The sequence below is a fragment of the Ooceraea biroi genome, chromosome 3 (genome assembly GCF_003672135.1).
Source record: "Ooceraea biroi isolate clonal line C1 chromosome 3, Obir_v5.4, whole genome shotgun sequence".
In the NCBI taxonomy this organism is placed as follows: domain Eukaryota; kingdom Metazoa; phylum Arthropoda; class Insecta; order Hymenoptera; family Formicidae; genus Ooceraea; species Ooceraea biroi.
Window position 1 is genome coordinate 13,255,582 of NC_039508.1, and position 269,740 is coordinate 13,525,321.

Sequence of the window (269,740 nt, forward strand, 5' to 3'; positions counted from 1 at the left end):
GTCATATAACGCAATCTCTAATGAAGAGCCACGTCGAGGCTGAATTTTTATTCCTTCGATGCGATGAATACGCACCATGCAGCGGTGTGTGTACGCAAGAGAGTAATTACGTGCGATACTACTGTTCCACGTGCACGCATGAGATATTAAAAAGCCACGGTTTGCCATGGTGGGTGAAAAAGGTTGAAAAAAATCACGCGCGGTCAATCGACGCTGCATGGACCGATCCAGTTACGTAAACAGCTACAATTACATCGCTGGTCCGAATCACTGCTGCTTATACAATATCTGTTGCCACGTCGGCACAGCGATCGATGTATCACGAATTAAAAGAGATGTAGCTATCAAAATTTCCAATGGTTTTTAGAACAAGACGTCGTCGTGTTTTAATTATCTCCCGCCTCTTGGCAAGACTTGGCTTGAAGGACTTACCTCGAGAAGAGGAACTTCGTGGCCGAAATTCGCACTCATCCTCGGATTGTTCCTGTTGTTGCCGTGGAAGCGACGGTAACTTCAGGCGCAACTTAATTGCCGCTCTTGGCTTTATTCATCCGATTCTGAAAGAGAAAGAGGGTCCTCGGGTCCTGCGGGAGGGAAGGGGGAACAGAAATGGTACACGCGGCCAGCCAAAGAGAAGGGAACGATGTGCGGTGAACAGAAGGAAAAGAGCTTAACTTTAGTTCGGAACTTTGGAAGCGGACGAGGCCATCCCGTGGGAAATCAATGTCTGGCGGCTCAAAGAAGGAAGTCGAAGGAAGACGAGAGGCAGTGATCGCGCGTGTACGCGCGGCTCGGTTTACGTGTGATGGTTAATTTGATAACCAACTCGCGCGCCGACTACCTCTCATCTTCGTTTCTTCTTCTTCTTCGGCTAACTCCTCGCCGTATTTTTCACCCTTTCCCTACCGTCTTTGTCGCACTTCGCCGATTAAAGTTCCCGAACTTTAATCGGCGACGAAAGGATTTGGCTGGCGCGGTGCGGGACACGGTGCGATGAAGAAAGACTGCCGAGTAATTAAATAGGAGATCTGCATTTTACAAAGCAATAAGTTACACGAGTGTTCTTACACGAAACCAAAACGCCAATTCGAGTCGTGGCACGCACTCCTCGTTCCTGTCATGCTTCCCTTTCCTCTTTACCGTTCTCTTTATACAAATGTAAAACGTAATCGAACCTTGAAGGCAATAAATCGCATGGACAAAAAGCGCAGCGTGTCCTTTCCTACGTAGAATATTACTCTCGAGCTAATTTCACGTGAGAAAATACGCGCGCGAGGCATGTCCGTCGAACAAAAGTACGAGTACGAGTTGCAAAACTTGAAGTTTTCTGGCTGGATGTTAAACATAGGCATAAAGCTTCGATTGCAAAACATTCGTTTATTTTATTTGCTACTTTATTTGCGTTTCTCTGCAAATAAAGAGGAAACACGAAGGTTTGTTCGTTTATGCTTGCACGTATAATAATTTCTCTCATTTGACTTTCGTTCGACAGCACTGCTCGTGCAATTCCCATCGATATTCGCATTCGCGAGAAAATGGCTCGAATTCCTGTGGAAGACTGGAAAAGGACAACGTCGTTGCGACCGACGGATCTAAAGAAACGGACACGATAATAGCACCGCGGATGCGCGACCAGACGCGGCGTGCATAAAACTTGGCCACGACATCGAGATTTTCTGGTAATTATACATAGCACCTAACAAGTTTTTTATCGTCGCTCGCAAAGAGTGGCCACACGGTTGATTAGCTTAGTGACCTCGCAGCTTAAATCCACAGTACGAACTTTACGTCGCAAGTTTGATTTCGTCTCCGACTAGCTTCCGCGCTAGCCCGATTCGTAATGATTTTATTCCTTACAATAAGAAAAAGAACTGTCTTGGCAGCATTCTTCGCTTAGCATAAAATGAAAATTGATTTCCGAACGCGAGCTGATACCGCACCCTTCTTCGCCAGTCTTTCATCTCTCCGTACTATGATTCTAGCTCATCACTTTCCGTTCGTTCAATACGTTAAATACAGGTGGGTCCAACCAATTGTACGATTCACGTTTTGTTCGATGTCTCGGCGCGCGGAAGTCCATCCGCGATCTGGTCCATTGATCCCGGTTCAGTCATGCCTTCGTCGTTGTGATCGGACTCGAGGTCCGATGATGGCTCGGATCAATCACTATCAAATAAAAAAAGAACGGAATTTACAATTAAATCATCATCGAGTAATAATTCCTTAGAACTAGTGAGCACCCGAAAACGTTAAAGAGAAATTGTTATTTTATAAAATTGAGATTACAATTAACTTTAATATTTTTTACAGTTACATATTTTTCAGTTTTGTTATTTTAGATACTTATTATTTTAGATATATACAGGGTGTCCCGGGTTTTAACCGACAGACTGCGGGAGCATATTCTACTAGTGGAAATAAGAAAAAATTCTTATATCGAGTTTGCTTAGAAATTCTTTATTACAAAGTTATAAACCAATATTGAAAAGAAATATGAGATAAGTAACAACGGAACATAGTGTAGAATTTGGAAGGTCCAAGATGTTTATGTTACGTGTATTCACATGTATTCATGTTCACTATGTTGAAACGATTCAGTATGATTGTTACTTTCACAACAGTAGCTGTTAGATTTCAATCGTCGTGTGAACTAGCAATTACTATCAGAATGCCAAAAGTGTTTTCAAATGAGGAATACACTGATATTCATTTCGTGTACGGATTCTGTGACGGAAATGCACGAGCTGCCGTACGAGAGTATCAACGTAGATTTCCTAACAGGAGAGTACCAGATAGATTTAAAGCAACGAATTACTAATTCAGTTACTGAGATGCAACAAAATTTTCAGGAATGTCGTACCGTAACAAATTCTGTACTACGTCGATGTCTAGCTTGTATCGATGTGCAAGGACAACATTTTGAAATGCGTCACTAAATCATTGCGTAGATAATTTTTATTTTTGTGAAAAAATCCGTTGTTACTTGTCTCATATTTCTTTTCAATATTGGTTTATAACTTTGTAATAAAGCATTTCTAAGCAAACTCGACATAAGAATTTTTTCTTATTTCCACTAGTAGAATATGCTCCCGCAGTTTGTCGGTTAAAACCCGGGACACCCTGTATATAACATATTTTCGTACCTATCACTGTTCTCGCTGGTGGCTTCCTCGCTGCAATCCAAATCGAGCTCGCCTTGAATCGCGCTCTGCAAGTCGTCGATCCTCTGAAGCGCCAGTCTTAGGTCGTCTCTGGCAACCTTGGTCTCACCCTCCGCGGCTTCCAGTGACTTTTCTATGTCGCGACGAGCACGCATAGCCTCCTGCTCGCGCGAAATCGCCGAGCTAGCCTCATCACGCGCATCGCGCAAGGATCGTTGCAGTCGTCTTGCCGCGTCCTGGGCAGTTTGCTCCTTCGTTCTGAGTAAGGCTGACTCAGTCTGTAACTTGTCGACGCTCTCCTTCAGTCGTGCTATTTGCGTCTGCGGACATAGAAACGACGAGATTAGTTAACGCTCTGCAATTCATTTCTTTAAAATATGTTCATTTTTTGGAACAGATTAGTGTGATAATTTATGTTTTATTGAAACATTGAATCCAGATGTAATTTTTAAGGAACTTCAAATTGAATGAAGCAATTTCAATTAATTTTAATGAAGTTTGAAGCAATTTCGGTACCTCTAAACGGGCTCTCGTAGTTTGTTCCAGTTCCAATTTGCTTTCAAGTTCCTTGGCTCGGAACTCCAAGCGTCTTGTGGCGAGGCTGTTCGCTGTGGGATCACCGAGTTGCTCTACTGATTCTAGTCGCTGCGTTAATTCCGCCAATTGGTCCTTCAGCGACGACTTCTCCGCCTCAAGCGCGGCGATCTGCACCTGCGCCTCTTGCAGCTGGCCTTGCTCGGCAGAGACTTGTTGCACGGCGGCTCGATATTTCTTTAAAACCTTCAATCGCAATATAAAAATACGTTTTAAAAATTATTTTATTCTCGCGAAATTTTCATTTAGAAAGATATAATAGAAGAATATACCTCAGCAAGCTCTTCTTCATTCTCTTCTAATTGAGACAGCAGCTCTGAGCGTTCACGATTGGCCGCGTTCGCTTTTTCTTCCGCCTCGGAACGTTGTCGCATAGCTTCTTCCAGACTCGCCTGCGTCTCATTCAGTTCCTGTTCCAACGCCTGTTTCGCTTTAATTGCCGCCGCGCGAGCGCATTCCGCGTCCTCCAATTGATTCTTCAATTGACGTAACGCGGCTTTGCCCGTCGAATCGCCTTTGGATCTCTCGAGCATCGTTTGTGCATCCCTGAGTAACGCCTTCGTTCTCTTCAGATCTCTCTTCAGCCTATTTAATTACATTATAATTCAGATTATAAGTCAACGTCATTTCTATTTTAATTTTTATCTTGATAACGAGATCAAATTTTCGAATATGTGAATAATAAATCAAGATAAAAAAAGAACAAATTTGGAATTCTTATTTCGCTCACCTCTGCATGGTCTCAGCTTCCGCCGCGCGGTCGGCTCGGTCTTGTTCCTCCAGGGCCACCAAACGACGTTCCAATTCGTGTTTTTCCCTTAGAAGGATCGTTCTCTCCTCGTGTTCGTTCTCCAACTGCGACTCGAGAGCTTTGACTTTCTTGTGTGCGTTTCCGCGAACGTCTTCTAGCTCCTCGTCGCGCTGTTGCATTTCCTTACGCATCTCCTTGCGTTGTTGTTCGATGCTCATCTCTAGCCTGAGCTTCGCCTGCTCGAGCAGCTGCACCTGACCCGCCAGATCATCGAGCTCCTCCTCTTGGTCCTTCGCGCGTTTTTCCAGCTCGTGCTTGGCCTTTTTCAGCTGCGCGACTTCCTCTTCCGTTTTGCCGCCGAAAGTGAGCTCCTCTAATTCTTGGGTCAGCGTGCGAAGCCTCTCTTCTTTCAGCTCAATCTCCAGTCTTGCATCCTAAAAATAATGATGTATGCATGTACAATGTCGCATTCATTTGTCTTAAGCGTGAGAGAAACGTGAGAAACAGGTAGCAAAAGAAGGAAAACTCACGCTCAGATTCTGCTCCACTGTGAACTTTTCCGCGATCGCAATCTCCTTTTCCCGCGCTAATCTTTCCCGCTGTGCTTTCTCTTGCCTGAGGTCGTTCATCAAGTTTTGAGTCTCCGAATCGAATCTAAACGTAATTATCGAGACAATGAGCAACATTTTAAATGACACTGACATAACTTTAAATTAACGCAAAGAAATTTTTCACCTTAAAATATCCACAATATTTTATACTAGAATTAATTGATAAATTAATTTTTTGTAATGTCATCACGATTGCTACTAAAAAGTATAGAATTTCGGGAACAAATCCAATTTCGTAGCTTGTAACGCGATCGGCTTTAACCGACGGTGGGTGCACGCTGCATTTAGATTAACAGGAAGCTATCTGAGCAAACGGTCAATCGTGATTTACAGGCACCACCGGACGTGTCGCGCCGAACGCTGGCAGCATAGGGTGGCGTTACTGGCCTGGCGTGGTGCCAGAAACACTTGTTGCTGCGTGTGAAATGAGAATAGAGCGAGCTACCATCCGATGCCGACTGGTCGACCATTAGCCGCAGATTAAACGTGTGAGACGGTACATCTCGGAGCACGATGGGACGCAACAACACGCACGAGACTCTGTTAGAAGTTCTAGCAGAAACGGATTATACGAGGGACTCACTTGCGCTGTTTCTTCTCGAGAAGATTGTTCCTGGCGGTCTGTTCCTCCAACAGTAATCTGAGATCGTGCATCTCGCCGTTCAGTTTCTGCACTCGTCGCTTCCACTGCCCGACGACTTGCCGTTGCTCCTCCACTTCTTCATAAGCGTCAGCCAGCTGTTCGGGAAAGCAGAGAAGAAGAGCGTTAGCATTGTCCGCCCATTCGTAGAAGTGATTAGTAGAAGCCTGACGTACCTTCTTCTCCAATTGCTTTTTCAGTCCCACCAGCTGCTCCAGATCGTCTTCGTGTTGTTGTGCCATTTTCCTCTTCGTGAATTCGAGTTCCCGGATGGCGTGCTCGTATCGTTGCCTATAGACACCGCCATCCTCACCCTCTTCGCCATCAGAGGCCACTCCGTTTAAATCTGCAGCCCGCGCGTAGAGCAATTCCATTTCCAGCCGTTCGGTCGTCTGCTGAAGATTTTTATTGGCCTCGGTCACGTCCTGCAACTCTCGTTCGAGTCGCAGTCGCTCCGAAGTCTCGGCATCGATTCTTTCCGCCGCTAGCGTCGATGTGGAGTGCTCCTCCGCGTAATCCGCGGTCATCTCGCTCAGCTTGAACAGAAAAACAGGTCTTACATAAGGAAATTTAATACGCTGTACGATACGCTAAGCACGCGACTGATCACCGCTACTCGTGCTGCGCACTATTACTTTCTGTTCTGTATCTTTCAGTCTTTGGTATTTTCGCGAAGCGAATTGCATTAGTTGCGCCTGTTTAAATCTACGAAAATATTTTTGGATAACAATTATGTAAAAATCCTGTTAACGAGATCTTCGATTTTTCCTGAATGAAATTAAAGCCGTTTTCTCAGCTCCACGCGCTGCGTTACCTCCTGCATTCCCTCCGACAGAGTGGCGTCCTCCGAAGCGCGGGATAAGGAGCGCCTCGAAGGGCTCTTCGTCACGCTGCTCGACCTGCTGTAGTACTGATAACCGCGTATCATGATATTCGTCGCGCTCTGACTCCTCCCGAGCATGCCGCGATTTCTTTCCCGCGTGTTCCGCAGGCTTAAGGGTTCGTCGTCCGTGTCATCCCGGTGACCGAGGCTTCGCCACTCGTCCATGATGTGATCGGTGCGTTTCAGGAACTGGGAGATCTTTGACGTGAGGTATGACGAGGCGGTGGACGGTTCCAGGTGCGAGGCGGTAGGTCGGAAGCACTGCTTCACTCTCTGCCGCTCGCAGCCCAGGACAAAGTTGAGACTCGCGTCGAAGACAACCGGCGCCTGCTCCTTGATGAGGACATCCTCCATCGATGGTGAACTCGTGCTCTCGCGAGGATACGTTCTCCGCGGTGGCGTCGAGAGGATCGGCGATCCCAGCTGGGAACGACTGCGCGAGGAGGCGACGGAGGACGATCTCACGGTGGATAAGGACTTTGCGCGATAAGAAACGCTCGAGGAGATGCTGCAGGGAGAAGGACTGCGCATCGTGGTGTTCGAACTGCCAACGACGTGTCCTCTACTGGATGGTCTTCTGTGATGATTGCAGTGCGAGGGCGGTAAGGGTGGTCTTCTCGCCAGGCCAACCCTCGCGGGACTGGATTTATTCGGCAAGCCATTGACCAGGCTGCTCGTCGAGTCGTCTCTCTCGAGCGTCTCCTCGGAGCTCGTACTCTCTAATGTATTCAAACGTCGGTGATCATGAGAGAGAGGAGGCGTAGCTGGATACCTCGTCGGCACGGACGGCATCTTGACGATCGCGTTAATCCCAAGTGCTGAAGTGAACCGGAGGGCGATTTATTAACTCGATGTGTAGATCAAGCTTTTGTACCATTCAGAGCATCGTGCTGATTGTGAAGCGAGTGATGGACTGGATGGATCGTTGCGGTCGAAGTCGTCGCGATTGGCATTTCAAGTGGTTTTCGCAGCTTCATTCGTGCCGGGTTTAATTGAACGGTTAATCAACTCGATTTTGGGAGGCTCGTTACATTACTTTAGCGAATTGCGTAACGCCAGACGGCGACGAAGACGCCCGTGTCGGCGAGGAGTCGCGATGCAACTACCTCTTCCTGGGTCGGCCGATTCGCGGGCGTCCGGTGGAGGAGGCGGTCACCTCCGAGTTATTCTAAGGGGAAGGCGGCGAGAAAGAGAGCACCAGCGAGGGAGATAAGCATCGAGAGGAGCGTGTGAGACGGCGATTCTGGCTATTCGCCAGGTTCTCCGTAGATTTCGTGAGAAAAGTATCAAAAGATAGAGAGAGATACAGACAGAAAATGTAGTACTACTATTTTAACAGGGAATCTAAGGATTATCTCTGCAATTGTAAAAATAGAACGGACAGAGAAGAAATATTGCTGCACTATGTAACAGTTTCGGGAGATCTCGACGATAGCAAAGAGAATTATTGCGCGCAAGATTTATCGATGTTTTCACTGGTCAGTATTAATAACCGGTACTAATCTTCCATAGGGATGTGCCGACACGTTAGAACCAGGATGGCAACGTGTAACGCGCGGTCTGCTGGTTGAGCCACGATAATAGTTGAGCATGCCCGACACGCGCCGTTTGGCGTGCTTAACCCAATTGCGCGGCGTGCGTGCCGCGAATGCCTAAACGGGCAGCTTGGGCTTAATGCATCCTTCGAGAGCGCCTCTATTAGATTCATCATGCGGTCACACGCGAAATCGTTGTGGTGGACGGCAGAACAGAAAGGCACAATATGCAGCATGGCACCGCACGGCTGAAGTAACGAGCGTTTAAGCCATGGTGTTTTAGTCTCCCGCGCCAAAGTGCACACGCACATACATATACACGCGCGCACGCACATATACACAAATTGCGCAATCATGATTAAAAATAAATCTTCGTTGAGTAACCCGTTGCGTCAAGTTACCTTCGCCTCCAGCTTGTCGTTGTCGTGCTTCAGGTGATTGCGCTCCTGTTCCAGACGTTCCACTTTTGCCCTGAGCAGCTCGAGCTCTTCCTATTAAAATGAGAAAATTCTCCATTAGAGAACAATGACAGGTGGCGGATAAGCAGCGTGGAAAGCGTGGATTTTCTTCATTTTCTCACCGTTCGCGCCTTTAGCTGATCTTCGGTACGATGAACGTTCAACAAGGGCGCGACTTTCACGTACAGTCTCCACCAAGGCCATTCTCGCACAGACATTAGCTTCCTCACGTTCCTCTGGATGCATCGCACTGCAAGATCTTGCAGCTGCGAGAAAATTCAATTTGTAACTTCATTCAAATTATCATTATAAACGATCGAACTCTAAATGAGCTAAATCATTTATCACTTGTGTGAGATGAAGAAGTATAAAGAACATGATGAGTGGGGACATGGATTGCGTTTCGTATATTTCTTGGTGTTAGAGTAAGTCAAATTGAACATCGAATACTCATATAAATGAATCGCAAATGATTCTTTAGACTTTTAAATTCAATTCGTTAACACGCGAACGAATTCACAATTTTTATAGATTAACTGCAATCTCACTGCGTTAATTAAATAAAATGAGCGAAAGTGTTTGCCAGTGATTTCTCACGCATAACCAAAACTTTTCTTTCTTCGAGTTTATCTTTCTAATTGGAAATATCTCAATTGAAGAAAAGAATAATTTAATTGAATAAGAAGATAAACAACTTACTTTCAAAGTATTGAGTTTGCGGCGGGCCAGATAGCCTCTGCATCTCGCCTGTAGCAGAATGATGTGGCCAGTGAGCTTTTCGTCTCTCTGAGCTTCCAGTCGTTCCAGAGTGCCTGATCTGAAGAATATCTGCAAACGAGAATACATGCCTGTCAGTTTCATCATCAGAAACATTGAGCATTAATGGAATAACATTTCTAAGATTTAAAACATGTATATTATTATCGCGGTATTAATTTTTACTTAATCAGATGCGATCTATTGATAGAAATATGCCTGATTGCATGCATACGATTAAGAAACATTACACATTAAGTCCTAGTTCAGAGACGATGGAAAATGTTAAAATATGCATGGCACACATAGTTTTTTTGCTGCTTTCAGTGTGGAAACGAAGGATGAACACATATAGCTCCCGGAGCGTAAACGCACAGCGCGGCGTCTCGATTAGAAAGGATACGTTTTTACATAATGTGATAATGAATATATTAGATATCAAGAATTACGCTGACAAAGTTACTTTCAGTTTTATACGTTACAAACACCTTTATGAGGTATTAAATAATTACCATACGTTTCGAGAGATTTTCACGAGAGAAAAAGCACAAGTATGGATACGCGTAGTCATTATCCGTAAGAAGTTAAATTATTATTACGATTTACGAAGAAAGATCTGATTGACGCGGTATTTTACACGCAGCCATCATTTGCCATTTGTTACCGGATTTGTTACCACTAATTCGATTTATGATCGTATAAAACTGCGATTTATTCCGCGATATAAACGATAAACGATCGCATGTTAGACACGCAGAGTGGCCAACGCGGTCTAATTACTCAGCCTAATTGCTGAGTGCTATCGGTATTCAAAGCTAACGACCGCGGCGGTTGTTCGACACGGACCTGCCGTCCATTTTCCGAGCATCTGTCATCTCGGCAGCTGTCGATGCTGCTGGCACCGCTGGACATCAAAGGACTATCCCGGTTAATAGCGACTTCCTTTTCAGGCTCAGGCAATCTGCAAACGATCGTCGAATCGAAAATCTTCGCGTTGTCGTTTCGATGGATCCTGTCAAAATATTGCTGGTCCTTAAAGCCGCTTGCCCCCCTTTGGCCCTGATTTTCCATGGTGTCTTTCCATTCCACCTCGTTCTCGTTGCTCATGTGGCCGCTGTCCTCCGAACAGTTTCCGTCTGACACGTATCCGCTGTATTCGTTCGCGTTTTTCTCATTCTTCTTTACGGCAGGCGTTTCTATGATGGGATCCATGGGATCCACGGGATCCACGGATCTCGGCTTGATCAGAGTTTCTCGTGGGGACTCCTTCGTCAAGTTTTCGGCATTCTTGCAATTGAAGAAGTTCACCAGGTGCTCAATGTCCTTGGCCCTCTTGCCAATGCACTGCTTCCTTTTCGTTTCCTGCGTGCCATCGATAACGTCGTTTCCAATTCGAGCCGCCTTCGACAGGTTGACGGTCAGCTTTTCGGAATTTGCAGTGTAGATCGTCTTCGAGTTGGCATCCTGATCTGTAACGCCTCTCGTTTGCCTCTCCCAATTGCGTCTCAGCTCTTGAATGGAACTCTCTTTATTCCTCTTCGAGTCGTCAGCGATCTCTCTCGATTTCTCGCAACTCTGATTAGAGCTATATATTTTTGCTGATTCCTTTGTCGTCACATTTTCTTCAGATTTTATAGGCTTGTCTTCAAAGATGTTCACCGTCGCCGTTTTATTCGCCTTTTCTTCGTTATCAGTTTCTGATTTTTTAATTTTGTTGTCAATAAAGTTCTTCAGAGTGACGTTGCTCTTGCTGTCGTTCGCGGTCTCTCGATCCTCGTAGACAATTTCCGTTCTACGCGAAGGAGCGACATTCACGGATACGAGCGCTTCTTTGGACTCCACATCGTCTTCTAGCTCTGCCATCAATCGTGCGGCTCTCTCCTCCAGGCTGCTCATAGATGTCGAGATTCTCGGAGAGGCCAATTTTGACGCGCGATCCAGAGCCTCACGACAATTTTCATAGATGCGCTCGGACGTGGCGTCGAGGTCGAGCTCGAAGCTAATTATCCGGCCGAGCGGCTCTCCGACGCGATCTACTTGCGATAGATCGGCGAGAGACCGGCCGAGACCGGTAGATCGTGCCGCCGGAAGCGGTATCTTACTCGGCCTGGAGACCGAGTTTAGCCTCGCAGACGCGCCGGAAGGCCTCCTGCATTGATTGGCGTTATCCATCCTCGGCGTTTGGACGCACCACAGACTGGTAGATCTGTTCATGGGCGTCGGAGCTTTCCGTGGCGATTCCACCATTTTTCCTTTTTCCGCTGATCGTCTTTCCGAGGGAACCGGAATCCATCGTGGCGCGGAATTCGTCTGATTGCACGAGGACACGGAGCTCAGACTGATCGAACGGTCCAGGGTGGCCTTTCTACGCAGGGCTTCCGGTTTTGCTGGCGTTTTGTCAGGAGTATAAGTTAGACCCTTTTTCAGCAACGCTCTGTCTTCCAGTATCGTGCACGAAGGAGACGAGCTGGCTGACTTGCAGATCTTCTTTTTGTCGTTACTACGCACGGCGGGCGAGACAGTTTTCATATCCGGTCGAGTCTCGCTCGAGGATTGTTTCGCGATCTTCAGCGGCGCGGTAAGTCGAGACTTTGAGGAATCCAAGCCACGACGGGGCGGGTTAATCATGTCGTTAGGAGACGTCTTGATTGATATCCTCGAGGTTGTGGGCGTCTTTGGAGAACGAGACGGCTTGCTGGGAGCAACCGTGGAATTCGTCGTCTGGTTTGATTGGCTTTGCTTTTTGGGGGATGACAATGGTGGCTTCGACACATTCGGACTACTCTTGGCTTTAACTAAACGCGAGCCGCTGTCGGCCGCGCATCTAGATACGTTATCTAGCATGTTGATGGAGAGAAATCTAAGGTCAGATTCGATAAAACGAACAGTGGATCGTAACTTCTAACAGGAGCGCGCTCCGATTCTAGTATCTCTCATCGGAATGATTAAATCATCGTCTGTAGTATTATAGTTCCCAGTCATCCCTTGGTCACTTTTGTGACACATTGGAAATAAATCAGTAGAGTTAAGGGTAGCACGTGTTTTCGTAGGTCCAGATACGTCTTCATCCAACGAAAAATTGTCTTTTCTGCTTGGCTGCTTTGTTACATTATCTTCTTCGTGTCACTTCAAGTAGTTTGATTTTTGATATGGCATCCCGCTTTTATTTTTCTCTAACTAATAACGTCAGCTTCGATCCAATATAAATCGAAGAAATTAAGTGATACACTTTTCTCAGGAATAATATGTCTTCTCAATCATATGTCGCGATTACATATAATTTCAACTACACCAACTTGGTATCAAGTGATACTTTTCTGTCTCTGAAGCCTTCAGTCCACGTTCAAGAACTTGGAAATAAAATCGTGTCTCAAGATAATCTGTTATGTTCAACTTTAAAGCTGCTAAATTAGCAACTGACATTGAACTAAACTGCTCGTCTGTGTAACAAGTGCAATTATTTCCGCTGCTATAATAATACAATATTTCTTGTAAGGGTTTTGCAATTTTTGTATATAACATTAAATAGTTTGTCACTTTAGGCAAGCTTTACATATACAGATGCATGCACACTAATATATAAATACCGTGAACAATAAATGTTGGTATATACGAGTAATGTCTAGTCGGATATCTGCAGATTAATCTAAATATCCGATTGAATCGTAAGATAGCGGAAACTGCGACAACTTTACGCAATTACGTGAAACGAGTACTATTTAGCCACTCGCGGAGGGTTCTGTGCTTAAGATTTAATGGCTTGTCGTCAAAGTCAGATCGTTCGCTGCACTGCTCGTCACTGCTCGGGATCGCACACCCCCGATCACTGACACTAGCGAGGTCCGCGATAATTCTCACACTTGCGGATGTTGCGGAATGAATGATCGCTGAAGTAGCTTCTTTCTCTCCTCATCTGCCGCGCAGAACGAGCCGCAACTAAGTGCCGTAAAAGCCGCGTAAAAGTGTGTACGCAACCGAGCGCAAGAGCAAAGACGAGGGAGCAAAAGAGAGAACGCCATACGATAGGAGGGAGGAACAGTGGAGTGAGGGAAATAAAAGGAGGAGAAGATCTCGAGGGGCGAAGAGGAGGGAGTGGATTATCTTGAAGCCGGTCTGCACGCATTGGCCTGCAACTCTCGACTGGCAGGAAGATGCAGCCGGTTAATACTCGGGTGCCAACTTATCATTTTCATTGAAGAGACACAACCGTGTCTTCTTGCTGCGATAAACTGAGATGCGCCAGTTGGACCGGAAGGTAGCAGTGAAGTGTAGCAGCGAGATTCTCTCGTAATGCTATGATATATTGAAGTTTCGAAGAAGCGAGCGATATTGGCTGTTTGAATGCAAGAGGGATTTCGAGATATATTCCACCGTATTCCAGAAAATGGATAAGCGAAACTGATGCAGAAATTGAGATTTTATTAAAACTAGCGAAAGTTTCTAATACAAAATTCGAGAATTTTTTTTATACTAAACTTTGTAATAACTTTATAATCGTGATATTCAATTTTCGTTACAATGAAGAAATTCTGCATCCCGAAAAATTTATCGAAGAATTGTGTCTTGATTCACAACTCGGGAACTTATTTAAAGTTTGTTAAAATCCAGTTTTCTTCGCTTGACTCATGACGAAAGAAACGGGATGCGGAGAGATGTTAATAAGTGCAGGAACCGCATTGGACTTACCGTAACTTGGTTAATTAAAACGTGTAACAGAAAGAGGAATGTTGTGTAAAGTACGTTTCGCAATTCCGCAATTCTTCGTCCGTTAATTTCACGCGAGGCGACGCGTTCGTTTCAAGATAAAAATGCCCGTTAAACGAACCGCCTATATTAAAGTTTGCGGAAACGTAACATTCAGACGTCTCAATCATTACCGGCACGCTGCAGTTTTAAAAAAAGTCCTTGCGACACGGTTTGCGGCGCGTCCTCCATTAATTTCACGCGGGACGATATTCTCTGCCTGGAGATAAGGTAACCGTTACACGAATGTGTACGCCAAACAGCACGGAAACGGCGCATTGAGGATTCTTTTAGATGTCTCACTCCGCGCACGAAGAACCTTATTATACGCGAAGTGAATTTCGTTACATCAACCACATCGTCCCTTTCATCTCTCAAATCGAAACACGGTCCCTTTGTACGCGGATGAAAGCCCATTCAGTATCAAGCCCGTCGATTAGCGATATAGGCGATTAACAGCGACGGTGATTTGATTCTAGCCGCTGACCAGATGTGAGGACGACGTATATAGCCGACGTTATCCCGTCATTAACTCGAGGAAGGAGATATATGATTTACCGCGTGGCAGTGGTTTGCATCTTGCTCTATACAATTAACGGCGTACCTCGTGTATAAAGATAACTGATCCAAAACTTTGTGAAAAATATTTCTTGAAAAATTTTCATCTTTAGAAATAAAATTCGATTAACAAATATTGACAGACTGGAATGATGCTATCACATGGAAAAAGCATGTACATTTGTACAAAACAGGGACCAATGGCGCAAAGCAAAGACCATCAATCAATGCCATGAATCAATTCCATTACTTTCCTGCAACAATGTTACAGGATCGTAATGCCGGCGTCTCGATCGCTCAGCAACGAGAAAGCACTCGAGCGAGTTGGTGCTTTACTTCCAGGCCGATGACGTTTACCGTTATCGAAGCTAACAGGTACCGGTGGCTATAGACTTTCTCCCTCTCTTTCTCTCGCAAGTTAATTAAGAAATCGACGACTTTCTCTCTTCCTCTCTCTGTCTCTGTCTCTTTTCTTCCCTCGTTTGCAGACTTCGTTTGCCGAGTACGAAACGAACGTACGTCCTCTCTACGCCGCCCTTCGCCGATTCTTCCTGGATCGTGATGAACCGTTTTGTATTCGGCGAAATAAAGAAAATCGTTTAAAGTACCGTTTCCGCGAAAAAAAGAAATCACACTTCAACGTAAATTGCAACTTCAATAAATTTCAAGCAATCTTTATTCCGTTAGGGATTTACTAAAAAAAGAACAAATAAATTTTCACAATTAAAGAGTACAAATACCGAAATTTAGAAGTTTACTCGTTGAAGAACTTTTGCCATATTATAGAGTAGAATATTCTTTGCAAATGCAGAGAATCTGTCAATTGTCTCACATGAAACCAATTTTCATCTAATTTCAGACGAGGCACATTTCGATTTCGTCGCATACTCGGGAAGGTAGCTATCGGCACCTTTTCCCTCAGATATCCTCAGTTTATCAATCAGATTTATTAAACAATTATCGCAAAGGGATATTTTCGCCCAGCCATGGGAGCGATCAGAACGTTCGACCGGCACACACTCGCACTGGGCGTATGGCACGCATGTGCGCACACCATAGACGATTTCGTCGCGATCCCACAAAAAGCGGACCCCGTGCTCGCTGCGTAATGTCAAGGCCGAAAGATGGTCTCGACGTCGGACGGCGACGTCGTCTCGATCTCGACCAAGCATGAACTGAGAGCTACAGGAGTGGTCATATACAGTCGTCGCATCGTCGGGAAGCTCGTTCCGCATCAGGTGCCTCCATCCCGTTCCCCACCATGCAGGTGATGTGTCACAAACACATGCATAAATCATGCGCGTGTATCTGGTTCCCTGCTGCCTGCTGGCGATGGCACTGACACGCTCGCGTAGCACAAGGTATCGAATATAAATCCCGGAATTATTGCACGTCCAGCCCGAACCGAAGATAAGAAAGACGTGACGCGTATTAAAATGCTCGATTAATCAAAAGCCCGATTACGCGGAACGATGAATGATGATAAGACACTCTAATGTATGCGGATTACGTATCGTCGATTTACAGTCTTCAAAGTATCACAGCTTTCGACTCCGAATCGCTGTGGACACGATAAATTCCCTGGAGACTATTTCGCGTGCGCTTTTTCGCACGTCTCGTCGGCAATGGTACCGCGAAAATCTCACGGATTCGAAAGTGCAAGGGAAAGGGATCGCAGACTTGGGGTACCACGGCAGGTGGACCTTGAATGGGGAACTGCCAACTGAACCGAGGACCGGTCCGAACCGGTACGTTCTTTTTTTTCTTCTTTTCTTATCTACCCGAACGAGGCGCCTGGCGATTCCCAGTTCGCCTGTCTGCCTTTTGTCTTTCGGTCTGTTGCGCCTCGATGTTGGCCGTTTGATACTGGGACGAGTTCTGATGGACTCTAGATAGATTCTGATAAAATAATTCGCAGAAGAATACAGGGATATGGTGAGGATCACGATGGAGTCCGCAAGGACTCCAAGTAGACGATTTTTCACGGCGGCACGGCTCGCGCCGACCGCGCGGATTTTTCGAGCGTATTGCGGAAACGGGGACGCGGTGCCGTTCGCCTCGGACATGTAGAAAAGGTCTCTGCATCTCGCCGCTCGTGCTCGGATCGATAGATCCACGCGCCACGGGATGGTGGCCGCCACGAAGAAATTCGAAGCAGACGAAGCAGCGGCGCCCGTTGGAAAGCGGCCGGCGAGAATGTCCGCTGGCCTACTGACGAACGGGAGAAAGGAGAGACGGGACGACGAGAGAAGGGAGCCACATAAGAAGAGAAAAGAGCTCTGGCCGCGTTATGACATCGCGAACTTCTTCTCCGGGGCCCGGGCAGACGCTTCTTCGTAAGCACTTTTGTTTAATACGACCGACCGCGCCGCCGATTACCGCCGTGCATTTCCTCGTAAAATTGATCGCGGCTTTTTCGGTAGGTGCCACAGTCGTTTTATCAAGTCCATTACGCGAGCAACGCCCCATTCGCGGACTCGTTTGTAAGAGAGCGTGAGGTAAGCCTATCGGGCTTATAAATTGCGCCACGAACGATTTCGCCCGGAGCATAGAGAGTAAAGAAGAAAGTAAAAAAGAACTCGTTCCGTGCATTATGCCAGTCGTATACGTCTGATCTCATCCTGATGTGATTTACCTAACAAGCAATTAGATCGTAGAAAGCAGAATGGATCGCGGCCCGGAGGAGGCTCACGTAAGGCGTAATCGAGGGGAATCGCGGTACGGTATCTGAGATCATTTCAAATCTGTGGCACGACCCAGTATATATAATTCCGTCGTAAACACGCGTATGTCATTTCACGATAATCTTATCGAGTCATTGGGAAAGTAGGGGAGGAACGTTAGAAAATTGTGTCGCAAAACATCCGACGCATACGCGCGGAAAGTGAAAAACAACCCGCTCCGCGTTATATCTACCCCGTGCAATTAAACGGGTAATATAATTTTCTTAACGAGCAATTAGCTATCTAGAAAGTAGAGGACAAGTATTCAGACTCGTCCTGCAAAAACGCGGGTCGCTTCGCGCTCCTATGCGCGCGTCTTATCGGAAAGACATCGAGCGTCTGTGCGTGATAAGCCCGGCCAATTAACGGCTGAAAGCCGCCGGCACCGGCGTGCAACGTGCCTCCTCTCAGAGGCCGAAAGAAAAGCACGAGGAAGTTACGTGTGGCTTGTCGCAATTAACCGCGTGGGGTAGGTGGAAATAAGGAATCTGACCCCAAGCCGTGCGCGAGCTGCCGCAGAAGACGACGAGGTTCAGCGGCTCAACGCCGCGGTATGCAACGTTTCCGCTTCCCGACGAAGGGGAAAGAGCGCGATGTGAGAAACTCGGCGCCGCAACGCGCGATGCACCCACTCGATATTTCGCCAGCATTCGTGGCTTCTTTGATCATTAGGCTTGTTTCTCGTGCTTGTTTCTTGTCACAATATCAAATTAGCGAATCTGAGAAAATGACGCTCGAGCAGAATGATAGATACAGGGAAGATATGACAAATATGACAGAGGTAACGCGAGAACAAATTTTTATTTTATTGCCCTTAATGTAAACTTTGTGAGACGCTTTGCTATGAAGGTGAAGAATGTTCGTGTAAATATGATTGAGACAGGAGTTCATGTAAGTGTTATTAAAATTATATCTGTTCACGGAAACTTGATTCTTGGAAGATGTATGTACTCTGTGGCCACAGTAGCTGTATACAGGGTGGGGCAATAACTATTACCACCTTAAATATCTTCTAATTTATAAGGCCCAGAGGAAAATTTATGTAATCAAAATTACACGGTACGAAGGGGGCTAACATATGGCGATAATAATTTTTGTCCTGGTGGAGGCGCTTCGAAGATATCAAGGTCACCTTCATTTTTTTAATAGGTTCGGTATGTTTTTTTTTTCCATAATTTTATAGAGGAGCTTAAAACAAGTACGGAACTCATGACACAAAATTATTGAACAAGATTAAATGTAAATGAAAACGATAAAAAATACATTTTTATATTAAATGAAATTTACGTTTAAAAGATGTATACGAAATGACGCTTTATTAGTATGTTTTGTCGGAATGTTTTGATTTTGACATTCCTCATAAATGAGGATCAACTTGTTCTTCAAACGGATACATCGATGAAAATAAATAGGATTTTAAATGTTCGACGCGAAGGCTGAGTGCGATTAGGATATCGTTCAGCGTATAAATTTTGCGCTCTCACTGAATTTTTTTGACATTCTCCATAAATGAGATCATTCTCCATCATGTCGACTTGTTCTTCAAATGAATACATCTTGCACGATTGACTTATCTATCGATACTATTTTTTATGTTTATCTTATCCTGTGAACTTATTAAGATGGCCTTCAAAGGGTCTTTGTTTTCATTGAAATAAGTTTACGTCACTATTTATTTTCATCGATGTATCCGTTTGAAGAACAAGTTGATCCTCATTTATGAGGAATGTCAAAATCAAAACATTCCGACAAAACATACTAATAAAGCGTCATTTTGTACATCTTTTAAACGTAAATTTCAATTAATATAAAAATGTATTTTTTATTGTTTTCATTTACATTTACATTTAATCTTGTTCAATAATTTTGTGTCATGAGTTCCGTACTTGTTTTAAGCTCCTCTATAAAATTATGGAAAAAAACATACCAAACCTATTAAAAAAAATAAAGGTGACCTTGATATCTTCGAAGCGCCTCCACCAGGACAAAAAATACTATCGCCATATGTTAGCTCCCTTCGTACCGTATAATTTTGATTACATAAATTTTCCTCTGGACCTTATAAATTAGAAGATATTTAAGGTGGTAATAGTTATTGCCCCACCCTGTATATGCATCATGTAAAACGTCAGATTCAACTATTTTCTCGTCTACATGGACGCCGATCGTGGGTGGAGGCGGCGAGATTCCACGATCTCGATCTGGCTCGCTGCCGGGATTGTCGTGCGAACCTGACCTAGGCGTGCAGAGCTTGTTGGGTAAGTAATCGCGTTTCTCCATCGGTACCACCGTGATTAGTAGTCCTACCTTCTCCCAGCCCTCCAGCTTAGTACTGCTAAGTGCGAATTAATTGTCGGTTTGTTTAAAATGCATTCTGGGGCCGCACTGGGACGTGTATGCAGAACCATACCGCGTTTTTTACCGTAATTCGCAGTTAACGAGGCCCATGATACATAAATGTAACAAATCTTTCTACGTAGCGAGAGTGAAAGTCATATGCAATTCTTATTGCTGTAATAATCGTTTTACTTTCAATCTTTTCTAGTGTAATGTGTGTAATGCGTCCGTTCTTGGATCATGTAATCAGCGGATCCACCCTGGCTGACTTAATCTTCACTACCTGGAACCGCATCGTAACACGTTATTATGGCGCACGTATAACAAGGCTCATTAATCGTACGGTACTTGCTCGGAAGAATCGATATTCTAATGAAGTTAAGGCACGCTCGCGCCGTTTCCACTTGGCGCCTCGGAATTACTCGGCATGCTGCTTGTTCAAGATGCAAGACACGCAGTAATCGAAGGCACGCGCGTTCAGCAGCGGTCACATTTCCGCCGTGGAAACGATAGCGCCGGATACTTTGGTGATCATGACTAACGTTTCAGCACTTGAACAGTGACTGGAATAACGTTATATCCGAAAATACGTCGTAAGTCTCCACAGTTTGACTACCCGAAGAATTTGATGAGAGATGCGACTTGCCGATCTCGTTTATTCAGGCTAGAAGAGTAAGAGTACGAGCAAGTAGTCACGAAGGTGAAGTTACGAAGAAGTTGAGAAAATTGAAAAGTCTGGGAACTGGAGAACATAGTATACATCGTGACTACAAGGCGCTACCATCGTGGCGGACGAGGTAAATCCACGAGGAACGGCGGAGAGAGAAAAGGAGAAATATTAAGAACTAAGTACACCGGAAAAAACAGCGCTTGATGCATGTAACCACTTATATAGAGAACATATTAATTCGTCGCGAACTGTAATTGCGAGACCACCGAACCGCTTCGTCTTGCGTGAAGACGAATCGGCCGCACAGCGAAAAGAAGAACGACGTCACGGAAGTGAAGTCACTGTTTCCTCAGGCGGAATACGTAACTCCGGGAAAGATAAGGAAAAACCTCGTTCTCCCGGTCATTCCGGTTTTTTCGCTGACACGATCGCGCCGGCAATCGACCGGGAGGAAATGAAGGCGGCTGCATCGGGAAGACGCAATAAACGCGTAAATAACTCGAGAATGACGGAAGGTTCACTCGCCGCTGCAATTGAAGGTTCACTCGGCGATGCAATTTGCACTTGATAATTGTATCATTTCAGGAAGAAGAGCGTCAACTCGTTGCGCGTGTTGTTACACCCTAGACACGATGTAATTCGTGTAATTTTATCCGTGCATCCTCTTGGAAGGCAACGAGTTCCGTATCTTTCAGTGAGATTTCTGACGAAGATCTCATTCTTCAGAAACGCAGGAGAGTCGAGTGAACTTTCGTGAAAATTTGTCGGTCACGCGTGGAGGTCTCGTTTCAAAACCTCGTATCTCACGCGGGTGCACCTAGGTGGGATGAAATGAAAGGCCAAACGAGATGTAACGAGGCTGATACCTTCGCGGTGCAAAACTGCAAACGGATCGGCCGGCATTGCCGGACCAGCGAAGGACCAGTGCAGCAATTTGTATGTGGGCCACGAGAAAGTCACGAGCGCTCGCCTTTTTTCCCCCCTTCGGGAATATATTCGCCTCTTTTACACTTTCGCGGTCGGTGCAATTGCGCGATGCCGCGTTTTCGAATGTACCGTCGTAATTATAAAAGCGCGGGAGAAATCCCGGAGTTTCCATCGTTGAAAAAGGAGACAACGATAATGATAGTGATGGGATACTCGGGGAATTCTCGCCGAAAAGCATTCTACGAGGCATTCAGTTTAGCGCTCGGCAGAACGCTAAAAATATCGGCGAGGTCGGAGAATCGGAGCCGGTGAAAGAGACCATGTAAATCGCTCGCCGAACATTGGATCTCGTAAATCAAACGTTACGGCATCTCGCATGGCGGCCGACGACTTGGCATGACGTCGATGGTTTGCAGCTGTTTCGATTAAGCTCCTGCGGAATCAGGAAGCGCGACGGCTAAACGCGTACTCGTCCATACAAAACGATGCAATGACTTTCCACTTGGATTACAAAACGTGAGACAGCGCGAGAGAAATGGTAACGCGTAAGAGCTCGCTGCGAAGGATGAAGATATCGCCGACGTGCATCGCCGATACCTTGAATAAAACCCGTATTTCGCCGCGCAGGATGATCACGAGTCCGCTTCGCTTAAGAGAGCTCGCGCTCGGAGATTTCAAATTGGCTTATTTATCTCGACCATTATCTTGACATTAAAGCCCCGTTCCTCTCAGTTTCGTTCTTAATGAACAGGCCTGAGACTGAGACTGAGGAGACGCGCGATTTCTGGGACACTTTATACATATCTCAGTTAAATTCCATGATACTAGGCTCGCACGAGCGCACCCATCCGTTAATTTCGATTTCTTCGGTAAAGATTAGCGATTTAATGGACCGGCTGGAATCTATATTCCCCCTAAGGCGCTTATATTATTTCACCATTATATCATCGCATTATCATAGACGAGAAATTTATACGATTCAGTCTTTCATGCTTTATCGGACGCGTCTGAAAAATTCATAGAACTTTAGAATCTCATGGTCAAGAAATTAACGTAATTCTTTCTATAAGTGAATTTCGGACAATATGAGTACGTGGTTGTCAATAAATTTTTAACATTATTTTTAAGCTTTCATCGTATCTCTTCATTATTTTTGGTCTAGCAAACTTTGCAGCAGTCGACGGGAAACAGGTGGAGTCAGCTGCGAAGGCACTTTGCATTCCCTGCTTCTTTAGGGCGGATTTCGTGCGGCGGAGGTGAAACGAGGCAGCAGGCAAGGCCAAGGTAAAGGTAAAAGGTAAAGGAGGGGCACGGGGAATGCGAGACTGGAAGAGAAACCACGCGCGACGAACCGCGCAAAAGTCAACGAACCGAAATCGGCGTGTACGCGATAACGCGCGTAATCCACCGACCGTTTCTCTCCGTAAATCCCGATAATTATGGCCCACGCCACAATCTTAATCGCGAGAACGTATATTTCAGCAGGACGTCGATGTGTGCTTCTCTTCTCGAAGTCCTCGGCCGGCAGTAAATCCGCCTCGATGATTATGGATTTGCGCGCGGAGCGGGCGTGTACGTGTTTATTAACGTACTTATTTATATGAAATGCATGATAAATAACTGAGAAACGACCCTGTGCGTGTAATTTAAAAATTGACATTCCCCGGGCGTTGCATCGCGTGCGTCGATTTTCATGGCCGTTCACAGGCGGATTCTTGATTTGGATTCCGCCGCGGCGACAATCCGATTTATATGTCATTGTAAACCAGTCCGATAACTCGAGGAAGAATGACCGCATTTATATAACGTATGCCTAGATATACGTCATGGTGAGTCTCATCTCGGGGTTTGCATCGCGTATGGTTTTATCACGGACGGAGGCGAACGACCCGCCGCATAACTTGCGTCGAGACCTCGTCGAATAAACGGAATTAACGGTTGATTGCCTCGTACGAGATGCAGAATTAGTTTCAAGTTTCGCTTTGTGACTGCTGCGCGCGACTTCATCAAGCGCCAAGTGCACGTATCCCAGTCCTTTCCCTTAAGGGGGTATTCTAGTGTAGCATGTCAGAAAAATCGAATTTTTTTTGGGCATATTTTGCAAGTATATGGTATGGAAAATATGTCTGCGAGAAGATTTAGCCCGATTCGCAAAATTAACAAAGTAATAGCACCTAATAGAAAATAACCTCTGGCGCGCGCTCGGCGGTTGGACCGCGCGGCACACAACAGAGCATTGTGTTAGTATTTTAGGTAGGGTCGGAAGATCGTTATTCTTTGAAGGTCGTACATTTGAATTGGAGCCTTTGTATAGTACAGGTTACATAGTACAATGAATCTCTAAATTCATTGATTTGGACTTTTGCTCCAAAACATCTCCATGCTGGCGTGAAAGTTGTTGAAATAGCAACATTCTTGGCAGTTATAATTTTCAATAAAGGATTTATGCCAATTTTAAAACTTATGAACGTGATGGGAGTTAGTATTGGTCAGCAAGCGGTGATGTACGCAGACTCCCGGAACGAAGCTCGTATCACCCGCTCGGAGCGGCGCTTCACTAACTTCTCTCGAGATCAGAGAATGAATCGCAGGGAAGAGAGATCAGCTCTGCAGGACTTCTACGAACAAGAGGAATGTCCCCTGTATGGCCCTGGACTAGCCGATTGATCGTAAGTAACATTATCTCTATGTAATCAGTATGAAAAACTTTAAACGTGTTTTTCTCGAAACCACGTTTTTCAAATTGGTTCCCATGATATCTCAAAAACCAGTTAATCAATTGACTCAGGCTTTTGCACACATCTTCAGTATATGTGTGGCTATAGCCCCTACCACAATCAAGTCGAAATATTGTTTTTTGGAATTTCTACAGCCCTTCAATGGTGAAAAAAAATGGCACAAATCGAAACTTAATTTTCTCAATGAAGTCATGTTTTAAATTTTCAACATTGTTTTTTCATTCTGGTACCTGCTATAGCCACACTCATACTAATTAAGAATCTCTTTGGTTTTTTTGTTTCAGATGAGCAGAACAGCTGAAATCATGGGAACCATGGACCAACTTTTTTTTTCATGTTCTTATTTAATATCATGTGCAGCTCTTATTTATAGTTATTGTCTAATACAAAAATTTGGAAACATACACCAAATATGTATGAATAAGCAGGGAAAACCCTGCCTCAAAAAACCTTATACTTTTTTCAAAAAAAATTCACCAAAATAGCATACAAATTCCGCTTTTACACTAGAATACCCCCTTAAATAATCTCGCAAGTCACTATTGTGACATGCGCGCGTTAAACATCAATCGTGCACCATGATGGTACTGCAATAATGGAAAATGTACAAGGCGCGTATGATGAAAACTCGCAACGCTGTGACGAACGACGAATGACTCTTGTCAAACTCTCCCACTGAAGCCAACGGAGAATCGACCGAGAATCCATGTGCGAAGGAAGAGTCTAGGATGTTTCGTATAGCGAAGCACGTTCCGCAGATTTCGTCTTGAAATAAACGCTGTTTCCACGGGGATAGTTCCATCGGTGTACCCATGAATAATGCATCGGTACGGCGAAGAGGCGGACGATGCGACTCCGCAGAATCAGAAAGTCACGAGTCTCGTCGAGACGATGAATTTGGGTGAGGCGGTCCGTCACGAACGGAAAAAAGAAATCTCGACCAACTTTGCTCTCGCGAAAGGAAGACGGCGCGTTGGTAATTCGTGCGGATCATGTGCCAATTGGGTTTTGCCGTGTATCGCTTAATCCATGCGGCGGATTTGCATAAATACTGCCTTTCGCACCAGTCCGCGCCGCGAGCCGCGCGCGTTGCGTGGCGAAAGCTCCGTGGGCGAAGCTATTTAGGTGTGTCGAGGGTACAATTGGCGAAACGCACAAACGCACAAATTGCCTCGCGACCCTACACCGTAAAAAGTATGGGGATATGACGAGCAAGAGCCCGCTGTCCATCGGCGACTCGCCAACGAGCACTCACTTCGCCGCTTACTTCCACGCATGAGGGAGAGAAATTTATTACGGCGAAATATGATTCCTGCCGGAAGTAGCTCGACGAGACCTCCATGATCATTTCGCGAGATTGGATCAGAGCGATCGTGTAGCTTCGCAGCGTCTGGCGGTTTTCTCTAACACGAGGAAGGACCGCCGACGAAAGAACTACTTTTAATTTTGTCCCCGATACATACCCGCGATTCGGGTACAGAGAAATCGTATCAGTTACGGCGGACGTGTATGCACGTATGCACGTGTGAGTTAGTATTCCGGTACCGCGGCACCTGTGCGAGAGAATAACGATCTGAACGGCGCGCGTCGTCGACCTTTGGAAAGCGCCTCAGCATATTTCCGCGGGCGAAACTACCGAAAGACTAATACGCGTGCGACCCCGTTGGCTCCCACCTCCGCGGGCTCATTTCCTTTCTTCCTGTTTTTCACCCGTCGTAAAACGGGTAATATCCCCTTTTCAGCGTCACGTCTCCGACGCGACGTCGAGCGAGGTATCTTCATGCATCGCGCATCGTCAATCAAGCGCGTAATCTCTCAAATCTTCTAAAATAATTCTACTTTGATTATAATGGAGTAATGAAAAAAAATATTACAAGAAAAGAAGAACGAACTCGAAAAAGGAGGAAATCTAAGATCTTGAGAACCAAGAACGACTTCCTGTTTAGGAATTAATGAATTTTGTATATATTGGTACAATCTTTTGAAGCACAAGCTTCTTTGATAGCTCTTTGCGTGAATATATTCTTGAAAATACACTTTAGATCTGAAGGTTCGTCCAATCACGCTCTGGAGAATGCACGTTGCTGCATTGCCGCGAGCAGCTATGCTCTCTATGTCGGGGACAATTATTGGCTCGCGGAAGCGTCTTTCGGCCGCGATGATTTGCACAACACGCCCGTAGAAATACGGCCGTCATTTTCTCTCCTGAATTCCATTAACGACTGCTTTGCCATTCAGCGAAAGTGCGTTGACACGTCTCGAGCCGCGAGACGAAAGCGCTTTTCTGCGAGCATCGCGTCGTAAAGCGGCGTCGTTCCCTCGCCGTGAAAAAGAAACGTGCGGTTGAATGGATATTTGCGCTTGCGTGCATCGGAAAAATTCACAAGCCTACTACGGCCGTAAAATTCTATTAGAAAGCAAATATTGTGCCCTCGCGGTCACGGAGAGAAAAAGTCGCATGCACGCGACGCGCGGGATGTCACGATTTCGTGAATAATAAGACGGCAAGATTACGACAGGCGCAGGCATCATTGCTTTCTAACAACCTTCGACATGTTACATGTACAACTTATTATCTTCCGTCGCAGATTGTCGACATGGACATTTATTAAAATATTTATTAGCCTTCCTTGCAAAGCTTATGTATTTACCGTTGTTCTTTTTCTCATATTAAATAATTCTCGTATTAAATATTTAATAAATCGTTCGTCCTTCAAAATTCAACATTTTTCCCAGACCCTTCGTACGCTTGAAGAGGTACCTCGTCTTGCTTAATAAATGCGATAAATGCTTCAGTGCTCTAACGAACTTTCTCGCATTAAATATTATTTGTTGCAGCTTTTGTATGTGATTAATGACGTTTTTGCGGTTTCTAATAACGCGACTACTTTCTACGCCGCACTGCAAATTGCAGTTCAACCTGTCGTTCAAATTATACGCACTTTCGAGGAAATATTAACTCACCTGACTTTGACCGACTCGATAGGATGCAGGGTCGACGTCCACGGTGAGCAGCATATCTTCCACGGCACGACGTTCATCAGTCACGGGACTTCCGGGACGAGCGTTTACGTCGCTTGATAGTAGTCCGAATCGACGTCTAAATTCACCTAGGCCCATGTGCTTCGGGAATCCAACCTTGTGTAGGCGGATAGCGTCTATTATCTGGCTACCGCGAATCTGCAAGCACGTAAACAAAATATGTAATATTAAATCCAATAACTAATAAAAATGCAAAATATGTCTGAACAAATGTATAAAAATTATTTAGAAAGAACTGCCATTTGAGAGATTTTGCTGATCTTGGATTTACGTTTTTTTTCTCTTTTTGTATTATTTACCAAATTTAAATTTTGATAATAATTTTTAATAATATATGTATTTGTATGTACCTGTGATCGCAGAAGAGGCACATTAATGACGCTGTCCTCGCTCTGATTCGATTTCACTGATAGCAGGCTCTTATTGTCAGTGCAACCGGCGTTATGCTGAGGCAGAAGGCAGTGCACAAACTTCACGCGAGTTCTTCGTAATGTCTCCACGAGGCCGTCCTGGAAACAATTAACGCTTGTATTTTATTCCGCATAATATCGACAGTATATGCTAGCGAGATAAACGAAGAATCGCGGTATTGTGCTCACTAGACCGAGATAAAGACCGAGAAAAAGAAGGCATAGTAACAGCAGAAGGTGATTCCAAAACGCGATGCATATTTCACTCAACATTTTCAGCTTTCAGCCAGTATATCGCGTCTCGTAGGGCGAAGGTCGCCTCGAACTGGACGGACACGCTTATACGACGGATTGCACGGTTGCGCGATAATGTTTTATGGAACTCGTGATAACAGTCTGATCTTTGACACCGATGACCAATGATGACGAGTACCGACAAAAATGAATCAGTCTGCTCGCAGACTGTCGCAATATTTAGATTTTCGCAAAATTCAAGGAAATGCTGTACAGATGTCACAGAAGAAGCAGGGAAAAAATAAAGAATGCTAATAATTTAAATCATCACGTGCAAGAAGAAAGCGCGAACGAAAGCAGTACTCACTACGGTGAATTTCACTTGCAGGCAAACGTTCTTCCGTTTTACGGCCGTGAATGTCCTTCGTATGCTCGAGGCTCGCCTCAGGGATTGCGAGCCCTCCAGTCCCGGCATGGAGCTGCACAAAGCACCGGAAACACCGGCACCTCGAGCGCTTACGAACAACATGCTTACGTGTTCTCTGAAATTACAGCCAATTACACGTTAGACACTGCACAATCAATCGGTCTGTGAATTAAAAGGTCTGCAAATGAGTAGAAATCAATCTACAGAATTACCTTGTGCTCTCTTGAAGGATCGTGATGGCACTCTTGGCGACGGGATTCTCGCGGGTGGCTTTCAACCAACCGGTCGCGGTGTAGAGTACCGGATTCGTTCCCAACAAGTGTTGTAAGACGAATTGATTGTTACCCGGCGCTTTTCGCAGCAGCATTTGGTGATCTGTGACAGAAATCCGTTACTATCGTTTTCGTAAACTTCAGTAATTAGCACGTAAGGTTCATAATTCGGAATATACGTCAAAATTTAGTATAATGGTTAAAGATTAAAGATTTGATATATAATATGAGGTTTGTACCTCGGTCTCCGTAATGAGAGAACAAGCGATCCAGGAAGGTTTCATCGCTACCACCGGGACACACGGTCTCCTCGTCTAACAGCCAGAGTAATCCCTTTCGTTCCATCTGCCTGCTGCCGCTAAGATCGCTTTGACTAGTTCGCAGCATCGTCGCGCTTTGCGAGCTTCCGCGATCCAGAAGGGAGACCAAACCTTGAGGCGACCCGATGCCATCCTCGTCGTAATCATCCTCGTAGTCCACATCGATGCCTTCCTGAACGTATCTGAGGAAAATGTAAATTTTAAGTTATAAATTAAATATTTATACACTATTTCTGTATTCAATATTAAAATAAGTGAGATGCTTGTATAGGTGCTTGCAAAAGTTAATAAGATCACAAATGAATGGATTGCCTCAAAAAGTGAGTTATTTTATTGACGCGGGATCAAACTATTACCCGAAAGATGGTAAAAAATTATTGACAGCAACGGCCAATACTTTGATTAAAATATTATATGTCATCTCATTGTTATTAATAAATAAAAATAGCTTTTATTATATAAATTTTTGCAAACACCTAATAAATGGTACTTGTTGCAAAAATAATTTTATGCTGCTGTTTAAGTAATTGAATATTTCTGATGTTTAAAAATAATTAAAATTAAAAAATAATTAGTCACACAATTATTGCTCTTGGACATGTCGTACCTATCCTTTGGGGCTACCAACGTAGTGTGGTGAAACAGTAATTGCAGACGTTCCTGCAGATAATTGTGGCAAAGATCTTCGAAGGTTGCACCGGTTTGTCGGCCGCACGAAGCAGGGTTTTGAAAACCTGGCGAATCACATAGCAGCAGAGATGAGACTGTATGTACAGCGGATGATATGGATCTAAAAAATAACAAGTACGGCATGAGATACTAAATCAGCATAAACGTTGACAAGAGTTTATGCAAAATTGAATTAAATATTTTATTATGATTAATTTCATTTGAGTTACTCAAAGTAAACAGCGCATCTCCTTTAATACGGTAAACTCAAATTCAAACTTTAAGCAAGGCAAGTACTTAATACCTAATTAATGATAAAATAACATCAATAGAGAGTATAATATTTTCTGGCTTTTGTTGCGCAAGAGATCTAGCAAGTGTAACTAAATGTGTCAACTCATTTACTTGTTAATAAGCGCCGCGACACAATGGAAGACCTCCGAATAGAGTCCGACCAGCAGACCTTCCAGCGCGTCGAGACCGGTCACATCCTTGCCCTGTTCCGTCGGGCTAGGAGTTCTCAGTGCCGGTCTCGGAGTGCTTGGTGTGCCAGCACCGCCTCCGTTGGAAGAGAACACCACTCGACTCAACTCCTCGACGGTGGTGCCCAGCAGATTGGCGGCTTTTTCCGCGCACTCGACCCTCGCGAATTGCCATCTGCTCTGCGAGCTGGTGCCGGCTTTCACAGCACCGGCACAGCTCAAGTGATAAATACCAGCCAGGACCAGCCAGATGACTTTCTCGTCGGCCTCGGAGACGCCGAGTATCCTGAACGCGGCGACGATACGGTTGAACTCCACCATCGCCCGTTGCTTGTCTTCATGCTTCTGCAGGGGCGTCACGAAGAGGTTGTTCTCGGCGACTAGATTCGTTAGGTGTAATTCTTTCCTCAACGCACCTTCCGCGCCCGCTAGCAGACGGTAAACGGCATGGAAGGTCGGGTCGCCGTTCGCCCGTCGACCTATCCTCGACTTCTCCAAGAGCAGCACCTTGCGAGGAAGAGAAAAACGTTGTTTATCTCGCGTAATACGAGAGGGATAAATGACAAAAGAAAAAAAATGAACAAATGGAGTAATGAAATGAAAAACTTTTTCTTACTTGTAGAGAGGCCGATGCGATCTGACCCGATTGGTCGAAGTCGAGGCTGAAGAGCTGCGTGAAACGCGTCGCGTTCGAATTCATATGCGTCCTGCTGTTTCCGAAGGCTTCCAGGACGGTGAACAACGCGTTCAGCTTCTCGATCGTTAGGATCTATAAAGGGAAACGCCCTGTTCAGCAATAATTCGCAGTGGAAAGTGTGTCTCGTGGTATAGCACTTTGACTCGCCTTGTTAACCGTGCCGGCAGCCAGCACGAGATAATGAAGAGCGTGCTTGAAGTTTGTAGTTTTCCCCGCTCCACTACGCCCGAGGAAAACCAGAGAATGGTCCCTGCGTGTCGCCAGCATTCCTCTGTAAGCCGACTGTGCTATTGCATAGATATGCGGCGGCATGTCCTCGCTCTTGCAACCTCGGAACATGTGCGCAACCTGGAAGAAATTCGATTATCATCCCTCTTTAAGAGATGCAACAAATAGACGTAAAAATTTATGCGTTAATTATTAGTATTTTAGAAAATATTTAAATAGACGAAACTTTACGAAGTTTCCTGAATTTCTTTCTTGTAGAGCACAAATCTTACGTAACAATTCTTCTCATTTAATTTGCTGTAAGTCGAGATGTCATATTGGAAGAATCGTACATGCGGTGGAAAATTTAAATGAACTTTCGAAAGCGGCCTTGCCTTTTCAGAGTAAATCGCCAATGGTGCAACCGGATTGATAACGATCATGCTGTCTCCTGCATACGTGTGTATCAAGTTACTGGCGTAACGTTGCCTCAACGTGTGGAGAACGGACGATTCGTTCAGGAACCGCAACTGAGGGAGCTCTTCGGCTTTGTCGAACTGGGGTGGGTTTGCCTGTGCAGAATTGCAAGCAGTCATAAATAACTTACAATGAGATCACTTGAATTATTAATAGCGCTGAAAATTAATTATTACAGTAATCGCATTAATTGTAGTGAACAATTACCTTTTCGACATCTTCCTCGTCTACGAGCAACTCCTCTCCAGAAGTGGTCAGGCGGATCCTCAGCTTCCCTGTGTCCGGATCGGCGGAACCACATCTTGTGGCGGGAGTAAAGCCTCCGCGGTGCAGTAACCAGACCTTCTCGGAAGTTAACCATGCTTGTTCTTGCGCTAGATGCTCTTCTGATCGCGCCTGTGTAACATCAGAAATGATTAATTAGCACATGCGAAATATTCACAAGGCGTTCCCTAAAGGCATAAAACATCGATGTGAAAATATCTTTAATCGAAGTAAAAAGTTAATTTTGTCTGACGAAAAGCAAAGAATTTATCTCCCGCATGTTCTCGATTCATAATAAAATAGGGAAGCAGAGATACATATTTATGAGATAGTTTATTTGGAGATAAATCCTAAAACGTAATTGGAGGCTGTCCATCATTTTGCTCTTTTGCTCTCCGGCTTATTCAAGAAAGGGTCCGACGGATTAAATTATATCGATTGAATTATCAGCAGTGCTCTTTCAGCATCCTCGCTTTCGTAGTCACGCGAGTGTCGCGCTCCTTTTTCTGCGTCGCGAAGCGATCGATCATGGAATCGCTCGAGCGTTATCCGAGGCATTTCCCCACCAACCAACATACTGGATCCGACAGCCAGCACAGCACACACCTACGCGATAAAGTTGAATCGGCGACGTCCTCGAGCATTTCGCTACCGACGCGACGGCGGCCGGTCGTGGTGGATCGTTATGAAACGTCTTATTGCGTGGCTGCGGCGCGTTACGACCGCGAGCGGAATGGACCTGCGTACCATTAAGCGACCACTCATTAACATCCAAATAGCATTCGCTCGATCCTTTCTATCTTCTGCTTTTATATCTTTCTATGACTCTTCAGGACGGAATGATCATTATCTCGCAGCATACGAATTGAGCTTCATCGATTTGTTACTTCTGTCGAGCAGAGTCCACCTTGGGGTACTAATGACCGTATTAACAATTTTTACCGAACATTATCAGCACGATGCTATCGAGTGTCATGAGATATTAATCGGAGTTATATAACGATCTCTGCGGTCTATTAGCATGCTGTTAAATTTACGCGAATAAAAGTTAAATGTGTCGCGCAGCTCTATTCTGCTGAAAACCGTGAATCACATCGTGTCGGTGCAGCTGCGAGTTCTCGCGTATCGATTTCCGCATCGGTGCGGTGACTCGTACGGTGCTACCAGGTAAGGACGACAGATAGTTGAATTTCCTGGTACATAAATTACCATGCATCAAGCCGCAGGTCTCATTGGTAGCGTACAACGCACCATTGTTTCATGAGTATGCGGCAAACGCCGCTCCTTCAAAGGCCTAAACGAGGGAGATTGTTCGAATATTACGAGCTTGCCCTTTAAACGCGTCTCACGCGATGACAATTTGTCAGAAATTTCCTAGATTCTCTGAAAGTACGTATTACGCCAAAGACGAAACTCTATGCTCTAATCGTTCGTGAGATTACACAAAATATCTCTATTTGTTTTATTGAGCTGATGAATCAGTAAAAGGCTAGTGTTTCTTGTCTTTTCGCGCTATTTCGAAATTACGTATACGTACTATGTAATAATTAGCGATATTTTTGTGATATTTTTCGATTAATTTTTGATTAAAATTATTTTCCAGTGTTTTAAATCGATAACTTCAGCAGCCCGAACTTCTAATTTTCTTTAAATTCTTACAAGATGTACCTCGTCGATTTGCGGCGTCACTCTATTTTCCAGGAGAACCTCGAGTCGCTTCATGCACTCCTCTTCGTCCTTTGCGTGACTTTCCCCACCATTCTTCATACTCTTCACCATCTTCGTCCCGTTCCCTTTTCCCCGTATTTTCCGCCTTATCTTCCTGGCCAGGGCCAACTCGAACAACTCTTCCCACTCAATAATGTCCTGAATCGGTTTCGCGCATCTTTGGTGACCTGGTCGACTTCGCTTCAATATCTTCTTCGAGTTATTCGCCCAACTGCTCTTCAAGCCGTACATTCGAAGACCATTGTCCGGGTTCGGTACCCTTTGCTCTATCTCCGCTGTGATTCTGTGCCACTTGCGTTCCTTCGGTGTCCTGATGACATTACTGTCATCCCAGCCCCTTTCCATTTTCTTGATCTTATCATTCGCACATCCTGCGCGCAGAGTATCCGCCCAGCTTTCCTTTCTGAAGTTTCTTGCGGCTCGCGGTAACGGCGAACTCTGATTGCTTCCGTGGGATCCTCGGATCCTTTCTTTGGCATCGGATTTCCCGCTCGACGCTCGATCGCGATTAATCGTTCGATTTTCCACGCAGCCGTTCTGCCCGATCTCGGATGAGTGCATACTATCGCTGTCGCTGCATTCCCATGAGCTCGTGCTATTTCTGCTGTGCTTCCTGTCGAGTCTGGGAGTAACGCCGTTGCTCGGAACGTACGGCTCGTGTTGCCTCGAGGGATGACGATCCCGCAGCGGAGATCTCGGGGACTTTTGCGTGGACATTCCTCGATGACTGTTCTGTTTGGCTATCCCGCTGGCATGGGCCTTACCTCTGCAGGATCTGTGAAGCAGATGATGCGCGGCGAGCGACATATTGTCGACTTGATCCCTGCCGCGCGGCATCTTCAGCATCGGTCGCACTTCAGGGAAACGAATTTCGCGTTGTCACTTTCTCAACGCAATTAGCGCTAAACTAGCGTGGCTTCTCTCTCTTCTGACTTTCCTAAGTTAGCTTGTGAATTCACACGTATGGAATTCTTCACCGATCACCGGAAGCCGTAAGTTTCTTCATTAAAGCATCCTAGTGCGATAGCGTCGTGTCATGAATTATTTCTTTGTTTCGAGACACCTAATAATTGCGACACTGCTAGATTTCCAGCCGGATTCACTTTAGATTGTAATACTGCGCAGCGTAACGTCTCACTTGATCCCCTTGTCATTTGTAAATCCGTGTTTTACTTTTGTTATCAAAACTTCCTCTTTCGATAACTTCCTGACGTAGAAAAGTAGAGATTAGACTCTACGTATATAGATAAACTCTATTAATTTTCTCTTCATCGGAGAACACCCAATCACTTTTTTCACTTGTGATTTGATCGAACGAAAGCGGTAATCGAGCAAATACTGGCAGTCGTCAAACTTGACCGTTCGATTTACAAAGACGCAAATGTCATTGCGCGCGTTCTACAGATTTTCCGGCACGGTTCCCCCGATTTTCCTCGCGGAGCGTTTCAGCGAGTGGCTTGCATCCGCGAAAGCCGAGACGCGACTTCCTCCGCGAGTTCCTCTCATGGTTCGGGACGGCGGCGGCGGCGACGACGATCACGAGGGCAGGACTCGATCACGAGGAGCATCACGGGTCTCCCGCGAGTGCCGACTGAGGCAACGCTGGTGCTTCGAGACGGAGACAGGTCTCTCTTTCGTCGAGGAGAGCTGAGGAGAACGAGAGAGGCGTGTGCCCACGAGAGCCGCCCGGGAGTTCTTTCTCTCCATCACGAAACGTAATTCTCCCGCGCGCTCCCCATGTACCGTCCTCCGTCCTCGTCACTCGTTCCCATCACGCAGGTGTCCCCTCTCTGTCCCTCAATGGTCGATCGGCCGACCATACGTTCGTTCGGTTACTTCGGCGTCCTTCCAGTGCGATTTATGCAGACGGCGAACACTCGGCCAGTAGGCCGATCCGTTTCCGCAGCGATCGCGAATCAATGATGCGATTCGCGGAGGGAAGACTGGATTTTTCGGAGATCTTGACGAGCTAGGAACTCCAAGTGTCCTAGCTGAATGCTGTGCTGTGCTGCTTCGAGCAGAAATAGATAAAGTACATCCGTAACTGGATGTACTTTAACAAAGTAGAATCTAAAGTCGTAATTTCAGATTTATTTTACCATTTGCGATTGACTAGAACTCCAGTTTCAATGCGCGCGTCTATTCGGCCCAAACCTTTCCTTCACATTAATCAAATTCAAAGCTAATGACATAAACGCATCCATTATCTGGAATTAAATGGTGCGCAAGCTTCCTCTTGAGAGGCCACGGCACTCAAGCCATGGTAGCGTAACGCGAGCGCGCAATCGAGAGTCATTTCCGAGAAATACTTGACTCAATGATTTGCTTTAAGTATATGCAGCTATCCTTTGCTCGTGCGAAGCTCCCGCGCTTTCGAAAGCTTCGTGCTTTAAAGCGGAGGAAAAGGAATAACGTAGAAGCGTTTATATATAGGTTTCCTGAGAAGGGAGAGTGCTGGTAGAGACCCGGAGAAGGTGTTATTCGAGTGGCTCTCAGTCCGGTTTCAGTTTACAGCATGAATTCGCAAAAATGAGCATGCACGGCGAGCCCTGTCATAATAGGCGCATTTTTCCCAAGACTTCTCTGAAGTACAGCCTCTGCTTCGCTTTTTAATTCGAGCCTCGTATCGCGAACCTGTCGAGAAGAATCACACCGCTGTCACCGCCTCTGTTTTGCATGATTGCAGTGTTGCGACGCGAGGGTGGAACCTCCAAGGAGAGTCCCAGGAGAAGACATTCGCAGACTCGTCACGTGCGATATCTACAAACGACGTTGCTCCGTGTTCGGCACGTGCTGAGGAAAGTGTATTCGTGAAGATTCGAGGGAGCACCGAGCTGCTATTTTAAGAAACCCGTAACACGCGAGACTGCATCCAACCAAAGCAAGTTACTCGACGGACGGGGCATTGCCACAACACGCGTCCGTACAGAGACACGTGTGATATAATTGCGAAGCCGGCGTTTAGCTCCGAATATCGCTGGCGCAACAGTGTTGACCGCGTTGGGCAGAATTCTCGATGTACCAATAATTGTTAATCGCATGCTGTGATGAAATGTCAGACATATCCAGAACTGAGTGAGGCAACTGCAAAATATCTCTTTGTTTTTCTGCTCTTTTTTCTCAAAATTTATATTAGACTTACAAAAGAGTCAGTCAGTGTAGAAGAAGACGATACCATCGAAGGACGCAAGGCCCTTGGCCCGAGATAATTAGTTTTCTAAATGCGCTGTCCTACGTTTCGAATAACGCTGGAGCGATGACGCACCGTTGTCATTGTTCGACTGAATGCGAAGGGACGACGTGAATCGATCGCGACGTGGGTGGATTGCTACACGACAATTTCTTCGTTACATTTTGCCCGCGACGCGTGGGACGCCGGATATCGACGAATTAGAAGCAGGTAGAGGAAATTTACATACAGTGCAGCCCTAGGGCCAGATCGTAAAAGGAAGAGCGATTCGGGCCGGCTGCCCGATCGGGCTCCTCGCGCAATGGCTCGGCGCGGTTTAAGCAACGGCCGACGTAATGACGGCAATGAGAAAAACACCGCGAGCGTACGGCCGCAGGAGAACTGATTTCCGTGCGCGCGTAAGCGTTAGCAATTAGAGTCACTGGAATCAGCAACACGGAATGACGTAGTAGACGCACCTGGCATGAATAATTGTCGCTAACGCAGGGTGACCATCATCCGCGGCGCGATCACCGTTTCTCGATAATCAATCATCGATGCGGGTATAATTTTTCATTGCGAGATTACGCATCTTGATCTCTCAATTGAGGATCATTATTGCGCGAAGCTTCTCCGCATGGTTCGAAAGTTTCCTATGGGGAGTAGCTGCCGCGACCGAATGGCGTTTCTCACGGTGCACGACCGTACTTCGCGGGTACGTTGTTCCGTGGAGCGACTCGCGCTATGCGCCTTTTTACGGTGTGCACTGGGGAACGGAGCGACGAGGAGATAGGTGGAACAGCTGGAATTAAAGTGTAGGTCGAAACGGCCGGATCCCTCGTGCCGGACCGCGCGAGCGCATATAATATATGCGACAAACAAGGCAAAGTGACTTGCAGCGAACAATCGGATTTCAATGAGCGTTACTGTCTGACGTAACGCGGCGCGATTATTTCCCCGCGCTTGCGGTCCCGCTGTCCCGAGAGTACAATGGTCCGTTCAGAATCTAACGAATCTTCAATTCCGCGCGATCAGCGAAGAGCTGGTGACGAATGTGGTACGCGATGAACGATCACTGTCGCCGACAGTGAGAGAGTTTGCCGAAAACGTCGGCGAAATCCATGATGGAAGGTCGTTCGAGGCCACTCCAGGTTCTTGAAAGAAGGAGGAGGAAAAAGAAGTGGAGAGCGAGTGCTTTACTTCAGCTCGCGCTGCTCGAATTGCTAAATCGACCTTGCGCGTTGTAACGATCGTAGCGTAGGCGTGGTTGCGACCAGCGCAGGGAGGAGTAGGTGGTGGATTTAAGAGAGACATCGAGTTCGAGGCCATGAAAATTCTAAAACCCGCAGGAACCTACAGGGAGAAACGAGCGCACAAATTTAACGGACACGCGAGTGACGTGAAAATGATCCACGAAGTTGAATAACAGTCGCCATTATAGCGTTCGACGCGACGAAGCGCGACAAAGCGGCGACTCTACGTGGCTGGCATTTAAGTGAAAACTGAACCGTTGTTGATTCGCGGGCAAAAGAACTACGTGGATGACTCACGTTGACGGACAGACCGGATTGACTGGTACGGCTATTGCAGACGCGAGTCGTAAATCTGTAGCAGCGTGCATGCTTGGAGCTACATGGCGCGAGTAACATGCTTACATGTGCGCGCCTAAGCCTAAGCGGCTCTTGATCCGATTTGAAACAAGTCCGAGCGAGACGCACAGAATCCGTACATGCATCCGTGCACTTAAGCATCTAATCGCGATATGACTGCTCCAATTCCTAGACATCAGCAGCCTACTCCTCTCGATTGATCTCTGTCAAATCCGAACGTCACACACTGCGATGGTCCCCTATGAAAGTCAGTTTCGTCAACTAATTATATTCAAATATACAGATAATCAGAGCATTAAGGGGGGAGCCTGCTTTAGAACGCTGAAAATAAGGTATATTTTACGAATTGGTTTTGGAGAAATTATACAGCGGATCATTATAAAACTTTGATGCATTTATTAGTACATGTTTAAAGATAAAAAAAATTATTTTTTTATTTGAATATATCGCCTGTAGAGGTCGTCCTGGAGGCATCTTAGTGCAGCCGGCATTGTAAATTGGTGAGCATTCTCCTGCCTCCAAATTTCATCCAAACTGAAAAATTGAAATATTTTCTTGTTATTTATGAATTCCCATCGTCGATGAACCTTTAATATTCATAAAAACATTAAGTTAAACAATTATTTTTGCATGAAAAAGTTCAAAAACTTTGCCTAAAAATCGTACTTTTGTGTTCTAAGCTCCACCATTTTGGCACTTTTCAACTTTTTTCTTCTCTCTTTGGTTCATCGACGATGGGAATTCATAAATAACGAGAACATATTTCAATTTTTCAGTTTAGACGAAATTTGGAGGCAGGAGAATGCTCACCAATTTGCAATGCCGGCGACGCGGCCGCACTAATATTTCTCCAGGACGACCTCTACAAGCGATATATTCAAATCAAAAAATAATTTTTTTTATCTTTAAACATGTACTAATAAATGCATCAAAGTTTTATAATGATCCGCTGTATAGTTTCTCCAAAAACAATTCGTAAAATATACCTTATTTTCAGCGTTCTAACGCAGGCTCCCCCCTTAAATCTGTTTTAATGAAACGCCACTATACGTGAGACACTACACGCGTCAGAACAAACTCCGTAATCCCTCCAAGGAGCATCGGGTTTCATCGGGGAAAGAAAAATCGCCACTTTAATGTGGGCTAACAGGTTCAGAGGAGATTAGTTCCTTGACGACGTGAGAGAAAGAAAGAAAGTGCACCGGGAAGTGTCCGCCGAAGACGGGGGCGACGACGGAGGCAGCGGCACGGCGGTGCCAGGCAGGCGCCAAGGATCAACCGGAGCGCACGGTAATGCGCACAGCATCTCTCGCCTGTCGCAATCAAGATGCCTCTCGCTACGAGCTGTCGACGGGACACACCGCCGGGCCCCCCGTCGGTGCGTTAACGCCGTCCCGCATCGACGTGGGCAGATAAGAGGGCGGAGGCACGTATTACGTACGTACGCGGACTCGCAAGCCACCGCGATTACGTGCATAAAATTCAAATTACGCCCGTGCCGCGCCGCATTCTCGCGAACGCGCCGACCGACTCCGCGTCTTGCCCACTGATCGGCTGTGGCCGCATGCAAATTTATTCGCGCGGCGAAGCCGCTCGAACGGCCTATTCGCTTTTGCGAAACGGCGCGACGCCGATGGAAAGTCAAACGTGCCGCCATTTTCACCGGGGATCTTGAGACGCAGCGAAAACGGACGTCCTTCGCGACGCTCGTCAAAAAGAACGTCCAATTGGGAGGATTATCTCTATAATTGATCGGCAGGGGCGATTGATCGAGATTCCGGTGGAGCGGAGAGATAGGGGCTCCGCTACGCAGTTTCCGCCGCAGAGGCCAAACGCGCGACGTCCTCTTCGCGCGCTGCTCTGCTACCAGCATGGGTAATCCAGTAGCAGCACTTTACGAAGTCACAGACGCTCGTAACGAGGAGTCGTTAAACTCCCGCGGCTTCTTGCTCGCGTGGGCAACCCACTTCCTTCGAATATCCGATATTTATAGGCGATAAGCCCACGTTGCGCCAGGGCTGCGCCTATAGGTGCATCGCTTCTGGTGCTTTCAGCGTTATCGCGCGTTTCTTCAGGAATATCGGTGCCTTATCGGCGCTGGCGTTTACGTTACTCTGACAAGAAAAAAAAAGAGAAACGCAATAAATTTGTGTCGATGTCGGCGCGTCAAAGGTTCAACGACCCGAGCGGATGTTCTTAGCGGCTCGCGATTTTCCGGGCGGAAATGGAAAGCCGCTCGCTCGCGTTCCCGCGTCGCGGGAGTGCACACACGCCGCGGAAATATGCATGCATTGGCCTACATATTGCGACATATATAGGCAATATCGGGCCGGCGCGGCGCGGCGGGGATCCGCCGGCGATTGCCGATGTTATCGCGCGCGTATGCTCGCTGCCTCCCCCGCGGGCATGATAATAATGGTGCTACGACGGTAACGGCCGTAATTGCTTACTACGTACTGCGCGTAACGTGCAATTTTAATTACGTAATTTGACATTTACGTGGTCCGATATGTCGTGACGGAACGCGCGAGCCGCCATGTCGCGCCGCGAAGGAGCGGAACTTCAAGAACGCTGCAGGTGGAGCTCGTCCCATCCCTCTTTTTCCTCCTCTCTTCTTCAAGCCAGCATTTTGCAGTTGTATGCGAATCCGCAATCTCTTGGTTCTTCGATTAACAACATGGCCGATTGGCATTCGCTGCTATGATCTTTTCTCGATTCCGCGCGGGCTTTTAGCGTCAGCCGCAACTCTTGACCTTACATAAGCATACTTAGTGACAAAATAATGCTCAAAGAATTCTGTTTCCAATTTTTAATTTCATCCTTGGAATTTTTCGAAAATGTCTTCTCGAGACATAATTTTCTAAATTATGATGATTATTCCATGTCTTAAAATAGTCTTCATTTATTTATTTTTCCGTTTTCTTTAAAATATGTCATACAGACGCGTAATGAACATTAAGTGTAAATATTTTTAAATTTTTCTTTGACAATCAGGAGATTTTAATGCGAGGATCTTTGTTGCAGGACAGAAAGAGTCCTGCTGTTCGCAGTCGTTTCACGGTGTTCTCCACAGCGCCATGTCGGCAGCACGTTCTCCACCGTGCCCCCATTTTCCCCGTGGCTTTACCGACCGTCAGTAAACATCATCGTGTCCCATCCACTCTCTGCTGTGCATTTTAGCGTCGACGCAAGTCGCACCTTGTTAGAGCTAATTGTCAATTACGACATGCGGTCGCTGCCGTCAAACGTGCATACCATCAATTGCGCAGCGAGCGACGACGCCCGGTTTCCAAGCCGGTCGTACTTGTTCCATTTATATTGAGACAATTGCGTTATTTCGCCGTATCTAAGCCGTTTAAGCGACACCGGCAATTTCACGCTAAACCCCGAGATCCGCGCGATTGTTAAGGAAGCGCGCGCGGTTGATTCAGCTCAGCGATAATCCAATCGCCGCGTTTCCTGCCAGATGAAATTGTTCTACGTCTACGGGGTTTATTACCGGAGTATTCACACACACAACCGCGTGCATATACACGTGCTACCCCATTTTCCTGACGCATCATCAAGATCATTATCATCGGAACATGATCCAGAACTAATTCAAGCACGATTTCATTAAGCGTTGAGCGATTTACAGTTGCGCTAAGCGTACGTCAGTTTGACGTAATTACGCGCTCCGCCAGACGTTTCCTCTTTCATTAATGCATTCGGAAACGCGGATACGATACCGCTGATCGTTGGCGTGCTCGGTCGTAACGGCGCTTCGACGTTCGCCACGATGACGGGCAGGAATGCGCGTTGTGTCGCGTGACAGTTTAATTTAATGAAGGCGACTCGAAAGCCCGCAAGCTCGCTGCTATCAGCGAGCGAAGCCGCGGAACTTGCCGTGATCTCGAACGCCAACGAGTAGAGGGACAATGGCATACATGTCCGTTTCCGCTAATACCAAAGCGTCAACCCCGGATCAACCCTAAATCGCATTCCGATTCTTTATTTTGCAATCTCCGCGAGACATCGTCAATCTTAAAGTTCATTACTCGAAGATTTGTTTAAAAATACGTCTTATTTCACGTAATTTTAATTCGAGAAAAAAGAGAGAAAACGGAATAATTTGATGATGATCGTCCTCCGGATTAAAATAATAAATTCTCCGGAAATTTTTCAGATTTTCTAACTGCTGATTCGTGATTGTGGCATTCTCCTACAATTCCTTGATCGTCGTGCGGCTGTGCTTTATCGAATCGTGACAAATTTGCCGTGGAAGTCGCGTCTTCCTGTAACAAGTTACGCCCATAGCTAGATTACGGCACGAAGTTCGGCGGAAACGAGGTATTACGGTACGAGGCAGTCGGTAGATGTACCGTTATACGATTGCTATGCCACTGCGCCGCTCTAGGGAATGTGGGTGGAAAGTGAGCGTCTGTACTATTGTCTTCCTCTGTCCTTTCTGCCGCATCACATGCAAGCCCTGCCGGCGTGCCCTGCGCCGCATACTCGTGGACCCTTTGTGCGGTCCTTTCATTTCTCCGCGCGCTCTTCGCTAAATGGAGTTCTTCGCGCTTTACGTTATTTACGCTCATTTGTACACTCGCTTTTTACGCTTCGGTCGCCTTTTCCCATGTGACGCGAAAATTAAAAGTAAACCGTAAAATATTCACACGCATACGTCGATGTTGTGGGCGACTGGAAAAGCCAGAAAACCTAACGGTATTACGAATAATTCAAGCGTAACGATCGACAACTTAAACGATGCAAATCGATCAATGATCTCGGAGCTACTCTTGGCGGATGGTAAGTTCTTGCGTTATCTGTTTCAGGGTTGGAAAAAAATCGGTTATCGCCTTCCTCCATTTGTTCCTCTCGCGAGAGATCCCGACAGACTTGACGTAGTAGGGCTCTAAACGTAATTGCCGATGGAAAGTGGCGGTAGGCTTACCGTGTTCTGATGAAACCGCAGACTGCCGGATCGGCGGAGTGTGCCGCCGCGGATATTCGCAGGTGCCAATTCGACTTGACGTCCATCGCAGCCGCGTCTCGATAATTCCGACAGCTCGGCGACCGGCTGCACCTGCAACGAGATCGACACGTTAGCGTCCGTGTAATACGCGCGCATCACGCGAGCAACGTCCCCGAGCATGCGGCGATTGCAGCCCATAAGCTAAATTCATTTGCGCTTATGAATAGCCGCTGTCACGAGTGTCCGATCGCGATGCAACGTAAATCGATGAACATTCGCTGCACTCTAGGGGAGAGCGAGTAACGTGCTCGAGATGTATTATCTAATATTATACTATAACGATTCAACACACTCGGACTGGTCAGTTAATTTCGAGCGCGAGCTCGTAACAGTGTTAATTTAGTTTCTTATATTAATATTAGTATTATATTATTAATATTTCTATGAATTATAAAGTAAGGTAATAAGAGTATTTTTACGTAAATTACCATAGATGGATGACGAGGCGGAAATTCACGCGTCATTCATGTATGAGTAACGTGGCAGTCTAATTGTAAGTGTCAATTACGTTGCACAATTATTACGTTGTCACAATGTTTGCGGGAAGCGTACAAATGCTCACGAATGAGAAACATTACAATTGTCGTATCGCCGTTATTACCTCGGATTGATCAATATACGGCGGGGGATTATTAAGGGGGGATTCTCATGTAAAGAGCCAAAAAGAAGCAGATTTTTCGGAATTTTTTTTCAAGAACGTATTTAGTCAAAGGATCTCAAACTTTAATAGTACATCAATACATGTAAAGAGAATATAAAAATATTTTTTTGGTTAAAAAAAACATATATATAGATATAGGTATGGACGCCGCCTTCAGCGGCTTCGGCGTCGCAGGCGTCAAACGGTGTGCAGTCTAGCATCCGCTGTAATGGTCTGAAACAGAATATTCAACAATATTTATTAATTATAGATCATTACGCATCGTTTGAACCTCATGAAGTAAGAAAAAAAACCAAATTGAAAAGAATGGCGACATTTGAAAAAAAATGCTGTTTTTTCATTAAAATTTTCATTGTTATTGTGAAATAAACATTATTTACTTTAAAAATTTTTGTTGCTTTTGAGGTTCATACGATGAACAATATAATTGTCTACATGTAGAACCCCGAAAGAGCCCAATCGGTCTAATATTTTTTTAGTTATCCTGCGCACCAGTTTGAAAAAAGTGATTTCGAGAAAAACGCGTTTAAAGTTTTCGGTTATAAAAAGTAATGCTTTTCAATACTTACAGTCCTAATCGGCGATTCCAGGGCCATATAGTAGGCCTTCTGCATCCTCGTATAATTGCTGCTGTTGTAAATTCAGTTCTTTGCGAGCAGTTCGAGCTTCTTTCGAGCTACTGAGGCTTCGTCACTTCTGTTGCCGTATTCGCGCGGCGTCATACGAGTCTGCATACTCCTTACAATGGGTACCGATCTTTAGTTCTAATGTGTCCATAATTTTTAAAACGGCGAAATAGCCTTCGTTGAATAATCCTGCAGCAATATATGCGGCTATTTCCACTGTTCGGATGCCACAATATAAATATTTCGGAGCCAAACGCCAAACACACGAATTGAAGCTCTCGTAAAAATTTCCTGCCTCAGCTATACAAGTACGCGAAGGTATATCACAACAAAAGAAAACCATTAGACGTATACCTGCGAAGCTGTTTGTTATGTACGAGTGTATGAGTGAGGACAGACGAGACGCGTGTCTCCGCTCCGAGCGCTCCCAGCTACCTACTCAACGCGCGGTCGAAAACTCGACTATAACTATACGTAGAGGTCGAATATCGATTTGTAACTTTAGGAACATATTTTCCACATGTATTAGAGTTGATTTAAGCAAAAAAAATTTTTTGACTCGTTACATGAGAATCCCCCCTTAAGGGTGCTATTCGATAAATTGCAGGGAGAGCGTGTGGCACCATCAATTCACTCGTAGACGCGAATCTCCCGCGATGTGCCCCGGACTTGATGGATTGGGTGTATGGTCTTGTTACGTGCGAGATCGCGTGCGAGAGCGGGATGTATCCTTTGGCTACTGCCAGGATTAACGAGGACGTATGAAACGCTTGCATTGGACATGTCGATATTCCTCGCCGTTCGTCTAATTGCCATTAATCACCGTTACGAACGGACTGCGGCTGTTATCGACGCGCCCGCACTTCGTCTATCGGACGCGTGTAACGGGCACGTGCATACGCACGAGTTACGCGTGTACGCGCGTACACGCGCTGCTCCACGCTCGTACATGCGACACACAGAGGACAGGAAGCAGGATGTTGACCGAGAGGGACCCCGCCGGCGCGTTACCTATACATAAGTATGTAAATCACGTCACGTTCCTTCTGCCGACGCTGTCGTGAACAGAGAGACAGAGAGAACCTGGTTCCTCATGAACGTGCGTTGAAACTCATAGCGCTCCCCACGTAGAAATTTCAAAACGGTCCAATACTGGGACTGTACCGTTTGCCATCGTGGCAGTACTGGCCGCCAGTATTGTGCCAGTACAGATCCGACACTGGAGTGTAACGCCATGCCGTACTTAATTGCCAGTACTGATCCGACACTGGCAATAATATATGGACCAGTATTGGGTAAATAACTGCACCAGCATTGGGCATAGAAGTGGCCAATTAATGTATTAATGTATAAATGTATTTTATATATATTGGGTTGTTCGGAAAGTTATTTCGTTTTTTCAAGGAAAAATGAAAGGCGGTTTTTTCATATTTAGAATAAATTTTATTCAGTGATGTATTGGCTATTTTGTTCCACTACCTTTCGCCATCTTTCTGGCAACTTTAAGATTCCACGCTCATAGAAGTCCTTCTCCTTATTGACAAAAAATTGAAGCAAGTGATTTTTGACGCCTTCATTTGAATCGAAGTTTACATTGTTCAAAGAATTTTGTAGAGACCGGAACAAATGGTAATCGGATGGTACCAGATCAGGAGAGTATGGTGGGTGTGGTAGCACATCCCATCCAAGCTGTAAAAGCTTCTGGCGAGTGACCAAACTTGTGTGTGGTCTGGCATTGTCGTGATGGAATACGACACCTTTCCTATTCGCCAATTCTGGTCGCTTCTGCTTGATGGCAGCATCCAATTCATCCAGCTGACGACAATACACTTTCGAATCAATCGTCTGGTTGCTTGGTAGTAACTCGAAAAATACGATTCCCTTCCAATCCTACCATACAGAAAGCATGATCTTCTTTTGATGAATATCTGCCTTGGATGTCGATTGAGCAGGTTCATCTTGCCTGGACCATGATCGTTTTCGCTTAACATTGTTGTAAACAATCAATTTTTCATCTCCAGTTATGATTCGCTTCAAAAATGGTTCATTTTCTTCACGTTTCAATGAATCGCAGATGATAATGCGTCGAATCAAGTCAATTTCCTTTAAATTGTGTGGAACCCAAGTATCGAGCTTTGAAACGAATCCAAGGCGTTTCAAATGATCGTAAACGGTCGAATTCGATAAATTTAACTTTTCAGCAATTTCGCGTGTTGTTATGCGACGGTTTGCATCCACCAGAACCTTTATTTTCTCGTCATCAGCTTTAATTGGCCGACCTGAACGTGGTGCATCTTTCAAATCGAAATTTCCAGTACGAAATTTCGAAAACCAATTCTGACACTGACGTTCACTCAATACATCTTCTCCGTACACGGCACACAATTTTTTTCTCGCTTGCACTGCATTTTTACCCTTTCGGTAGTAAAAAAGCAAAATATTACGAAAATGCTCACTTTGATTTTCCATGTTTGATGTGATGCCAAACAAAAATTACTTGACAGATCGCAACACAATAAGATACTAAATGACGTCTGAAATGTCAGTTGTCAAAATATAAAACGAATTTGTCGCTTAGAGTAAGGTTAAGTATTGAGGAACGCGACTAACGACATCTCTTTGTGAAAAACGAAATTACTTTCCGAACAACCCAATATATATAATATGTATTTTGTACTATTTGTATTTGTGACTTAAATATTATAAACAAAGACTAATGCAAACAACATTAGTAAAATCATTTTGTAAATGTCGCGTGAATTAATATCGCGTTTAAAAGAAAAAGATGTTAAATCGGTTTTCTGGATAGTTATTTATACGTGATAACGCAAATGTTTCTAGCGAGAACGTCACGCCTGATCTGGCCATCTATCGGTCGCTGGTGAATCAATATATTGTTATAATCCTATTCTAAAAAAGGCGTGTTAACTTCGTGAAGTTCTTTTTTATCGAATATTGAGGCCTCTTTTCCGCGACGAATTTTGTGTGACTTGAACTTCGTGTTGCGAATGTCAGAATGTCATAGTGGCTGTCAGTGCGGTTATATTGACAATTGTATTTATTATATTATTTTTATTTTATTTTTTTATTTCTTATTTTATTTATAGCGCGCGTAGCGCGCGCCTGTGTTGCTAGTTATATATTATCGGCAATGTATGTAGTTCAATTCTGGGTCTGTGTCGGTTGCCGAAGCATGGCCTGTCTCGCAACCAGTACTGGCCCATGTCTGTATTTTATAATGGCCCGTCACATGGCCCGGTTTTTAATAAGTACTGGGACAAGACTGTCTGCCAACTCTTTGCAGTACTGGCCGCCAGTATTGTGCCAGTACAGATCCGACACTGGAGTGTAACGCCGCTGCCGTACTCTGGGCTACCAATACTAGGCCAATGTTGGGCCAGTTAAACAACCTCGGCAATTTCTACGTGGGTCGATAGACCATAGCGTTCCTTGGCATTTCCCGCTAATATCGGTGGCCATTCAGTTCGAAGGAGTTGCAGCGATGATTAATGGAAATTGCGAATCGAGGCAGGTATCGTCGCGCTCTGATACACCAGTACTGTTACGGTGCCGCGCGATTCTTCTCGGTTCCGCTGAGAGCTGCAGCTTGATAGCAAAAGAAAAAAATTGCTTTTACTGTGCACCAGGAGTCGTAAACGATAAGTATCGCGTAACTGTCATCCCATCGAAAAATCTCTAACGAGAAGTGCGTGAAATCTGGTACACCCTGTACGTGCAACACGCTCAGTTTGCCACTGAATTACATCCGGTGTTTTTCCCCTTGGGTTCCTCTCTCTCTCTTTCTGTCCCTCTTCCTCTAACTCTTACACGCGTTTCCTCTCTCCTCCTGTCGTCCGCTCACGTGCCCAACGTTTTCGACTGCCTGCACGTTCGGATTCTGGCAACGTTCTCCAACGAGATTTGCCCGTTCTCCGATCTTTAGGGGCAGATAAACTCAAAGATACTTGTTCGCAGATACCGTCCCTGTCATCGCGGCTGCTTCCATTTTTACTCGCCGTGCAACCCCTTTATTCCGCCCTCGTTTACGTGTTTTCCAAGAGGATGCATTCGCAGGGCAATAGAACGCGCGCGTCGCATTCAATATATCGATCCCACGATGTTCCCGCCGATGCGCGCTGACGCACGAAATCTCCGGATTAGCCACACGGTCCACAGTCCACCCCGGTGATTGCATTCTGCGCGTACAAGGCACGGTGAAAGGGAGAACGGTGCGAGCGGCGACCGACCGGACGGAATTACATATTTCGTTTCTGCCGCGACGGGAACGCGACGGCATTTTTAGCATTCCGCGGCTACGGGGCAAGGTCAGGCGAACACTCGGGATGCATCTCCCCCTCGCTTAGACCCCTTTTACTTTTTCATCTCCGTTCGCCGGATTCGAGCGGATCGCGAGCGGTGCTCCTCCTTGCGGGACTCGCATCCGATGCTCGCTCGATCCGCTCGACGATAGAAGAAGATCGGATTCTCGGTAAGGCTGCTATTTTCACGCGACAGTCCCGCTCCGGGTATAGTTTTATTAGCGGGACCGTGACTCACGATCCCGCTATATTCGTTGCCAGCAGTGGCAATGAACCAACCAACATCGCACGGCAATCAGCAGCCGTGCTCGTCCGCACCTTTTGCGCGCAATCTCGTCGGCGGGTCGCCGCTCATGGGGATTAAGCCGTTGCGGATGGACATGGGAGTCGCGTGTGAATGTCTTCGTTTCGTAAAGAAATGTGATGCAAGACTTCGGAGAGGGCACAAGAGGAGGGAAATTATTCGGTTGCCTCACACCCGCAACGATCATTGAAACCACGAAATAACCGTCGCGTGATACGTCGTTATTTACTAAAGCGCGATGCATCTCGCCGCTGCAGCGTATCAAAGGTCTACGAAACGGCACCTCGATCGACCCCTTTCCGTGACCCCCGTGGAACCTGAGGATTCCTCCGCGCCTTTCACCGCGTTCGCCGCGAATTTCCCCGTTTGCGGTATCGAGCGACATCGGCACGCATTTTCCGAACGGTAGGTATTTCCAGAAGCATCCAAGGCCAATTATCGCAATTGCGATAACGAGAGGTAAGTGCTTAACAGGATGGCCGATAAGCTAATCATCGATAAGTGATAATCAAGCGTGAGGTCGTTATGACGCGGTGTCGCCACGTCTCATCGCGCTTGTTCATCAGAGCAACCATCTTTCGGTGGAATATACATATTAACGAATTTCGAGTCACTCTTACGCTAATGACTCCGTGGCTGAGCGACAAGAGAAAGGTTCGATCACGAGGAGAGCGATCGGTACTACCAGTACGGTCTATAAGAAAGAAAAGGATAAAGCGCAGAGTACTATCGCTTGCGCAATGTCTAAAGTACGCTCCGACTTCCCGAGCATTCTCATCGTTCAATCGATGCCTCTCTTTGTAACAAATGTAGAATCTACAAGCTGAATTGAGGGGATAAATGCAGCTACAAAACTGACAATTTTATTGCTTATTAGCGTTAGAATATCACACATACGCGCGCACACACACATACATACACGCAAATTTTGTAGACCACCTGGCTGCAGTCACTGTTAAATATATTTTTCTTACAAGTTATTTATTTTGTAAATTTTCTTCTCCTCTCTTTTAATCTCTAGCTATTCTTGCATCCGCTAACTCGATTATTAAAGGATTACCTTTACGGTGACACTGTTGGCGGAACTTTTGATGAGATCGATGATCTCCTCGCGTGATTTATCGTCCACGTTGATCCCGTTCACTTCGATCAACCTGTCACCAGGTAGCAGACCCGTGTCGTTATTATGCTGCACCAAGGCACCGGGTTCTGCAAAGATCACCGGTCTCATCTGCGTGACGCCGTTCGCCGTGCGCTCGACGATTACGGCGCGACGAAGGGAGAAGCCAAAGTCGTTCCGTGGCGGAGGTTGCCTCTGGATGGTGAGCTCCCTGGGCTCGGGTAGCTCGAGCGGCACGATCTCCGGCAGCTGCAGCTCGATGCCCTGCTCCTCGAAGGAGACTGATGATCGCCACCTTGAGAAACCCTGGGACTCACCGACGGGCGACAGGCTGAACGGTGGCGTCGCAAAACTCGAGTTTGTCGTATCCGTCAAGGAATCCGCCGATGGACTGGCACTGGTAACGACCTGCAACGAGGAGAGAGTTTGATGTTACACTGTTAAATCAAAACTTTTCAGATATTTCTACAATACCAGATGGATCATGAGAAATCGGTACATCACAAGAAATCTTATTCTAAAATGCGTATCTATCATCTAGAAAAAGATTGATGACTAATGATGGCTAATAAACTCATTGTTACTCATTGTTCGAATAAAAAACTGATTCAGAAATTTGTGATTAGAAGATCGTATCGCAAGAGAAATATTTTAATTGCATCGCACGCAAGAAAAATGATGAAAAGTGCAACTCGCTTAAGGGCACAATCGGTTGCTCGATCATCATCTCAAGAGAGCTCTCTGCCTTTCGTCTGTTCACGAGTTTTGAGTCGAGTTTTGAGCAAACCAGCCGTCACTCATCGCGTCTCGTTACACGTTTTAGGAGTAACCGTAGTAATTGGGTTTCGCTGCGGCCGATACGCGAGTGGGAAAGAGAAAGCGGAACGTTATCTAACCTGCAGCAGTTTAGCGTCGATCTGATGATGCTGTTGCTGCTGCTGCTGTTGTGGATACTGTTGCTGAACAATCTGTTGCGATGTGGTGACGCGCCACGTGGTCTGGCACACAGTCTCCTCCTCGCTGCAGATCTCGTCCTTGTTCAGGATATTGTTGAGATGCGCCGGCACGTTTTGATAGGCAATCACCTCGTTCTGCAGGGTGTTCCTCACCAGGAGATTGCTGGCTTCCTGGTAACTGGTTTCCGTGCCGTTTGGCAGAGCGTGCTCTTCCGAAAGAACACTTACAGTCCCGCTGTTCACGTTCAGTCGTGGTCCCTTGAGGATACCTCGCTTAGGCGGTTTCGGTGGTAACGGCGGTAGATTCTTGCCCGCGTGGCTTGTCGTCGTCGACGACGTGGTCGTGGTCGTCGTAAGGGAGGTAAGTGACGCCTCCGACGAGTCGCTCTGCGTCAACCCGTCGGGCGTCCTGGTGGTCCAGCTGCTGCTGGTACCAGCGCCGATCGTCGAGCCTGGACCCAAAGATGCGTTCTGTGCGGCGTCCAGCAGATCGCGGTCCAAATGTGCGAAAAACGATGCGCTGTAATCCGCGGTGATGCCGCTCGGTAATTTCTCCTTCTCCTTCCGCCGACCGGGGATCTTCAGTGACCTACGTACCTGCAAAGAAATGCATGAAAGTGACAAGTGCTGTTCAGGATTCTCCTTTCTAGGGCAGCGACACCGAAGAAACGTGGCGCACGTACGTAAAGTCCAAAGATTTTTCTCAAGAAACTTCCTCCTTTTTTCAACCGACGCGATTGCGAGTCATTGCACGCGTTGTCCATACCGCGGAATATATTTGCAATTTCTTACTTCGTAAGTGTACAACGAGCGCGCGTTCGCGAGCAACACTTCACCCTCAGAAAGGATTTCTGATAACAAGACGAAAAATATTCTTGACTAATTTAATCGTATTACAAGTATAAAAAATATGAAAATAAAACAATTTTTAATTTAAATCAGTAATTTCTATTCTTCTCTCTCGAATTAAATAAGATTGTCTTACTGTCTTGAGACAAGAGTAACATATACAAATTTATGCTTATATATTCTTGTATGTAGAATAATTTGATATTAGCGCCACTTTATAGTAGGCTTTGTCGATGTCGACGCATCATTTTCTCACAGTCGCTCGTCGACTCGGCGCTTCTGCGTCCTTTATTCCGATAAAACGGTCAATATTTATGTGTTGCAATCGAAAATCGGGAAAGTGTTTCTGTTATTTACAATGAATAAGTGCAATACTCTACAAGAAATATTAAAAGATATGGAAATGTAAGTAAGTATATACAATATACTTACTTGAGAAATAAGATTCGAGATAAGACATTTCCATATCTTTTGCACTTATTCATTGTAAATAACAGAAACACAGAAACACTTTCCCGATTTTCGATTGCAACACATAAATATTGGCCGTTTTGTGCAGATTCTACAAATTCTCTTAGAAGAATAGAATAAGATGTCTTTTAGATCTTACAATATTCTTAAATCAAGAATATTTTGAACTTGCTACAAATTTTTATCTAAATCCTTCTGAGAAAATTAATGAGATAGCACCAAGATTATTTTACTCTAGATTTTAGAATTTTCTATTCAAGATTAAAATATGCTTCTTTTCAATAATAAATATGATTGTCGCTATAGCGATCTTATTTTATGATAGATTAAAGAGTAATAGCATTAAGTCCAGAAATCTTTTCTGTGGGTGTTCTTATCGCGTGAAACCACATCCAATCGGTGACAATGCTGAGTCTACAGAAAAGAATGGGAACTTTTCAAGATGAAATTTTATCTATGCTTCATCTGTGCTTCGCGTAAGCTCCAATTGCCAGCTAAAAAAAATTCGATTATATACGATCGATTAATTCCTTCGTGGCATAATCACCGCTCGAAGGACAGTGCGTTTTTCAAGCGTACCATTTATTCGCAAGATTAATCCGAAGAAAGGATAGCTTATCGGTATCGACAATACCGTTTACGATAAAAGACGTAGTCCGAACAAGATATCGATATCTTCGTGCAACTCGTAAATCCACGAACAATATCAGTGTACACCCACCTTGTCATCGGAGCCGATAACCAAGCACACATACGTTACGTGCTCGATATGAAAACCAAATGATCGGCTAAACGCGTGCGCATATGATTGCACGGAACGATATTGCTTATCGCGTTTCTGCGACTTGCGGAAAAGAAGAAAGACAAGCAGGTCTATTTTCCAGCAACGGAAGCAACCGTCCCTTCGACGGTCCCGCGCTCACCTCGTCCAATCGTAGGAGCTCCTCCGCGGACATGCTGCTGCGATCGCGCTTCTTGACATCCTTCCGCTCCTTCTTCTCGCGCTTCCGCTTCTCCTTGTCGTCCTTCTCCGCGGCCTTCTTCATAAAGTTAAACATCTTCTTCACTCGCTAAACGTCCCAAGCCGAATGCGAGAAAGAGATAACATATGATATCTCGTTTCTCGATTGCTCGTGTATCGCGGACAGTCCCGACTTCTCGCACCTCTTGTAGCATATATATATATATATATACACTTTTTTTATGATATATTTGTATATCACCGTGTGTAATCTCATACAGCACCGTCCGTCGAAGCAGCCGGCGAGCCTGTGCCGGTGCGTCTCGCGCGCACGCGAATTATTGGCCGTGCGAGGCGCGCCGAGTTGCGCGCATCGTTTTGTCACCGCCGCCGCGATGCCCGGCACTTACGACGATGAGAGAAACGGCCGTCTGTCACGAATCCTTCCGGAATAGGCTCCGTCGTGCGCGCAAAGTGACTTCCGCCGCCCCGGCTCGTCCCGGTGCACCCTATCGACCGGCAACGGCGCGGCATTCATCGAGTTCTGGCCGCAGGAATGTCTCCTGAAATTCATCCGAGAAAACGTTCAACCGTGTCCACGTCTGCTAATAATCGCGTTCCCGACGGATGATCGATCGCCGACGTGATCGTTCACGAGGACGAAAATCCGCGCGGTGCGACGCTCCGCTCGCTTCCGCGATCCACCGCGTGCGTGAGGCGCGCAAGGGGACTTGCGGACTCGCTTCCGGGATTTCATCGACGATCGCGTATCGCCCCGCGCGATTAGCACCAATCGCGGCTGGAGGTCGCCCGGATGCGGCGCGCGAGGGCGTGAACCGAACTTGCCTCTTCATGGCCAGACGCTTCCGGCATTTGATAGCGGGAGGTATGCGGAAACGAGGCGACCACGAGATTCGTCCGGTTTGCACCTCCTCCGTTCGTTCGTTACGCCGGCAACGGACGAAAGAAGCAGCAAGATGTTGTAATAAACGTCCGGTTGACGCATCCACCACCAGGCAAAGGGATTTCTTCCTTTTCTCCCACGCGGTACCGCTCGCGAAACGCGCGAATGATACGCGCCCCTCGCGTGACCGAATGATCGCTGGAATCAGTGAAATGAGAAAGTCGTCTAGATGGCACGTTATCGCGGACCGATTACCTCGGCAATTATTGGCACGCGTGTCCTTGTTGCAACAAAACTGTTTCCGCGATTCGATCGGGATGCAATTAAGTAAGAACTTTTTTTGCGTTTATCATCGATTGACTGTAGAGTCAGATGCGACGCGTATTAGAGGAACGACCCTTCGCATCCTCTTTACCCATATTTGCACGGCTTCGCGGAAGACGATTAAGAAGTCATGACTCTTCTGGGATCTACGAGAGCGTGGAAAATTAGAAAGGCGACAATTAACTATCACTAGCGTAATGGCACACATTCCAGCCGTTTAATCGTACGTTCCTGTATGCTTTCCCATGCACAAGCCGGTTAAAGTGCAGATTATTTAAATGTAACCGGAGCACGCGGAAGTGCATTGCGCAAACGTCGATCTTACATCATCGCGCTATCAACGCCCACGTAGAAATGAGTGCGACGAATTTGCGATGGAACAAAATTTTCCACGGACGCATTCCTCTATTCTCGCAGCACCGGCATTACTCTCGCGGCACGGCGCAACGACACGCTCGCTTTCCACCGGCATCTCGCAATTCTTCGTTCAAGGGCGGCTCGGAAAATCCCGTTGGGTCTACGCCGGCGAACCTACAGGCGTGTCGATCGATTACTCGCGCTCCAACGCGCGTACGACACTCTCGCAACCGGCGAACTTTTCGGAGCGTCAGGACGTCGCGGCGAACTGCTCTGAAATTCGCGATCGATGCCCCCGACATTTCCACTGACTCGCGTGCGCCATCAAAGCGCGATGCAAAGCGCAGAGAAGGCTTTGACAGTCATTCGAGGGAATTTTGCAAAAACATTAATATCTCCGGTGAGAACCTTTTACGCGTTTATGTTCGATGAATTTTCATTGTTTCGCCGTAACCGATGTTTTTCTTGATATTTATCAGCGCTTCAGCAGGAACCTCGGGTCCTGCTGAAGGACCGGGACCGTCGAATTTTCCGAGGCACACCGACTTCTCCGATGAATCGCACGAAACGGACCGCCTCGCGACCAACGATGCGTTAATCGCCGTGCGTTTACGTCTCGTTACGAGTGCGTGCGACGCGCGTTACTCTCCACGGACGCTCGAGAGGTAGCCCTCGGTCGGGGAAGGCGCCCTACCTATATGGGGTTCGACGAGGCGCATCGATCGGCCGTAACTCCAGGGAGACAGCCGCGGCCGTCCGTTGTACCTCGACACGCGTGTCTCTCTCTCTCTCTCTCTCCCTCTCTCTTCCTCTCTGCGGGCGTTCCTCGTGCTCCGAAACTGACAGCCAGCCCAGGACCGGGCCACGAGACACGCGTCACGTCAACGACACCGCCACCACACACTCGCCGTTCACGCGAGCACCCACGACGCTTGCCCGCTCGACGATCGGCGCACCCGGACAGGCCGCGCCTGGTCGACCTGGTCGGCTGCCCGAGAGCTGGTTCACGAGCGCGACTTCCCCAGCACCGCGACCACCCAGCCGAGATCGCAGTATCCCGGTCGACCTCCACGCGGTGCGATGCGTCGCAGCGCGGGCACGGGCATGAGTCGGGTGGTGGGTGGTCAACGACGGCTACGACGGCCTCTAAACGCGTTACTGCGACTCGGTGCACTCGCTGCGACACGGAGGTGGACTGTCATGGCAGCGCGGATTGGGAGCGGGGCCGGTGGCAAACTGCTAGCGCCTTCGGCCAGACAACGGCCTGTTAGCCAGCACCCTTCTTCTCCGGACAGGCTTCTCCTGCATCCACGCATGCGTGCGCGGCTTTCGGACCTTTCGATCCACCGGTCGAGCACAGCTGTAGCGGCATCTTCTAAAGTGGATCGGGGTCTTTGACTTCGGAGCGACCTGTTCGCCGCTCGCCGCTGTCTGGCTTGTTCCAGGGGAAGAGAATGATTTCACCATCAGTCGATTGAGGAACCAGAAGTAGCTGTGGGTCTGAAGAATTATTCGTGAAAAGACAAGGCGCTGATAGCTCTTTGAAAGAGCTTCGCGAAATGAAACAACTCGGTGATTAAATGTATGAAGATAAAATAAAAAAGTATTCTACATGACGAAACGATCAAGTAATTGAGCAAGTGTAATTGCGTAATCCATTTCAAGGTGTAGGTTTATCATGCTGGTGACGCACGTTAGCGTACGTAGCTACGAAGCTACTCCATTGATAACTGATTAATACTTAAAAATATTCTCTATTTGTAATTGTGTGGAAAATGCAATTTTCATCATTTCCTATGCGTGACTCATTTTCTCTTGTCCTTACTCTGTGGTATCAAATTTTTATTTTATGTAAATTAAACAACCCCTCTCTTGATAAGTATTCATTCGATCACCATTCCGCTAGTTGGCAGCAGTTTCTTTATATACTATACTGTACACTAAGAACAGCAATTCCCGGCAAGTCTCCATCATGATCTATCAGCTGATAGCACAGAGTCAATTGTAAATTTGCGTTTCGCAACATCTAATAAAGCATCATGTGGTGTCGGAACATCTTAAGGACACGTGCCATCATCAATAATTCGGCGACATCCATCTGTTTGCAACGTTTTGCAAAGAACCAACGGCACCTAAACGATATCATGTCAGGACATTCAATCCGACTAACTTCAAGCGCACGTGAATGTACAATCGGCGATGTTATCGATAAATGGAGTCGTCGATTCGAAAGCGAAGGCATTCCGGAACCGGTAGAGTCGATAGAACACATAGTGGCGCACATTATTGGAACCGAAAAGGTATTAGCAGAATGATCCTTATTGTCTTAATTGTGATTAACGATACTCGTCGAGTGAAGATCACTAATAGTCAAATTTGCATATTTATCACATGTTTACATACTTTATCTACAATTATCGAACAGCTTTCTAACTGCTGAATGACTTGACAAAGCACATATAAAAATTGGAAACGCATATATATTATAATAAGACATTATACATATGCTTTACGTTATGTAAACAAAAAAGTTATAAAGTTCTGATTCTATGCAGAGATCTATCATTGAAACTTTGAAAGAAAAGTTATTAACCTTTTTTCTTATTGTTTGCAGATAATAGATATTCTGAACGTTAGAAATGACCGACTAAGCGCAAGCCAGATTGAGAAATTAGAATCGTTATGCGAATGTCGGTTGTCGAGGTAAGAGACCTTCGTAAGGTCTTCTATGGTCCATCGTCCTGGATTACATTGCGCGACGTCTTCTGCGCTCACTTATGAACGCCAAGTCCTTGCAGGATGCCAGTTCAATACATCATTGGCGAGTGGGATTTCCGGGATATCACCGTGAAACTCGTGCCACCGATTTTCATCCCACGTCCGGAGACCGAAATACTGGTGGACTTTGTGTTAAAAAGACTGAATTCATCGCAAGTCGAAAATTGCGAAATCCTGGAAATCGGTTGCGGTTCGGGCGCAATATCGCTGGCTCTCGCACACGCTTGTAAAAAGGTACGTAACGTGTCATAATTTTGTCAAGCTCATTTACACTTGATTCTAGATAAACTGATTAATAAGAAAATAATGTATACTTTTTTAGATAAAGTGCACAGCGATCGATATGAATCTTCACGCTTGCGAGCTGACGACGACGAATCGAAACAATCTGAACTTGGCAAACCAAATCATGGTAATGCACGCAACTTTGACACCGGATGCAAATATTGAAATTTCCAGCATCTTGAATGGCACTGGTAACGTGGATCTTAATTCGAGGCTGTTCGATTTTGTGATCAGTAACCCGCCGTATGTACCAACGAAGGACATATCGCGACTGCAGCCCGAGATAAAAATGTAATGCATAAAATATAATCGCAGAGATATTGCAAACTGTGTTGTTCATAAATGTACATATATGATTGATGGTATATCTATTATGCAGTTACGAAGATCTTAGAGCGCTGGATGGCGGCGACGATGGACTGAAGGTAATCAAACCACTCTTGAAATACGCTGCCAAAACTTTAAAACCTGGCGGACGCCTCTTTCTGGAAGTCGATCCCATTCATCCCGAATATATACACTTCTTCACAAATAAGTATTCCGACTTGAAACTGCATCACGAACATACGTACAAAGATTTTTGTAATTATGATCGTTTCGTAGAGATAGTAAAAGTCACCTGAAAGAAAAGAAGATTCCCGATGTTATAATTGTTATAAATGTTATTTTGTATAATTAATTTTATACGATTATTTTATAAGATAGATTTTTAATAAAAGCGTCGTATATTATACGTATTACAGAAGTCTATTATATATAAGTCTATTCTCATAATTGTTACGAGTGTATTTCTAGTTAGAGTTGAACGGGTCAGTCGCAGGAATTTATCTTAATATTTTTTGTAATATAATCAGTCGCACACATACACATTACTTGTGGTATCAAGTTCGCAAATGCATTTTCTACATATTTGTTTAACATTCATGATGTAATGATATTTACAGTGACAATAAGTTAATTCAGTGGCACAATTCGTAACAACCCAACTAAGCATGATCTACTTTCGTCTTCTTCTCTTTGTATTTTCGTGATACGTGTAAGATGTTGCATTTTGCTCGTAGCTTACATAGGATGAAATTGAAATATAAAATTTCGTGAAAAAGAATCAAGTATTTACACTATTCTTTAACTTAAGGTTAGTATAATTTATATTAGTATAACGTTCTCCATCGTTTCTCATCTTTCGTACGTTCTACTGAGGTTCTATTAAGTGAACTTTTCAAGTTCCTTTTTGATTGACTCGATCAAAGGTACCGCAGGATCATCCGGTGGAAGCCTGTTGTCCGCTAATATACGCCTGGTGTCTACTTCCGGTAAGTTTGGCCTGTGGAACGGACCCGCACTCAGCGGTCTTGCACCCCAGGCCCCGCGAGAATGAACTGGTCCAGCCTGGCCTGTTTCCGGAATATCCTCGTCGAGGTCTTTACGTGGTAGCGATGTACGCGGACGCGTTTTTATCTCCATCGTTGGCGTTACTACTGGACTGGAATTAATCAACCAAATCTTTCTTAATTTCTTTCTTTTCAATAATGCACATCAATGATGTAATGACTAATACAATAAATAATATTAACAAAATAATTTGGCAGCTAAACTTTAATGATTACATATTAGGAAAGGAATAAGAAGAAGCACTCGCACCTGACGTGGGCAGATTTGCCTCTGGTCTCCGAAAGTATCGCGAGTGTATCCGTTACATGCGCAACGGAGCTCGGCGGCGGCTGCGGCTCTTTGATCTTGGCATCTCTGCTTCCGAAGAGACTGAAAGAGTCCTCTAGGAGCTCGTGTAGTCTTCGTCTTGCGCGGCCCACGGGTCTCGATGATAGATGGTACACTCCATCGACGTCCGTTTCGGACGTACCGTTACCTTCAGACAAGTGGAATCTTTCGAGAGATTGCGTGAAGAAACTAATATTCCTTGTATTTTATATTAGCCGATTGCTAACGAATAAATTAACTTCGCGCCCTTGCAGTAAAATATTGGGTCATTAAGTATGAAACTTTACAAATGTAAAAGCGCCATCTTTAACATTTGTTATCTCAAATTTGGCGCCAGACGTCAGTATCAGGTTAGGTTAGTGTGATAGATGTATGTTCGCTCTTCAAATGTCATATTTGTTTGTTCAAATATCTTCATTAGTTTTATTGGTGGATTCTTTTTTATAGAACTATGGAAAAGTCCAAAATTCGTGTGATTTATGAATATGAGTTCCGCCGTGGAACCACAGGGTCGGAGACAGCTCGTAATATCAACGCTGTATTTGGTGAAGGTTCAACTACTAAAGCAACGGTGGGCAATTGGTTCAAAAACTTCAGAGATAGAGATTTCAGCCTCGCTAATGAGCCACGTGGAAGACCAAAGACGAAGGTGGATAATGATCACTTGAGAGCCGTAGTAGAGTCCGATCCATCTCAAAGTACACGTGAATTGGCATCGATATTCAATGTTTCTATACCCACCATATTGTTCATTTAGCTGCAATTGGTAAGATTAAGAAGTTGGACAAATGGGTCCCGCACGAATCGACCGATGCGCAGCAGGCGCAACGTCTAGAGGCTTCCCTTTCTTTGCTTTCCCGTCACAAAAATGAATCTTTTTTTAATCGAATTGTGACCTGCGATGAAAAGTGGATACTCTACGACAATCGTAAACGCTCACATCAGTGGTTGAACGCTGATGAACCACCGAGACATCACGCGAAACCCAACATTACACAGAAGAAGCTTATGGTGACTGTTTGGTGGTCCAGGTCAGGTGTTATCTACTACAACTTTATGAAACCTGGTACATCGATAACGGCTGAAGTATATTGCAAGCAACTGGACGAAATGATGCAACAACTTGCTATTAAACAACCGAAATTAGTCAATCGGTCAATGCCAATCCTGTTGCATGATAATGCTCGACCGCACACTGCACGACTGACCGTGGCAAAGCTACGGGAGTTGGAATTGGAAACTCTCCGTCATCCACCATATTCACCAGATCTATCACCTACCGACTATCACTTCTTCCGGAATTTGGACAACTTCTTGGTGGGAAAATTCTTCAATTCTCAACAGGCAGTCGAAACAGCCTTCCGCGACTTCATCGATTCCCATACTCCTGGCTTCTATAGTAGAGGCATAGACCAACTACCACTAAAATGGCAGAAGTGTGTAGATAACATGGGCGCATACTTCGATTGAAAATAAATCATGTCCATGTGCCAAAAAATGCAAAAGTTTATGTTCTATTTGTAAAGTTTCATACTTAATGACCCAATAATTTAAGCGACGTAATTTATTCGTTCGTAATCGATGCTGAAAACGTATGGTCGCGAAGTTTTTTCGGAATAATTATGAAATATCAATGAAAAAAATGGCATATATACCTTCTGTAGAAAACGTTTGCTTGTTCAGATTCCACACGATGGGCCCTACAGCTCCAGGATCTCTCGAAGCACTCGACGTTCTCGCGAGGAACGTGTCGTCGATGTCGTCACCTCTCTCGTGGCGCACTAATTCTGGAGAATCGATATCTAAGTGCCTGACCTAGAACATTTTTTTTATTAGAAAAGTAAGGCTGATAATTTATAGTGATTAAGGAGATGCAATCTGGAATTTTTTTGAAAATTACCATGACAGGTTCCAGCACCCTTGACAGCGGTTCCACGCTTCGCATGCTGGGGAATTGTTTGCACGAAGGCATCGACAAGTAAGATTGGGGCGAAGCGGTGGATTCTTCTCGTTTCACATAGCCATTCCCCAAAGAATCCAGTGTCTCTATACGATCGGTGTTCAATGAGTCCGGAGTCCTGGGCTGGTCGATCGCGTTTGTTCTCATCATTTTTCCACGCGACACTCTACGTATGTAAAAATTACAATTTTTTTATAATTATTTTATAATTTTAAAACATCACTTATATGTATACCTCTTTCTCTATAAATTAAAATTAATTTCAGAGCTTATTATTAGCTATTATTAAATTTTCGTATTACAATTACGTAGCTTAACGCGTTAATAGTGTCTTTGTAAATTAATCGCCAAGTACTTTGTCAATTACCTTGCTCTCTTAGATGAGTGTTCGTGTATACTCCAGGAAGTCGATCCGCGAACTCTTCTCGGTTCTTCGTCGTTGTCGCTGGAAACTTCGTGAATGCCCAATTCCAGACTGTCAGGTGTGTCGGGCGTGATCGGAGTTCTGGATAAAGTTCGCGGGGTTTGCCGCTGACTGGTACCATCGGTCTGCAAGAGAACAGGGGAGAGTCGCATAAGAAACAAAGATACGCGATTCGAAAGCGTAACAATTTACCCAACGGAGTGGGAATAATATTTTGTTAGAATCGATAACGTCGTTTTCCTGCAGTCACCGACGTCGTTTGTTGATCGTTCGCGTGCCGTAATGGTTTTAATAGTCCGAGTTTATATTTCCTTATGATATCCCATAATCTTTAGCACGCGAGAAAGGAATTTTAAGAATTATGCAGTCTCCCTTCTTTTACTTTTATGAAACATGCTCCATGAAAGTTGTTCTTGATGTTCTTTGTATACAGATATTGCGTTATTTAATTACTTCATATCCAAGAATGCAAACCAGCAAATTTACATGAAAAATAAGAAAGAGAGAGGCACTAAATGAATAAGAAAAAATAATACGATTCGGAAAGGGAAGTCGGGATGTGTCTGTACATGTGCAATAGTGTGATTATGGATCCATGTACTGAGAAAAAAATGTAATTGATCTTACGAAATGTTTTGTCACGGGCTGCCAACAAAATATATACTTATTTCAACAAGTTATATATTGAAACAAATATGTAGTTCTTGGATTACACACATGAGAATTATAATCCAACAATTATATATTTGATTCAATATATAACTTGTTGAAATAAGTATATATTTTGTTGGTAGCCCGTGACAAAACATTTCGTAAGATCAATTACATTTTTTTCTCAGTGTGCAAAGGCAACACTTTGGTATACGTCAGTAAGAACACAAATAGTATAGTCACAGTAAGTTATAGTAGCATACGATAAGGATCAGGATAAATTGGAGTAGGAAGTAGATCAAGGTTTAAGTTAAATCGTAGAGGATAAGGAAAACGTTAGTAAGAAAATTGTAACTCTGAGAGGAACGATATAGTATATAAAATAGGAGCATTTTTAATTAATGAAATTAATTAATGAGAATTATCTGAGTTTCTGATATCGACAAGAATAGGTATACTACTGCATACCTTAATCTCGGTCTCCGACGTCGAGAACCCGGTGTTGTCAATACCAGGTGTCGCGGCTGCGTATTCACGTTCTTTCTTAAGAATACTCTTATTTGGTGGTGCAACGACGGCGCTATGCGCCCTTTTCCTCTTGGCAGCCACAATTAAACCGGCGAAGACTAGAATTAGCAGAATGATACCTGCGCCGGCTGCTCCGATCAGCAACCATGCATCTCTCTTCCTTGACAGGGCCAGGGGTCGACTCTCCTTCAGATAAGCTGTAAATCCACTTTCAATACTTTTATCCGCTGTCAATTTTACAACATTCTTCCTAATTAAATTATAATCCACTCACGCTCGCTCTGGATAATCACTGGTGCTCCGAGCTCGAGGGCGACTTCCTGAGGCGAAAGAAGCGCCATGTCCCTCGCGGCCGTTTCGGCAGGAACAGGCTTGCCATCAAGGTGAACCGAGTAGATCAATCTCATTGCACCGCTCTCGATAATACTCATATTCTGCATTCTGACCTTCACGATCCCCGGGACCGAGCCGTCCGCTAAGCGCAATTTTGAGCGCACCCCTATCCTGGCACCTTCGTTATCGTTCGATCGATTTTTGGCAATGGGATCGACATTTGAATCAGACGAATCTAATGGTACTGGCATTGGCTTTTGCGGAGATTGTTCTCTGGGATCGTCGATAGCACCGCGATCGGGGTTCGTCGAATCTGTGGTTGCATATCCATTAATCTCAGAAGACGAGGATTTCGCATCTTCTCTGAACGTTTTCATGATCTTTTTCATTGCGAAGTCTTTACTTGCAAATTCCTCGTCCGTCGCGTCAACATCGAGCATCGGAAGTAGCATTTCCTTCGGCCTGGGAATCTCGATCATTCTCATGGATTTGACTTGCGAGACTTTTGAAAAATATAAGTTGTCGTCGGTTGAACTTGGAACATTCGCTTCTGTTCCCATGTGAGTCGAGGAAGTCGCGACGGTATCAACGGTCAGTTCGGGCTGAGCTTCAGTTACGTTCGCGGAGATCTCTGTTTGGGGGATCCTTGTTTGGGATGAAGCTCCGGAATGTCCCGCTATATTCTGCGCATATTGTAAAGAATAAAGACGACCGAGAGGATTTTAGTGCCTTAATATGCATTTTACCTTTCGGTCAACAAAACCGCGTAACAATGCGTCTCGTCGGGATCTCGGATCCGTTGATAACAGGCCGAGGTGTCGTTGCTGCTGTCTGGAGAACGCGGTTCGATACAAACGAGCGAGACGAAGCTCGACTTTGGGTGGTACGGCTTCACCTGGTCGAAGAACCGTCAACAGCCAATACCTGTGCGTAACGCGAGTTCCTTTCTTGTTACTTCCTTCCACATTACGAGCAAAGCAGTATTCGCTTTAGAAATATCCGCGCGCGCACATCTATTTTACATTTATACACACACTATATATCGATATATTATTTATCAAAACATCTTTTTGTCATTTTTCGACATTTTCCATATTTCAACTTGTTTACAATATAAGTTATACAGTCTGTCCAGGCCTTGATATAACTAATTTCAAAACAGTTTTTTCCAAAGAACTTCAACCTTTTGGAAGCTTTTTGAACTTTTGGAACTTTTGGAGGCAATTTCGAAAACGGAGTAACTGTAACTGCTTCGACAAATGTTTTAATCATTTCCAATGTTACATTGACTCAGGACTATGTTTTCAATAAAAGAAAAGTAAAACAAAATAATTGATGTCTTGTATTTTTTTCGGTCGCACAAGTCGTACCAAAACCTGAACGTTTTATAACAGAGCTCGGCAAGATTTGCACGCGGCAGCCGATTTTCAGCTAGCGCCGCCTCCCGCTATTCCCCTTACCTCGAGCTCCCGCGCGCAGCCTACAAGCTGCTCGAGGCTCAGGACCGTATGACACGCGTGTATCTACATATATTTACAATAGCTTTCCACATCACCCGTGAGGTACTATTATTGACGCGTTTTTTTTTAGTGATATCCCCAGTAGACCTAATCCACTGATGATCCTGAAACAATCCTTTAAGTAATAAAATAGAAGAATGAAATAACTAATTAAATGGAAACTATTCGGACAATTCAGATTGTGCAGGCAATTTTCGAGATCTTTTAGAGACGAGAGTAGAAACATCGATTTCCATATTGTATGTAGCAAGTCGTATAAGACGCGGTAAAGAATCATCACTTAAAGACCGTTTTTCGTTTTTTATCAATTTCATTTTCGAAAATGAAGTTTCACATAAATATGTGGAACCAAACATGGAATAAATTCGAAGACCAAAATTTCGCAGTTTGGGATATGATGATTCTGATAAAATTTTATAAAAATCAGCCCCGGTTTCTTTAATCGTTTTCAGGGAAATATCAGTGTGTAAATCACACAATTCATCCTCCAAATCAAAATGTTATTCAGTGCAAGGAGCATTCCTCTCAGTGCAAAAATCAGTTTTTGCACTGAAGGGAATGCTCCTTGCTTCGTCAAGAGTTAAAGAATTATCGAAAGCTTTCACTGTTTCGATGATGCAATTTTTTACAAAAGTACCTTCGGTAAATGGTTTCGAATTTTGTGCTATAAGCAAAGAAATAGCATAAGAAGCTAATAGGGATTTTTCAGAAGAAGAAGAAGATTTAGGAGAAGAAGATATTACACCTTCTTGATATATTAATTTAGTCCTTCGAGGATATTTAATTTCTCTGTGTCCGAATAATTGGAATATTGGACTGAATGATGACATCTGAAATGCCTCTGTATTGAAAACTTTTTTATTACAGCAAATTCAAATCCACAAAGCAAACATATCGTTCGATTAGAAATGCGATCGCTATATCATTGTCTCTCTGCGACAGTCTCTCTCGCCAGCGTAACAGTCGTTGCCGGCAATTGTTTTTAACGTTTTCCAACGGATATCATTTATAAAGCAGTCAGAGCAGCGGATAGCAGCGAATAGCAGCGGATAACAGTGGATAGCATCGAATAGTAGCGAATAACAGCAAGTATTAGCAGTAAATAATTTGTGCATTTTCTGAATTTCATGATGGATCATCAAAAGTATGCTCAAGAATTTGACAAATCTTGGGAAACTAATTATTTCTTTAGCTACATTTCTAATTGAACGATATGTTTGCTTTGTGGATTTAAACCTGCCGTAATAAAAAAGTTTTCAATAGAGAGGCATTTCAGATGTCATCATTCGGTCCAATATTCCAATTATTCGGACACAGAGAAATTAAATATCCTCGAAGGACTAAAATTAGTATATCAAGAAGGTGCAATATCTTCTTCTTCTGAATCTTCTTCTTCTTCTTTGAAAAATCCCTATTAGCTTCTTATGCTATTTCTTTGCTTATAGCACAAAATTCGAAACCGTTTACCGAAGGTACTTTCGTAAAAAATTGCATCATCGAAGCAGTGAAAGCTTTCGATAATTCTTTAACTCTTGACGAAGCAAGGAGCATTCCCCTCAGTGCAAAAACTGTAACATCCAGAATTACTGATATCAGTAATTCTATAAAAGAAGAATTACAAAATCTTTTGATTTCATGTAGATATTTTTCTTTATGTCTCGATGAAAGCACCGATATTCGGCATAAAAGTCAACTGAGTATTTTTACTCGAATCGTGCAAAACGATTTCTCTTATGTCGAGGAGCTTTTAGATTTCGTTCCTTTACATGGCACAACAACGGGTCTCGATATTTTTTTAGCTGTTGAAGATTCACTTAAAAAATTGGGAATTGATTTTAGGAAATGTTCTTCGATTACGACTGATGGCGCAAAAGCGATGACAGGTTCAAAAATTGGTTTCGCTGGCCAATTAAAGGAGCGTAATATTAATATCCCAATTATACATTGTATAATACATCAGGAAGCATTAAGTGGCAAAGTAGTAAAATTATCAACAGCTATGGAGACCGTAACTAAAATAATTAATTTAATTAAAGGTGGACAGAAATTCCTTAATCATAGAAAATTTCAGTTATTTCTTCATGAACATAATGCTGTTCACACAGACATCCCTCTTCATTGCCCAGTACGTTGGCTTAGTGCTGCAAAATGTTTGGAAATATTTTTTGCGATAAGAAAAGAGATCTTCCTTTTCTTGCAAGAAATGAACAATTCTAAATTTCAGGAATATATATCGCTTTTGGAAGATATCATATTTCTTTCTGAACTTGCCTTCATTACTGATATAACTAATCAACTTAGGCTTCTCAATCTAAAACTTCAAAAACCGAATCAAAATATTTCCCAATTAGTTAGTCACGTTGATTCATTCCGAAGAAAATTACAATTATTTAAATCTCATTTAAATAATGATATCTTTCATTTTTTTCCTTCTTGCCAGATTCTTCTCGAAGAACACGGCAGTAATTGTAATTTTAAGGAACATATTTCTTTCATTGATTGTCTTATAGAAGAATTCGATACACGTTTTACTTGCTTTGAAAAACTTCGAACCGAATTAATTCTTTTTGAGAATCCCCTTACAGCGCCAATCGAAGAACAACACCTTGATTTGCAGGATGAATTATGTGATTTACACACTGATATTTCCCTGAAAACGATTAAAGAAACCGGGGCTGATTTTTATAAAATTTTATCAGAATCATCATATCCCAAACTGCGAAATTTTGGTCTTCGAATTTATTCCATGTTTGGTTCCACATATTTATGTGAAACTTCATTTTCGAAAATGAAATTGATAAAAAACGAAAAACGGTCTTCTTTAAGTGATGATTCTTTACCGCGTCTTATGCGACTTGCTACATACAATATGGAAATCGATGTTTCTACTCTCGTCTCTAAAAGATCTCGAAAATTGCCTGCACAATCTGAATTGTCCGAATAGTTTCCATTTAATTAGTTATTTCATTCTTCTATTTTATTACTTAAAGGATTGTTTCAGGATCATCAGTGGATTAGGTCTACTGGGGATATCACTAAAAAAAAACGCGTCAATAATAGTACCTCACGGGTGATGTGGAAAGCTATTGTAAATATATGTAGATACACGCGTGTCATACGGTCCTGAGCCTCGAGCAGCTTGTAGGCTGCGCGCGGGAGCTCGAGGTAAGGGGAATAGCGGGAGGCGGCGCTAGCTGAAAATCGGCTGCCGCGTGCAAATCTTGCCGAGCTCTGTTTTATAATATTAATTGGTCACGGTTACCTCGGACCTGGGTCTTCCCCGATAAGAACCCCGATGCTCTGATCGTCATCGTCCAATCTAGGTGTCGGTTCTATGCACGTGACACATTCCGGATTATAAGTGTCTGGACGATGAGGCGAAATAGAATCTGACGGGCCCTTTTCGTCGGTCGGGGTGTAAACCGTGACAGTGTGAACGATTGTCTTCGTTTCGTAGAAAGTTAAGCCTTGGCTGGGATCCACCCAGGGGGGCGCGTCCTCGAGACCGGTCCAGAAGAAATCCTGAAGATGCACCTGCCGTCCTGGTAGATGTTCGATCAGGATAATCTCGTCTTCTGTACGTGGAAATTGATTCTATTGTTTTTTAGGTTTTCTTATATAAAGTGTTCTAACAATAGGACTATGTAATCCGTTATACAAGATGCAAATGTTTATGTAATATCAACAGTATCGTCAATGTCACCGATATTAACGATGAGTTCGAAGATTTAAGAGTTTTATGTCCTGCCGGTGAAAGTTGGCATAAAGAAATTTCTTCTTCTGAAGGAAGAAGGGTAAGAAAACACGAGTATATGTACGCGAAAGCCTTTCCATGCGATATCCCCTGCCGATGAGGCCAACGACCGGCCGTCATGCGACCTATCCGCGATGTCACGACATCGCGGAAGATGAACCGATCATAATAGATGCGATAATAAAGACAGAGGACAGGAGAGGGCGGAAAACCAAGAAATGAAAAATATCTTGTCATGCGATTACGTGACCGGGTCTCGTAAAAATTGTACGACCCTCATGTGCGTGAGAAAAATTATTTTTATTGTGACTGTCGACCAGTACTATAATTGTTTTTTTGTCATTCAAACTGCCATTCAAAGCATCGGAGTAATTAGAGAGTAACGTCCTCTTGAGTTGCAAGTTTCACAGTAATTGTTCTACGTTAAAGAACGCGAAAGCTGCGAGAACAGGAAGCTTACGTTTCAACAAGCGCCACAAATTTCGAGATAGAGCTCGCTCAAGTCAATCCATTACAGTTTCGCGATCGCTCAAATTGACGATCACTTATGACACTACGTGGGACATGTCCGTGATCTATTCTGCTCGCGCGATTTTTTTCGCGTTGTTACGACGACCTGGTTTCACGGCTCGTTTGACTTTCCGGTCCGCGCGGAAATATCGTCGGTGTACCGCGTACTCGGTCATTTGTAATTTTGCAACTTTGTTCCTGCAAGCTCATGTTCGTATGCAAATTCTCTCCATTCCCTCCTCCCCCCCCTCTCTCTCTTCCTCTTTTTTTCGATAAGCACTGAATCACTGAAAGAGACTATGTATTAGGAGTGTGATTTAGTTTTGAGGGTTTTGCAACGGATGGCTGTAGTGTCAGTTTGTTCCAATAGCTGTTTCCGATAACTGTTGTTTCTTACAGTGTTGACATTATCCATGACATTTAGTAGCATTATAGCAATAGATGTAATAACAGTCGTGTTTATATCATCGTAAAAATGGAACTTCCGAAAGAGCATTTTCGACATGCGTTGCTTTTGTTTTTTAATCAAAAGAAAACTGCGGCTGACGGTTATAGAATTCTTGTCAAAACTTATGGTGATTCTGCCCCATCAATTAAGGACAAAGAACGCTCGGGACAACCAAGAAAGCTTGAAAATGCAGATTTGCAAGCATTATTGCACGAAAATCCAACACAATCCACTTCAGAACTTGCCAGAGCATTAAGTGTTGATCGTACAACAGTTACCAAACATTTACATGAAATGGGAAAAATTCAGAAAGAAGGGAAATGGGTTCGACATGAATTATCGGAAAGTGCTCATTGCGAACCGGTTGAACATTTGCATTTCGTTGATCGCCAGGCAAAAAAAGAAGAGTCTTTTGTCTCGGATTGTTACTGGGGATGAAAAGTGCATCTATTTTGATAATCCGAAACGCAGAAAATCATGGGTGGATCCAGGCGAACCATCAACATCCACTCCGAGACGCAATATTCACGGTTCAAAAGTAATGCTCTGTATTTGGTGGGATAGTGTACTATGAGCTGTTAAATCCGCATGAGACTGTCACGACTGATCGTTATCGACACCAATTGTACAAGTTGAAGCGAGCATTGGACCAAAAACGACCACCAATTGCGAGTAAACGACGGAAAGTGATTCTTCTTCGTGACAACGCTCGACCTGACGTTGCGTTATCAGTGAAAGAAACACTATTAGAGCTTGAATGGGAAGTCTTACCGCACCCCGCGTATTCTCCGGACATTGCTCCATGCGATTATTATTTGTTCCGGTCGATGCAACACGCTTTAGAGGATACACACTTTCATAATTTCGAAGAAGTGCGAAAATTCGTCGACGAATGGATCAACTGAAAAGAAGAGTCATTTTATCGTGGTGGAATCCATCTCTTGCCAGAAAGATGGGAAAAAGTTATAGAAAACAAAGAAAAATATTTTGATTAAGGTATTCATTCATTATCATATTTAAATACATGCGTTTTTGAGCAAAAAAACCCTCAAAACTAAATCACACCCCCAATACATACATATGAAATATGCAATGCGCTGTATATGTATATATATAAGAGAGAGTGCATATTCTTTTTATTGAACTTCATTCACAATCCTCCCATATGTGTGCAGAGTCCATAGTCACGCGGCACACCGCAGGTATTTTTAGTACGTGTGATGGTAGTGTTAAATCAATAGAAAACGGAGTTCCTATGGTGAGAATAAGTGAGATTGATCGCTATTAACCCCCGTGCGCCGCACTGCTCGTCCTATTGCACACTTGCTGGCGTTTCTGTGAATTTACGAATATTGCACCGATGTCTCTGCGATATGCTCGAATAATTACAGCTTCTGATCTGACTTTTACGCTAAATCGACCTTTTATGAAGACGTGCTAATACGCAAGCGTTATGTTACGTGCTAATACGCAAAACTTCTAAATTTTTCCAGACATCAGTAAACCATGGCAGAGCGTCGAAGAGCGAAGAAAGAGCGTCATGATATTACCGTGATGAGAACAGTGCCATGTCCGCACGTATACGAGCACGCCGATAATAATATCGATTACTTGGCGTACACCTGCACGACAGCGCTGAATTACTTAAGCTCTCTCGTGGACTGGCGCCTAGTTGGCAACCTGCTCAATTTCGAGTACGCGAATACACCAGCAGCACACTGACAACAGAGTCACGGAAGAATGCATCTTGTGCGGAAACGGGATCACGGAACGCGCAGCACGTTGCTTGTATTTTCATGTGCACGTGTATCGCGACCTGAAAGAACGGTCCCGAATCGATCGAGCACGTGGAACCACGTAGGTATACGCGACCTGCTGCTGGCTGATTCACACACGACACTATGAATGCGCGCGTAAAATTTACTGCGCATATAAAGTGAACTGTTTGAACTAAAAATATTTGACTGACTCGCGAGATTTGAATTTCTATTAATTGTAATTATTTTAATTAGATCTAAAAAACAGTATTAAGGATTAATATGTGCTAAGCTACTTGTCACGATCAGATTAATTCTGCACAAATAGAAAAGTTCGTAGCGACCCACGTAATTACATGGAAAAGAAAAACACTTAAGTTAATCAAGCGTGCGTTAATAGAAACTTAATTAAGCGCGCGTTGGCGAAAGTTTTAAATTGAATTAAACGAAAGCAAATGAACTTTAAGCACAAAGTCAAGCAGCAGTAAGTTGGAACAATCTTACGAAATGATGTGCAATGATGCGTTCACGTATTTCTGTGCGAGGATGTTATCTTTGACGTGGACCTCTTCATCATTCGTTGCAAACAAGCAAATGACAAGTGGTAAAAATCTTAAAAATATATCGCACTGTCACTGACCGGCTCCAGGTGGCATGGACGCGATTACCCTCAAGACATTGGAGTTTTGCAGCAAGAAGAACGCAATTTGCACGACAGTGCTGAACGATGTGGGTAGCACTACACGGAGCACACCACATAGTAGCATCGCGTAAAGCGCGCTCCGCTATACTGATTCGACGTTATTCGGCCACGGGATGTTCCACATGGATGGATGATAAAGTGTCAGAGTCTGCGCAGAGCTCGCCTAGGTGGAACACATGAAATGTGAACGTTGCATGAATGAAACTGCAGAAAGAGAACGTTTATTGCAACTAGAGATGTTTCATTTATCTCTTTCGATTGCGCACAATGTTTCAGTAAGCTTTTGCATAAGCGAAATGGCCTATTGCCAACTTGTACTTCGATTCAACTCGTTTCCCTTCTTACCCACTGATGCTATACGTAGATATATCAAAGACTACAGGGTCTCTCGTAAATAGCGTTTAATAAAGAATTTTCGATGGTAACACCAATTACTCGGCAATTTTTTTAAGAATTACTTTTCAAGTAATTTTTTAATCGATTGGTTCTTAGATGAATAATTTTATGATAATATATATAGAATATAATTGATACATAAGACTAACAATAATTTAAGACTTAATAAATATTGATTTTGATAAAAATATATTAAAACATAAGATAATAAGAAGCAAAAGTACAAATTTATTTTGAAAGAGCGTAATATAACTCTTATATAACACTTATGTAATAATAGAAATGTGACAATCTTTTTAATAACTTACGCCGAACAATACTTTCTGTAATCTTAAATGTCTTTTTCCAACTACTGGTTATCTTTACACTTTACATTTAGTCTTATTATATTAGATCTTCTTAAAGTAAGATTAGAGGATTGTAACTAAATATGTGATAACACAGGAGTATTGTACCCTGTTTGACTTGGGTTGTTTACATTCGTCATGACACAATCTTTCCCCTGTGACTTAGTCAGTTACTCATTAGAAGAGAAAGCCTTCAAGTGACTAGTAATAAGGACCAGCATTTTGACCTCGATCACTCGATCTGACATCTACGAATTTCTTCGTCTGGGAGCCTTACAGCAAGAAGTTTATTTAATGCCAATCGACTCTAGAGAACAGCTGAGAAATCGAATTATGGCTGTAGTGCACCATGCAATTATTACCAGAACAATTGTCCAGCTGCAACACGAGCTGTCAGTGCTAGATGCAATACTTGCATTGCTGCAAAAGATCAGCACTTTAAACAATCCCTTCATTAAATAACTGAAAACATGAATAAATAAATATAAATAAACATAAGTGAAAAATAAAAAATATTATTTTTCTTGGTTTTTTACGATTATTTTAGTATTGTTTGGCATCAAATAATCTACCTGGTTAAAAATAAATCTAACAATTTCAATATTACTTTACGTTTTATGATGAAACGTAAATTGTTTTTCGTTTTTTGCACTTTTCTTCAAAACGAAGCAGAAACGAGCAAATTTCTAGAGGACTTTGGTCTTTTGTTAGTTTATCAATTCCCCACACGCTCCCAGTCTTGACATTTAATTTCGGGACACCCTCTATAATCAAAGGCGATAATGAATACGTGAACTCGAGTATAATCGCTGACTATAACCGCTGCGTATAGTTCTTTTCTGAGAATCTGATATCACAACCTCTGCGCTTATAACAGTCACAATAGAAATACAATAATCTTTGTACTAGAATATATTATTGGATAACTTTTTTATTTATTCATGCAAAATACAATTACAAATAACATCATGTTCTATAACAATTTTATAATGAAGAAGTAAAAAATTTGAGTAAATGTAAAGATTAGGGCCGACCTGATTTTAATAACCCCGACTTATATTATCAAAAACTGCTAACTACTTTATAGTTGAAAAGTTTTAACTGTCGCCTGTTGTTTATACGATCATTGCAATCAGTGACGTTGTCTCTAATCATAATATTTACCGAAACTTTAAAACTTATGTAGCATTATATGATTTCACAGAAGACGCAGGAGGGACTTTGCCCCTGCCCCTGTACCTTAACTATCCCAAAACAAACTATCTTAGATTCTATATTTTAATTCTATAGATTCTATAATATTTAATTTAAATAAGGGACGATCTCACCAATTCCAATAATTTTCATATATTTTCAACGACATCGCTCCGATTAATTTACAAAAAGTTTAACCGTCGTTCATTATTTGTAAAGTTATTGAAATTGATGAGATTGCTAATCCTAACATTTACCAGAATTTATTTTTGTCTCCTGGATCTCAACATTATGTAACAAAACTATATTATAGAAAGAACTAATACATAGTTCTTTCTGTAATATATTTTTATTAAATTTCTTTTTATTTTTTTCATTTATCAATCTTAATTCTGCTATGTTCACAATTTCAATTTTCAATTCGCTTTCCATTGATGGCAGCTAGAACTTCATCACTGTCCACTATTGTAATATGATTTCCATTAACATAATGCACTTCGATATTCCCTGTTGTAATCTGTAAGTCACATCTAATTAAAATTGTTTCTTTGTATAAAATGTATAAGCATATTGTTGAGAAATCATACTACTTACTTTACTCAAGCCGTAATCTTCTTCAGCAAACTTCACTGATGATTCAGTCGGTTTCAAAAGTATTACAGGTGATGCAATTTTCGGCATTTGCGTCACATCGTATTCACGGAGAGCAAGTAAATGGTTGTAGATTGTTGTGCAAAATACTTTTTTCATGTTCATCGACAATTGTTTACCCAATTCCGCTGGAGGTGCATGACTGATAAAAGTATCCAATTTCTCGTCCCAGTTACTGCATTTGTTCAAGTCTAATAGAAGCTATAAAAATTATATTTAATTATAATTATATATTATAACATTTCTTTCTTTTTCAGGAATGTTAACTGTGATAACATACCTTTCCACTATTTATCGATTGCATCATATCCATTATACTTAGTAGAATATTATTCTGAAATTCATCAATTGTAGAAAACTGTAACTGTTGTTGTGCTATTACTTTTAGGTATTCCGGTGCCCCATCAATGAGCACTAATCGGCACTGCATCTTTAGTTTCTCCAACCTATGCGCTAATTCAATAGCGATTACTGATCCATATGAATAGCCTACTATTACAAACTTCTCTCGCAATTTCTTACTATTCACGATATGCTACAAAAAGGGACAAAAAGACAAATAAAAATGTAATATAGCACAATAAAAGTACATAAATATTCTTTTATGATATTATCTTTGTATCTTCTTCTACTTTCATCATTTGCAAATTGCAACATACAAATATCAATTATAACGTATACAACTATACATTATAAATATAATATACATATATGTAATATGTCAAGAGGATAAAAGATTCATACTTGCAAAACACAATCGGTGATTCCGCTTATTGAAGTAAAACTCGTACCAATGTTGTACATTCCATACTGTATACAAGTAGCTGAAGCTTCAATCTTTTGCCCTAGCGGATTAAATATACTTCCGGAACCTTCGATTCCAGGTAATAAAAATATATCGTTTTTCGTATTGTTTTGTTTTGTTGGAAGATTAACTAATACATCGGATGATTGCTCTTGTCCTACTAAACGTACGAGTAATTTAATACCAGCTAAGTCATTCACATCTTGACCGAATGTGCCATCTTTCGCATTTTCCGCTTCAGTGTCAGACATTTTTTTGAGTTTGGCAAAATTTAAAGTACGGATATCCTGTACTGTAAGAAACGTGTCAAAATCCCGTTCCAAAGTCTGCTTTATTTCGACGGCCATCATAGAATCCATCCCAAGCTCAGACAACGGCGTCTGGTGAGATATACTAGACAAGTCCTTTATACCTATAATTAAAATTTAATATTTTAGTTTCTATTGTTAGATCTTATATATAATATATACCTAAATACTTTGCGTAACTGTTCATTACACTTTCAATGCAACAAACTTCATAACTTACTCATAATATTAGCCACACAACCAGCAATATCGGTTGCACCAAAAGAGCTGGAGCATTTCTCAGCTACAACCATGCTTGCCACAATGGGATGTTCCTGTAACAAGAACTCCTCCAGCTTTTCTATACAGGAAGATATCTTCTGCTGCAAGGTACCACCGATTATCATTTCTTTGTCATCGTCCATCATATCGGCTACGATACCGACATCGCCCACAGCACCCCACTGAATCGCTAAACCATGTAAACCTTCTCGCGATCTTCTCTCGCAAATCCTTTCCATAATGGAATTTGCCATGCCATAATTAGTTTGTCCAGCATTTCCTCTGCCGCAAGAAACTGAAGAGAAAACAACAAAATATCGAAGCTGTGGACATATCTTTCTAGACAATTGGTCCAAATTTTTCGTGGCCCAAGCTTTCGCTTTGAAAGACTCTTGAAATGTTTCTGCGGTATGGTTTTGACACAGCTTATCATTCAATACTACAGCCAGATTAAATATAGCATCGACGGGCGCCAACATTTCTGCTGTTTTTAATATATGTTCACATTTGTTGGTATTTGATGCGTCAATGTTAGACATTATTGAAACATTTACTCCATATGATTTCCATAATTCAATTTTCCTATGCTGATATCCGTTCTTTATTCCAGAACGTGAGATTAACACAAGATTGCGTGCACCTCGAATAACTAACCAATCGGCTAATTCCAAACCAAAGCCGCCTAAACCACCTAAGATGACATACGTTTTATTAGCAGGACAATAATATCGCGGAAGTGCGAGAATAGGTGCGTTCACAAAATCATCTTCTTCTTGTACTTTAATTATTATCTGAAATTGCAATATTCAACATGTTACGATAATACACTTATATATCATGCTGTGCTTTGATCATACTTTGAAATGTGTTTTAAATACCTTTGCGAATAATATTAAGTATTAATTGACTTACTTTTCCAATATGTTTTCCGGCTGCCATGTATCTAAATGCAGCCTCCACTTCATCCTTCTGAAAAACTTTCCTGACAAGAGGTTTTACTGCTCCGGCTTTAAGATTTTCATTTACTACTGTGTAAATATGATCTCTGATCTTCTCGGAAGCTATGAAAACATTATCCAACATAATACCGAAAAATTTAATTCCTTTTGAAAGAATTGCTAAGTCCAATAAATTATCGGACTGTAGATCATATTTTCCAATTTCCAGAAAGCATCCGCCTCTCGCCAGACAACGGATAGACGCTTGAAGTTTTTCTTCGGCTAACGAATTCAATACGATGTCTACGCCACGACCTTTGGTCTGTTGTAATATCATTTGCTCGAAGCTGGTATCGCGCGAATTTCCGATGTGACTCTCCGGAATGGATGGAAAGGTATCTCTTATGAATTTTCGTTTTTCTGGAGTGCCCACGGTTGTAAACACTTCACAGCCCTTGTGTAACGACAAGTGAATCGCTGCCTGTCCCACGGCACCAGTACCCGAGTGAATTAATACCTTATCGCCTTTCTTCATTTTTGCACGGATGTATAATGCATAACAGCACGTACAGTATGCAGATGGAACTGTCGCGGCATCCTGCAGAGTCCATTCCTCTGGAATACTCCAACATAGCTTTCTATCGATTTGTTGCATATTTGAGATACATCTGAAAATAACAATTATTTTATTTATCAGTACGTAAACCATTTGTACTCATAAGATGTAATTTATCTTGATATTAATAAATAAAACTAGGTAAATTAAACCGGAATCAATGATAAGTAGTCTTACAATTTATTTAAAAATTTTTAAATATAGAATTACCAATATACAAAAGTAATCCTTGTAAATTCGACAATTAACAAAATGTACTTTTGGATAAATTGCTGCGAAAACATACCGATTTTCGCAAATTCCCATTATTCTGCGACCAGCATTGTCGATGCCGACATATTCGAAGCCTATAAAACATTCCTCAAGCCGTCCACGAGATGCGAGTGAATCCACGGTGACTTTGCCAGTTGCAATCATTACGTCTTTAAAGTTAATAGGTGCGTAAATTATATGAACGAGATTTTGGTGTTGATAATCCATTGGGGTAAGTGCACCTTGCAACCAATTAAGTGAACTCAAATCACCACGGATCTAAGAAAAAGAATCAAATTAGTTATGGATAAATAATAGAGTCAGGGAAATCAATTTAGAAATCACTTTTACCATTTGATTAACAAACGCATGATATACGGGCTTTAATGTCGGTGGGTTTAACGGGAGATGTCTGTACGATCCCCACACTTTTCCCGGATGCAAAACATTCATAATAAGATCGAGTTCAAGTTGCTGCGCGTACAATGGTTCCTGTAGAGAAAAGTCTGGTGCAGTTTCGTCCTGAATAAACACTCCTCTGATTAATTCACCACCGGGTTCTTTCCTCAAACAATTGACAAAACCTAACAATCCACATTCTGGATCCTTTTCACCAACCAATATTATTCTCGCAGCGGTACTCGATTCAATATCCGCGTTTAAACTTTCTTTGAGTTCCTCCAGCCAAGAAAACTCATAATTATTCACGCGTACAACTTTTGTTTTCCTAATTGACTGCCGTTTCTTCTTCAAAAGTGTGATATGATGATTCTCTTTTATGCGTTTCTCAAGCACTACTACCAAACTATACGTTTTTGTAATATTTGTTAGATCACTGTTTGTAACAGGTTTTCCTCGTACCAACAAAAAACCATTGTCTTGTAAAGACAGTAATGCTTCCTTTAATGTTTCACTTTTGTCTTTTGTTAATAAATTAAATCCCGTGACTAATATGGCATTATCCTTTTTAGAAAATGTTTTTGTCGGTGAAATTGTGATACTTGGAGGAAATGTAATGCCATTGAAGCGATCAGTTCTTGCAATCAAATTAATGGTGGGTTGAATTAATGGTAAATTACTCAAGATTTCGTCAAACAGTGGAGACGCTAGTTCTTCTTCTGTAATGTTGTCACAATCTTCAATCAACTCAATGATATTTGGTTTCATGGTTTGGTGATGCTCCAGAGCGAGATGTGTCGACAAGATCACACTATCTTTGAAAGATATCTCAGCTCCATCGCGATGAGGTACGAAAGTGTGCTGTTCAAGAACAGGAATTGCTGTCGTCTTTCGACGTGCTATAGGGCTAGCCTTTAAACCACTCATTTCTATACCGCCACATATTATTGTATCGTAGTCCTTATATGTTTTAGCAAGAAACCCTATAAAGATATATAAAGAATAAAATTTTCAATTGATTGAATGATGTTATTTTTGCCAACCAACCTTCATCTTCGCTCTTCCTATTGCGTACGTATCGTCCGTGCAGTTCGGTATCAATTACCAATTTTTGTATGCCCGTTGGAACGTAAAGTTTTCTGGTATCTGTACCAAGTATTTTTAATTGCAGCATACAATCCATGAATGTCACCCAATTAGAGTTCCAAATTATATGTCCTTGTCGCCCCGTAGTTGATGCACTTTTTAATCCTCGAAATAGTCCATTATATTGATATCCGCGTAATTTGAGCTCCTTGTAAATATCTTTTGTGGTCATCACTTCTACTTCCTCGTTATCTTTTTGTAGAAAACTGCATGATAGTTTTTCGTTAGCAATATTCGTGGGAAAGCGAATCCTTCCGCTGACGACGGCATTACTTCCTTGTGTTACTTCGAAATTTCCGGTAGCTTTAATGAGGTCAAAAATATTACATTATACAAATATTTACTTTCATCTTAATCAGTTCCATGGGATCAAAGGTATCGTAAAATAAATTTCTTACACAAGCATTACCTTTCTGTAACGTTATTATTAGTTCTATAGATCCCTGTTTCTGCAGATGCGTTGCTCGGAGAAATTTAACATCTTCAAATACAACCGACGTGATGGCATATAGCTTCTGCGTCAACATGCAAAGCGTTTCCCAAACAAGAACAAGATATCCTGTCGCTGGCACTAAGATTCGTCCGTCGATTACGTGGCCGCTAAAGGTTTCCATTTCTTCATCTTTTAATGACACAGTGGCAATTCTTTCGGCAGAATATATGCGCTTTTCCAATGTGTGACACTGCATTGTATACAACTTCGTAGAATGATTCCACCTAAAACATTATACGAAAAATACTTCTAATATATATCGACAAATCAAGAAGAATGAGCTCCTGGTCGACCACCCAAAAGATGGTACGAGAGTTGGACTTCAACGTCCCAGGAGACTTAGTGAAAGGGAAAAAACAAAGAAAACAAGACATAATCTTAGGAAGAAGAAGAAGAAGAAGAAGAATAAGAAATCAAGAAAAACAGATAGAAAAGGAAAATTATATATTAAGAAAAGTTATAACTCAATTTGTTCATGACTTAAATATTTGGGAAATAATATTCAGTATACCTGATTGATGGTGAAATCATTGGTGTACCGCGACTGACAGGAAATTGTACAGTTGGGTACAAATTTGCTAGTTGCGGCTGCGAACCGGTATTGTATATCTTTCCTAAACCTTGCAAAAATATTTTAACATTATCCTTGCGATGGTGTTGAATCAATGAGACATTCGTGTCAGAAAAATCCTTCATAACATTCTGAAGAATTCCATGCGGCGCAATTTCTATAGTTAGCGCGTTTTTGGGGATTAACTGTATAACTTTTTCGAAGAACGTTGGACTTAATAGATTGTTCGTGAAATATTCAGCATATGATAATTTCGTGTCACAAACTGAACTTGTCCATACGTGACTGTTGGTCATTGTTTGCGGTATTATTCTATTCAAGTGAGCGAGAATCGCTGCTCTTGCAGGGACGAGATAATGGCTATGAAGAGGGATATCGTTGCAGTCGAGTTCGTTGATAAGAATATTATTAGCCTGCAATAATTTTAATATATTAAAATTTTTTTCATCTACAATAGTATACATAATATATCAAGAAGAAAGGAAGAACCTGCAATTTAGCTGCAAATGACTTTACTGATGCCTTTGGTCCACTCATGCAGCAATTATTTGGACCAAAGCTGGAGATTTCAATATCTGATGGACATATGCTTTTTACTTTCTCATAACCGAGTGCGATATTTATCATGGCACCGCAAATAAGTTTTGAATCATTTAACGCCAGCCCGATATAATACGTAGATAGCATCACTTGTTCAATGGTAAAAGTGTTGGTGATATATCCGCAACAGAGCTCACCAATTGAATGACCAATGACATAATCTGGCGTGATGTTTACGGATTTTAAGAGATCAATTAATCCAATCTTAAAGAAAAAAGATTTCTTTATACTATAATATAATATGTATAAATTTTATGTACTACAGTATGATTACTTGTACATAGTTCTGTAGAATTTATTACATAAGACAATTAGTGAAAGAATATTTAAACTTTTTATCACCTGCATTACTGTAATGCCCACGAGTGAATTCAATATGTTGTTGCAGTTAGTTTCCTGTTCATTTGTTAATATGTCATTGACATGCACGCCATGTGGACTTAAAATTTTATTGCATCGTTCTACAGTTTGAGAAAATACTGGAAATTGCAGTAGTGCTTGTCCTGTCAACATTAAATACAAATTTAGTTTTACATAGGCAGTTAGATTTCTAATCTATGTTATAGCACTTATGTGTACCCATGCCAAGCCATTGGGATCCAATTCCAGAGAACACGAAACAGACTGGTTGTTTTACGCCTGAATATTGTTGTATTTCCTTTATCGGTTTCAACGATGCTTCAGACTCAATGATAGTGTACCCTCTGTAAGGGTGCTTTAGTATATCGGTAGCAAAAATGTCATGGAATAGTCGAATATATTCAATATCTATTGGCTGGCTCTCGATCTAACATACATGAATTTTGCGTTAATATACTTGCTTAATTTTATAATAATAAGATCGGTGCGTAAGTTCTGCTGATGGGTCGATGAATGGATCGCCTTATAGGACGGCTCCTTCTTTCGACATGGTATTCGAATGTTGAAAGTTGAGAAAAAGTCATAGAAAACGATGGAAAATACTTTGATTGATTTATACTCGATTGATTCATTTCAATAAAGAAGAATTGCCAAATCGGTAAGAACTTTTGTAGCCATCTAATATATCGGCTCGCATTTATCATTTATCGCAAAATTTACCTCATTTAGAAATGATTCGACTGCTTGTTCAGTGCGACCAGACATAACGACGAGTCTAGGTAGGTGATCATTTGGCATTCCTTTATTGACTTTTATCTTTGGGTTGGGTCGCAGAAGCACATGAACATTGGATCCACCAAATCCGAATGAATTAATTCCTACTAAACCAGGTTTCCATGGAGTCGGGTCGGTCACTACACGTAACTTTCCATTTTCCAAAGCCTTCACGTCACGTCGGATTTTCTTGAAGTGTATATTTGGCGGAATCACACCCGTTTCCATTGCAATTATTACCTTATAACAAGTAATTGACAAATATTTTCCTCTTTCTTTTTCATTTTGTTGTCATGTAGCATGTAGCATACATTTATATGTTAATAGTGAAAAGGAAATAAGAAATTCGAAAAATATTAATGGAATTGCATTGTAATATATATAATATTTATATTATTACTTTGGCAACTTGACATAAGCCACTAGAAGCTTCCGAATGTCCCAAGTTTGACTTGACTGAACCAATTAACAAAGGAATTTTTCTATTCTTGCAAAAGGTACTATCCAATGCATTGAGTTCTTCCGGATCTCCCACTTCAGTACCTGTACCGTGAGCCTCCAAATAATTCAAAGAGGAAGGCAATATATGACATTCATCGTAAAACTCTTCAATTAGTTTTGCTTGCAGTTCGGTCGAGGGAAATGTAATGCCTTGTTCTTTGTACCCATCACTGTTTGCCTTAGTGTAAATAAGCGTCGCATAAACTCTTTTAGCATTTTTTAGCTTTTGCAAGTATATGACCACAAGCGCTTCACTACGCATGTAACCATCTGCACTATCATCGAAAGATTTGGAACGTCCGTCGAAAGATAGGATTCCTAAAATTGTGACAATAGAAATGTGCGATTGTGTCAAGTTAATAAAATATATTTATGATCCCTTCAAATATATAACGGAAGGGATCATATATTTATGATCCCTTCCGTTTGTATCATAAATTATATGTATATCTGATATTTTCATATGTAACGTACCAAGTCGTGCAAAATGCAAAGATACATAAGGATGCAAGCAGAGATTTGAACCAGCGACGATAGCGGCATCACATTGTCCCAACCTGATGCTTCTATATGCGTAATCTATAGCTGTAAAACTTGAACTACACGCTGTATCGGTCGAAACAGATGGTCCTGTTATATCCAGCCAGTATGAAATTCGATTTGCTAGCAAAGCTTTACTACATCCAACAACTGCATAATTGGATATCTAATGCATATACATATAAAGTATTCGGATTTATATAAATTTTATATAAACTTATGTTAGATTTATATAAACTGTTTCAAAAAGTTTGCATTACTTAATACATATTTTTTACTTATTAGATAGTATTTCTTATTATTATACTTTTTTATTACATATTATTATATTTTTTCATTTTACACGTTTGAGTTATTTATATATGTTTACGTAAGAAATAATTTTTTTATAATATATTAATATGCAGAGTGTTTCACATAAGGGTAACAACCTTTCGCCCACAGGTAGATCTCGTCAATTTGAAGTAAAAAGTCATGTACTACTTTTAGATGCGTTGCTAGGAACGCGTAGCAACAGACGCTCACGACGGTTGATTTTATTAATAATAAGTCGGAGTCTGATTGTGAATGGAACAGTATGTTTACAGCGTAGAGACGATGTGTTGACGTCTCACGTCAAAAGCCGTGCCTACAAGACTTCCACCGCATCGCGCATACTGATTCGCCAATCTTCTTTTATTAATATCTCAACATTTTACGTGGTTGATTGTAAAATGATATAAGACTTTTTAATTCAATTTTTGACGAGCTCTACCTGTGGGTAAAAGATTTTTACCCTTATGTGAGACACCCTGTATATGTTATGTATATTGTGTTAGCAATACACATATCATTTGGAGCAATATATTTAATCATACGTAATTAAGTATTTCATTTTATTACCCTTGGTTTATCATAAAAAAGGTCATTCTGCGTTTCAGAATAACATGCTCCTACAAAAACTCCTGTGTTTGTTCCACGTAAATCAGTCGGATTTACCCCTGCATCGACAATAGCTTCATAAGCGTGTTCTAAGAGCATCCTAGACATAGGATCCATCTGATGAGCTTCGGCAAAGGGAATATCAAAATATTCCGCATCAAAGTTATCGAGGTTGTTAACTTTTCCTGCTCGTCGTGATAAGTCTGGGTATTCTGTAAATTAAATGATATAATAGAAATAACGTATAAATTTTTATTTTTAATATTGTGTATAGACAGTGTTCGTCATAAGAAAGTGGCCAGTGCTCACAGTTTCCAAAATTTATTAGTTGGTCCTACCAAACTTGGTTCTTAAACTATAAATCGTATCGTAATAGAATTTTATTATAATATATTTTTTGAATATGTTAAAAATATAAACGCATTTAAAACTGTAAAATTGGGTAATCTTTGAATATAGTATCTTGCATTATATTTTTAGTGTCGAATAGTGTTCAATAAAAATTATTTCCGACCAGCATGGCACTTGTGTATAAAATTAATACGACCGCAAAAGGGTTAATACATTTCTATCTTGATAATTTTGTTACAGATATTTGAAACATACTATTTTTGTTGATATTTGAACACAATATAATAAAACACATTACTTACCGCAGCAACAGGGAAACAACTATAATTTTGCAATAGAAATTTTGTAACAACGAAAAAAATCGTGGAATCATAACGGAATCAGTCTATACAATAATAGATATCTTTTAACTACATGCTTAAAACGTAATATTCGTATTGAAACATGAAGTATTTGATCTCACATCATTTTCTTGTTCTATTACTATGATTGGGTGATTTCCTGTTGTAATTATATGTATAATCTCTTAATTGGTCCGAAATATTAGCATTCTGCTTTCATTTTTACTTATTAACATTATGTTTTATATAGTTTGTAATAGTTTATCTAAAATTAGACAAATACTAAAAGTAAGTACAGAATGCACTAGATACATCCCGAAAGCTTCTTGTACCTTGTTGTGTTTTAATAACATAAAAGATATTATCATTAGAAACAGCATAACTTTATAAATATTGCTTTGATTTTAATATAACTCTTAACTACCGTAAAATGTATTAAATGTATAAAATGTATTAAGAGTTGATTAAAACTAAAGAAATATTTATTTATAAAGTTATGCAAAGTTCGAAATGTGACAATTTTGCATTTGATGATTTTCGATATTGAAGTTAGCATTATCGACTCTACATTTACGTGTCATTTCGAACCATGTAGCCTCGAAACTAGCGAACTTCACATTTTTTCATTCGTCTTTCCGCGAGCCCACTTACCATCACTCGACGATGGTGGAGAAAACGAAGTATCTTAATCGTAAAATCGTCACATTTCGAAATTTGCATCGTAATATTTCCGCTCGTAGGACACGTAGAAGAAAAATAAAAACACTTTTCTTATGCAAATCGAACCGAAGCTATCCATTGAGCCTACTTAGAAGTTGATCGGATTAATCATTATTAAGATCTGATAATCACTTCGGTCTCTCGAAACGTCGTTTCGCGTAATAGAGGCTGTCTTCTCGCGCTGCGCATACACTTGACACGAGACACTACCCATACAGCACAAGATCGTTCTATGATCATTCATAGAATAATATCGGAGAATGTTTAGAATATTCTCATATAATACTTCAGAGTTTCTGTGAACCTTCCATGGAACATTTGAAGTAGACAAAAACTCACATTTTCTGAATGTTCTATAAATATTCTGTAGCATATTTTATGAACATTTTGCGTATGTTTATGGACTGTTTCTATATATATTTTATAGGGTATTCTATATAGGATATTCTAGGAATATTGTAGGAAATATTATAAGAAATAAAATATTATAAGAATATTCATTGAAATATCATTAGAATATTCTGAGTACTTACCAAATAACATACCAATAACATTTAGAACATTCGTGGAACTGTTTATGAATATTCTTTTCGAATATTCTCAGAATATATGGAAATCATGTTGTTAGGATATTCTCCGAATATTTTGTGCTGTATAGGTACCGTGCCTCTTGATAAACAACAGTGCTTTATTTGCATTTGATCATATCACTTTAAGTTTCTAATGGACAGCTGCGATTTTTCTTTTCGTGGTATTTTAAGATAATAGCAAATCTATAAATAGTTTGTCCGCAATAGGAATGTGGACAATGTAAAAAGTAGCAATTCCTTTATAACAACAATTAAAGAAAAACATGCTTTGGTAATAAAATAAATATATATTACGGTGAATCCATCGTCGTTCGTCATCCGATCCGAGGTCCACTTTATTCAAAAGATTCTCTTGAAGATGCTTTATGTTATCGGACTCAGGAAATCTACCAGCAATGCCAGAAATAACGATATCCTCAGGATCATTGATCGTTTCCATATTACAGTCCATCGTTTGATGTCAGCACGTTTATTTAAGAAACCTATTTTTTTAATAACTTTTTTCTTCTCTCACTTATTGCGTGGATGGTTTCCAAATATGTGATTCTAATAATTCAAACAAGTTGTTAAAGGCAAGTGTATGGTTTTACGATAGGAATGTTGTTGAAATTATTTTAATGTTAAGGTTTCACGTAAGAAAGAAGTATGTAATGTAAATTCTCTGATACAAAATTGTTATAAATGTTTTATTAAAACAATGATTTAAACAATGATAGTAATCAATGTCTCAGATGCATGCAATATGAAAATTGATAGAACTTGGAAGAAAGTGTATATATTCTGTTTTATAGATTAAATCATCATTAAATGCCTAGTATGTCAGCAGCGTATAACGTGAATAATAAAGATAAATGTAAGATAAATGTTTTAGTTGTACATATGCAACTGTATTATACATCTACTAACACACACTCATACGGTGTGGTACGTAAAGACGCGTCATGGAACGTAAGGGACATCACAATTATACATAATAATGTACATAATACATAATACATAAGTAATTCTGAACTTTTCAAATAATACAATGGAAAAATAAATTTAAAATTTAATAGATTTTCGTGTTTTATTGCAATTTATTTCCGACATAGTGTTTTGACGACATGTATTATGTAACATTATGTAACATGCTGTAAAACTTCTCAAAGATATGAAAATGATAATTTACATAAGTTGATAGACGAAACATACACGCAGGCACATAGATAAGTTCATGGAACTTATTTGGAAACTGAGTCCAAAAATCCTTTCCAACCATCTATGTGAGATAGGAAAAAGAGAATTTACATTTCGTCTCTCTTAATACAATCAAAACATCCAATTAATCGTACGTACCTTAATAATACACCTGAACTTTAATAAAACTTGTCTAATCTAATGTTTTGTTTTCTTAGATGTAAAACCATTGAACTTGATGCCCAACAGTAAGTTACTTGTAGTTAACACTGTGATATAGAGTTCATGAAAAAAACACTTTTATGAGATTCTTCACGAAGAGATAGCTAACAAGTGAATATGCTTTTTATATGAGATAGCATTTTCATCAAGTCTAGATCGGATCTATCGGATATCATTTATAAACAGTCGATTAATATATGATATGAGCTTGACTTTATTACGTGATCTTTCTATTGTAATAAGGTTATGATCTTTGTCGATTCTAGCTTTTGCATTCTTACGTCAATGTGATTACATTGTATTCTAATGTAGCGTATGTAAAATATTTCCTGGTAGAAATAATATATCCAATAAGATGCAACAGAAATATGACATACGATTGGAATGGAATGGAATCAAGGAATAAATTAGAATCGACGTGATATCTATTCGATCTACTAGGCATAAATTAATTCGATGTCTTTTTAAAGAAATTGAAAATTTAATAATTGAAAACTAAAAATATATTTACGAATATGAGAACTATATAATCATTTCTCTATTTATAATTATTATCAGAATAAACATTTTTTTGAACCAGGTTTTTGCTAGTCTCATGAATCTCTATCAATTGATACTCATTAACTTAAGCAATAATGATGTCTTAATAATTATCATAATTATAATTGTATCCAAAAATACGTTAGAATCCTAATTAAAAAAGATTACAAAATTGCATATATTTTGGAAATACGTAGTATTATATTATATAGTACTATATATATATATATATATACATACTATATATATATATATATATATATATATAGTATTTTTATTTTTTAAACGTAGTTTACAATTAGTAATCATAAAAATATATCTATAAATATAACCTTCCTTTTTATTTAATCATTAAATATAGTATTGGCATAAAGACTAGAAACCAGGAGGTTCAACTCATTGTTTCGACCAAAACTCGGTTTTAACAGATAGCGATTACGATCGACAAACTATTGATAATCGGAAGTCAGGAGAGAATAAATGGAGTGAATCGGGATGCAATTTTTCATTTATGAGTAACAGGAAAATGCAAACTGTCATTGTCATTTTTGTAAATAATAAAAACTTGTTGTATATGATTGATTGTTGTACGGATCTATTAACATACACTCACACGGTGTTGTACGTGAAGATGCGTCATGGAACATAAGAGACATCACAATTAGAATTTCGATTTAATGTAGATAACCACTTTTGGGCTCATAATCTGACGCATCCGCTCATATAAGTTGAACCTCCTAGTCTCTAGTTTAGTCTTCATGGGTATTGGCATCTATTATATTGTTATGTCCAAAATTCCCAAGATGCAAAAAAGCTCTGTAGAGATAAGGCGCAATAGAAGTATTCTCATATGTCATTGCAAGAGTGAAACTCATGAGTCGAGCAGCCTAATAGAGATCCTGTCACCCTACTTTTATCATTGTGGCTGGCCTAAACCCTCTGTTCAGAGACGAAAACTCGCGACTCGTCTCTTTTATTATTATATTTATTGGAGTTCTCGGGGTGTGGACCATCGTTATTACTATCCATCTATTCGGTCTACTAAACCGCGAGAGAGATTTCATCATCACCTTTCTAGAGTGGCAGCTTGTTTGCCTAGTCAGATAATACAGTGACATGACGTAAGTTGCAAATGGCAGCCAACACTGAGAGATTGATTTGTAATGTCAGGACCCCAGTTTGATTCTCATCAGGATCGCAATTCTCCGCAGTGGCTTTTTCCAAATACTAATGGATGATATTTCCTCTTCGTACAGAATGACCTCGTTGCAAGATGCAATTTCAACTAGCTATCAACTCTCTTAAAACTTGAGGATACATATGGAATATTTCTTACATACTTTTTCAATTCTTGGAACTATGTTCTATGATCTAGCTTTGACAGGATTGATTTTACTGTCATCTATTGTATAACTTGGCTGTAATGTTTTGATACTTTCAATTTGTCTTCCATTAATCGCAGCTACAACTTTGTCACTGTCCAGCATCGTAACGTGGTTTCAATCAATGTAATAAACTTCGACGTTTCCGCTCGTAACCTGTAAATTACATTTATAATTAACACACCTTCTTTGTATAAATATTTTAAAAATTATATACGATTTACCTTATTTAAACCTTATATAATCTTTTCAGTAAAAGTCACCGATTGTACGGTCGGTTTCAAAAGAATTACGGGTGATGCAATTTTTGGTACTTGTGTCGCATTGTATTCATGTACAGCAAGTACCTACATGCTTGTAGATTGTTGTGCATAAAGCTTTTTTCATGTCCATCGAAAATTGCTTATTCAGTTCCGATGCAGGTGCATGACTGATAAAAGTATCCAATTTCTCATCCCAGTTAATGCATTTGTTCAATTCCAAGAGAAGCTGTAGAAATCATATTGTATATTAGAAAATTTATTTTTCAAGTATGATATATCTTTATAACTAATAAATGATAATGTATTGGGTCGTCCGGAAAGTTCGTGCCGATTTTGAAGGAAAATTCAAAGGCAACATTTTTTTACGTCGATAAACATTTATTGACTTATGTATGCACCGTTTTGTTTCACAACCTTTTGTTAAACAAAGTTATTGCATGCATTCAAATTTATATTTAGTTTGTCTATATAAGATTTAGTTTATGCCGATGTGCAGCGCTAGTGTCGCGATTTTTTTTTATTATTCGTTTCCGATTTGTTTCTTGGTTTAATAGAGAGTTTTCTTTGTAAAGAGATTATTAAATAATAAAGTCATATAATTTCACTTAAATCTCATCAAGTTAGTTAACTTATTGTGCAGTTAACCTAATTACAATAGGTTATGGGCCCAGACCCGCTGAGAATTAAAAAGAGTTTAAGTGAAAATAAAGTGAATAGTTTTAACCTCACGTACACGATTAGATAAAGACAATGAGTTCCGAATCGAAGTACATAATAACAAAATTAAATAATGGAAATTATTTCAATTGGAGATATAAGATGAAAATGTTATTGATCGAAAAAGGCGTTTGGGAAGCAGTTTCGACGAATCCACCAAACCTAATTACAAGCGATTGGACACTAAAGGATGAAAAGGCACACACCACAATTGCATTAAACATAGAAGATGATCAAATACAACACATTCGACACTGTGAGACAGCAAAAAGTGCATGGAATAATTTGAAAGATTTTCATGAAAAGGACACGCCAAACAATAAAGTGAGCATTTTGCGGCAGCTCATGACAACAAGGTTAGATGAAGGAGGCAATGTCGAAGCTCACGTTGCACGAATGACGGAATTGTTTCAACGTTTCATTGCATATGGTGATGATTTGAAGCCGGAATTGATATTATGTGTCACAATATTCAGTTCCCTTCCGGAAAGTTATGATGTTTTGGTTACAACATTGGAGAATCGCAGAGATGAATTGACATCAAGCATCGTTTGTTCAGCAGTCATCGCAGAATATCGTAAACGTCTTGAACGGAGTCGTGACAATAATGCTGAAGCTGTATTGAAGATTAGTTCGTCTAAAAAGGGTGAGTCGTCCAATACAAAAGGAACATTTGATATCAGCCAATCAAAATGTCTTTTTTGCAAGCGTAAAGGTCACTGGAAAAAGGATTGTCGTAAATTATTTGCACATAAAGAGAAAAAGCAAAATCAAGACAAGATTCAGCAGCAGGTAAATTCGGCCGAAGCGGGTGAAGCTGTTCAACACTTATTCGCAGCAATGACGTTAAACAACGAGGGTTGGTTAGTCGACAGCGGAGCAACCAATCACATGGCGAGCAAGCACGAGATTTTCTCCGACATGAAGAAGCATCATGAGAATATTTACGTGGCAAATGGTCATAAAGTAACTGCGATTGGTAAAGGAACAGTCCGCGCAAAATTTGTCAACAAGTCAGGTGACGTTACAGCAGTTACGATTGCAAATGTTTTATATGTACCCGATATACAAGGAAATTTTTGTACGACGTTTAACAACAATGGGATACGTTGTGACGTTCAATAATGAAGTATGCAGTATTGTTCGTGATGGTGTCCAAGTTGCATTAGGAGAACCTTGTGGATGTTTGTACAAATTAAAAACACCAAATATGATATGTGCAATAAGAAATTCAGCGTTGGAGTCAATGAACAATTGCGTGCATAAATGGCATAGCATCCTTGGCCATAGAGACATCCAAGTAGTAAAGTCATTGCCATCAAGTGATTTGGTTGACGGTGTTTATTTTGACGAATGCACTAAGGATTGCAAGAACATTTTAAATTGTGAGATATGTCTTCAAGGTAAAATGAGCAGGATAAAGTTTCCGAGTTCGAAGAATCGAGTAAAGGATAAATTGGACTTGATTCATTCAGACGTCTGTGGTCCAATGCAGACAACTACACCTTCAGGTAAAAGATACGTTCTCACGTTTATTGATGATTTTTCTAAGTTCACTGCTATTTATTTGATTAAAGAAAAGTTGGAAGTTTTTGGTAAATTTAGAGAATTTGTGGAACTGTGCAAGACGACGTTTAATCGTAAACAAAAAATCATTCGCACAGATAGAGGAGGAGAGTACATGAGTCTTGAATTTAGCAAGTTTTTAGATCAAGAAGGTATTCGATATCAACGGACAGCACCATATAGTCCTCAACAGAATGGAGTCGCCGAACGGAAAAATAGGACCCTCATGGAAATGGCGCGGTGCATGATCCTAGAAGCCAAGCTAGAAAACAAGTTTTGGGGTGAAGCGGTGACGATGGCCAATTATATACAAAATCGCTTGCCAGCTAGTGATATTGTGCGCACACCATTTGAAAATTGGTATGGCACAAAACCGAATTTAAATTTTTTCAAACGATTTGGATCAAAGTGTTATGTACATGTACCAGACGAAAAGCGGAAGAAATTGGACTCGAAGGCAACTGAAGCAATTTTTGTTGGCTATGACGCAGTTTCAAAAGCATATAGATGTTATATCCCATCGACCGATAAAGTAGTCATCAGTCGAGATGTCAAATTCGTCCATAAGAACAGCGACTGGAAGATTCGTCCCGATCAATTTAAGGAGGACAGCGAAATTACAATTACGCATTTACCAGAAGATGAATTCTACAGTGCTGATGACGGAAGTGAAACGGATGAAGACGATACAGCATCAGGAAACGATCAACAGCCATTGTTAGTTCACCGTGACGTTCATGAAGAAATTACAGTTGACGTTGACGCAGATACTACTTCACAAGTACCACGCCGTTCAACAAGATCCAATTTTGGTGTACCACCAGTTCGTTACACTAAAGAACTTAATGTCATCGTGGCAGAATTGGTTGAACCTAAGACGTACGCTCAAGCCATCCACTCGGAATACAAAAATGAATGGATTGCAGCAATGATGGATAAAATTCAGTCACTTCGTGACAATCAGACATGGGAGCTCGTGGAGTTACCGAAAGATCGTCGTGCCATCAGTTGTAAATGGGTATATAAGGTAAAATCCCATGACGGAAATCCAATATTTAAAGCACGATTAGTCGCATTAGGTTTTTCCCAAAAGTACGGCATCGAATATGATGAAGTTTTTGCTCCAGTTGTACGACACACAACTTACAGAATTTTACTTACTATTGCATCGCGAGAACACATGCGTGTTATTCATCTCGACGCAAAAACAGCGTTTTTGAACGGCAAATTACAAGAAACGATATATATGAAACAACCTCCTGGCTTCGTGGAAGACGGTAAAGAACATCAAGTTTGTCTCTTGAGGAGGAGTATATACGGTTTAAAACAATCGGCCCGCGTTTGGAACAAGCGCATTCATCAAGTTCTTACGGATGCAGGTTACGCCCAAAGCAAAAACGATCCATGCTTATACGTATTGAATAAAAACGGAACATTATGTTATGTTTTACTTTATGTTGACGACGTAATTGTGGCTAGTAAAGATGACAACATGTTAAAGGAATGCGAGAAAGTATTGAGTGCGGAATTCAACATCAGGAATCTCGGAGATGTGCAGAATTACCTTGGTTTGCAAATTAAACGCGATCCCAACGGAGGTTTTGCACTTAACCAACAACAATACATTATGAAGATCATCAAGGATTTTGGTATGATGGAAGCGAAAACTTCGAACGTTCCAATCCACGTGTCATACGGGAGAGGTGAACAATCAGAGTTATTAATGGATAACGAAAATTATCGCAAATTAGTTGGTTGTTTGCTATATATTGCTGTCAATACGAGACCTGATATATCAGCGAGTGTAACAATCTTGGCGCAGAAGGTAACAAAACCAACACAAGAAGACTGGAATGAACTGAAGCGGATTCTTCGGTACCTTAAGGGTACAGCAGACCTTTCGTTAGTACTTGGTGGCAACAACGATAAAATTGGTCTTATCGGTTACGCCGACGCAAACTGGGCAGAAGATGTTGCACTACATCAACGAAAGTCAACTTCTGGCTACGTTTTTAAATACTTCGGTAGTACAATTAGCTGGTGTAGCAAGAGACAAACTTGCGTAGCTAAATCGTCCATGGAAGCTGAATACATAGGATTGTCAGAAGCAAGCAGTGAAGCACTATGGATTCGCCGTTTATTAAAGGACTTCAAACAGCCAGAAAAGGACCCAACTACAATTTTCGAGGACAACCAGAGTTGTTTAAAATTAATCAAAGAAGAAAAGTTGTCAAGTCGGTCAAAACACATCGACGTGCATACTTATTTTGTTAAGGACCACGTAGATAAAGGAACAGTTAAATGTATTTATTGCCCAACAGAGGATATGATCGCGGATTTATTGACAAAGCCGTTATCAGCTAATCGTATTATAAAATTACGAGCGTGTTGTGGTTTATTATAATATTTGAATGAGGAGGAGTGTTAAACAAAGTTATTGCATGCATTCAAATTTATATTTAGTTTGAGTTTTGTCTATATAAGATTTAGTTTATGCCGATGTGCAGCGCTAGTGTCGCGATTTTTTTTTATTATTCGTTTCCGATTTGTTTCTTGGTTTAATAGAGAGTTTTCTTTGTAAAGAGATTATTAAATAATAAAGTCATATAATTTCATTTAAATCTCATCAAGTTAGTTAACTTATTGTGCAGTTAACCTAATTACAATACCTTTGTCCATCTTTCACACAACTGGAAGATTCCATTCTCTCAGAACTTTTTAGGTTTCTCGGCGAAACTCCTCAAGGTGGTTTTTTATGTCGATCAAAGAGTTGAAGTTCTTGCCGCTAAGAGAATTTTGCAAAGACCTAAATAAGTAAAAGTCTGAAGGTGCAATGTCTGGTGAATACGGTGGGTGAGGTAGCACATCCCAGCCAAACTCCAACAATTTTTGTCGGGTAGTCAAAGAAACATGAGGTCTGGCATTGTCCTGATGGAACACGACGCCCTTCCTATTAGCTAATTCTGGACGTTTTTTCTGAATCGCTGTCTTTAATTCGTCCAGTTGCGAGCAGTACTTATCTGCATTTATCGTTTGGTTGTGTGGTAGGAGCTCATAATATAGGATTCCTTTCCAATCCCACCAGACACAGAGCATGCCTTTTTTTGGATGAAGGCCGGCTTTCGGAGTGGTTAATGCTGGTTCATTTCGCTTACCCCAGGATCTTTTTCGTTCTACATTATTGTAAATGATCCATTTTTCGTCACCCGTCACTAATTGCTTCAAAAATGGTACGTTTTCGTTGCGCTTGTACAGCGAGTCGCAGATGGAAATGCGATCCATTAAATTTTTTCGGTCAAATTATGCGGAACCCATACATCATAGCGACTTACGTAACCAAGCTTCACTACATGATCGTGGACAGTGGTTTTCGATATTTTCAGTATCTCTGCTAATTCACGTGTCGTGTAGCGCGGGTTATTCTCGATCAGTGTCTTGATTTGGTCATCATCAGTAGTAGAGGGTCTGCCCGAGCGTTCTTGGTCTTTAAGGTTAAACTCACCAGCTCTAAACTTAGTGAATCACTTACGTACGGTTCTTTCAGCTAAAGCGCCTTCTCCGTAAACAGAACATATCGAATTTGTTGCTTGTGAGGCATTTTTGCCTTTCCGGTAATAGAAAAACATCAAGTGTCTAAAATGTTCTTTATTTTCTTCCATCTTCAAAAGAGTACAAAACTGACACGAATCAATTTATCTCAAACAACTTTTTTCCTAAAGATGCGTTGAAATGTCACCTTTAAGCATATGTATATAAATCGAATGTTTTCAATAACATTGATATATTCAGACATGTTCCAACGCCATCTATTAAAAATCGGCACGAACTTTCCGGACGACCCAATACCTTCCCACTATTAGCTGGTTGCAAATTATCCATTATACCTAGGAGAACATTATTCTGAAGTCCTTTAATCGTAGTAAAATGTAAGTACTGATTTGCCATCGCTTTCAACTCAGGTGCACCATCAATGAGTACTAAACGGCCTTGCACATTCATTGCTTCTAATCTTCGTGCTAATTCAATCGCAATTATTGAACCAAATGAATAGCCTATCATTACAAAATTCTGTCCCAACTTATTTCCTTCAAGAATATGCTGAAACTGTTGAATACGTCATCATATCACTATGCATAAAAATCTTCCACTGTTTATAGTATAATATTATTCACAATATAATTATTCATTTACCCCTACAAACAAAAATTAAATTTCATTAAAATATTTTCTAATTATGTACATGAAAAACCTGTTTCATACATCCTATTCCCCCCTCCCCCAAAAATAAAAATTTTTTATTTTTTTCTTCATTTTATTTTTTATTTCTAGAATATAAGATTTTCCATGTACATGAAAAACCTGTTTCATACATCCTATGAAAGACTTAGATAGAAAAGATTTTAATACAATACATAAAAGTACTTTGAGTTTTTAAATGTTACACCATATTTATCTTACTTTCATCACTTACATATTGTAATATGTAAATATGACTATAATATATAGATAACAGATTCATACTTGCAGAAGGCAGTCAGCGATTTCGTGTACTCTACTGAAGTACAGTTCATGCTAACGTTGTACGTTCCATGTTGTAAATATGTTATAAACATGAAGCTTCGATCTTTCGTACCAGTGGATTAAATATACTTCCGCACTTTCCATTCCTGGTAGAAATACTTCGCTTTTCGCTCTGTCCATTTTGTCGGAAGATCCATACAAATCAGACACGTTAAGTGTTTATTGCCTACATACATGAGATCTATGATGTTAAAAAAGATTCTTTTGAAGATGCTTAACCTTTTCAGTCTCGGTCTTAGGAAATCTACGGTAATGCCAGAAATAACGATATCCATGTTACGATCCATTATTGTTCGATGCCAGCTGGTTTATAAGAAGGCTTTTTTTTAATCATTTTTTTATTTTCACACTTATTGTTCGTTTATCTTCCAAATATTTTATTCTTCTAAATATCCTATATAATTTAAACAAATTCTTAAAATTAAGTATATATTATAGTTTTGCGATAGGTGCTTGCAAAGTATAAGATCATCAATAGATAGAGAATAACGAATTGGAAGTATTGCTCAACGAAAACTCGTCCGAAACACTCAGAGAGCTTGCAGGTCAACTTGGAGTTGAATGAATAATATCCTGCCATTTGAAAGCAATGGAAAGATTCAGAAGGAAGAAAGGTGGTCAATATTCTATTATATGAATGTTTGCAAGCATCTATGCAATTAAAATTTTAAATTAATTGTTTAGTTGTATTTATCTCAAAAATATACCAAAACATAAACGAAATTCTCTGATCTATTTCTTTATTTTCCTATAAATAAACACTGAATGCCAAACAGTGTGTTACTTGTAGTTAAATCCCTGCTATATGTAGGTCATGACAGACACTGTCATGATTCATGTTATGAGATAGTTATCAAATATATATGTATACTTTTTACACATGAAATGACATTTTCATCAAGTCAAAGCATCGGATATCATTTATAAGCAGTCTATTAATATGATATGAGCTCGACTTTGATATGTGATCTTTCTATTGTAATACGGTCATGGTCTTTTTCGTATCAAGTTTTTGCATTTTTACATTAAAGTGATTTTATTGTATTCTAATCTAGTAATCTAGAATGTAAAATGTATCCTGAGAAAAATAATATATGCAATAAAATGCAAAACATGACGTACAACGATTGAAATGGAATAAATTAGAACTGATGTGGATGCCTATTCGATCTACTAGGTGTATAAATTAACGCGATGCCTTTTTAAAGAAGTTGAATGTCTATTAATAGAAAAATGAAATATATTCTGATCCTCTGAAAATATTCGTCATTATTTTCGATGGTTTTCCTCCATCTTCCGTGCAACTGGTGAATCCTCGTTCAGAAAAAAATGGCGGCTTTCAGTCAATAAAATCCTCGATGCTTCTTCAGGTTTTTCTACTGTTTCGAAGTGCGTGTGCAGTGAGATGATGTTGGAACGACCGAAACAGGTGGTGATTCGACTAGGATAATTTCAGTGAATATGTTGTACGAGGGGAAACTTGCTCACTCAAGGAACAAATAACGTTCTTTATTTTTTGTGACATGTCTTGTCGAGTGTTGTGGTCATGTTGCAGAATGACTTGCCTAATTCCACTTGACTACTAAATGATCCTTTTCGTTCTAATTCATTATTCAAACGAATGAGTTGCTAGCTGTTGATAACGCTCTGAACCAACTGACCAAATTCTATATATACCATACCAATCAGATTCTATAATATACCTAATATTATAATATTCCTAATAATATTAAACTGAATGCACAATAACATCTTTTTGATATGAATATTGGATTTCAAAATCAATATCGGGTTCAATCCATGAATATAAGTTTTATGTGTCACAGCACTTTTCTCTAAAGCTGAATAAATCATATTCGTGGATCGGTAAGTAGCATTTTTTTCAATTGAACCCCGAACATGATGCAGTATCTAATATATTGCTTTTCGGATTCCATCATGTTTACTACTGCTTTGCGAGATTATGCTGACAGCTTTGCCACCATATGTAGTGTTTTTAAAGTGTTAAAGTTGATGCTTTAAAATCTCAAAACGACAAAAAATCTTAAAAAGTAAAATTTTCCATGGCAACGAGAAGCGCAGACGAAATATTAGGTTTGTAAATTGCGAAATGCGATGCTTTTTGTTGAAAAAATTCAGTTTTTATTTACTTTTCGTTATCGAGAAGAGATTCAGCTGTTGTTGATAGTTAGAGAAAAACATTAAAAAGTGAATTGATATTTCAAAGATCGACGTATTTAATATTTTTTGTAATAAAAACATAATTTCTTTAAACAAACACTACATTTGTGCACTCAATATTTTTTTTCGCCATGATGTAAGTCAAATCACGTTCATTTTATCAAGTTATGTAAAACTTTTGAGAAAACGGAAATGTTCATGAAGAAAAAGAAAATGCAAAAGAACCTCACTGGTAAAAATAATGAATTTGTCATATTAGCAATAATTTATAATTTACTATTAATAATTCACAAATAAGTTCTAGTATTTCTCACTCTACTGAAATCTCTGGAAGAAATGTTTTAAGAATATTTAAACATTACAAGTTCCATCCGTATTACATTTTATTACATCAATAACTATACATGACTTTCAAAATTGACGTTCATTGACGCAATGAAAAATAGAAAAATATAACAAATTTTCCTCTTATTTTCCGTTTTATTTTTCGATTTCAAGTTCACGAACTATGGAGAAGTCAATCGGCACAATATGCATTACTGGGCTATGGAAAATCTATCCAGATAACACACACGTCCAAAATCGGGATATAAGACGTCTTTTCGACGTCTTTTCTACATCTTTTAGACACTATATCTTAAGAAGTCGAAAAGACGTCGAAAGACGTCTTTTCAACATCTTTAAGATTTTAGACGTGTGTGTTGTCTGGGTAAGATGCTTATGAGAAGTTGAATTAGCAACAACCATATGGTAACATATGTTAACATTTGATGCGGAGTTATCGGCGATACATTAATTGAGCTCTATTTCTTCATGGAACGTTGAATTACAAAATTACAGAAAGCGCAATAAATTTGCGCGAATAGGGAGGCTCGCTCAATTTCTGCCGGACTGCTCTACCGAACGGATATGCATATATGACTGTTCTTTGCATTCGTTCGTACTCGATTTATTCTGGAGTTAACACACATTAGTTTCTCGTTACATTATATTAGACACAATATACTTAACGATATATATTATACTTGTTTACTGACTATAAACGCAACATACAGTTGCGCAGTTCTTTTCTGAGAATCTGATATCACAAACTCTGCGCTTATTCGAACAGTAACATAGAAATACAATCTTTGTACTAGAACATATATTCCTGGATATATATTTTATTTATTCATACAAAATACAATCACAAATACCATCATGTTCTATAACAATCTTATAATAAAACACAGTACACTTACCGACCTTGTCGGGATCACATCTTTCTTGACTACTTTGTGACATAATGATGTTATTTTTTTAAACAATATGTACTACATCCTATATTGCTTCAATTTTATTGTTATGATTGATGATTCTTGCGCTCTTCTTTAGTGAGATTATTGAAATTGAGAATTTGGATTCTGGTTATTTCACGGCTGGATGAAGAGTGCGAGAATTTTAAGATTGCGGAAGATGGCCTAATATTTGGCCGAAACATACACAATAAACACAATTTTTTATTAAAAAATTGATCTTAATCTTTGGACTCTCGCTTGTTATCAGCGGTTACTCTTATGCCCTAATTTGATTATTATAATAAAACATTTGAGTAAATGTAAAATGTAAATGATTAGGGCCGACTTCATTGATTTCACTGACCTTGACATATATTATCAAAAACTTCTAACTAATTTACAAACAGTTTTAACTGTTGCCCGTTGTTTATAAGATCATTGTAATCAGTGACGTTGTCTCTAATCATAATATTTACCGAAACTTTAAAACTTATGTAGCATTATATGATTTCACAGAAGACGCAGGAGGGACTTCGCCCCTGCCCCTGTACCTTAACTATCCCAAAACAAACTATCGTAGATTCTATATTTTAATTCTATAGATTCTATAATATTTAATTTAAATAAGGGACGATCTCACCAATTCCAATAATTTTCATATATTTTCAACGACATCGCTCCGATTAATTTACAAAAAGTTTAACCGTCGTTCATTATTTGTAAAGTTATTGAAATTGATGAGATTGCTAATCCTAACATTTACCAGAATTTATTTTTGTCTCCTGGATCTCAACATTATGTAACAAAACTATATTATAGAAAGAACTAATACATAGTTCTTTCTGTAATATATTTTTATTAAATTTCTTTTTATTTTTTTCATTTATCAATCTTAATTCTGCTATGTTCACAATTTCAATTTTCAATTCGCTTTCCATTGATGGCAGCTAGAACTTCATCACTGTCCACTATTGTAATATGATTTCCATTAACATAATGCACTTCGATATTCCCTGTTGTAATCTGTAAGTCACATCTAATTAAAATTGTTTCTTTGTATAAAATGTATAAGCATATTGTTGAGAAATCATACTACTTACTTTACTCAAGCCGTAATCTTCTTCAGCAAACTTCACTGATGATTCAGTCGGTTTCAAAAGTATTACAGGTGATGCAATTTTCGGCATTTGCGTCACATCGTATTCACGGAGAGCAAGTAAATGGTTGTAGATTGTTGTGCAAAATGCTTTTTTCATGTTCATCGACAATTGTTTACCCAATTCCGCTGGAGGTGCATGACTGATAAAAGTATCCAATTTCTCGTCCCAGTTACTGCATTTGTTCAAGTCTAATAGAAGCTATAAAAATTATATTTAATTATAATTATATATTATAACATTTCTTTCTTTTTCAGGAATGTTAACTGTGATAACATACCTTTCCACTATTTATCGGTTGCATCATATCCATTATAGCTAGTAGAATATTATTCTGAAATTCATCAATTGTAGAAAACTGTACCTGTTGTTGTGCCATTACTTTTAGGTATTCCGGTGCACCATCAATGAGCACTAATCGGCACTGCATCTTTAGTTTCTCCAACCTATGCGCTAATTCAATAGCGATTACTGATCCATATGAATAGCCTACTATTACAAACTTCTCTCGCAATTTCTTACTATTCACGATATGCTACAAAAAGGAACAAAAATACATATAAAAATGTAATATAGCAAAATAAAAGTTCAAAAATATTCTTTTATGATATTATCACTGTATCTTATTCTACTTCAATCATTTGTAAATTGCAACAAGCAAATATCAATTATAATGTATACAACTATACATTATAATAGATATTTGCATGTTGCAATTTTTATATATATAGGAAGATGTCCTGACTGACTGATTCATCAACTTGCAGCCCGAACCATTGCACCTATCGACTTGAACTTTTAAGGGCATATTCCTACTATCACGTAGGTTCTCACTAAGGGAGGGTTTTCCGAAATTCCACCTCTAACAGGTGAAAAAGTTATAATAAAGTTTTGTACATTTCGAGTTCTACACACAAATATCGCGGGTGAAGCTGTGACAGGAGATGCTAGTATAATATATATGCCAAGAGGATAAAAGATTCATACTTGCAAAACACAATCGGTGATTCCGCTTACTGAAGTAAAACTCGTACCAATGTTGTACACACTATACTGTATACAAGTAGCTGGAGCTTCAATCTTTTGCACTAGCGGATTAAATATATTTCCGCAACCTTCGAAACCAGGTAATAAAAATATATCGTATTTCGTATTGTTTTGTTTTGTTGGAAGATCAACTAATACATCGGGTGATGGATCCTCGCCTACTAAACGTACGAGCAATTTAATACCAGCTAAGTCATTCACATCTTGATCGGATGTGCCCTCTTTCGCATTCTTTGCTTCATTGTCAGACATTTTTTTGAGTTTGGCAAAATTTAAAGTACGGATATCCTGTAATGTAAGAAACGTGTCAAACTCCCGTTCCAAAGTCTGCTTTATTTCAACGGCCATCATAGAATCCATCCCAAGCTCAGACAATGGAGTCTGGTGAGATACACTAGTCAAGTCCTTTATACCTATAATTAAAATTTAATATTTTAGTTTCTGTTGTTAGATCTTATATATAATGTATACCTAAATACTTTGCGTACCTTTTCATTACACTTTCAATGCAAAAAACTTCATAACTTACTCATAATATTAGCCACACAACCAGCAATATCGGTTGCACCAAAAGAGCTGGAGCGTTTCTCAGCTACAACCATGCTTGACACAATGGGATGTTCCTGTAACAAGAACTCCTCCAGCTTTTCTATACAGGAAGATATCTTCTGCTGCAAGGTACCACCGATTATCATTTCTTTGTCATCGTCCATCATATCGGCTACGATACCGACATCGCCCACAGCACCCCACTGAATCGCTAAACCATGTAAACCTTCTCGCGATCTTCTCTCGCAAATCCTTTCCATAATGGAATTTGCCATGCCATAATTAGTTTGTCCAGCATTTCCTCTGCCGCAAGAAACTGAAGAGAAAACAACAAAATATCGAAGCTGTGGACATATCTTTCTAGACAATTGGTCCAAATTTTTCGTGGCCCAAGCTTTCGCTTTAAAAGACTCTTGAAATGTTTCTGCGGTATGGTTTTGACACAGCTTATCATTCAATACTACAGCCAGATTAAATATAGCATCGACGGGCGCCAGCATTTCTGCTGTTTTTAATATATGTTCACATTCGTTGGTATTTGATGCGTCAATGTTAGACATTGTTGAAACATTTACTCCATATGATTTCCATAATTCAATCTTCCTATGCTGATACCCGTTCTTTATTCCAAAACGTGAGATTAACACAAGATAGCGTGCACCTCGAATAACTAACCAATCGGCTAATTCCAAACCAAAGCCGCCTAAACCACCTAAGATGACATACGTTTTATTAGCAGGACAATAATATCGCGGAAGTGCGAGAATAGGTGCGTTCACAAAATCATCTTCTTCTTGTACTTTAATTATTATCTGAAATTGCAATATTCAACATGTTACGATAATACACTTATATATCATGCTGTGCTTTGATCATACTTTGAAATGTGTTTTAAATACCTTTGCGAATAATATTAAGTATTAATTGACTTACTTTTCCAATATGTTTTCCGGCTGCCATGTATCTAAACGCAGCCTCCACTTCATCCTTCTGAAAAACTTTCCTGACAAGAGGTTTTATTGCTTCGGCTTTAAGATTTTCATCTACTACAGTGTAAATATGATCTCTGATCTTCTCGGGAGCCAAGAAAACATTATCCAACATAATACAGAAAAATTTAATTCCTTTTGAAAGAATTGATAAGTCCAATAAATTATCGGACAGAATATCATATTTTCCAATTTCCAGAAAGCATCCGCCTCTCGCCAGGCAACGGATAGACGCTTGAAGTTTTTCTTCGGCTAACGAATTCAATACGATGTCTACGCCACGACCTTTGGTCTGTTGTAATATCATTTGCTCGAAGCTGGTATCGCGTGAATTTCCGATGTGACTCTCCGGAATGGATGGAAAGGTATCTCTTATGAATTTTCGTTTTTCTGGAGTGCCCACGGTTGTAAATACTTCACAGCCATTATGTAACGACAGGTGAATTGCTGCCTGTCCCACGGCTCCAGTACCCGAGTGAATTAATATCTTGTCGCCTTTCTTCATTTTTGCGCGGATGTATAATGCATAACAGCACGTACAGTATGCAGATGGAACTGTCGCGGCATCCTCCAGAGTCCATTCCTCTGGAAAACTCCAACAAAACTTTCTATCGATTTGTTGCATATTTGAGATACATCTGAAATAACAAATCGTTTTCATTTTTTTTTATTATTATATAAACAATTTGTACTCATAAGTAGTAATTTAGCCTGATATTAATAAATAAAACTAGGTAAATTAAACCGGAATCAATGATAAGTAGTCTTACAATTTATGTAAAAGTTTTTAAATATAGAATTACTAATGTTCAAAAGTAATCCTTGTAAATTCAACAATTAACAAAATATATTTTTGGATAAGTTGCAGCGAAAACATACTGATTTTCGCAAATTCCCATTATTCTGCGACCAGCATTGTCGATGCCGACATATTCAAGGCCTATAAAACATTCCTCAAGTCGTCCACGAGATGCGAATGAATCCATGTTGACTTTGCCAGTTGCAATCATTATGTCTCTGAAGTTAATAGATGCGTAAATTATATGAACGAGATCTTGGTGTTGATAATCCATTGGGGTAAGTGCACCTTGCAACCAATTAAGTGAACTCAAATCACCACGGACCTAAGAAAAAGAATCAAATTAGTTATGGATAAATAATAAAGTCAGGGAAATCAATTTAGAAATCACTTTTACCATTTGATTAACAAACGCATGATATACGGGCTTTAATGTCGGTGGGTTTAACGGGAGATGTCTGTACGATCCCCACACTTTTCCCGGATGCAAAACATTCATAATAAGATCGAGTTCAAGTTGCTGCGCGTACAATGGTTCCTGTAGAGAAAAGTCTGGTGCACTTTCGTCCTGAATAAACACTCCTCTGATTAATTCACCACCGGATTCTTTCCTCAAACAATTGACAAAACCTAACAATCCACATTCTGGATCCTTTTCACCAACCAATATTATTCTCGCAGCGGTACTCGATTCAATATCCGCGTTTAAACCTTCTTTGAGTTCCTCCAGCCAAGAAAACTCATAATTATTCACGCGTACAACTTTTGTTTTCCTAATTGACTGCCGTTTCTTCTTCAAAAGTGTGATATGATGATTCTCTTTTATGCGTTTCTCAAGCACTACTACCAAACTATACGTTTTTGTAATATTTGTTAGATCACTGTTTGTAACAGGTTTTCCTCGTACCAACAAACAGCCATTGTCTTGTAAAGACAGTAATGCTTCCTTTAATGTTTCACTTTTGTCTTTTGTTAATAAATTAAATCCCGTGACTAATATGGCATTATCCTTTTTAGAAAATGTTTTTGTCGGTGAAATTGTGATACTTGGAGGAAATGTAATGCCAATGAAGCGATCAGTTCTTGCAATCAAATTAATGGTGGGTTGAATTAATGGTAAATTACTCAAGATTTCGTCGAACAGTGGAGACGCTAGTTCTTCTTCTGTAATGTTGTCACAATCTTCAATCAACTCAATGATATTTGGTTTCATGGTTTGGTGATGCTCCAGAGCGAGATGTGTCGACAAGATCACACTATCTTTGAAAGATATCTCAGCTCCATCGCGATGAGGTACGAAAGTGTGCTGTTCAAGAACAGGAATTGCTGTTGTCTTTCGACGTGCTATAGGGCTAGCCTTTAAACCACTCATTTCTATACCGCCACATATTATTGTATCGTAGTCCTTATATGTTTTAGCAAGGAACCCTATAAAGATATATAAGGAATAAAATTTTCAATTGATTGAATGATGTTATTTTTGCCAACCAACCTTCATCGTCGCTCTTCCTATTGCGTATGTATTGTCCGTGCAGATTCGTATCAATTACCAATTTTTGTATGCCCGTTGGAACGTAAAGTTGTCTGGTATCTGTACCAAGTATTTTTAATTGCAGCATACAATCCATGAATGTCACCCAATTAGAGTTCCAAATTATATGTCCTTGTCGCCCCATAGTTGATGCACTTTTTAATCCTCGAAATAGTCCATTATATTGATATCCGCGTAATTTGAGCTCCTTGTAAATATCTTTTGTGGTCATCACTTTTACTTCCTCGTTATCCGTTTGTAGAAAACTGCATGATATTTTTTCGTTAGTAATATTCGTGGGAAAGCGAATCTTTCCGCTGACGACGGCATTACCTCCTTGTGTTACTTCGAAATTTCCGGTAGCTTTAATGAGGTTAAAAATATTACATTAAATATTTAATTTCATCTTAATCAGTTCCATGGGATCAAAGTATCGTAAAACAAATTTCTTACACAAGCATTACCTTTCTGTAACGTTATTATTAGTTCTATAGACCCCTGTTTCTGCAGATGCGTTGCTCGGAGAAATTTTACATCTTCAAATACAACCGACGTGTTGGAATATAGCTTCTTCGTCAACATGCCATGCGTTTCCCAAACAAGAACAAGATATCCCATCGCTGGCACTAAGATTCGTCCGTCGATTATGTGGCCGTTCATGTATTCAGTGTCTTCATCTTTTAAGGACAAGTTGTAAATTCTTTCAGCAGAATATATCTTCTTTTGGAATGAGAAAAAAGATGATAGATACAACTCCTTAGAATGATCCCACCTAAAACATTATACGAAATATACTTCTAACATATGTCGACAAATCAAGAAAAACGACCCTCTGGTCGACCAGCCAAAAGATGGCACGAGAGTTGAACTTCAGCGTCCCAGGAGGCTTAGTGAAACGGGAAAAACAAGACATAGTCTTATGAAGAAGAAAAAGAAGAAATTAAGAAAACCGAGAAAAAATGAAAATTATATATTAAGAAAAGTTATAACTTAATTTGTTCATGACTTAAATATTTGGGAAATAATATTCAGTATACCTGATTGATGGCGAAATCATTGGTGTCCCGCGACTGACAGGAAATTGTACAGTTGGATACAAATTTGCTAGTTGCGGCTGCGAACCGGTATTGTATATCTTTCCTAATCCTTGCAAAAATATTTTAACATTATCCTTGCGATGGTGTTGAATCAATGAGACATTCGTGTCGGAAAAATCCTTCATAACATTCTGAAGAATTCCATGCGGCGCAATTTCTATAGTTATCGCGTTTTTGGGGATTAACTGTATAACTCTTTCGAAGAACGTTGGACTTAATAGATTGTTCGTGAAATATTCAGCATATGATAATTTCGTGTCACAAACTGAACTTGTCCATACATGACTGTTGGTCATTGTTTGCGGTATTATTCTATTCAAGTGAGCGAGAATCGCTGCTCTTGCAGGGACGAGATAATGGCTATGAAGAGGGATATCGTTGCAGTCGAGTTCGTTGATAAGAATATTATTAGCCTGCAATAATTTTAATATATTAATATTTTTTTCATCTACAATAGTATACATAATATATCAAGAAGAAAGGACGAACCTGCAATTTAGCTGCAAATGACTTTACTGATGCCTTTGGTCCACTTATGCAGCAATTATTTGGACCAAAGCTGGAGATTTCAATATCTGATGGACATATGCTTTTTACTTTCTCATAACCGAGTGCGATATTTATCATGGCACCGCAAATAAGTTTTGAATCATTTAACGCCAGCCCGATATAATACGTAGATAGCATCACTTGTTCAATGGTAAAAGTGTTGGTGATATATCCGCAACAGAGCTCACCAATTGAATGACCAATGACATAATCTGGCGTGATGTTTACGGATTTTAAGAGATCAATTAATCCAATCTTAAAGAAAAAAGATTTCTTTATACTATAATATAATATGTATAAATTTTATGTACTACAGTATGATTACTTGTACATAGTTCTGTAGAATTTATTACATAAGACAATTAGTGAAAGAATATTTAAACTTTTTATCACCTGCATTACTGTAATGCCCACGAGTGAATTCAATATGTTGTTGCAGTTAGTTTCCTGTTCATTTGTTAATATGTCATTGACATGCACGCCATGTGGACTTAAAATTTTATTGCATCGTTCTACAGTTTGAGAAAATACTGGAAATTGCAGTAGTGCTTGTCCTGTCAACATTAAATACAAATTTAGTTTTACATAGGCAGTTAGATTTCTAATCTATGTTATAGCATTTATGTGTACCCATGCCAAGCCATTGGGATCCAATTCCAGAGAACACGAAACAGACTGGTTGTTTTACACCTGAATATTGTTGTATTTCCTTTATCGGTTTCAACGATGCTTCAGACTCAATGATAGTGTACCCTCTGTAAGGGTGCTTTAGTATGTCGGTAGCAAAAATGTCATGGAATAGTCGAATATATTCAATATCTATTGGCTGGCTCTCGATCTAACATACATGAATTTTGCGTTAATATACTTGCTTAATTTTATAATAATAAGATCGGTGCGTAAGTTCTGCTGATGGGTCGATGAATGGATCGCCTTATAGGACGGCTCCTTCTTTCGACATGGTATTCGAATGTTGAAAGTTGAGAAAAAGTCATAGAAAACGATGGAAAATACTTTGATTGATTTATACTCGATTGATTCATTTCAATAAAGAAGAATTGCCAAATCGGTAAGAACTTTTGTAGCAATCTAATATATCGGCTCGCATTTATCATCTATCGCAAAATTTACCTCATTTAGAAATGATTCGACTGCTTGTTCAGTGCGACCAGACATAACGACGAGTCTAGGTAGGTGATCATTTGGCATTCCTTTATTGACTTTTATCTTTGGGTTGGGTCGCAGAAGCACATGAACATTGGATCCACCAAAACCGAATGAATTAATTCCTACTAAACCAGGTTTCCATGGAGTCGGGTCGGTCACTACACGTAACTTTCCATTTTCCAAAGCCTTCACGTCACGTCGCATTTTCTTGAAGTGTATATTTGGCGGAATCACACCCGTTTCCATTGCAATTATTACCTTATAACAAGTAATTGACAAATATTTTCCTCTTTCTTTTTCATTTTGTTGTCATGTAGCATGTAGCATACATTTATATGTTAATAGTGAAAAGGAAATAAGAAATTCGAAAAATATTAATGGAATTGCATTGTAATATATATAATATTTATATTATTACTTTGGCAACTTGACATAAGCCACTAGAAGCTTCCGAATGTCCCAAGTTTGACTTGACTGAACCAATTAACAAAGGAGTTTTTCTATTCTTGCAAAAGGTACTATCCAATGCATTGAGTTCTTCCGGATCTCCCACTTCAGTACCTGTACCGTGAGCCTCTAAATAATTCAAACAGGAAGGCAATATATGACATTCATCGTAAAACTCTTCAATTAGTTTTGCTTGCAGTTCGGTCGAGGGAAATGTAATGCCTTGTTCTTTGTACCCATCACTGTTTGCCTTAGTGTAAATAAGCGTCGCATAAACTCTTTTAGCATTTTTTAGCTTTTGTAAGTATACGGCCGCAAGCGCTTCGCTACGCAAATAACCATTTGCACTATCATCGAAAACTTTAGAACGTCCGTCCAAAGATAGGATTCCTAAAATTGTGACAATAGAAATATGCGATTGTGTCAATTTAATAAAATATATTTATGATCCCTTCCGTTTGTATCATAAATTATATGTATATCTGATATTTTCATATGTAACGTACCAAGTCGTGCAAAATGCAAAGATACATAAGGATGCAAGCAGAGATTTGTAGCAGCGACGATAGCGGCATCACATTGTCCCAACCTGATACTTCTATATGCATAATCCATAGCTGTGAAACTTGAACTACACGCTGTATCGATCGAAACAGATGGTCCTGTTATATCCAGCCAATATGAAATTTGATTTGCTAGCAAAGCTTTACTACATCCAACAACTGCATAATTGGATATCTAATGCATATACATATAAATTATTCGGATTCATATAAACATTATATAAATTAATTACTATAAACTTTATATGAACATAGATTTATATAAACTGTTTCAAAAAGTTTGTATTACTTAATACATACTTTTTACTTGTTAGATATTTCATATTATTATACTTTTTTATTACATATTATTATATTTTTTCATTTTACACGTTGAGTTATTTATATATGTTTACGTAAGAAATAAATTTTTGTAATTTATTAATATACAGGGTGTTTCACATAAGGGTGAAAACCTTTCGCCCACAGGTAGATCTCGTCAATTTGAATTAAAAAGTCATGTACTACTTTGCGAACAACGTACAATTTCGAGTTATTAATAAAAGAAGATTAGCGAATCAGTACGTGCGATGAGGTGAGTCTTGTAGGCACGACTTTCGCATACTGATTCGCCAATCTTCTTTTATTAATATCTCAACATTTTACGTGGTTGATTGTAAAATGATATGGGATTTTTTAATTCAATTTTTGACGAACTCTACCTGTGGGCGAAAGATTTTTACCCTTATGTAAAACACCCTGTATATATGGTGCTAGCAATACACATATCATTTGGAGCAATATATTTAGTCATACGTAATTAAGTATTTTATTTTTTTACCCTTGGTTTATCATAAAAAAGATCATCCTGCGTTTCAGAATAACATGCTCCTACAAAAACTCCTGTGTTTGTTCCACGTAAATCATTCGGATTTACCCCTGCATCGACAATAGCTTCATAAGCGTGTTCCAAGAGCATCCTAGACATAGGATCCATCTGATGAGCTTCGGCAAAGGGAATATCAAAATATTCCGCATCAAATTTATCGATGTTGTTAACTTTTCCTGCTCGTCGTGATAAGTCTGGGTATTCTGTAAATTAAATGACATAATAGAAATAACGTATAAATTTTTATTTTTAATATTGTCTATAGACAGTGTTCGTCATAAGAAAGTGGCCAGTGCTCACAGTCTCTAAAATTTAATAGTTGGTCCTACCAAACTTGGTTCTTAAACTATAAATCGTATCGTAATAGAATTTTATTATAATATATTTTTTGAATATGTTAAAAATATAAACGCATTTAAAACTGTAAAATTGGGTAATCTTTGAATATAGTATCTTGCATTATATTATTAGTGTCGAATAGTGTTCAATAAAAATTATTTCCGACCAGCATGGCACTTGTGTATAAAATTAATACGACCGCAAAAGGGTTAATACATTTCTATCTTGATAATTTTGTTACAGATATTTGAAACATACTATTTTTGTTGATATTTGAACACAATATAATAAAACACATTACTTACCGCAGCAACAGGGAAACAAATATAATTTTGCAATAGAAATGTTGTAACAACGAAATAAATCGTGGAATCATAACGGAATCAGTCTATACAATAATAGATATCTTTTAACTACATGCTTAAAACGTAATACTCGTATTGAAACATGAAGTTATTGATCTCACATCATTTTCTTGTTCTATTACTATGATAGGGTGATTTCCTGTTGTAATTATATGTATAATCTTTTAATTGGTCCGAAATATTAGCATTCTGTTTTCATTTTTACTTATTAACATTATGTTTTATATAGTTTGTAATAGTTTATCTAAAATTAGACAAATACTAAAAGTAAGTACAGAATGCACTAGATACATCCTGAAAGCTTCTTGTAATTTGTTGTGTTTTAATAACATAAAAGATATTATCATTAGAAACAGCATAACTTTATAAATATTGCTTTGATTTTAATATAACTCTTAACTACCGTAAAATGTATTAAATGTATAAACTGTATTAAGAGTTGATTAAAACTAAAGAAATATTTATTTATAAAGTTATGCAAAGTTCGAAATGTGACAATTTTGCATTTGATGATTTTCGATATTGAAGTTAGCATTATCGACTCTACATTTACGTGTCATTTCGAACCATGTAGCCTCGAAACTAGCGAACTTCAGATTTTTTTATTCGTCTTTCCGCGAGCCCACTTACCATCACTTGACGATGGTGGAGAAAACGAAGTATCTTAATCGTAAAATCGTCACATTTCGAAATTTGCATCGCAATATTTCCGCTCGTAGGACACGTAAAAGAAAAATAAAAACACTTTTCTTATGCAAATCGAACCCAAGCTATCCATTGAGCCTACTTAGAAGTTGATCGGATTAATCATTATTAAGATCTGATAATCACTTCGGTCTCTCGAAACGTCGTTTCGCGTAATAGAGGCTCTGTCTTCTCGCGCTGCGCATACACTTGACACGAGACACTACCCATACAGCACAAGATCGTTCTATGATCATTCATAGAATAATATCGGAGAATGTTTAGAATATTCTCATATAATACTTCAGAGTTTCTGTGAACCTTCCATGGAACATTTGAAGTAGACAAAAACTCACATTTTCTGAATGTTCTATAAATATTCTGTAGCATATTTTATGAACATTTTGCGTATGTTTATGGACCGTTTCTATATATATTCTATAGGATATTCTAGGAATATTGTAGGAAATATTATAAGAAATAAAATATTATAAGAATATTCATTGAAATATCATTAGAATATTCTGAGTACTTACCAAATAACATACCAATAACATTTAGAACATTCGTGGAACTGTTTATGAATATTCTTTTCGAATATTCTCAGAATATATGGAAATCATGTTGTTAGAATATTCTCCGAATATTTTATGCTGTATAGGTACCGTGCCTCTTGATAAACAACAGTGCTTTATTTGCATTTAATCATATCACTTTAAGTTTCTAATGGACAGCTGCGATTTTTCTTTTCGTGGTATTTTAAGATAATAGCAAAACTATATTAGTTTGTCCGCAATAGGATCGTGGACAATGTAAAAAGTAGCAATTCCTTTAGAACAACAATTAAAGAAAAACGTGCTTTTGTTAATAAAATAAATATGTATTACGGTGAATCCATCGTCGTTCGTCATCCGATCCGAGGTCCACTTTATTAAAAAGATTCTCTTGAAGATGCTTTATGTTATCGGACTCAGGAAATCTACCAGCAATGCCAGAAATAACGATATCCTCAGGATCATTGATCGTTTCCATATTACAGTCCATCGTTTGATGTCAGCACGTTTATTTAAGAAACCTATTTTTTTAATAACTTTTTCCTTCTCTCACTTATTGCGTGGATGGTTTCCAAATATGTGATCCTAATAATTCAAACAAGTTGTTAAAGGCAAGTGTATGGTTTTACGATAGGAATGTTGTTGAAATTATTTTAATGTTAAAGTTTCACGTAAGAAAGAAGTATGTAATGTAAATTCTCTGATACAAAATTGTTAGAAATGTTTTATTAAAACAATGATTTAAACAATGATAGTAATCGATGTCTCAGATGCATGCAATATGAAAATTGATAGAACTTGGAAGAAAGTGTATATATTCTGTTTTATAGATTAAATCATCATTAAATGCCTAGTATGTCAGCAGCGTATAACGTGAATAATAAAGATAAATGTAAGATAAATGTTTTAGTTGTACATATGCAACTGTATTATACATCTACTAACGCACACTCATACGGTGTGGTACGTAAAGACGCGTCATGTAAGGGACATCACAATTAGGACATCACAATTATACATAATAATGTACATAATACATAATACATAAGTAATTCTGAACTTTTCAAATAATACAATGGAAAAATAAATTTAAAATTTAATAGATTTTCGTGTTTTATTGCAATTTATTTCCGACATAGTGTTTTGACGACATGTATTATGTAACATTATTTAACATGCTTTAAAACTTCTCAAAGATATGAAAATGATAATTTACATAAGTTGATAGACGAAACATACACGCAGGCACATAGATAAGTTCATGGAACTTATTTGGAAACTGAGTCCAAAAATCCTTTCCAACCATCTATGTGAGATAGGAAAAAGAGAATTTACATTTCGTCTCTCTTAATACAATCAAAACATCCAATTAATCGTACGTACCTTAATAATACACCTGAACTTTAATAAAACTTGTCTAATCTAATGTTTTGTTTTCTTAGATGTAAAACACTAAACTTGATGCCCAACAGTAAGTTACTTGTAGTTAACACTGTGATATAGAGTTCATGAAAAAAACACTTTTATGAGATTCTTCGCGAAGAGATAGCTAACAAGTGAATATGCTTTTTATATGAGATAGCATTTTCATCAAGTCTAGATCGGATCTATCGGATATCATTTATAAACAGTCGATTAATATATGATATGAGCTTGACTTTATTACGTGATCTTTCTATTGTAATAAGGTTATGATCTTTGTCGATTCTAGCTTTTGCATTCTTACGTCAATGTGATTACATTGTATTCTAATGTAGCGTATGTAAAATATTTCCTGGTAGAAATAATATATGCATAAGATGCAACAGAACTATGATATATGATTGGAATGGAATCAAGGAATAACTTAGAACCGAAGAAAGAAAGAAATTTGTAGAGTGGCAGCTTGTTTGCCTACTAGTCGGATAATACAATGACATAACGTATGTTGCAAATGGCAGCCGACGCTGAGATTGATTTGTAATGTCAGGACCCCAGTTTGATTCTCATCAGGATCGCAATTCTCCGCAGTGGCTTTTTCCAAATACTAATGGATGATATTTCCCCTTCGTACAGAATGACTCGTTGCAAGATGCAGTTTCAACTAGCTATCAACTCCACTTATTTTGCAGGCAGTTTATGGTCACTATATGTTGCAAGTGCGAACGTGTGCCTATTTCCTCCGAGATTCCTACTTCTATCATGGATTCTATCATGGCAAAGTCAACAACCAAAAAGATCGATCATGTTCTTAAGCATCTGAAAAGTCCGCTCGTTAGTCCCTTTTATTAGTAAGAGAACTTAATCCCTATTATCTGAGATAGGACCTTGCACGATCTTGTGAGAGAAAGGGAAGGCTTAAAAAATGCACAATTTTTCCGAAAGTGGTAGAACAGGAAAGTGATAAATATATGACGGATTCCGAAGTCACAAAAGATTTATTGTTAACGAACAGAAAATACACACGGTGCGCGCGGAGACTTGAATAAGAAGTGCAAAAAAGAAAAGAAACACAATCATATACGTGCACTGAGAAACCCATTTGGTTGGATTAACCAAATTTTGGTTGACATGACATAAATCATTTGTTTCTATATGAGCAAACAAATACTTTTGTTCTAGGAACAAATTAATTTTGATGCGAGAATATGTATGTGGAACCAAATATTTTGTTCAAAGTACAAAACTCCTATTTTGCTACTACTAAATACGGATACTACGAATTACCGATTGTAACTACAACACAATTTTTGTTCCTGGACTATATAAATTTCAGTATTATTTGTTAAGGGAACAAAATACTTTTGTTAACAGCCAACAAAAGAAGTTGGTGTTTGTAAACAATCCAATCTTTTTCAAAAACCAAGTGGTTTATTTCAATGAAACAAAACTCGCCAACGAAAAACTTTTGGTTCCATCAACTAATTAGGTTTCTCAGTGTGCGGTACCTGCTGGTTAATAATCAAATAAAAAACTTAATAACTAAAAACGATTTCTTTTGGTTTTTCTTTCCAAATATTGTAACAGAAAGAAAGAGACAGTAAAGTTTATTTATATTCATACAGAACAATTGTGTATTAACTTTATAGTTTATACAATTCAATAATTAAATTGAGGATACATATAGAATTTTTCTTACATACTTTTTCAATTCTTGGAACTATGTTCTATGATCTGGCTTTGACAGGATTGATTTTACTGTCATCTATTGTATAACTTGGCTGTAATGTTTTGATACTTTCAATTTGTCTTCCATTAATCGCAGCTACAACTTTGTCACTGTCCAGCATCGTAACGTGGTTTCCATCGATATAATGAACTTCGACGTTTCCGCTTGTAACCTGTAAATTACATTTATAATTAACACAACTTCTTTGTATAAATATATTTTTTAAAATCATATGCGATTTACCTTATTTAAACCATAATCTTCTTCAGCAAAAGTCACCGATTGTACGGTCGGTTTCAAAAGAATTACGGGTGATGCAATTTTTGGTACTTGTGTCGCATTGTATTCATGTACAGCAAGTACATGCTTGTAGATTGTTGTGCATAAAGCTTTTTTCATGTCATTCGAAAATTGCTTATTCAGTTCCGATGGAGGTGCATGACTGATAAAAGTATCCAATTTCTCATCCCAGTTAATGCATTTGTTCAATTCCAAGAGAAGCTGTAGAAATCATATTGTATATTAGAAAATTTATTTTTCAAGTATGATATATTTTTATAACTAATAAATGATAATGTACCTTCCCACTATTAGCTGGTTGCAAATTATCCATTATACCTAGGAGAACATTATTCTGAAGTTCTTCAATCGTAGTAAAATGTAAATGTTGATTTGCCATCGCTTTCATTTGCTCAGGTGCACCATCAATGAGTACTAAACGGCCTTGCACATTCATTGCTTCTAATCTTCGTGCTAATTCAATCGCAATTATTGAACCAAATGAATAGCCTACCATTACAAAATTCTGTCCCAGCTTATTTCGCTCAAGAATATGCTGAAAAAGTTGAATATGCTGAAAAACTTATATAGAAAAGATTTTAATACGATACATAAAAGTACTTTGAGTTTTAAAATGTTACACCATATTTTGTCTTACTTTCATTACTTATATATTGTAATATGTAAATATGACTACAATATAGATAAAAGATTCATACTTGCAGAAGGCAGTCAGCGATTTCGTGTACTGAAGTACAGTTCGTACCAACGTTGTACGTTCCATGTTGTAAACATGTTGCAGAAGATTCAATCTTTTGTACCAGCGGAGTAAATACACTTCCGCAACCTTCCATTCCTGGTAATAGAAATACTTCGCTTTTCGCACTGGTCCATTTTGTCGGAAGATCCACGCAAATATCAGACGTCAAGTGTTCGTTGCCTAATACACGAACCAACAGTTTAATACCAGTTAAATCAGTCGCGTCACGCACGGATTTGGAGCAATTCTTCTCATCTTGTGTGTCATTATCATACATTTCCATGAGTTTAGCAAAATTAAGATTACGAATATCTTGTGCCGTAAGGAAAATATCAAACTCCCGTTCCAACGTCTGCTTTATTTCCACGGCCATCATCGAATCCATTCCAATTTCGGACAATGGTGTATGGCGACCCACAGCATTCACATCCTTTAAACCTAGATTAAAATTTAATATTATATTTTACTATAGTTTTCATTAAATCCAGTATATATCTAATTAATTTATTTTTTTATTTTATCTTTTCATTTTTATTAACTTGCCCATAATATTAGCCACCGTATCGACAAGATTGAATGCACCAAAAAGATGCGAACGTTTCTCAGCTACAACCATGCTTGCCACAATAGGATGCTCCTGTAACAAGAATTCTTCCAGCTTTTCTATACAAGAAGTTATCTTCTGCTGTAAAGTGCCACCAATTATCATCTCTTTGTCGTTGTCCATCATATCAGCTACGAGACCAACATCGCCCACTGCACCCCACTGAATCGCTAAACCATGTAAACCTTCTCGCGATCTTCTCTCGCAAATCCTTTCCATAATGGAATTTGCCATGCCGTAATTAGTTTGTCCGGTATTTCCTCTGCCGCAAGAAACTGAAGAGAAAACAACAAAATATCGAAGCTGTGGACATATCTTTCTAGACAATTGGTCCAAATTTTTCGTGGCCCAAGCTTTCGCTTTGAAAGACTCTTGAAATGTTTCTGCGGTATGGTTTTGACACAGCTTATCATTCAATACTACAGCCAGATTAAATATAGCATCGACGGGCGCCAACATTTCTGCTGTTTTTAATATATGTTCACATTCGTTGGTATTTGATGCGTCAATGTTAGACATTGTTGAAACATTTACTCCATATGATTTCCATAATTCAATCTTCCTATGCTGATACCCGTTCTTTATTCCAGAACGTGAGATTAACACAAGATTGCGTGCACCTCGAATAACTAACCAATCAGCTAATTCCAAACCGAAGCCGCCTAAACCTCCTAAGATGACATACGTTTTATTAGCAGGACAATAATAACGCGGAAATGCGAGAATAGGTGCGTTCACAAAATCATCTTCTTCTTGTACTTTAATTATTATCTGAAATTGCAATATTCAACATGTTACGATAATACACTATATATCGTGCTGTGCTTTGATCATACTTTGAAATGTGTTTCAAATACATTTACGAATATCAAGTATTGACTTACTTTTCCCATATGTTTTCCGGCTGCCATGTATCTAAACGCAGCCTCCACTTCATCCTTCTGAAAAACTTTCCTGGCAAGAGGTTTTACTGCTCCGACTTTAAGACCTTCAGCTACTACAGTGTAAACGTAATCTCTGATCTTCTCGGAAGCCAAGAAAACATTATCCAACATAATACCGAAAAATTTAATTCCTTTTGAAAGAATTGATAAGTCCAATAAATTATCGGACAGAAAATCATATTTTCCAATTTCCAAAAAGCATCCGTCTCTCGCCAGGCAACGGATAGACGCTTGAAGTTTTTCTTCGGCTAAAGAATTCAATACGATGTCTACGCCACGACCTTTAGTCTGTTGTAATACCATTTGCTCGAAGCTGGTATCCCGCGAATTTCCGATGTGACTCTCCGGAATGGATGGAAAAGTATCTCTTATAAATTTTCGTTTTTCTGGAGTGCCCACGGTTGTAAATACTTCACAGCCCTTGTGTAACGACAGGTTAATCGCTGCCTGTCCCACGGCACCAGTACCCGAGTGTATTAATATTTTGTCGCCTTTCTTCATTTTTGCACGGATATATAATGCATAATAACACGTACTGTATGCACATGGAATTGTCGCGGCATCTTCCAGAGTCCATTGCTCTGGAATACTCCAACATAGCTTTCTATCGATTTGTTGCATATTTGAGATACATCTGAAAATAACAAACCGTATTATTTTTTTTTATTAGTACATAAACCATTCTTACTTAAAAGTAGTAATTTATCCTGATATTAAAAGTTAAATTAAACCAGAATCAATAGATAAGTAGATCTTACAATTTATTCTAAAAATTTTTTAATATAGGATTACCAATATACAAAAGTAATCCTTGTAAATTCGACAATGAACGAAATGTATTTTTGGATAAGTTGCAGCGGAAACATACTGATTTTCGCAAATTCCCATTATTCGGCGACCAGCATTGTCGATGCCGACATACTCTAAGCCTATAAAACATTCCTCAAGCCGTCCACGAGATGCGAATGAATCCATGTTGACTTTGCCAGTTGCAGTCATTACGTCTTTGAAGTTAATAGATGTGTAAATTATATGAACGAGATCTTGGTGGTGATAATCCGGGGTAAATGCACCTTGCAACCAACGAAATGAACTCAAATCACCACGGATCTAATAAAAAGAATCAATTTAGTTATGGAAAAATAATACTGTCAGGAAAATCTTTAATCAATTCAGAAATCAATTTTACCAGTTGATTAACAAAAGCATGATGTACGGGCTTTAATGTCGGTAGGTCTAACGGGAGATGTCTGTACGATCCCCATACTTTTCCCGGACGCAAAACATTTATAATAAGATCGAGTTCGAGTTGCTGCGCGTACAATGGTTCATGCAGAGAAAAATCTGGTGCATTTTCGTCCTGAATAAACATTCCTCTAATTAATTCACCACCAGGTTCTCGCCTCAAGCAATTGACTAACCCTAATATACCACATTCTGGATCTTTTTCTCCAACCAATATTATTCTCGCAGTGTTACTCGATTCACTTTCCGCGTTTAAAATTGCCTTGAGTTCCTCCAGCCAAGAAAAGTCATAATTATTTACGCGAATAACTTCCGTTTTTCTGGTTGATTGCCGTTTTCGTTTTAGAAGTGTAATATGTTCCTTCTTTATACGTTTTTCCAGAATTACTACCAAACCATGTTTTTCCACGTTCGGAAGATCGTCCTTTGTAACAGGCTCTCCTCGTGTCAGTAAGAAACCATCATTTTTAAGCGCTAGTAACGCTTCCTTCAAAGTTTCTACCTTGCTGTTGTTAAGTAAGTTAAATCCTGCGACTAATATCGCATTGTCATCTTTCGATAACTTTTTTGTTTGTGAAAGTGCGATTCGTGGTGGAAGAACAATGTTATTAAAACGATCAGTTCTGGCAATTAAATTAATATTGGGTTGAATTAGTGGTAAATTACTTAATATTTCGGCAATTATTGGAGATGATAATTCTTCTGTTGTAGCCTGATCACTATTTTCAATCAACTCGATTATATTTACTTTTGTCATTTGATGATACTCCAAAGCGATATGTATCGATAAGATCATAGCATCTCTGAATGATATTTCGTGTTTGTCACGATGAGCTACAAACACATGTCTTTCGAGAACAGGATTCACCGTCGTCTTACGACGAGTTATAGGATTAGCTTTTATACCACGTATTTCTATACCACCAGATATTACGGTATCGTAGTTCTTGTATACGTATACAGGAAGCTCTAAAAGCATTTTTGAAAAAATGTGTTTTAAGCTTAACTGCAGAAATAAATACCTATAATTATGTACAAATGAAAAATTATTATAGTTTCTAAATAAATGTTGTTTACATTGAAACTTACGTTTGTTTTCTTCGGTTTTCAGATTTCGTATGTGCTGTGCGTGGAGTTTTGGATCAATTACCAATTTTTGTATTCCCGTTGGCACATAAAGACTCTTTGTATCCATTCCGAGGATTTGAATTTGCAGCATGCAGTCCATGAACGTTACCCAGTTTTGTCCCCAAGCTATGTGTCCTTGTTGCCCCATGCTAGATGCACTTTTTAATCCTCTAAATACGCCGCTATATTGATATCCGCGCAGTTTAAGCTCTTTGTAGATGTCTTTTACTTTCATAACTTCTTCTTCGTTATTATCTTCTCGTAGAAAAGAGTACGGTACTTTTTCTTTAGTTATGTCTGCCGGAACGCGAATGGTACCAGTAACGACGGCGTTACCTCCTTCTATTATCTCGAATTTTCCGGTAACTGCAAGTATATCATTATTATATTAAACACATACTCTTTGTCGATAATTGTATGATTGATTCTCGTAAAACATCGTAAGAAACTAATTAATTAAATGCTATTTACCTTTCTGTATCATTATAGTCAATTCTATAATTCCCTGTTTCGGAAAGTGTGTTGCTCGAAGAAATTTGACATCTTCAAATACCACTGATACCTCGGTTTGTAACTGACGCCTCAACATGCCGATAGTTTCCCAAACGAAAACAAGATATCCTGTCGCCGGCAATAAGATTCGCCCGTCAATTACATGACCACTCATATATTCGAAATCTTCATCGCCCAACATCATTTCGATCAATCTTTCGTTGGAAAAGATCGGTTTTTGTACTTTGAAAGATGCAATATACCAATCTTCGGAATGATCCCACCTAAAAGTTATAAAAAATGTGCCTAGAAAATAAATTATATGTTTTCGCACGTTCATAATTTATATTTCATAAATAATATGTTAACTATACTTGATTGATGGCGAGATCATTGGTGTCCCGCGACTAACAGGAAATTGTACTGCTGGGTACAAATTTGCTAGTTGCGGCTGTGAACCGGTGTTGTATATCTTTCCCAAACCTTGCAAAAATACTTTAACATTATCTTTATGATTGCGTTGAATTAATGCGACATTCGTGTCAGAAAAGTCCTTCATAACGTTTTGAAGAATATCATCTGGCGCAATTTCTATCATTATCGCGTTTTTAGGGATCGATTGCGTAACTTTTTCGAAGAACACGGGACGTAGTAGATTATTCGTGAAAAATTCAGCATATGATAATTTCGTGTCACAAACTGAACTTGTCCATATGTGACTGCTCGTCATTGTTTGCGGTATTATTCTATTCAAATAAGTGTGAATCGTCGCCTCTGCTGGAGTGAGATAACGACTATGAAGAGGGATATCGTCACAGTTGATTTCCTTGATACTATTAAGCTGTAGAATTTTCAATATATTATTAATTATTCGATCTGTAATATATAGTATATTAAGAGAAAAGGAAGAAGAACCTGTAATTTAGTTGCAAGTGCTTTTACTGATTCCTTTGGTCCACTTATAAAGCAACTATTTGGACTGAAGCGAGAAATTTCGATATCTGGTGGACATATGCTTTTCGCTTTCTCATAACTAAGTGCGATATTCATCATAGCACCGCGAATTATTTTTGTTTCATTCAACGCCAGTCCTATATAATACGCGGACAAAATTACTTGTTCAATCGTGAAGTTACCGGTGACATATCCGCAACAAAGTTCACCAATTGAATAACCAATAACGTGGTCTGGTGTAACATTTATGGATTTTAGAAGATCAATTAATCCGACCTAGAAAAGAAATTGTTTCTCGAAGTTTGTTAGCCTTCATTAATCACGCACAATGTTTGCAGAATTTGTAATAAACAATAGTCTTTTTTTACAAAAATGGGGAATATTGGATTTATTACCTGCATTACAGTGATACCAACGAGCGAGTTCAATATGTTGTTGGAAATAACTCCGTGTTTACCTGTTAATATATCGATTATATGCATCCCATGCGTTTTTAGAATTGTATCGCACTTTTCTACGGTTTTAGAAAATACTGGAAATTGCAATAATGCTTGACCTGTTAACATGATAAATTTAATTGAATTTAATAAAGTAAATTAAGTTTCAAATCTGTAAGTTGAATCGCGTGTTTTTCTTAGTCGTATAAAAGCAAATATATACCCATGCCAGGCCACTGAGATCCAATTCCAGAAAATACAAAACATACTGGCTTTCTAACGCCTGAATATTGTTGTATTTTTTTTATTGGTTTAATCATTGTTGCAGATTCGATAATAGAGTACCCTCTGTAAGGATGGCCTGATATATCTTTAGCAAATAGATCATGCAACAGCCGAACATAGTCAACGTCTATTGGCCGATTCTCGATCTAACATATACATATTTCATATCAGTATATATATTTATCGTCTAATGCTAAAATTTTTATGTACCTCGTTTAGAAATGATTCCACTGCCTGCTCAGTGCGACCAGACATAACGATGAGCCTGGGTAGATTGTCATTTGGTGTTCCTCCGTTGATTTTTTTCTTTAGATTGGGTTGTAAAAGGACATGGCAATTGGCTCCACCAAAACCGAACGAATTAATACCTACGTAATCAGGTTCCCATGGCGTTGGATCGGTTACTACTCGTATGCTTCCGTCTTCGAAAGCCTCGATGCCTTTTCGTGGCTTTGTAAAGTGTATGTTCGGTGGAATGATACTGGTCTCCATTGCAATAAGCACCTTACAAAAACTGCTTATCAAACTTTTTTCTTCCTCATTTTATGTTAACAGTACAGATGAAATTTTTGTATTTGCACTAGTATATATTAGCAGTTATGTGAAAAAACAAATGATAGTTTAAAATTGCTGGAATATTATTACGATGCAAATTACCTTGGCAATTTGACACAAACCACTAGCGGGTTCGGAATGTCCTAGATTTGATTTGATCGAACCAATTAATAGAGGAGATTTTCTATTCTTGCAGAAAACTCTTTTTAACGCATTGATTTCTTCCGGATCTCCCACCCTGGTGCCGGTACCATGAGCCTCCATATAAGCCAAACAAGTGACCGGCATGCCACATTCGTCGTAAGATTGTTGAAGCAATGTCCCTTGCATTTCGCTTGACGGAAAGGTGATGCCTTGTTCTTTGTATCCGTCGCAATTCGTCTTGGCGTAGACCATAGTGGCATAAATTCTTTTAGCATTCTTTGCTTTTTGCAAATATACCACTGCTACTGTTTCACTACGCATGTAACCATACGCATCTTCATCGAAAGGTCTGCAGAATCCGGTCGACGATAAAACTCCTGAAATCGTAATAATTACAAATTTGACTATTATGTTAGCGAAATACTTTCATGCTTTTCCAAATGCCTTTGCTAATATATAACTAAATATTTACTTCGTATATCTTATTGAAATCTAGATATATTTATAGATAAAATACCGAGTCGTGAGAATTGTAAAGATATACAGGGGTGCAGACAGAGATTTGAACCACCGATGATAGCGGCATCACATTCTCCCATTCGGATACTTCTGTATGCGCGCTCAACAGCGATGAGACTTGAACTACACGCAGAATCGAGCATGAAAGATGGTCCTGTTAGACCAAGCCAGTACGAAATTCGATTTGCCAGAATGGATTTGGCACATCCGAGAAGTCCAAGACCGGCTACCTAATGTATACACAATAGATTGTTCATACACAAGAAAAAAAACAGATCTATATTAATTATTTGAAGAATTTGTATTATCATTACGTGTATGTTTCTTTACCTCCATATGTGTATTATATGTGTGTGTGTGTGTGTGTATTTAAATTATATTTTCATAGTGTTACTTTAAAATACTTGTTAAAAATCTTTTTCAAAGATAAGGATTTTGTTTTGTGTAAAGTTCTTAGTTATTAGACATGTTTTATACCTGTGGTTTCTCGTAAAAATAAGTCTTTTCTGATTCAGAATAGCATGTCCCGATGAAAACTCCAGTTCTTGTTCCATATAAATCTTTCGGATTCATTCCAGCGTCGACAATAGCTTCATAAGCATGTTCCAGTAGCAATCTACACATAGGATCCATCATTTCAGCTTCGGTGAAGGAAATATCGAAATATTCTGCATCAAATTTTTCGATGTTATCGACCTTTCCTGTTCGTTGTGGCACATCCGGGTGATCTATAAATTAAATTACATAATAAGTAAAGTATTTCTGTTTATTTAAAATTATCTATACGTATGTTCTTGAAAAACATATGTAATTACGCAAATAAATTATAAATTGAAACTAAATAACATTTCGATATATTTTCTTCGGTAAATTAAATCGCGGATGCGGATTTGTGTTAATAAGATAAATTATATTTAAGATAAAAATTAAGATATAAACAAATTACCATGATTCCATCGTCGGTTGTCATCCGATCCGAGGTCCATTTTATTAAAAAGATTCTCTTGAAGATGCCTGATATTGTGGGATTTAGGAAATCTTCCAGCAATGCCCGAAATAACGATAGCTTCAGGATCAACATCAGTCGTTTCCTTGTTGCAATCCATAATTTAGTATCAGGAGATTTATGAACAATCTTTTCCTTAGCTTTTGTTTTATCGTCTCGCACAGCGTATTTCTTTCCGAATACTTATTTCTAGTACTTTTAAAGACTCTAAAGTTCACATTTGTATTCTTTCGTGAATGGCATATTACCGGCAATGTTGAGTTTATTTATATAAAGAGAATATGTATAGTACATATTTTATCGCTAAACACTTATTCTATGCTTATTGTTCACAAAAACAATGACTTATTTAAATAACAGAAATTTAACATGTCAAATATCAGTTGCAAACATTTGCATTAAAGGGATATCTTTATTTTATTTTACATAGCAAATACCCGTTGTATTGTGAATGTATTTGTCAAATATACATGTATGATATGTAGATTGAGTTTTAAATTGCACATATGCAGTTGTATAATATACACTTGACGAGTGTAATGCTAATTAATAAAGAAATGATTGTATAATAAGCTTTTTATCATAGAGGACAATACTTCATCTATATATTATATCTTATTAAAAAAACATTTAATTAATATGTGTGATCTCTCTATTGTAATACGATCAAGGGTCTGTGATAATTAAGGGTCGATTTTATTCCAACATTGCGCAATCATGCTGTATTTTAACAAGAAAAAAGGAATATCTAAAATCATGATAAATAAATAACATTTCTTAAGTTTGCTTATTTAATTGGTAATTAACTACAATTATAAAATTTGTCAACTATACACTGAGAAAAAAATGTAATTGATCCAACGACATGTCTTGTCACGGGGTGCCAACAAAATATATACTTATTTCGACAAGTTATATATTAAAACAAATATGTAGTTCTTGGATTACACACATGAGAATTATAATCCAACAATTATATATTTGATTCAATATATAACTTGTTGAAATAAGTATATATTTTGTTGGCACCCCGTGACAAGACATTTCGTTGGATCAATTACATTTTTTTCTCAGTGTATATATTAAATTGTTGTTAATATTGTCTAATTATAAAATGTATAATTTGCAGATTTAAGCGTAGCTAAAATTGTGTTCCATGTTTCATTGATAGCCGCATTGCACGGTGCTGCAATCTATCATTGAATTGTCGAAGTTCAAGAGAAGAGAAAGAGCAAAAGAGTAACTTCGTACTTTCTTCAAGCAGTATGATTTACTCTAATCAATCTAAATATCTAGAATATCTAGAAAATTAGCTTCTAATAATTAATTATTACTTTATTTAGCATCGTGCGTTGCTATTTTTATGGAATAGCCCATTTTATATTGTTCTTTTCTTCCTTCCCACATTTCCTGTGATATGACCTCCGTTTTCTTCATTATTTCAAAGTTTCATTTTTATAATTAATTATGTCCTCGTGTAAATGTAAACTTTAGGATTAAATTTTCTTATACAGATAATTTTTGTTAATGACTATTCTACGTATGAAAGAAAGTAAAAATCAAGAATTACCAAGGTGCACTAACAGGAATAATGCAAATAAAATTGCGCGACCTCGCGCGATCGGCGAAATGTCATGGCTATGGGTGAGCCGTAATGTTTACATGTAGCTCTTTCACACGTTAATCGATGTCGAGTTCATCGCATTTTGCACTGCATTTCACATGCATAGACGGAACGCTCCGACTTACATATTTATAATTTACAACAAATTTACATTTGTATCTTTTGTCACTGCGACAAAGAATACATAATCTACAAGGGACATAGTGGCAATGCTTTACCCATTAAACATAACGCTACAAGTGATAGTTTAAAGATATTATTCCTGTATGGCGCATGAAAACATTTTACTAACATTTTTTGCTATTTGTTAATATTTTGTCTGCTCCTCTTCTCGTTTTGCTCTTGAGGTATCTCGCGGTTTTTATGTAACTGTGCAATTTTATGTTACGTCACTGCATAACTTTCTACATCTTCTTCATAACACATGAAAAAACTCTCCGACATTTAATCACGTTGAAGGAATCTTCGAGTCTAGCTAATATTAACATCATTCGCGTCGTAAGACCGAAAATTGAGTTCCGCTCTCCACGCAAATCGCAGTGAAACGACATCGACATCAACGTGAGCAATTTTATTGTTTGACAACGGTGCGTTATTTCACAATGTTCCCACAAGCACAGCTTTATTCTTCTCAGAGAAAAATACATCACAAAATATCATCTTCTGTTTTATTACATTTATTATTATAAATATAAACAACATCACAAAATATCATCTTCTAGTTTATTAGATTTATTATTATAAATATAAACAACATAATTATAAAGTATTAATATCAACGAGCTTCTAAACAACACATGTAGTCAATTAAAAATTTGAAGAAAAAGATTTAACGTCTTATTTTAACTTATTTTAATTTTCTATCACGGAAACTTTCTAATTTGAAGAAAGCAATTGCTTATACACGCACGTCTTATGGCCTGCTAGTAATCGCTTCATATAAGCGATTCGCGTGAGTTTCATTACTGGCCGCGTACTTTCCCGGCGATTGATTTTAATTTTATCGTCGGTTAATGTTCTTTCCGGTTTCGCATATCCTCTGCGACACAATCTTGCGATTAGGCAAACCTTACGTTACATTACGTAAACTCATTTCCATGAGTTTCAGAGCGCATTGTCCGGCAAATGCCCTACGAGCCGTTACTTTGATTAGATTAAACTTCCCTCGTCTCTGCGAAATGACAGGTTTCCTGCCACAAAAGAATGGAGAACCGTTTTACGATAATACCTTTTTCGTATCGGCAAATCGTTAAACAATATTTTATTTACTATAATTTATATTGGCTCGTTTACGACTCCGTATCTTGATCGTAATAATAATATCATTGACAAGAACATAGATATTATCTTCGCAAAGATGCAAGAGATTGTAAAAGTATGTAAAGTTATCTGTAAATAGATCATTACATGAGCAAAGATGTGAAATTTATGATACTTATGAATCATGTATAATTCAACGAACAGAAAATGCCACGTGCGATTGAGTGGTGAAGTAATATATATTATATTCACTATACAATATAAAGCAACAAATGGCAATTGAACTGTTGGATGAACCGTAGGTATTGATTGAATCGATTAAAATAGCAGATCAGATCACTGTGTAATAAATATCCTTCAATCTAAATTGATGGTTTCTCTATTTTGCTTTTATGCTGGCAACAACCAAAATCTTTTTCAACTTCCAATAATTGCCCAACGTTATCATCATTCTCTTTAAAATCGGGATACATCTCAAACCCAGGATCCACCGATCATCGTCATTGAGCATCTTGTAGAAGTTACTTGACGTCAGGTAGAGCGAGTCTATGGTGTCTATATATGGACCTGAATGTAGTGGGGAGAAGCGCGGTCCCCACTATGGGGGCCTTGCTAATATAAGTGTGCAGGAAATTTTTGGTAGCAGCTCGGCGGTGTAAAGAAGAAGGGAGCGGGACCGACAAAATTTTACACCTCGAAAGGCGAGGTAATCGCAATAAAGATTGGCATCCTTTTCTTCTCCTTCTCCGTTTCACCAAGTTGGGACCACTGTCCCGTACGATCGAAGGCGCGAGGAGAGGTAGACAGGATGAAACACGAGCAACTGAAAAGGCAAGACGCAGATAGGTAGATAACCGAGGAGACGTCGTTCGCAGGAGTACGAGAAAGAGGGAAAGGAGCGTGGTAGAAAGGGAGGAGAGATGAGGAAAGACCCGTTCCTCTCTCTTTCTTCTTTGAGGAGAGGCGAGAGGGATCCCGAGACATGAATTCAGGACGGAATCTGTCCGGCAGCGCCGGTTAGAAGTCGCTGGCCTCTCTCTTTCTCTTGCCGAGCGAGGGGAACGCGTTACCATCTCTCGCGGCCGATCTCAAGCCAATCTTTAAGAAGGTGTGGCGGTCGAATAGAGAACGCGGGCAGGAGAAGCGGGAGAAAGGGCAGAAGATCGTCAGGGAGACGTCAGAGGCCTTCGGGACGAGCGTGAGAGGTCCGCTTTGGGACCGAGCGTTAAGGCTCAAGCACGGGACCTAAATATCCGAGCTCCCTCTTTCTCCGATCTTGTTCTTCTTTACTTTTTTCCCCCATAATCCCATGGAATTTAGCATATCGTCGAAATGACGCGCGGTGCGTCCTCAAGTCAGCGCAGCAAGTCGGCGAGGTGAGCCGAGGGGCCTCGGAGAAGGCCGATTTCGCGTCGTGAGCCGAGGGGCCCGCTGCTGGTCCCCGTTCCGTTCCGTTCCGTTCCGTTCCCGCCGTTCAGATCGGCGAGCGTCGCTCGACAGAACGGAGCGGCCTTACGGCCCCGTGCGTGGAAAAGTGGTTACGGTTCCCGCAGCTGTCAGACGGGGCCGCGAGTTACAGGTGTGCATTTCGTGCTCGTGCGCGCGCGTTGTCATTTGCATGTGACGAGTGCGGGACGCGCGTGTTTCGGCTAGTAAGCTGAGAAATCGCGCGCGCGCGCGGATTTTGCCGTCTTCGGGATAGCTGCGAAACGCGAGGCGAAGACCTCCGACATATATACAGGCAAGTGGCAGCGTATAGTAGTATAGAGCATAGGGCCCCAAGTATTTCCCCGCTCTGCAGGGACCATTCTCGGTAGGGTTACCAACTTCGATCTTGATGGTGATTACTTTTCGGCATCGTCCCCGCGTATACTCCAAAGATACGATTTATTTTCTTTTTCTGCGTGATTAAGATGTTTTCTGCAATCGAGAGAATGGTAACGAGTTTAGAGATGTATATTAAGTTTTACAGATCGTGAATTTTATTGCGCTTTATTGAAACGAAAGATTCACGAAATTTATTAATTTCTCAGTAACTCGAGGCTTCTGATCCTCTGGAATAACACAATCGCTTCATGCGAATATACAATCAAGATACTTAAGATTCACCGCGCGCGTGTAATGTCAAATAAAAAAGAGACGTGCAAGATACGCCCAAGTCGTTACGGATGAATATTGATTCAAGAATCGCGCAAGAAGAAAGATGCGTATTTCTCGAGTTACTCGTTGAAATAAATTTTGCAAAATTAATAAACGAGAAACGATTGCAAACTGTTTAACGGAATGGTGATGAGAAATAATAATTCGCAGAATTATTTAAAACCGAAACGGTAATAATAAATGATAATAATTGCATGAAATTGGTGCTTCTTGGGATCGTCCATATTAAGGAAAATCTGTATTAACGTGAATCGCCTTCGACGATTAATCTCATCGAGATTGGCATCTATCGGTGCACTTTCATCTCGTAAAATATTTTCGTTATAAAGCACCGTCGTCGTTAAGGATCAGTGGGAAGCGATCCGTCGCGAGATGGATAACGTGGAAACGGGTTTAAGCGTGAAAGTAATTGAGGAAGTAGATGAACCGACAGGCTCGCTCGTACACCTCGTGCGCGGCAGGCACGGTAAAAGCCTAGCTCACGGAAAATCGACGTTTTTCTTCGATCGAAAGAGGCGGAGTATATAATTAAATAAAAATCACGCAGGAAATAGTGTCCGTTTACGCTCCGCGCGCGGCCGTAACGTCGTCCGCAATTTCCGCAGTTCTGGCAAACGCTTCCGCGCGTAAACATATATTAACGCTCGCAGTTACCGAAAAATTGATCTTCCCGTGAATGCTTTCGTTTCCTCTCTCTTTAATGTTTTGCTTTCTTATATTATTATCCACAATTCCATACGGAAAATTTCTTTCGTTGTACGTCGCATTATAACACTTTAATTGTTGAAGTGAGAAGACAAACAAATAATGAGGAACTTGATCGTGAAACCGTTTTATAAGGCCGGCTTTTTCAATGCTTTACATTGTCATTTACTTCATGTCAATAGCGCTATCAGTCTTGCGTTTACCTTTGTCAAACAATAAATTATCATCGTGCTAAATAATGACTTATCTGCTTTGAAAGCGGTGCGACTTCACTTTTCGCAACAGATTGGAGATAGGAACGTGACAAAGAGAAATCTTCGTCTGTCAATGTAGGCAGCTATTAAACATTAAAATCAAGTTAATCGACGCAGCGCTCATTTAACGAGTCGATTAAACGTCTTGAGCACGCCTGTAATAACGGATCGCCGATTATCCAGCGCGTTCACCGCTCCAACCCGTTTCCTCGACGACGTGTCTTCATCATGGGGACGAGATGATGAAATTCATTTGTTTCCGCGAACAGCGAGTGATGGCCCTGCGCCTAAGGGGTAGCAAGGATGTCAAGAGGAGCTTCTATTACGTCTGGTACCTCGGCGCCCGAGAGGCCAAGGGGGTGGACGCGATGCCTGGTGCCATAGCTTACCTGCTGGAGCGGGAACGGCTTAAAGAACCTTTCAAGGTCACGCTGCAGGTGAGCGGTACCATCCTGAGATCCGGTTTCGTCAGCGCGCACCGAAAATATCGCGGAAATGAATTAACCGACCTGGCATCAACCGAGCGACAGGAACAGGAATTCGCGCCGGTGTCACAGCGTGTTTCTCCCTTTTTCTTCCTCGTACTCCTATCAGTCTGACGGTGAAAGCCGTCGCGAAGCATAAAAATCGCGAAATTACGACCAGGTGCGTTTGATTCGTGCCACTGTCACGCTCCCCGCGAAACGATTCCGCCCGCGTTCGGGCGTCCAATCAAATCGCGGTGGAACGAGTTCCTGGCTTGATTTGGCGAAGCTTTGGCGCGTTTTTGGAACGTGGGACTTTGCGATCGTCGCGGAGCGACCGGTGAGAGATGCGTTAACCTCGATGGAACGCGCGTTCGCCGCAACACGTTTTTTGCGAAGGGGGAGGAGGATCGCCATTCTCACGCGGTACGAGTCATCGCGTATAACGCGTCCCGATGATTCCCGTTGAAAAGACTTCTGGTTGTTCGCAAATAACAATTGAGATTAATAAAAGATGCTGTAAAGATGAGGGACCCGCGCAAAACGTGCGTTCGTTCACAATCGCACCTGTTTCTGGCGCTTACAGCACGTGTGCGAGTAGATCGTTTCATGAAAGCAACGCTGATTATGTATCTGTAACGTTACGCGTTCGCCGGCCGAAGAAAAGAAAATAATAAATTCACTGACCCGAATCTTAGCAGAAACGAGCGCTAATACGCTCCTAGATATCGATACGGAAAAGAGAAAATGAACGCCAGTGCCAAAACTGTTTCGCGACCGTTAAGCAGGCACGTGGCATGCGCTTCCCGTCGCATAATAAGTGGCGTCTGAAAAAGGATACGCTCGTTCGTTTAGAAATCGCGTTTGCTACCAGTATGTGATGCAATAAATCTCGCGAAATGAACGCAGTTCGTAGCTGAACCGCGCGTAAAGAATGATTTAACGCTCGTAGTAACGGTGTCAAATGAAGCAAACGGTTCCTTTGTAATTACGCGGTTTTTAAATCGACTTTATTCATTATAGAATCGCCAGATGTCCGTGCCGTTAAGAGAGAATTACTCGTAAAACGGACGGCCGTGACATGGAACGTTTGAGTAATCGATTACGTTTCATCCCTGAATCCAATCGCATCATCGTGAAAAAATCTCGTTAAAGACGTTTGCTTGCTATATGAATCAAAAGTAAACCAGCCATGAAAAATAAGAACTCCTACAAATTTCATTTCATTTATTTATTATTGGCGTTCCTAATAATTCGTTCAATGCATTCGTATTCGTTATTCGATCGGAGTGAACTCGACGTAAGGCGCATACATCGCGCCGAAAAAAGCACGTTACGAAATGAGGCTCATCTAATTATCGTGTAAGTCTAATTGCCACGGTAGCGAAGCGACGTTGCGGGAAAATCTATCTAGCGTTCGTAGGTGGCAGGTATCCATAACCGGTCTTGCCAGCATTTCAGCAATTCGATTCGTCGCGATGATCGACAGCGCGGTAATTAAGTGCTTTCGCGAAGTGGAACACGCATTGTATGAAGAGAGAGAATTACCTGCACATGGCACACACACACCTTCTCGTACACATCTGCTCTCACGTGATTTTGTTTAAATACAAGGACGTATGCTCAATCACGATATATGAGATGAGGGACGTCGCAATCGAGAGAGATAAAACTCGACGACGCGCGAGAAATATTTTTTTATCTCATTATGAGTGAATTTTTATCTGACGTATTTTTTGCATGCAACACCATTTTTATGAAAACAAAAATTATGAACGAAAAGATGGAGATTTTCGTTATAGGATTTTGTGTAGGTATACTCTTATAATTATTATAATTATTATATATTTCTATGTATGTGTATGTATGCGTTTCTTGTACGCTATAATTGTGCAAAAAAGAAGATTCTATGATATATATATATATATATATGTATATATATATCGCAACAAGTGCATTGCCGCGATTCGCAAGGCGCAAGCAAAACTATAGCATGCCAAGGAACGTGCACGTTATGCAAAGAGCGATGTGAACGGCGGTGAATTCTCATATTCGATAGGTGAGCAGCAAGGGTCTGAAGATTATACAGACGGTTCACCCGGGTGGCTCGACGAGGTCGGCGGTGAAACACTTGGTACCAGGTCATGCGGTGCTGGCAGCCGTGCAGCGAGAGGACATCGTAGCCGCGACTCTGCTCCTGCCGAATCCGGCCACGAACAATCCTGTCCATGTGCACGCATACAGGTCACTATGCCATCTTGTTACGCCGACTGACAAATATCTGATCAATTAAATGAAATAATGCGATAATCTGATCCCGTAAACTGGATTAAATCAATCAGTCGATCATATTAATTTGTTTAACATAATTTAAAATATTAAGTGAAAATGGAATAATTCGCCTCGCCTTGATAAACTTTGTTTCTCTTGTTCGGCGCGAGCAAATTCGCGGTTAAATGGAGGCGGTTCATCACCCTGATCTTACCGCATTTATTTCTTAATTAAGAACTTTCATAACTCCTTGTTAATGCTTTTCATAATTCCGCAATGTTCACACGTCGGTCGGTCACACCATCCCGTCGCAGTGAACGAGCGAGCGGATTCAAGTATTCGGAGCAACCTCGTCATTAAATTGCAAATTATCGAGGCTATTAGCTCAGCGATTTACTGCGCAGTGTCACGATAATTAACACGCGTTTGGAATAATCGCGCTCTCGACCGAATTTTGTTTCGTTCACGTAGCTGCGAAGTAAAAGAGATGATATTATAAACCGCAAGGATCGACAGCGATTGTTTAACCGAAGTAACCGCGGAGGTGCGCGATCTCTCTGGTATGCTCAATGAAAGTACCGTTAAAGAATATTTTGTACCGCGGAGCTCGGGTTAGAGTGAATTACAATTATATTCCGCGATGAACTTCGTTAAGCATACTGACGACCTAAATGGGAAAAGATACCCGGTATTTTTCTCGGCTGGGAGCGTCGATCGCGCTTATCGTGGGCTCGTATCTGACAGGTAACACGATGCGTATTTTCCGCAAACAGGGTGACTTAATCCCACGCTAAAAAAATATCTCGCGTTGCACAATAAAATTTACAGGCACGAGAACTAGAACATTGAGATATAAAAAAATATGTTAGATTAAGAATCTCTTCCGTTTTGTCTTATTGTTATTTAAAATGATCAGAGAGCTCATCTCTCGTTCTCGAACGTTTTTAGATGCGACTCAGTCGAAACCGCCGAATTGTTGGGCAGCCAGTTGAAAGCGCTGGCGTCACACACCGACAATTTGGCCAGGGTCACGGCGAGCGAAGGCAGAATCCGCAGCAATCTAGGCAGCGATGGCCGGAGTACCAGAGAGTCCGAGTCCTCCGAAGGTAGCGGTGAACTCAGACACGATCCGGTCCAAACCACGACCATTTACGAGTCTCTGGCCGCCGAGTTACGAGCAAAATTAGGTGAATGCCTCGTTCAAGTCACGCTTAATACCTCGCCGCTGTAGAATTTCATGTGCCGAAAGGCAAATCAAATATTTCAAGACATTCAAGGAATTAGCGTATTTGTCATGTAAAGTGAAAGGCTTAAGATTATAGAGAAGGACATTAATCTTCTAGTAAGTAAGAAAAAATGAAAAACAAAAACATAGAGATCACGTAAGAGTCAAAGTCAAGAGAATAATTATAGACTCAGTTTCTTTTCATCATTATTATTTATGCAAGAGTCTTGCAGAAATGACGACTTTAGTCGCGCGAGAAAACAGCTGTTAGACATCCACGCACGCGTTATTCGAATGCGTGTCAAGGTAACGTAGATACGAACGGAACAATCGTGCTTTCAGGCAGAGGCAATTCCGGCGATAACGATGTCGGTCCGATATTACTGCCGCCGCGCGACTATGACACCGTGCACAGACATCGTGGCAACTTGGCTGGCATCGAGTTCAGACGCTGCTTGAATCAGACCATCGTGGGTGGTAGCACGGGCATCGATAGGGGTGGCACTAGAAGCGCGGCCAGCAGCGGCATAGGATCCGATAGCGCAGCCACTCCGCCGCCTTATCAGACGCATCATCCCCTGGGTCAGAGACCGTCCAGACCATCCAGAGATTCTTCCTCCGGTGAGTGATTTTAGTTTTATTTCTCATATTAAATACGAAGATTTATCATATTGAATACGAGTATTATCGCCGACAAGATAATGAACCAAAATAATGATACAATGAATTCTTCATTTAGTCTTTGGACATTTCTGATATTTGTTTGTTTTTTATCTGCTATAATATTATATTATAATTTTGTAATTTTATAGACCTTCAGATTATTGTGACGTTTTAGATAATCGTTTTATAAATTAATTTTTCATTCTAGACAGATAGATTATCAGGAAGCGTCTCGATATCATAAATCTTAAGTTTTAAAAATATTCATTCTCGCTTTCTCTCCAGAATTTCTTAGTAATTAAAACACTCAATCAGCGCAGTAGTTCGAACAAATTCACCTCTCCGACGAATCGGAATTCCAGCCACTAAGAAGGCACGTGTATGAAATTAGGTGTTAGCAAGTAGGTCGTTGCAATGCGAAGTCTAAGAGGCATTTTCGCTGCTGAGTCGTTGCGTCAAGTTACGATGCAACATCCCATTTCAAGCAAGAAAGCCTCCGCGGAGGAGCGTGCGTAAAATTGACTTGCAAGCGTGACAATTGCGGTTCTAGCGAGTGTGAAACTTGCCGAGAGTATTACGCGCGTGGTTCGTAGAAATTCTGCGTTATTGGCCAATATCTCTGAGAGCATCGTTGCGTGGGTATTATATGATCGTGAAAATAGGTTTTCAGGACATAAACATGGATTACTTCGAGACTGCCATTCCGATGCAATAGACACGTTGTTACTTGACATACTTAATGTTAAATTTACACTATGCTGATCGCGATGATTAAATTTATCGCCTCGTCTATGCGACAGATATAATATTCTGAAACGACTTGTTTAACTTGTAATCACAGACTTTCCGAATCGTAAAATATCAAGAGTCAGTGACGCAGAAGAGAGATCGACCGAGAAGAAAAAAAGTTATATAAATGTGGTATTTAACCGAAGGCATTCAAAAAAATGCATAGTATTGTTACGTAATTTGTGACTAATTGCAAAATAGAAAGTTTTTAGAATAATCTCGTAGTGCTATTGACTGGACGCATCATTACGCCGGTTAAGCGATAACGCAAGCCGATGCTGGGCGCCGCATGAAAGTGAAAGTCCTCGCTTCTTCTTTTCGCGATCCATCTCAGGAAGCAATTGTGTACCCAATAATCATTCTTCCCGAAGCGGAGAGTACTATTAGAAAGGTAGAGACATTAACGAAATTAGTTTCGTGGGACGGTAAATATAGAAAAACAATATTCTTCTCTAGAAAATAATGCAACGTCAAAAATCGATACAACAGAATAGCGCAGCGATATCATCGCTAAAAACTGAATCAAAGTCAACCAGTGAATTCTCTTCTGTGCCTGAGAAACGTTATTTGTTAAAGCGTTTCTCGCATTCCAAACATTTCTCGCAGGCAAACGGAAGTGACTCCGCGATCAGAGATTCATACCGGACTCGGAGACGACAAAAATTTGGGCGCTTTCTACTCGGAGGACGGATGCCCATGCGTGCCGACTCGAATCTTATCGACTCTCGTAGAAAACTGGGCAGTGGCGAACCGCGCGACCTCGTAACCCAGTTGCCGATAGCTACGAAAAATCGTTTCTCGTCGTCGTCTTTCAGCACGCTCCCTTTTTTTCTTTCTTCTTTCCCGCAGTTCCGCTATCGAAACGTCGTATTGAATACCGAAGTCGAGTTCGGCCCGGTTTGCCATAGACCACGTGTTCTTCCTAACAATAAAATCGTCCACTTTCACCCTGGCCGATCCCGAAAGCTTCACGTTGATAGATGCGCGCGTTGTGCACGTCTTTGCGTGAAGAATGCGCGAAATCACATCTGCGAATTGTGGAAAGTCGATCTTCGCGTGGTGCAAGAATTTCTGCAAGAAAGCCGATCGTAACGCAGAAAACTCATCTGCCACACAGATTAATGGTCCATTCGTACATCTCTCCGTACAGTAAATCCCGCGTCGAGTTTCTGCGAACTTTCCGCGAGCGAGACTCAGCGCGGTTGAAGCTGTCAGAAGAAGCTGGATGGCACGGCCGCAGAGACAACAAACCATAACTAATTCCGAAGCAAAGAGCCTCCTAGAAGAAACGAACGACCCGATTAAGAGAAATTCGTTTAATTTGCAATATGCTCTTTCGGGATCTCGCGCCAGAACGGGAAGTCGGTTAACGGGGAGAAGCGTAACGGTGTATAAATTGCTTAGTGTGCTTAGCATAAAGCTTTATTAGCTCTAACAGCTGCGCCGACGGAATACACACATCCTACTTACTTTATCTCTCATACAAAGCGTCGCGGCCCGAGATCAATAGAGGTGCAACGGTGCGCATTAAAAGTATGCACGCGATGCATGCGTATCGGAGTGGAGGAGCGTCGCGCTCTTCTGGGGCGTGCCTTCCTCGCCTTGTGAAACGTGTTTTTAACGGACGACTGACCCATATAGCGCCCCTGAATAAATTTTCGAGAGATGAAGGAGAGGAAGGAAGAAAAAAAAAGAAAAATCTGATATACCCCCGTCACACACCATGTACCGGTAGACACGCTCCGCTCGGCGTTAAGCTCATACACGAGAGGGAGATTGCATTGAGCACCTGTTACAGTGGAAGAGAGGAATACCGTTAGGACACGACGTCGTCGTGTCAGCGGCAGGTACCATGACTTTACCACGCGACAGGTATACGTATCTCGATTGGCTCCCCAGGGCTACGTACGCTCGCAAAAACCAACCGATCACCGATTGCCCGTCAGATTTCGTGCGGAACTGAAGCATCTGGCGCGTACGGGGATCGCGGCTCCCATAGACTCATGAATAGAACAATTCAAACCGCTAATGGCAATGTCGATCTCGATGTCGAGGAGTATGAAAAGTATTAGTCTTTTTTTCAGCGCTCTTTGATATTATTATTTAAATTTCAGATAAATTTTCGTTTTTTTACGTTCTTAAAAAGTTGGCACGAAGTCTGTGAAACGTCATATGTTATTTAACGATTTTGGACTTGAGCTGGAAAATTTTTCCGTACACGGCATGTTCACTCAATTTGGCGCCTTCAGATTATCTAATCTTATTCTAATCGATACAGTACTTTTTAACTGGATAGTATAATACTTCAGACAAACTGTTTTCGCAAAGGAAATTAAAATTTACCCGAGAGATAGAAAATCGTAAAAAACAGACAAATATTTTGATAACTGAATTGTATTGATATATATTATGCAAAAACGAAGAAAAGACTAAAACTTTTGCATACCCCTAATATTAATACGCAAATATAATAAATATATAATAATATAGAAAGCACGATTGGTAACGATAAGTAACGTCATAGTACGAAAAATTGGATTATTGGCACAGTAATTCAGATTATTCTTCTTCGTCCTTCGAGTCTGTTATTCGATGCTATTATCGTCCGCTGTATTTATTTCTTCGCGACGAGCCGTTTGACAGCTTCAGCAGCCTTCAAGTTAATTTTCTATGAGAATGGTATTCATTCGTGTTTGGGTTTCTATTCAAAATTTTATCTCAGCGCAACATGTGAGGGAGTTCATGAGAGTTCACGATAAGTGCTTCCATTCGAGTACTTCCATCCGATGTATGTTAAGGCGAGTCAGCTCGTTCTGATCGTTCTGACAGCACAGATAACAGAGTGCTGGGGAAATTTTATTTATATTAATCGACGAGAGAAATACGATGATTTTTTGAGGGGAAACAGTTCTCCAATGAAATGCGTCCAATTGAAACCTCCGATTTCGAAAAAATCGCGACGTCGAAACAACAACAGCATCGCTCGTCTGAAAACTTACTGTGCGTTGTCAGCCAATATAAATCAAATCTGCTCTGCTACTCGCATTGTCAGCGTAAACGCATTTTGAATGAAAAAATTTCACGGACTTTCTACCATCCTACTTCTCCAAGAAAATTATATTTCTAATATTTGACAATTATTGAACCCACGCAGTTTCGCAGAATTCTTTACAAATACAAAAATGTTCCTGTTACTCGATGTTGGATAATCACTAGAATCCATCTCGGTGAATAAAAAGTACAAAAAATCACACGATCCTTCCGTCACGTTTACGTCACGCGCGATTAAAGAAGACGCAGCGGATGTAACCCGGTAACGATTAACATCTGATCACAATTTTTTCACTTCCGTCCTACCGTGTGAACGGCCTCCTGCTCGATTCTATCAGAAATCTTGACGGTGTAAGGCAACGTGACACAGTTAACGCCTTCGCGTGTATTATATTCGTGATGCGCCTCTGTATTATTTTACGTGACAAAGTTATATCTCGCGTGAAATGATTTTAACGCTACTCGAATCAATTTATTTGCCATTTATCATTTTATAAATGATAAATGCTGCGGCATTGATCAATTGCGTGATCATCAATGCTTTTATTGTGCATTTTTTGATATCCCAGCGAAGTGCCGTTACAGAGAGTCTCGAAAGTTATTTACGTTATGAAAATAAGATAGAGAAAAGTTCCTAGAAGAACTTTCATAAATTAATATACATATCTGATATGAATGAATGATACGCATGATAATGATCATAACTGTACAACATATTTTGACTGAAGAATCGAAATGGCGAAAACGCGCGATAATTTAAAATTGTCTAGCTATAACGCCAAGATAGAATCCCACACTCGATTTGCCTCCACCCTCCGATTCTTACCTAATACAGTAACGGCACTACGCCTCTTCGTTTTACGGCGGGATCGTTGCGCAAAGGAGCTCCTCTCCGAAGACGCGTTTCCACGCGCGCCCGGGAGAAGGTGGAGGCCACTTGCGTCGCTCCGCGTCGCCGTTGTTTACGGCAACGTATAATGACAGTCATGCTGATGATGATGAGACGCTATCTTGATGATGGTGACGACGACCGACTGCACGGGTACTCGTAAATTCGTGCGTGAGTCGACCTCGTGGGAGGCCGTTGTACGTACGGAATAAAGTTCCGCATTCTCGGCCCACAGCCCCAGGCACCTCTCAGCCTCCTCGTGTCTCTTCGAGCCTCATCTGTGTTCCCTCCCCCTCCTTCTCATCCTCCTCCCGTGTGCCCTCTTAGCCCGCTACCGCTCTTTAAATCTCCCTGACCTCATCGCGATGCCAGATTCCGCGAGAATTACGGCCGACCGATTTTCCACGGGTCCATTGGAAGGGCGAATCCAGGGACTACCGGTTAACAGAATTTGCGTCGGTGTTGATTGTCTAGAAAGACTTTAAATAAAAATTTCATAAAATCAGTATCAAATACGTTAAGTTAACTTAATAATTGAGAACATCCGAGAAATTAATAAGATGTAACATTTGTATAAGATAAAATGTAATATTTATAAGAAATAAAAAATAACATGTAAATCAGTTTATTTAGTATGAGAAAACTAAAAGTTGATTTTCTTGTAATTTTCTAATTTACATGTTTATCGTGTGCAGATGACGATTGGGGTGTACCAAATGAGGAGAACGATTACCTGCCAGAAGTGGAAACAGCTACATCGAGTCTGACATTGCCGCGATTACCGCGTAGTCCCGAAAGGCTACCCAGTCAAGTGAGCAGGGGAATTTCACCGAGCTGCAACAGGAATCGACGAGCGGCGGAATTTAGACAGCGATCGCCGAGTCCTCAATACCAGCCCAGGGTCAATCCCAACGAAGTGACCAGTCCCAGAGAGAGGTTCCAAGATGCCAAGGAAATGTTTAGGGCCATGGAGAGGGAGGCCATTGCCAGACCCGTTCTCTCCAGGCAGAGAGACATCGAGCACCATCCTGTACACAGGTGCGCCTCGCAGATGCACTCTTCAGGAATATTATTAACAGAGCTGCATGATAAAAACTGCAGAATACATAGGCAGGAAAGTCCACCTTTTCATCGGGAAAGAAACTCATTCACGACGATGTCGTAGTAATCCAATGCAGACATGTATCAGTTCACGAAACGCTCGCTGAGGAACATTAATCGCGCGGATCGATCGCGAGTAAAAGTCGGAATGCGCGGTCGTTGAGAGTATCGGCCCGGGAATCTAAACGCGACATCGACCGTTGTCGCAGTTTTCGTTTTGCACATATATAGTTGCGCGCAGCTTTCCATGCTCGAACGGGTTTAGAAAGATCCGCGCGAGTAACAAACATTTTCACCGATCAAACGCGTTCCCGCGACAAAGATTTATAAAGGTGCAGACCTCGATGCGTTTGTGAAAACTACGTTCGGTTTACCATCGATATCCCGTGCGTTCACATTCCGCAAAAACTGTTTAATAGAAAGTCCTGAAGAGAGAATTCTTTTTTTTCTTTTTGAAGAAATTTTTCAATTAGTGTAATATCTTAAAATAGAATTGCATTAAAAATTGCACAAGGACATAATTCATGATTAATTAATTAAATTATAACGATTTGTTATTTCACAGAGTCGAGTCAGCCAGACAAGTACTCGAGGACAGATCAGGTCGCCAATATCCGAGCATGAATTCCATATCCACGCACGATCATATAATCAGACGAAATCAACCAGGCTTGGCGTTGGATCGCGAAAATGGCATATCTTACAAGGACAGACCACGACCCAGGACCCATCATTACGCGGTCGAGCGTCCGCCTGAAGCCGAGATTTCGAGGTCACGACCAAGAAGCTTCTATGAGAACCCAGCGATCGGCAGGGATTACAGAGATCAGAGAAATCCTGCTGATCAAAGAGATGTAAGACGTCATTTTTAATTCGTAATATTCATTTTATTATCTAAGTATAATATATAATATAATCTGCTTATACCAACAAATAATTTCTCTTTTAGATGCGAGAATTTCGAGAACGTACGCAACACTCGCGGGAACTGCGCGACAAGTTGCGGACCAGGAGCACGACTTACCAGGAACTGTCGGAGCACGAAAGATACCCTGGACTCGATCGTGAAAGTGCCAGACCGCCGTTGGAGATGATTCCGACACCCAGCAGATACCGTCACAGCTACGCCGAACCGCCAAGATTGGGTCTAGCCGCGCTTCATCCCTACTGATGCACTAGCCCGTTGATCGATGAACTATTTAATTAACCGACATATCGCGTTATCACACTATTCACGTACCGCGCCTTGACCGTTCAGTGCGTTCGTGATTAGCGGCCTTCATCTCGTTTCTGAAATCAGGAAGGAAAAAGATCGATGGCTGCGATATTGTGGATAGTTTTATTTTGATTTTAAAACGCTAAAGCAGGGAACAATTCTTTTTTAATTCATTAATATAATCTATTATTATAATTGCCCGCCACTATTAATATTTAACACGATATAACTGATTAGTAAAATAGGTGTATTATAATCCATAATAAGTTGCTAAAAACAGAAAAGCTCGTTAATAATCCTGCATAGCGTTTTAGAATTAATTGTCGATGTATGCGCTATAACGATTTGCTTATATGCCGTGCCACTGAACGGTCAATGCCGTTTGCAAATTGTATATGTATGTAACGAGAGTAAGAAAGCTTGTATATGAATCACATTTTCGATAAATCCAATTATTTGCGTATCGTTGTTATCAAGTACGAACAGAGGATCTCGTTGAGAGACGATTTTTATTTAAGTACGATTTCTCTAACACGATCCCGAGAACGTACCGTATTGTTATGCGTCAAACGCCACACTAACAACATAATATTATTAGTAACATAAAATATACGATAATCAGTAACAGTAACGATAATAATTGTAACAACAAACATACGCATTTCTTATTTTCCTTCTTCGATCAACTGAAATCGTTGAGAATTGAGTCGAGTATGATCAAAAATTATTAAAATCGGAAAAACAATTTATATATATACATATATATAAATTTATGTATATATACAAGTCTAAATTTATTCAATGTGCAGTGTATGTGAAGACATTATTTTCTTAAATATCTTTACATATCTCCGCAAAGAACCTAATAAATAAGATATGCACATTGAAAATTACGCAAACTTAATTTTCCGCGTAATATATTAGGATTATATTACATATTGTATGGCAGATTAGATTTTTTTTCCTTGATTATATAAATTATCATTTCTCTCTCCCACGTCAAGATGATACATCCTGATTTCTACTTGCATAATAAGGATTTCTTGTTCCGCAAGATAGAGCGTGTATATAACATCTCGAATCTCCGTTTAATTTATTCCGTGGCCATATCTTCGCAGTAACATCAGCAATTACATAAAGGAGATATTCAGTTGTGGTAAAATGAATTCGGGGAAGCCTACAGCGACAGCTATTCCTACGCACGAGATGGACATGGTGAAAATCGGACATCGTGACGCGAAGAATGATCTCTCCAACTTCCACGAAGACGGTGCCCGCAGGCAGTGTTACATTTCATCGAGTCCCGGATGTTTGATACATCCCACATTATGCGAACATGAACGGAAGAACATGAAAAATACGGATACCCACGCGTCAGAGGATTTGCTAGCTGAAATTTGCAAGATATTATAGAACAGCGTATAATAAATAGCTTACATGTATTCAACATCAAGATTTTTCGCACGGACAATTATGGTGTTAATATTTATTGCGGTAAAAAATATTCAGCAGTTTTCTCAACCTACTGTGAACCGGCTACGATAATAAACTACTTCCGCGGTTAGCACGGAGCAGGAAGTGGTCAATACGAATTATTGCAATATTTGCAGTTCTTTCACGAATACCAAATAGATTTGGAGAAATTTTTTCTTTGCGGCGGATAAACGTATTTATGCGTATCTTTTTTGCCCAGTTGTTTATAATATTTTGTTAAAAGATTAGATTAATTATTATGACATAGAAATGTAGTTGCGAAATTTGTAAGCATTGTTAATCGCTTTTTCGATTAGATAAATTATATTAGTGGTGCGTAGAACGCGCTATGGACTCCCTTATTACTATAATATCTTTTACTAAATTATGTTCATCGATTGGTGCGTAATTGCAACGCGTTGATGCATTTCTAATACATTCACCGCACGCATTTTTAGCAACGATCAATATTTATGACGTAAAAAATCTGCTGATAGTGAAATATAACTAGAGATGTATTGACTTTCAGCATTAAGAGGAGAAATTGCTCGGACGCAAATACGAAACGGTTTCGCGCACTGAAGAAATTGATACACATCGCGGTTTAACGGAGGAAAGCGCAACAAGTGCGTAAGCATAATTTCGAGAAAGTCATTTCGCGAGACGCAACAGCAACGTTGCAGGCATCTCGATATTCGCAATTTGTTCGTTTTCACTCGCGTTTTCCCTTTATTCGTCACAGAGCGATCCGCACGCCCTGAAACGAAACGCGCGCAGCAGTTCCCTCCAGCAGAAACATTACCAAGACGTTTCGTAAACCCGTAATCACCCTCGCTGTTTCGCAAGAGTGCACCGAGATTAAGACGCGTGCTGTATGTCGCCGGCGTTTCGTTTTCCCCGTTGATGAAGCTCGCAATCGCACGGAACATTGCTTCATTCTCCGAGCAGGGCACATATACCGGGTGACCGTTATCCATTGAAAATCGTGCGCGCGTTCCCGCGTTGGCCTCTTGCGAGGTGATTCGCACGGCGTCTAATGTAATTCAAGACTCGATTACCGTTGCGTTACCGCGCTTTCTGTCCAAAGATGAATTTCTCAGAGACACACCCGCCACCCACTACCCAAACGCGAGAGGAACGTCGTCCCGGCCGGTCACTCGCCGAGCGAAACGCTCCACAGAAGCGTAAAAGGTCAGCATTCATCCGATTTCGACAACGTTGCCGCGCGGATTCTCACACGATTTGCGAATGCTACATGTGCGTGCCAGTATGCGCGCACGTAAATGCACGCAGCGCGCCTGATATAAGCAGGCTCTCCTTCTCTCGTAAAGGGATCCAGCGCTGCGAACCCGCTCGCTCCTCTCGATGGCAGTGACCTGTTACAGGGATCTCACGGGGCCCCCGGGGCCTTTACACTCGCGCGCACGCGATAGTTCCTGGTTAAATGCCAGACGCTGTATCGCGTCTATCTCTCTGAATCCTATACATCGCGATTGTACTTCATCCTTTATTCACACCGCGAGAAAATTGTGGAGCACCTCGAGTTTTCCAGTCTGCCTGACAGTCTTTAGCGTAGCGAATCTGATGAACGATATTGGCACCTTTCAGAGTTTCTTTTTTAGTACACAGTTGCAAAAATACTTTTCTAAAATTCGGTAAAAGGAACATGTATATTCATAAATAAATTCCATATTATGGACTTTGAATAGATTTCTTTATTTTGATGCACTCAACACGACTAATGCACGACTTGGCTCTTGCGAGGACCTTGCTCCGGCTTGCCATCAATAGGCACGACGAGTCAATGCGATGACCTCGTGTCTATCTAAAGACAGAAGTACGTGATGGAAAAGCGGATGCTATGTGTCGGAAGAGCCGTTGCTCCCGATGCGCGTACGAGAAGGAATTTTTCAGCTTTTCCAAGTCACATTTTGACAGGGTTGGGTAGTAACTAGTTAAACAGTTAAAAGTTAAGTTAAAAAGTTAAAAAGTTATTAACTTTTAACTTAACTTAGTTAATTTTAAATATATTAACTTTTAACTTTAACTAATTAATTTTTAAGGCATTAACGTTAACGTATTAACTTTTTTTATACAAGTTAAAAATCATTCATCAATATTAAAAATCGTGAAAACGATTGGCAGCGCTATTAGAGCCAGTGTTGCCAGTTTTAAGACGCGGCTCACAGCTTCGCCGCACAGTGGTCTAAACGTCCGATTTTGTGGCAAAAACTAATAATATAATATTTAAAACTAATATTTTAGTAATGATAAGTTGCATAAGGTATAAATAATATTTGTTACAGCTTAGAGAATTATTATTAATATGAAAAACAGGTTACATACAAGGTGGAACATTTAAAATGTTACAAATTACTCTTAAACGTAGACTTCGATTTTTTTAATTAAATGGCACATAGAGGTATATTAAACTTAGGAACTCAAGAGATTAAGTACATCACAAGGAAGAGTGCAGCTACTCTTACGTGGAAGTTTTCTAACAGATGATAGATATGGATCTGAAGAAAGTAACAATCTGTTAAACAGATCAGTGTTTGTAGCAATTCTTGATATCTTTCGAGTTCTGTTTTCTTTAAAGGATTTGATATTCTTATTTTTAGCTTCAAGTGCTTCTTCAGAGTAAAGTCCTATAGGTATAGGTTGTTCATAGATACAGTCTGTTTTTTATCATAGCAACCGAATCGGCAAAAATTAGTAATTTCTTTCCTCATATTAAAAACATTTTATTAAACCACTCTGTGTAATGTGAAAACCAATGTAAATAAAGTAACGGAACTGCAGAAAACGGTTATATCAAACATATTAAAAAATTCTTCATTTTTATATGCTTATACTATGCATTCAAGGCAACACGCAAGCATTTAAATTACAGGACATCGTGTTTCGTGTATTTTTCTTACAATTTCAATAATGCTTTCTGGTATTTGGACGAATTAGAAAAATTGATTTTTTGCCACATTTTCGATATTTTAGACCACTGTGCGCCGCTCGGCGACTCGGTTACCTATTGGTCGAGCGGCGGAGCTGTGAGCCGCGCCTTAAAACTAGTAACACTGAATAGAGCGCTTACGAATCTCAATCTTTAGTTTATAATAGACAATAATCATCTTATATGTTTATCGTATATGTTTATTATTTTTCGCGAAGCCTATTTTATAAGGTCAGTCATCATCTGAATTAAAATCATCTGAATTTATAATTGAAAAATTAATTACGTAAAGAAATATAATAGTTTTGCATAATTAACTTTTAACTTTACTAAGTTAATTTAATTTTTTAACTTAACTTTAAATAAGTTAATTTTTGTTTAAGTAACTTTTAACGTTAACTTAGTTAATTTTTGAGTCATTAACTTTAAACTTAACTTAGTTAAAAAAAAATGAAGTTACCAACCCTGCATTTTGGTTAACTTTGCAGTTGCCCGATTAAAATTTCTGGACGTATCTGACAGTTTTCTTTTTATATACATTTTTTTAACATCATTACCTACATTATTTTATCCAATTACTGAAATTTTTTAAATGTCATATCTAATATTCTAAATGTTATATCATTTAATGAAAATCTTTTCAAAGTAATAACTCACGCGTGCAGCTATTAACGTGTTACTTAAACTATCATAAAATTTATTATATAAAATTTTCAAAATATTTATTTTTTTGAGATTTGATTCGATCACTTTTTTAAAGTAAAAGTGAACCGTCACGATTGTAGCAGGCGATGCGGTGCGCAATGTTTGTATCTCCCGTTATTCTTCTCGACCCGGAGACTTGAATGCCCGGTCGCGCTATTGGCAAAGTAGACAGCAGTAGAATGCAATCGAGCACATGAAATTGATAGACACAAAAATACTTAAGACGTAACTGTTTGCGGATTGAAGTCCAAGAAAAAGGTCAGATCGACGTCTGCTATTACGGCATTCCTCGAAGCTAACGACTAATCGTCAAGGCTTTGCAATCTGACTCTTAATGTTCAACAGTCAAAAGCACAAAGCACAAAAAGCGTGTGCAACCAGTTGCTATTAATTCTTCAGAACTTGCAAGGTTTCTTCGGAACATGTTACGAACACTAATTATAGTGATTTTGAATGCGACTCGCGATTTATATAGCTCTTGCTCATCCTCTCCTAACGTTTCACTAAACTTTCGCGCGTTTAATCGCGCCAGCGTCGTCATTTACGCATCGTAGCAGTTTCAGGCATGCGGAAAACTGTTATCCGTTCGTCGTGTGTGAAAGAAAGTACCGCGCCTCGGCGAAATGGCGTGCGGATACTTGTAGCGGGTCGATAAACTTGTAGGTTTCGCGGATTTTTGCAAGTGCGCGCGACAAGACCACGGCTGTCGCCTTTATTTGCATAAAACTTTCGAATTGTCCACTTGATTGTCTTCTAGGAAGTCATTACAATATCTCAGCAACGCAGCGGCATTCTTTCTCGATGCTCAGCCATACCATGTCGCATTTCTGTTCAAAGTGCTTTGTTAGAATATTCCTGTTCTCTACCTGATTACCTACCTCAAGGACCTGCCAATATTATCGAACACATAATAGTGAACTAACGGGAAAGTTTTTGGAGTCCTTGTAAATAATATTTCAAAAAATAACAAATCCTTACAAGGATCGTGACAGAATGTTCGTTTAAAATTAAGAAAACGATTTATTTGTATCGTGTAATGATTTAACATTGTAGAAAAAAAAGAGATCATTGATGAGTGAATCGGTCACGTGCAAACGTCGCTGGGCACGTATTCGAGATGTCGCACAGGAAGGGGATGCATGGCACACGTGAAAAGTGGGGATTGGAGAGGATTCTTGGACAAGAGGTGATTGCACTGTACATACAGCGTTTGGATTCTTTGTAATTAACGTGACGGCGACCTACTAACCCACTGAACGATCGATTTTCATTCAGCAGTTTCAGACAAATGCATTTTTACGTAGACTTCAATCGTAAACTTTTTAGGGATGTAAAACGTTTGCAGTTCTTGGAAAAATATATAGGTTTGCCAAGAATGGCTTTCATTATAATATGCAGAAGAAATCGGAATCTTTTTATGACTTCTGCTGGGAGATCACTGATTTGGCATTATGCACACCAGTCGTCTTTCGGGACACAAAGCATGTCGAAAGTCGGCATTCCCAAGTCCCGAAATAAGAATTTGGGAGATCCGTGCAGTGGAGGCAGTGGCGGCAACTATTTGCATGCTAACCAGCCATTTCAGATTACCTCGTGATTATGTCCGTATATTCTATTTTTAAAGGAACGCGATAAAGAGATACTAAACGACCAACTGGTTTCTGGTTTTTCAAGCGAAAAAGGTCTTTGTGTGAATATACAATACTAAATCCTACACAGTTGTCGCCTAAAATTTAAATTTTGAGTGGAAATTTTTCCAAGAATAAACTTTAACGACACAAGCAGGAAATCTTAATTGAATCTCAAGTTTACGCCATGCTATAAAATTGCGATACAGTTACACGCAACAGTACTCAAGTTAATTCGTACGTTTCATGTCGAACGGAAATGACACCGCCGTGTTCGCTCCGTTTCTAAATATGTCAGCTGTGCGAAAAGATTCGAGGAGAATTCCCACTGAAAAATGTCGACATTGGGCCACGGTCAGGGTCCCGGTCACGCGACCCTGATTCCGCGTCTCCGCGATTTCACGCTCGCGACATGAACTCGCTACCGGATTTTCTCGTCTTCCTGTCGACGGTACGACTCGAAGTTAATTGCATGGAAAAACGGCGACGCCGATGTCTTTTCGTCTCTGCGCGGCGAAAACGAGCGGAAAGTATGTCGTTTCTGCAAAATAACAGCTTTTATCGATATAAAAATAGCGTGGTGGGAATAGAGTGACATGCATGAAATATTAAGACGAATTTTTATTTCTTCTCTACCTGAAAGACACACTATTATGTAACATTTAATCGCAAATATAACTGTAACTGTCTTGCAAAACTCAATTCAACGAGTAAAAATTACTTTTATATGTATATCGTTAAATATAAAAAAATAAATGAATAATATTTCAGATTTATTGACCTATTAAAACAGATTTTATTGCGTTAAAATCCGATATATGCGGATATATAGATTCAGAAGACTTCCACCTGTTCGTCTGGTCTGAACAGTCTGGGTTTCAGTTCATGTTCTTGCGCAACAAATTCATGATTTCACCTTCGTGGCCATGTTCTGCTTCGTCGATACGAAGAGCGACCTCGAGACCTGAAATCCGCCCTCTTGTCAAAAGAGGATCGTCCGTTTCCCGCGCTCTCGTGGCGGCTCGTCTGTGAAAAACGTGCGAGACGGGGATTCTCCTTCACGGTACCTACGCAATCTCTGACCTATAAAGGGCAACTCGACATGCACAGACTTAAGCGTAAGCAACATGCCATCAAATGCTCTCTCGACTTCGCGCAAAAACGTTGATAAGCAATTAATATAATATGTATGCTGCGTATTCACGAAGTTACATCATATATATTCCAATTAGAAATAAAATGTTCACTTCGTATAATCACACTAATTATATAAATTTGCAATGTCTGATCAGGATGATAGCGTCGATGATGTTAAAGACATCTAGGCTACCTCACGACATCCTGCTGCGTACGAGATTCCTGCGAGCTGAAATGTCATCCCGAGTCAAGGTACTAACCGCTGTTAACAGCAAAACAGCGTTGCGTCACTCGCAAGAAAGGGGAAGCGCGTCATTAGCGTGCCTACATAAAATCGAACTGAGGAATGTCTATTTCCCTAGGCACGGTTCTCGCCACCCCATGGACGACGGCGTGCTCGCCGCCGAGGTGGAATACGGTGACACGATCGGACTCCGCAAGGAGTGACCCAAGCCGATGAAAACCATGAGAGAAGGGAGTGAGGTCTGAGAGCGCAGCAGAGTGGGGCCCAGTCACGGAGTCTCACGCCTTCCATCAGTTCTCAGTCTGAAGACGAACGTCCTGGTAGCTGGTGGTTCGCCGCTCCGCTCGAGACCGCTCGTGCGTGTGTGCGTGTGCGTGGGTGTGTGACGCGCGCGGCGAGCGCAAGACGGCGACGTACGTGGACGGTACCCAGTGCCAAACTTGGGGCCCAATTTGCCATCGCGTCGCCCTTTTTCGAGTCATCTTCGCTCGCGAGACGCCGATCGCTACGAAGCATCGAGTCGGCAATCGAACGAGAGCAGCCTCCGCCATTTTCGCCATCTCCGCGTGAGGGGCCCAATGAGGCCCACCGGTGCTGATACAGAGGTTCGCACGGCTAACGCCTGCGGCCGCGCCTCTGGATTCCACAAACACCAACACGCGAACCGCAAAGATACTTATTGAATTCTCGCCGCCGGGCATCGTCCGGGCCGTTTTCTCCGCTCGTCGTTCCAAGGGTGTTTGCATCGGCCTGGCCGTGAGTGTACATGTGCTGAGTGTGCGTGTGACAGCGGGTACACGTGGAGGTGTGCGTCAGTGAGGGACAGCGGCAGCGGCGACGCCACTGCGATCGCATACCAGTGAGGCCCTGGGTCCGGTAACGAGGAGGGGCCCAGAGAAGCCTAGAGCAAACTGAAAGGAAGCAACAGAGACGGAGAACGGGTGGGGAGACGTTATAGAGAGAAGAAGTACGAAAGGAAAGAAAGCGAACGAGCGACAGAGAGAAAGGTAGAGACGGTGAGGGGAAAAAAGAGATAGGAAGAGAACGAGAGAGTAAAACGAGGCCCAATGCTGGTGGGGGAACTCGCAAGAAGGCGGCCATAATGGCCTGACGCGATCTCGAGCGAGCGGCTACAGCTGCTGCGAAATATCTGCGCCGCCGAGTTCCTCTCGCCGTAGCCGCGCGCTACGTATTTTGCAACATCGTGCTGCGACGACGTTATACGCGGCGGTACATCGCCTCTGCCTGCCTTTGGAAAGCAGCGACGGTTGCGAGCGTGCTGAGAGTGTTACCGGGTGGAGTCTCGTGTCGTTCGCCGCTGCGAACGTGTCGCGTGTTTCGCATACTCTCAATGAGCTCCTGAGTCACGTCCGCGGCCCGACACTGTGCGCGTGGGAAGCAATTCACCGGCTGACAACGTTCAGGAAGAATCACATCTATGAGTGTCGCTATTGCTCTCAGGAGGACCGACGCTCATCGTGGGACTGACATAACTCGCATCAAAGTATCTGAAAGATTTCTCCGCTCAACAGAATCCTAAGCTACCACAGTACTTTGGAAATTGAAAGTAACCGAATGATAAGATTATCATAGCCACCTCTGATTAGATTCATCTCACATAAGGCATGATTGTTAATTCTACAATGTCTAAATGAAATTGATGTCAAATTTTAATTGCGCTTGCAATCTTCAAATTGTATGTTAGTAGAATCTAATCGATACGATTAGTTAAACATGAGGGGAGCTAATCAAGATACAGCAACGCCGTACTGTCGGTGTAGGGTACTCTACCTAGGTAGCTCAGTACCTCATGCAAGTAAGGAGGGTCTCCTGGGCGTACAGGAACCTCTGAGAGAGCTCTATCCCGAGCAAGGCGCGTTGGGTGCACGTGGGATCGATTCTTGGTTGAGCGTTTGGAGCAACGGCTTGCTGCTGGAGAATGTCGATGAACACCGCAAAAAGGTCACACGGTTCTTCCCCATTGAAGCGCTCCATTATTGTGCTGCGGTCAGACACGTCAAAGGCGGAAATGGGGACGCGTCCAGTACACGATTCTTACCGTTGGACTCGCCATTCGCGCGAACACCCAGCGCTAATCATCCACCCTTGTTCGCCGCCGTATTACGAAGAACAACCGGCATCAAGGTGCTCGAATGTCACGCGTTTATTTGCAAGCGTGACATGGCGGCCAACGCGCTGGTAAGGTGCTGCTTTCATGCTTACGCTGATAGCGCCTATGCGAAAGGTCTGGAACCATCATCGGCGACGACTAACGGTGTCGTGACGGGTCAACACTCGAACAACAGTCTCTATCATACTTTAGGCGGTTCTAGCACCACTTTGGACAGTCCTCAAGCGACCCGTTTGGACGCGTCGGCGGACGAGCTTAGTCTATATAATGGCAATGAGAATCACAAGGTTTGGGCCAGGGGTCGTGATGAAGTCGACGGTCTTTATCAGGAGCAAGGCACCTTGAGAAGCACCAAGGGATCCAGACCGCGCCAACTAGTCGCCCCACCACCGCCGCCTCCACCACCACCCCCACCTGCTCAACCGTTGTTGCTGGAAGAGTCTACCTCTTCAGCCCCGCGACGAAAAGCCAACAAGAAGCTCAAGAAGATGAAGACTCGCTCTTTGCATGAGGATGCATTGCAGCAACAACAGCAACAGCTTCTTCATCATCAGTTGCATCAAGGGGTGTACACCAACGGCCACGGGCATCACACTCTGGGTCATCCCATCAGGCAGCAGCACTACCATCCTCACCCGTTGCCACCCAGTAGTCGATCAGTCGCTGGTACTTTGGCCAGACCAGCGCCAGTGCTTTTAGTACCAGCGGCCACTTTGCCACGAAAAAGCCATCATCATCCGCGTTTAAGACCCATTCCGGCGGCGACGCCTATAGTCCCGGTCTACGCTCCTTTACCAGTGGTACCATCATCCGCACCAGCGGCGGCCATTTATCCAGCTGGCACGTACGGCACTGCCGGGAACAGAGGCAGGCGGCATCCGGAAGCGGACAACTCCACCTTGGGCACGTCTAGGAGATTGGCCGCCTCGCATGCCGATCTTACCGCGCCGGAAGTCGCACGCGCGGCGGATAGTCCGGAGAACGAGTCCCGCTTCGGCACCGGCATTTATCGGCGGAAGGGTCACCTGAACGAGAGAGCATTTTCTTACAGCATTCGCGCAGAACACCGAAGCAGGAGTCACGGTAGCCTGGCATCACTGGGCTTCAGCGCCCAGAACGGTAACGCGCTACCGAAGGAAGAAAAGAAGGATCGCGAGATCGCCCAGTTGGTCGCCGGATTGAATCTCAATGAAGGTCCGGAACGGACGCAAGCTTCAAATTCGAGGGGAGGATACGCTCATCACCATCAACAGCCGCAAATGCAACCGTTGCCCAGGCCGAGACCCCGTTAGAACCGTTGTTTTAGACTGGCTTCTAGTGTCAGGATATTCATAGATTTCTGGGTAATTCAGAGCGATTTCTGAATTCGTACGAAGTAGAAAATCTGTGGCTCAAAAGAGCTAAGTGTCTTCATGGCCTTGGCGTCAAGTGGATATAAATAATATTTTAGGGATTTTTTTAGCTGCTTTGTCATAAATTTATCCATTAATTGAAGTATAACTTCCTTCGATCGCAAAATTAGAACGCTGACAATACAACATCCAACTGCTTAACTGGTCGTTTCAGTAATTCTAGAATAATAATAAATTGTTAATAAATTACATCATAACGCGTTGCGTTTGATTATAGAAACTTTTCGTAGAATCTTCTCTATTCTATTTACCGATGACGTTACCATAGGCAATTGTTCGAAATGAGTCTTACATTTTCCGGTCGATCGCTTTGACGCAAGAACGACTTTGGATTAGCAAACGTCTTCTTGCAGATTCCAAGTGTGCAACTGGCACTACCGTAACGAACGATTTTACGTTCTGTCATCGTGTCACGCGAAAAAAATTAACATTGTGAAATGTTGCAATCTTCACTGTCCGTAAGCACATTTCACCTGGCAATATTATAGAAACAGGTACATTTTGAATTATTCTTCTTAATTAATTTAAGAATATTAATTTCGGAAGCAGAAAAAACTGTAATATTTATTTTCATCTTTTCCGTTGTGGTCTCAAATACATTAAATGTATTTCATAAAAAAATATCGTATAAAATTAATTGTAATAAATTATAATGTAAAGATGAAGAACCAGTGAAATGTCTTAGATTGCATGATGACATAACGTCTACAGAAACGCAACGACCTTCCTGTCGCAGAACCAGCTAACTAATTAGGCAGTAATTATTGCCGCCTTATGAAGGAGACAGTTCTGCTGCTTGAAGCTCATTAGACGAAGGCGCGAAGCATGGAGGAGAGAGACTGTCGCATAATATTTCCTCCGTGAAATCGAGTCGGAAGCTTTGCGAAAAAATTGCAATGTCGCCGCATTGAAAATTATTTCTTCAGTTGGATATATACAACACCTTGAATACCGAAGATGCTAAATTGCCCCTTTCAATTTTTATATAATAAGCACACAATCTTACCACACAATTAAGTAAAACGCTTTATATTTTCGAAATAATGCCGTTTTATATTTTTAATGAAACATAATCTGAAATTATTGATCGTACACATATAATTTGCGTGATTCACGCAATTTGAAATCAAGCCACATGTTGCATAAAGAAGAGATAAAGTCGTCTTAGAAGTCTCGATATTTGCATTTGTGGAAAAACACGTCGCGTATATTGCATCGACCGAGAAAAATGCCCTTGATTATGACATTTTGCGGTCACACACAACTTATACTGAAGTTTTATCGTAGCATATTAGCACCAACGTCGTAAGTAAAAGCTTAAGCATAAAAAGAATCGCGACCTCGCTGATACCGGTCGTCGAAGCATGTATCTTTCAGTGCTGTTAAGACTTAAAAATCACCACAGTATAAGTATATGTGCTTATTATAAGTATTACATATGCATACAACTTGTTATTGTCGTCGATGGAAGAATTATACGTGACGTTTCGAATATTTATGTGATTCGTTTGACGAAAACATATTCGTCGAGACAAGAAAAAGAGAGATGCGAAAAGACAAGAAAAAGAGAGATCACATTATAAAAACCATCAATTCTATAGATAAAATATCGTCACTAATGCGTTCATCGATTAAAAATATTTAATGCGCCGAGATGCTTTCGCGTTCGCGTCAGTTTAGTGATTGCAGGAAGATCTTAATCGCTCGATCATTATAAATAATATCTTTGCTCTAACCACTTATATAATCCATCGTTGCTGCAATATTGTTTATCATTTTTCTTAGCCTACCGAATTCTCGAAAACTTACTCGAATTCTGACAATTTGCGATTCTGTCTTTTAAATGTCGCTCAAAGTAAAAATAGGATATAAACAACAAACTGCGAAGATCATAAATGACTCATGTACATATTAGTATTCAGCAGCTACGCAAGAACAATTATTCGTTATTGCGCAAGTTGGACGTAATATTCAAATGCTGTTCAGATGGGCCTTTCTCCTTCGATTGGACATCGAGCGCGTATTACGAGCTATAAAAACAGGCTTCCGAATTTCTTCGATGGTTACGCAGAAAAGGAGACCGACAAGAAACAGAAAGATATTCATGATACAACATCCGTAATTTCTTCGAGATGTGGGATTATATCGTATTGAAAATAAGTTCAATAATATTCGTGATATTTTGCAACGAGCATAACTAGGCATTATGTAAATTATCTTCGCATTTCCAACGGAAACGCGTTACGTAACCGTTACATTTCTGTCGTTCCAAACCAGCATTAGAGCGGAAAAATGATATGTGAAACAAACCAGGTTTTATATAGGAAATTATCAACTACAATCTGTTTATAAAGGTGACATCGCCGTTTTATCGACGCGCATCTTCGAGCAGAAAGTTGCAGCGATACGTAGGCATCATCGATGCGTCATCACTGACTCGTTCGCGGCGGAAGTATTATGCAAATCAGGAAACGACAGGCGGGATTTTTTCGAGATGATCCTCTCCTTGAATCTGTTCGCTATAGAGAAAGAAAGCTACGCGTTTTAGTAGAAACTGCATATTCAAGCAATTCAGCATCGTTTGAAATGCCAATCGATTGATTGCTCGATTGTAAAAAAAAAAACAGACATCTAAATGCAGCCGCGCGACAATTGCATGAAGGAAAAGTAAAGAAATCTACGTCGCTGATTTTTATCGCTCACGTCGCTGGAGCACACGAAGGATGTATACTTTATTAGTCACTGACTGTCGTTACCACGTTGTTTTCACGCCAAGGCTGCTACGCGCTCGTAATTTCCTCAGTTCTTTTTTTATTGCGCTCTTCCCAGGCGCTCGACCAATTTCACAACGTCTGATCAAATAAAAATGCACTGGCAAAATTATATCGTTCTGCAGCTACTGTGCATTCATTGAAGTAGAAAGTGAGTGTAAAATATTTATAAGTCGATCACACGCGCGTAAGTGTGTCTGCATATATACAGGGTGTCCCGGGTTTTAACCGACAAACTGCGGGAGCATATTCTACTAGTGGAAATAAGAAAAAATTCTTATATCGAGTTTGCTTAGAAATGCTTTATTACAAAGTTATAAACCAATATTGAAAAGAAATATGAGACAAGTAACAACGGAACATAGTGTAGAATTTGGAAGGTCGAAGATGTTTATGTTACGTGTATTCACATGTATTCATGTTCACTATGTTGAAACGATTCAGTATGATTGTTACTTTCACAACAGTAGCTGTTAGATTTCAATCGTCGTGTCAACTAGCAATTACTATCAGAATGCCAAAAGTGTTTTCAAATGAGGAATACACCGATATTCATTTCGTGTACGGATTCTGTGACGGAAATGCACGAGCCGCCGTACGAGAGTATCAACGTAGATTTCCTAACAGGAGAGTACCAGATAGATTTAAAGCAACGAATTACTAATTCAGTTACCGAGATGCAACAAAATTTTCAGGAATGTCGTACCGTAACAAATTCTGCACTACGTCGATGTCTAGCTTGTATCGATGTGCAAGGACAACATTTTGAAATGCGTCACTAAATCATTGCGTAGATAATTTTTATTTTTGTGAAAAAATCCGTTGTTACTTATCTGATATTTCTTTTCAATATTGGTTTATAACTTTGTAATAAAGCATTTCTAAGCAAACTCGATATAAGAATTTTTTCTTATTTCCACTAGTAGAATATGCTCCCGCAGTTTGTCGGTTAAAACCCGGGACACCCTGTACATGTGTACGAATATAGAAACATATGTATGTGTATATCATATATCTATATATGTATATGTATCTACCAAATAAGCCAGTCAACGGTAATTAAGAAAACATGCCATTAAATCGCGTGGGAACGTCAAGCGGTGTCTCAATTTTCGTCGACATGTAGAACATCAGTGAGACAGAAAGAGAGGGAGAGAGAGAGAGAGAGAGGGACACGCTCAAAGACAGAGAGAGAGATATCACATCTGTAATTATAATTTTCTTGCGAAATCGAGATCTAAATGCAACGCGAAATCTATTATGATGTTCAGTTTCAGCAAAATAGTCTGGCGCGGAATATTGTACTGATGCTTCCGACAAAACTAGTTCTTCGTACGAAGTAACGGCAGAATCTTGAGATGACGAATCTCGAAGCCGGCTATCACGGTTGCTCGGACACGAGACGCGTTATTTCACTTACGGTGCATATGTTGCATTATGTGAACTGTGCACGCGAACCTTGCTGTCGTCGACGACGTCATCAACGTCGTTGGACACATTCCGTTCCTCAGTGTAATTTTCAGGGTTAACCGCAACCGTCATACGCGATATACTAGTTTCAGGATTGCATCAAACTACCGGTGGAATGCAAATCACCTTGATTGGTGGCTTAAGTAGAGCGCGCGCTTTCCCGTAATAAAAGGGCCTCTCGGCAATTTTCCGGGCAAGTCGAAAGTTGCGAATTTAAAAGTTTAGACATTCTCCAGAAAGTTCGCGCTCTAAATGCCCCGTTTGTTTCTACGTGAAAAATTAGTGGATTATTAGACTGTAATAAACTTCCAAAAAAGAAAAGAAAATGTCGGTGAAAAAGTCTTAAAATTAATATATCTACTTGACACGAAGTGGAAAATTTTGTCTCGTTAGAAAAAGATGAAGTAGCGAAAAACTTTAGATATTTCTCATTTATACGGGAAAAATATAATTATTATCGGAAGTTTCAAAAGGTAGAAAATACTAACGAGATTTGTAATTTCCCTCTTCTTTCTTTTGATAAGCAAGCATTTTGATATTGTTAAATCCGAGAATAACACAGCGACAAATCTTACAACTTGTTTTAGTGTTTTCTCGTCATGATATAGCCATTGTACTTATATATGCGTATAGAATAACGTGAAACCTTGTGCGTGAAGAGCACTGCTGGCGATTTCCAATTTGTGACTATAATATATCATAATCGAATTATAAACGGCGCTTTATAAATAAATACTATAAATGCTGCGGATAATATCGTAGGTACAGTTATAGCGCCAGATATCGTAACTGTAAAGTTCTGTCACGACTTAACCGTCGATGTACATTCCGACAATCGCCAATCGTCTTCCGTAAAGTCGGTTCTGGATGCATTCGTATGCCAGATACATCAAGCTGACCTGACATCTCGAGTGTCAAAAAAATATACTCGTTCGTGTATTTAGTTTGGTACATGAATTTGGTACATGAATTTAGCCTTCGGAGCTGACTTAAAAGACCACAATATGAAGAATACAAATATCGCAAATTAAAGAATAATATATTGGCAACGGTCTCAGCAGACTGTAACAATGACTAACTTACTTCTTACGCTTGTTATTTTGATCCTTTTTAATACATATTCATTATCGTGCATGTACAATGTCGTGATTGGACATTCTTTATTCTCTACTTCACATTGCGTGTGTCCAGGCTTCAAATAATACATCGCGCGCGTTGACAAGCCACGTTACCAGTCGATCGCGTAAGGGAACTCGCATAGCGGTACCAGCTCGTGTCCAAGAATAAAGCCTCGTTCTTCTCTTTGCTTGTTATCGACCTTCCGCCGATTGGTAGGCAGCCAGTACACGCACGTACGACAACCGCCGGAAGAACGGTGCAAGATAAGAGAGAGAGAATGCACTCGAAAGTGCGCTAATGGCATCCGGATGCCGGTGCGCTACTCCACGACCTTGTAGCTTTTCGCGCTATCGAGATGAAAAGTTGCACAGTCGCTTCGTGGAGTGAGGCGCACTTCATTTTTCATCTTATCGCGCGAAAAATCGATAATCGGCGTGCATGTGTGCGTTTTGTGCGTGCGCACGCGAGGACGCGGCAGTCTCTCTATTTAAAGACGATTGCGCCGCGCGTGAGACGCCAGACGCGTCATTAATTATAATATTAACCCTCGCGTCTGAGAGCACTGATAAGGAACGTGCCATCGAGAATGCGAAAGAAGACTCATTACGTTTATAATCGCATACATATATAACACGTGTACGATACGCACACGCGGAACATGGTGAACGTGGCGAGTGAGAAACGGGGATGATGCGCCACCAGGAGGAAACGCGAAAATACACAGACGTTACGTAAGCCGCACCCGGAGACGCGCTTTTCCTTCGGGATGAAAGTGCGTGTAATTTCGCGAGCGTCGCCTGCTGCTTTCCGTGTGTGCGCGTACTTAGACTAATATTAAAAAGAGAAATGTGTGCGCATGTGAATATATTGTACACGCGTTCTGTCGCAACAAATAAATATCATTAACTGTGTATAAAGCAAACCCGCGCCGATGAGTCGTTTAATATATGCCATACTGATCCCTCATGTCCATCCAAGTCATCATTCTGCAGACAGAGAGCGACTTTACTTAAATCAACGAAATCATAAAAATCTCAAGAATAGTTATAGTTTTTTTTATATATATTTATACATTTAATATAGTCTGACAAATAATACATCAGAAAGTCGTTTCATGGGTGGAAAAGGAATAACAGAGGCACAAAAATATTCAATCATATTCTGTGACATTTTGTTTCAGCTGGTGCATGACTTTACAATACATTATAATATTGTAATACTGGCGACTATAACATATATAATATATTATAATATTATAATATTATATTAGTATACACAATTTAAATATCGGACGGTGCTGCACTCGACGATGGCCTTCATGGTTCGTTGATTGGTGGGTGAGCACGCGACCTTAACATTCTTAAATGCCCACGATAAAGTGTAAAGTGTAACGTAGCCCCGCGAACTCGAGCTAAAAGCTTGCATTACAGTTAGAAGATAGTTCCGCGATTTACAGTTAGTCGCGTAGACTTGCGAGCGTACGGGTACAAAGAAATCGGGTCAGAGACGAAATTAGTTTTTAATAATGCCGCACATTGCGTCCGCGTAACTCATCCAACTGCCGCCGATTGATTATTAGACGCTAATAGCTCGTGCGAAATTAATAGCTAACGGTGCAAGTGTCAATATAACGGACGATATTTTAGCGCGCAAAGTAGCGGGTGTACCTATGTGCGTGGCATCATTGCGCAACTATGTTGCGACAATCGACGCAATTATTTCCAGTGTCATTTCACCTACCACACAATCATGGTCACCTGCGAAGCTGCGTAATATTATTTTCATACTGTTCTTTTTCTCTAACACGAGTGCAACGTGAAGCGTTAACACACGAATACATTTCCATTGAAGAAATAAGCAGCAGTAATAAAAAGAATACTGCAGAGTTTGTCACCAAAAAAAAAATTAACAACAAATAATAGTTAACGACAAATGCAATTTTTTCGACTGATATTAATTTATTTGATGAACGATTATTTGCCGTTCAAGTTACAATGAACTTGCACCTTCTTCGGTCTTTTTGTGTTGGACGGTGTGACAATAGGCCCATCAAACGTTCCTTTTCGAAAGAAGCAGACTGTGTAATTGCATCACGCACACGGCCGGCGGCTGTGGCCACGAACCTAAAGTGGGAGCAGTGCGCGAATAGGGTCGCGGGGGTACATCAGGAGGAACGTCGGAGGAGGAGATTCGGAGTAAGTGCGGGAGAGGAGGCCAAGAGTGCACGTGGTTAACGGGTACGAGAGAAAAGTACAGAGGACCATTGGTCCTCGGGATGGTTGCACGATAATGATACGCGAGTGCCATTAATTAAACCACGAGTCACGTCATGCCCGAAATAATGCGCGATGGCCCTGTTTTCTGTTCAGCAACCCGAGACCTGATTTACTTTCCACAAAGAAGCGAGACTTCGTTGCTCTCGCCGGTAGATGTCGGAAGCTGTGTCGCGCGCGCGGATTCGGTGATTTCAACGAGTGCGCGCACCACTCGTTGAAATCACTGAAGAACTCGGGTCACGTGACCGGCTTCAGTCAATTAAGCGAACGTAATCGATTCCTGCCGGATTTTAGAAATAAAAATATTTACTTTATAACATTTTCCGATTAGAAATAATGCTTTAGTATATATTTATAATATCTTATTTATTATATATTTATAATATTTATAATATCTTATGTTTTTAAAAATCTTAAATTTATAAGACTACAATTTTTTTCTTTTCGGTATATCTAATAAAAATGCTTATTTCTCTCAAGATATTAAAAATAATACTATATATTTTAAAATATATAAATTGTTATCTAATTTTCAATAGCAAATAACATACGCACAAGTTCCCGTTGCAAGATGCAATTTTGACGTAATGCGAAGAAGCAACGGACGATTGCGAATCATGGACGATTTCATAATTGGCTAATAGAGAAGCGGCATTTAAATACGGTACTCCGCACTTGCAGAGGAGACGAGGTAACAGCTGCGAAACCTGCCTGCGTGACAAATTGATAGTCGCCAATACTTCCGCTTAGGATGAATCCTTTTAAGCGGTTTTAAGAGTCTTATGCAATCATCGTGCAGACTTCCGGTGATTTTATATACGGTGCCTCAGATTTAATCGTCAGAATAAGCAAAAGACTAGAAAGTATTGATACGGCAGACATACATACACAGACTGTCCAGACTGTGGTGCGACTGGTACCGAAAAAATACAAGACGTCAATTATTTTGTATTTTTACATTCTTTTTATTCAAAATGCACTTTTCCTGAATCAATACAATTCTGGAAGAGCTTAAAAATTTTTCGAAGCAGTCATAAATTATGAAAACATTTTCTCCGTTTTCGAAATCGTCCCCAAAACTTCAGATATTAAAATATTCATCCTTAAAATATTCTGAATAGCGTTGTAACGCTCTTAGCATGTCCTTGCAGTTTTCCATCTAGCATCTCTTTGATCCTTCGTCAGCGGATCGTGTGCGGTATAAAGCGTGTTTTTTTGATGAGCATCAATAAAGTACTGTCACAAGATAACGTCAAAACTAATGATAAGGACATGTCAGCATGCAAAAAATATCACTCGCACTAGACAAACCGCTAACTCGCACTAAACAAGGGTATTTCGTGATCGAGAAAAAATATACTAATCCGTGCATTTATTTAAAAAGAAATCAAGTTATGCGCTGAAAGTTGGAAGCGGGTTAATAATACTTTGATCTAATTAAAAATTTTACAAATTAGCATAACACTTGACCGGTTAAACGCACCAGTTTACGGCATACTTCCTTATAATAAAATACGATCGATAAGATACGACAGATGTGGAACGAATCAACAACTGGATCGATAAACTGGACCCAAGTACAAAAGAGCGGTGCAACGGCACTGCAATGGCATGTTGTCTAATCAGATATCTGGTATCTGGTTTAAGTACAGCCCGCGCACATGAACTTCAAACGGATGAACAACAGATGCGGGATTCATGAGAAATTGGCAGTCATAGTTTCCCGCTAAGGCAAAACGTTCTGCGACTACGAGGCATAGTCCACCTGTCGTTGACCGAGCGATACTTGCGAGACACGTGCCATAATAGCACGGTGCATAAAACCGATAGTTATTATGCCGGCTGTATCTATAACGGGTCTCCATCAATCCCGGCAGAAACATAGCTCATTTTATGAATTTTCTGGCTGGGGGACACACCGAGTTATACTAGTTCGCCGTGAACAGTTATAATTGCGTTTATGTTTTATTAATGATATTCGTATAATTAACCAAGTAGATAAAATGTTTACCCGGCATTAAAAATATGGGTAAAAGTATCCTATGAATATTCAACTCGCTCTTCAATAAACGGTGCATTTGTCAAAAAAAAGAACACGAACGCTCTGATAATAGTCAGCAATTTCGTAATGCGGGCAAAACGAAGTTAATGCACGGCTGAAGCAGATATCTTCAAAGTTCGACTTTCTCATCATTAGTCATAAGTTAGTGGTTCTGTGCTCATCCATGGACACTGCAGCGGTTAACAATACGCGAACGAAAGCAAATTGCGACAGAAATTACGCGTAACGAGACGTAGGGCTCCACTAGTCGAATGATTCTACGTGGATTTTTATCTGTGCACATGAAAACTTATATAGTTTGCTATTCATAAGTTTGCCACTTTTGTGGATTTATTATACCAACATTATTCAACATTTAATACCGTTATGTTAACGTGGATTGCTAATTCCGAAATTAACGTACATTATGTCGTGAAACGCAGATTTCGATAATCAGAAGCATAATTTATTTAATTCGCCACAGAAGATTTATTTAATCGCCATTACTTATTAATTCAATAATTTCCTACTGCCCCGTTTAGCCATGTCAGATAAGAATGTTAATTTCTCCCCACCATCGAGAAAAAAAAACCGGATCGATTGACGAAGGTGGACGATGAGGTGAACACTGAATTAGTTGAGTCTCGAGATAGACAGGGAAGAACGAGACGGATGGTAGAAGCGAGCTGCTAACCAGGAAAGAATAGACGGAGAGGGAACACGCAGCCTGCATAGTTGGAATAACAGTACCCTCACATTGGTGTGGCTGTGCCCGGTGAACGCCGACGAAGCACGGTACCGTTACTGGCTACGATGTTACCGCAGCGAGCACACCGGCTTCCAATGCCGGTGGCTTCCAATAACCGGAGGATTCAGACGACGCCATATGGCCCACGGAACTTCTCATCGATTCGGTTACATCTCTCTCTTTCACTCCTCCGCCCTGGACCAGTCCTTTTCCGTGCTCGCGTCTCTGGCTCTCCTGACTTCGTTTGGTAACCCACCTTGGGGCCAACCGCAAGGATGTCGGTCAACCGATGACGCACGGGGCACACGTGCAACATGAAAAATTGCCGATTCCTAATTACAACTTTATTTTCAGGTGGAATTAGAAGCAAGTGGCATCGAAAAATTCAGCCTTGTATTTTCTTACACGGGTAAGGTAAGGAAATATCAAATCAAATCAAGTTGATATGCCGCAAAAGTTTTGGCGAAATATTCCTTCAAGACACAGAAAGTGAGACTACAGTTAGAGCTTTCGACATCTTTCTCGAAATTGCAATCGAGGAGCATTGATGAACAAAGAGAAAATTTCTTTTAGTAAGAGATCACAGTCTTCACTAGACAGATACGTTAATTGTTTCAAAATGTAGGGACTCCGAATGCGGCCAGATATTTCTTTCTCGTAATTAGCAGGCAGCAGCGTGAAGCCTCTCGAAATAATAGCAAATGTAATAGCGAGGGAAGAAAGCGTCTTATCCGACAAGAGTGCAATATCACGGGCGTGTAGTCTAGTTTATCAGCGTGCTATCATTAGATTTCCGGGCAGCCAGCGAGAGAGTAGCCGATGTTCGCAGTGGTCGAGAGCGGATCAGGAGGAGGCCTCTCTCACTCCGCCGATCTTCATCCCTCTCCTTCCGTTCGTTCCGCGGTGCGGAGGCGCCGACTCACTAGCTAGAGAACTTGAGCCTCTCCTGCGGAACATCCCCGGCAGTTTCACGTCGACGGTCATCCGGATCGACTCGTCGTGGCCAAGGTCGACGATCATAAAGAGAAGGATCCTCATCACAGGTCACGAGGAGACGAAAAATTGGGAAACGATCATGAGTGAGGCTCGACGCGGTGCTCGCGAATGACATTAGTGACGCGAGAATTCTTGTGATAGATTCCGATTCAAGTACTTAAAAACAGTGACATGATAGTGAAAATTCATCAAACAATCGAGATTTATTTGTGCAAGGGTGGCAGTCGGTTGAAATTCATTCTGGAGCACGTGAAGCGATTGGAAGACAAGAAGCAGGTACACTTTAACTTTTGTTACATATTGATATCGTAATGTAGATATCAGTTTATATTATAGCAATGAAGTGATTCCGAACGCACTAAATCGTGATTTTAATTCGAGAATTTTTTCTTAAAGAAATTTTGATTATATTGCAATGTAGAAAGTAATCCAATTAATTCCTGAAGAATGTAAAGAAACTGATCCAAGGAATTCAGAGAATTTATTCAGTTTCTAACACTGATTTTCTAAAATTTCCGGAACCGATATACATCTCAAAACCGTTAAGGAAGATAAGCTGTGGACGATCAAAGTGACGCGGTCCGAGATGGGTATCTCATATAATTATCAGCTCGATATCCATTAAAGCAGATGCAGGCGGGAAACGAGCCGTGAACTTGGTAATTGCAAGTTGAACGACGCTCAAAGTCGAGCGCGTATATCGACTAGCTCTCTTCTACGATGCACCAACACGTGATGCGGTAATCTGTTCGTCGACCTTAATACCGTTGCCTGAAACACGCTGCAGTCGCTTCGACAGTTATGAAAACAGGGGGACCGCTCTCGAGAGGAACGGATGAGCGCATCTCGCGGACGGGAAACGCGGTTGCGATTACGCGATCACCTAGATCAGTTGAATCACTTGCAATCGTTCTGTTTCCCGGATTGTCGTTCAAGTTGCGATTATTCTTTCAATAGCTTCGAATCTGGCATCTTTGCGCGTCGCTTATGACGTTAATTCTTTCAACAACAGTCATAAATTGTTAATATCGTCGATCAAGTAGATTCGCGCTGCTGCAGCGATTACGGTAGCGTGCGGACTGAAACTGGGTCAGCGGCATCAAGAAGCTCGACGATGATAATTCAGGGCCGGCGAGACTTCAGGTGCGAGATGAGCGAGGAAGCAGTCACCTCGCGACGTAACTAGTTAGACGTGTCTGCGGTGACGCATTACGTATTTTAAATAGCATAAAAAGAGAATTAAGCGTCCAGCTGCTATGAATGGAGATTACTTAAGATGAGTGGGGAGAGTGCGAAGGAAAAAGAACTTCCGTTTTTGTAATTATGCACGGTGCACGCCACTAGACTCGGCCCTGATAATTACCTGCACCACCACGATGATTATCGTGACGCAGTCTTCAGTTCTTTTTTACGAAATATCCTCGATGCCGTTGCCTCGATCAACCGTGACGAATCGTGATTACAGCGCTATTTGACGGCGATCGGTTTCGTCATGTAATGATCGCGAACGGCACACGTGAAGTCGAACGTACGCGTTCAGTTTTACGAGAGAAGCACGCTATTGACAGTTATTCCAGATTGCGTGCGTAAGAGAGGCTGACCGGAGCTGACATTGGCACCTTTCGGCAGCCACTAGAATGTTGCCAGATCCAACTGGTCCATAACTGTAAATTGCTGCGACCAGTCGTACAAACAGTTTAAAGCGCGACAGCTAATTCGTGTCAGAACTCGATAAGGCGAGATTCGTCTCAGTTTCTCATTGCAAAAGTACAAGTTCCAATTAGATTTAAAATTTTTCTTCTAGGTTTCTCTCTATATTTCTCTAGATCTTCCGCACCCACAGAAAAGATTTCTGGACTTAATGCTATTACTCTTTAATCTATCATAAAATAAGATCGCTATAGCGACAATCATATTTATTATTGAAAAGAAGCATATTTTAATCTTGAATAGAAAATTCTAAAATCTAGATTAAAATAATCTTGGTGCTATCTCATTCATTTTCTCAGAAGGATTTAGATAAAAATTTGTAGCAAGTTCAAAATATTCTTGATTTAAGAATATTGTGAGATCTAAAAGACATCTTATTCTATTCTTCTAAGAGAATTTGTAGAATCTGCACAAAACGGCCAATATTTATGTGTTGCAATCGAAAATCGGGAAAGTGTTTCTGTGTTTCTGTTATTTACAATGAATAAGTGCAAAAGATATGGAAATGTCTTATCTCGAATCTTATTTCTCAAGTAAGTATATTGTATATACTTACTTACATTTCCATATCTTTTAATATTTTTTGTAGAGTATTGCACTTATTCATTGTAAATAACAGAAACACTTTCCCGATTTTCGATTGCAACACATAAATATTGGCCGTTTTATCCGAATAAAGGACGCAGAAGCGCCGAGTCGAGCGACTGTGAGAAAATGATGCGTCGACATCGACAAAGCCTACTATAAAGTGGCGCTAATATCAAATTATTCTACATACAAGAATATATGAACATAAGTTTGTATACGTTACTCTTGTCTCAAGACAGTAAGACAATCTTATTTAATTCGAGAGAGAAGAATAGAAATTACTGATTTAAATTAAAAATTGTTTTATTTTCATATTTTTTATACTTGTAATACGATTAAATTAGTCAAGAATATTTTTCGTCTTGTTATCAGAAATCCTTTCTGAGGGTGCGGACACATTTTAATTATTATATCCAGTTTAAAGACACTTACATCGATTACATCCTTCTGATTAAATAAATTTAGATCTCTTCAAAAACTGCGAATTTATTGTTCGTTGGGATCAACTCCGGCACAGCTTCGTTTTCTCGAGCACTAATTTAAAAAAAAAAACAGCGCGTGCACCACCTTAACGAAGAAATGCGTGCAGTTTCACGGATTGCCGGTGAAATCCGAGTAACAGCAGACACGCAATTTTGCTATACATACATTCGCGCGAATAATAACCGTTTCTATGTTGGCTTCTACGATTTCTAGCTCGCAGGATAACGACCTTGATATCAGTATGAAGTGAGACGTTCTTATTAGCCTAATTTACACCAAATCCGAATTCCCTAAGCGGAGAAAGACTTTCACCGCCTGATACATTGACTGATACGCCAGCCGCGCGTTCGCATAATCGCGCGCAAGAAGATCCGAATCGCCACTTTGATCTTGATCGATAGTTTTACCTATTACGCATCGACGAGGCCGTTGCTCGCATTCCGTTCGCGTCCTCGTCACTTTTGCCGTTCCACGTGTCCCACGTACTTACCAGACTGGCTTCCGATCTCGGCCACGATATTCTACAATTTTAATTCATGCGAGTGCCGCACGGTATTCGCATAAATTTAACATACCGCGTACCGTTCAGTAGCAAATTTCTCGTGAAAACCAGTCGAGAACCGGAGGAACCTGTGAAGTCCGGAGGAAACGATTAGTCTTGAGAGCTTTTTTCCCTTCGGTGTCATTAACGCCGCATTAAGATTGACCATTTCATCGGGAAGCTTGACTGACTTCCGCAAGATTGCCATTTTTCAAAAATCAATAAATATTTATCGGATAATTATTGTGTTCCGCGATATTTTCTCTCGGATTATACAATTGACGAATAGAATCGATTGTGTTGTAATAATCCTCTTTCGATCTCTTTTGATAATGACAAGCATTTCCTTTTCAGAACAAATGACGTCAACAGGCAACGCAACGGACAATAAGATTCACACATACGAGTGATAACGTTCGGATGAAACATGTCGACGTTAGGAATATCCTGCTACGAGGATGGATTTCGATTAGGCGGACCGCCATCGGAATGTTCCCTCAGGAGCAAGGCGCAGATCGACGCACTGTTCGAGGATTCCAGGTAAATTGAATTTATCAAGCTGCACTTAATTTTCCAGATAATAAAATTTTCATATCCTAATAAAGTAAATCGAAATATTGAAAAATTGTTGATAATTTTAGGTCGATCTGCAGCTCTACCTTGAGAGGATGGTACGCCGGCTTGTCCACCGTGATCTCAACCAACCCCGACGATGGGAGCGCGGAGGAGCAGAGAAGGGTGAACAGCGCGGTCCAGGCACGCATCGAGGCGATGTTCGCCTCGGTGGAGGCTGAAAGTGGAACGCCCGGTGAATGCGCCGCTGCTATCTTGCCGGTAATGACACAAATAATTACGCACGTGGAAGCACTTGCAGGAAAGCTACAAAAGCCTCCTTTGTCCGAGTCGCCGTCGACGGATTTACCGTCCGAGGGCCGCAAACGTAATTACTGCATAGCGGGAATACGAGCGCGTTAGCATTTTCACTTATGTTAATTTCATTGTGTATCTACGCATCTCTCCCACTTGAGAAAAAATCGCGCCTGGATCGTTGCCGAACGACCGGCCGTTCCGTTCCACTCTCGAGGGATTCCGGACACCGAGACGAAAGAGTCACCTACTTCGCCAGCGAACGTGACCCTTAAACGCGCTTAATCGCATACGCCAGCATCAAAATAGAAACGGCTGAAAAATCCGACGGAAGAGAGCGTCAAAACTTAATGAGAATTTTATGCGCACGATACAATAAAATACGAGAGTCGTTAGGCACGGAAAATATTTTTGCCTCAATGCCCCAGTTTTTCCTTCAGGCAGAAATGCTCTAATATACATATATGTTTCCACATGATCATGATTAATCGAACAATTAAATCTGTTTATTAATTAAGTCGCCTCGTTTGTCTTGTCTTGGAAATCTAATTAGGCGCTTTACAACTCGCTCCATTTTTCATTGAAGGAGGAATTAGAAAACAGTTAAAAGTTTTGTGAAAAAAGCATGTTGAGTGGTAATATTTTCCGGCTCAGAAATCTCGCATAAATCATTGTGATGCTCGCAGCGATTCTGTGTCAGAAATAAAATTGAGATCGATGTATAATTACTCGTTGCTTGTTAGAAAAAAAGAATTGCACGATGATCCACCGACAGGCAGATTTTTCTAAGAATCAAGAGAAAGCAGAAACTATGTGTCTATAGGAATTCTTATATCCACTTTAAGATTATATCAAAGTCTTTCGGCCTTTAATTATTGAATGTTTGTTAAAGAGGCGTTAAATTTCTGGCTGTGTAATTGGCGCACATAATGAGCTGATAATATCACCTTAATTGAAATAATAATACACTGTAGATATTTATGTAAAAGCATTTCCAATAGAGAAAAACCGGTTTGGTAATGTATGTTAATGATAAAAATATCTACAATGTAGAAAGAATTTATTAATTCTAAAAGCATAATAGGATTTTGCAAACCATCACACATAACAAACTGCACAGTATAATCTTACAAGAAATCATTATCATTAAACTACTTTTAATCAAAGCATGTTTTTGAACAAGCACACATACACACACACACACACACATTTTCAGATACTTATAGATTTTTTAATGCATATATCCAACGATCCATTGTATATACGGCGTGCATAACGCGCGTTACAAAATTGCAATCGCCATCGCACACGTGATTCGCGAAAAGTCCGTCGACTTTCCTCCGGGTGTCGATCCGGAATTTTTAATCGTCACTTTCATTCCGCTCACGACTCGCGAAGCGTGACAGACTTCTACAAACTACTCACAGCGCTGAAAAATTCTCCTTCGCGGTGTTACGCCGGTATGCGGATTCCTTTGCCGACACGGTATCTCGCTTTATGGGCTTTGGGCCCCGCAGCATTGTTGCGCTTCGCTTCACACGCTTCGATCGGGGCCCACGAAAGAAGCTGCTGATCAATCGATAAAGTTACATCATTCGGCGGAGAGAACTCGCTTAGGCGTGGCAGTCTATATCATAATGATCTAGCAATCGTTCGTTACATCAGGCATTATAGTCATACAATTATGTTCTTTCACGGGCAGTTTAAATCGTTAAATTTTACGCGTAATTATGGACATAAGAACGGCTCATTCATTTTACAGAAAAATAAAATTTTATGCTAATAATAAGAAGCGAAATTCGTACGTTCCATATGGATTCAAACTTTATTCGATGCATTCCTTGAAACACGCATTAAAGCGGCGACGAATAAAACGGCGATACGGCAAAATTCCTCGCTCAAGGGGACTAGTTTTTTTAGAACTTTATTGCGCTCGAAATACGCAATAAAATTCCGATATAATGATCCGGCGCGCTTATCTTTGATATTGCCCATCATGCGAAACAGGTTTCCACTGGTCTCGGGTTGGAATGCATAAAAAGAACGCACTTTTTATAGAATACTATTTTTATATGCACACGTCAGCCTTTCACAATGCTGCTCAGAAGTAAACAAAAATTTATATTCTGCATGAAGAACGGTATTGTACATTGTCATTCTCGTTGATCGCTGTCTGCTACTGCAGCCACATATTTAATTAGATAAAAATGTAACCGACTACACGCTGCAATACAATTTTAAATTATCATAAATTATTTCAACGTAATTATTTATTACTTTTCGAAATCAATTATTCTACTAACGTGTATTTGTGATAAATAGGATATTTTAAAATGTTTTTTCGGACGTAGGTAAGATACATGGGAGCTGCTCCAGTTGGTGGACGCGTGGCGAGCGTGCGCGGTCTTCAAGAACCTCTTCGTCAATTGCTGGAACGCATGGAAGGGTACGTAAGGGCTGAACTGGAAGTCTCGAGGCGTGGGCTGACGTTCCGCACGAGCGATATCTGCGAGAAGAACAACCCTTTCCGCAGAATAGCGGTATGGAGTGCATTGAGGCTTCGATGCAAGAGGGTACCATCGGGTGAAATGCACCACGCCTTCCTGCCTTTGGTTGGCGATCAAGATCAGGGACAGACGTTGGAAGACAAACATGCTGATCTCTACAGGTGAGCAACATTATACGTATTAATATAATTCTCTTCGAATAAAATAAAATTTACTGTTACCAATTAATTCCATATCCAAATTTAAAAAAATTTAGAAATACTTAATAAATTTAAAAAAAAGATAATTTGGAAATACAAAAATAGATAAAAAATTCAGAATAAATTTCTATAGACGGATTTCTTAATTTTATTTTTGATTTTAGGACAATGCGCGGTTTAAAAAGCGATGCAGACTGTTATCCTCCGATCTTCGCCGTGGTGATGCGTCGACCTGGTGCTGCCAGACTCTTGGAATGTCACGCATTCGCCTGCGAATCTGAGGAAGACACCATAGCGGCCGCGGCCACGTTGTATCGCGCGCTTCTCGCCGATCTAGACGCGAACCGACGACGACCTCGCCACGCGAACGGCGTCGGCTGCATCAGTTTGGCCTCCGTTGCTTCTAGCGTTGTTGAACCCAGTTTGAGCAGCAGAATCAACTGCTTGCTACCTCCACCTCCTAGACCAAACGCACCACATCCCATAAGACCGCCTAGAACCAAGAAGACCTCCATGAGCAGCTCCGTCACAGAGGATGAAAGCGCGAAGCCTAGCTTGCAGAAGGTCCCTCGTAGGAAGAAGAAGAACTCCGACGTGAAGGCGGAAGACATTCTTGAAGCGCGCGGAAGGAGACGGGATAATGTCAAGGTTGAGAAGAGCAATCTGGGACAAAGCAATCGAGACATTACGCTATCTAGGAAGGAGGAACTGCAAAATTCGAAGAACAGAATATTTTCCGGTAAGGATCAGAACTCCTTAAGGATCGAGATCGAATCCAGTAAGTCTGAAAAGATTTACGATGCTCGAGAAAACGACATGAACGGTATTTACGACAGGCAATCGAATAAATACGAGAAACTATACAAGCAGAGCAATTTGAAGAAAGAATCAGTAGAAATGAAAGAAAATATCTATGAAAAGGACTATAGATCGTATGACTTGAGTCGAGCGGACTTTAGTAACGTTACTGGCGATCAACTGTACTCTTCCAGGAAGGCGGCCGTGATGTATGACAAGATCAACAAGGCTGAAAGGAACGAGGTGAGCCGTGCTTACGAGAAAGTCGCCAGGAAGAAAGAGAATATTTATAGCTCGCGTATTGAAGACGCCGATAAGATCTATAGCCTCGGGCAGGAGGACATTTACACAAGCAAGGGTAACAGAAGCAATCAGAAAAAAAGTTGTCAGGAAGACATCTTCTTCGCAAACAACTTGAAGAACAGCGGCTACTATCAGGTGCATCAGAATCAGCCGGATGATGTAACGGATCATCCGAGACGCTCGAGAGATCCGGAGAGGGTATATCCTAGCAAGAAGCTCAGTAGAGTAGTCACCATGGACAAACCGTTGAAGAAGGAACAATCAGATCCCGCTTACTCGTCAAACATACCGGAATACAGTCGCCCTCGGGTGAGAAGAAGAAGCAGAGCGGGCAGTGAACCGCCCGTTAGTCATTCGGAGAACGCAAACAAGATCCTGCAGGAGAGCGCGTTGAAGAGATCACAGAGTGATATAGACATGGACAGAGGAGATTTGATGACGAGAGTTGAGTTACCTAGAAGAGGGAGTTTCCTGACTTCCGGAAGCGCTCGCAGACCCAACAATCTTAAAGGCGGCACTCCTCTAGGATTTACAGAACTGTTCGACGAATTCAGGAATCAGGAGGGCTTGACCAGCGTGGACGATATCTTAACAGCCATAATAGGTAATCGAAGATGACAGTATAAAAAACTAATATTAATGATAGTAAAATCCTCTAAAGCAAGATTTTTATGTTCCCTCATCTTTTTCCAGATCCGGAAGGCATGTCGTTCAACGACCTGAAGCCACTCTACAAGGAATTCTTGCTGAAACTGGCCGCGACCTTAACGCAAGATGAGCTGTACCAGAGATCCGCCAGCATCATGAGAAGACGTCGGAGACCGCAAAGGCGAAGATCGAGCCGTCGGTCCTGTTTGTTGGGCAGAGCCATCAAAAGATCGGTCTCGCGACTGAAAGGTGGTCCCACAGAATTTACTTCCGTGATATTTCCGGCGAGGAGATTGAATGACAGCTTCGGCAGCAGTTCGTCGTGCGACGCCAGAAATAACCATCGAAATCGCGTGCTGGCGAGTAGACTTGGTAAAAGAAAGTCTTCGTGGAGGATGAACAAGACTAGGGCATGCCACACGACTTCGGAAGACAGTGATACATGTACGTAAAATAACGGAATTAGAATCCAGATCAGTCTAAACAATTTGGATGCAATTTTTCTTCTTGCAATTCTAAAATACGTAAATTAAAATATACGAATATAGATATAATGTAGAATAATATTATAAAATATAGGTAGACGACTGAGTCGAAGCATGGGTGCCACCGCGAACAGGAGCAGCAGTGGATACGTGAGCTGCAGCGAATGCAGCTACGATTCCGAGTCGTGCACGTGTGTGTCGGCAGACAAGTGTTACTGTTCATTATCCAGAAGAGTACCAGCTACGCCCGCACCTGGGCACACGGTTATCTGTGCCTGCGACACCGACAGTTGCTCCGAGAGTAACAAATGTTACTGCGCGAGGAAGCCGATACAATCGAGCATATTGGAGCAACTTAGACAGAAGGGCATTGTGCCCTCGGAGAGCACGCTGAGCAGAGGCGACAGTCCCGAGAGGATCAGGAATTCAAGAATGACCAGTAGTCACAGTTCTTCGCGCAACACTGATTTCCTCAAGGTAGCTAAGAGATTTGGCATCAATAATATACAGGGTGTCCCGGGTTTTAACCGACAAACTGCGGGAGCATATTCTACTAGTGGAAATAAGAAAAAATTCTTATATCGAGTTTGCTTAGAAATGCTTTATTACAAAGTTATAAACCAATATTGAAAAGAAATATCAGATAAGTAACAACGGATTTTTTCACAAAAATAAAAATTATCTACGCAATGATTTAGTGACGCATTTCAAAATGTTGTCCTTGCACATCGATACAAGCTAGACATCGACATAGTGCAGAATTTGTTACGGTACGACATTCCTGAAAATTTTGTTGCATCTCGGTAACTGAATTAGTAATTCGTTGCTTTAAATCTATCTGGTACTCTCCTGTTAGGAAATCTACGTTGATACTCTCGTACGGCGGCTCGTGCATTTCCGTCACAGAATCCGTACACGAAATGAATATCGGTGTATTCCTCATTTGAAAACACTTTTGGCATTCTGATAGTAATTGCTAGTTGACACGACGATTGAAATCTAACAGCTACTGTTGTGAAAGTAACAATCATACTGAATCGTTTCAACATAGTGAACATGAATACATGTGAATACACGTAACATAAACATCTTCGACCTTGCAAATTCTACACTATGTTCCGTTGTTACTTATCTCATATTTCTTTTCAATATTGGTTTATAACTTTGTAATAAAGCATTTCTAAGCAAACTCGATACAAGAATTTTTTCTTATTTCCACTAGTAGAATATGCTCCCGCAGTTTGTCGGTTAAAACCCGGGACACCCTGTATATATATATTAATATTATAATATTAATCTCTCCAATCTTGTAATTGCATTAAAAATTATTTGCACGAATTCCACTTCAGAATCGATCGTCCCCGGTTTGCGGTAGTTCGGATAATTTGGCCTTAGATTACGATCTCTTCAGCCCAGGCAGAAGGTCTCAGCAGTCGTCCGGCAGCGAGAAGGTCCTCGTAGTTAGCGCCAGGGACACCCAGGGCCGTTTGGTTTACGTCGGCGGCACGGAACGGGACAAGAAGCATTCCTCCCGCAGCAGCGGAAGATCCGGGGCGCATCACGAGGCGCTTTCCATCAAGAAAAGCGCAGAGATCGCCGCAATTTTTGGCGCGGGTGAGAATAATAGGATCTCCAGGAGAGCTAGTAACGCGTCGAGTGTAAGAAGCTCGGTCAGTCTCGAAGCTGGATTGGGCTATTTACCTTGATGCAACGGTCTACATTAGGTACAAGAGCTCGCAAATATTTTATATCTAATATATAATAATGATAGATACGTGTCGTGACATCTTGCCATTCGCGTTTTGGTCGAAACATGATCTTTCGCGAACATATCGTGATTTTGTCAGTTGTATGTAAGATACAACTGCTTACGCGTACCTGCTTCATTTTGATTTTAGTATGTAAGTTACAGGAATTATTTATATTGAAGATCACAACTTACTTATACGAATTAAGGCTCAAGCTATTGAATATTTCTTTGCTACGTAGGACCTGATAGCGTGTTATTAGCGATAAAACGGGGCAGTGCAATATGATAGGTGCAATACAAAGAGTACTTTCGTTAAATAATCAGGGGTATATCGTACGCGCAATATATTCACAAGATATTTTACATATTTATATGACTTATATAAACTTTGCGCTATGTGTCTTTAATAAAATCTTTATCCATCTTATGGAACTTTTCCGTGTACTCGGAGGGTACTTCTACTTCCTTCAGGTTATCCAAGCCAATTTCTTCCTCCGTTCTGTAACAGATAAATATGAGAATCTCCATTATACAAAATACATTATCATAATTAAATTAATTATACAAAAAATTATTATCATAATTAATCAGACACATTTTATTCAAACATTTACTTGATCAAAATATCCACGACGTTTTCACATGCCAGTAAGCAGCTTTTGTCCTTTTCCCATTTGTGAAGTTCCCTAAGTATGAGGTATGTATTTTTTTCCCTCAATATTTCTCTCGCCGCTTTCGTTGCGCAGAGCTGGTTCAATGATTCCAGTAGCATAAGTCTGCAATAGTATTAATAATAATGTTTTTAACGGATCTCTTTGCACTAAGTCCCGAAACCGCACATTAGCCAATTTATAATGTACCTTATATCCGGATCAGACTCCCGAGTCTTTGTTTCAGGAAGATATTGCAAACTAATAGGCAGTTTATCGTTATCTTCATCGTCAAATTCTTCCGGCCCAGCAAGCGGCAACAGTAAGTACGACAATAAATCCACTTCTGGACTTAGCAACCACTCGTGATTCTCCGTGTCGAAAGTACAGTTCTTCAAGGTACCGATAATGCCACCTCGTCTTATTATACTATCAGGATACTCTGTGAAGGGAAGAAGCCTTTGAATAACACTGCGATCTCGGTCCGTTAAATATCTGTAATCAGACACGTGAAAATCTATGGCTAATGAGTAAACATTCAAATACGATGGATCAATTGACACCTTCTCACGTGTGACGATTGGCTGAGATTACTAAAGACGGGTCCGAGATAATGCAATTTAGCGCCCGTAGTATTATATTGCTTCGCAGTGAATGCGGACACTATCGTATCCCAAGCAAAATCAGTTTGCTCGACGAGTGCTACCACTCTGTCTACTAAATAAAGCGGCCTCGTTATATTGGAAAGTATCATGCAACATGGATCTGCCAGGGTGCTAGATTTGTCCATTATAGCCCTGTAAACAAAATTTTAAGTTTTAAGATCATTCTATATGCGCGGAAGTCATAGACTGTCATCGACAAAAGATATAAACTGCATTTACCTCATACATACTTCCACTAAATTCAGACTGTATTTTTTATCTTCCGTCGAATTGCTCCCTTCTGAAATAATCAGCATCGCTTTGGTTCCTGATTCATCTCCAGTGATATTTATCAGTGCCAATGCAGCATCTTTGCTAATAGGCACGGAAGAGTCTTGCATAAGAATAACAAGCTGTTTTAATATTTCTGGCAGCTTCAACAGGAGCTCTCGGCCATCAGCAGTCGCAGTCACACCTGCATATTCAAATTTAAATAAATTTTGATGAGGATTTGACAAAGTTTTAGGTACGTATTTTATGAAATATGAGATATTTTACTAAAATATGACTAAAGTTTTTATTTGTGATTAATTAATTAATTTATAATAAAAGCGCAGACGTACCAAGCACGTGCTCCAATGCAATGGCTTTTAAATCCAGTCGGGCATCATGATTCAAAAATTGAACAATTTCTCGCAGAGATTCCATTATTATATAGATATGCGTATGGCTATACGATTTTTAAGTCACAAATCTCAGTAATTGGAAGGTTTAAAAGACTATGTATACATTAAAAGTAGTAGCTCAACACACATGCACTCTTTTCAGTCGTGTTTACTGTTTCATGAGGTTATGTCGTCTGCTTACCAAGTATACATATAGGTATATATGTTTTTTAAAGCGGTTTTATTTTCAAGCTTTCCTGTACTGAATGTTATCAATAAATGATTTTATTGCATTTTATTGCATTTCCAAATAATTTTATCTTGAAATTTGACAAATCTTTGCAACCTTGCTATGTCAATAATAAAGAAACAAATGTAATAATTCAACATATATACCTTGATATTTTCTTCAGAACGATTGTAGATAAAAACAGATTGTGCAAGTATGCTGCTAAACAGATAAATGAGCAAAAATGAAAAAGAAATAAAAGTGAAATATTATTAAACAGCAAATAACTCCTGAATATACTTCTTTTCTGTATATTTTTCCCTGATGCAATGCAAAAATTCAACTTACAAATCAACTCTATCTTACCGATAGTGCAACTTGCAAGATAATCTCGTCAGTGATTCGACTGTCGTCCGCTTACTCCGCTTGTCCGCACGTGCTACATAACAAACTAACCTATAAAAATTATTTACATGCGTGAACGCTCCGTAACTACACGTTAATATACATTAAAGTTTAACAATGGAGAGCGATATGAAAGTAATGCTTTTCGAGGATGTAATAACATTGATATTACCGTTAATCAAAGTTTATTAGGTAATAAATTGTCATATTTCTGCGGCCGCTTATGGAAGGGGCAAAAATGCTATAGCGCATGTCTTTCAACTGGTCCTTTTCAAAGATGGCCGCCTTTCCCTTTTGCGGCTTCATGCGCAAGTCTGTATTAGCAGTCTAGGTAATATATAGAAGTCTGTGGGCAAAATACGAGTCTCAGGTTTAGTCACTAGATCACGCTTCACGCCGAATTGTAGCTATTCATGGTACTTTCCGTACCGCTGTAAAATGCTCACTTTTAGATGTAAATTTCTCCGAAACCAAGGCTCATACACCCAAACCCTATTTTTACCTTCCCTTTCGAACGCACTATGACTCGTTCGAAAGTAGAGTTTACATGGGAAAGCTTCCTTGTGAATAGTTTGGACACGAATCATGTATCATTACCGAGCGTAACGACCTAGTTCACGTCCACTTTGTCAGGCGGCGCGTCAAACGTCAGGAAATCAGAGAGAATCTAGTAAGAGTGGAGCGGATCGGCCGGAAGCCGCCATTAACGGAGTAACTTTGAATACACACATACATACACACACACACACAATAATATTTTGATAAAATATATTATTATAGTGTGTTACGAATGGATATAGGCAAAGGTCAGGTGATAATGATGCAAGAAACGAAAAATTGTTTTGCACATATTTATACTGTCAGACGTTTATGAAGTGTTATTTATATACAATTTATAAATGTGTATAATATGAAATAAAGTATAAACAAATGTATGTCTATATATTACAAAAATATGTATATCCATATATATATATATATATATATATATATATATATATATATTACAAATGTATATATTACAAGAATGAATAAACTGTAATGTGAAAAATACAAATGATTCAGCAAACGCAAAATACCAGTTACATTATTGTTCAGTATAATTGCGAAGTCAGGTAGATAAATGCAATATACATTTACTTGTGTTATGTAGCAACTGCAATGTAAAGAGAGAAAGTATAAATATGTTGCTGTTGCTTATTATCTGTTAAGTATCACATCCTTGTGTTTGTAGTTGATGCATCCATAATTATATACGAGTTGTCTGTTTTACCTAAAAGACAAAAGTACACATGTAAAAGAAACACTATGCTATATAATGAATGTATAATAATAATAAGTGAAGACATAGTCAATATAACGTATTATATAACTTGTGTGGAAGTGTTGGGGATAGTACCAAAAAAACCAAGAAAATGTAAAAAATGCCAATTTCATATTAACAACAAAAATGATAAGTATAAAAGTACGGTTTACAATAACAAAAATATAAACTAAGTTTTATGTTCCTACAATAGTATAAAAACAGAATATGCAATAAATAAACATAACATAAAATTCCCAAGTGTCATTAACATCACAAGTATTGCACATTCTACACATTTCTGTGTTGAACACATTACATATTATTAAAAGTAATACAAGTCAGTCTTGTAACAAAAATAGAAAGAATATTATTCAATATTATGCATAGCCATTGTTTTGCTTCCAAAATACTGTCTCATCGCACTGAAAGTGTGAAACGTGCAAAGATTTCAAGCACCACGGAGAAAAAGTGCGGAAGTTTCTCCGTTAATGGCGGCACCAATCAGAAAAGGGAACACGATCCGCTCCACTCTTTCTAGATTCTCTCTGCAGGAAATGTGCCCGTGGAGGCTGGTGGCCGCTCTCAGGTTTCTCTCTGATAATACGTAAAGTGGCGCCACCATATGCATTTAGTGATATTCCTGTCGCGAGAGTCTGAACTGCTTCTAACGTAATTTGCGGACAAATTTATTAAATCTACCTTTTTCAATTCTCGTCTTACGCCGGGCCTCTCCGGGACCTGGGGCTTTTCCAAATCTTCCGACATTTTCGCAGCGTTGTTCAATTTCAAATCGGTGGTATATTTTGTTGTTTGTGTAATCTAACCATAAATGGTCGCTGAATCAATTAATTCATCTAAAGTCCCGTGTTTGGCTTGCATTTTGTCTGCACACATTTCTAACTCTAGAAATAAATAGAAACTGTCAAAGCCGCGATTATCGATTTAAAAGCGATTCCTCGACTCCTTCGTCCTCCTTTTGTCTCCGGGTGCGCGTTCCCCGCTCGCGTTTCGTCGCTTCGTCGACCCTCCTATCTATTGTAGAATTAAATAGTAAGGAGACCTAACTCCATGGATTAGAAGTGGCAGCGAAAAATGTTCCGCATGTGGCCAGGTTCGCTGAATGGAATAACTTGCAACATTTCGTCGCCATGTTGAGTATTCGTATATGTTCATACGTGACATGTGTAGTTGTGTGAAGTGTGTAAAAGTTTGGATAAAGAATAATATTAATAACGCATTTTAATGTGAGTATAGTTTAGTTATATTTTATTTATAATCGTGTGATATTATAAGGTTTTGAAGAAAATTATAGAATTTCTTTTAGCATAAACTTCAACTGAATTTTAGCTCTTATAACCTAAAATTGTTAGCATGTCAAATGAATTATTAATATTAATTTTTAACTCTAAACCACATCTTTTATAAATAATCAGAATAGATATATTTTTTAAGTATATCCAAATAGTAATATAAATAATTTTTAGGTATTAATATATTATTATTTATCCAATGTATCCAATACTTTACACACTTCACACAACTACACATGTCACGAATGAATATATACGAATATTCAATATGGCGACGAAATGTGCAAGTTCTTCCATTCAGCGAACTTGGCCACATGCGGAACATTTTTCGCTGCCACTTTTCTTCTCTCCACGCTATCTAGTTAGATCTCCTTACTATTACTTCGTGCCCTTAATCCGTTTGATCCGTTTTATACATGTTCTAACCGTATTATACGTTTTTATACGTAGGAAATATAGAAAAGTGCTCGCAGCGCCAAAATGCCCAACCCTGGTAGGATACGGAAAGAACAAAAAACTAGGTAAGTTGTAGTTATTCTAGTTATTAGTCTAGTAAAGATCGATTACTAACTGAATGTTTTACTTATTTCTGAAGTTCTTGTCGGATGATACGCTATGACTAATTTATTTTACGCGTTATCTTCCACGAGTGCTTGAGCTAACGAACATATGAGAAACAATATAAATGCAATTTACTCGCAGGTTTTCTTCTATAATTAAAACGCGCGGACTTCGATCATCACTCGCCAAGAAAGAGAAGTTGAAACAAGATCTGAAACGCGTGAAAGAAATGTCAAGAGAGATCAAGAGACAGAAGGAAGATGAAAAGAAGGCGAAGAAGGAACGAAGAAGAGAGAATTTAAGGAGGACAGCAGAGAACGCGAAGAAGGCTGAAGTTGTACAAGTTGTAAGTATAAACGCCGGTGGTTGTATTAAAATATAATATCACATAATATATTTGTGCATATAAACTCTTCTTTCTTGTCGTCGTTTTCAGATTAAAAATGTTGCAAAAATAAAGAAAATGAAAAAGAAGCAACTACGAACTATTGAAAAGCGTGATACGCTCAATATGTAAATATGAATAAAATGTTATAAACAAAATGTTAAAAGTACATGTGTATATGTTTTAAGTCATTAGTTTTAATAAAACAATTAAAACCGTTTCTGACTCTGAGCATCAGAAATCTTGCCTGTTGTAACTCTTAAAAACTTTTAATCCTATACTTTACATGCTATTACATGCTTCTTTATGGTCTTTGTGTTCCTTTCCTCTTTCGCGTGCAACTTGTAACGCTACAAAATCCTCAAGTTCTACGCGTAGGTCGTAATTATCGTTTCCCAACCACTGCAACATAATTTATCATATTAAATTTTAACGCTCATGAGATAATCTATTAACTTTGATAGTAGCAACTTACCATCGATTTGATCCAGTTCGGTAAATAATTAGTATTGTATTTCTGCCGGAATCTAAGATTACAATAAAACCATTAAAATAAAATCTAAAATTTATAATATACAAGCCTGCTTCTAATTAGGAAAATTTTCTGCTTCCAAATTTCATATCTCGCACGTACCTTTCATCGACTAGCAACACTGCACCCCAATCATCTTTATGCCTGATGCAACGACCTAATGCCTGGTTTAACGCTCTAAACGCGTTCACAGTATACCATTCCGACCCTCTCAGCAATCCTTTAGATTGATTACGGTCGTTGTACTCCATCTTCATGGACACACTCGCACTTTTACTATTTGTATATGGTATGCCGATCTGGTAAACGTGAATATGTATCGTGTATTGCGCGCGTAACTAAATACTGTTAATCAAAGCAACGTTAAGAGTATTACCGCTAATACGCATCGCGCTTCGTTGTCCTTAAAATCAATACCTTCCGCTACCTTTCCCCTGAAAACTGCGAAGAGGATAGCTCCGGACGGTTGTGTAAATGATATCGACGACGACGATTTCTTGATTACTTCGCGATATTCTTCCATGATCTCAGGCAGATCGCAGTTCATTTGCGGCTCCACGAAGACCTGCTTCAACGCTGAGATTTCTTCCAATATTTTGATATTTTTCCACCTTGTGAGAATTTTGTTCATCACGCTGTACGATGAGAAGAAACATAGCACGCCGTACGGCACCGCTTTGCACACTTGATGAACCAGCTCACCGAGCTCGTCCTGTCAAAAATTATTTCTAAATGTTTTTCACATACAGTGCTATAATAAAAATATAATTATGTTAGCGATTCTCTTACTTGAAAATCGAAAGAATTCACCGTCGTGAACTTAGCCAATAGTGGTTTTTTATTCGGTCCACGTGGTATACATCTCACATACATTTGCTCCTTCGTTACGACATGCTTAAGATTGGGCCTGTACGGAAATTTCGTGCCGAGTTCGCTTTCAAACGACGACATCGGCGTTAAGGTACCCGAAGCGAGTATCACAGAGCGAACGGTGCAGGCTAAAGGCGCGAAAACAATCGCAGGGTTCATGCATATCAATTTCATGGTTCGCACCTTGCAATTCTTCGTCGTGATCCGCCTATTTTCAGACACCTAGATAAGAGATAATTATTGAAAAGTATTTGATAGTAATCAAATGGAAAACCGCATAAATACACAGACTTACAGACTTCTTTCTAGGTTCCACAGTTTCTATGATGTGTGCTCTGTAATCATCAACGGAAGCTTCCGACGTGAGTATCTGCATAATGAAGCAAAGATGCTCAAGGATCGTTTTAGTCTCGCGCGATATGGTAGGCAGCATTTTCTCTGGACGAGACTCTTCCTTCATTTTCTCGAAATTCAAAATAGCCGCTTTGCTGGCGGCTAGAAAACCAGGGAACCTGGAAGACCCGACTTTGTTCACGTTGAGCATCTGCAGAAAGTAACTGCCAGGAAAATAATCACTGGCCATCTGCCCCAAGTTGCCCTGAAACACACATGCTTTATTACAATGCAAGTAAAAACCGCCAATTATTCGTAAACTGATTGTCAATTGATTGCAGCAATGCAATCAGTTGTGATAAGTATATATGCTCACATCGTCCTTGACGTCAATATTATTGAGAAATTTTTCAACATCAGCGAGATAATTGTGTATAGTGGTATACGCATCGCGAGCAGGGACGCGATCGAACGAAAGATTCTGGCATTCTTTGGCGGCATTATTGAGTTCGTCGTCACGTAAATTAACACTCGCAACATCTCGACAAATATCCTCGACATTATGAGCCTCATCGAGGATTACAACGTTGTCTTTCAAATTGATCTTCATCTGTATATCAATTACATATATCAATTACATTTATCATGATCTGACACATTTCTGGTCTCACTGAGAAGAATGAAAACAGCCTTCGGCTCCGTGTAATTAGTGAACAAACTCGCTGTACTTACGCTCTCGCGGATATTCGGGTCTAAGATATAATTGTACGGACAGAAAATGATTTCCGCCTCGGCCATTAAAGATCTCGCGGCGAAGTATGGACAGGCCGCGATGTTTCTGCCCAACGAGACCAAATCCTCTATGTCCCACGGTGTCTCCAGTCCGTAATTTTCCAGCGCGTAGAATGACGATATAGCTTTTTTATTTTTCTCGTTGTAATACGGACATCCTTTAAACTGCAAACAATGATACACGCAATGGTACTTAACTCGGTGACGTTACGAGTGCTGTATAATAATTTATATGAACCTTTTTCGGATCGAGCAGTTCGTTACACAATTCGGTCTTGTTCCGGTTAGTGTTTTGAATACACGAGTGTTCCCGACTGCTCAATATAGTCATACTGAAAACTCATTTATTGTACGTACATCTTTTATGATGATATTTCATGAGATTCTTTTACCTCTTATCTCTGTACGCGGTCTTCTTCAGTTCTCTGACTACTTGCTCGATTTGCTTGTGTGTTCGCGTACCGTAAAAAATCTTTGGCATTCTCCGTGGTCTGTGAGAAATAAATATTCAACTCTATAATTTTTTTTTCATAGACTAAAATGTTTCGGACGCCACATTTCACGCACTTACCTGTGGTTCTTCAAAACTTCGTCGGAAAAACTTTCAAAACTTTCCTCGTTGCAGTACTGTGATAAGTTTAAGAAGAAATTCTCTCCCAAAGAATCGTCATCGGCACAGCTTGGGCTCTCTATTAAAAATTGATACACATTGATACATATAGCAATTATTAATTTACTCATGAAAATTTTACGGATAATATTACGCGCGTGTTAATTCCCCAGAATAAATAATTTTGCGCTTACATCTACGTGTGACGTTAACGAACACGTTTATCGTTTATTATTGAATTAGAGGCACGAAGAGTACATCCAGGGTCGAGAAAGGAAGCGAAACGAAGGGACGAGCGCAAAGGATGTCAAAACATTACGAATGCTGGCACGTAAAAGGGCATGAATCCCATTGAACGGAATCAATAGAAAGGCTTAATTCTCTCGCAGCGCAGTGCAGCCTCGACAACATAGGTCGACTACTTGAGAAGAAGGCATTGAAAAGGAAGCCAGTAGAATTATTCTTAATCCTTTCGTACAATTTACAGAGCCGTAAAAATAGAAATGACTCTCAATGACATCGAGAGCCGATGAAACGGCTGTTTACTCGTAATCGGATTTAGATCGGATAAATCTATGGCAAATAAGATCCTGGCCTTTCATTCTTAGCGAAACTATAACGTATAACATCGTTTCGTTACACGTTTCTCGATAACACGGAAAATATCACGTTCACTCAAGACGTATATATTCGCAGCTTTCTTTGTTTAATATAAAAGATATATACAGCTAAAAGTGTATAACATCAGATAGAACTAAAAGAACTGCGATCATGTGCGCCATGTCGCAAGTAACGAAGAATGATCCGTAATCTCCATTATTCGCGTTTGTTCTCCGAGCTAATATTATATCACTTTGTCGTGTGCACTTGCACGTACTCTGTATATATGTGCTGATGTTGCGCCATTTGCGCCAAATTATCTCTCGTAATTCCTCACGTGCCGTTCGCGCGGACGCGTCGCAGCGTCACGTTTTTTTGCACGCGCGACCGTGTGTGCACTTCGCCCCGAGGATGACGGTTTCCATCGGTGAGGAACGGGGGGGTTGGTGGCACGGGCGAAAGGGGGTCTGATTGGCGACGGGGTGAGAAGAGAGGCTAAGACAGGAAAAGCGAGACGGGGCCAATCAGAGCGCGGACTTCGAGGGTGTCGTTGCCAGGCAACGAAACACACCCCAACACCCAAGGGGAGAAAACCCCCGGGGGATATATCATCCAGCGATACAGTCGGCGCTGAAAGTTATCGCACCCTTGAGGAACAGAGAACCACCCTTTTTAACCCCGCTAACAAGTCTAGATCATTGAGTGACGATTGAAAGAATGAATCGATCTTGCTTCTTGTAATCGCAAACGTTGACTTTGAGCCGCAAAGAGATATTCAACACGAAATTTTGAAGATGACACTTGTGAAACATCTAACGCAAAAATCGATTCGATATTATTAAAAATTATTAAAAATCGTTTGTAGTAAAATCAATAAAATTCAGTCAAATGTCGGCATTCAAATGGGAGGCGGATCACTTCGGGCGAAAATTCGATTGATATCACTCTTCGAAAATAAATCTCGCTCGTATTACTCATCTAAATAAAATAGTATAAAGTCAACCCACGCGATTCAATCTGATCACGCAGTTTCGATCCATTCTACGTCCATTCAGAATTACAACATCCAAGCATGAATGAACTCGTTTCACGTCGATCACTCGCGCTTGCTGTTGCATTCCCTCCCTCCCTACCTCCTCCCCCTCGTCTCCGGCGCTTCGCTTGTTCCATCTCTTTCTCCTCTTTCTCTCGTTTTCACCATATGCTGAATAAACAGTTGATTCACGTATATAAAGGCTGCGATTCTTATCTTTTTTTTTCGCCCGGCGCGCGCTTCCGGTCCTATCGTCGCGGCGCTTCCACTGGCATTAATTAATCGAATCGGTGCCATTCTGCGATCAGGTACCACCCACATTCGCGCTCGTCGATCGGATGTGAGCGCTATTTTAAAGCCGCAGCTGGCCGCGGCTACCGCCCGTGAATGAAGCTACGTTGCGCATTTACGGAATTGCATTCCGATGCGTCTCCTACGGATCGTCGTCCTCGATGACAGGCGTCTTCTGTTTTGCAGCCGCACAATGCAGCTGCATGGCATCGACGCGGTCCGGTCGAGTCGCCGAGTTTATATCCGAGCATCCCGTCGCGTCTTGTCACGTCTCGCACCCAAGAATGCTTCAGATACTTCGATGCCATCGAAATGTCGATCCGCTGCCCCTTCCCATGTAGTATTTCTTGTACGAATAATTTATCTGCAACGTCTCGGATAGACATGAGAGATAGAATGTTAAAAAGTTTTGTGGATCGTGTTTTGGAAAGTAAACTGTTATATTCTACGCAGCATATATTAATTATTTGTATCGATTTTTTAAGGAATATCTTAGTCATTCGATACAATCTAAGTTTCAAAATTGCGATTGCTATATTTGCAGTGACTGTAGTCCTAGAATCCGTACTTGTACGGCGACTCTCGATAAAATAAGAATCTGAGTACGGTGCAATCAGAAATACAAATCTCAAAGACTGAAGACTTATGAAAACTGCTTTAATCGATGGACACAATTAATTCGAGAATTTATCATCGATGATTGAGGTTTAAGAGTTTGACGCGGCGGACGATAGGGTGAGTTGAATGTCAAGTGCCAATTAGCTCGCGGTTACGGCTTGATTTTAGGAAATCGTCGCTAATTGGTCGGGATTGTGGTGCTTCGCGAAACTTTGTGGCCGAACGAGACAAAAGCCGCGGTGAAGTCCTTCCTAATATCAACCAATTCGGGAAGGAATGAGAGAGAGGCCAACTTTGTGCTTTCGAGAATGTCTGATAAAGGGTGCCCGAACAAAAGGAAGAGTGAGCGGAGTTCGCCGGAATCGGCTCTTCGATACAATTAGTGGTATTAATCCCGTCACCAACTAACCAATTCTAAGATCCTGTCGATATCTCTCGATACATTTTTTGCAGCCTTCGGCGCGGTCCATCAAATTTGCGTAACATCGAAACCGCAACTCGTTTCGTGCGCAACATGGAGAACACCGATATGTTCAATTTAATTAATACAGAAAAATTATTAACTTTAAATTTCATAGATTATTGATATCGGATGCAAATTTTTATCGGTATTGATATTAGATGGATAAATTGTGGTAAGTCTAAATGTACAAAGAAGAGGAAGAGCAAAGAGAGCAACATTTATTTATTTAATTTTATACTGACCAAACTAAGATTGCTAGACTTCGTGAAAGTCTCCAAAGCTGAAAAAGAACTGCACTCCGCCGAAATATTAAATCCTTTGAAAAGTACGCTTATACGGGTGAGACTATATTTCATGCGTTCGTTATGCAGAACATAAAAGCGCAATTTTACAGGTCGTCATCGTAAAAACAAACACGGACGATTTCAATTTTCTTCGTTTAAAGGCAAAAGATATTAAGTTTATTAAAACAATATAATCGAGACCAGAGAGAGAACGTGAGATCGTAAAAGAGACTGTATTGTGTCAGAGATATCAGAAGTACAAGCAAAAGATGTAACGAATAAAAGAAACTAACAGATGTCAGAGATCGATGAAAAATATAGAATATTATTTAAGCATGACAGACACTGAGAAGACAAAAATTCAAGCTTGCTCGAATAGCGAGAAGAGGAAAGCATTGAAACGAGAGTGAATAACGAAGTACGGAAGAGAACAAAAAGAAACACAAATTCAAAAAATTGAAAATTGCTATTTATATGTTCAACGAAGAAGATGAAGAGACGATAGAAGAGAAGCGAAGAAAGGAGACAAAGGAAGCACGAGAAGAGTCGAAAGGAACGAGGACTTTCGATCTGTCAAAGAGAGGCACACGAGTATATCGAAAGATTCTCTCTGGCGAGGACGGCAGTGTGAACGACGCGCGCGACGAGGAAGGGGTAGCGGAAGAGGGTAAGCGAAGTATACCGAGGGATAGGGAATCGGCATTTGGCCGAGGGGGTTGGGCGAGGGTTCGGTCGCCATGGCGACAAGCAGCCCCTGGGACCCTCGCAGCTCGTTGCCGGGGTTGGTCGAAAAGGGTGGCCCAGGGCGTCCGCCGGGCAGGTTAGGCTGGGCACGCAGCCCGAATGTCACTCGGCACAAGGGGATACAAGGATGTCCTTCGGACGCGACGGGGAGTAGAGCGAATGCGACGAAGAGGGTGATGGTGGCGGCGGCGGCGGCGGTGGCAGCGGCGGGAGGAAGAGGAAAACGAGGAGGAGGATGGCGAAGAGGAAGAGGATGAGGAGGAAGAGGAGGAGAACGAGGAGGTGGTGGTGACGGCGGCGGGGAGACCGCCGCGGCCCAAGATGGCCGACGACGCGACACCCACCATGTCAATAACACCCTTCTTCGGCGCAAACCGACCCCTTCCCAACCCGCTCCCACTTCCGGCTTCCTCCCGCACCGCCCGACATCCCCCGCCCCCGTAGCCGACTTTCGTAACTATCGCCGAGCGTCGACGACGCTCCGGCGTCGAGAACGAGATATCTCGCCACCGTTTCCCCGGCTTCTTGCCTCCGTCGGTAATTAACGCGACCTCCCTGCCGCCGGAAAAGTGTAAAGGGATGCTCGGGGCTTGACGGGCGGTGTAGCGTGTGCGCGGCGTGCGCGCGCGCGCGCGGGGGGTGACGGAGCAACGGCGGGGACCAGAGCGAGCGAGGGCGTAATTCCGTTAAGTGTCTTCGTAAACTTCGTTAGCTGCATTTTCCGACATTACCCACCCTACCGCACTGCCGCGCAATCCCGACGCGTCCCTCGCGGGGGTGAAATATAGGGTCGCGACGACGTCGGCGACGGCGGTGGTGGCGGCGGCGGTGGCTGCTGCATGGTCGGTAATGTTACCGCCGATAGGTCGCGTCGACGATCTTTCAGAGTTGCGTAATGGACGGAAGTCGAGCGAAAATATATTTCATCCCGCGCTTCAACGCTATTTATCATTAACTCTTCGTCGAGATATTTGTTATAGCTGCAAATCTTCAACGCTGAGAAAACATTTGATGTCTCTTGCGCAAAAGATACTCCGTTGCATTTTTATTAATTTTTTTATATCACAGTCGATGATATTACATTTCTTGTATATTTCGTTTTTTTGTAAAACATATACTGGTAGTAATCAGCGAGAAAACGCGTACGACACTTGCAAAATTGCGCGAATTAAGAGAGTAAATGATTGCGTTATTTTGCGTTACATCAACTGTTCAATGTACTCGATCACATTCAGATGTGCGAGCCTGCCACACGGTGATATTATTTCGAGGGCTCATGAATAATGGACGGTATATATTAGTGTTGCAAATGTAACATTAGTTACATGCGAATCGAAGATAATGATAATCATTAACCGTAATTTACAAATAATATATGAGCTGATTGCGCCAGGATGCGCAGTAATTTTCGCCGAAGCAAATCTGTGCGGTCGTATGATCGCTAACGAACCGAAAACTATAGACTGCATTACGATGTTACCATAAAATCACATTTGCAAGTCATTATGCTATCGATAAACGCAGAATTGTCTTTTATTTTCTATGGCTAAGCGAAAGTGACTTTCTTTACGATACAGTCACGCTTTATTCATTCATATCATAATTTCGTGAACAGCTCTTCTTGAGTTCTTCGCTAAATATGCGCATAATAAAAAAAAAGAAAAGAGACACGTTCTACTCAAAATATAATCAATTTTGTTAAAATGAACTTACATTGATAATAAAATTCCGTAGTCTTAACGTTACGCGTTTATCGTTGAAAATATAAAATTTTGAAGCAGCGAGATATTGATCATAAATATACTCGTCACACTATTATACTGAAAACCTCGCGAATCTTCGTTCGTGTTAAAGAAACGCGCCGTTTTCATGTTACCAGATCAAGCAGATGCTGAAGCACGTAGACCGGAATGCTGTATTAAATATAATAACTACACGGCGGGTTTTCGCGCTCGAATGCTTCGAATTATGTTACGGAACATTCGCTTATTCGCTCTTCGAGTATCGCCATGTACAATAGGAGCAGACACCTGGAAGTTCGCGCAACGTTTCTTTTCATTCAGAGTATCAATGTGTGCGCGTATCCATCATATTATAAAACTGAGAAAAATCGTTCTCTCCGATTCTAATTCTCTTTCGATATTTTTATGAACACGCATTATTCAAATTGTTGAAAATTCTGCATATATAAATTAAATGTACAAGTTAGTAAAGCAATCAGTTACTTAATCGATAAAAAAATAGTAAATATTTTTCTAGTAAACTCACCTATATCTTTTCCATTGTTTTCCTTGAGAATCTCTCCTGAAACAAAAAAATTTCGAATTTTAAAAATTGTTTTATAAATACGAATTTCTAATTTTATTAAAAATTGAAATACTGCTAAGTTACATAGATAGATATACAGAGAGACAAATAGATATGTACAATATAATGCATTTTATCAATTTAGCTTAAAATTGCTTCCTAACATCCATTTATTCAAATTTTTGGATACAGTAAAATCGAAAATGTCATACGAAGCAGAGATGCTGACTTCTGATTTATTGTGCCATCATTGGGTTAAACGGCTGTCGCGAGATTCAGAAGTGAAACGCGTACAGGGAGGAAATGAAAATTACCGCGCGCAGACCAACGCGCGGCCGACGAGGGGAAAAAGGAAATAAAGACGAAGAAAAAATCCCGGGGGCAAAACGCGAGCGCACTGAAAAGATCCTCGCTAATAGGCATTATATTTTTCGTTCTGTACATTACGAGAGGCAGTCGGATTATATGGGCCTGTCAGTGGGCTAATAACTGGTCTTAAGGCCCGCTCCGTATCTGATACAGGAAAAGGACCCTTTCTTATACAATGTGCGCATTAAATACTAATCGCAATGCACGAGCGTGATCGTAATATAATGGCACCGAGCTAGGCGAGCTCGTATGTATAGCAACTTCAAAGGGTGCCGACATAAAAAAGAAAGAAAAAAAAAAACGTTCCGAGTGACGTCGGACCACATTTTCATCCAAAATTTCCTTCATTTTCTTTAATAAATTCAATGTTTCTTATAGGAATCAAAATTTTCCTCATCTTCTTTAATAAAAATTTCCCATTCTCTTAACTTTAAACACTTGCATTCGGAAAGAAAGAAAGGTTAGAAATAGAGAATAGCAACCGTTGTGTTAGTGAGCTCGCTGCGCATCGCTCTTTCTCTAGTTTCGAGAGGGCGGATAAGGGATGTCGAGAACGGCATGACTCGTTCTCGCTGCCGCAGCGTTATTAAAATAGCGCCTTCGTATTTGCGATCGCCACGAGGCCATCGGCCATTTTCTGTCGCCGCATGGCCGGCGCAGCCGGTTGCTGCAATTTCCTACTTACTCGCCCCAACGGGCGCGCTCTCCCTCCGTAGGGGTTGCTCAGGGTGATGCTGCTCCGGTAAGGGGTCGCCACACAGAGGGTTCATCTCTCATGCGAGGCGAGTTGGTGGCACGGAATTTCACCCCCGTGGGGTCGACCACGCGGAGAGATATCCCGGAATATTATCCCTCGGGAAGCCGTGTAATGAAACCGTTCCGGCACCCCCGTGGCATTATTCCCTCGCCGATATAACCCTCCACCCTGCATAAGGATATAGGTGCATGATACGACGCACAGCTGCACGTCGACACCGATACCACCATCGCCTCCTCCTCCTCCTCCTCCTCCTCCTCCTCCTCTTTTATGTCGTCCCTTAGCAGAGGATAAACATAAGAGAGAGCCGGTGTCAGCAACGACAGTATCATTAAGAAATCCCCGCGTTCCGCCATGCAAAACTTCACCCTTCAACCCTTGTCGGAATCGACCAGTCGCCATTTTCTTCCGATTTCTCGTGAGGGGTGCATAAAATGAGTACACAAAAGGACGTGACGCGCTGACGGCGTGGATTCCCAACGTACATGCAAATTATGGCACGCGTGAAAATAAAGTAAGATGTGAATAAATGAAACGAGATGAAACGCAATCACGTGTCATTGCATACCATAAGATGGACTCGACAAGAGAAATACGTCATGTGCGAACGCGTAATAAGAAATGCGCGATAGCAAACACGATAGAAAAATTACAAAATAAAAATGCATACGCAATACGTGAGATGCGGAATTTTATGATTGTCAGAACGTAGTTAAGAATCGCAAGTTGCAGTTAACGAAGGTGGATTTAACTGGAGGAAAACGTAATCATGGGCATCGTATCAGCGAATTCTCGTAACTGCTTCATCTCCTCGTGCATCGTATCAGCGTTTTTCGATTCTTCTTCATATACATAGAGGATGAAATAACAAGGTATCGCGTGTTGGAAGATGGTATCTTTTAAAAACGACGATACGTACACGATATGCACGGAAGTTACGGAATACGTGGATGCTTAATGAGAAAACGACGATATGTATCTATAATATAATTACCTGTTTTTATAAATAATTTTCGATTGGAAACAAGTAGGAGTTTTGTGCACGTATACTTGAGGTATATTCAAAATTGTTCATACGTTAGTTAATGACACAAATAAAAAATCTTCTAACGTGATAGTTCGCCGCGTACATGAAGAAGGGATTTTCGTATACAAGTGCTTTCTCTTTGAGAATGCGGAGAGTAGATATCGTAACTTCATATCTTTCTGAGCCTTTTATAATGTTAACATACGTTATATGAAAAACTTCTCATTTACATGCAATTTCTCTGCGATTCACTCGAGTTGCATCTTGCGTTTCGCCTACGCTTCATTTTCTGCTATTTATCCTGCGCTATTTATCGTTTCGCTGCTTTCTCATCACTTTGTATCCTCATGTCTTTCTCCGACCGTACCGCCGCCGATAGTCGCGCTATACGTTAATCAGTAATTAATAACAGTGATTAATATATATGCATGTGATTATCGTGTGATGAATCCCCATTCGAGCTTTGAACGTGAGGCATCTCTACGAAGCTCCCTCGAAACGCTGTTAAAGCTTTCTCTTTGAAAAAGAATTTTCAAAGCTTTCTCTTTTTCTTGCCTTTTTCGTGCGCTATCACATGTCTTTCTACGTCCTGTCATTATTAATGATGAATATAGATAATAAATCTCTTCAGCATCTAGAAATTGATATTGGTTTATTGAAAGATATGACTTTTTTTTAAATATACTTTGACAAATTATCGACTATTTATATTTTCTTCTGTCATTTATCATTTTTCTATTATGAGATCGTTGGTTCCAGTTCCAAGCCGAGATACGATAAATTACGACAGCAACGCCATAGTTTCTGAACACAGGTCTCTTTACAAGCAACTTCGAGTAACTTGTACCTTGATTCTTATCGCAAAATCTCTCATTCTGAATCTGACTGCGGAAGTGTCGACACGTTTTTTGCAGATCATTGACTTCGTTGTCGATAAAACGTTCTGCAACAAACGCACGCGTGCGTGTATAGAAGAGCGTAGGCTCGCTCTTCGAGGGTCCTATGAGAGAGGAAGAGAGAGCGGTTTTCGATTCAGCGTACAATAATATGACGGAAATGTCAGTCAATTAATAAGCATAACGAACCTGACTAATTTCCGCCTTTGTTCGCTGCGCGGCACTGGATGGATGAATAAGTGGCTATTATTCGTGTGTACGTGCGGCCTTTATGATTGGTCAGATCCGTATCACGACAGCCGGTTCCGCTTTTACTGGGCCGAGCCGCAGCGAAACCTCGTGAACCTTTTTAACCGCGTGCACGTGCCGACGGGATATCGTTTTCGTTCTCGATCTTGCGATCGCCCTGCCCGCCCCCTTCCTTCCGTCTCGCGGACACCTTTTTTCCTTACGCCTGCATCATCGACGACGTCCTGTGTTCCGCGATCATCGTGCGATCGGCGCGGTGGCGGAGAATTCACGGTCTAAGACGGCGCGGCGGTTCGTCTCAGGACGTATCAGAGTCATTTCGAATTATAATATATCCATTGTAAAATTTAATTAAAAAATCGGCGGTTCTACTTATGTATGATCATCCCTTTTGACCAGGATTAACTCGGTAACGTAATCTTGAATTTAACCAAATGGCGCATACATAAAATAAAAAAGACGTCGAAAGTAAATCTGGAAAATGGAATAACTGACCGACAAATGTACTGTCGAGAGAAATGTTACAATTACAAAATATCGTTTTACCGAGATATTCGAAGAGGTAGAAAATCATGAAAAATTGCAATTTCAAAATTAGTATTTCATGTGAATGCACGAATCACATTTTTATATTCATGGAAATACCCAAACACGCTAGGTGAGAAGCCAATGGTTACACGACGAATGATCGTTGCGCCGTCCCTGTTTTCATTGTACGATTGAAAAATATTTGCGTACATTTCCGAGTACGATTATACATTTTTCACCGCATCTTTCGCACTTTCAGCAGTTTTTAAATTTCACATTTTTACATTTTATCATAATCCGAAGTGTGCTTTTTAAAATACTTAAAATAATATTGAAGAGTTTTTTCGCATGTATCAATTACCAGTCATTCCGGTGTACAGATAACGAATGTTCCTTAATGAGTAAGTAAACTTGATTTAACATATTACGAGAATAAATAGCGGCAGTTATCATATCTAATTTAAATGGTTATCGAAACCCATTCCACATGTAATAATAAATCGAGCAAAGGTTAAATAATAAACGTTAATCGGTTTTATTGAAGCGCTCGTTTTGCACACTGCTGGTCGAGTGTTGTTTCTATCATTCAACGATAACGACTGTCATATGACGGATAGAAATCACTTTTCGGCTTCGCTTACTAGGAAACTTTTCCAAGGGATAACAAGTAATAGAGACGGAAGGGATCGGAAATTTCGCTGAAGGATCATCACGCTTTAAGCGTTTTCATTTCGTGGCGTTTCTCCGAACGCGAAGGGCTGCAGGAAAGAAAAAAAATCTAGCGGAAGGGGGAAGGTTCGCGATGGCGTCGTGGGATCCGTTGCTGATTGGACGATGGCAAGGGTACGCATTTTTAGCCACCCTTCGGATCTGCCCTCATTGTCATTTTAATTTCGATCCCCTCGGGGGCCGACAGAAGGGTGGAGCGTACCAGGGGGAAACGCTATAGGAGCTACGCACCCTTGGCAAGATTGGCTCGACGATGTAGAAACTGGTTACAACGGAAACATGACGTGGCTATACCGGGTGTCCTTCCAGACCGAAGATAACGAAAGAATTTCGAATACAGTTTCGATTCCGTTCAATTATTCCATTTAAATTAGATATGTTCTATAAAAAAAAAAAAACTATGAAGTATCTCAAGTATTAATGTAACTTCTTTTATAATAATTATTCTTATATTTCTTAAATTCATGATGACCTATATCTTCCATAGTATTAGTAAAATATTTTTGAGAATTATTTGACAAGAACATCCCATCAAATGATGCGGCACATAAATTATTCGCCCGTGTACCGTATATAACCGCCCAGGGTCGGAATTTTATTTCAGAGATTTGCTTAACTTCTTGTATCTCGTGTCTAATGTCCGGATATGAATGTTCTATCTATTGCTGATCGAATATCGGTGCCGATCAAGCGGCTGACGACAGGTCGTCTTGAAAACGAGCGAGAACAGCTCCCGATAAGGGCAGAAACGGATTAAAAAAGAGGAAGACCGACTGGCAGTGGGAAAGAGAGAATGAGGTAACAAAAAAAAAGTCGGAGAAGTAGGTAGAGGGTGGTTAAAGGGTGGCAAGCGGCGGCGAGGGATGGGTGCCTTTCATGCCTTCTCCTCCTCTTCCTACTCCTCTTCCTCCTCCTCCTCCTCCTCCTTTCGCCGAGGTTTTCCGCAGGAAGAGCACAACCCCCGACTGCGTGTGACAGCCATTTTAATTCCGAGCCCCGAGGGGGCCCCTGATTTTCATTCCCCATGATGGAACATCACCCGCCTGCTCGCCCCCGCACCCCGCCGCCCCGTTCCACCTCCTCCGCCTCCTTTTTCCTCCACCTCCTATGCGGCGAAAAAGCTTTCAGACCGCATCGCGAGCACGAGGGAGCTCGGATGAGCACCGTGCTCGGCGCCGCGCCGGCTATCTTGGCTGTCGCATCGCGAATCAAATAAAAGCTCCGGCCGGGGTTGGGGGATGAACCGCCGTCGTTTAATTTCGGGAATAAGAACTCTGCCGGCGCGCTCGAGGGCTGCTCACTTCCCGCAGGCACCACTATCGACTAGTCGGCGAAATCCGTTCGCCAGTCAACTCTCACTTTCTGGACCAGGGAAGCTAAACAAAGACAAACGAAGAAAATCGCGATATTCGTCGGGGGAAATTCATATGTGACAATTCGTTCAACTTAATGATAACAACATGACAACTTTGATGATTCTGACGCAAATATTTTTCGATTTTCTTTGGTATGTGAATGCGTGTGAGTCACATATCGAAAGCACAGAATAATTTCTTTAAAAAAACTTCAATCTTTCTTTGAATAGCCGTAAAAAATTTAATAAAAATAAATTTTCCTCGTATGCATGTTGGTTTCCTCATTCGCGTTGATTATGATACTTCGCGGGGGTGCCATTCCCATCCCGGTATTTATACTTCCTCAATAATGGTGCGGTACTTCGCTATCCTCCTTTTTTTTTCTCGGCCGCGAGCCGAGTTAATACTCCGGCGAAGGTAGACGCACGCGAAAATTGTGTCTTTCGTTCGTGCACAGACAGGTACCTTTTCCCGCGGCGCTGAATGGCAGCGATATCTCGCTGCAGCATCTCCGCAGCGTGCGCCGTCTTTTTTCCTCATTACCCTCTATCCAACCCCGCGGCACTACCACCGCCACCGTCGTCGTCCTCACCCTCGCCGTCCTCGCCGTCGTCATCATCGTCGTTCGCCCCATCCTCGTCATTGCTCGCTCACTGACTCACCGGGGGCGTCTAATAATGTCGCCAGCCAGCCGTTCCAACCCCTGGCTCAACCATCTATCCCCCCTTGTCACCTCCGCACCCCCTACGCCACCGGATGAGCGGCCGTGGAAGGCGACCGGAGCATCGGGGGTGGCGGTGGGCCGCGCCATATCTGCCGCCGACAAAATGAGCCTCGCTTAGCCAGCCACCCCCGCGTTCTCCGCCCCACACACACGCTATCCCGTCGCCAACCCCTCCAGCCGTGGGTGAAGCAGCGAGAAAACGATTCGCGCCACCGGCTAGATATCCCGGCGACGAAGTTTTGCGCGGGACCGCGCAGGGAACATTGTCCCTGCTGAGCCATTGTCTCGTTTCCTGGAGAACGAAATGGTAGCTTGCCGCCGTTTTCCCCGATAATTTTCCACGTCGGAGTAACTGCCGAGTTTCTATTTTTCACTTTGCTCGGTAATCCTCCACGCAAACTTCGATAGAGATTCTCTGTAATCGTTCGTACGCCTGTGTAATTTAAATGAATAATGATCTAGGTACATTTTTATAACGTTTATATGTGAGAGAATAGGTAAGGCGGGCATTTCTCCGCCGCCGTAAACCGCGAGATTAAAATCCCTTCACGAAGTTCAGAATTACGATTGACTTGAGCGAAATCAGTTTATTGTAAAACCCATCGAGTTTCGCGATCGAGCAAATAGATTTTTCGAGCGGTAGGAGACGCGGCTTAGATTCGGGGGAGGATTATTTGAAAATCGAAACTGGGTTATTGAAACTTCGTTTCGCCGCTCGCGAATCCGCCAGTAAAACGATACCCTTTCCCATAGATATATTCGATTGAATATCGAAATACGTTAGAACACTTAGTTAGCAGAAGTAGATTATATTCCCGGTTCGAGATTGTTGCGGTGCTTCTCTTTTGCGCCATTATCTTTCCCACTCAGTTGAATTAATTATCGGCCGTTTGATAAATTTCATTTTATTGCGTGCTTATGTTTTATAAGGTGCACCGTAAATAACAATAACAATTTTAACCCATAATTTAAAAATGACATTTTCCATGACGAGCGATACGCGGGATCGTAGCATCCAATTGTGGCTTTGTATCAGCGCGACGCGACACAGCGCAGAATGTGAAATTAATTAATTTCATAATTCATAAGCAACTGTATGCAATAATGCATAAGGCTGACGTAATATGCCCTAACCGTAACGTTGCAATCGCGAAATGGCATAATTATGAAATACACAATAATTTTATTATTATTCGTAATTACGAGTGTAATTGACTCTTTCTGCGTTTCAATTAAAAATGCCACGTAAAAAGCGTAAATCGCTCTCATCCCTGTAAACGGCATACGGCTAAAAGAGGGTAGAAACGCGGCACCCTGTATATCGTTACGATCAGTTGCAACATTACGAGATTAATTTCACGAAAATCGAGCGCGGCGATACTTGATTGCGCCATGCGGTATTGCCATGTGTTTTGCGGTCGGCCTAAAAACTTTTTTCCCGTACTGTATTTTGACTTCCGAATCGCTGGTTCTCGCCCTGCAAAATGCACGGTCGGCCGTCGAACGCAACTATCAAGTAGCAATATCCTGGAGCAGACACGTGCAACCGCGAACAAAGCATTCCGATTCCAGAGAGATAGTGATCAAAGTAACTTCGGTTCGCGGCCCGCGGAGCAGATCTCACGCTGCGAATGCAATTTATTGTTTCTCACTCGCAAACCCGGGCGCAACCAGCAGCCATCGAGCGACTTGTAATCGTCAATGATCAAGTAGCAATTAGTGCGGCCTGGAATACGAATACGCCCCGCTCGGAAAATGGAAGCTACGGGAGCCCCACCTCCCCCGTCCCCCGAAATGAATCACCCCCGTGGACCGCTCGACTTTATGGCGCGCGGAATGCCGTGTGCAAATATGGCGCCGTCGACCGGTTAAGTCCGCGCAATGGATCATCGCGCTGAAAATTTGATGAAGTGCCTGCGCATTAAAGGTGCATAATTGAGCGGCTCACATTTCGAGATTAGTGAGTCAAATTTCGAAAAGTTTGCTGAACTTTACGTGCAATAATATCGAATATCGATTCCTATATGTGCGAACTTTTAACTTTTATCCCTCATTTTTCAACTATTCTTTGCGCACTATTGGCGAATAATATGTAAGTTGTTGCAGATTCTTTACAGGATTGTATTAAGATATTAACATTCTTCAAAGAGCGTTACATGTTTTTAAACCCTCATTATTTAGTTTACTCTGCGTAATCAATGTTTTCTATAGCGAGTCTTCATGTTTGAAAGTAACTTATAAATAATGTATAAATAAAACTCAATTCGCAATCTTGCCTAATATATTCATATCCAGGATCCACAAGAATTTAATATATATTCCAATGAGTGAATAATCTTGTTGTATCAATTCAGGAAAATTTCGTTTTTTGTTTGAGATTTTCATCATAATTTTGGAACACAACGCAAAAGTAAGAACACGTAACAATCACCGCGCGAATGTTCAATATCTGCGAACGAAAGTGCAGTTGGCCGAGCGCGAGCAGGGAGTCTCTCAGATTGGATCACTCGGTAGATTATTTGGCTTTATGGTGCGGGGAATATACTATGCCAATATGACGTGGAGGGCTTGTTCACAGCGAGGGTGGTGGTAGCCATGGTAACGGCGGCACCCGCGAGTGTCGGCTCCAACGCCACCAGAATCCCTCATCTCCCTCCTTGCCCATCTACCCTCTGTACTGCCATCCCTCGCCGCCCGATAGCCCTCTAACCCTCCCTCCGCCACCCAACGCCAGCAAAGCCGCCTCTCACCCACTCTCGTGCCAGCGTCAGCACCCTTCACTCGACCCCCCTGCCCGTCTCGCTCTACTTCGGGGGTGAAAACCATCCTATAACATGTATATATATATATATATATATATATATATATGTAGGCACGTGTTATATGTATGTACAATTACATAAATGTAAAGAGAAAAAGGAGAAATATGTATATATATATTCACTTTTTCACACACATATATAAAAGAAAAAGTTTATATATATGTATATATATATGTATATATATCACTCACGCTTCCATACACACATACACCCTCGTTCATATAGGCAAGCAGGGTATCTACTGCCTCCACGATCAATATGGTGGACAGACGCACCAACACCCTCCAGGGGAAGGCCAACTCGATTTACGAAATTTCGTCCTTCCCTCGATTCTGCCCGGCTCTTTTTTTCGGCAGACGTCGGGCCACCGGAGAATGACGCCGCGACGGCTCGGCTCGATTTCGGGCGTGGGATGGAGTCCTACACATGGGAACCGTATTAATTGCGAGCGATCTTTTTTCTCCCATGGTGATTCGCGCTCGGAAACGTCGATCGCTCGAAACGGCGGCACAAGTCAAAAATAATGGAGCGGCGCTCTACTATTTTGTCCTGTTTCTCATTCAATAAAAAAGACCGAAAAACACGATCTCAAAACTCACCGCTGAAATTGTTGTAAATCAGCAGTTGGGAGACCAGCGTGGCAAAGGGTTGAAAATAAAAATTTGTATCGGGAATAATATTTTTTGATTCGCCGCATTAAGTCGATCGCGCGATGTGCACGGACGATTGACGGAAGCTGGAAGGGAGATAAACGTATCGGCGTATGAAAACGGACAGATCGCGATTGATAGGATCTAAAGAACCCTCGGGGAACTTTTGCGAAGCGTTTAGTTACATTCGCTTCCTCTTTTTCCGCGGGAGTAACTATTCGATAAAAACAAACTGACTGTCCGTCGATCGCTCCGGGCCGATTCCGGATGCTGGCTGCGTCGAATTGATGTCATCGCGCACAAACGGAATTACGAGTTTACTTGTTACTTGCGATCTTTTTCGAAAAGCGTTGTCGCTGTTTGTTATGATTCGCAGCGTTTCTATTTCGGTCATTCGCGGCGTTCGCGAATGGCAATCTTACACAACCGATTTCACGTCCATCCGTGCCATCGTTGGACACAGCCCGGCAAACGATCAATCTTGCGATGTTATATGTACTGTGATGAAAACGTCAAACGTCAAAAAAACATTTCTGAATATAAATCTTCAGACGAGTTTCTGGAGAAAAGAATTTATATTAATAACGAAATATTGTTATAATTACTGAAGAGATATTAGTATTAGGGATTATTAGAAGAACAAAAATGTCACTTACCTTAAGCATCGTTGATATCATTAAGATACTTAGAAAAAAGTTTAAAATAAAAATGTTCAGTATATGAATAAAGACTAAAATCTAAAGAGAGTGCTTCAATAGAAAATAATGTCCTGACGAATAATCTCATCTCTTATTATAGAAATAGTTATTTGTTAATCGTGTTCGATGATTTTCAGTAGAAGCACTAAAAATTAATTTCGTAATGCATCCCTCTCTCTCTCTCTCTCCCTACATGCACGTGCAAACTTAACAAATTGATTCCAAATAGCTTCGCGTGAAACAGAAACTGGATCGCACTGGGTTACTCTCGCACAGCCGCGAGAATTATTGTCCCGGGTTAATTACCGTGGGAAAATTACGCAGTACGCGGAAGTTAATAAAAACTTTCGGAGCGCGAATATGGACGCAGGTTGCCACACGAAAGTATGACGCGTAAATACATTACAATTTTCCGCGTTTCGCATCCAATTTATTTATTATTGACCGGTGCCGGTATTAATGCCGCGTTATGTTTATTCATCAGTAAATTATCGCCGGTAAATATATTGGCTAGCATCCAATTTATTTTTCGTGCGATGCATCTGCCGCCTCCGCAGTGTATTCTTATTTAATCACCACGGCTCACACACGCACATCTGATGCATCCCTGCTCAATAAAAAAATCAACATGATAAAATATCCTATCGATGTTCGACGTCGACGATCGTCATATCTGCCAGTAAATTAATTAACTACAGGTAACATTAATTGAGTATTAACTTGAATATTAAAAATCAGCGACTGTGTCGCGTCGTGTAAGTCGAACAAAATGAATACAAATCAGAGACCATGTCCGCTTTCTCACGCAAGGTCTAATTTTACAATAATCTTGATATTGGACGAGGAAGTGAATTTGGCGATACACGCGAAGCTAAGGTAGATGAGATTACGAAAGATGTCAGTGTGCGACTAGACACAAGCGACGGTATGGAAGAACTATTATTAATGGTTCGGTTGAATTATCGGGGAAGAGCTCAGGTGTGCAAACAAGCCCGCGGCGAAAGTTGCCAAAAGCTCGGGCGCTGCATCGTAGGATTTAATCCTTCGCCCGTCGGCGATTCCGTTGATTTTCAAAACGCGAAACGCCACGTCGACCCTCGGGGCAAGGTACGCCCATGAGAAGTAAGATGGATCTGTCGATACATCGCCTGAAAGCGCGCAGCTCTCAATTTTCAGTTACGGCGATTGCGTTTTTAAACGTCGGCCCGGCTGACAGTATTTGCGTCGCCGTGAGCGAGAAGAATTTTATTTGCGCTACCGTTTCCATATCCGCCTCTTCTTCAAAATAGAAACTGCCGAGACGTATCGGCAATGTAGAAGTGAACGGTTTAACGCGTGTCCGATTTTCAAAATAAAAAAACCGAACGCCGATTGTTCTCCCTTCGCGCATCTTGTTGCGAAACGTCGTTGCGGAATAGATCTGCGAGTATGAGAGCATAAGAACCGGCATGTGAATCATGACGGAAATGTGTATTGCGAAATAACATGCTCGACGGGGCACATCATCCCGATACTTTTAACGAAAGAAACTGTCAAGATTAAAAATCAAAACGCTCTCTCTCTCTCTCTCTCGCTTTCTCTTTCTCCCCGGAGGGCGGATTTCCTTTGCGGAACAAAGTCAGACGAAAGCGGGGGAGGAGCGGGGGCGACAGTTGGCCCTTTGAAATTCAGATTGTTCGTCAACGGCGGCGAGTGGGCAAGCGTTTCGTCGGCTTCTCCGGTTTCAATCGTCTAGCCGCTTTCTACGCACACGCTCGGCGCGACAATAAAGCTCATAAAAAATATGAAAAATGAATCATTAGGAGGAATCGTTCCAGAGCGAGCGATTCTTTGGAGGCCGCGAACGTCAGAAACGCACTATTAATCCTTAAGCGTGCAAATACAGAAGTGATGTCGATTTTTCTCAGTCAAAGTACATTCGTGCGCATTTTCATGATTTAATTGACATAAAATCCACGTGACAAAAAATGCATTTTTGGGTCGAGAATTTGTTGTTTGTGAAACATACAATTAAACTATCGCGTTTCATCGTACAGATGTAACATTAACATCGCTCAATTAAAAACAGAGAAACTCGTCATATGGTCCACCAACAAATTATACCGCGACCATGGTAACGATTATCGTCCGGTAATTGACTGTTTCACGCACGCAGAATGAATTATTATCGGTGGTGGGGCATACCGCACTGCTATATTTATATTCCGACCGCAAAAGCTGTACAATTAATAGGGACCATTAAAATTCAATCGCGCATGGCGAGACAGAGTGAATAAAACACGTTGTAAGCACTAACGCTCCCACGCAATCAGGAAGCCGGCAAGCACGCCTATACATTTCACCTTCCGGCTCGTGGACCTTATCATTACGCGATTTACAAATTAACAAAAATCACGTTAATCGGCAGGTCATTCACCCGACCACCGTACAAACGCGCGGACACTTGAAAGCTGGTCGATGATCATCGATGTTTCACGAAATAACGATTTGTTTGTCGGAACGAGTGGCGCATTGATTACCGTGAGCTCGCACCCACACTTTCGTCCGTTTATAATTAATTCTTACGAACTGCGCGGCGACGCGCGCGTTGTCGTATTTAAATTATAAACCGCGAGTGCCGCGCGCAGTTAATCGCCAGCATTAAAATTCAATTGAGTGCGGAGAGGGACGTATAGTTAATGGGACGCCCTGCACACGCACGCGTCCACGTACACGTACACGTATGCGCACGGCTGGCATAATCAGACGCCCTCGCACGTAACGAGAGCCTCTAGGAAACATAAGGGATCTGATAGGCTTCATAGAGTGCCGCGAGGCTTTGATTGGTCAGCCGGCACGTGCACGCGCGCGTAAAGCGGTATATACGGCTGGTTGCATTACTAATTCTGCCGGCTTTGGGCTTAGCTATTCCATCCCCCATCCAGGGCCCATCTCAATCCATGGTCTGCGTCCATCTGGGGCAAATTCGACCATAGCCTCATCGCGTTAAGCCCATTACACGCACTCGTTGCGACGGTGCGCGCGGCACGGGCGTCACGTAATTAATTCCGTCGGTAATTTACACGCCGCGTGCTCCTACGTATATTAGCTTGTAAATATTAGTTGTCCCGAAAAGCTGGACCATCGCCGACGAGTAATGTCAACGACGCAATGCAAAGAAAACCTTCCTATCAGAGAAACCGCCTTCGCGCCCTCGAGTGAGAGACTTGAAACGATCTCTTCGTGAAAGATCACCGGTGCAATTTGATGAGGCATCTCGTCTCGAGAGAGAATTGTGATCTCTCGAAATTGGTGATTTTGCCCTTTTCTCGATTCTTGCTGCATTATTTTATGAGTTATTCGCAGATCCGTGTTATCGCAGTTACAATCCTCTCTCTCATTTCTTTTTTCCCTTCGCCGTAAATTTGATTAATTATTACAATTGTGGGATGGACGCTTCAAAGCGCGCGTGTCTCGGTATTCCACTTTCTTTGTCGCAACTCATTCGCACTCAGCAGTATCGCCATTGTGTCCGTTCTGGACGAAAGTTTTTACCCGTCGTTTGTTAACGGCCTGTTTGCGCTAACTGCCGTAGCATGTAACGCGCGGCCTTATTATCGCGATGGTGTAAGAACGGCCGCTTGCTTTCCTCGTTGCTTGCCGAGGAAAAGAATACAGCACGGAGAGAAAGGAGCAACGAGAGAAGCACGCAGCTTGTTAGTAGTAACTTGTTAGACGTGTGCCACTCCAATAGAAACTAGGAGAGGACTGCTTCTTTTCTCGCATCTTCCCTCTTTTCTTCCGAAAGCCCGGCAGTCGCGCGAAGAAAAGATCCTCTACATTTTTGCCGCTCTATTTCCTCCAGAAAAAAATTTTTTCGAGCAGAAAAACTAACTGACTAAGAGTTTGATGAAGAAGAGGGCAACACCGCAACAGTGAGAAAGGAATTTTTGCTCGAGTTTCTTCTTTCGAGTTATAATCCCTTCATCATTCCAGGCCATTAATTCGAACTCGAACATCCTAAGATAGATAATTTGGCACACCTTAGCATTGTGTCCGCGTTTCGTCACTGAATTCTTGACGCGTCGATCCTGGGATTCACGAAAGTGCTAGTAAGTGCATCTTCATGTTACGCGCAAAACATTTGAAATCAGTAATGCGATGTCCATTGCAATCAAAGCGATTAAAATAAGAATGCACAATTTTTGTTTCAGAGGCATATTCGGTTATCAGAGTGCGATTTTTACGAAATCATTATGCTGCCGTTTGTAATATTTGCGTAACGTAATGCGCATGAATTTCGATAGCAATCAGAATTCATACAACCGACTGTAATATATACTGATAACGGATATTTACTGCCAGCATGGCGGTGCATTATGTACTTTTGATAGCAGCTGTACGCCACTTACGTGGCGAGCATGGACACCACCAGTATACAGGGACCCCCTACGAGGCTGACGATCAGGGTAAATATGGCCACTGTAATGGCGCCCGAGCGACATTTCACTCTCGGACGCGTTTAAAGCGCGCCGTTGCTAGGTATTCCCTTTTCATTTTAGGTCAAGGATGGAAAAATCCCTGAACAGCACTTACCGAGACTTAATGCTGATTTCATGTACATTATGCAAAAAAAATCGTAGATGACGTGAATAAACATTTGCGGAGGACTCTCTAAATGTGTATAATAGTGATATCACATAAAAAAAAAACATGAAAAATCTTTGATGACCGATGATTCTGGTACCCTCAGTCATCATTAGTCGAAATAAATGGACGCAAATTGCAGTCGTCGTATCAAAAACGCGCGCAACACACAGGCGCGAGAATGACGAACCGGCCGACAGTTTAAATACAATTTATTGACGGAAAAATCCGACAACTCGGTTTTCGCAAACAGCCATCACATGCGATTTACCTATTTCCATTGTTAACACCACGGTGCGAACTGTTTTCATTTCGCGATCAACAATCTGGCTACTTTTCAGCTGAAAATAATAATCCCTGATAATCTATAGATGAAAAATTGCAAATAAAAATATTTTTCTCTTTCGTACAAATATTTGATTTAAGAATATTTAACGCGTCTACTTATTTTCCTTTTTTGCAGGCGAACAATTACGAACTGACTGTACTGACCCTACAATCAATATCAGCAGTCTAGGCATACTCAAAATCGTTTAGGCGTCAATAATGCCGCATGCAAATCGCTCTGAATGACGTCAGAGAGCAAGAAACTCTCTTTGTATCAAGATGGAAGAATAATTGAAGTAGTAATTGTTTGAGTCGGCACTCATCGTGCACGTTTGTATATCCGATATCCTCGGAAACAGATCCACCTTCCGATGTCCTAGCTGGCATCGATGAAGAGAACTCCGACGAACCGCGCGTCCATCCAATTAGAAACAAGTCCTGGCTTTAACAACGTCCAGGACCCAGAGATCGATTTTAGCGTCCGTTTGTATGCGTCCGCGTCGTTTCGTCATACGCTAAAACGAGCTGGGTAGAGTAACCTGTCTCGGTAGTTCGAACAGCGAAGGGTGCATCCCGAGAAATCGAGAACCGTCTCCGCAGAAGAGGGAGAGAGGGAAAAAGAGAGAAAGAGAACACGAGACTGGGAGAGGCGGGAGAGAGAATCTCGGGAGATAGATGAAAAGGTCCTGGCAAAATCCTGCCAGGATCCTCCCGCCCTGCTCCCTCCTCACCGTGAAAACGAAAACCTCCGCAGCGGACAAAGAACAAAAGAGGGAACGAGGCTCGGGCGAGCTTCTCTCATAAAGGCACAAAAGTACATCTTCGAGCTTGGAGAGGTTGCCGCCAAGCAAGAGAACGATAGAGAGAAGGAGAGAGGAGTAAGGACAAGGAAAGAAGAACGGGAGAACAGAGCCTTCTATCCTACCACTCGCGGATATCTATTCGGTAAACAGACAGACAGATGGACAGACAATGATGCTCATCGCTCGATGGACAAAAGCGTCTATTGCGTAAACACTCGAACGGGACCTGACCCGGGGGCTGCTTCGCGTGCGAGGCAGTCGGCGAGAGGATGAGCGAGGAGGGGGCGAGATGGGGCAAGACGTGAAATTCGTGAGGTATCCCGCACAGCATCCTTCGCTCCAGATTGCCGGGATAAACCGAGCTGCGAGAGAACGCGCCAACGCTCCTCTTGCCGACTTCTTTATTCCGGTGTATTGTCGCTGACGAGGAGATCTCACGGTGGCGATAGGATTCACGTGTATCGGAAATCGAATCGTAGAAAAGTAGCGAGAAACGTTCCGAAATGAGAGAGGTTGCCCACCCGGTTCGCTTGTTTTTCCCAGGATCCGATTTCGATCGAACCGATCTCGATCTGTGCGCTTTTCGAAAAGTCCTGAGGATCGAGCGATAGTTTCTCAGTCTGACGGGACCAAAGAGATGTATTGTGAACGTTCTATATCCGCTTTGCGAAAGTTCATAAAAGAAACAACCGCTTACGTTTTCCCAAAGCTGTAATAACAAACCGACATGATTCCTAAATGGTCTCGAGGTGAGATTGTTAAAATGCAGCAACCATTTTTATTCAATATCATAAACTCTGAATCAATAATATCTCAAAATGGCAGGCCTTTAAACGACGTGAAGTATATCCTGACTGAAAGCCACATTTGAATTCAGATTCTCGTCTAGAAACATTTTCACAAGGAAAGTACAAACGTGTCGCGCTTGACGACCTTTCCGAGAGCGATCGAATGGACCTGAATTATTTCCCTTCCGGAATAGCGCGGAGCTCAACGTTTCTACATTACGATTTTACGACTCGCGAAGCGGAGTTCTACTGGATCGCCTAGACTCATCCGCGCGTATATTTAATTAAAGGAATTAGAGACGATATTACGCGGCGGCTCGGTTGCCGGATTACGTCGTCGCCCCTTCTGCCGCGCGCATGCACAGGGAAGCATCCACGTGTATCTATCCCACGAGACTTTTTGCTTATCCAGATTTCCCACCGAGATCGCGGCCACTACCCCGCGACTCCCGCGGGAACGGAAAGTAAGTCGGCGAAATGAACTCGCGCGCGAGTCTTCCCGCGGGAGCGAATTAAATGCAGCGTGACGCGACTTGCGCTTGGAACGGCGCATTGCATGTACGAATTCAGCACGCGAGAACATTTTTCCGTCCAGGCACAATAATTTCGAGTACAAGTAAATTTCAATCTCGACTCTCAACTATCAACTTTCAACTTCTACTCTTGGGTCTGTTAGGGGACTCCATTGATTCTACTTAAGATAGCACGAATCGGAGCAGTTTTTTAAATTTCTACAGGCAATTGCACAAGTCGCGATGAATGTAATCGAGCGAAAATCTGAAGAACGAAGCAACTTTATTACTCTGTCTTGCACTCGAACTTGGCCGTTACTCAAAAACCTCATTAGACTTTCGAGGATCATCTTGTCTCTAGAATGAAGGAAGGGTTTAAGTAGTTTAGGATTAATCTGACCTATTACTTTTCTACGAAATACAAAATGAAGGAATCACTGCATTCAATGATGGCCCTCGATTAAATACCTGTCATAAAGACGATACTAAATTAATCTTTAAGTAAATTTCTATTATTTCATTATACAAAAAAATGTTAATCGATGAATTTATAAAAGGACGTTCATTATTGTTTTAATTAATATTTTTATCATATTCCGTATAATAATCTTTCAAGCAACTGACAAGATACTGGGGCGCGGTCCTTCATTAGTACTCTTCGAGATTCAAGTCAATTTTCTTGGTGATTTCCTTCCGAAATATTCAAATAAAGAGCTTGCCGTCTGATCTCCCCATCGACGCGACCGAACGAGTTCAAAGAGCGTCGCTTCTTAATGATTCAGTTCCTTGCATATTTCACGTTTTACACGGCATGTCCATACGCGACACGCGCGCGGAGAAGGATTCGTTATCTCAAGAAGATCCTTCATCCTGGATTACAAACGACAAAGGAATAAATTGTTTTCGAGAAATCTGTCGGGCAACGAATCGGAGCTCTCGCTAATAGCGCTCACTCCTCTCTCTCTCTCTCACTCGACTCTCTCCTCGTTCTTCCCTTCGCCTTCCTTGAAGGGTAGCGCGAGCGAGCAATACTCTCCGTTAGAGGAACTCACCCTCTCCGAGTACTGTCCCCCTCCTAATTTTACTTCTCCCTCTTTTTTCTTCCCTATCTCTTTCTCGCTCCGTCCTTATTCCTCTCCTTCAGAAAACAGAAGCATATAAGAGACTGCGAGTGAAGCGGCAAGAGCAAATGTGTGAGTCGAAGGAGGGGAGACAACTGCATAGAAAGGTGAAAAGAAAGAAGGCAGAAGTTCGAGCGAGAGAGAAACAGAGAAAGAGAACTCGAGTGCAACGAGTCGTGCATGTGCACTGTGAGTGCGCGCGGGTTCTCTCGCGAACGCGTGTCTGTCGACACGCACGCGTGTGTACGCCGGCGGAAGCGCACAGAAGCTTCGTCTCTTCTCGACGACGACGAGAGAACGGAGCGAAGGAGAGAGAGAAAGAGAACGAGAGAAGAGAGCGGTAGAAGCAGGAAGACAGAGAGGAAGAGAGAAAGAGAAAAGGGAGAAAGAGAAAGAGAGGGAGAGAGAATCTCTTCGAAGACTCATGGGTATAGGTGAGCCTCTATAGAAGGTCCGATGGGCGTGGTGCCTGTGACGGTTTTCGCCCAATGGGAATTCAGGATCCTCCTGGCTAGAAGGACAATGTGCATGGGCACTTTGTGTGCGATGGAGACCATCCACCTCCTCGACAAAGAACGCGAAGTCGAATCGAAACGCGACATCCCCGAGAAACCGATTGCCGCCGTGCGTGGCAATCCTTCTGGACCATCATCGGCGAACGAGAGCACCGGTGAACGGGATCGCCGATCGCGATCCAACGTCATGTCACTCGATGTTTTCGGAGTTTCGTCAAACCGGAGCGAGAATTGGACACTCGAGATGTAGGCGCGACTACCGATTCGTTGCAAAACGCTGCAAAAATCGCGAAACACTAATATCAAGCCTTTGCCTTGCGACGTTTTTATCGTGACGTTATGAGGGATTATTCTTTTACTCTCCGTTGGACATTTAAGTCTCACATCGAGCATATTCGGTTATTCGCGATGATAAAATCGCGTGCAAATGATTGATTTAATTATTTAGTGCATGAGGAATTACATAGGTACTTTGTTATTATTTAATATGATCACGTAGATAATGATTGTGACTCTATATTGATCATGAAATCGATGTAATCTATTCCGCACAACGTCTTCGCAAATTTTTATGCTGTGGATTGTGTACAATTGCCTTGTTACGAGTACAGCTTTGAGAAGAGAATAAAATGTAGAACGGAAAGGGAAAGCCGCAAAATTGTTTCGAGAAGCACAACTGCGACAGGTTGCGACCGTGAAAGCAGCGAATTACAGAAACTCACTATGATTGCGCTTTACATCCTTCTACCTGATGCGTCGCTAATTATTTAATACAATAAATTGAGCGCGAAATTGACTCGCTCTGAATCACTGACAAAAGGCGACGCACCGTGGCGTCATTGTATTGAGAACTCGTAATCGGTATTAACAATTCCTAAAATCGACCTGTATAAAAGAGTTAGAGACGCCGATCCGCGCGATCACATCCGCATATCCGATACGTGGCACGACCTGCGTTTCGATAGAGAGAATTTGCTCCGACTTGCAAGATCGATACCGGATGCTCGCGGTAAATTCTCCTCTCCCGTCTACGTCGCCGGAGCGCGCGTTTCTCCCGCATTGGCTACTTCCCCTCACCTAAAAAATCCATCACCACCCACGGCGGAAGCTGATCGCCTCGACGTGACATAGAGCGGCGGCCGGACGAGACATGGAGAGGAAAAGGGAAAGAAAGAGAGAGAGAGAGAGAGAAAGAGGAAAGGAGACAGACAGAAAGAGAGGCCGTAGAGAGCGGGTGGAGCGGAGCCGAGGAGAATGGAAGATAGTCGGGAGGAAGAGGGCGAGGGAGAGAGGAAAGCCGTACGACGTACTGGTGGTCTCATTAAACGCAGCCTCGTATAACGCGACTACGTAATGAGAATCGGTTAATTAGAGCCGCGACGCGGGGCGGTTTCGTCTGGTACACACAGAGCGCATCACCCGTGTGCACACATTCGCATTACGTTCCCGTGTGGTGGAAAGGGGGAGAATATGCGCGCATAAAGTGTCAGAGAACGAAGAACCGTCGAAGGGCGAAAAGAGGAGTCGTCGGCGAACGCCAACGAGAAGGTAATGCGAGGAGCGAGAACGATTAAAAAAAGCAGCTACGTCGTAATTGGGGAACGATGTCGTTTTTTACCGTGTTTATTGTATTGTTGTTATATCTGCGCCTGAAGCGGTACTGAAGTCGTTAGTCCACGAATGTGAACACGAGCGAGCCTTGAAAATTGGACTTGTTCTTACATTCCCGAGAGAAACATTTTTGTATGTCTGTTACCGTAAGTGCGATATTTCTAAAGATATGCGACGCGGAAACGTTGCTCCCAGCATTAACAAACTTTCGGAAAATACAAACTAAATTAAACTTTTTTCTTAATTAATAAAATATTTCATCTTTTACAGATACTTTAGCCACATCCATCTTTATCGCAATTCATCGCAAAAATGCGATGAATACTTCAACGATGAATAGGTACCAATTCGGTGCAGCCATGAGATAACAGGGAACGCGATAAGCATCGCAAATTTTTCGTTCTGGTCGTCGTCCTCGTCGTCGTCATCATGGTTGCCGATAAAATGCCCTGAAATGCACTGAAGAGCGCATTGACGCGGATTCCCGGCATTGTTTTCCACGTCGAGAATATCACGGAGGACCCATCGATGGAAGCCACGGAAACCCACGCCCGTTTTACTCCGCGCTCACCTCCTTTCGTGCTCGCTCGCTTCCAGGCACATTTTTAATTTCGCATTGTCGTCAACGTCAGCGTCGTCGTCGTCTTCATTGTCGTGGTACCTCCTTCTGCGAGAGCGCACCCGCCCACAGCGAGAAGTCGCATCGGTTCCCCTCTCGTGCTTGCGCCCCTATCTTCGACGTTGCATTACGAACATTTCTGGCATATAATGAACGAAGATGACGGTATCACAACCGCGTCCTGCGAGCCTGTCGTCGCTGTCATTTTGCGTCTCTTCTCCATCTCCAATTTCTCGTCCGGTCGTTGGATGGTTTAAATATTCGATGGGATAATTACGAAGTAATTCGAGATACTTGGGAGTGTTCTATGTTACTTCGCAGGCTTCCCGTTTGCCAAGGAGTTCTATTTTCCTTCGACTTTGATTATTCATATTTGTGCAATAAGAGCAACGCACATAAGCAATTAGACATGTAAGTAATTTTAAACGATAGAAGATTGGCGCAGTTACGCGTGCTAATGTGTGTTTTATATTTCTTAATCCGTTGTGGATTTTACATGAGTAATGAACATACGCTTCCTTTTGTTAATTTCATCGACTATGGAAATCTATACGATACATTCATTGTATCGATACGTAGAACTGCTTGGAAACTCTTTGACGAGCAAGAGCTTCCTTTGATGATGAATATCATCACTCTTTGATGAATAAAAAAGATAAAAAAACGGCAGATGTTTTTGAAGACGCAGCCAGCGGTAGCGCGATAATGAATTCTGCACGACGAGTGGAAGAAAATGTAAAGACAGAAGAAATACAAAAGCGAGAAGAAAGAGGAGCACTGTCATTCAGGCATAAGCGATATTCATTATTCTACCTTCCTAAATAACGTTACCTGCGAGCCTGCGAATAGAACTTGCATAGGAACTTGCTTGCACCGCGTTTCGCTCTCAAAATAGCGAATAACCATAAAGAAGAATTAAATCGTGAGTTCAGTTCTTCGTTAAACTACCATATTATATATCAATTTACAAAAATCGAGAGAGCAATCTGCATGGTGACAAAAAAGGCAAAAGTCTCGATGTCGTAATTATATGTTAATTAAATTTTACGCGTGATTATTTTGTTTGTTCCATAACGTCTCCTTTTTTTCAAGCCACCCGGTATGTCGGGTTCATGTCTCAGCTAGCTCGCACCCCAGGCACCTCGAGCGTTCGTTCGCAGATGGCGCCACGAAGTCCATCGGCACCCTGGCAGTATCAATCGCGGATCGTCGCCTCTCTTTCGCAATTAATTGCATACCGGATGGATCGATTTTACTTTGCAAAGGCGCACGAGTGTGGGAAACAGAGGCTCGATTATTCCGTGGAAGTCTGCGGTAACAACAGCAACAATCGAGAGAAGAGCCTACGGGCTCAGTGTCCGCGCGCGCGCAGGCGGCCGCCGCGATTGGCGGCGTTTGTAACGACCAATTAAGAGAATTAAGAGTCATTAATTAGCATTCACTTCCTTCCCGGCTCGCTGACGCGCGCGCAACGAGGAATTCTTTGCGCTGTGGGCGCATTATTGGCTGAATGCCTTCCCGGTACTCGTTTAAGCCGAGACCGATTCGAACACCGCCTTCGGACTTCCGCTTCAGGCTTCAATAAATCCGACCTTTTTGCCTAAACGCTCGCCGAGAATACTCTCACCTCGTTTATATGTGATTTTATGCGTCGGTTAGCTCGCCGGTGGTGAAAAAAAAACCCGTTCCGGCGCGGGCGGAGACCGTGTGAACCAGAATTCCCGCGAAATTAACGTTGAGAGTCGGTCGATTTAATTTTGCCGAGAGTTGCATAAAACATATGAAAAGAGAGAGAGAAAGAAAGAGAGAGAAAAGTGCCGGTTGACAGTAAATGAGAATATTCTTTATCAAATTTATCAAGAGCGAGTAATTTCACACATTGTTCTTTTTAACCAAATACAAAAGTTACGTAAGATTCATCCCCATGCAATCAGCATCAAAAGGGATACTTCACACAATTTCGTATTCATCTTTTTCTCCAAAATATTCGCTGAAAGTTTGTCTTATAAATATGGATTGCATCACGAAAATTTCTTAACGACGTATCTCCACTCTGCAAAGATTTTAGTTACGGTTAACAGTACTCATACGTTACGTTCACGAATTGCGCCACCGCGACGGTGCTCTACTGCAGAACCGCTATCGCGCATAATATTTCGAAAAATACGTTATTAGCACAACGGCAAGAGATTATCGTCGCATCCGCTGATAAATGTTACGCACACTCGGCCGCGCGATTCCATACGCCGCAAGGAGGAGCAAGAGGAGATGGCGGAGGGGTGCAAGACGGAGGACACGATCGCGTAATCTACGTATGCAGGAATAAAGAGGGGCAGGAGAAAAGAAAGAACGAGCGAGTGAGACGGAGAGGCAGAAAGGGGAAGGGAAAACACGCGTGGTGCGACAGAGACTAGAGGGGGATGAAGAGAGAACGGGAGGAGGGCGGCATCCTTTGATCTCGCACGCACACACGAGCCGCGCGGGGCAAAAAGGACACGCGCATATCTTCCGCAAAAAGACCCATACATATTCATGATCGGCACACGCACGAGCGCGCGCATGCACGCACGTATACAGACGGCTTTTGTTTAACGCCGTGCGCACGCATATTGTGCGTATGCACGCCATGAATTTGTATACCCGGGCTAGAGAAGTGCGCGCCGCGTAGAATGTGCGGGAGAAGTTTCCGCACTTAACTAAGCGTTCGAGAGTGCTCTTCCCTCCCCGCCGCAGTTCCACCTACATACGTTTCCATCCACCCTCACATTCATTCTCCGTGCGTGCGCGTGTGCGTTCGCGCGACTACGAAAGGGGATGGCATCGATAACGAAGGTAGAAGCCAATGGATGTGATACCGGATATTGAAATTATACACGTACCACCGATAGTGCGCACAGATTTGCGCACTTATTTAATATGATACTAACACAACGGTAAAACAGTTACAAGGAATAAATACCGTAATATATGCAGGATATATGAATAAAATATTGTAAAACTTTTATACAGGCTACAAAAAGAAATATTTCTTTGATACCCAAAGAGTGCATGATGATTAATCATCATCCTTCTTATTTTTCCACTATCTTCTTATCTTTCCATCTTACATTATAAAAATTTCTTATTACTAACTTTATTCAACTAAAGATATTTTATTCGTATATCGAAGAAAAAACGAAAAATGCACTGGCCGAATTTTGTTTCAAGAGACGAGGACAGCGAGAATTGCGAAGTACGTTGGCGTCGATTGGCGAAACGGCGGCGGGCGATTCTCGTCACGCCCGGGGGCGCCTGGCGCCCGCGATTTACCTGCGAGAAACATTTCCGCCCCAACGAAAAGCGCCCGGCCGGGGCCCTACACGATCGATTCCACGTGAATTACATCGGAGAATGCGCGGTCGTATTCGTCGAACGAGTGTGTTTCGCCGATTCGCGCTCGCTTCGAATTCTCCACCGCTAAGAGATCGAGGTAATTTATTTCTTTACGTTTTATTCGTTTTCTAATAAACACCAATTATGTCATTGACAAACACCGTCAATGAAACATATTTAAAAATTATCTAACCCTAAAGTAGGGTATGAATTTATGAGAAAAGGAAACATTAATATTTAATACATTAAGAAGAGGAAAGAAAAAATACAGCGGTGTCTGGGAACCGAGTCAAGAAATGTTTTTGCCGGCCTGCTCGATTTGCACACCGGAAAATTGAATAAGCGGACAAAGTCCTGGAAGCCAAGAATCGAAGACTGTCCATCCTGCAGTTGGAATATCCAGAATCGTTAGCGGGATCCTGGAAATCCTGAAAGGGACGATTCCAGAACGCCGGGCGGTCTTGTCCAGCATGTGGAATTATGTAAGATCGTGGGGGTCGTCTGGAATTCGCAAGGGCGGCGCTTTTTGAATCGCGGATCCTTTCTCGGAAGCGGGAGGATCATGTCGTCGCTCCTATTCGTGTCGTCGCTATCCACCGACCGATCGACCGACCGTGCAATCGCGACTATTCAATCGCAAACTCTTCCCTCCGCGGTAATAATTTAACATTTCATGCAATCAAATATATATCACGTAATCGACTAGCGATATTAATGATATTTAACCTTTTCTGTTTCGAATTAAACTAAACGCGAAAGTCTGAAATGTTTTTCTACATTTGAATTCAATCAGGCGTGTAAGTGTAAGATACCGTCTGTACGCTATGCTTTAATGGAATTAATTACCACTATCGCTGGGCGATATTATATATTCCGTTGCTGATTTTCATCACGAAGTGCGTTCGTGAGATGCCGAGCAAACTCAAGAGCGGTAACGATTTTCCTGAATCTCATCGGTCGGCAGCTGCACAAAGATCGCAAGATGTAGCCGGAAGCAACCGCGAAAACGCTGTCGCCGCGATGGAAGCGCGCGGGATATGAAGGAGATGGCACGAGCGAAGGAAGAAGCAGGACCGATGTATAAAAGAAGCGCGGGGAGGCAGAGGAACGCCGTGGACCACCCGAGAGAGAAGTTCAGGACTGGTTGGGAACCGGTGGCGCACGCCGTACCTTTGGGGGGTCCCTTATCTTATTTGCTCACCCGGGACCATCCGGAATCGGCGGAGCCTGTCCGCGGACTCTTCGCAAGAGCTCCGCGGCGTCCCGTTATCGACGGACAGTCTGCGTTCGTGCACACGGTCGATCCTAGATGCATCCGCACTCCTCAAAATCGGAGTTTCATGACACCCTTCGTGACACTTCGACCTCCGAGCGTCGATCAACCGACAATCGAACGACATGGGCATTCCTTATTCGTGAATGACGAAACCGCTTCCCACGTGCGAGTTCTTCTGCACGCGGTCGCGGAGCATAGTCCGCAAGTAATTAGGGCTCATTAGCCACGAAATCAATTCCGCCGCGGGTTTATTATCGCTCGCGGATAGTCGGATTGCCCGAATATTTTACGGCTGGTCGAGTATCTTCGCCACACTGGCGCTTCCGATAATCCCGTTGTCCCGGAATTCGAGGCCGAGTGCATAGTCGTCGAAGGAGCACGGAGAGAAGGACCGGCGGAGGGATAAAAAGGACGCGGGGCACAGGGGGAGAGAGATTCTCACTGTGAGAAGAGTATACGTGTGCACGGGAGACGTGAGATCCGTTGGACCCGCATGCGGACCTTATTGTATCCCGAAAGGGCATACACAGTAGGTACCTTAATGTCGGCACGGATGAAAGCGTGGGCCCTCCTTTGTCTTTCGCTCGCGAAGCTGCGGCGCAGCAAGTAGCGTGCTCTGCGGGTAGCCCTGCGCCATTCCGGGACTACCGTTCCAGGTTTCTATCTCTCCCGCTTCTTCGGTCCTTCCTGCTCTCGCGGAGTCGCGGAGAAAACGTATGAAGGAACGAACGCATCGGGTAACTTCGATATTTCTAGAGTGAAACTCGCCAAGACTCGCCACGAGTACGAGGCGTCATTTATTTAACGCGCTGACGGACATACGGGAGATACGGGTCTCGAGGAAGAAACGTCCACAAAGAGTAACTTCGTGTCGCGGTAAAAATACCTGTACAGCCGTCGACCATCGTCCACTAATTACAGCGAAATTTATGACAGCCGTTTATGGTAATTTTGTGATTAAGCAAATTTTATATTAGGCCGATCAAATGCTCCGATACGCGATACCGCAACCGCTCCTTCCTTTAAAAACCACCCAGGCACGATCGGCGTGCTCCTTCTGGGAAGAGTCTTCGGCGATGGTACCACGGTTGGTACCTCCGGCACAAAAGGCGGATCCCCGGCGGATTATTAATGTCAAGACGTCACCGGGCACGTAGCTGCATATTCCGTGGAGTTGCATGCTGAGGCGCAAAGACGATTCGCGGCGACGACGGCGGCGACGACGACGACGACGACAGGCTGCCACGAGGACACAATATATAATTCCGCGTTCGCCGATAATTATTATGACTTCCCAAGTTTCCTGCCGCACAATGGGTCTCGTCGCTGCTGGTTATTTCGAACTTATCCCTTCTGCGGCCTCCCCGCCGGTCTCCCGGCCACAGGCGAACCTGTCTCCGCGTTGTCGACGTCTTCTGCTAGTAATAAAGTGACATTAGCCGGCATGCGATTCCGCGATAAATTTTCGAAATTTATTCGTCCGGCCCTCTCGATGCCACCCCATCCTACCACCGCAGCGCATCACGCTCCCCCTTTCTGCGAACGATTTAAGTTTTTCGAATTCTCCGGTAAATGTTGCGTCAAGCTAATGGTTGGCATGTTGAACAGCGGCCTCGTGAGTCGTATCCGACTCGCTAACCAAGTCTGAGACTGACTGAATGAGACCACAAGTCTCGCATTTCGCTTCTATCAACACCTTGTCGATCGAGACTACCGATATCGAGAAACGACGAAATACTTTTGCTCACATTCAGTCGTTTCCAAGTGAACCACTTTTTTCAGAGAAGGATAATGTCGAGTCCATACGTTAGCGATGACGGAAGTATCGATTGAACCGCGACGGAAAATTTTCAACTTCCTTTCGAGGGCCTAATTTATGTGACTCTCCAACCAGCAACTGGCTAAGTTTACAGTTTGGCGGCTAGCAGTACCACTCGACCTCCGGCGGAGCGTGACAGCGCCAGATTTAAAGCATAAAGCAAATTATAACTGGGAAAAGCAGGATGTCGTGCAAAGCGGCACACCTACGCACGTGTTCCGGCCACACAACGAAAATCGGTATCATGACTAATCCCCATCGAGTCACTCCATTCTGATTTGCCTAATTAGGACGCGCGGCGACCTAAAATCATATTCTAAATAATAGATTATCCGCACGGTATTTTGTTAAAAATATTTTTTTATGATCACATTTACGATATGTAAACTGTAATTTTTAGTTCAACGTTTCTTTAGGAATAGTGTGGAAAAATTCTTATATTGTTATTATATGCAAGTCACACATAAATTTTAGATATATTTTCTTATTAAAAATCATTGAAAATAAAAATCTTTCTGTACTTTTTATATTTTTCCTGCTTGTGATTGATTGCGTATTTATTCTCGGAAACGAATTCCTCTTTACCCTTTCGTGAATGCAAAAACTTTGATAATTGTCGGTTTGCAACGCAACGTCGCGACGATCAGTATGAACACCCGGAAAGGACCCATCCGTAATTCCGGAAGGCGACGACGTTTCGTGTTGTCCTCTCCGGTATGTTTCTAAAGACGTCCTGTCTGTCGTACGTCGTTCTGGCACAGGCAGCGGATCCAACGTCGCTCACGCAAATTTGACGTTAACATCGCGAAACATTTAATTCGCCCCTCGTGCAACTCGAAATGGCACGCGATCGTCGAATACCCATGGCATTTCAGCCTCATTGTCGCGATGCGCACTTCGGCCAACGTTAAATTGATTCAAACATTATTTGTTGAAATATCAGAACATCAATATTATTTAATATATAAAACCGTACGATATTTACGCAAAATCGAATAGTTTTCTTTTGCAAAATGGCATCCTGCAAAACACTCCAATTATTCTAATCAAAAAGTGGTTTATTCCGGTGACCAATAAACGTCACCCTCATGTTGCATTACGCGACGTCAATTGTCCCTCGATCGGTTCGCCACGGTTTCCCAGCAGAATATTAAGATGGCATCATACGATAAAGCACCCCACCGAGTTTGCGAGCGATTCGGGCTAATTCAACTGCTCTTTCGGGGAGAACACGGAAGGCTATAGCCACGGAACGTGTCTCCGTTGAAACATTCTGACAGGGTAAGCAGAGTCATCGATCGTTGATGGGTGATAGATGTATCGCGAACGACAATACGTCTTTCGGATAAGACATCGCTAAAACCACGAAAATCACAGCCCGACGAAAAAGCCAGATGACTCCCTCAAATTTACGATCACAAATTATAGAGATTATAATAAATAAGGAGCGCAAAATGAAAATTCGTGTACAAATTCACACGCGGCAAAACTTCTTTACATAAAACAGGATTTAAAAATATTTGTAGTGTATAGCGTGTAAGTCCTAAACGGTATCGTCAAGATTTTGTCATTGAAAATAAAAAATGTGCATTAGACGCGACGTTAACTTATATTTTCGTCACATTATTCTAACGAAAAGATATTATCTTCGGCCGTCTCCCCGTTTTTCGTCGACTGGTACGAGCGAGGACGGAATGAGACGCCTCGCATTGCGATGGCAAATCTAATTGTTTAGGAATTGCACGAATCGCGAACAATTAGCTGCATGCACGCGTGCAAAGCCGAAGTTACTGGCGACTGCGGGTCGTAACAGTTATAATGACGGTGCATAAACGGTTGAATAATTTAAATTAATATCATGGCCAAGAAACGGCTAACGATCAGAATGGCTTTCTCGCCGAGGAAACGGCGATCCGCGCCTTCTTGCCGCATGTTGCGAGATATTCCCGAAGCCACCAGCAGCCTGGTACACCGCGACGTTTACGTATGTGTGAGAATTGATCGCGCGATATTTACGATTCGTGGGCGGCCGCGTTAATGCTGCGCTTTAATTGCCCTTTCATTGAAAAAAAACGCTTAAATTAACGTCTGCGAAATGTGATGTTTGATTTCGCTCGCATTAACGATTGAATGCAAAATGTCAATGGATAAATTTACCATTTAAAACAAGAATGCGCTTTCTTGCATGTATACGCAGTCTCGTTTACGGGAAATTTCTCGGAAGAATTTCCACGTGTTCTCTTAGAATATTAAGGTAACAGTAATATCAATATTTTAAAACCGCGACGAATCAGCCGACGATTCGGCAAACATGACAAACGTCTGATCAGTGTCACGTGTCACGAAGACACGCGTTGAGAAATTATCCAGAAGACCTGCAAAGTTCTGACGGGGATAGGTAGAACGTCAGCGAACTCCGGGGAAACTTTAATAAGGACGATGCTCGACCGCGAGACGGAGGAGACAAGCGCGACGGGTGAATAAGGCGCACGGTCTTTCTAATTTCCAAAATTCGCACGACAGTCAAAAATCTGATGGACGCGCGACGAGGAGAGCAGAGTCGCCGGCGCGAGCGTGTACGCGCGTAAAGTAGGCAAGACAAAAGTTGCTAGAGCGGTTGACGTTAACGACCGGCTGTCACGAGACACGGCACGACGACGACGACGACGAAACGAGATTTTCGCGAGGCTCCGCGATAAATCTTAGGGGCAGACATAATCGCGGCGCAGAAAGCGCTGCATGAACACGATCGGTAGGGAATTAATGAATATCATATGATGGATCGCACGAGGGCATGCACCATTCAGCCCCGGACGCGCGCGCAGATCCTTTTCGTTAACGTTATTCGGCGTATTAATTGGCTGCCCGCGGATTATCATACGATCGTTTAATCACGAAACACGATAATCTCGTTAATGGCTGGAGAATCACGTCGACATCTTGATGGCGCGACGAGCACACAAAGGGCAGTGAAATTTTTATGCTTAATTTTCTTGTAAAATTACACACCTAACGTATAATGTAATGTATACGTATGTCACGGACTCACCGCTGTAATAATCCTGCCACGCCAGGGCACCACAGAGGAGCGCCAGGGTCTTACCGCTTCCAGTCGGACTCTCCAAGAGACAGTTTTGCTTCTTCTTACATCCTAGAATGATCTGCAAATATGCCGTTTCGAATATAATTAGCAAACTTGTTATGGAAAGGTAACAGACAGAATCAACTACACAATTGTAATGCTTACACTGTTCACAATTCCAATCTGGGATATGTATGGGTCAACGGGAAACTTGACTTTAATTCCACCAATCATTTTTTCATACTGTATCGTGACCTGAGGTGGCGAAGCTTCCTCCTCAAAGTCTTCTAAGTTTATGTCACTTAAGCTTGAATCATCCATTAGCTTTTGTTTTTTGATACGTGCCTCTTCAGGCTGCTCATTAAATCTTGAGCTATGCGGAGTGTTGTCTTCGAGGAAAAGACTGTTTTGGAACCATTTATTAGTGAAGCTCGTTTTGTTCCAACTAAACATTGACTGGCTTCTATTAGAGATCTTTTTATTAGGAAGCTCATTAGTTACAACGTCTTCATCATTGCTCGTATCATCTGACAAATCAGGCATTTGCTGCTGCTGCGAGGTACTTGCCGTACAAGCTTCCAAGTTAGGAACGCGTATTGTGTCACTGGAAACATCAGTCGTTCTGCTTGTTATGCTTGAATGCTTTTCTTGTTGTACGTTCACTCGTGGATTTGGCAATGAATCGAAGCTGTCGTCATCCGATATATCCACAGTTTCATCCACAGTTGTAGTATGTGCAGCATTGTGGCGAACCCTGTTTAATGATAACCTGGATCTCTTCATGCTGAAAAAAAACCCAAGGACGATTGAATAAATGAATAAAACTTGGGCATTTTTATTAACATGAATCGTAAGAACGCAAAATATCGTCGAATCGATAAATCTTAGCGTTGATGAAGAGAAATGCATGCCGACTGTCACCTGTGTCCAAAAGCTAACCTACAAAACGCTCGTACGATGCAGGTCACTGCTTACCTTGGAGCATCAAGCCACTCGTCAATCTTGACTTTAATCAACGTGCAAATAAATGATCCTATCACAGCAACGATGATATAAATCACAATCATCGATCAGTATCCGTAGAATGCAACATGTACGATCTCGTTATGCCATGTGGGTGCAGATACTTTTCTCGTTCTTTCTCCACTTAACCTCGCAACGACGCGCTCATCTCTTCACGCTAAATTGTCGACAGCGATCTCTTGGTATCTTCGGCGTGACTTACTCTCGTGCATACGTAAATGTTTGCGTGAATTACGCTTTCGTACGTAAATGTTCGTTCCTCTCGAAAATTATACCGCGAACTACGAAACAGTATAGGCGCGCGAGGTCACGTGACTCGTGACGTTGCCGGCATGTGTCTATTTTGATTACACTTTAAATATTTATATGGCTCTTAATTTATATGTGTTTAAATCTGAGACAAGAAATCGATTCAACAAGATTGCCGATGCGTTTGCTGCGTGCGTTTATCTTTTTCTCGATGCGCATCGCTTTCTTCAAGAAGTCAATTGATTCTTTGTGCGGTTTAAAATCCAAGTGCGAACCAATCACAGCGCTCGTACGCGCTACGTAGGTCAGTGTGCGCACAATAAAGCGAGGCGGAGAAAGCGGGTTTGAAAGGGGCGCGTAGTTTTCATTTTTCAGAGTATTTTTAATTCGTGTTTCTTAAAGTGTCGCGCGTGCTGCAAGTGTTGTGCTTCTTCGGCACCCGGGATCACTGGATGCGCAATCGGGAAAGCTGCGGAGGGGCCAAGATGCGAAATCGCAGCGAGCAGCGAGGCGGTGAGTACTGCTGTACTCGTCACTCTTATTGTTAGCCCCTTTTCTTTGTCATAAGCAGTGTAAGATTAATATAAGGGACCAGAGTGAGTCCGGCGTGACAATTAGTTTACTTTTATCCGGGACATAAGCCATGCACGTGCATGTACGCGCGATGCTGCGTAAATGCGAAAGAAAAATAAGAAAGCATCCCATTTCGGAATCGTCTCTCGATATCTGCGCGCGCGAGGCGTCCGAAGTCGCGGGATCTTCATTACGGTGTGATAATACTACATAGAGTAAACAGAGTCTCCCTCGACGGAAACATTTTAAACCAGAACCATCTGGATTCGTCAAACTTCTCAGACTTCTCGAGGTTCGCGTCGCGAGAGCGGCGGCTCTCAAAAAGGGCCGCGCCAGAAATCAGAACTCACGCTCACGGCAGGCGCGGATGCGCGCGGAATAAAGAAGGCCGGGTCCGGGTTCCGCCCTCGACGTGGATCCGCTTTATCAAATTATATCCGAAATTCCCACGCACCGCGCGCGCAGCTCGGACGCAGCTCGTGCGCGGACCGCGTGCACGCCAGGAGCGTAAACGGAGTATCAGGGCTCCGTCACGTACGCCGGTCATGAAATTGCCCGCTCGCAGCTCACTTTCAGCTCACGTGCCGCCGTACCGAACAATCCCGCCGACTCTCTTCTTGCACTTTCACACGGTTATGATGGATATCTTAATCGCGATCGCGGTGTAGAGTAGCGACATTCGTCGAGGATCAAGAAGCGCAGCGTCCTCGACGAGAACATCCTCTTCGTCGCTAATGACCGCGCGAAGATACCTCGAGATACTTTTCTCACGTTCTCGAACGCGAACTATGTTACGCGTACCATGTGAACAAAATAACGCTAGATATACAGGGTGAGGCACCTAAAACAGGCCATCTGAATATCTCGGCTGTTATTGGTGATAGAAAAAAATGTGTCAGACCAAGCTTGCGTGGTTTCGAGGGACACATAATTTGTTCTAAATAGTTTTTTATTGGGTGGACGCGTAGAGGTCATATGAAGGTCAACTTCGTTTTTTTAAATGGTATATGTTTTTTTACGTACCATCTAGTAGAGCGTTTGAAGATGCGCACATTGATCTACGGGTCAAAATCATTCAAGGTCACTGAAGGCCAACTGCAAGGGAAAATAATTTACTTTATATTGCCTAGAGTTCTCTGCTATTAAAAATACTGTAAACTCAGAAATGAAAAAGTTCTAGCCCTTAGAAATTTTTTCTTTTTCCGCGAAGTTCTGAGTTGTTGTTATCATTACTTTGTATATTGCCTAGAGTTCTCTGCTATTGAAAATACCGTAAATTCAGAAATGAAAAAGTTGTAGCACTTAGAAATTTTAGCCTTCAGTGACCTTGAATGATTTTGACCCGTAGATCAATATGCGCATCTTCAAACGCTCTACTAGATGGTACGTAAAAAAACATATCATACCATTTAAAAAAAACGAAGTTGACCTTATGACCTCTACGCATCCACCTAATAAAAAACTATTTAGAACAAATTATGTGTCCCTCGAAACCATGCAAGTTTGCTCTGACACATTTTTTTCTATCACCAATAACAGCCGAGATATTCAGGTGGCCTGTTTTAGATGCCTCACCCTGTATGTATAAATTATTATTACAAGTTACTATTACTGCTATTACAAGAAATGAGTATGTTTGACGTACTGCGTTTTGTTGTCTCGTTGTCTGGATTCTTAGGCGAAGAAGGTTCGCGCTCGCTCCGAGAATTTATGCGCTGGACCGTGAGTTATGCACACTTGTCAGTGTGATACCCATAAAATACGCCGAAGGGTTCGCCGAGTTATTACGGCGAAACGCAGCAAATTGCGTGTAACACCCTTCGTCTCAATCAGACGATGCTGAATTTAATTTTCGACGCTAACAGCCGGATCGATCGATCCTCCCTTGCATTCATTCGTGTATCTGTGTGTGTATTATACTTTCTTAATACTTTTTTACCTAGACACAAATCAAACAGCAATTAATACATATCTTGTGTCGCTACCTTTCGCTACTTTCATACATAATTTCTCATAATCAACTTGCAAATAATCTTTCTGCCGTGGATGATAAATACACAAAAAATAGTTGCACACTCACGTTGTGAGAGCAATTCCATTAATGCGGTATATCAATACAGCACACAAAGACATGGATTCAGCATTGTCGCCGTGGATGAACATAAATACTTTCCGCGGGAAAACGCTGCCAAAATATTTTCAACCGGGTGGGAAGGCAACCCTAATCCATACGAAAGTAAGCACGCTAAAGTAAGGGAGACTACGGCAGAACCAGGGTACACGTGCACTCCGCGTCCATCCTGCGTATCCGGGCGGGGGAGAATCTCGTATCTCGACTTCATATTTCGTGGTCACCCCGTGTAAATCCATGACAGTGGGCCGCGTCTCTGACCGCGGATCACAGCACGGCATGGCACGGCGAAAGAGAAAGGGAAAAATATGAAATATAAATAAAACATATTCTTACCGGCGGCAAGTGCAATAAAAATGCGGGGAGATCAAGAGGGATGCCCGAGGAATACGAAATGGGGTCTCTTCCTCCCCGGAATCTCCCGTCCGCTCGCTCCTTTTCGCTCGGACCCGTCCTTCTCGCCGTCTGTCCCTTCGTCCTTTCTGCCCGCTTCCTTCGCCCCCTCCTTTCCCGGTTGCCCACGTCCATATTCGTAGCTGCACGACCGTGAAGCCGCGGAGCAGCGGTGATTGCTGGACAGAAGCTGAAATATGCCCTTATTTCGGGACGGACCGCTTCCCTGTATTTACGATGGCACAATGGGCCCATCTTTCATCCGCGGCGCGGCTCCCGTGCCGACGTTTCATCCCCCGCGCCCGTCGCCGTGGCTCCCGCCGTTCTTTCGGGGACACTTTTCGTAATGCGCATAATTTGTCCTCGCCATAGCGCCAGCTCAAATTTGTGGAAGGCATCCGTCATGGTCGGCATGGACGCAAAACTGCTGCGATATCGTGTATCACAATCTAAAAGACTGTCTTTTCTGTGAACTCTCTCGGATGTTTAGTATAAATCTTTTAACATTATCCGAGAGACCTTCGTACTTTGAGTACTTTGAGCATTCTATCTGATTTGGAGAAGCGATCTAAGAAATTATCAATAAGCAAGGACCATGAATTTTCGTTGTAATATTTCAAGGAAAAATTGCATATACATATAGAAAAAAAGTCTTCAAAACAATTTAGATTGTATAATATTTCTGTTAGCCGGATTCAGAAATAATTTTTCTCTCTCGCGAGAACCAGCTTTCTTAAGTTTTCAGCGAATCTCGGCGGAAACCACGAAGATAATTTCGCTTCGGAAAGTATGTTGTTGAAATACGTGAGCGTTGACGATGCACTTTCTGTCGCGATGACGGTGCACCCGCCGACACGGACGCGCGTAATCGCACACGAACGCCGTGGGGTACGGCAAACAAGACAATAAACCGAATAAACGGCTGTCCGAACTTAATTAAGGAGTGGCGGCTGCATCCACGCGAATCGCGTTGTCATTTCTTTGCCGGGCTTTATCGGCGGGTGCTTATCTATCGGTGGCGTGATAAGATAAGACGAGCTACCCGAAGGGAGTTGGGATAGTCATCTCTTGGACGAGCACCAAACTTCTGCAATCCCACGTTTTCCGCGGGGTTGGACGAACCGTGCGTAGCGATGGGACGAAACCGATATCTCTCACCCGATTACGCGGAACTCGTATACTTTATGTCATTATGTATGGGGGTTGATTTGTTGCACGTTTCCATAATCCTGACGCAATCTTATCTCCGTAAATTATGTATTTTAATCTTGCATCATTCTTTTCTCTCTGTTAATCTGGAATGGCTTAAAGATTCTGCATATATTGAAAGAGACATTTCTTGAAGACACATTAAAGAACGCACGTGATATCAGATGTAAAGCATACCATTTTTATTAGTTCTTGTACAACTGTGACGCAAGCGTCTGTATCTTTTGCGAGACTATCGAGCCCATCGCTAGTTATACCGCTTCGTCCACTCCTAGAGTAGTAACTCTTCCACTTTCCATGCTCCGTTCAAGCTCTAGTCGCTTCTCTGTCCATCTCTCTGTCTGCCTCCCGCCGCCTCTCCGAGCTCGCTCGCTATTTCTCTTTCTTCACTCTCTTGCCTTGTCCACCATCCGAATCGGGTGAAAATAGACGCTAGAAGGGCGGCGGAGATGGAAGAGGGGAGAAGGAAGAGGGTCAAATTGAGTGCGCCCGTGTCCAGGAACAAGACCGAAACTAAAATAAAAGAATCATGCTGGCTGGGGCATGGCGACGACGAAACTGTCCGCTCGCGCTCGGGGATGGCGAGGATATTTTGTCCGGAGCGCCGGGGACGTGGTTCCGCGGATTCGAATCATCCAAAGATGACTTCGAGTCCCGACGACTTGACTCCTTCCTCCTCTGTTATGTTCCAAGATTTTATTGCTCATATTCGTGGTGTTTGCTGGAAATTCAAATTTATGAGTAGAAATTATTTTTCAGCACTTTCGAAATAACAAATTTAATTTTAAGACATGTAATATAAGTTATGATATATCAATTACTAAGGGATATGATGTATCTTTTGCCTTTAAAATACAAGAAATATTTTTTTTAATCGAATAAAGTGAACAATATTTAAAATTGATTAAAATTATTTACGAAAATTTTTTGTTTTTGGAAAAGTGAGATACTGACACATGCAACTCTCTAGCAAGCCTATATAAAAGTTACGTTTGATGAAACGCAAAGGACAATAACTTTTCGACGAAGGCAAGCGAGGGACATCGATCAGATGTGATCACGGTGGAATTAGCCGTCCTTTGCAGGGTTCTAGAATTCCTTCGCCCTTTTCCGTTTCTGTGCTATCGTCGCCGTGCCACCCCAGCTCTCCTATTCCTTTGCGCTCGACAAGACGTTCGGGACGATCAACAATCATTCTGTTACTGTCGGATATACAATAAACGATAGAGGGAGCAAAGAAAAATAATTACTTAACAGAATCAGCAAATAGTATTACTTCTCTGGTGCGGAATTTATACGCCACACAAGAGACATTTCAACTTTCGTAACAAATTGAAATAATCGTCTTGTTCGTGCTTTACTTTATTGTCACAAAAGCATTTCTCATCTCTTTGGTACAATTTGCTCTTATTTACCGCACTATACGCTTCAGGAACTGCTCCTTGTTATTTCTGCATAAATCATAGTTTGATCCCTATATCATCCAATTTTCAAAATAAAAATACCTCACTCAATTAAATTCGTTGAAACATAAATATATAGTAATGATCCTACTTGAATGCTTTTCAAGAGTAACATGGTTTTTGAGAGTCTGCAATAAATGCCTATATCTGACGCAAATTGGAATATCTCACCGGCGAAAATAGAATACCCGTAATCCCATTCGCAGTTAATATAAATATTTCCCGACTGTCACTCTGAGGTAACAGACTCTCAGACACTCGACATTCAGATTCAAACACGCGTCTCTGGCCTCAGATGCTAACGTCTACGTCGAACACGCGTAACATCCGTCACTCGCGGGGCGAAACGTGAAAATAGAAAGGGTCTCGTCGCGCCGCGCGGGGGGATGCGTCTCTGTCGGCATGAAATATGGATGGCCCGTACGCATCTCTCTTTCCTTACGTCTCTCCTTCTCTCTTACTTTTTCTCTCTTTCTCTCTCTCTCTCTCTCTCTCTTGACTTGGCTGGGCGCCACAAAAGAAAGCGTCACGGCAAATTAATCGGGCGACGACGAGCACGCGAGATGTGTGATTTAATAAAAAAGCCGCCCCCACGCATACACAGGGGGTGGATGATGCGGACGCGGCGATACGGCGCGACCCCCGCGGCGTAATAAGTTTAGTTTCTACGACGAAAAGACCATAAAACACGGCGTTCATCGCAGCGTGGGGCCTTGTTTCGCGACACTCGAATTTCAGACATCAGGGAGAAATATGAACTCGCTATCGCTGCGTACTGCGAGACGATGATGTCAAAACACGTATATGCTCGTACATGCTGAAAGCTAATGCATGCCGAGAGCTAATGCAAAGGAATAAAACATCGCGCGGGATGCGATTACAGTGCAACAGTGGAACAGAGGATATTTTCTTTCTCCGAGATCATGTGAATGATGATTAAATAAATATTTTTTAACGCGGTGATATTAAGAAACATCATTGAGAGAGCACGATGTCTCGTCCCTTCTTACATAAATTCGAGCAAATGCGATGTCTTTTTGTCGAGTGTCGGTAGTATCTCACTCCGGTCGTTATGCTATCCGCCTCTCTGATGTACGTTTGCACTGTCGCGAACGTACAGCGTATGCATGCGCCAACACTAACGAGAAATAAAAGCGCGACGAAAAAGCACGCTTTCTCACTCGCTTCGTGTGTCATATCAGCACGCGATCGTCGTTGCCCGTCACGTGCCGGTCGCTGTTAATTTTTTACACTTTCTCTTTTTGCCTTTACTGAAATTCGCGACGCTATCATTAGCCGCTCGTTAATTGCTAACGAACGATTCGAGGATCGTGAAATATATCTGGAGCTTCATCTCGGCTTTTCCTGTTTCATCGCTTCGTTCACCTGTTTTGTGACGTTTCAAGTTATTCTCTTTCAAGTAAATTATTTGAGGAAAACTAGGAAATTCAAGACATTGGTCAATAAAATACTAATAATTGTTATACGTTTCTTGTGCTACCTTTTTATAAATCAGGAATTGTTTGCATATACAATTTTTCTAATCAAACGCCAATAATTTTTGTTCGTCTGAATACATCTCGCAAAGACTCGAGATACAAAATTCTAGATACGAACTGGACTGATAATACATCCCTGCAGACAACCCCCGCAGAGGAAAGGGAATCCCAGAAGTGGAAGTTATTAGGGTGTGATTTCATTTCCGAATTTCTCGCCGGCTTCCCGCCCAGCCTCCCTGCGTCGTTTCTTCGCCGACCGGTTAAATGGCCGGTGCAAAAAAGTCATAAAATAAGTTATAATTTGGCGCAGTCGGCGTCGCGTTGCTCAATGTCCTGTGTGATCACCGTGCTCTCACTCGAATGAACTTGGGCACCCCCTGCTTCCATGAGAGAATTGGGACGATTCATGTGTGCCTCTCCTTTTCTCTCTTTTTCTCTCTTCCTCTCTCTGTCTCTCCCTTCTCTCTCATAGCTTTGTTCGATATGTCTCGTTCACAATGCCGCGTGTTACCATAGTTCGACTAAGTTAGGGTTGCCTCGTTCAAAGTGTGTTCCCTCCTCGACTACTCCCGCCTTCAAATTTAAGCGAAAATGATGACCGAAGAAATACCGCAAATTTTGAGTTCTGACTTACTTTACGCGTGCAAGAATATCAGTTTAACGCATTTATAACATATCTGTAACATTAAAGCCTTAAAAAGCAGCGTAACTCCTCGTCTTTCTCATATTTACTAATAAGGACGACGCGTTATCTTTGTTACGAACATAATCTCGCTCGAGAGGATTCTATCTTTCTCTACTCTTTTCTGCGAGGAAGATTGGGGTGATTTCGCTCTCTCGGTCTATCCTCCATTTCCTGCAGCTGCTATCCTCTTGTCCCTTGATATGCCTTACTTGGAGCACCGAATGTTACGCTGAAACGGGGTGGCGGAGAGACTACGGGGTGCGCGAGCGGGTGTCCTATCCAATTCCAGATTAATTGCAGGATCGAGCGGGAGGTCAAGGGTCGGTAAGGACCGACGTCCTAGGACGGCGATCCTAGGAACGAGGGAACGGCAAGCAAAAAATACACGAACGCCAGACGATGCTGCAACGACGGGAAAAAATTGATGTGTCATGTTGCTACAACAATTTGAGTGCCTAATGAAGCGCGCGTAGAATTCAATTTTGTTCTCTTTGCTTGTAACGATGTCGCTTCTTCGTAGGTTTTTCGGAAGTTCCGCTTCCGTAGGAGGATAATCGTGACTTTTACGGCTCAAGGAGTTTAATGAAAAAAAATTCGCGCAAGTAATAAAATTCGTGTGAAACACTTTTCAAGAGGAGAACCGTGTATTTGCGATCGCCGATTGACATGTGCGACTCGGTATTGGACGAGTCGATTATCCGTCCAATAAAAGAGATAAGCTTAATTACCGTAATCGATATCGGTCGACTTCCACGTGACGGAGCTAAACGCGAGGGAGCCAAATGACACTACGTATGGTGGACCGTAATGAATGGCCGAGGGGAAAAAAATGTCACATGGAATCGTCTACGCCCTTGGACGCGATACGCGATACTTCACGGCACGAGGACCCACGGATTAAAGGTCACCGTGCGATAGAGACCGTAATGTCGACATGCAAATGAGTAGCGCAAACGTTTAGAAAAGTGAGTCCCGAGATTCGGAACGAACGTTATCGTGAAATCTGAAATTTCAAAGGTACAACCACGTAGTACACATTCGCATGCGCGATCTCCTCGCAGATGTCCGACCGCGGCGTGAATTACTTCAACGGAAACGCTACATTTCATCGAGTCGCCTTGTGGGAAGCGCACGTAGAGCGCGGCGCGGCGACAAAAGAACGCGAACTCGTTCACCTTTGTCGTCGTAATGGACACCTATAAGCACCGGAAAGGCGTAATAACTCGCGCATAGCCGTCTTATTATTCACGCTACGCGAGACGGCACATGTTATGCGTGCACGTCGCGATCGAACCGCAGCGGACGGATCGGAAAGGGTGGAGCGAACGCTGTGAGGCCGAGAATGCATAAGGCGCAAAACCGGGCGATGTGCACTTTTGGCGACACGCATCAGCGACATGGACAGCGGGACCACCGGTCGAACTGTCGCGCTGCTCTTTATCGGAACCGATGCCTGCGGTGTTGGCGTTTCGCAATGGTTGCAAGCTACCTTTGTATCGGCGTTGACTCCGCGCGCCTGACATATGCGACATTTCCTATCTCCTCCTTTGCGTCTCGCACGACAGTCCAGAGACTTTGTTGCACGTGAAACAGCGAGATTCGTTATATTTCATTTTGCGAATACAAAGTCGGACAGACGCGGCTTGTGACGAAATCCCGTAAAAGCAGGATTTTCAGCGTGTTATATAGATAGTTTTACGGAAAATATCTAATTGCAATAATTCAATCGTATATAACATATATAATCACATAATATATTCAGTCGTATAATAATATATTATGTAGATTACAACTGTGAGTATGGTAAAGTCAAGTGATTAAGGAGAAGGAGCTTCATGACATCCGACCATAATCCCGGCTCGAGCGTCTTCGTCATAAATTGCACACGTCGTTCGTGGGCGAATCGCTAATCCTCGTAGTTCAGCAGAGCCGAGCGTTGCATCGACATTGCAGCAACGAGTGATACGGTAGTTACAAGCCAAACTGCCGATCGGAATTGGTAACAAGGCAACTGGCGGGCGAGGGGGCGAAGGAGAGCTCGCGCGCGCGCGCGAGCGGGGGCGAGAGAAGCGCCTATAAATCTTGGCACAATCGAGGGTGTGGTCAAACGCAGTGTCGAATGACCGTGGTCTCGTCTACAAATCTATAAAGACCCTCCGACCACCCCCGTCTCCTTCCAACCGCCCATGAGACACACAGACACGCGGCTGATTGTCCGCGCGCGCATGGTTGTCGACATGCTTGTGTCCGTGCGCGGGCGCGCTTTCCACACTGTACGCGGACAAACGATCCTGCGGGACCACTGGTCAAACACACAGCACACCTCTCGTCGGCCCATAATATGTTCTCGTCACTAGCAACGCTGTTGCTGTTGCCGATGGCACCGTTGGCGACGTATTTTCCCCCTTTCGCGGAAATCGCCGTTCTTCGGTGATTTATCGGTCGGGCACGGCCACACTCGCTCGGCCGGAAAGGAGCGCGAGCAAGAAATTTCCTGCTTTTATGCATTAAATAAAAACATGGGTAGAGAGGGAGAGAGAGGGGGGGGAGAGGAAGAGAGTGGCCGGTGCCGTGCGAATCGTGGGCACTGGCCGCGATGAGTTTTCAGCGGGGTGCGGTCGGACGCAAACGGGGGAATGTGGGAAGGGTTGCTGCCAGATAAATTTCACCGAGAGCATTAACTCGTGCGCCACGTGGGAAAGAAATATAGCCGTGCGTTCGCGAAAGTTTTTCATGCACTCGCATAAGAAATCTATTGCATTTATCAGAAAATCTCTATCTTGATCAGGCATATTTTAGATTTTCAGAATACTAGAAATCAGTCGTAATATCCTGCAACATTTTTGTCAGGATACTTATATTATGTAATTTCAAATGACTCCTTTACGTCATTAATTAATATTATGTAATTTCATCGAAAATTGAATTAACGATTAAATCTCTGTTAGGTGTCCACTTATGTTGACTTCTGTCGCACCCGAAGACTTCGAAGGTTCAGTGCGACGAATAATCATCGTCACCTCGTTCGTGGGAATAGATTGATACGGAGACTCGCTGGCTATTTTTAATGGTTATTGGCGTCATTTAATTTTCTGTCGACGCTCGCTAATCGTGGGTTGCTCCCTTCGAGGAAATAGCCGATCCATTTGTCAGCGGTGCGCCGGAAGCAGGGAGGGATTCATCCGATGGATGAGCGCGCAAAGGATTTCCTGGATATTGCAACGAACCATCCTGGGAGCACGACTCGGGGCCGGAATAAACATTCCGGTGTAGAAACATTTGTTTAGAACTGGTTTCAGGGCGGAAGTGATAAGAGCTGAAAGCGCGTACATCGTAGGAGCTTGTGCAGCTTGCCTGCGGATGCTGCATATTTTTAACAAAAAATAACTTTCTTTAAATAATACCACCAGGGGGATTCTGGGGTCTAGTTAGGGAGAAAATATTGTTCTTTGCCCGAATAATCAATATTTCGATAAGAGTCTGAGGATTTCCAAGCTGGCAAATTGTTTGCTGCTCGTGACGCGTCGCGTACAAATGTATCGCACGCGATCACATGCGTAATGATATAATTTGCAATGATATAATCCACGGTGATATAATCCACGACACCGCGATTCGTGGAATCTCGCTGAATCGCGGCATGAGGATAGCAAATGGGTGTAACCGTGGGCTGCGTGTGAGAAATATGAAACGGCGACAATAAAAAGGCGTAGCGTTGCGGAGCGCCGGCAACGTGCAATCAGAGGGGACAAACGGCACGGAGACGTGTTTCAGCCTCTTTCCATTTTGTTCCTCTCCGCAAGGGCAGCCTGCGGTTCGTCTCCGGACTCTCCTACCTCTCTCACGTATGTTGCGCGTGTATTTTCCGAAGGCCGCGTCATGCCACGATCGGGGGATAATAACAGGCGAAATTTCTACCGCCTCGCGATTCGCAGGAAGTCACTTCCTCCAGCGGCGTCGACGGCTCTCACTGTTTTCCAGGTGTCCCTTCCTGCCGTCGCTGGTGCACGTCGTTGCCGCGGTGAGAAATTTCCGCCGCGGAATCGCGCGCGTGTCAGCAGCACTCCTGAGAACTCAGGAAACCGGGCAGACTAGTTATTATCCTGAAAAACGAGCTGCGTCACAAATTGTCTCTCGCAAGTCGTCGTGTCCAATGCGACATTCATATACACCTGTTTCGTGTATCCTCAGATTTATTTCGCAAGTTTGCGAGCAGTGTTAAACATCGAGAGAATCCTATACCAATGTACACGCCCAGGAGAATTAATTTCTGAGAAATCGGCAAGCGATACTGGAGGATTTAGATTAAATTCTCAGACTCGAGTATCCTCGACGCTAGTATACGTAGTTGGACGCGCGCCCCGGAACGAATCGGGTTAACAACACCGCACGTTACGATACGCACGTTATCGTCCGTGCTGAAATCGAGACCTCGGGCAGGATGACGACGCACCTCCGGGTGCGATACGAAAGAGCGGCCTGTGTAACCGATCCGGCGCATTAAAGTGACAGAAATTGGCCGCGCCTGAGGTGTGTGCTGCCCAATGGACGGACGGCCGTGGTGGGGCCCCCGTAATTTCCATATTGTAATGTCCCGTATCCTGTCGCCCGGGTACCGGCTGATATTATGCGCTAACAAACCATTTAGGCCAGGTGTTAAATTGTCTGTGACGCCCGAACGGTCGCTCACTCGTTCTCTCTGTCGACGTACCCGACGTCGTCGTCGTTGCCGACACCGCCGCCGCTCGATACGAACGACGGGCCCCCGGTGTCGTTCTGCCACGGAAGGAGACGAGAGGACACCGAGGAAACATGTACGGGCGTGTGTGGAAAAGGTCGGGACTCGAATGAGCATTAATGGCTGCAAATTGGCCAGAAAAACGGCTGGGACGCGAGCCCGATCGACCCGGGGCGAAAAAAAAGTCCTGGCGACCGATGCGACCGTTTCCTGTTTATGGTCGTGCGGTAGAAAAAGATAATGAAGACCGTGTCGTATAGTGCTGTTTCTTTATGTCGACTGGTCTCACGACGGTTATAATCGATTTGACCGATCGATCTGTCAAATCCTCTCTTAAGAGACATGTAAATCTATGAGTACATCAAATCGTTATGTTAATCTTATTTCTTTGTAGCTAAATGTCAAAACTTTTTATTTTTGTTTCAGATCTTGGTAGCTGAATGCGCCGTTGATTCTGAATTGCAGCTGTTTCGGTGAGTAATAAGTGGGAAAATTTAAAGTGATGGTGATTTCTTGAAATTTCACATGCTCACCAATTGACCTTCTGTACATTGTCGTGATACATGTTTAAAAAATAAAATATCAGTAATAATACGTGCACGTGCATACAAAGTGCAGAAATGACGGCTATTAAAGCCTCGACGAGGTTGACACTCGAAACGATTATGTCGTCAGCACTCACTAAATGAACGACTCCTACAGATATATTCTTTCGCGTATGCTATAATCAAGCTGTAACTTTGAAAAAAGTGGTGACGAGGGCGAGTAGGCAGAGTAAATTGACGGTCAGCATTATCCTACGCGTAATCATCCTAAATTAGCCGTAAAAGACCGAGCAACTGGATGTGACGAAACGCATTCTCGATTCTCGAGAAAATACTCCTTTGGTTATTTCTTACAGAATCGTCCCTCCCCTCCCCCATCACCAAGCAAAAGATGTAAAACGCAATGTAAAACAAGATCTCGAAAGTTTTGAAGTGTTACGATACCTCAAATTTCTATAAACAAGCACGAGCTCACGGGAGCAATCGCGTGATCGAAATCAACGAGGTTCGTTTTACGAAAAAGGTGCAAGTAACAAAGAAGATCGGTATCTGAAAGACAAACAGGCACGCGAGTCGAGAAGGAAAAATGTTCGGAGCTCACTAACACGCTCCCGAACTGCTTCCTTTGCCGTCCCATCTGTTCGGGCTGACTCCAATTATTTAAATGCCAGCTCTAGCGATAATTCGTCCCATTACGAATGCGACTAGCGATGAGCTCGAGCAATTACGCGTCTACCACTGAATCCACCAGTATCGAGGCTTAATCTCGGTTGGGAAAGCGACAGGCTGCACGTTTTCACGTTAACACGTTCGAGTGATCCACGCTTGTCCTTTGTCCACATCAAAATTCTGTACGTGACAAAAATTACATAAATTCTACAATTAAATTTATAGCATGAAAGAATTGTGACGATTGATTAGATAAATATTGTAATTCTAGTTAAAAAATTCGATAGAGTTGAACGGAAATAAAATAATCACCGTATCCATAATTGCAATATTCGCATATTAGCTCCATCATACGGCTTAATCTATATATTGATCCCAGTGTTAAGCTCGTAGCATTCATCATTTCTTTGCGAAGCAAGATATTCATCCAATTCAAATTTTAGTTTTTGCATCACAGTATGTTTCATTACTTTTATTGTTCTACGCGTTCGAGAGTGGTTCGAGGCGATCGCTACTCGCGCGGTTGGTCACAACGAGCGGGCATACCTCGTAGCGATAATTTCTCCGTGGAGAACGCGAAGCACCGTCAAATAAATGCGTGGCCCCACACACTCGGATACACACGCGGAAAGAAAGAGAAAAAGTGATAGAAACTACGGAGAAGGCGAGCTCGAGAGCGACAGAGGTAGAGCGTCAGGTAGTAGTGACTGGAAAGAGAGAACGAGGCGTCCCGGCCGCTCCTGTGTGGGCCTTAAGGAGGGCCTTAGGGAACTTAAGTGCGGTGGGGAGCCTTATCTCGCCTCGTTACTTCGCCTTAACGGCGGCGAATGCTTGAAATATCGGCGCGCCGGCTTCCGTAATTCCGTATAGAAACGGCGCTTGATTCGGCCATTAGTACGACGCCGGTAATTCAAACGAGCGCGATTACTCGGCCAGCGAGAAATCCTCACCGAATGCTCACCTGCCGCGCTTCCTCTTCGCGCGCACCGCGGTTAAATTCGCTTAATCGCGCCGCGTCATAAAGCTGTCAGGATCCGGAACGGCCGCGGGATTAATTTCCTTAAGTTCGCGATACAGCGAGGAACGATTTTCCCCTTAAGCAACGGGAAATGGACTCCGCACACGATCACTTGCCGATATCGTTGCTGTTAGAACGCGCCTTTCCATTTTGACATTCACCTAATTACCTAATTACGGACGTCGCGCGGCAAGTAAGCGTAACACGACGTCATTATCGTGAACAGTCTACGTACGATGTGGCGACATGCCGTCCTTGAGATAAGGCCTGTCAATGGACCCGGACCACTCCTCTGGTCGAACAACGCGTTATCCGCTTCCATCCGAACGTGAGCAAAACGAGCCGTGATCCTTCAGCCGGAGAGACGCCCCAGGTCCGATGCGAAAATCAAATCGAGATCCTCGTCCTCTTCTTGTCTCATAGGGAAGATTCTACGACCAACGAACCATCATCGTTGTCGTTGTCGTCGTCGTCGTGCTTTCGCAATATTGGGAATTGCATGAGGCACGCCAGCCACGGAGTGTACCAGGACGTTCGGAACCGACCATTACGAATCAATAAGCGAGGACGGAGAACGGCGGGCCTTCCGTGGGACGTTTAATTTGCGACAAGATCGTGGGTGGGTTAACGACGGACTGAAAACTATGAAAAGACGCCTCGAGGACGACGACGACGAGGGAAGTCTGGTCCCGTGGTACCAGCTGTCACGGTAAGAGAGAATCGGTGAGAGCGATGGGTGGGTATGGGTATAGGAGGGTGGGCATGGAGACAACGAGACGTCGACGGTCCAATTAGATCCTAAATGCGACGTAGTTGCTACCGTCTGCTCGCGGGATGATACGTTTTATTTTCCGCTTTAGTAGCGTATCTCCGCAGGCTCGAGTGAAACGCCGCAAAGAGTCGCAGAAATTTATTTCACAGCATTGGACGCTTTCTCAGTCATTTCTTTGGAAAATTCAGTAATTATTTTCTGTTCTTTCATGCAATCGTTCTTATTATTAATTACTTTCGTAAAATAAAATTGATTCTAAATTTACATTGGCGATAACATGTAGATTTTAACTAGAAGCGTTTGATATAACGATTATAGAACAATTTCGAATTTCACGACGTTATCGCGACATTTTGTGCAATGCGCCTCGTCCTTTTTCCAAGGAAGAGGATATCTGAGTCTCCTAGCTATTAACAAATTTTCTCGTCCTTTCGTGCGGATGGCTCGCGGTACCGGCTGTCACGGTCCTCGGGATGGGACCGAGTAAAAAACGAATGGGCCGCGCGTGGAAAGAGTGCGGAGGATACGAAGACGACAGGATAACAAGACGCTGACGGCCCAATTAGATCCTAAACGCGGCAATAATTTCCTACGTTATAACCGAACGCGTTAGGGGATGATATATTTCGGCGCTGTAGGTTTCAGAGAACGGCCGCTTGTAATTGGTCGGGCAAACCTCTAATTTTCCCCCCTGATCGATGGTGTCTGCTATCACCATAGCGAATCGGTTAAAAAGACGTATGGATCGATTACGTGTCAACCTGTGAGGTATCATGTGTCTGATGTCGATTAAATCGCGATCGATCATGCGAGATGTCTGGTAACGATACAAAAAATACATTATATTAAATTGCGATTTCATAGAACTCTTGGCAATTTACTGTATTTTCATGAAATGCGGAATAACCAGGTATATGACAAATAGAGAGCGCGTCCTCGTTAATTATTTACGTAATTAACTCTCTATGCGATTTTAGCCTTAAAATGTTAATTACTGCTATTGGCAAGCTAAATGCGATTTCATACGCACGCATAGTATTACCTTTGTGCACTAGCGTATTCTTCATAATAAGCCTAAATAAGCCTTGCGTCAATCGCTAATAATTAATATTCTATTGTGCGTTATATTTTATGTCTGTCCTTTGATGATTCCGCGCGTTTGCCGGCGAAACCCGGCGCCTCGCCGCGATTCATTTGCAAAGTTGCATTCTCGGCCTATCGAACTCGTTGCGCTAGCTCCAGAGAAAAATCTCTTGTAAGTCCGCCGCCTCGGAATTTGGCACTTAACGCAGGTAGTCTAGATTCCTGCAGTTGAGGCTGTTACGTCCCGTGATGCACCTGTAGTCGGCTTTTGCGCGTATGCGGCTTGCATACGCGACTCGCATACCAGGACGACGACGACTTTATGGCCCGGGTCTTAAAGTCCGGGATTCGAAGTGAATTCTTCCAATCCGTGAGAAGGACGAGAGTGAGAGGAGCGGGTGGGCGCAAGGGCTGCCAGAATCAGGAGGAAGAGGTGGAGAAGAAAGAGGAAAAGGAGAAGGAGGAGAAGGTCCATTGGATTTTTCGATGGCATGTCGCCGGTTTCACACCCTAAGTGGCGCGGTGCCTCTGTTCGAAGACACTCACACATCCGGCCGTCCCGAGTCCGGAGGACTGAGGGCCTGCTCGAACGAAGCTGGACGCACACCACGATCGAGCGGCTGAATAAAAGATGAGATTCACACCGAGTCTTGTTCGCGGCTCTCTTTCGGTTTTTCTGTCGTTTCTCTCCGCCGACATCGGCTGCCGAACGCGGTTCCTCCATCGCTGTTGCGCTTAATAAAGTGACTTCGGGAACGGCGCGAAAGCTCCCGGCCTCGCATCTCGGCCGATGTACCGCGGGACCGGTCCCCAAGCTCACCGTGTCCGAGGACCGACTTCGAGCAGCGCGTCTTCGGTAACCCAACGTGTTTCTCTCTTGGATCGTGTCCACTCGAAGTGTGGAAGGATCCAATTTCGCGGACGACCGATCAACTTCGCATGAAAGTCAGATTCGCGTGGGAATACACGTGAAGTAAACGAAGAAGTTAAAAAGATTCTTATCCTATGTGACGTTACATGTATACGTTACCATCCAGATTAGCTCTAGAAATAAATCAACAGCAAATTTTACAAGATATTGATAAAAGTAGTGATTAGAAAAAGATAGAATTAATTAGCATTTACAAATAAAGAATCTTTTTTTATGTTTGCTGATATAAAAATCGTACATACTTTAATTGGTTTAAATACGTAAACCAATTAGTACCAATCCGGTGACATTCTCGCAGCCGTGATAACTATATCGAAGAATAGACTTTTACGTACAATTGACAAGAAACGTTTCACGAACAAAATATAAGTTTCTTCGATCCTGTCGCTTGTATCGGTTTTTCACCTTTGCGTGCAACCTCCGTTCGTTTTTCTGCTATCCTCCTGTCGCTATGTTTAATTAAGTAATTTCACAATCGACGTAAATATGGCTGTCGTCCACAGGTTTTTGTACGGCTTGTTGCTTGATTTTCGCCTTCGACAGCTTGGTCGTTCTTCCTTACTCTGTACTGAAGACTGAAACGATCACGCCAACCTTCGGACCACTGACCGGTTTTGCCGCGAGTTAAGCTCTTAATGGATACGTGGTTGTCTTCGATCGTGATTATCGAAGATCAGCCGATACTTTCGCTTTTCTTCACTCTTCTAAGCCTTCATTTAATTTGCGGATCGTAATCATCAATTTATAAGACAAAAATTAAGTGCAGATCTTTAATAACTTGTGACTCAAGTGTTTGTATCAATTTCGCTTCCATGTTTCAATTTGGTTGTCATAAATATCATTGTGTGTAGTTTAATAGATTTTATAATAATAATGTCATTAAAATCAGGAAGTCGTATGTATTCCTTCGCTATTGAAAAGCTTTGAACTCTTTAATTAAATTCGAGAATTCTGTTTTCAAATACCACATAGGGCCATTTAAAATCTTCCCTAAAGTCGTTCCGTATAGGACGAAGACATTGACGGATTTGTACGTTCCCCTTAATGTCAGACTTCAATCTTAATTGAAGTGATACCCCGAGCGAGCGGCTGGTTTTTCTGCGCCGCGCTTTTCTTCAACGAGCTATCTGTATGTGAGAATTTGAACCATTAAAATTGCTCGTACCATTTTCGCTCGGTCGGCCTTCCGCGAAGATATGAAATGCAGAAAAACGCGCGTTCGTAAGACCGCGCGATTTACGATCGAGCGTCACGAGCGTTTTTCCCACCGATTTCTTCTTGCAGCTCGTGCACACTTCACGAAGAAGTAGACGCGCGAGTTCTTCCACTCGTGTTCATCCACCCGATATCGATCTCACTCTGTTTTCAATATCTTTGTTTTTCTGCCACGCGGAACATCGAAAGGCTTCTCCAAACTCGTTGAGGATCTACGGGTTCTGACAGGTTACTTCAGACCGGTTCTACTTCAACTTAAAGTGTAGACGGATCTCCGCCCATACACGAAGTCAAATATTTTCGCCACGTCTCTGAAGGTAGACTCATGGAATCGTACGATCTGTCCCCTGCCACGGTACTCCTCTTGCAGATAATTGGGACAAAAATTAACACTTCACGAATAATACGGCGAATAAATTTTTGCGAAATTTAATGCAATAGGATTATAATGTGGTAACGAATTACTGCAAATTGCCGCAATTTGCAGATGATATATGTATACGTGTTCTCTGTATTTTCTTTCTTCCCCGATGTACATTTATACCAACATGTAATTACTATCGACTCGCTGTCAATAGCGAGAATTCAGGGGGTAAGTTACCCGTATGAACACCAGAAGTAAGCGGCGGTCCTATCTCTTCGACGAGTTTCAACGTAACGCAGGTGTAATCATGTATATGGGACGTTAAATTGCTCTCAACTTTCTTGCCGTGCGTTCACTATGTCTGAAACTTTAATTGCAGGATAAATAAGATCACAGATAAAATGCAACGTTATGTGCCCTTATGTATTTTTTTTAATACTTTCTCAGATCACATTGTGAAATCTTTTTAAACATTTTTTTCAAAGTACGATGCATAAACTGCGTGTTCAAAGTACACTTATTGCAGCCATAAGGATTATTCGCATTAACGACTTAATCACGATAAAAGAATTAAAAAATCAAATCTTACGTACCGTGCAGTAATTAAATATTTGAAAGCGACGAGGATATTTTCAATGTGAAATTAATACAGTTTCAGATACCATCAACCATCGAAATTTGATAACTTTGTAGACTGATCTCGTGTCCATTCTCTAGACTTTGTCGTATGTTCAGCAAGAGCCAATGCGTCCCCTCTTTACGTGATATCCGTGTCGATTACGTGCATTCTCGCGGCCAAGTGTGTGCAGTGCAACAAAGCGCCGTGAAATGTACAGCTGTTAACCCGCAGCTAAAAAGCATACTAAATGACCGGCCCGTTAAAGGCCGCATAATGACTACGGGCTACGGGACGTGCGAGACGAGTCGTCATTCGTGCCGCATTCGACGCGCGTAATCTATCCGAGGAATTGACAGGGCGCACCGGGCAGGTGAGAGTGCGCGTGATCTCGATTAATATCTCGATCGGCCGTGTGCGCGATCGACGGGTTTAATGGGCACTGGCGAAACTTTGCGATCGCGTTTCCCGCCACGTCGCGTGTAGCCGCGAATCGTGCATTTTGCAACGCGACGAGGAGAAACGGACACTTCCTTCCACATTTGCCGACGTGGATAGCATTTCGTTAGATCTCGCTTTCATTTGCAATGCAAAGCGGTTGCGGATTGCACGCGCAGTGGAAGTGCATTTCGCGCTTAGAAAAAGCAACGCTTCGCTGAACAAGCTTCACGTTCGGACGAGAAAAGTCCGCGCGCGACCGTTTTCAGCTGTGACCAGCCGTGAGGCGCACACATTCGTCGTCCGTGTGGTTCAATGACACACGGGAAGCCCCTTAAAACTGTTTGCGTGTCAACGGTACGGCGATCGCACCGCGGATGTACGGAAACAAGCCGCGACCTGCCAGGTCGAAATGCACGCTCTGACCCGTTCTTCGTTAACCAGTTATCGGTTAGTCGGTTACAGGAACGAGGCCGAGTGAGAAGTTTCGATCGACGAGCCAATCAAATGTAACTGCCCGAGATCAATGCGTGTTGCATGATTTATTTCGTTTCTCAAACTTAAGATCTGCAAAATCGCAAGTATAATCGATAGATGAGCACTGATATTAACTCGACTCCTCTTACAAAGGAACCTTATGGAAATATGGCGTGTTTTGACTTTCGACCGTATATACTATTTATTTCAGAATTTTTAAACGCTTTTGTTGCTCGTGACGAAATTCCTTCACGTGGTTTGCAAGTGCGAGGACACAATTTAATGGAGCGTGTTAAAACGGACTCTCGCATGAACACACCTTTCTCGCTTCGAGTTGTCGCCTCGTGAGTGCAATCGTAAACGAATTAAAAATTTCTACGCGGGTTGTAAACCGATACAATTAAGCCAACGAAGAAGAGCTGTAAAGGGTTGTAAAAGGCAATTAACGCGTGGCGTGTGACTAGGATTATAAGTCACTCGGGCTGTTACAGCTGTCGTTGTAAAAACTGTGCGTCCTCGTACGCTCGATCCCTTCCGCAACTTCGCCAGAGCGCTTCAATTTTTATCGCGATGTGCAGCGAGATAACTTTTATTAATTCTCTGGGCTCTGTACAGGGTGTCTCTAATTTAGCTTTAACTGCGTCGTTTCAGCATTCGTTTTTATACAGAGGAAAAGACATAAAATAAAAAACGGCCACGACATTCGTGGATCTCGACGGGACACATTGTATTTTATAAGGCAAGGGGTGTCTCTGATGCGTTAGATAAAATCGGCGGTGTTATTTAGAGGGTTTCTGTACTGTTACTTCTTCGCACGGCCGAGGAATTATAATGACGTCGAGTTTAACGCGTGTACCAACCTGCATCTATAAAATTTTAAGTTGCGTAGTATGCACGAAACAGAGAGACGTGTGAGTGATTCCGACGTTGTTATAGTCGATCAAATAAAATCAATTACTTGAATAAAGAAAAAAACAGAAGTATATTTGAAACTTCTCCTGCTGTTCGCAAGATGAATACGATAGAATTTTAAAAGTATAATGACGGGGAAACGACTTACGGCGATTTATAAATATGTAACATTTCGGTAATCGATAATCACGAGTCGACGATCATCTCGCGGTGGTACCGCGGTTTAACGCAAGCCACGCGATCGTTCCGACGAAGAAAATTGTGAAAGGATTAAAATGCAAGAACCACGTTCGTGGAAAAATTGCTTGCTTCTTGAACGATCACAAATCACTCACTGTCTGGCGTTAATCGCGCACATGGCGCACGACATCATTAAGAAATCCCATCACGGAAGGACATCGTTATCTGATATAACCGTTCGCTATAGATGAGTAACGCTTACGAAGAAACAACAATCCTAAGGAAAATTGCAGAAGAAACTAACGCTGATGAAGATTAGATCATGTGTTACACTGGAAAGCGTGTGATGTGTGCCTAATTCAACAAATTAAAACGACAAAAGATAAAAGCGTTTTAATAAAACTCAACAGCGCGAAAGTCTCAAATTTTTCTCACCTTTAATAAACATCTGCACATTGCGCACACAACACACACATAGACATGTGCTCTAAAATCAAATTAAAATCAAATTCTACTCATTTAAATTAAATTTCGGGTTGTCGCACGAAGACGAAGAAGGGTCTTCTAGGTTAAGGATCCTGATGCGGTTTCGAATCTCCAAGATCGAAGAAGCGAAGGAAGAAGAGCACGAAGAAGAGACGCGAGCAAACGGACAGGAGTTCGGGAGGGAGGGACCCAGGAGGTTGACGAGAGAGAACGTAACGGGGAATGCGCGCGGGTCGCTCGCCTGGAATTAAGGCTCAGCAGGAATGAAGGATGGAGGACGGAGAATGAGGATAGGAATGGTCGAACCGGGAAGGGCGGAGGGACGAGCGGGGCACCGGTAGAGAATGCCAGAAGACGAGACGACCGTTCTCCGCTGATGGATGGAACCGTGCATCCCCAATGGCGCCGATGCCCATCGACGCGCTTTGTCCCCCCGTTACGACGACGGTACCCCGCGTTCCTCGACGGCCGATTGTCGGACAACAAGTGAAATCACCTAACACCACCGACGTCGCCGCCAATGGCGCGCAGGGAGGAACGTCCAGTTTTTCACGATGAGACAAGTGTCGCCCGACACCATTGCCCCCCTCGCGAAAACCACGTTCACGAGTGCTGCCTGCGCCAGAGACTTGTGACTGCTGACATGCTTCCAGTCTGAAGGAGAGCGGACTCGAGCGATATGCGCGTACCTCATAGTTTTGCCCCAACCCTGTCGTGGAGATTCTTGATAGTAACGCCATGTGAAGTGTACGTGCAGCCTCACGGCCATGAAAACACAGTCATTAATCTGGGATCACGGAATATCCCTGCCGTCCCGGGAATGGACGGGAGTCTCATCAGCGCCGACGAGCATTAAGATGGCAAGGCATCAGATTATGATTACGTTACGATTGTCGGTTATTAGTTATTAAGCATACGGCGAGCGTTATGGTCGCTGGCTTCCAGGAAGCCCTGTGTACCGAAAGTCTCAAGCTACGGGGCCCAATCGGGGCCGCCTTGCGCCCTCGTCAAAGCTTAATAGAGTTTATTGTTTTACGACCCAATTATAGATTACTTTTACGAGGCGACTGCTCCGGCCGCGTATACAGGCTAATCGTACGTTTCTAATGAATCTAACAAAAAAGCCTCACAAATTTCCTGCCGCGTTTTTCCTCCCCTGCGCGTCCCTCCCCCACCATTTTACCACCATTAACTTCTACCCCGATCCATTCTCGCTACAAATTTTATCTTCCCTCCTTCGCGCCCCCATTCTCTCCTCTTCTTTCACTTCCCGTGATTCCTTTGACCCGTGATTCCTCGCGTTACTTATTTTCGTCGCGTTTAGTTCGTCTTCATATCGAATCTCGCGCATCAAGCGTTCTACGCCTACGCGTTTATGTCTGCGATGGCGTTAAAATCTCAGCTGCTATCAGAGGCCTTTTCAGTTCTTTATAAAGAGACAGTTTCATGCGCATCTGTACCCGAAAGGCAACGAGAGAGACGACGCAGCGATGTTATCGGTGAAGGAGTTGAGAGAGATATTTCGTAGTTTCACCACGTTTTCGGTTTTCGTGCGGCCGAAAGCAAAGGGAAAGGGGATCCTCATGCAATCGTGCCTACCCTCCGTCCGTCTCCTTCTCTCGTCGGAACGTGCACCGGAAACCCCTGCGGGGGCCACGGCGCTTTATCTCGAATGCATCTGACACCCGCGCCTCATTCTCCACTTGCACAAGAAGGCACATCCACGAAAATGTGCGCGCATCTTGCACGTGCGCGCGTACGCTTCGCCATCTTCCCCCTCGTAGCGGACAGGTCGAGGTCACGAGAGAAACTGCTCTGGCCGGTTTTCTGGAAGACAAAGGTGCGACTAGCCGGAAATTGAAACTCGTAGTTGCCTCTTCATTCGGATACACGCGCGTTCTGACGGAATGAACAAAACGTGAAACACAAAAAATTTATTATTCAAGATGCTATTTTCGACAAAACTGAACACATACGCTCTTCATGATGTACATCGCGCTAGAATTCGTGAGTGTGACAAAGAGTAACGTTACACCGCGTTCACGCATTGCATCCCCGAACACCAGTCTCCCACGGGAGACGGGGAGCAATAGAGAGATCGTTTGACCACGGTCAACGTTGAACGCCGGTTTTATCGGGAAGGGTGTCGAGAAGATAGACATCGCCAGGGAATACGGTAACCAAAGCGAAAGATCACCGCCACCGGGCAAGATAAGATCTCACCAGCCACGGCAATACAGATCGTTTACCGGCCGATCGAAGATTGCTGCGGATACCTTTTGCGCTGGTCCCTCCGGTATCGCTCTGCGTAGATGCAATTAGATCCGTCCACCAGTAGTCGGCACGAACAAAAGACTCGGACGATTTTGGGTCGAGCCGCACGAAGGAAGGGACAATTCCGAAACGGTCGAATCAATCCTCGTGTCCTGCGATCCCGCTGATGACAGTTCGATGTACCTGCGATTCCTCCGGAGATCTGACAAGGACAAGACGAGAGAGGAGCGTTGCATTCCGAGGAATCGTAAAAGCAAGCGCATCGTAAAAGCGCAGAGAGGAAGAACTTCAAAGCAGTATTTAAGAAGCTGTGTCATGACGACGCTCTTCCATCACTCGTTGTTTACGAATTCGGAGAGACGGCGTTATTCGCGTCAGCGAAACCGCTCCTATTAAATCGGCGTGCGGTTTCGCGTGGAGGAACAGGAAACGCGACGCGTAAAATACCACCGAGTAGGTCTTCCCGCGCGCGTTTAATGGCAAAGATCGACGCGCGGACACGCAGCGGCGCGGCGGTTCTCAAAGGAACGGACATTCGCGAGCGGGACGAGGGCGGTCGTCGAGGAGGGAAGACGAGCAAGAAGAAGAAGAAGAAAAAGAAAAGATGGCATAAGAAGAGAAAAGACGAGAAAGTCGGACGATAAAGAGAGAGACGGAGACGGAATGTGAGGAAAAGGCGTAAGCCAGAAGGTCCTTAGCCGGCACGGAGATCGGCCTTAATTAACTCCAAGTCGACGAGGAGGAGAGCTCGTTTGCGAGCGCCGATTGCCGGCGATCCACGAAGACGACGACGACGACGACGACAACTTGGTCGACGACGCGGACGAGCACGAAGACGAGAGACGAGGAGAAGACGACCGGGATCGGGAGAGCAGGGACCTCTGGGTGGTCTTTGGGTGGCCGGAGATTCCAGTTTCTCGATAATTGGTCGAGCTGTTTCGACACCCGACCACACCAAGCCGCGAGTATGAGGAATAAATCGAAAACGCGCGCGCGCGCTTCTCTTATGGCCTTCTACCTACCTATGGTAGGGTCCCGGGGGCAAGGGCGAACGGCCGGGGGCAGATGCGCTCATATGATACCAGAGCCGACGACACTCGAAACGACGCCTACCTACGACCGTTATAGCGCCAGCCTGTCGAAAGGAGTGGCACAATTAATTTGAGACTAACGCCGCGACGGAGATGCGATCCGACTGGATGCCCGAACCTTATCGCGAAAGGGACTCGGACCGATCTGATGGACGAGGCTAAAAATCAACTTTTAGCGTTCAGGTTCAGGTTTACGCATGTTACGCTCTGAAATGATAAGAGGCACGTCATATGTTATTTATTCGAGAATTATTTATTTATTATTATCCAAAAGTGTTACAATGTAAAAATCAGCAATTTATTGGGTTCTTCGGAAAGTTATTTCGTTTTTTCAAGGAAAAATGAAAGGCGGTTTTTTCATATTTAGAAAAAATTTTATTCAGTGATGTATTGGCCATTTTGTTCCACTACCTTTCGCCATCTTTCTGGCAACTTTAAGATTCCACGCTCATAGAAGTCCTTCTCCTTATTGACAAAAAATTGAAGCAAGTGATTTTTGACGCCTTCATTTGAATCGAAGTTTACATTGTTCAAAGAATTTTGTAGAGACCGGAACAAATGGTAATCGGATGGTGCCAGATCAGGAGAGTATGGTGGGTGTGGTAGCACATCCCATCCAAGCTGTAAAAGCTTCTGGCGAGTGACCAAACTTGTGTGTGGTCTGGCATTGTCGTGATGGAATACGACACCTTTCCTATTCGCCAATTCTGGTCGCTTCTGCTTGATGGCAGCATCCAATTCATCCAGCTGACGACAATACACTTTCGAATCAATCGTCTGGTTGCTTGGTAGTAGCTCGAAAAATACGATTCCCTTCCAATCCCACCATACAGAAAGCATGATCTTCTTTTGATGAATATTTGCCTTGGATGTCGATTGAGCAGGTTCATCTTGCCTGGACCATGATCGTTTTCGCTTAACATTGTCGTAAACAATCCAGTTTTCATCTCCAGTTATGATTCGCTTCAAAAATGGTTCATTTTCTTCACGTTTCAACGATGAATCGCAGATGGTAACGCGTCGAATCAAGTCAATTTCCTTTAAATTGTGTGGAACCCAAATATCGAGCTTTGAAACGAATCCAAGGCGTTTCAAATAATCGTAAACGGTCGAATTCGATAAATTTAACTTTTCAGCAATTTCGCGTGTTGTTATGCGACGGTTTGCATCCACCAGAGCCTTTATTTTCTCGTCATTAGCTTTAATTGGCCGACCTGAACGTGGTGCATCTTTCAAATCGAAATTTCTAGTACGAAATTTCGAAAACCAATTCTGATACTGACGTTCACTCAATACATCTCCGTACACGGTACACAATTTTTTTCTCGCTTGCACTGCATTTTTACCCTTTCGGTAGTAAAAAAGCAAAATATTACGAAAATGCTCACTTTGATTTTCCATGTTTGATGTGATGCCAAAAAACAATTACTTGACAGATCGCAACACAATAAGATACTAAATGACGTCTGAAATGTCAGTTGTCAAAATATAAAACGAATTTGCCGCTTAGAGTAAGGTTAAGTATCGAGGAACGCGACTAACGACATCGCTTTGTGAAAAACGAAATTACTTTCCGAACAACCCAATACATCTATTTATCAATTAAAACACGCCGAGGATTTGTTCTTCTTTCGCTCTGAATTTTCTCGATAAATCAAGATGGAATTGCCTCGATTGACTTTGTTATGTTATCGCATTCGTCACGAGGATCGCGTTCTGATCGATCGGGCTGGTCGGTGGAATCGCTCGACAGTAAGAAGACATCTCCGGCCGCTTTTAGGATGAATCGTTCGAGGGTGGCTCTCCTCAATGCACCGGCGGCGCAGCTGACTCATCTCTGTCTCAAATACTCGGGGCTGTATCGGTATCACCCCATGCGTTGTCGCGTCTCAGTCACCCTATGATTGTCCCCCTGTCTTCCCGCAACAACTCCGCCGTATGTGTTCGTAACATCCAGCAGAAGCATGCGAAACTTCGTCCGTTCCTTCCCTCACCTTCGTCCACCCAACTTGTCGAGGGCGAGTAATGCGCGTTCAGCCCACCCCACGATTCAGCGGGGTGACCGTGGGGCCGCGTTTATTCGCTTGTGAAATTAGTGCTGGTTTTGTCATGTTTAGGTGACCGCCGGCGAGGGTTTCTCGGACGATCCGCGAGAAACGATACCTCGTCACATACGGTCCGTTGATAGTCGCAGTATTGCTCAAGTAGAAAGGATACGAAATGTACTTTTTTATATCCTGTAGGTACTATTAAAAAACAATTTCTCAATCTAACCAATTATCAAATCTGTTCCACTTTTTCTATCGAGAAAGTGGTACGTCGTACTTCTACCAAACAGATTTCTCGCAGTTGTAGAATCAATCTTGATCCTTTTTTAATCTCTGACATTATTATTTAAGTCACGAGATTTATCGCCACGCTGTGAGCATCGGCATCGCACTCCCGATAAAAGAGACATCCCGTCGGAATCGTGGATTTTTTTTCTGTGCCGAAGTCCTCGCAAATTTCACGGACCGATGTCGTTTCTGTCGAGATCGGCGATCGTGCTGATGACGTGAGTCAATTGTCACGCGAGCCGTGGCTTAATCCAATCGACCGGCGACGCCCTTAATGCCGGATTTCGTCGGGCTCGCCGCTCTTTCTCCTCACTGGTCTCTTCGTTCGCGCTCTCGCTCCTACGCGCCGTCGAGCGTGCCGTCAAAAAGTGCGAAAGCTTAATTGGAGGAATTGGATCTTTCACTCGGCTGCTCGCAATCAGATGATCCCCGCAGTTTAGATCGTCGAATCGGCCATGCGGGACGCGCGCGGTCCGACGTAACCGACGCCGACCAAGTGTCTCGCCCGACCATAACGGGCTTCCCAGCTTCTGGATTATATGGAGAAGAACTATAGACAACTTTATACGACTGGTCGGTCGCGCCGTTTTCCTTAAAGCGACTCACATCGCGTCCCGAGATCATCTGATGTGATGAATGAATGATACCTGTGAATTGATGATGACGAGTGATACTCGGAATATAATACTTTTGATGACATTTCGCCTGCAGAAGATCTCTCGTAGAGCGAGGCTTTATAATTTAACGTTTTTATGTACCTGCAAAATCAGAATCAAAAATTCCTGTCAAACTTTTCAATCCAGCGGAATTTTTAATCCAGCGTCCAAAACCACGCGACGTTTTTACACGCGTGCGTTTTCTCTCAATTTCAGGACCGAGTATTCGTGCAGAACCAGCCCAGCTAGGCTATCCAGGAGCTAACGATTACACGCGTTTTTGTTTCCGGATGGGTAACTGTCCGTAGGATGTTTCACTCGGCGTACATTTCACTGTGCGTTATCTTCCCTTCCAAAAAACGTCGTGCACCAGCACATGTCGGCTCGTCTTTCATCAGGAGACTCGCTGCTCACTTTTCTATCGCTATCAGTAATCGAAAGCCTTATGGAAATATCATTTGACTTTACCCTCCTAAGCCTCTTCGGCCATCATCGAAATCCTATTACAACCGTGTGAAAAATATGATACGCAAGTGTCGTAATATTTACAACTGCTACAAACTGCCCAAATGTTTCGTTATCTGATTATTTCAGAATTGTATTATGACGATGTATGTTTACTCACAGAGAGCAAAGTTAGGTTGAAAGATACGATCTGCCCCAAGGCGTCATCGATATCGCGCGACGAGATTCGAGCTACCGTGAGATTCGTTTTAATTGTGGATCGATTTCGCAGACGGCGATCGCCAACGTCGAAATTCATTATCTCCCGTTATCTCGGCTCGTATCCCCGTCAACGGGAACGTCGGTTGTAAACACCGCTTTTTAACTACTCGCATTACGCGCCCCGACAGCGCACTCCTTTCCCGACTCGGCGTAATTAAATATGCGCGGGATCGCATACGAAATCGCGATTTGCAGGAAAATACAACGAGATTATTAATGCAGAGCGGAATGGAATATAGTCAGATTACGTGCACCGACGAAGTTCGCGAGGTACCAGACGCATCTCTCGATAGGAAGAAATAACCACGGAATCTTTCTGCAGATATCTCCCCTGAATAAATTTGTATGTATTTTTATTTGAAATCTCATATTCACTGTGATCAAAGTACATTGCAATAGTCGCACGTGAATGCGAAGACTTAGAGATGAATCTATAAACGTTCAATGTTCGGAATAGCCAAATGTTCGGATTAGCTGCAGAACGAGATCGTCTTAGATAAATAATTAATATCAAAGCAAGGAAGATCCTTGAAGTGATACGATAATGTCGCGTCGTAATCTCGCATTTTGCGAGCAGAAATTTTTCTTCTTTCCGGCATTCGAGACTGATCCTGTCGGGAGATATGATCGGCCCGAAGGCAGTGTCGATGCCAGGATGTTCAGGTAGAGAGAAGGCGCGGAGCAGCTGTGTCAGTCTCACCTGTTGTCTCTCGCCCTAATTATAGCCTACCTGGATATAAAAGCGACAATATATGTAAATGTATATGTATATATCCATACTCGTGTGCACATCGGTAGTGCGCGCGTACCGTTGGGTGGACAAGATTTATCGGCTCGTTTAGGCCCCCATCGCGGGACCGTACGAGAAATTAGCCAGTGCTAAAGAAATATTCCCTTAATGCCGTTAGCACCTTCCGACTTCGTAGCTGCGTAACATTCTATGAATTTTAATGACATCCCGAAGAATTTCTCAAAGTTGACCGATATTTTAGCTCGTTACGTGCGCCTGTGCACGTGTTTGTCCCATTCGTATGCGCGGGTTACGCGATCACACAGCAATTTAACAGTGGCACCTTCTACCCGTGAGATCCATAGTTCGCGATAATGAAATCAAGCTGTCGCTTTGCCGTTCACTTCGGCAGTTCCACGCGCGCCGAATCATAACGTTTCCAATTGCAAGCAATTTCGCAAGATGCATCGTGTCACTATCGATGCATAGTGGTCTCGGTATACGTGATATACGTGACTACAGGTGCATTAAAATGCAGTAGCGATTGCGGATAATTCAATGCTTATCGCATATTTTCCACGTAGAACGTCGAAGGTAGCGCTTTATTATGTATTATACGTGTTCGATAAAAACAAGGAGAAAGAAAGAGAGAGAGAATAAAATCCGCATTGGCGATCGTGAGGTAAATTCTCGTGTGAGTAAGCAACATTGTAGATCATCCATCGATTAGTATCTCCCTTTCGTACCGAGAAAACGGCGCGGCACGTACAGCCGCGTTATCCGTAACCGATCTTTACACACAACGCTTAGCGGATAAACTCTACATATCATGAAAATGCAGCGATTCTAATTACATTCCTAAAACTCTATCTGCGTCTATTATCGAGCGGCATCGATAATGACACACTTTGCGGCAGGTGTACTAATAAACGCGACTGATTACAGGTAATGTATTCGAATATCGATTCGTCGTTATGATTCGGATCTTTACGTTCTTCGCGTGTAGCTCGCATAGAGACACAGAATGCCTCTTGATATTCACAGAGGAAGCGTTCCCCTCTCTCGAATATAAAGATACAAGCTTCATTAAAAGCCCACGGATACCGTCTCTAATTAAATCATAAGAACACAGCACCAATGATTAACACGCATGGATGATTGCGGTGTTGGCGCGGTACGCTTTTGATATATTATTATGTTATGCATACGCGATTCCGATAAGGGACGGTGAATTATCGGCGTTCAGGTGTCCGTCGTCCGTCCTTTTCGTCCAATTTATTCGCAATCCATCACGTAGTCGCACGAACGTGCATAATTACGAGACGGGGGGCTCGAGTTAAACGGCCGAGTTCATAACTCACCGCTTATCGTTTTTTCTCGCGCGACGAAGCTAACGAGCGATTTCATTATGTGTATGTGGCTAACGATAAAAGAAGAGGAGAGAAAGAGACAAATAGAACTGCGCGCATCGTCTTCGTCGGCATCCTCGTCGTCGTTGCTATCGAACGAGGTGTCTGTTACCTGTCCGATAACGCAGATGGTCGCGCGTCCATCGGACAGCTCTTGGACACGTTGCGTTTCCAAGGCTTTCTCGCCCGCATATCCTTCGGCGGGAAAATAAAGGATACGAGCTAATCGCTCGCGCGCGCGCGTTCGTACGCCTATACTACCTGAATAAATACATACCCGTAGCGCATACACGAGCGCGCGGAGCAGTTGAAGATATTAATCGCGCATGTCGGTGCTTTGCATAATTTTGTAATGCATCCCGTCAACGGTCGATAACATCTTTCGCACGGCCATGACGACCATGGCGCGGACTCGCCACTCGCGGGAAAACGCACGTGTGGGCGTTTCGTGCATTCGCGCGCGGTCGGTGTCGTTTCTCCGTGCGTACGGACTGCGCGAGTCGAGCCAGCTTGTAAGTCGTCTAGGACTGAAACGACCGAGACTGCAGCCACGAGTCGTTTACTAAGTAAAACGCAAAGTTCCACCGGAATTGAGGAAAATTTGACTAATTTTTCGCGATTTTTCCGCGATATTCAGCGTGGGTGATCCGAAAATAAAATAAGAAACGAATGAATGAGGGAGCACTGCGTCGTTTTTCCATAAAGATGTAAAAATAGGGACGGATATCGGCATTCGCACACATATCGGCACGTAATTTAACGGAATAATCGCGCGATCGGTGCAAAATCAGCGCGCGACGGAACTCATGAAACATCGTCATTGCTGTGAACCACGCGATTAATGATCTATTTCTCTAACGATGGTAGATGACCTCACTTATTAGCGGATAGCCGACCCGCTGAAAAACCAGCGCCGCCTTTCGCGGCTGGCATCCTTTTTCAGCCGACTCCTTAATTGCCCGCTCCTAAAGATCAATTCGCTTCCACGAGTCGCGCACGCGAGTCTCCGATAATAAAGTGCTCGCGGGAATAATAATCGGCCGTACAAAGGATCCATTATTCAGACGAGGGGCGGAGGGGGAGACGAGGCGCGCATCGTATCGTCGATAATCGATGCCGCCATATTCAGCAAACAAGTTGTCCCGATCCGCTCGGCGCTTGGCAAAAATTACTCGGACGGCGAATTTATTGCGGGGACACGTCGGGGGCCGCTCCAACGTCGTGTGAGGTGCGGAGACCCTCTCTCATCGGCGTGGGTCCGTTGATGACGGTGTCCGGACTGGTCTTATTAGGCCCACGCGACTCTACACCGTCCTCGCGAGAACTCGCGCCGCTCGTATACGTGTTGCCAGGACTTTTATCTTTGAAAGTTCGCGTCGCTGCGCTTTTAAACATTTATCGGAACAGATGAGATCGTTATTACTACGATGACAATCTCCCTTAATTCACAAATGTTCGCACTATAAAAGCGTTGCATTTATTAGGAGTGTGATTTAGTTTTGAGGGTTTTGCAACAGATGGCTGTAGTGTCAGTTTGTTCCAATAGCTGTTTCCGATAACTGTTGTTTCTTACAGTGTTGACATTATCCATGACATTTAGTAGCATTATAGCAATAGATGCAATAACAGTCGTGTTTATATCATCGTAAAAATGCAACTTCCGAAACAGCATTTTCGACATGCGTTGCTTTTCTTTTTTAATCAAAAGAAAACTGCGGCTGACGGTTATAGAATTCTTGTGGAAACTTATGGTGATTCTGCCCCATCAATTAAGACGTGTGAATACTGGTTTAGACGCTCTAAAAGTGGTGATACTGATGTGAAGGACAAAGAACGCTCGGGACAACCAAGAAAGCTTGAAAATGCAGATTTGCAAGCATCATTGGACGAAAATCCAACACAATCCACTTCAGAACTTGCCAGAGCATTAAATGTTGATCGTACAACAGTTACCAAACATTTACATGAAATGGGAAAAATTCAGAAAGAAGGGAAATGGGTTCGACATCAATTATCGGAAAGTGCCATTGCGAACCGGTTGAACATTTGCATTTCGTTGATCGCCAGGCAAAAAAAGAAGAGTCTTTTGTCTCGGATTGTTACTGGGGATGAAAAGTGGATCTATTTTGATAATCCGAAACGCAGAAAATCATGGGTGGATCCAGGCGAACCATCAACATCCACTCCGAGACGCAATATTCACGGTTGAAAAGTAATGCTCTGTATTTGGTGGGATAGTGTACTATGAGCTGTTAAATCCGCATGAGACTGTCACGGCTGATCGTTATCGACACCAATTGTACAAGTTGAAGCGAGCATTGGACCAAAAACGACCACCAATTGCGAGTAAACGACGGAAAGTGATTCTTCTTCGTGACAACGCTCGACCTCACGTTGCGTTATCAGTGAAAGAAACACTATTAGAGCTTGAATGGGAAGTCTTACCGCACCCCGCGTATTCTCCATGCGATTATTATTTGTTCCGGTCGATGCAACACGCTTTAGAGGATACACACTTTCATAATTTGGAAGAAGTGCGAAAATTCGTCGACGAATGGATCAACTGAAAAGAAGAGTGATTTTATCGTGGTGGAATCCATCTCTTGCCAGAAAGATGGGAAAAAGTTCTAGAAAACGAAGGAAAATATTTTGATTAAGGTATTCATTCATCATCATATTTAAATACATGCGTTTTTGAGCAAAAAAAACCCTCAAAACTAAATCACACCCCTAATACATAAGAAATATTGCTGTTCTACTTTTAATCTGCATAGAGAGTTCATTTTAACTATCAGCAACGGTAGATCGTCGGATTATTGATGACGGAAAATTTAGGCGCTTACGCGAATAAAGCCGTAAATAACACGTCGTCGTAAAGGGACCCGTATGTGTCTGCCGAACACCTTTGTGCTGTCTCTGTCCGCAACAAACTATCATTGCGTCGAGATCATGTGGCGTCTTCCTCTTCGACCCCATCGCGTGGCTGACTAAAACACTATTCTCCACTACGGCTGGACGGATAACGCGAGCAAAGCATTCTCAGCGTCGTCTTCCATTTGCCCGATAATTTAACGCAACGTCGGCTCTCCCGTCCGCGGCACCAGACGCGCATTCGCGTCCCATTTTACATTTTCGATTAGCCGAAACGCGACGCACCCTGTCCGTTCTCTTATTAACGCGTCTCTATATTCCGGCTGGTGCGGTCAGCCTCTCTCTCTTTCCCTCCGTCTCTTTCTTTCTTTCTCTCCATCGTATAGCCTTTCTCTTTCGCCTCCTATGTCGCGGCTTTCTCTGTTTCGCCGACTCGCTCTCACCGCCCCGCGTCGCCGACCAGAGCAATAAATTTTCGCGCGCCGACACCGAGCAATATTTCCTTGCCGTTTGTACGCGCCAGTTCCTCTTTTTGTCGAGGGGCCTCCGTACACGCGGATAAACGCTCCGCGTATTACGGTTAAACGCCGAGAAAAAAGGGCGCACCCGGTACCATTTCAATTTGCGAAATGGTGCTGCGTTCGCCGTTGCTGTTGCCGATGCTGCCACTACACGCACAAATCTGCATAAGGGCAGAGGCACGTCGCGATGAAAGGGCTAACACAAGCTCCCACATATATCGCGGCGTGGAGCTTGCGCTGAAAGGCTCATTACTCGAGAGCTTAGACTCTCTGTTATCCTCGTCTTTCTCTCTGCATCTCGTTTGTTATCACGTACCAGCTACATGCATGCGGATGCGCGGCCGCACTCGCGAAATATCGTTTCGCGAAAATCACGAGATAATAAGAGACGTTTGAAAGATCGCAGCTGTCAAGCGGCTAATAAAACGAGAGGTATCGCGCGACAACCGGCGCGCGCGGCATCGAGTTTCCGGAGAGCTTTATTATTCGTACGGACCCGCACGAGTGCGGAATGTCTCCGCGCACTATGCAGGTACTACCAGCCGTAAAACTTAATCGCCACATCGAATTATGATCAGCTGTTTCTCTCGCTCTCTCTCTTTCTTTTCCTCTCAACCTGAGACGCGCCGTTAGCGCGGAGCTGTCAGGACGAACGCGAGCCCGCACGAGACGAAACCGTGCATCTCGCAGAAATTTATCATCTCATTAAATGCATAGTGCTCATCAGCGGTAAAGAAGACAAATTTATACGCAGATGCGCATATCATTTTTTTAACTAATGCCCGCGACGTCGGATTCGCGAAACTCACGTCTCTGTCAGACGTTGCGCGCGGGCGCAGCATGGCGGTTATATAGCTCGTGGCGCAAAAACAACGCCGCGTGAGTGGATACCTGTTTCCTGTCTTCCGCCCGGAGAAAGTCCCGGCGAATTTTTGGCGCTTAACCCGACGGGCAAATAAAAGGACAGAGAGCGAAAGGGAGGGAGGGAACGAGCGGAGAGGAGAGGAACGAACCCGGCGAGGAATTAGCGGCGACGCGGCGCGGCTCGGAGCGGCGCCTTGCGCAGAGCGCCGTAAATCCTGTTACATCGTGCCGACGAGGCGAGGAGAGCGGCGCAGGTGTTGCCGAGGTATCCTCGTTATTTATTGATTTACTTAATTCGGCCAAAGAGGACCGTGGGGCCCCTCGGCGTTTGAAGAGAGCCGGCTCATTTCGTGATTAAAAGACGTTACGGACGCCTCGGCGCAGCATGTGTGTGGCGGCGGGATCCTACCTCCCCCTTCGTATATTTTCGTGCTTAACGGCTCTCGCCTTTCTCAGTTTATTGCTATTAGACGCGATGAAAAGAAGAAGACGGAGAGGAAGCGACGAGAGACGGGAAGGAGACGACCGATGTGGTGAGCAGAGAGCTCGCGGCCCGAGAGAAGAAATCGACGCGAGAAATCGTCGAGATCGGGCGGCAGGAAATGGAAAGGAGAGGGGAAAAAAATATAGCCCGAGCGGTATAGACGAGGTCGTAACTCCGCTAATACGATCGCGCGGATCTGCGAAGGGGAAATGTCCGAGTTTCCAGAATTGCTGGGAGGCCGTGCCGGAATTGCGTAATTGTCCACGGGGTCTGCGGCCGCTCGCGCGCGAGCGAGAGTAATATCGTACAAATAATTTTCTAATGGCCGCCGCAATTATTTCATTTCTTTCCTTTTTTTATTTGGCGCATTAACATCAATGTTGCGGGAACGTGAAACGATTTCGAGATTACCACGCGCGCCGTAATTACGCTCATGAGAAAATATCTGTATCGCGGCGTGTCATCGCCACCAGGGCGGCCGAACGAACGTGCCGGCCGATGCGCGCGCGGGATTAAAAGCGGTCGACGGGCCGGCGCAACATCCGACGACGTAAAAGAGCGCGCGACCGCCACGGCTGCGCGACGACGCGAGTGGGGCGATCCGATGAAATTAATTAAGTCAATTTTTTCGCCGTCGTAATTACGATTTACAGTCCCTAATTTCAATTACGTCCCAATTAAGTCGGCCGCGAGCTGGCGACGCCGCGACTCGCTCGCGGGCGCCGCACGGCCATACTTACTTTCCGATCGTCCGGATTGTACGTTCACCTCGTTCGCGGAAAGTCGACGAGGGAATTAACGCGCGCCGGATGGTCCGCGGGATATTCCCCTCCCTTCCCCTTTCACGAGGATCTGACTCTCTCTCTCTTTCTCTCTCTCTCTCTATGGATCATATCGGCGCGCGTGATTGCGGGCCCCGCCGCTGGTCTACGTCGTAAAAGGGGCCATCGGCGAGACCGGTAAACGCCCGGATCTCGGCGTTGCCGTTTTAATGCCAAGAGAGGAGATACTTTTCATATTCCGCTGCTCCACCGGTGCCTGCAGCTCGGCCGAGCTGGTTGTAATTACCGGGATCGGGGCTGACCGGTGCGCGCAGATTACGATCGGCATGCTGGAATCCTGCGTTCGTTCCCCGCGAGAGATCCCATATTCTCGCTTTCCTCCGCGCGACCGGTATCGAGGAAACTGATTCTTGTAAAGAATGATCCAGATCGTTCCGTTGTGCATAACTCGCCGTGCGCTTCGCGGTGAACGTGCGGGTATGAAAAAGTATCGGCATTATCCTCGCGAAAAAACCATTTCCCTGAGAATGTTACGCGGGAACCTGCGAGCATGGTTGATGAAATCACGATATCATTCCGAACGCGTACATTTAACGAACCGCGCAAACTTTCTCCCACTTTTACCCCCGAATTACAGGTTCCTTAAATGATGATAAAAAAAGTCGCGCGAGCATTGACTTTCGCGGGATTTTCCCACATCCGCTTCCATATTCGCATTATTTCTCCCCTTCTCCCGTGACCGCCGCGCGTACCAGGGGCCCCGAGATATGCGAGAGGAGATTGAATATGGAAAGTGACGAGAGAAGTATCCGGATACAATGGGAGGGCAGGGCAAGGACCAGCGCGACGGCGAAATACGACGAAATAAAAAGTACCGTCCGTCCCGGCTGCGCGGGGTGGCGCGGAAGGGGCGGGAGAAATAGTAGAGCCCCGAGGGACCCATGAGGTGCCCGGCGGGTCCGTCGCTGCAGGGGGTCTCACACGTACGCGGCAACACACCCAGCCGAAAAACCAACATCGGCGCCGACAAATAACTACCCATATTATCCGATCTTGTAGGCTACCATCTCACCACGAGCCCTTTGTGAGAGGCCTGAGCGTTATGTATGACGTTGCGTCGTAGAGGCCCCGGCTCGGCGCGGGCCCCGCGCGGATGCGCCCCGGTGAAATACCATTGCCGTCGCCAACACGTTCGACGAGTCACGTTCGTCCTCGCTCTTTCCTCTCTCCGTGTGCTGCTCCTCTCTGCATCCATCTCGCGCGCGAGCTACGGCGGCTTAGCCACAGACCTGGCTAATTAGTGTGGTAGATATTTTCGATGAAACGCCGCGTATTTAAGCCGCGATTGAACTTCTGCTGGAAACATGGTTCGGCTACAATTCAATATGAAAAGGTACGAGAGCGAGATTATTGAATATTAAGAGAGAGAGAGAGAGAGAGAGAGGTCATGGCACCTTCAATTCCACGCGTAATTGATGTTAGCTTCTCGCTTGAATTTGCGGAGATTAATCTACGAGCTTATTGCGTAGTGTATCAGATGCTTTTTTATAATGTACTGATGTATGTCATTAATATATTTGCATGAAAAGTTGTTAGACGAGGACCCTTAAAGCTCCTCGAAAGAGCTCGAGGCACAATCGGAATGCCTCTCGAGGCCGGCAACAAACCCAAAGCGTTCGCACTCGCGGCACCTGATTATAAATCAGGGCAAATTGATCGCAAATCAGTGACGGCGGTGAGTTCCTCCCACGCGATTCAGTTGAGAATGAAAAGGCTGCCCTTCTTGCACCAGTATATGCTGGTATATACAGAATATACAGAAGGACCCTCGTATTACAATCTTACGATGTGGGATTCTATTTCATACTAGTCGCGAATTTAGGAGAACTATAAGACAATCAATTAGAATTTATTTATTTATTTATTTATTAGAATTAATCAATTAGAGAGAAAAATTTGGTGGAGTTAAGAAAAATTGATAACTTATACTGAGCACCGTTTTTCACGTAAGAAACATCCAAGCGGCCTATATCCAGGACGAAAGACCAATTACGCGCGGGCGTTGGACCCGATGCACGCACACGCGGTATCACCGCGACGCGCTCGCCCGACTCGTTGTAACCGGTGGGCCCTCTTACGCACTGTGGGTCCCTTTTAAAAGACTGCACCTTAAGGCGACGGCGGTGGCGACGACGGCGGCGGCGTCGGTGCTCACAAACGCGCCGACAAACGCTGTCTCGCTAGAAACTTCTCCGACCACTACCGCTCTACACCTTTACCTCTCTACATGTTCCCCCCTACCACCCTCGGCACACACGCACGCACGATCGCGTATGCGGCCTGTTCGCCATGTGATGGTCCCCCGTTTGGGTTATCGAGTGGTCCCCACTCGCGACGACCAGGTGCTAATCAAGATCGTTGAAAGAAGGCTAGCCGTGAGAGCTGCCGCGTCCTCGTGGCCGGTGGATTCGGACTGCTTTCGGAGAATAAAAATCGATTGCTACCGTTGTGAACAGCAGAAGTCGATAAAGCTTATCGTTACAGAGGAGTATGACTTTTCATTAGAATTATTTAGCTCTTGCGAGAGAGAAGTAGACTCCTCTTCGAGGGACAGAAAGGAGGACCAAAGTTCTCAATTCCGGTAGCTCAGTGGCGTCGTTCGCGACGACCGAACTCGTCGCCTTAGAAACGCAGAAAGAAACGCGAAAAAATCCGCGGAACGTCAGGGGAATGGGTGAGGGGAGTGCGCAAGGAAAAAAAATGACGAAAAATGCCAACTTCTCACCGCGGTCGGCGACAAAGGGCTGCTGCACGGTTGCCGCGAAAGATAAATCTCTTCGTCTCCGTTTCTCCGTTCCCCGCCGTCTCTCCGTGTATTCCTCTTCCTCCTCGGGCGCTCGCTCGCTCGCTCGCTCGCCGCTCCCGCGAATCTCCTCTGGGTGTTCCTCCACAACCGGGATCGAAGTCGAACTCCCTTCTGGCATGGACACAGCCGGACACACCGTGCTCTCCCTCTCGGTTCTCTCATTTACACTAGCAGCGGGAGGATTTACTGGCCGCAGAATACAATGCGGACCTGTCCGTGTCCATCCACCGAGACCGGGAGCCGTCCTCTAGTCGTGTACCTCTTCGCCGTGGCTATACATATCCGCCCTCTGCGGCACATCGCGGCACGGGAAAGACGAAGGAGAACGACGACGAGGAGGAAGGAGCGGAGGGACAGAGAGGGAATGGGATCGGGCTCTCGGAGTATTTTGCGCCTGGCCGAGTAAGTTCTGCGCGAGTGCTACTCGTGCGAAGGGAGTCGCAAAACAGATGGTCGCGGTGAGCGTCTTGAAGATGCGCTTCTGAAACCTTCCGAACAGCTCCCGTAATTTCTAAGCAGTAGAAGGGACCATCTAGATTGCTCGACATGCCATTCTGATGCGCGCGTAAAAGGGAAAACGTAAGGAAGATTTTTCGCGCGTACCAAAATTGTATCCTTACGTGCATCACGAAGCATCACGAAGGCTCACTCTATACTTATCGCGTATGAGTGTGTTTCTCTTGTAACTTTTCAGCGGAGGCAAGCTGTCAATAATGCTGAACCATGATGTTTCATGAGGAAAACGACGACTTTTCACAGCAGCCGCGATATTCCGATCGCCGAGCCGTGAAGGAGCTTCGGTGTAAACTGGTTCGCGTCGAGAGAAGAGGAATTCGAGAGCCAGTCTGCTACGTAGAGCCGATGCATAGAACGGTGAGCGATGTAGGAGAAACGTGATACCGACAGCGTCAATAATTAATACGCTCCGATATGAGTTTCCGCCGAACGGATCGTTCGTTCAGTCCGGTCGAATGGCGAAGCCTTGATTTCTCGGATCGATGATCATCCTCGGTCGTCTTCGCGGATGTCAGACGTGCCGACGTGTACCTAACGAAGGCGACGCGATTCGAGAGAGCCGCGCACACGTGGCCGACATCAGAGACCCAAGCCGACGACGAGTCACTTTGCATAGCTTAGAGTCGTGACACCTACCAGTGTCAATTAAGCACGGTCGTTGAAAGTGCAGACAGTGTTCTTCATCGGGGATAAAACGGTGGAAATTTCTCGAGTATCTTGGGAACGGTGCTATTTAAGGAACGAGTATTGTAAGTCAATAATTCCGATATATTTCTCAAAGTCGCAAGTTTAGCGTGTAGTTCTGAGACATAAATTATCCCATTCCGCTTCCTCTTCCTCTTTCGAACAAAGTCTCGCCGTGATATATGCTTCGCAATATCAATTTGTTTTAATAATATTAACGGTTGTTTTTTCAATATCGGTTATATCGACGGCTGTGTCATTAAACTGTGTCTCGATTAGAAGTCACGTAGAGATTGTCACTACGCTTCTTGATTTACGCAAATTAGTGATCACCTTCAGTAGGTTTCACATCTTTTAAATCACATAAAATATTTACAGTGTTTCCGTATCGCTGGAGCGAGTTGAAGCACGATTGGGACTAATTAGATTCATTATGGCGTTCTCTATACAGGGTGTCCCGGGTTTTAACCGACAAACTGCGGGAGCATATTCTACTAGTGGAAATAAGAAAAAATTCTTATATCGAGTTTGCTTAGAAATGCTTTATTACAAAGTTATAAACCAATATTGAAAAGAAATATGAGATAAGTAACAACGGATTACGTAATTGCAAATGGGTATTACTAAACACAGAACTATCTGGTACTCTCCTGTTAGGAAATCTACGTTGATACTCTCGTACGGCAGCTCGTGCATTTCCGTCACAGAATCCGTACACGAAATGAATATCAGTGTATTCCTCATTTGAAAACACTTTTGGCATTCTGATAGTAATTGCTAGTTGACACGACGATTGAAATCTAACAGCTACTGTTGTGAAAGTAACAATCATACTGAATCGTTTCAACATAGTGAACATGAATACATGTGAATACACGTAACATAAACATCTTCGACCTTCCAAATTCTACACTATGTTCCGTTGTTACTTATCTCATATTTCTTTTCAATATTGGTTTATAACTTTGTAATAAAGCATTTCTAAGCAAACTCGATATAAGAATTTTTTCTTATTTCCACTAGTAGAATATGCTCCCGCAGTTTGTCGGTTAAAACCCGGGACACCCTGTATAAGCATGTAGGGAAGAGTGTATAATTCGATTTAATTAAGTATTAATAACTAATCTCGTCACAAGATCAGAACTTCTTAATTTGTTTTGTATACATTTAGCCTTCGAGTGTGATTTCTACACTTTTGGGTGAAGTACTCTTATATCGCCGAAGGAATAATCAATAATCTTCCTTAAAAGTGAAATTGACAAAATTTAATCCGGATAATTGTTAAAGTTATTGCTTTTATTAAATTTTACTTTCTTGTATTTACTTTGTTGTTCCACATCTTAAAATTGTATTGTATAACACTTTAAAATTACGTGGAACCTACAGGAATAAATTATATCACTCTGCTGCATGGTAACATGATTTTATTTTTAATAAATAACCGATGCTCATAGTTTCTCGATATATATAGTTTCATTCTAGACTATTAAATATTAATAACGTTGACAGAAGAGCATGTCGTTAAAATTAAATAAAATTAATCAGATTCTTCACGTTGCCAGAATTACCTATGCACAGGCATCGCAGCAGCACACCCGTCGAGTTCCACGATCGATAATCATCTTCGACAGGTCGGCTATCTTGGCGGTACTGAGGATCGCTGAATCGCTCAGCTCGTCGAAGGCTTCAGAGAACGAAAGCCGACCACTTTGCATAGTTTAGTGCGGCGACACCTCCCGGTGTCAATTAAATCCTCGTCGCTATCGGGCTGCCAAGCGGACCGCGCGCGGCATGGCTTTTCGAGACTTGGAGGATTCTAATTTCGTCGAGAACACGGACCTCGTCCCGCAGGCTTGAACCCGCAATGCCGGATCGTGTCCGTTCGCCGATCAAAGGGGACCATCGTGCATTCCAATTGCTTCCTAATCTGCGTCGTCCCGCAGGAAGTCGAAACCCCTCGAGATTCGAGTTCGCATGGTCCTTGCCTCGGGATTTCTTCATCTGCTTTCGCGAACTTGGCGCTTAATTGATATTGCCTCAAAAAATTCGCATTACGCAGAAAGTGAAAATATCAGATGCACGGTAGGCATTGTCATAGCGATTGACTATCAAAATATAAGAATCAAATATTCGCGTGCCTGTGAATTTTTTTTCTGAAAATATAATAATAACGGATAGCTGCGATTCAGGTGGTAAAATATATCTAAGTTATTTTGATAGTTATTTCGATTGCGAAAATGCACGGGTCTGAGACCCTTTGACACGTGTTGCTGGAAGGGTCAAGAATTACGCGTTTGCAAAAATTCTCGGTTTCTATTCCTCGCATCGCTTTCGTGGAAAAAGAGCTCGAGTGAGAAGCTAGACGAGATACCGGGTCCTCTCTACAGGAAGCCCCGAGGTACCGGGCGAACCAATTTGTATGCTGATGGCTATCTCCGTGGAGAATAATTTATAAACGATATTAAACCGAGCTCTTTTAGCGGAACACGCTACACGCTTGGTACCAACCAACTCCTCTACCTTCCCTCGCTGTGGCCCTCGTCCCTTGCTCTGCTCAATCGTAGATCATAGGCGCGTAGTAAGGCTTTAAATTTATAGTTCAGTAATGCAATCTGTCATCGATGTACAATGATAGCGCAGCTACAAAAATAACGTTATGGAGATCTAAATGCATCTTCATTGAAAAGCAATAAGCAATCAAGTTCGCGATAAGTTCAGCAAGCGGTTGTGTTTGATCGAAATCGTCTCTCACGAAGCACGTTATAAAGAAAATCGAAATTCAGTATTCGCGTCACATGTCAGCCACGCGTGATGCTTCTGTGACCTGGGTTTTAATGAACGATTTATTGAATGGAATTTAATGAGAGCAATTTCATGATATAATGAAACGTCCCGGAGAACGGTAGCAAAGGCACGCAATAATTAAGAGATCCTTACTCGTCTGTGGAAGTTAATTGTCCAGTCTATAATTCTTGTATAAACTCATCCGTCTTATCGCGTGTAACTTGTTATTGCGACAAACATGCGTTATGATCCTATAAAATGCAATATCCAACATCGTGAATCAACTTATTATTATAATACAGTCATTCGCATTCGCGTTTGGTTCGCTGACAGGCGACTTTCCTCGCTACGTGGTTTAGCATATCGCGACATGAAAGTCTCTTCGATTCCGTTCTGAAAT

General features: G+C 42.2%; 12 protein-coding genes and 1 long non-coding RNA gene across 28 annotated transcripts; 5 read left to right on the plus strand and 8 right to left on the minus strand.

Moving 5' to 3' along the window:
• Positions 1-1,012: 1,012 nt before the first annotated feature.
• Positions 1,013-56,662, minus strand: LOC105277110 (unconventional myosin-XVIIIa). Of its 5 annotated transcripts, XM_011335277.3 has the most exons (27): positions 55,657-56,662; positions 53,340-53,940; positions 51,037-51,693; positions 50,081-50,548; positions 43,030-43,161; positions 31,530-31,718; positions 31,241-31,417; positions 30,786-30,986; positions 30,558-30,710; positions 29,865-30,448; positions 29,398-29,580; positions 28,710-28,972; positions 28,411-28,573; positions 28,139-28,313; positions 27,478-27,636; positions 27,050-27,265; positions 9,333-9,461; positions 8,756-8,899; positions 8,577-8,666; positions 5,934-6,293; positions 5,701-5,855; positions 5,037-5,160; positions 4,486-4,940; positions 4,028-4,340; positions 3,678-3,941; positions 3,144-3,481; positions 1,013-2,166 (listed from the first exon to the last, which is right to left on the minus strand). In XM_011335277.3, exons 2-27 carry the CDS (start codon positions 53,472-53,474, stop codon positions 2,160-2,162), a joined length of 6,234 nt encoding a protein of 2,077 aa, XP_011333579.2. In that variant the 5' UTR covers positions 53,475-53,940; positions 55,657-56,662; the 3' UTR covers positions 1,013-2,159. The 5 variants fall into 5 exon arrangements, with proteins under 5 accessions (XP_011333579.2, XP_026824509.1, XP_011333580.2 ...); XM_026968708.1 differs by lacking the exon at positions 55,657-56,662 and having other exon boundaries at positions 53,340-54,186; XM_011335278.3 differs by lacking the exons at positions 43,030-43,161; positions 50,081-50,548; positions 51,037-51,693; positions 53,340-53,940; positions 55,657-56,662 and adding an exon at positions 33,255-37,732.
• Positions 43,794-45,595, minus strand: LOC113561723. The gene is made up of 2 exons (XR_003406395.1): positions 44,341-45,595; positions 43,794-43,984 (listed from the first exon to the last, which is right to left on the minus strand). It is a non-coding gene; the product is annotated as an uncharacterized LOC113561723 (long non-coding RNA).
• Positions 56,663-56,874: 212 nt separating the features above from the next.
• LOC105277109 (hemK methyltransferase family member 1) lies at positions 56,875-59,127 on the plus strand. Its single transcript, XM_011335276.3, has 5 exons — positions 56,875-57,262; positions 57,577-57,665; positions 57,761-57,974; positions 58,063-58,316; positions 58,405-59,127. The coding sequence occupies exons 1-5, from the start codon at positions 57,002-57,004 to the stop codon at positions 58,646-58,648; spliced, it is 1,062 nt and encodes a 353-aa protein (XP_011333578.1). The 5' UTR covers positions 56,875-57,001; the 3' UTR covers positions 58,649-59,127.
• LOC105277108 lies at positions 58,741-72,463 on the minus strand. 3 transcript variants are annotated; one of them, XM_011335274.3, is made up of 11 exons: positions 72,270-72,453; positions 68,423-68,735; positions 64,387-64,564; positions 64,044-64,323; positions 63,582-63,953; positions 63,248-63,504; positions 62,072-62,253; positions 61,645-61,870; positions 61,400-61,559; positions 59,667-59,892; positions 59,232-59,508 (listed from the first exon to the last, which is right to left on the minus strand). In XM_011335274.3, exons 1-11 carry the CDS (start codon positions 72,394-72,396, stop codon positions 59,232-59,234), a joined length of 2,598 nt encoding a protein of 865 aa, XP_011333576.2. In that variant the 5' UTR covers positions 72,397-72,453. The 3 variants fall into 3 exon arrangements, with proteins under 3 accessions (XP_011333574.2, XP_011333576.2, XP_011333577.1); XM_011335272.3 differs by having other exon boundaries at positions 58,741-59,508; positions 63,582-64,323; positions 72,270-72,396; XM_011335275.3 differs by lacking the exon at positions 59,232-59,508 and having other exon boundaries at positions 59,673-59,909; positions 63,582-64,323; positions 72,270-72,463.
• A 1,525-nt stretch (positions 72,464-73,988) lies between these two features.
• Positions 73,989-88,193, minus strand: LOC105277111 (fatty acid synthase). Its single transcript, XM_026968271.1, has 20 exons — positions 87,743-88,193; positions 86,702-86,953; positions 84,367-84,617; positions 83,419-83,650; positions 82,844-83,262; positions 82,390-82,683; positions 81,889-82,096; positions 81,652-81,812; positions 81,199-81,513; positions 80,650-81,122; positions 80,055-80,362; positions 79,547-79,948; positions 78,452-79,482; positions 78,135-78,379; positions 77,207-77,900; positions 76,254-77,085; positions 75,665-76,137; positions 75,201-75,455; positions 74,864-75,121; positions 73,989-74,786 (listed from the first exon to the last, which is right to left on the minus strand). Exons 2-20 carry the CDS (start codon positions 86,856-86,858, stop codon positions 74,679-74,681), a joined length of 7,116 nt encoding a protein of 2,371 aa, XP_026824072.1. The 5' UTR covers positions 86,859-86,953; positions 87,743-88,193; the 3' UTR covers positions 73,989-74,678.
• An 11,975-nt stretch (positions 88,194-100,168) lies between these two features.
• Positions 100,169-114,794, minus strand: LOC105286065 (fatty acid synthase). Its single transcript, XM_026968270.1, has 20 exons — positions 114,401-114,794; positions 113,351-113,602; positions 111,028-111,278; positions 110,151-110,382; positions 109,616-110,034; positions 109,162-109,455; positions 108,661-108,868; positions 108,424-108,584; positions 107,971-108,285; positions 107,422-107,894; positions 106,849-107,156; positions 106,346-106,747; positions 105,251-106,281; positions 104,934-105,178; positions 103,999-104,692; positions 103,046-103,877; positions 102,457-102,929; positions 101,750-102,004; positions 101,413-101,670; positions 100,169-101,335 (listed from the first exon to the last, which is right to left on the minus strand). Exons 2-20 carry the CDS (start codon positions 113,505-113,507, stop codon positions 101,228-101,230), a joined length of 7,116 nt encoding a protein of 2,371 aa, XP_026824071.1. The 5' UTR covers positions 113,508-113,602; positions 114,401-114,794; the 3' UTR covers positions 100,169-101,227.
• A 621-nt stretch (positions 114,795-115,415) lies between these two features.
• On the minus strand, positions 115,416-126,299 carry LOC105278724 (fatty acid synthase-like). The gene is made up of 19 exons (XM_011338027.3): positions 125,458-126,299; positions 124,989-125,239; positions 124,510-124,741; positions 123,951-124,369; positions 123,504-123,797; positions 123,232-123,439; positions 122,967-123,127; positions 122,533-122,847; positions 121,992-122,458; positions 121,597-121,901; positions 121,087-121,491; positions 119,942-120,966; positions 119,621-119,862; positions 118,693-119,386; positions 117,748-118,579; positions 117,164-117,642; positions 116,746-117,000; positions 116,409-116,666; positions 115,416-116,337 (listed from the first exon to the last, which is right to left on the minus strand). Exons 1-19 carry the CDS (start codon positions 125,615-125,617, stop codon positions 116,164-116,166), a joined length of 7,176 nt encoding a protein of 2,391 aa, XP_011336329.3. The 5' UTR covers positions 125,618-126,299; the 3' UTR covers positions 115,416-116,163.
• A 3,640-nt stretch (positions 126,300-129,939) lies between these two features.
• Positions 129,940-143,842, plus strand: LOC105278723. Its single transcript, XM_020031419.2, has 7 exons — positions 129,940-131,957; positions 134,044-134,228; positions 135,204-135,442; positions 135,823-136,101; positions 141,568-141,910; positions 142,539-142,827; positions 142,923-143,842. The coding sequence occupies exons 1-7, from the start codon at positions 131,760-131,762 to the stop codon at positions 143,142-143,144; spliced, it is 1,755 nt and encodes a 584-aa protein (XP_019886978.1). The 5' UTR covers positions 129,940-131,759; the 3' UTR covers positions 143,145-143,842.
• Positions 143,843-151,620: 7,778 nt separating this feature from the next.
• Positions 151,621-157,493, plus strand: LOC105278722. The gene has a single exon (XM_011338024.3). The coding sequence runs from the start codon at positions 153,061-153,063 to the stop codon at positions 154,747-154,749; it is 1,689 nt and encodes a 562-aa protein (XP_011336326.1). The 5' UTR covers positions 151,621-153,060; the 3' UTR covers positions 154,750-157,493.
• Positions 157,494-166,098: 8,605 nt separating this feature from the next.
• On the plus strand, positions 166,099-177,602 carry LOC105278720. The gene is made up of 8 exons (XM_011338021.3): positions 166,099-166,566; positions 169,967-170,152; positions 170,254-170,446; positions 172,831-173,147; positions 173,351-174,891; positions 174,981-175,379; positions 175,515-175,897; positions 176,770-177,602. The coding sequence occupies exons 2-8, from the start codon at positions 170,040-170,042 to the stop codon at positions 177,124-177,126; spliced, it is 3,303 nt and encodes a 1,100-aa protein (XP_011336323.2). The 5' UTR covers positions 166,099-166,566; positions 169,967-170,039; the 3' UTR covers positions 177,127-177,602.
• Positions 177,490-180,041, minus strand: LOC105278721 (protein HGH1 homolog). 2 transcript variants are annotated; one of them, XM_011338023.3, is made up of 8 exons: positions 179,936-180,041; positions 179,526-179,814; positions 179,088-179,391; positions 178,705-178,939; positions 178,384-178,617; positions 178,031-178,315; positions 177,785-177,946; positions 177,490-177,669 (listed from the first exon to the last, which is right to left on the minus strand). In XM_011338023.3, the coding sequence occupies exons 3-8, from the start codon at positions 179,170-179,172 to the stop codon at positions 177,564-177,566; spliced, it is 1,107 nt and encodes a 368-aa protein (XP_011336325.1). In that variant the 5' UTR covers positions 179,173-179,391; positions 179,526-179,814; positions 179,936-180,041; the 3' UTR covers positions 177,490-177,563. The 2 variants fall into 2 exon arrangements, with proteins under 2 accessions (XP_011336325.1, XP_011336324.1); XM_011338022.3 differs by having other exon boundaries at positions 179,088-179,814.
• Positions 180,042-181,649: 1,608 nt separating this feature from the next.
• On the plus strand, positions 181,650-183,566 carry LOC105278718 (coiled-coil domain-containing protein 86). 8 transcript variants are annotated; one of them, XM_011338012.2, is made up of 4 exons: positions 181,650-181,738; positions 182,830-182,900; positions 183,082-183,286; positions 183,377-183,566. In XM_011338012.2, exons 2-4 carry the CDS (start codon positions 182,860-182,862, stop codon positions 183,455-183,457), a joined length of 327 nt encoding a protein of 108 aa, XP_011336314.1. In that variant the 5' UTR covers positions 181,650-181,738; positions 182,830-182,859; the 3' UTR covers positions 183,458-183,566. The 8 variants fall into 8 exon arrangements, with proteins under 8 accessions (XP_011336314.1, XP_011336316.1, XP_011336313.1 ...); XM_011338014.2 differs by having other exon boundaries at positions 181,726-181,862; XM_011338011.2 differs by having other exon boundaries at positions 181,727-181,865.
• Positions 183,512-225,413, minus strand: LOC105278719 (Fanconi anemia group J protein homolog). Of its 2 annotated transcripts, none has more exons than XM_011338020.3 (15): positions 225,053-225,413; positions 224,243-224,861; positions 224,045-224,156; positions 192,764-192,799; positions 186,424-186,541; positions 186,245-186,343; positions 186,091-186,166; positions 185,793-186,017; positions 185,437-185,670; positions 185,023-185,325; positions 184,647-184,949; positions 184,234-184,569; positions 183,960-184,156; positions 183,801-183,852; positions 183,512-183,727 (listed from the first exon to the last, which is right to left on the minus strand). In XM_011338020.3, the coding sequence occupies exons 1-15, from the start codon at positions 225,142-225,144 to the stop codon at positions 183,608-183,610; spliced, it is 2,922 nt and encodes a 973-aa protein (XP_011336322.1). In that variant the 5' UTR covers positions 225,145-225,413; the 3' UTR covers positions 183,512-183,607. The 2 variants fall into 2 exon arrangements, with proteins under 2 accessions (XP_011336322.1, XP_011336321.1); XM_011338019.3 differs by having other exon boundaries at positions 186,091-186,184.
• Positions 225,414-269,740: the final 44,327 nt, after the last annotated feature.

Bases quoted from the DNA above. Each gene is read 5' to 3' on its own strand.
- LOC105278723 (XM_020031419.2), top strand. From the start codon at position 131,760: ATGATGAAATTCATTTGTTTCCGCGAACAGCGAGTGATGGCCCTGCGC. The intron at 131,958-134,043 runs GTGAGCGGTACC...CATATTCGATAG, and splicing joins CTTTCAAGGTCACGCTGCAG to GTGAGCAGCAAGGGTCTGAA. The intron at 134,229-135,203 runs GTCACTATGCCA...GAACGTTTTTAG, and splicing joins GTCCATGTGCACGCATACAG to ATGCGACTCAGTCGAAACCG.
- LOC105277109 (XM_011335276.3), top strand. From the start codon at position 57,002: ATGTGGTGTCGGAACATCTTAAGGACACGTGCCATCATCAATAATTCG. The intron at 57,263-57,576 runs GTATTAGCAGAA...TATTGTTTGCAG, and splicing joins ACATTATTGGAACCGAAAAG to ATAATAGATATTCTGAACGT. The intron at 58,317-58,404 runs GTAATGCATAAA...TCTATTATGCAG, and splicing joins CTGCAGCCCGAGATAAAAAT to TTACGAAGATCTTAGAGCGC.
- LOC105278718 (XM_011338012.2), top strand. From the start codon at position 182,860: ATGCCCAACCCTGGTAGGATACGGAAAGAACAAAAAACTAG. The intron at 182,901-183,081 runs GTAAGTTGTAGT...ATTTACTCGCAG, and splicing joins CGGAAAGAACAAAAAACTAG to GTTTTCTTCTATAATTAAAA. The intron at 183,287-183,376 runs GTAAGTATAAAC...CGTCGTTTTCAG, and splicing joins AGGCTGAAGTTGTACAAGTT to ATTAAAAATGTTGCAAAAAT.
- LOC105277111 (XM_026968271.1), bottom strand. From the start codon at position 86,858: ATGGACTGTAATATGGAAACGATCAATGATCCTGAGGATATCGTTATT. The intron at 79,949-80,054 runs GTAATGCTTGTG...ACCTCATTAAAG, and splicing joins AATAATAACGTTACAGAAAG to CTACCGGAAATTTCGAAGTA. The intron at 76,138-76,253 runs GTAAGTTATGAA...TTTTAATTATAG, and splicing joins TTGTGTGGCTAATATTATGA to GTATAAAGGACTTGTCTAGT.
- LOC105286065 (XM_026968270.1), bottom strand. From the start codon at position 113,507: ATGGACTGTAATATGGAAACGATCAATGATCCTGAGGATATCGTTATT. The intron at 111,279-113,350 runs GTAATACATATT...TTTAATTTACAG, and splicing joins CGAACGACGATGGATTCACC to AATACCCAGACTTATCACGA. The intron at 107,895-107,970 runs GTTCGTCCTTTC...AAATTATTGCAG, and splicing joins CATTTGCAGCTAAATTGCAG to GCTAATAATATTCTTATCAA.
- LOC105278720 (XM_011338021.3), top strand. From the start codon at position 170,040: ATGTCGACGTTAGGAATATCCTGCTACGAGGATGGATTTCGATTAGGC. The intron at 170,447-172,830 runs GTAATGACACAA...TTTCGGACGTAG, and splicing joins GCGCCGCTGCTATCTTGCCG to GTAAGATACATGGGAGCTGC. The intron at 174,892-174,980 runs GTAATCGAAGAT...ATCTTTTTCCAG, and splicing joins TATCTTAACAGCCATAATAG to ATCCGGAAGGCATGTCGTTC.
- LOC105278722 (XM_011338024.3), top strand. From the start codon at position 153,061: ATGAGGGGAGCTAATCAAGATACAGCAACGCCGTACTGTCGGTGTAGG.
- LOC105277108 (XM_011335272.3), bottom strand. From the start codon at position 72,396: ATGCTACTATGTGGTGTGCTCCGTGTAGTGCTACCCACATCGTTCAGC. The intron at 61,560-61,644 runs GTAATTTTCAAA...AAAATGTTCTAG, and splicing joins GGGTGCTGGAACCTGTCATG to GTCAGGCACTTAGATATCGA. The intron at 59,893-61,399 runs GTATATATGCCA...ACTTGTCTGAAG, and splicing joins GCAAACGTTTTCTACAGAAG to GTAACGGTACGTCCGAAACG.
- LOC105278719 (XM_011338019.3), bottom strand. From the start codon at position 225,144: ATGATTGTGATTTATATCATCGTTGCTGTGATAGGATCATTTATTTGC. The intron at 224,157-224,242 runs GTAAGCATTACA...GCATATTTGCAG, and splicing joins AGATTGGAATTGTGAACAGT to ATCATTCTAGGATGTAAGAA. The intron at 192,800-224,044 runs GTGAGTCCGTGA...TTTTTGTTTCAG, and splicing joins GTGGCAGGATTATTACAGCG to GAGAGATTCTCAAGGAAAAC.
- LOC105278721 (XM_011338023.3), bottom strand. From the start codon at position 179,172: ATGGAATCTCTGCGAGAAATTGTTCAATTTTTGAATCATGATGCCCGA. The intron at 178,618-178,704 runs GTAAATGCAGTT...TTTTGTTTACAG, and splicing joins TTAGTGGAAGTATGTATGAG to GGCTATAATGGACAAATCTA. The intron at 177,670-177,784 runs GTAAATGTTTGA...TATCTGTTACAG, and splicing joins GTCGTGGATATTTTGATCAA to AACGGAGGAAGAAATTGGCT.
- LOC105277110 (XM_011335277.3), bottom strand. From the start codon at position 53,474: ATGTTTAACTTTATGAAGAAGGCCGCGGAGAAGGACGACAAGGAGAAG. The intron at 28,314-28,410 runs GTAATTCTGTAG...CTGTAATTTCAG, and splicing joins ATCCTTCAAGAGAGCACAAG to AGAACACGTAAGCATGTTGT. The intron at 6,294-8,576 runs GTAACTTGACGC...TTTCTGTTCAAG, and splicing joins ACGACAAGCTGGAGGCGAAG to CTGAGCGAGATGACCGCGGA.
- LOC105278724 (XM_011338027.3), bottom strand. From the start codon at position 125,617: ATGGATTGCAACAAGGAAACGACTGATGTTGATCCTGAAGCTATCGTT. The intron at 124,370-124,509 runs GTATTTTATCTA...TTACGATTTCAG, and splicing joins TTTACAATTCTCACGACTCG to GAGTTTTATCGTCGACCGGA. The intron at 120,967-121,086 runs GTAAGTTTCAAT...AAATGCTTTTAG, and splicing joins GAAAACCGAAGAAAACAAAC to AGCTTCCTGTATACGTATAC.